Source organism: Ylistrum balloti, unplaced genomic scaffold (assembly GCF_031769215.1).
Source record: "Ylistrum balloti isolate Yb309-2 unplaced genomic scaffold, AGI_CSIRO_Ybal_v1 Utg370542, whole genome shotgun sequence".
Lineage (NCBI taxonomy): Eukaryota > Metazoa > Mollusca > Bivalvia > Pectinida > Pectinidae > Ylistrum > Ylistrum balloti.
Window position 1 is genome coordinate 17,978 of NW_026782344.1, and position 266,870 is coordinate 284,847.

Genomic DNA, 266,870 nt, shown 5'->3' on the forward strand with positions numbered 1-266,870 from the left:
ATATTTTTTTCAGGCAGAGTGAAATACAAAAAAATAGGAGGTGGTCACAAACAGTCGCTACGATTGGTTAGCTTTGACTATAACTTGCCAAAAGCAGGATCAGAAATTGGTTATGAAAAAATTCTCCATATCCGCAAGGATCCCTGTCGTACTGCACACATCGCCATAGCAGCAAGTGGTAATAGGAAACGCTATATATTAGCTTCTGAGAGTGCACAGAATGGTGATGTGATAAAGACCCACACTAACATCCCTGAACTTCCAGGTAAGTAAATTGAAGTGATTGCTGTATGTTGGTCATTATTCCTCACCTTTCCCCTCCGAGACAAGCTTGTACAATTCTGTGTATTAGTTTTCTCCAAGGAGTTTTGTTCTCCCATGGTAGTGGTCCCTTGAAGGTTTTTTTCAGACTAGGAAGAATGTACTGATATTGTAACCTAACAAAGTTCTTTAACAGATATCTAATAACTCTTTCAATGTACAATGTGATAAAAGTGTATTTCTTAAGTCATATATGTCCTTGGTTTGGCGGTGTTTAGACCTGTCGGTATCATAACATTTGAAGAAAAGATGCATAGGAGATGAGACAATTATTGAAAGTCTGTTACCTTACTATACAATATTCATGTACCATTAATCAATTAAATGTATATACATAAAACTAATGTCAATTGTCAGATATGATTTTTTATTGTTATTTGTAAATTCAGATGATATTGAATACTACAAGGGTAGGCACCTAGATCTGTCAGCTTTAGAATCTGATATGATATATTTAATATCAATCGGTGATACAAGTTTGGTTAACCCAAAGGTGCTGACTAAAGTTACAGATTTACAAACTAAATTGATATCATTTGATGTGTCTTGTTACAGTGACCCCTGAGAACGGACATCAGTACCCAGTAGGATCCTTACCAGTAGGAACCATTCTCCACAATATAGAGCGGATACCGTCTCAAGGTGGCCAGGTGGCTCGGGCGGCCGGATCATCTGGTATGATTATTCGAAAACTAGAAGACAATAGTGTTATTATTGGTATGCCATCTAAAAGAGAAATGCGTGTGGACCAGTATGCTATGGCAACAGTTGGCAAGGTTTCCAACCCAACTCACCAAGATGAAAAAATGGGAAAGGCAGGTAGAAATCGCTGGAAAGGAATTAGGCCGAGTAGTGGCTTAAAACAGAAGAAAACTGGATACCACGGGAAAAAGATCAACAAACCCAAAACTGTTATCAGCTTTGTTAAAATACAAGCTCCAACTTCTACAAATTTTAAACAAAATCATGACTAAGATTTGTATGATTTTGTCACAGATTTTTGAGAGAAATTACTCCATAAATGTATGTTTCAGAGCAAGGTTACCAGTGGTTTATGGCTGTGTTGATATAACAGGAAATTGTGAATGAATAATGAATATATTGTAATAAATTATGAAGAATCTGCTTTGCTGTTTTGCTTCCTTTGTATTTGTATATATTATTCACACACCATTAGATTTTAAGTATTATCAAATACATTCACTGGTAAGTTATAGGCTAAGTTCTGGGATTGAAACTTGAATTTAGATATCAGTGTTTACCATACAACACATAAAACAGACAGTTTTAAGATTTTGTCACAGATGTTTGAACTGATATCACTTAAATCAAAGAATTGATGGTTAGCTAATTCTTATCAGACTTAGTTTAGCTGTGTTTAGACCTGCAAGTATCATAACATTTGAAGAAAAGATGAATAGGAGATGAGACAATTACTGAAAGTCTGTTACCTTAGTTGCCAAAATAATCGTTCAGTTAAAAATACAGGTAAGACTATGAAGGAGATTCATATGTAAGTTTCAACTGAAAATGACAACTTTCATCTAAAAATGATTGAAATATTTATTTGTAAAGAAATGTGAAATTTACTTATCAGAGGCATACATTTTGGAATTTTTTATCTGCAAAACGATATATGAATATTTTTCTGAAATGCCGCTATGTAATCTATAGTAAAAAAAAATCGTTCACCTGCAGCGAGAAGTCCGCGCATGCGCGAGCCGATATGTCCCCAATAGCTGCTTATGACAATCATGGTTTTCTCATGCAACACCACCTATTTCAAACTTCTTAAGTTTCACGGGTGGGATTGAGCTCCAACTTTACTGTACCAAAACTAACATCTGCATCGTGGAGAACAGCTTCTTAGTAAGATATCATTTAAAGTAGAAAAATAACCCTTCTCCCTGCTGAAAGTTTTTGTAGTCAGATGACCGTTAAACCCCAGAGAATGTAATCTTAAATATGAGTTATAATTGCCACAAGAAAGTATCACAAGACAATATTTCAACCATATCTTTAGATAAATTTAAGTGGACACGTTTTCCGGCCTGAGATATAAGTATTGTCGATGCGGGAGTTCGATTAAACGGCAAAGCTTTCTTTAATCTTGATTCAAGTCTTATCAATATTGCATTCTATTGTGAACACGTATAGCGTTCCCTATCGGCCCTCGCAAACTATTACACTTTAGAAATGTGTGAAGTTTGATGGATTTCCTAAGATAAAATAGTAACAGTCACCTTGACATTGACCCAACCACACGAGCTTGTTCAAGAAATTATGGTTGTTTGTGTGTAAGGTAAGATCAAGATCCTGTAAGGAATGAAGCCGCTAGAATGCTGACGATTATCTAGAAATAGTAACGATGACTTGACGTTGACCCAACAATAAAGTACTCTCATCCATACATGATAATGAGAGTGGAAGTATACCCATGGTCCTATTGGAAACTTACTCTTAAGTCAAATATAAAACAAGCATATAAATGGACAAGGCGCTTTCATGTAATTTCAATTAAATACCATAAATCAATTTTAGTAAAACATTTTCGGCAAACTAGCAGCTTCATTCCCTTCGGGAGTTTAGCCAACTTGACACAAAAAACACTAAAATGTCGTTAACCATTGCGAGTTTCATGGTTGTTGAACGAGGGTCTAGATGATGGAGAGGAAAAGTTTAGTTCCCCATCCGGTTTCATCAGTAGAGGACTTATAAATGCATTGAATGAAAACCCACTTCCAATGTTTAGTAATATCAGACAGTGTTACAAGGGGTCTATATATTTGAATGAGATACATCGATCACATACGCAGAGTGTACCTGGCACAACCAGTGTACGAATTTCTGATGAAAGTGCATTACAACTAGTTAATCTGGTTTAATGCTTTGTTTTTTTTTAGTATTTGTTTATGGTTTTGAGTTTATCAGATTTTCATTCGAAATTCTAAGTATATTTGGTTTTACGCCAAGTCACGGCTGAGTGTTCATAAATAATGTGATATCGTTTTTATTTTGCTATCCACAATATCCACGAGGCGGAATGACCTTTTTCGGACAAAATCCATATCTTTTACCGTACGAGTTAACCTTACCAGTAAGACATACTTATCACAATGCATGTAAAAGCATTGTATTTGACTCCCTAAATTACATAAATTATGTAATGATATTGCTGAAGGCTGTTCACAATAAAATCTTTCATATTCAAATGGTGTAACCAAATGCATAAAACGATTCAAAATTTTATCCGATGTGAAATAACATTACAACAAGATTAATGATTAATTGCCGCAGTATAACAACAAGCATATTGAGATATGAATGATTTCATAATTACAAGAACAATGGATTTTTTATAACACTTAATTACATCAAAAGCAGTGAATATTTAAGTTTCTCGCAATTGCAACAAGAGCAGTGGTGATGCTAATTGATTTGAATGGACCAGAAAACCAGTGGAGATTTGAATCGTCTTGTAATTACATCCATGTAAAAGAAATGTTACTCATTCAAAAAAGAGGGGGGATACACTACTTATCCACATATAAATGTATGTAGGATGTCTTATCACTGGTATTTCTAGTATCGTGTGGGAAAGACATCAGGGGTGATACAGTATATCTCATGCGTGAAGTAATTAATTACGAATATATCTTCAAGTACAAAGCTTTTTAAATCGATATAATGCATATTTTGGCAGTGTTAACGGTATTCATTAGAAAAATGTTTTATTGTTGATATTTCAAACAAATCAGCTTGTATATGTCATTTTAATAACACTAAGTATTAGGGTTGTTTGTATGCTTTTCGTTTGTGCGCTCTCGAGAGAGCAACTTTAATTACAAAATGTTACAGAATGACGACCAGGTTATTTGTTTGAGCAGATGTATACTAGTATAACAGTCTTTACATACATGTTTGGGCAAACCTGGCGGGATGGTTAAAATTTGGCTGTGTTGTAATCTATAAGATTATTTCCTTTCGAGCTCTAGTTACGGATGGGAGGGAACGAAATCTGGACTACCTATGTCACGACTGTAGACAACGGAACTGGCTCTGTTGACAAACAGGGGCAGCTCGACTTCAATATGTTAAATACTGCCACCCAGTGTCATTATTTTAATATGACCTATCATGGGGTCAACAATTGGGGAAACTTGAGACATATGTATGGAAATAATTGTCAAATCTCTAAACAAATGTCAAATTTGTAAAACATTTTCAACTTTAAAATTTCATAATAATTACTGGGAATTAAATTTTGTACAACGTCGACTTATGGATTTTTAAAGTTTTAAAAATGTTTTTAAGGTTCCCCGTACGTTTGTCCGGAGAAGATCGTTGGGGTCTAGCAACGCTGACTCGCCACTACGTAAACGCGTTTGTGTACCCGATAAGGAACAGTGGTCCATTCCAGACATACAATTGGTTGACCCCATGGATCGCGAATGACCAATTTATCTGGAAGATAAGGACAATAGGAGTACCCGTGCCCTATTTAAGGATCTGTTTCCACACTGTCTCCGTCTTCGCCGCCAGCCCTTCCGACCGTTGAATACTCCAAAATGCTTTCCGCCGCCGCTTTCGTCCTGTGTCTCAGCTTAGCAGCTGCAGTTCCCCACCGATGTAAGTAGCTTGCGTTTGTATTTATCAATAACAAAACTTCCTAATTGCAAGTGGAAAAGATGCATTCTCACCTTATAGAAAATTCTTGAGAAAATGCAGGCACATAGTTTAATATATTGTGACATGCTTAACAAACGTCAACGTGTTTTTGTACATGATGACAGTTGATTTGCTTTCTATTTCAAGTCTTTCCATTTCTAATTTCGCAACAATTCTGGAAAGTTTCGATAGGTTGTATGCCTCTCTGGGAACCGCCATTGTTAAACCACTATTTTATCAATAAACGCAGGAAATTTTTTTTTTGATACCCAAAGTTTCTAGGGAAACTAGGAAGCGACAGCAAAGTAAGTTCAATGATCAATCTTATTTCGTTTTGTAAATAAAAATAGTATTTTGATGATAATTTTAGCGATCACGTTTACAGTATTTAATCTCTTACTTTCTCAGCTCCTATGTTTATGACATGTTTTACGACCGTTGCAACTATTTGTCAAATAACGTTTTCAAAAATAGACTCGTTTTTACTGTACCTATAATTATTACAATCCACGTAGCTGTATTCATATTGGTCAGTTTCTAATATCGTTTAATGATATCTTTCTGTTCAAAAATGATTTAATCTAAGTTATACAGGATATCAAATTGATATTCAAAGGCCTGTTTACCACTGTTTGACATTGTTATAGTGTCACCTTTACAGTCAGTTGTGTAATTACCAGCTCATGAACTGCCATCGACGATGGAATATTGAAAGTCATTTGAACAATATGCCGTCGTCTTCCCTAGTAACGAGATAGAAGTTGAAAGTGATCAATTGAAGCATTGGACGTCTTATAATTGATATTCTTAGGTATTATTATTGCCAGCAGGATAAGGTGAATTTAAGATGAACCCCCTCCCTCCTTATCGTTTTGACATTCACATGTCAGTGAATGCCAAATGAAAGTAGTTTTCAATTTTAAAATGTGCTTTTACGTTGTACCATAATGAATTATTTCGGCCAATTGCTAAGGACACAAATTATTATTGTCTTGTCGGAGTAGAACTAACTATCACGTATAATTGCATTATCTCCTTCCACGAGGACACAAATAATATAACTGAAAGTTGGTTATTCACATATACATGTCGAAGACAATGAGAGCACGACGTAACGTGAAAGGGCATATGACACGTGACTTAACAGTTGATGTCTGGTTTTAAGTGCTGTATGGTGAAAGTCTTGTCCCGATATCGGATCTTGTTTAAGTGATCCTCCCTCGCCTGCCTCATATGACTGTCTCTCGGTATATGCCATAATAACTCGTGTGAATAACAGGAACGTGCGTTATCTGTCAGGCTGTTTCTTAGATAGAAAGTCGAATGACTGCTTAGGTACCACGTCACCCCACACCTGGAGCGTGGAGGGTCTATCGGATTAAATGCCTGGTCGTATCAGATTAATTGTGACTCGTTCTCCAAAAGCCAACAAGTACTGGGCACTGTAATACCGCATGTGTTTAGACACAGTTGTAGGTTCATTTACAATGTATTATCTTCAGTACCAGAGATGTTATCCTCTATTGGATGATTTGGTTCCTCATGTAAACAAAAAGAGATTATAAATAGTGAAGATTGGTACAGGTGAAAAGTAATGGTTTTGTGTTTGCAAATGTTTTGTTCATTAGGGTGATATTGAAATGCGTGGTGTTATTGTTGTAGACTCGGTTCTTACTTAAAGAACATTACTTGGACTGATGTAAAAGTACGCGATGAGTGTCGTCATTGAAGAAGACGACATTTCATGAACACATACCCTGTATTATTATCCTTGTGACTTTCAAGTCTTTGTGTAAATCCCTCCTTTGTTCATTATTTGTTCGATTATGATGTCATGTCTCTCTTTCAGTTTTGGTAATGCACATGACAGCGGAAAGTTGTCAACAAAGAAGAAAAAGGCGTATAGGCATTTATTTGCCGTTGTTTGTACTTAGGCAAGGAACATTTATGTCAACTCGTAATCTTAGAAATTCATATTCAGCGTCAATCGTAAACAGGTTAATAATAAATATAATCCTGTCGCCTTGTCTGATGACTGTGTGCCTGTCTGATGACTATGCGCCTGTCTGATGACTGTGTGCCTGTCTGATGACAGTGTGACTGTCTGTTGACTCTGCGCCTGTCTGATGACTATGTGCCTGTCTGATGACTATGCGCCTCTCTGGTGACTCTGTGCCTGTCTGATGACTATGTGCCTGTCTGATGACTCTGCGCCTGTCTGAAGACTGCGCCTCTCTGGTGACTCTGTGCCTGTCTGATGACTATGTGCCTGTCTGATGACTATGCGCCTGTCTGATGACTGTGTGCCTGTCTGATGACAATGTGACTGTCTGTTGACTCTGCGCCTGTCTGATGACTATGTGCCTGTCTGATGACTGTGTGCCTGTCTGATGACAATGTGACTGTCTGTTGACTCTGCGCCTGTTTGATGACTATGTGCCTGTTTGATGACTATGCGCCTCTCTGGTGACTCTGTGCCTGTTTGATGACTCTGTGCCTGTCTGATGACTATGCGCCTGTCTGTTGACTCTGCGCCTGTCTTATGACTATGTGTCTGCCTTATGATTATGTGCTTGTCTGATGATTATGTGCCTGTCTGATGACTCTGCGCCTGTCTGATGACTCTGCGCCTGTCTGATGATTATGTGCCTGTCTGATGACTCTGCGCCTGTCTGATGCCTATGTGCCTGTCTGATGACTGTGTGCCTCTCTGTTGACTATGTGCCTGTCTGATGACTCTGCGCCTGTCTGATGACTGCACCTCTCTGGTGACTCTGTGCCTGTCTTATGACTATGTGCCTGTCTGATGACTCTGCGCCTCTCTGGTGACTCTGCGCCTGTCTTATGACTATGTGCTTGTCTGATGACTCTGCGCGTCTCTGGTGACTCTGCGCCTGTCTTATGACTATGTGTCTGTCTGATGACTATGTGCCTGTCTGATGACTCTGCACCTGTCTGATGACTCTACGCATGTCTGATGACTCTGCGCCTCTCTGGTGACTCTGCGCCTGTCTGATGACTCTACGCATGTCTGATGACTCTACGCCTCTCTGGTGACTCTGCGCCTGTCTGATGACTATGTGCCTGTCTGATGACTCTGCGCCTGTCTGATGACTGCGCCTCTCTGGTGACTCTGCGCCTGTCTTATGACTATGTGCTTGTCTTATGACTATGTTCCTGTCTGATGACTCTGCGCCTGTCTTATGACTCTGCGCCTGTCTGATGACTATGTGTTTGTCTGATGACTATGTGCCTGTCTGATGACTGTGCGCCTGTCTTTTGACTGCGCCTGTCTGGTGACTGTGTCATTGTCTAAAAAAATCTGCTTTATAACTAGCTGCCTTTGTTAACGTTTGAACAAAAACTGCGTTTGGTTTTGAATTAGTCTTAAGACGTGTGCAGATAAAAAAGATAAGTGGAACCAATTTGTTTTAATTATTTTGTTTAAATAAGTTGTAACTTATTTCAAGCTTAATTTGTCGTAATTATTTCTTTCTTTCCTTTTTCAGTTGCCAGACAGGCAGACTGTCCAGGTAAGTTATTGTATCTACTGTAGATAGCACACAATTATCAGTAGTAAATAAATACGTTACTCGTCTTAGATTCAAGAAATGGTGTGATACACACTTAAGCACGTACAAAAATGATGTAGAAAGGAGAGATAAATACAATCACAAGCGTAATACATTTCGCAATCTAAATGTGAGGGATAATACCATCTTCCATATCCTCTTTGGACTCAATAGTTTGCTGAAACGCATACAGAGATAAAAACGATTCTCTACGTCACTGATCGTACAAGACATTTTGACATATAGTAGTACCTTGTCATTTTTTAAAATTTCTACAGATGCCTTCCAGAATGTTCCCAACCCCTGCAAATCCAACCCAGACCAATCTATCTATTTCCCTCACCCAACCGACAACACCAAGTTTATCCAGTGCGATCTCTTCGGAAGGATGTTCATCGTTCAGTGTCCGGCTGGAGAGACCTACGTGTCATCCAGCACTTCCTGTATTGACCTTTCAAAGCCTGTTGTGACAGCTGCCCCACAAACGTCTGCACCAGTGGTAGTCAATCCCGCCACTTCAGGCCCAGCCACCGTAGGATCTAACCCCTGCAGCCAGACCAATATCCAAGCAGGCAATATTTACTTCTCTGTTGCCGACGATATCACTAAATTCATTGAATGCGATATGCTTGGTCATCCTAACATCCTGGACTGCCCAGCTGGACTTGTGTGGCAAGAGTCTCGTCTTTCGTGTGTTTTCCAGATAGGAACCGTTCTTCCCGGAGCAGGCAGCGCTGGAACAGGAAGTGGTAACACCGGAAGCGGCACCGGAACTGGAAGTGGAAATACTGGAACGGGAAGCGGAGACAACCTGAAGAACCCATGCACAGTGGAGTCCCTTTCTGCAGGACAACTTTTCTTCGAATATGCCGCTGATTCCAACAAGTTCCTGCAGTGTGATCTTTGGGGAGATGTGTACGTAAATACCTGCCCAACCGGCCTCAAATGGAACGACTCAGCCAAGACCTGTGCCTCCGGTTTCATCAACCTTGTGCCAAGTGGCAACTAGACTTAACAATATATCATCTTTCAAATAATATCCAAATGATCAGAATCGTTAGATATTGGAGACAACCATTAGACCGAGCCCAGCTTTCAACAAACTGTGATACCATATTGTAGATAAAGCGTGGACAAAGTCTCGCAAACTCTTTTTATGACGTCATCAATCTCCATTTCATTATCTTTCAAAAGACGATTTTTTTATCTCTAAATGAATCCACATCTGATCGCCATAGTGATATATATATGTATTTTTACATTTGTGCTAGAAAACCGCATGCACATGTAAAACTTATATGCACGTGTATGCCGTATAGAACGTTTGTATTAAAATAATTGAAAAGAATGATCATGTGTTTTTGTGCTTACTTTTCACTACTAATGCTTTCAGGTTGTTCTGTTACGCATGCGCTACTTGTCGTGCGGTTCACAGCTGCTATTGGCTTCATTCTATTATTATTTTTTTTTTTGTTTTGTTTTATTCATGAAAAAATGACACATCGAAAGAAGTCCAACTTTTTTTCGCCTTTACAAATATGAACCAACGAAGACGGGATCCATTAACATAATACAATCTTCATTCTCTTGACATTATTTTGCTAAAGTGAATTTTGAAATGTTTGAAGGTATGGAATAATCGTTTTAGATTGGTCAAGTAAAAACAAAGTCGATGTTGGTAAAAATGGAAAAATTAAAACAATGAAAAAATTAAAATTATTCATATCTAAAAACAATATTATTATGAATTTATAAAATATGGTTGCACACTATCCAAATCAAATGTAACGAACAACTCCCAAGAGAAATAACTTAAACACAATTCTCTTCAAAACAAATGTAGTAGTAATGGTTGAGTGATGCATGACACCATAATTATTATATATAGCTTTAACTACATTTTTGTATTACTATATATCCTTGCGTAAGAAAACACCTTTACTCTCACCCAGCAAACATATGTTGAAATTTCCAATGTGTAAGAATTGTTTTTAAAAATACACCTTATAACGTAATCATTAAAATTATATACTAACTAGGTCTGCCTTCAAAGTGTCTTCTCTTAGATCTCAATGAGACAGTGGTTATGGTCGAGAAAAAAGAAAGACTAGCATTTGAACAGTGCCATTATTTTGTGATGTATTACTTACATAAACAAGGTTATTTTTTACTGAAAATGTTCCGTGACATCAAAAGTTAGGATTTTGGTATCAAGTTTGTAATCTAGATTCGAATTCCATCCTACATCCTACAGTAAACTCTTTTTACAAGTTTATCACTGTTTTAGTAGAGTAAAAGAACCTCTAGGATACGACATTCGACATCCAGCCTCTGCAACTCCTCTGACATGGATCTACAAGTGAGTTAGGAACCTTGACCTTTCACAACTGTATATATTGACTGTGTTCAGTATCTGTAGCACTGCTATCTCACACCAATACATACGTACTCTTGAATATAAATGGAATAAGTCGCCAGACAAATGACATGACATAATTTCATAAAACAATATTATCCATATAACATATTGTGAAATAGTTAAGTCCAACGGTCCTTAAAACAATGACATGCATTTTAACGGTTTTTTTTAAACAACTCCTTTAGTATCGATGAGAGCTACTTCTCGTCCCTGAACAGTGTCCGAGTCAGACTGTACTTCTGGAATGGTGAACATACCTATCAGGATAACATTCTTTATTTGGATGGAAAAATACTATGGAAGTAACACTTTTTATGATAGTGAGAAGGGATAGTATGGAATGTAGTATTAAAATTAGAGCGGAAGTGACGATTTTTCTTGATTTAGGTACAACATGGAAGTATGCCACTTTCAGTTTAAAGTTATGAAATAACGATGCCGTCAACAATCCTTTATTTCATGTTTCCAACTTTTGCCAACTGTGACATTTTTTATCGGAATATCAATACAGCCATCGTCACCATTTTTGTTTCAGGATTAAATACGTTTATACAAATTCGTAGTGTCTGGCTCTCTCTATATAATATATAAATCGTAAATCATGAGCTCACGACTATGAAATTATTCTTCAATTAAGAACTAACAAATTATAGCATAAAACGTGACAGTGACCATATTAAAGTGTTGATCTATGATGTACTGACAAATGACTTAATCTATAGGTAAGACTAGATGGTCGCCATTTCCGATCCTCTATACATACACTAGACTTTTCAAATTGCATCGTTGAAAAACAATCATCACAGGCAGCATGGTCCAGACTTAACAAAGGAAGTACATGTGTATATATTTAAATCAATTATCTATCTAGGTTTAGACACGTCCTTTTAAGCACATAACTTAAGAGTTTTCGGAAATTATTGAGCTTGCGGCGAACCGAAACATATATACATGCACATGAACACGCATACAAGAGGCTCAAAGAAGTTTGAAGCCCTTCACCCTGGCATGCGGTTTTCTAAATATATATCACGCCACTGTGACAGAAGATTTTGTCACAATTAGATCTCGTAATTTTGAAATGGAGTCACGTTTAATTTTAATACACAAGACAACCCTTCCTTCCTTCTTTCTCGGCCAATATCACGACATTGTGTCATTTGGAGTATTTTTTATATATATATTTGATCCACGTGATCATGAAAATTGGGTCAAGATTATTTATTTGAACATACTTGATACTCCTTGAAATCAGTATTTTACGGGAAAAATATAACCATAATGTGTTTAGACGACTATATTACATTTGACCCTTGTGACCCTTGTGACCCTAAATTGGGTCAAAAGATCTAACATAATCTTTTACTCCTCTGGTCGGCGATTTATAATCAATCCTGCATTCAGAATGAATCTCCGACAGAAACTAGGTTTATATCTGATATAATAGCCATATATGTAGAGATATATCGATTAATCATGCTGATATTTCAATAAAAAATATTATTGAAGTAAGGGACCACTACAATGAGACTATCTATGATTTAAACCATGCCATACAAGAGTTTTAAGTCTAGCTCGTGTTTTCCACGCGATCGTCGCCAGGGATTTATTACCTGACCTACCACACCGTTACAAGGTGATTGTTACAAAATGCCAGCCGCCGTAACAAGACCCGTCCCTATCGCTGGAATACTAATCAACGACTAGGTCTGGTCAGGAATAAGGGGGAATTATTTAAACAAAGCAGATTAATCTGTAGCTTAATGTCGATATGACAAAAGGGATAAGTGGAGAACAGAGGTGGGAGGGGGAGGAGGGAAGAATGGTTGACAGAGTTATGATAAGAAGATGCCATAAAAGAGGGACGGATGGAGGGAAGGAAACAATGGCTGGAGAAAAGAGAGATACGGGCCTTAGATGAGGGAGGGACGGATGGAGGGAAAGAAACAATGGCTGGAGAAAAGAGATATACGGGCCTTAGATGAGGGAGGGACGGATGGAGAGAAGAAACAATGGCTGGAAAAAAGAGAGATACGGGCCTTAGATGAGGCAGGGAGGGAGGACTGGTGATTAGAGAATATTTTGACAAGACGGAAGGGGGTTAGAGGTTAAGACAGAGGTGGGCTACATGAGAATAAAACTGATATTAGTTGACGGCCTGAAAAAATAAATCCGTTACCTTTATAAAATCGTTTCATTTACGGCCAGTTTGAAGAAGAGTGGAGAAAGTCACAGGTATAGATGTCCTATAGAAAGATTTTTTGTCATCAAATATTTTACTCTGTCGGTGAAAATTTGACTTAACAACCATAACTATGGAGTGGTAAAGTTTTCAGTAATGGTGAGATTTGTAACGGGAAGTTGCACCCATAGTCATATGCTGATATACATGTATCAGGGAAGGTTATGGGTGGGGCAGGGTGTGTCAACCGAGATGGAGTGCAGATTTGACAAACTTCCCGAGCGCGATCGGCGCACGGATCGAGGTATAGGGACAACCCTACTTTGTATGTAAAATAATGTTAAGTGTTTTCTATTTGATAAGTTACACTTTTTTCACATTTTCCTGTGATGAATGTCGCTGAGCGGTGCTGACTGAATAAGTCTATTACTCATCGTCCTGTTTCGATATGGAATCACATACACACATGATGTGACAAAAATAGTTTATCATTGTTTTACTGGGAGCAGGCTATCGGGTGACACTCAGGAATTTAAACCCGCGCCCGAAATGAGAGACTCCAGCTTCGGTGCCTGTATATTGTTAGTGGACGCGAGGTGAGGCACTTTACTTATAACACTATGGGTTCCCTAGCCACGCTGTTCGTCTACCTGGCGCTTAACCCTTTTACCATTGTTACAGGTAAGTTAGATAGTTTTTTAAACTTCAGAACAATTTGAAAAAATCACTTACTAATAATTCTTGATAGATTTATTAAATATTTCAGCAACTTTTATCTTAAAAGTATTTTTTCTTTGTTCCATCTCTTTAATCTATTGTATTTCACAATGTAGTCAACATCCAATCACTTTTCGCCTCAAATTAGTATTTCTTAAATTGTTGTATCTGTGAATTAGACCTATTTTGTGGTCTGTGTATTAGACCAATGTTGTACCTGTGTATTAGACCTGTGTTGTGTCTGTGTATTAAACCTGTGTTGTGTCTGTGTATTAGACCTCTGTTGAGTCTGTGTATTAGACCTCTGTTGTGTCTGTGTATTAGACCTGTGTTGTGTCTGTGTATTAGACCTATGTCGTGTCTGTGTATTAGTCCTATGTTGGTCTGTGTATTAGACCTGTGTTGTGTCTGAGTATTAGACCTGTGTTGTGTCTGTGTATTAGACCTCTGTTGAGTCTGTGTATTAGACCTCTGTTGTGTCTGTGTATTAGACCTGTGTTGTGTCTGTGTATTAGACCTATGTTGTGTCTGTGTATTAGTCCCATGTTGGTCTGTGTATTAGACCCGTGTTGTGTCTGAGTACTAGACCTATGTTGTCTGTGTATCAGACCCGTGTTGTGTCTGTGTATTAGACCTATGTTGTATGTGTGTATTAGACCTATGTTGTGTCTGTGTATTAGACCTGTGTTGTATGTGTGTATTAGACCTGTGTTGTGTCTGTGTATTAGACCTATGTTGTGTCTGTACATTAGACCTATGTTGTGTCTGTGTATTAGACCTATGTTGTGGTCTTGGTCTCTGTGTTAGACCTATGTTGTGTCTGTGTATTAGACCTATGTTGTGGTCTTGGTCTCTGTGTTAGACCCGTGTTGTGTCTGTGTATTAGACCTATGTTGTGGTCTTGGTCTCTGTGTGTTAGACCTATGTTGTCTGTGTATTAGACCTATGTTGTGGTCTTGGTCTCTGTGTTAGACCTGTGTTGTGTCTGTGTGTTAGACCTATGTTGTGGTCTTGGTCTCTGTGTTAGACCTATGTTGTGGTCTTGGTCTCTGTGTTAGACCTGTGTTGTGTCTGTGTGTTAGACCTGTGTTGTGTCTGTGTGTTAGACCTGTGTTGTGTCTGTGTGTTAGACCTGTGTTGTGTCTGTGTGTTAGACCTGTGTTGTGTCTGTGTGTTAGACCTATGTTTTGTCTAGGTAAGTTTTATAAAGTCCTTTTGTCCGTTCCCAGAATTAATGGCATAACCTAAGGTAATTCAGACAGGCGTTGTCATTCTAGGAACTAAGGTAGTGATTGAAATGTAAACAAACAGTGATGATTGTTTACACCAGTTTAAATGTTACTGCACAAACATTGGCGATATAAACGCACATGACAGCTAAAGTTTAACAATGATTAATTCTGCCCCCGTGTCTCCTCAAAAGTTTATAGATTTTTTTTTCAGAACATATAGATTTATATCATTCGTTTTTACGATATATACTTAAAAGTCTATCTAAATGTATCAATAATAATCATGCGTGCTTAATTCCATGTAGCTGAAGGTCGTTGAGCTCTTGCATTTTGATGCGAGTTATTGTATAATTTGAAGTGTTTGTCAAGCGGATGGGCTGGTCGGCCATTCGTATACGGGAAGTGATTACGGGGGAGTAAGGGTGTTATTTCTGTTCAAGTTTAGATGGAAGTGACGTGTGTTCTTTTAGTGTTGTTTCTATATATGTCACAAAAGGCAAATCGGGAGTAGGACACTTCAAATTATGATATACAAGTATATTGTAGCTACCTACACAGTTATCATATTACTGACCGAGAAAATGTCAGCAAATTTTTACACGAAAAAACAATGCTTTGTTAATTAGTTTTTGAATTGAAGACAACTGAACTTGTGTTATATAAAATTTCTTTCTATTTGGCGGTCAGTCCTTGTGGAAGAATTTCTTATTATATTTAATTTTGGCAGTTTTAAAATCAGCACGATAGATATCGGAGTTGACCGAAATCTTAAATTGTAACAGGTTTAAGCCGGTATATTTTTGTTACGAAAAAAAATATATTGTTGGGGGTGGGGATAGGGTTGTTTGTAGTCCGAGTCAGTTTGAGGCGAGATATTGTTGTTATAGCTAATGGAATCTCATTGAATACCATCCTTTGTTATAGTGGCATCTGGAACGTTTGAAAAAGCACTGGGGATGTCCAGCCTAGGTAAGGTATTATATAACACATGAAAAACAATAATATTTCACAATTTGCGACTCTGAAATGTTAATGCCAGTCAATCACTGAAATATCAAATGCACTGCCGGAGCAGGTTTCCATCGTATCCAGAGAATTAAGGTTACGTGTCCTGCCTAACGATAAAACCACGACAGCTCGGCCGGTCCGTTTCTCAGCTTCTTGAATAACACAAACCGTCAGAGGTAGGGGCGTCGAACCACGTGTATGAATGTCGGATCTTCAGTTTTGGAGCGGTGTTTCATTAAATTACGTGGGCGCTTTTCAATCTCTTAATATTTCTCTCATTGTCAGTATTTTGTGTAAAACGTTTCACTGATAGTCTCCCTTTCTTGCACAGTAGCTACATCGGAATTTTAAAAAAAGAAGATATACAAGCTGTATTCGCACTCATCTTAATTAACCTTGCGTGTTTTTTCTACAGACAATGCTTATTATTGAGGTGCCTTTATGGTTTAAATAAGTTATCCTCTGTCCCCTGTAAGTAAGGTTATTGGCACAAACGTAGGTATATTGTTCAGATGTCATCAAATGGGGGATTCATCTAGCACAAAACTATCTGTTATTTTTCAAACAGTTTGTTAGTATGCGGCGTACGTGCCAACCCTACACGCTATCACAGAAACAATGTAACCAACATCATTCTAGACCAGTGCATTCACAGAATCACGAGTTGCTTTTGCCTGAAATGATTATTGGCCTGTATGACCGTGTTTCCTTCTAAATATCGATTACAGTTTGTGATTTGTGTCGTCCCACCTGATTACATGACTTAGGAGACGACATATGTACCATCAGCATATTTCTGCATTGTCTTACCATCACCGCGTATTACAAGTTTAATCTTAACACTCCTTTAAACATTTAAAATTATGTCACTAGCCGGTAGTGTTCTCAATTCATCAATGATTAACATGCCCAGTCCTGGTGCATTATTATTTAAATTACTTTGCAGCGTGCCAATTGTTTGTACAATTTTAATACACTGTTCCTATCCGTATGTACGGGAGCCGTGTATTGACAGAGTTTATTAAATGGCCCTCGTGCGAATATTTTTCCCGATTGACTAGGGGTATGATTCAGGTGTATGCGTCTTCTACCTTAAGCTACCATAGCATGTACAAGGTAATAATATTCTGCTCGAAGCACGAAGTGTTACAATAAATGCAGGTAATTGGTGGTGGTTTCGTAAGGATCTCCAGATTGGACGACATTGAAAACAACCCGATTATGCAGCGCTCAGAAAGATATTCCTGGGCTAAGCACGAGGTATTGCCATGGCGATTTCATAAATGTCTTCTGAACAGTGAGCAGACGACATTAAAAAACTGCTCCCCTTTCCCTTTTTACCTTTAGCACTTGTAACTTCATTTCATCACAACTAAACAGTATTCCTGGCATTATTCGTGGCATATTTTATCTTAATTCGTAATGAATGCGAATATGCAAACTTAAAAGGATATTTTAACCTTAACGGGAGTATCTGAACTAAGTTTCATATTTGACGTGGAGAGGTCACACAGAACACTAATTCTAAGCCTGTATGGCGATGTTTATCTTGTCAATTTCCTTTCCTTCCTTCAGAAATTTGCCAGAACCACACCGTTTTGAACGACAAATGGCGGGAAATAGGAAGCAAGAGTGGAGACAACTGTGATTCAGACCTTCAGGAAGGCTGGTACAGACTGATGACGACAGATGGACACTCTGCCTCACTTCCTACAACTTGCATAAAAGTAAAGAAATTCATAGTTATCCATATTGTGTGATTTTACCTAATTGATATCCTAACCAAAATTAATGGGTTTCATAATACAGTCTCTTCCTTAAAGTGAAAGCCGTCCGCCCATCCGGATGTTGATTAGGGGTGTATCATAATAACAGTCCAAGTGTCAGTGATTATTTCAAATCAATACTCTCCATTGCATGTTCGGTCTTTATATCCGGCGAGATTTGTTATTTTTTTCTTGAAGTCAGTAACTTTTGATTTGTAACAGAATCACGTGTGTGGACTGGAAGTGGCCATGTGGCTGAATCTACTCGGAGAAGATTTGCCACAGCCTGGTCAGACTGTTCCCGGGTCTGTGTGTGGCTCTTACCCCGTGTTAGGTATGTGGCAGTGCTGCGTCGTCAAGGAAACTGCATTCGTTCACAACTGTGGCAACTACTTCGTGTATTGGCTTCGCTCCACTGACAGATGCAGTGTGGGATACTGTGGTGAAGGTACATCAATTCAAAATACTTCCATTTAATATTGGATGTATCATCCAATTTCTTCCTGTTTTACTGTCATGGTGTCGTTACTTACACTTGAGCTTAAATCAAGGAATGACTAAGCTCATTGTTTTAATATATCTAAATGTACATATAATTGAAATAGATATAATGATTAATACACATAATGAGGTTTGCGCTATTAATAGAAACTAAAACATGCCCATTGTCAAGATCGAAACCAACACATTTCAATTGTCGAGATCGAAGCCAGCAAATTTCTATCGTCGAGATCGAAACCAACACATTTCTATTGTCGAGATCGAAACCAGCAAATTTCTATTGTCGAGATAGAATGAAACACTTTCCTTTACAATTCTATTGTTGAGATAGAAATGAATGATTTTTTCTTTGTCGAGATAGAAAGAAACACTTTCCTTTACAATTCAATTGTCGAGATCGAAACCAACATATTGATACTGTTGAAATAGTATATATTTTATGAAAGTGGTAATATCTTCCATTATATTTGATAGGACCTAGAAGTGACATATCTCCCCACACTGTGAAGACTGGAGAGCCAGTTTCTGAAGCAAGCGAAAGATTCAGGAGACGACCACGAACATATGGGAAATTAGCCAGCAACCGAAACCTTGATATAGACGACAGAGCAATCAGGGATGTCTCCACTCCAGGTAATAACATATCTAACAATCATTGTGTTGCCTCGCAACCACACAATCACATTTATTCCATATGGTAGAGAAATTTTGTGGTGACCTCCACTCCTCGTTTGTTCGTCGTCTGATACATATTCGCTCGCCTTTGTTTTTACTTTTGATACAATGCTGTCTTGCCTCGTTTCCTGTGTTTTGTTTGTATCTGTTTTGATCGTTATGTCAGTTTCATACAATGTTCGCTCGCCTTTGTTTTGTTTTAAGATAAAGTGTTTTCTGCTGTTACGATTTTTAAAGTATTGTTAAATCTATCATTTTTTGTCCTTTTTTTTATTTGCTTCTGTCAAAGCTGTATGATACTTTGCAATCTATTTTTTGTCGCTTCTGAATGTAATTCTAAATTTGTAATGCAAGACACAATTCACTTGTTTGTCTTTTATACAATCTTTGATAGATTCAACATTCATTCTATCATATATGGTACTCGGTATAGAAAATGATTCTTTTGTAATAGACAAGGTACATCATAGGTAAAATAGCACTTAAGGGGTTCTTATTTTCTCAGCTTTATTAAATTTCTCAGACGCATATTAATCTCTAATACTTTGTACATTCAACAACTAAATAGTGTCTTAGACAATGAGAGATATTTCCAATATTTTTATATATCTCTCTTAGGTTTAGAAACTTTTTCAGGTTTAAAATTCCTCGATTCTCTAGGTATATTTCAGCAGCGTTGTCTTTAGTTTTCTGTGCCTCGTTTCCAATCGGTATATTTTGATACATTGTTGCTCGTCGTTTTCCGTGTTTTGTGGGGTTTCAGTCTGTTTTTTATCATCATTATGTTATTTTCATCAAATATTTAGCCCATATCTTTGTGTCTTCGATACGGTTTTCCATTCAATCAAATATTGACATTTAAAAATACCGAGGTTCACACCTATATCATTACACATTTTAGATGACACGCCCTGTCCTGATGGTCAACAGAGATGTTCAGACGGTACATGTGTAGCTTCCACTCACCTCTGCCTTCAAGGTCTGTACTCGACTACATGGTTATCTGTGATTCATCGATATCAGGGCCACTCTACTATTATTTCGTCTTCAATTTGTTATATGTAAATATGAAAAGGTGTAATTTATGACACTTGTTTGGTTTGCATATATTTCAAGCAAGAACGGTGAGGTTGTCCGCAGATGGACATGTAGAATTATAATATGTATGATGAAGCACGACTCAAAGTATTTTCTCAGAAGCAAAACGTTTTACATGTAGATTGGTTATATAGATATGTGTATGGAATCGTCAATATTTATATTCCACAGGGGATTCTTCGTCAGTTTCGCCACCGTCGACTACCTCTGTGAACCGGGCTCCGATCACACTTTACTTCTCGGTGTTGCGTGATAGAACGAGAGCGCCAGTCAGCTTTACATCCGGGCAACTCGTCTCATCTGCGCACACAAATGAGGAAAGAAATGCCATGGGCAGACTTGATAGTGCGTCATTGTCAAAAGAAGAAGAAACAAAACGAATGCATTTAGATATAACACCTTCAACTGCAAGACAAATGCTTGCAACCACCACTAATTTATCTATAGGTGGAAATTTATCGTCTGACAGAGATCACTCCCCTGCAGAGTACCCAAATAGTGTTTATTCATCAACAACCACAACAACATCATATAGTGGACGACAAATGTCAATGGTCGTTTCGGACTTGAACGTTCACCAACAATCATCTCAGGATTCTTTAGCGTCTAAACCAATCGGTGTTTTCACTACCAAAACCATTGGTGGTGCATCTGATCTTGTTACTGAGAGCGGTGATGTTGGATCAGATACACTAATTGAATCACCAACAAAAACGGAAAAGGTTGAAACGTGGAGACACCATGCCAGTCTACATGAGGAGTCTTGTAGCTCATGTCTTCTGCCTTCAGTTGCGTCATCACAACTAATGACGAAAGCCACCATTACAAATACCTTATCCAGTATCACTTCTTTTGATCTTTCAACCGAAAAAAGCATTTTGACCAGGGCAGTAACAAAAGAACATGGTTCGGCCATTGCTCCAAATATTTCTTCTTCTATCCTCAATCCACACACGGTCGCTTCAAGTATCGTAGACCATCCAATATCTTCTACTCTTTCGCGCAGGTTTTCCCCGTCTTCAATACAGGCGTCATTTTCTACCTACGTACACATACATTCTGTTGCTTCAAAACAGGTTCTCTCTTCCATTGATTTACAGAATACGCCATCTCCTGATACTAAGTCATATCACACATCCTATTCGCCTGCTTCATATCATGCACCATATTCAACTGCTTCATATAACATTATTTCCTCAAAACGTCTGACCATATCAAGTGTTTCATCAGATCGTCTCAATACATCACCATCAGTAACTACTATCGTAATTCCGTCCGAGAAGACCACACTGACAACATCGCATTCGCCTGACACGACTGATGTTCAGTGTACTAAATGCATCCAAGTGGTCTTTAACATTCAAGTTGTTATCAACGATAAACAGGTACGTTTGCGCTAAGTAAAATTTAGTCATAGAAACTCAGTCTTCCCACCCATACAGTGAAAGTTGGAGTAAAATTTTCGGAGAGTGTTCACACCAATGATTTCTTTCATACAAAACATTGGTATTTGTCTAACTGACAAACTACAAGTTCTGGTGTTTGTATGAACGCATGGCCAATAAAACTATACTACCTATTTAAAGCACCAGAATTGAATTTCGCAAATTTTGTTAGTAGTCCCGTAATGAAATTCCAGTCATTAAAGAACGCTAAGTAAGGGGAGCAACCCTGAAATAAATCATGGTACAGACAGAGTTAACCAATTCAGAATATCAGGTAAATCTCGTTACATTGTACCTAGTGTTACTTTGCAAACGATTTTGTCCATGTATTGACTTGTACTTTTCAGGCTGAACGAGATTTTAAGGCATCCGTCCAAACAGCATTTTCAAAAATGCTCACAAAATTTTATGATCGACGGCTTAAACGAGGCATAAATATGACACAGCACCATAGAAACAACACACACTTCCAGCCTACCGATATCTTCTTACGTAATACCACGTTACACGAAAACAACGTTGTGATGTTAGTGGAAGCCAAACACCCGTCTGGTAATGTGTTTTCCAAATTACTTAATTTCATTTAATCAGCCAATTTGAGAAAATTTGATCGAGAGAAATCCGTTCATCCTGACAGTATTTCATTGCCAACTAAACTATTGCTGTTTTGCAACATCAGTTTGCTGTTTCCAACTGAAATTCCCTTATTTAAACCAGAGGTTTGTTAAGAATGTTTAGTTCTATCACCTGATTTTCTTCTACATGCTTATTATAGGCGATTATGTACCCAACCAATACCTCGAGTCCCTGCTTCAGAAAAGTGAGGTTCGTCAATTCTTGGAACAAGATGTAAGTTTAACACACGCCCTCATCCTTACATAACTTTCCCTAGTGGGGTTTAGCTACCTTGTTGCTGATTCCAGTCCACTGTATCAAGATATATAACTGCCAATTTGTACAACACTATTTGAAGCATTGTTTTTTTTAAGATATTCTCAATTCTAATTGGTGATTCTTAAGCAACACGTTATTTCCATTTGAGATTTACTCTGGATTTTCCTGCATCGCCTCCTCAGTTTTAAGGATTTAGGCCCTTTATATCACTGTAGGGTCCTAGAAGACCGGAAGAGCTATATGATAGATTATTTGGCTCTGTCTATTATATGTATTAAAATGTGTTATTCACTCGTGTGTCTTTCGTACGATTTCCGCATTGATATATCAACCATGATTTTGCTTTCCCAGTTTGAAGGACAATGAAGTTATATTCGTTTTACTGGTGTACTATCAAATTTAGGGAGCTTACCAAGATTTACAAATTGTGCGGAAAGAGGTTTATACATTGAAGAAATTAGCCTAAAGTACAATGGGTACCTATCTATGTACGTAATATGCAATGCAGTACAACTTCTTTTGGTCATAATACAAAAGACACACCAATGAATATCGCCTTGGTAGGATTCTAGGATTCTGAAAGAAAGTTACCATAAATTTTACCATTTGTATACTTCATATAGCTTGGTGTGTATGGGGCAACTTTAGTGGAGTTCTCTGTACCCTTTAGTCCAACAGAAATACCACACCCTTCGGAGAATGGCAGAACTCCATCAATTTTCGCCCAACATTTCGGCATCTTCCTCGCATTGATTATTCTGTCGAGCTTCGTGGCTTTTGCTGCAGTGATCGCCATAGTTTACCTCCGAAACAAGGCTAGAACGGGAATGTGGTACTGTCCATCTGGGACGCGCTACGCTAAACAGGTACGCCTTTGTATCAATGTCTTTTTCTGATCGGGTCCGCAGTGGTGAGATGAGGCAAATGTTGGATGTTGTTTTATCCATTATTTTGGATCTACTGTGTCTGGCTCTTAAGTTTGTACTGAAAGATATTGTTTTCTTTGTATAAATTTTTGGTGTCCATCAACAAATATGGAAATTCCATCATTTATTCATTTGACCAAGGATACATCTAGTGTTTTCATCATTCTGATAATCTACTTTCAATTAACTGGCAACATTCTAAAATTTAGATCTGCAAAAAAATTTGATTTTCAATAATTCTTTTTGACTTTTTCCCGAAGATGTAATCATCCATGAATATATTATTGGTTGTGTAAAGATGACTGTTACGTTTACATATTGTATATTCTGTACATTTTGAAGTATATGTCTCTCGGTATGTTTCTTTACAGCTGGAGCGAACCTTACTGACAAAAACTACGAGCTGGCGGATTGGCCAGGTGACCAATCCTATTCCGGATGTCGACATACTTCGAGGCGAGGGTCCGATGACCGAGACCACCGTAGAGGAGGCAGGTAGCCGCCGTACTTCATGTACTGGAGAGAGGACAAGCATAATGGACAGTAGCCCAGAGGTGGACACGTGGGTAATCCCTCTCGAAGAGGCGAGGGATGACGGACTCGTGGACGCGGAATATGATACGCGTCTGTAACTGTCATATCTAGGAATACTCCGTTACATACATATCGTCCAACCTAATGCATTAATCACAGATTTAATATAAAGGGGAGTATACTCTCCAAAATATTTATACTAAATTAAGTCATATTATTTTTGATGTTTACTTTAATCAAACACATGTTTACGTGGATGTCAATTCAAAGCATTCCTTTTTCCCGTACTGTTATTTATTTTCTTATATTCCTACGTACACAGAAAGAAAAAAGTGCATCGTTACATTGATCATTCCCGGTGTGAATTATGTTTTTAAAAAATAGGCTGTAACCTATGGAATTAAGTATCAGAATGCAGGAAAAAATATTGAAATAATGCTATTTCACAGATCTAGGTATACTTAACCGGATTTAGACGTGCTTAATTAAAACAAACTTAGATGATTGATGCATGGATGAACACAGCCCTAAAGTAGTTATTTACAGTGTTTCCATCATTATAGTAACTGACCATTTGTCAGGGAGGTAGTTTACGAAAAAGACCAGAATTACACATGGACAGGTATGCATATATACAGGTATGACCACCTGTACAGGTTCTAATAAACCCCATAGAAGTCTCCGTACCGACTTCTATTGACAACAAATTAACTCGCTCGAGACCATTAGTTTAATACACTTGAAGATAACTTTGGTATATTTCCAATAGTTTGTGATTACTTATTTTCGTAAATCTTTGAGCTATCATATCAATGTTTTGAACATCATTTATGTAAACATCGCAATTGCCATATTTCCACTACAGTTACAATATGTACCAAAGAAATTATGTCACAGCATTCCTTTGTTGAAGATACGGACAACACCTACTTTTGATGTCGGGTTTTGCTTGTTAAAGAAAGGGAATTTTATTATCAAGAAATGTCTTCCTATAAATGCTTTACAACTTGATTCTCCGAGAACAAAAATTGTTTAAGTGCCAGGCGTATGACAGAAACAGTAGAAGAATCTTTTCAAATTATAGATCACAACCTTCCATGTGAATTAAACCCTCTAATTATATATTCCTAATATTTATATTGTATATCACATATTTCAACTCAATCAACATATTAATCTATGGGTAAGAATTTTTATATTAAAAATGTATGTTGTAGATGCTGACAAACTAGGTAATATATATTGTATAACCTTGTATTAATTTAAAACAAAATATGTTGTTCATTGTATCTAACTAGTGTCATTGGTTGTGTTATTTAAAGTATTGCCTTTTTCAGAAAGAACATTCTAGTTACACGAATGTTGAGTTGTATGTTCTTGTAGTACTGTCATCGTAAGACAGGTGAACTACATTGTAACACTATTGTGACGTCATACATAAGTCATGTCATTATGGCGTCATATGCTTGTCACGTCAGTGAAAAACTTGCCAAGTAGAAATAGACATGTCTTCTAGGGAATGTTAATCCAGTTTTCGCTCATTTTTTCCAGAAAAGTTATTTGATAAATATAATCTTAAAATCCATGTTTCCGTGTTTTATTGTGGAATTTACTAAACTAGTTCAATGATTTGATGTGTCATTCGCCTATATGCATATCTAACTCGGACTGAACTCGTTTGATAAATCCATTATTACCCTAGTGTAATATTCTCTCTATAAACATATAATCCAGTGGCATCGTGGATCTCCAACACCCATTCCCACATTACCACTGCTGCTAAACCAATTTTTGTGAAGTTAAGAAATCACTACCAGTGGCGTAGCAAAACATTTTTAAGAGTGTATGCTTTCAAGAGAGGATCCAAGGGCGAAGCCCCGGTTAAGGGGGTCTAGGGCCGCAGTAAGGTTAAAAAAGTAGTGCAAATGTATCTCAATGGAATTCGAGTGTATGTTTCAGCATGCAAGCATACATTATTGCTACGCCTCTGACTACAATGTGTGTTATGCTCGTTTCCTATAATGGTTACTGGGTAAATTATGACATTTGTAAAATGTCGATAAGAACCTTCCTGTTTGTACCGTTTGATTTGTGTTTCATCATTCCAAATGTATAAGACAAGAATTGATGATTTAATGTTACTTCCACAAAAAGATGCGTTTTACTGCAAAAATACGAGTTAACATGTATGTGTACTCATTAACCTTTTGTACAGCAATTTTGTTGAAAAATAAAAAGTGAGAAGTTTTTACACACTTTGTCAGTTGTTTGTTAACAAAATTGTAAACATTTAAAAAATCTAATTATCGATTATACAATATAGATAAATATCAGTTTCATGAGAGTGTTAAAGTACCACATGCATTATTTCAACCAATACAGAGACACTTTTCGGTTTGGTTCTCTCCGAAAAACGTAACGATACATACAGGTGTTCACCTAACCTCTTAACAACATGAAGATAGTACTGACATTTCGGCAAAAAATAATTCAAACTCAAGATCTCTTAAACTGGAGTAAAATGTAAACAGTAGAATTATTCAGAAAAAGAACAAAAATATTAAGACCGAATGTATAGTAAGGTTATAACTTGAGTCTTCGGTTTCATCGAGGACACCGGGTACCCATCACACCAAATTTATAACAACACATGCGCAACCACTAGACATACTATCGAACAGCGGGCACATCTTACTTAATATCGCACGAGGTAATAGCACAAGAGGTCCAATGGGCATGAATTGCACACTCGGTAATCAATGTTCAACTGAAGTTATTTTAAACTTCAATTCGACCCCCGTGATCCTGAATAAACTTTGTCAGGAGTTATATACAGGAACATATCACCCAAATGACATGCTTCTGGACCTTTTGGTCAGTCAGAAGATGTTGAGTCAAGGTTCTTACAAATTGGAACCCTGCAAGCTTGAATACAGGTCAAGGTAATTTCCTTTCGAAAAATTTTGTCGGGCTTTATCCTAGAAATATATCGACCATGTTTGTTCGGTTTCTATTCAACCAGAAGTCATTTTAAGGTTTCAAAAGAATTGACCCCTTTGATCATTAATACGAGTCATGTTTCATTTATTCTTGCAAACGTTGAGATTTATACTGTGTACCTATCAGTTATACACCATGCTTCTGGGTCAGAAGTTGTTTAAAGATTTCAACGAATTTGATCATTGTGACTTTGAATATAGGTTTTTGTAAACCTTGTCTTGCGTCATGCCAGATTCTACCAGCAAAATATCATGATTCGTGGCCTTTTGGTTTATTAGAAGATAATGTTTAAATTTGACTCCTTCGACATTGAATATGGTGCTAAGGAACACTGTAATTTCTTTTGCAATTTAGGTTGAGCTTCATCCAGGCAGTCCGCTAGCCAAGTATCATGAAATTTGGCCAAATGGTTATTGAGAAGAAATTGTTTAAATGGAAAAGTTGGTGCTGGAAGCACGAACGAGGATGCAGTTCCATGGCATGTCACATCGCCCTTAGGGCGAGGTGAGCTAATGATACTAGCCTTCTAATTTGATCTCACGTCAAACATTCTGACAATGTCTTGATTTATTTAAAAAAAACTTCCACGTTTAACAGAAGTTAATTTCATTCCTTCCGTTGGAATGGTGATAGGTAGAGTACAGAGTACAAGATACCACATGCTCTGAGAACCGTTTTTTCTCCGGAAGGATGTTCAAGATTGGTTTAAACTTCTTTGAAGTTCTTTAAAATCCGTATAGATACTGCAACTTAAATGGATGGAAGGTTTCTTTGCTTATCCAATGTTTTTCCCCAAGCCGGAACTGTACGAGTGTTTACAGAGAAGGATCAAGTTATTAGATGCCTCATCTGCAGTGTGGTCTCCAACATCAGGATCAAAGAGTACAGACTTGTATTTAGCCTTGGATTTTGACCTTAAACTGTTAATTTAAAAAAGTTTTTTATATCATCATTTGAGAATTTTTTTTCTGTTTACAGAAAATATTGGATTGTTCATTAAGAAATGTGTTTCACAGTAAATTCATGTAAAGATATTACTGACTGCATAATCATGTATGGCTGGGTTGTGTAAGAAGTTGGAAATAAAAAAAAACATGAAAAATGTTTCATGTGACTACCTGTCTGTTCTTTATTAACAAAATAGTAAAACAAAAATAACATTAAAAAATAATAAACTTTAGAAAGTGTAACAAGGAAGACAACATTTGCATTGTATGTCGAGTACCTTCTGTCACCTACCACAGAAACTACCCAAAGTATGTTGAGAGCAGTAAAACAGTGTATTTGGCATCAAGATCTTTAATTGACCTTTAGTCATATGTTCCATGACACTATGGTTTCATTGTCATGACAAATACTGTAAACCATCCTATGACTTATTGCATTTTCAGCACTTAATAAAAGTCTTAAAGAATTCATTTCGTTGTATTTTTACCCAATCATGAAATAAATGCTAGGCAGACTATTTTTTTTGAAGAAGCATTTAAGATCTAAGCAGGAGAGTAGTAATCCATGCTCTGATTCTACAATGAATCTAGTTTTGTACGACAGAAATCAATTCAATATCACATTGAGTATATATGCATTTGTTAGGATATGAAAATTAAGAATGTTCTGATCAACTGAATGTATTCTGCCTCAAACTAAAGTTCCAGTGATAAAATTATGTTGTGATTTAGACCATTGTCTGCTACAAATTTTGATTCAACATTCACCATTTCTAGAAAATACTCCTATTGAATATGTAAATTAATAAACAATAGTGAATATTGCTCTAAAGCCCAATACTCTTTAGCTTGAAGAGGATAAAGTACAGTATAAGCATATTTAGAGTGATTTGATGCCGTGTTGAAAGAAAAAGCAAAAAACTAATAGAATCTGCTCTTAAAAACACACTCGCAAATTTTTTCATAAAAATGTGCAAGTGAAAAATAATTGTCCACCAAGTTTCCAGTCCAAGAATCTATTTTTAATACAAATTCTACTCCTCCCAACCTTCAACATTCAAATACCTATAGAGGTGTGATGGTGAGCAGTTTTGTCCAATCTATCAGAACACTTTCAGTTTAAAGTTGAATTCAATATCAAGTATAGCACCAATATGTCAAGTAAAAAAATATAAAAAAAAGATCAGAAACACTATCTGGCCAATAAGTATATGTAGAATCACAGTGGAAAAAAGTGTGGAGTATTTTACATCAGTTATCCAGTAAGTTTTCAGCCAGGAACAAGGAGAAGAGAGCCCTCACTGCCGGACTGACTTATCAGGCTAGTGTCGGAATGTGGCCTAGGTACCTGGGCATGGCCCTTTGTGATGAGAACCTTACCAATGTTGATGTCTTCCTCTCCACTCGTGTCAAACAGATCAATGTACAAACAGCCACTCCAAGATCTGAAACACAAATCATACATTTGTGTTTGACAGGTATTCACACAAATAACATCACAAAGTTTTGAAACAAATCATGTAAAAAAGGTGTTCATACAAATGATCCATATTTCTGAAACACTAATCATACAAACAAGACATAGTTATGAAACACTAATCACACACTGGTGTCAAACTGGTGTTCATACAAACAACACGTAGTTTGTAAATACAAATCACATAGTGGTGTCAAACAGGTCTTCATACAGACAACCCAAAGTTCGGTCATCATCAACATTTTCATGAAGTAAAATAATCACACTAGCATCAAACAGATATTAAAGAATAAATTTATATAGGTCAAAATAAATCCTTCATTGGGAACACTTACCTAGATTTGACATAAGCTACCAGTGTCTTGCCATCAGTCATTTGTTGGAACATTGTCCTGCCAAATAAAAATCTTTCAAAATTAAATCATCCATTGTATATTTTTCCATTAGATCCCTTATAACTACATAAAAGTAGAAATGTTATTGAATTTCTATTCACCAGAGTTTCATAATTTTGTTTTCATTTATTGTGATTTGACATGGACAAAGCAAGAGAATACTACAAACTACAAATCACTGCAAAGCTACCTTTAATACACAGCATGTTTTGTTTTAGGAATCTTTGGTTTTCACTCACTTGGCTTTCTCTGAGAATTGATCTGCATGGCCACTTGGTTCTATGTCCACCAGAAAACACTCAATGGCTTGAAAGGGTAGATGGAGAAACTGTGGATCCATGGGTTTGATATCACGCTCTGATACCCATTCTTTGTTTCCAAAATCTACATAGAACACCTGAGGACAATACAAATTATTATTGACAGGATTGAAAGGAAAACTGGGAAGAACAAATAAAGTTCTTACCCCTGCAAATTTGATGATCTGATATAAATAGTATTGCCGACCTCTACCTTTACAGCTTGAAACGTGAAAACATCCAAAGCATTTTTTTTCAAATTATAAAATACTTAATTTCTGAACGAGATTTAGCGGGCACTAGTCTTACACAAACTTAAATGTCTATATAGTGTTGAAATTAGTATTAGATTTATTGTGCCATATCTATCCATAAATACATCTATATCTGTTCACATAATGGTATATAAAGACAAAAACAAATTAATAAAACAACAAAACTGAGTCACAAGATAATACAGGGTAGTGCTTTACGCCTTCTATAGACTGGCTGTGGCATAAAAATGTTACCAATATAATTAATGGTGTTGAATTCAGTCTACATACTTGGTAGATTATAATGCATTCTGTAAAAGAAAGTACTAATAGTTAGATATCTAATACAAATTCATAAATATATTTCCATCTTCCAAAACACACCTGAATCTTAGTGTCTTGCTCTCTGTCATCAGAACGAAGAACTTTGGCACGATACCAACATCCATCTTGTACAAACCGAGCTACCACTAGTTCACCTTCTGCATAATGTACTAATGTCCTCTGGGAGAATGACATGTTTCCATAGTGTCTTCTGAAGAAAAGCAAGGATGAAAGGTTTAAATAACACATGTCTCAAAATAAAGAGATGTTATAAAAACATCATGAGACATCAGGACACTTTCAGCAGTCTCATAAAACAAAATGAAAGACAGATATTGCATGGGCAAACCAACACAGTAATGCAGTGACCTCTTAATCAAAGTATGATTTAAAGTTCTGATAAGGCTAAAGGTCATTATAGGTATGACAGTTTGAATACCATTAAGGGATTAGAGTTTATTACACGGCATTTCCCATCTCTTGTTGACAGTGTTACTGTTTGAGAAACCTTTACATAAAATCATGTACAGTATCATCACAGATGTCTCCCAGCACACTAGAGAGATACCAGGGTATTGACTGCAAGTGTAAGGAAAAAATTCTTGCAAAAAATGAGTCTTTCCTACAGATTTTTAATTTTTTTAATTTTTATTTTGAGCATTTTTTTTTTCCTTTTAATTTTGAGCAGTTCATTTCTTTTCTTTTAATTTTGAGCTCATCTGTTTTTATTAAAATACCATGATATGGTTCCATTATTAAAGCTAAGTGGTGTCTATGTACACACTCATTATCAGATGATTACAAGGTATCTGAAAATAAATATGCTGAACATTCCAGTATTGAACCATGTAATAAATAAAATCATCCTTCGTTTACTTGACAATACAATTTGCAAAGTCATATAGAAGTAATAACAGAGCCCATTCTTTATCAGAATCTGTCATCAGTATTTTCCTACCAAGAGATCAACACTTGATTTCAGTATTTCCCTACTGACAGATCAAAACCTGATTTCAGTATTTTCCTACCAAGAGATCAACACCTGATTTCAGTATTTTCCTACCAAGAGATCAACACCTGATTTCAGTATTTCCTTACTGACAGATCAACACCTGATTTCAGTATTTTCCTACCAAGAGATCAACACCTGATTTCAGTATTTCCTTACTGACAGATCAACACCTGATTTCAGTATTTTCCTACCAAGAGATCAACACTTGATTTCAGTATTTCCTTACTAACAGATCAACACCTGATTTCAGTATTTTCCTACCAAGAGATCAACACCTGATTTCAGTATTTTCCTACCAAGAGATCAACACCTGATTTCAGTATTTCCCTACTGACAGATCAACACATTATTTCAGTATTTTCCTACCAAGAGATCAACACCTGATTTCAGTATTTTCCTACCAAGAGATCAACACCTGATTTCAGTATTTTCCTACCAAGAGATCAACACCTGATTTCAGTATTTCCCTACTAACAGATCAACACCTGATTTCAGTATTTTCCTACCAAGAGATCAACACTTGATTTCAGTATTTCCCTACTAACAGATCAACACTTGATTTCAGTATTTTCCTACCAAGAGATCAACACTTGATTTCAGTATTTCCCTACTAACAGATCAACACTTGATTTCAGTATTTTCCTACCAAGAGATCAACACCTGATTTCAGTATTTCCCTACTGACAGATCAACACTTTATTTCAGTATTTTCCCTACTGACAGATCAACACATTATTTCAGTATTTTCCTACCAAGAGATCAACACCTGATTTCAGTATTTTCCTACCAAGAGATCAACACTTGATTTCAGTATTTCCCTACTGACAGATCAACACCTGATTTCAGTATTTACAATATGATTTTCTTCCCAAAAAGTATCCTAAGATAGTAGCAAACGTGAATGACATACAATAAATTGAAAAATAATAAAATCCCTATTATATCAAAATAATCAATCAATTTTTGACACATTTTTTATCCATATTCTTGCTTGGTGAGGCACTGTGTTAGTGACCTGCTTAAGTTATTCTGAACTAGAATCATACTCACTGCAGTGAAATTACAAGCTCATCCAAAGTCTCATCATCATCACCAGGATCTATGAAATATTAAAATAATACACTTGAGAAGTTTATACAATTTAAACACAATACACAATGTGACTCCAAACACTTTATCATTTGGTTATTTTACCTTATAGAAGTTTCCACAAGAATGAAATTATTAAGTTATGTTGACATACAAAAATATCTAAGTGTTTAGATTTCTAACTGATAAAGGCCTGTTTAATTAATTCTCTGTGGGTACGCAAATGAGTACCTGTTGCGTGACAGACTACAGGCAAATACTTAACCTATGAGGGTGGAGTCAGATTACCCATTTTTTAATTTTAATTAAAAACATACTCCAGGTAAATTTTAACAGAATGTTTCCGGTTCACTTTAGTGTATAGAAACCACCTTATGTTTGCACACTTAAAAGTTACAATCCTGAAAATGTATTTTCATTTGAACTTCAGAGCATAAATACAGAAGTCAGTCACAATACACTTGCACATTTTCTGTGGGCAGGTACACTTTAAGTTTCATAATCAAAATATTTATTGTACTAAAATTACAGCCCTAACATTTGAATTTCATTGGAAGTTGAGTTGGAATGAAAGTCATGATGTCATAAGTGCACTCAAATGAAAACCATTTACAATTCTCTATTGGTCTTAATGAGGTTACACCTACTTACCAGTGACCTTAGGGTCAAGCAATGTATCTAAGGTTCTCTTTCCCCAAGGCAAGATGATGTAAAAGTGAGCAGGGTTGATGATTGTGGCTATTTCTACAGCTACACAGGTGTCACAGTCTGGCAGTAGAGCCTCAATGTGGGCTTCATCCAGACCACCATACACTGGCTCCCTGTCCATGGTCACTCCTCCTATAACATACCAGTAATTCTAAGTGTTATACATGGTGCATACACGCCGACAAGACAAAGTCTGTTATACTTGGTGTAAAAACAAACCTGTGACCTGTACATGTTTCTATTATGACCTGTGCATGTCAGTATACCCACACCTTACCTGTGACCTGTACATATCTGAGCGCACACAACTTGACCGTAACCTGTTCATGTTTCAGTGCACACAACTAATCTGTGACCTGTACATGTCTGTGGTGTGACCTGTGCATGTCAGTATACCCACAACTTACCTGTGATCTGTACGTGTCTGTATCATGACCTGTATATGTCCAGGTACACACAACTTACCTGTGACCTGTATGTCTGTATTATCATCACCTGTATATGTCAGAGTACACACAACTTACCTGTGACCTATACGTGTCTGTATCTTGACCTGTATATGTCGGAGTACACACAACTTACCTGTGCCCAGCATATGTCTCTGTTCACACAATTTAACTGTGACCTTTACGTCTGTGTACAGGTAATTTACCTGTGACCTGAACATGTCTGTATGGACATCTGTCTCCTCTCCAACAACTGTTGTTGGCAAAATATTTACATAGCTGCTTCTCATCCTGTGCCTCTGAAAAAACCAGGAAAAACGTGTCTTAGATTGAAATTGCTTCCATTCAAAATTGTTAAATTTAGAATAAAGTTAAAAGTACTATAAAGCTGCATATTAAAATGGTTGTATTTGTTCTTCATATTTTCCTTGATCACACGAGTACCTTGTAATTCAGTAAATATGCCCAGTAATATCTTTGTGTATTATGTATGCACATGTAAAATATAACCATATGCATCATCATGTTTAGATAATGAAACATGTCACTCATCCATAGACTGCATTGTGACATAACAATGGAGACCATAGATATAGAGCTTAAATCACCTTCAGTATAAAAATAGCCATTTTCTTTAATATTTGCCTAAATGATTTGTCACATGATAAAAAGAATCTTGAATTGGTTTCCATTTCAATTTACAGCCATGAATGACTGTTAATTTTAGTTCACCACATATAAAACAAGCTTACAGTTAGTGTTACATGCAACACATGTCCCCTGCCGTAAAAGCTTCTGTATTTATCAGCAAATAAGCCCATGTCTGCTAATAAGCCCACCAATGTTCTGTTGTAAAGCAAATGGGAGCAAATGCTACTTAACTGTTTGCAATAAGCTAACCCTTTACTATGGATCTGAGTTTTTATGTTTGCCCCATGATCTAATTCCAGTATAAATACATTATTTTTTCAAGTAATGTAGAACTTGTTCTGTATCAGAAGTGTATTGTTTTACTATTTATAAGCTTCAAGTATATCAAGTTTCAACCAAATCCATCAATCCATTCTCAAATTATTGTCTGAAAACTAAATTGTGACAAGATTCTATTTTTAGTAACAGTGACCTTTGTAGTTCATCTTTTGACCCAAAAAAATCCCACACTATATTGCCTTATAAACTACCATTGTATGAAGTTTGATCCAAATCCATCAATCTGTGCTCAAGTTATCGTCTGGAAACCAACATCCGGACGGATGGACGGATGTATGGAGACAAACACTATAGTCCCTCCGGTTTCACCAGCAGGGGACTAATAAAACCTTGTATATCAAGAGCCTATGTAATGGGAATATTTATAAAACATGAAGTATGTTCTCATAATTTCACACAACTTTTAAGATTTCTGAGAAAGTAATAGCAAAATTGAACATCAAACTGGTGACCTATTACATTATGTTTAAAGTAGGGACCATCAGAAATTGGACCAATATTGATACTATGAGGCTGGCGTTGAAGAGGTGAAAGGTCAGTCTTACTGTACTGAACAGTAGCCACTCCTGGGTCATCAACATCAATGTTATAGCTGTTTCTTATGGACAGGTAGTCCTCAGCCATGGGATCCCAGTCTCCAATCTCCACATCCCCAGGTGCTGCAACAAATTCACACAGTATTAACATGTTTTCTGTAGTCACTAGTGTTTTCTTTGTAACTTTACATTTTTCCCCCCAAACCAATACTATCAGTAATCAAAATAGCTACCTTTTACTGAAACAAATACTATATAATGTATAATGACTTGATCCTCTGAGGCCAATTTTGTTTAAATTTTGATAAGCTAAAAGATAAGAGATTCAAGAATTACTCATTTGATATCATAAACTAATAACCCCTGCCTGCCATCATTTAAATATTCCTGTGAAGCTTTATGAATTTAGTTAACAAATTTAAGAAAAATAATTTGGACACAACTTATCTAGGTAATCATTGGTCTTCTTCAACTGTTACTATGGCAACTAAATGACAACAAGTGCTTGGGAAAAAAGGTCTGTTGTACTTGCCATTCCTCAAAACCATCAAATACCAATTTTCAGTCTAATGGGTCAACATTTCAATCTGAACTAATCAGAAGCTGCTCCATTTTGTTTAACAATTTATTAAAATGAGTCAAGTTATAAGCTTTAATTGGTTACACCATCTGACCAAGCTTGTAAAAATAATCATAGGATTAATGAGCTATGGGCCTGTATAAAAAAAATCTTGTGTTTAGTGACAATGGCAATCAAATTTTCTTAATCAAATATGTGTGTAGGGTGAAGTGACCAGGTTGCCATGGCAACCAAAAGTTCGAGAAAAAACGATGTCTATACACCTGCAATATGTTCCTAAATATTGCTGAAACATTTCAGTGAAATTGGATCACATGATGAGGAGGATTTGTTCAGACACAATTTTTCTACAAAGATAGACAAGTTTATTTTAGTATGCATCTTACTTCGTTACGAGGGGAATAAAAACTTGAAGAAAGCAGTGTATTTTTTTAAATCAAACATACCATAAAGCGTGAAGCATGAATAACTTCACTTAAGAATAACTAAATATAAAGAAAGCTTCAAAGTGTTTGGTAATCATGTAAAACTATCAACATATTAAGCTGACTAAGCTTTGATGAGTAATAAACAGACATCAATAACATATAGGCTACAATTCATTATCAATAGCTTTACTATGAGCACACTTTGAATAGGTGCATTCAAGCAACATATCTGAGATGATTGTCAGTGTTACCTCCCCTTTCAAATAATATCTACTAAAGTATTTTTTATTAAAACCCCATTTTAATCTTTAAATCTACACAATACACAAAATTATCAGATTATACACATCACAAATATCTGGTACACTGTCTAATTGCTGTTGTAAACTACTAAATATATTTTGAGATACTAGAACCGAGTGTGTTCATATGGTAATTGAAATGTAGTTTTGTTTGCTTGTACAGTCAATATAAGGCTATAAAAGGAAGTTGTTCCCCTACTACATAGTGGAGGTCCGCTGCCATGAGATCCTTGTTTATATACTGAACTCAGAATATGAAAATTGATTGAAATTCCCTCCTCATGGTGTCTCTTGACTTCCTTTTGCTATTTTTTTTCTAATCTTTTAAAGCATAGACAGACAATTCCTGATTTTTACCTGGACCTTGGGGTAAATTCCAATAAAGTTTTCTTAATTGTAAGAATTAAATACCCTGTATGTCCATCAGAAAAAGTAACTTAGATTGCGTTGTTTTAAGCCGCTGATGTTTGTGTGAAAGAGGTAAATAAATGAATTTTACTAAGACTTAATGCTAATATCTAAATTCAAGTTTTCTCCCAATGAAAACTCTGAAATGTGTCACATACAACAATTTGATATATCTTTATTCAATAAATACTGTAATAGCTAGCAATAATCCACATCAAAAAATGTTTTAGAAATATGATATTACCATAACCAGAAAAAGAGAGAATTGTTCATAAGTTTAGGTCATATGTGTTTATCAAAATCTGATAAAAAATGACTTATGCCTGAATTATAACCTTGAAAACCAAGTCTGAGATGGCAGTTAATTGGATCCTGTATTTAATCCCAAAATTACACATATTCTTAATCAATTAAGATACTTAACACACCATTTGTTAGGCCAATATCCTGATTGTAGTTAGAGTCAATGGTGGCAAAACCAAGACGTATTAGGTCCATGTTGATACACACTTCTTCCTCGTTCTCTGATTTGACCAAGAACACCTTTAGGATGCCAGTGTCCATCATACCACAACCTGGATTGCTGTCAAAAGTTACATCATATCACTTCTGTACTACAAACTAATTGACAGACTTTTAATGATAAAGTTGGACAGTAAAGACTTCATAAATAATAGAATAATAGCCATAGTTTTGTCTCCTGAAAGTTGTAATGCAAATGTATATAAGAGGTGTTAGTGTAACATGTCAATATATTCATGACAATCAATTGCAATAGACTTGTATTTTTACATAATAATAAATTTCATGAATTGAATTTCCTTTTATTCTATAAGATAATGTGAATAATGATTATTCAGTTTAAACAGTTAAAACTTTTTTTTCTGGTATGGAGTTTTGAATGTCCAAAATGTGAAAAAAGTCAGTCAGTGAAGTTGAATTGGCAAATCTTTGATTCAATCAGAAAGACAACAGTCTTAATACTCTAAAGTGTGTACCACATAAATTTGGAAAACTGCCAACCAATTTTTTTTCCCCATATTAAATGGAAGACCTGCCATAACCACAACTGTTCATTTTGATCTGGGCATCACAATTTTTTTGTATAGGAAAGTAAAATTTCTCCAGCATTACACTAGAGATAGAACTATATTGTATATTTAAAATTGTACCTTGTATATCCCTACGCATAAAACTTCATTAAGAACTTCTCCAGATCATTTATATACTTAATGTACATCAAACTCTGTCATGTATTATACTAATTACATGACATCTTTATCACCTGATATTCTGAAGTATGAAATCCATACTTTAATTCTATTGGTCACCTCAGGTTAAGGTCAAAAATGCAAGATAAACTTACCTTTCCATATCCAAGCAGACAGTGCCTGACAGGACAATCATCTGTATGGGATTCTCAAACCCAACTTGTGTTACAAATTCCTGAGTTACATTCTCTTGCCACAATCTGTTACTATCTTGTGATGTCACAATAGGTTTGATGTATGCAAGAGAGCAGCTCAGAGCTAGTGGAGGGGTATCCTTGAACTCCTCTGGAAGAGGGAAAAGTTTCCAACGTGGTAGCCATTCTCGGTCTCCAAAGTCCAGGTAAAATACATGTGCTTTTGCAACTGAAGAGGAATCTTCACATGTTGTAACTTCAACCACAACTGCTCTGTAGAAACAACTGTCTTCTGAAAACTTGGCACAACACAAATCATTAATATTTGGCGAGTAATTCCTGTTGAGTTTCTGTAATTGCTTTCTGCCAATCTGTTCAAAATGCTGGTTTAAATTCTTCATCATATTGTCCAGTGTTTTCCCAACTGTCTCAGAAACAATATGTATGTAAAAATGTTCTGGGGAAATGACATGGGATAACATTATATTAAAGCATTTAGAGCGCAAGTCAATGTTTCTGTATGGTGATTTCTCCTCAGTTGTCTCCCCTTCATTTGCTGGTATTGAGTCACACACTGACGATATTCCAGACAGCTGTTCATCTTTCTGTTCAACGTTGGGAATCTTAATGTTGGCTACAGGCAGGGCTGCCAAGAAATCTTCGATGCTTTGAGTCTCCATGGCAGAAGTAGTGCTGGTGCTTGAATTATCAGAGACAAAACTTTGAGAAGTCTGGGTCGTAGCCTCCATGTTTGCACTATCTTCCACTGTTGCTTCAAGGTGACCTTTGCTTGTTTTTCCATCATGTGCATTATCTTGGTTTTCACTGGACTGTGAGAGATCTTTATTGATCTGCTCTTGTCTTGGTAAATTTGCTTGTATGCCTTCTCCCAGACTGAGAGGAGTGGTGACACATCCACTCTTCAAACTGTCTCTTTGATGAAGCACATCTGATGCTGTGTTACGTGTTTCCGGAACTTGGTATGCTTCTGTTCCCCCTTTGTGAGAAGGATCAGACTCAGATGTGTCCTTGTGCTGTGTTTTAGACTCCTCAAAACCATTGCCACCTTGTTTGACAGTGATATTCTGGCCACCAGACTCTGTTGTAATACCAGATGCTGCAGCCACAATGGTTTTCACTGACATCACTTTGTTTTTATGAGCAACTGTTTTAGGTCGTGGCAATTTCATTGGTCGAGGAATTTTACATTTGTCAGGTAATGAAGAAGACTGACTGGATGAAGAAGCAGTATCTGGCCGTTGTGATAATTTATCAGATGCCTGCTTAACTTGCAGAGACTGCATTGATGCCGACACAGGCGGTAGATACATCCTACGTAGTGCTAATACTTGGTCTGTAATCGCAGTATCCCTTGCACGACCTTGGTTGATGAGGACAGTGGCAATGTTGACTGTGGAGACAGTATTGTGGATGTAGAGCTGACCCCCTGTGACAGTTGGGCGGGGAACATATAGTAGGAGCTCCACCAGCTTTGGCAAGCTTTCCTCGGCATCAAATAAAAGGATACAACTGAACTGCTGATTGCACACAAACTGGGCAAAGGCCGAAATATCCTCCTCTGTCCACACATTATATTTGTTCACAGGTGCTACCTACAACAAATCACATGATAAGGCTAGAAATGATTCAAGTGAATAAGCAAAACTACTTCACAAATAACAGCCCTCCTCACACATCCTACATTGCATTTACATTTCAAAAATCTTAAATTTACATACTTCACATGTAATGAAACAGAACAAAATTATGCTTCACAAGTCGACTTGTTTTAATAATTATGGAAAGAATTACTGGGTTGATTTTTGGTTTTGTTTTGCATTTTGCAAACTTCATTCTTTGAGTCCTGATCTTTAGTAACTAATTAAGGAAATTGTGACTTACCTTAGCCAGAGCGCATGGGATAGCCTGTATAGGGAGACTAGTGAATCTGTCTGGCAGTTCTCTTAAATGGGCAGAGGTTCCCTCCTCTTTGTTGCCAAAGTCGACATAAAGGACGTCCACTGGCACCTCTTCGCCTAAAACAGGGATATATATTATTAAATATAGCGCAAATCCAGGATAATACAGGAAGAGTGTCATTTATATTTAAAACATTACCCATCACCAAAACCTTTACAGGACTAAAAAAGATTTACAAAGTTAGAAATTCATTTAACCAGAAAGAATTTTGAAACTTCAACTTAAAAGTCAATTTAATTATACCAATTATGGTTTGAATAAAGTGGTAAGTTTACTAACTAAGTAAGCCATTTAAAGGCATAATTTCAAATCTTCCTTGAATATATTACAAAAACATTTCTGCCTTAAATGTCCCTATTAGTGTACCTTGTGCGGGATGCACCTGCAATACTCTAGCCCTGTAGTATAGTCCATCTTGTGAAAATTTTGCCAGGCATATCATATTTTTTTCTGGTTTCAGTATCAAATTCCTGTCTTCTCCATGTTTCATCATGTAGGAACTAAAACATAAGAATTTCAATGCATATGGTGAGTCGATGAACACAAATTCCACAACAAATACAAACTGCAAATAAATAACAAAATCATTCACACTCCAGATACTTGTACCAATCATATACATGTATTTCCAAGGTTAATTATTAAAACTGTTTCATTTATTCATCACAAAATTTCCTCTGTGAACATGCATAAAAACTACTACAGTATAAAAAAAAACAGTAAAACCGGTGAGACTTACAAGATCTCCTCAGTGAGTTTGTCGAGGGCAAATCCCACCTGTTTGATGTAAAATTTCCAGGGTGAAGTGGGTTCCAGCACCTCCACTGTGACAGGCTGTCCAACACATAACTCTACCGGATTTAATGTTGGTCCTAGACCATATGATACTTTCTCTCCCACTGCATTTTGATAAGGCTTTCGTTCCGGCACCAATGGAGTCTCTATTTGGGTAGCAGTTGGGGATGACAGATATGAGGATTTATCAACATCAGATAATGTTCTCGGAGAAACATTAACATCTGCATTTACATTAGAGTCAGACTCTCTCCTCTCATCCCGTATTTCTACATTGTTGTTTTCCACAGACTTTATACTGCCTAATTTATTTGACTTGTCCAGTTTTTTTAATGTATTTTCCACTCTTAGAGAGTTATCTTCAGTGATGCTAGATGGCACCTTGCTGATATTTTGTGATGACACACTGATATTTTCTGATAAACTGTTGGGTTTTTTTGACGAGGGGTCTATGATTTGAGAAGAAGTATTCGTGCTCTGAGACACTACACAGATTCCTTCCTTGGAATCTGCATTTTTGCTGTTGGCATCATACTGAAGATCCTGTTCCATTTTAAGAGACGCTGGTGAATCCACAGTGACATTCTTTGTTTTCCCAGTTATCATATTTGTATTTCCTTTCGATTTTCCTTTTCCTAAAAAAACAAAAAACCAAAAAACATTAGTGCATCATAAATCTTCAATACATTAAATATTTTTTTGCAACTGAGAATCAAGTAAGCCAAAATAAGGGAAATAGGAAAAAATGTATATCCTACACTTCACATGTAAACTGTTCTAGTCTACACAACATGGTGTATTACATATTTGTATTAAGTTTGAAGAACTTCTAGTGTAAATGTGTACATGTAATACAGCTTAATATCACAATGACTATTCTTTAAGTGACAAAAACTGCTATTAAATAATAGTTTATTACACGTCTGTGTACAACCAGAAAACATCTGTTGAAAGAAACATAATTTTCAAAAACTTAATAATATGTAACACCTATTCAAACTTTATCACATTCTGACAAAACCTGCAAGACTCTCGTTCACTTCAACACATTACACCGTATTCTGTCCGACATTCCCTTCAACACATTACACCATATTCTGCCTTGAGACTCACATTCTCTTCAACACATTACTCTGTATTCTGCCTTTTGACTAACAAACCCTCCAACACATTTCACTGTATTCTGCCTTTTGACTAACAAACCCTTCAACACATTACACTGTATTCTGTCTTGCTTTGCCATGTTAATTTAAGAGTGTTCTTATATATAAATGTCACTATGTTTTCTACTTTTTAAGTTTTGAGTGTCTGAAAGATTCTTTGATCTATGTTCAAACAGCTGTCTACATTAAGTTCTACTCTCCAATGCTAAGGGACTATTGTACCTTTAGAACGTCTTCTGATACGTTGATTACGATGTGTTCTTTCATTATCTTTTTCTGCTTGATTGAGGACATTCCCTAGGAATCTCTTGGCAACCTTCATATCAAGTCTTGGCTGTGCAGTTTTCGGGATAGCAGAACTGTCAGAAACCTGTATCAATTATTAAAATATGATGGGTTAGTTTGATGTGCTGTGTAACACTCACATATCCCTTACAGAAACACAGCTGCTCATGACAATGCAACACAAGGAGATCAAAGGGCAATAACTCTGCATCCAACACATCCGATGGCTATTTCAAAAACCAAGCTGATAAGAATTTATGCAGTATAAACATCTTTTTCATCCAATTATGGATTCCTTGTCTCTTGCACCCATACAAATTATGTAGAATTATAAACCAAATCAGAATGTCCAATGGTGTTTCAATGGAATGCTACAGTACTTAATACAAAAATATGTCTTACATTCCGATACTCAGTACACTTCCTTTCTGAACTTGATTCTGTAAAATAAAGATTACAATATTATGCTTTTTTTTAACATTTTGAATGGAACAGACACAATGTGACATACCTATTAACATATCAAACATCTGTTTTAACTGATATCGTCTACTTTCAAAATGATGAAAGAGAATAACAAGTGCAGTGTTTTTCTAAACACAGGCTTAATATGACACTAATTATCTGCTGTTATCCTGTACAAACACTATCAAAGAAAATTATACTCATTGTGATATGAATGATTATAAATGGTTATAAGACTATTGTTTCTTGGTAATTCAGCAAATCGAAAAATCAGAATGTTGAAAAAGATTTAATCATTTTATTGAGGCATCCTTACTCCCTTTCCCCTTCCCTTCCCATTTGACAGCGGAGGTGGATTTACGTCATTGTTATTTCAGCTGATTTCTGAGCTTTTAATTTAGTTTTGGTTTCAATCATTTAATGTTCAATTTGCATGGATAATTAGGTCAAATAAAGATGATGTACTAAAATGGCACAGAAATTTAAGTGTAAAATCATATCATGATTTTATTTTAGAGTGCAACAAATTATTTCAAATGTGACATGCAAGACAGATGCATTTTAGAACCAAAAGTAAATCATTGTTCAAATTTTGAGTTGCATTATTATCTGTATGCTCTATACAAATAGATTGTATGTCTATCGTCTAGGTAAAATTAAAAGGTTACCTCATCCCATACTTCTTTAATCAGTTTTCATCAATAATACTAATAACTGTAAATGTATTATTTCAAATGCAGCATAAATACCTATCAGTAAAAATTCATTTGATGTTTACCGTTATGTCTTTGATCTTACCACTTTTAAAGCTACCCCTGCTACAGAAAAATGGCAAACTATAAAAGTTTGACTAATGATAAAGGAAATATTTAAACCAGAAGATGTTTAAAACAACATATATGTTAATTTTCATAATTTGTTTTAACTATTAAAGTAAACTGTATGACATCCAACCTAATAATAATTCTAAAATAAAATATACACAACACTAAATCTACATGTGAGTCCACAGGTCTGCATTTTGATGGGACTGGAAGAATTTCTCGACATACTTATATATTTCATTGTGCAGCCCATTGACTTTTTTTAAACAATAGCTGAAAAAGACTCATGTAAACAAATAGTAGATTGATCACTTGAGAGACTTTTCATATATCCAGGAATGTCCTACCTTTTTTGACATCTTCAGGTTTAATGTTCCATACTTGTTTCTGAGTTGCTGGTTTAGAGGCATTCTCATTCAAATTGACATTGTGAACTGTCTCTGGTGAAAGAGCCTTATCCTGCTGGCAGAAGTTAGAGCCCTCTGTCTTTTCAATGTCCTGTTTAGCCACGGAGGTAGCAGGCAGTGTTACAGTGAGCAAGCTCTCCTCTTCACAAGTGTGCTTAGCTAGTTTGTCAGTGTCTGGTGTAAGCATACAAACTGTGGGACTTGATCGCTGTGCTTCCTCTGCAACATAAATGTAAAGTTAATTTAAATTGTGGCAATTATTAACAAAAGTGAAAATTAATTTCTTGAAGCATCATCTTGTCAAGACGTACATTGTATGGGATGCTTTTTCTTTCTTTAGTTGTGTCAATCCAGACTTTATAAACTGCTATCATCATAGACCAACATCTACAGTAAACATTTTTCACAGCCTGATGAATATTTCCTTATTCTTTCATTATAAACCCATGGTAAAGTTTTATAAAAGAATAATGATTTTGTTTCCAATTTTTCAATATCTACACATAATGTCCTAGTAGCATGTGAATTGTTTAAGGAAATTGGGAGAATTCTAATCTACTATATATGTTTATATCATCAGCTGATAAAGAAAAGCCACTGTCAATGTTTAATTTCACAAAGCTGATATTGCACAGTTGTTCCAGTTTGGGACTAAGTATCAGAAGGTTCTGATTATCTAGAGAAATACAATATGAAAAATGTTAAACTTTCAGATAATTTTTTGTGGTGACACAGATTTTGTCTCCTTTTGCTTATTAATGCCCCAGGCTCATGACAAAATCAATTGTTTATATCTTAAAGCTAAATGTAACAATTAAACAAACTACTGGTACAATAGTTGGTCTAATTTTGGATTATTGTGTATATATTTTGATTTTTTTCATGACAAATGAATAGGAAAATATGCATTAGGTAATCAATATCATGAAGCTTCTCCGCATCTTTGTACATGTCTATGATAAGCCAAACAGAAAATTACCTATGAGATTTTCAGCTTCTGTAGTAAGAAGGAAACAGGTATTGTAACATCTGTCCAAGTTCTGTACAATATCCACAAAACTCTGCATAAACATGCCTTTGTCTTTGATAGCAAGCAGATTGTTAGCATCCCTCTCACTCTGCAAAAACATTACAAAGTCCTATAACGTCTTGCAAACCAAGATAAATTTAGAATACATGTCAGCAATATATTTTTCCTGTCAATATGATAAAAAATACAGTCGGTAAGGAAGGAAAGCATTTGAAATTGAAGCATTAATATTAAGTGAATACTGAGCGAACAACAATTTACAAATATTGAATAGCAATTATTAACAAGGGATCCCAGAGGGATCTTGGCGCCAACCATTTGAGGATCTGTTTTCAGTTCTTGAAGATTTGTTTATTTTTTTTTGTTTGTTACAGGTGTTGTAAATGTTCATGAACTGGTCTTCATTGAATGTACTCAATGAAGGCACAAGATATTTTTATTAAGCACCTATTAGCAAATATTTGAAAAAGATCCCAAAGTATTATTAGATAGCAGTCAGTTACAGGTGGATAATGGACAATATGCTTGTGCTGTATTACTGTCGACATCCCAAGATGGCTGCCTGTGGGCCACTTTGATTTCAAATCAGTCCAAAAAAGGTACAATGCACAACTAGGGACCAAGGGAAACCAATATCTATGAAATATCAGAAGGATCCATCTAGTACTTCCTCAGATATAGCAGTAACAAGATTTTACTCTCAAAATCCAAGATGGCTGCCTGTCAGTCATCTTGATTTCAGATCAGTCCAAAAAGTTATAATGCACAACTTGGAACCAAAGGGAACCTGCATATGAAATTTGAGAAAGATCCATCCAGTACTTTCCAAGAAATAGCAGTAACAAACTTTTACTTCCAAAATCCAAGATGGCTGCCTGTCGGCCATCTTGAATTCGATTCGAATCAGTCCAAAAAAGGTACAATGCACAACTAGGGACCAAGGGGAAACTGCATATGAAATTTGAGGAAGATCCATCCAGTACTTTCTCAGAAATAGCGGTAACAAACTTTTACTTCCAAAATCCAAGATGGCCACCTGTCGGCCATCTTGAATTCGAATCAGTTCAAAAAAGGTACAATGCACAACTAGGGACCAAGGGGAACCTGCATATGAAATTTGAGAAAGATCCATCCAGTACTTTTCCAGAAATAGCGGTAACAAGAATTGTTTACGGACGGACGGACCACGGATGCAGGGCAATTTGAATAACCCACCATCTATTAGATGGTGGGCTAAAAAGTACTGAAAGCTAAAAACAAAATTAGAAAATATCTTCTGTTATACTTCTGTCAAACGAAGTGCAGAAGTAATAAGTAATTCTGAGAGCAGTATAAACACTGCCTTTTATATACTCACTTCGGCAATGTACTCGTCAAGAATTGCAACCAACAGACCACGTTGATCCCGGATATTCTCCACTTTCTCTGTCACCTTTTTGCGAAGACTCACAAGGCTACGCTGGGAGGCTGACATTGTAGGTATCTAGAAATAATACATAATCTAATTATCAATATTTCACAGCTTCCATGCATTGTAATATGTTGAGCTAACATTTCTCTGAATAAAAATCCTGTTACATTTCAAAAATTAAAAATAGTTTAAATGAATTTTTCAAAATCATCAATATAAAACATGAACGCATGAAACTTTTTTAAACACATATTAAGAAAGAAAGACAAATAAATGTCTGTTATTTTTATAAACAGGCCTTTATAATAATGTCCCATCATGGGAAAACAAAACCATTTTTGGTGAACCTGACTCGGTTGAAAAAGCTTTTGAAAATAAACACAGGATCTCTGGCATCAAAAATGCAATAGAAAAGGTTAAGGCATCTTTTGTGTTCTTTGTATAGCACAACAAGCAAAACATTGTTGATGTTCACAAATTAAGTTTAAATGCCGATGAATTTTTTAAAACCCGTTTCAGTTTTGGTCCCGAGATACATGTACAAGTCATTTCATCCACCAAATGGTGTTCCAAGATGAATGAAACTACAGTATTGCTGCCAAATATTTCAGGGTACCAATTGCATTAAATGTTTGTGGTGTAATGGTGATCAAGTGAAATTTTCTAGGAATACTAAGTGTTTCTTTATTTTTCTCAAATCAACATGAACCAGTGTAACAAAGACATCCTTGCAGTTGCAAGTCATGCACTATATCAATACAAGATGATATAAGTTATCTCTTTTCAACAAGTTTCCAGTGCACAATTTAGTCATGCCAGTTGTTTTTTAACCATCTTGAAAGCTTTGTGGTGTTTATTTTTATAAAACATTTGTTTGTTGTGCTAAATATGACAGAGTTATGTGACCTGAATCAGTGAAGTACATTTATTTCTTGTAGTAAAATTGTGTAAAAGCCTCGTGTCAATAAATAAGGTCTTACTTCCTATGATCCTCGGGGCCTACGGTTAAGTTATTTTCATCATAATACTATCAGAATTTCCATATGGTTACAGGTGCAGTGCCATGTACGAAAGAATAACGTATTTCGTCAATCAACCATACTACACGTTCGCAGACAACTATTTTTGTCTCCCAGAAAGCAGGTGCTTGATTATGAATAACAGACGTTCAATCCGTCAATCGCAAAGGAATTCCACACTTTTTCAAAGTAGCTTAAATTAACCTTGCTTAAAATAGCATTAAAGATATAACAACTATTACATTTGACAACAGAATATCAAAGGAGGAGTTGTGTTTTCATTTTTGACAGATCAACGTATTCCCCGCCATCTAGGATGTCACACGTGCTTCGTGGTTTGTTCAATGTTATGAATTGCGGTAGCGCCACACAACACCTGGCGGAATTATTTGATTGGTGTTGTCTAAAGTACAGATCATGCGCACGAAAAACGACGGATGTGACAGAGCATACTTTGGGATTCACGAATTCGCTTGATATGTTCCTCGTCGTGTTTAATTCACTTTAACGGAGAATATTACAGACCGGCATGGATCGGTTCAGGTTTAAGAAATATTTTATTTTATTTCTAAAGTTTATTTCACAACGTGTAAAGGCAAGTTGTCATGTAAACTTAACCATATACAGCTATTTCCACGGGATACCTTGGATTACGTCCCCTTAGCGCTTATTGCGTCGGATTCGACTGGGAAAAATACACGTGATACTTATCACTTACATGTACCAAGAGAAAACCCAGATTTTTTTACACCGGTGTGAAGCTGCTCAACGGTACTGAATTATGCTCAATTCTGAACCTTTTCATGAAGACAAGTACTATTAGATTTCTTTTGTAAGAAAATCTGTCGCTGAGTGCATATTTAAAACCCCGAGCTTGCAAATGAACGAAATTTGATTTACTTTAAATCGTATGAAAAAATAAGAATTCAATTAGAGAGAGAGAGAGAGAGAGAGAGAGAGAGAGAGAGAGAGAGAGAGAGAGAGAGAGAGAGAGAGAGAGAGAGAGAGAGAGAGAGAGAGAGAGAGAGAGAGAGAGAGAGAGAGAGAGAGAGAGAGAGAGAGAGAGAGTTTTTTTTTGTGATTGGAGACGATGTAAGAATTATTAGATTGATATTTACACTTCATTTCATATCTCAAACAACCAACGATTTAATTGTTTCATATTTAAATGTTTCCTTTCGAAACAAAATAGAAAAACACCTTCAATAAGAAAAAATAAAAATAAAACCCAACAGGAGCATTCGATCCAAGAACTTTGCAGCTGAGAGCAGCAACATCCTCCCTTTTGTGCATTTATTATATAGGTTCCATATAGTCGTCTGTGCGGGTATACACCCATTTGCATACATGGTACACAGTTTCACTTAAAATTCAATGCAGCTAATAAAACCAACCTGTCGAGAGGTATACATAACATAACATGTCGGACTTCTTTCGAATTTGAATCCATGATAGCATAAATATCCATGCTCAAAATCACAAACAAAAAATAACCACATTCAATGGTTATTATAAAAATCAGAGTGTTACAATTCAGTTCAAAAATATTTGTTTTCTTACCTTATCAACCTATGCCCCAATCACTTCTATGCTGACCAGTCCAGAGCCATTCTATCTGCCAGTGTGAAACGAATTTCTTTCTTTCTATTTTTTTTTTTTTTTTTTTAGCAAAAACATAATATCATAAATCAAAGTAACGTATTATAAAACTGACACGAGCCAATCGGAAAATTGCTTTTTACTGTTATCTATTTACAGATGATTTTCACCAAACTTTGGCTAAAAGAGGTCTTCAATGATATAGAACGGTAATTTTGTTGTCAATAGCTAAAATATCAATGCATTCTGTTTATAAATTTCGAAAGTTAACAGAAATTATTCACAATCAATTTGAAAATTACACTACAGTTTATTTGGGGAAAAAAGAGTTATGTTCTGTTGGAGAAAAATACTTATATTGATAAACAAAGCCAGTCCTGTGAACTCTGATAGATTCGCTATATAGCGTTTCAATATAATACGTTGTGTGGGCTGTGGCCTATAAGACATTTCCTTGGGAGAAGAAAGACCTTAAATTTAATAAGGTGAGGATTTGGTCGTCAAATTAAAGAAGTTTTTCATAAGTTAAACCGCCTTTATAGAAATGAAAATATTGCATCCTGGAAAGTTTTTACGTAGCCTTGAATATATGTTACGTAAATTTATATCCGCACTTCGTTTCTACATTTAGAGAGGTCCTTAACGCTAAAATAGTAGTTACCTCCCTTCGGTAAACAGCCCGCCATCTTCGAAAATCTGATACATGATTAGACAGGTTCACATTTGCTGTGCTGTCCTGAAGAAATCAAGATGACGAATGTTTTGGTTTGTAGAACACATATCATAATTAATTACATAAGATGAAAATGAGTCGTGCTTAAACGTAAACATGCTTATATTATGAGTTTTTAAATGGTGTTCGAATTCCATGCATGCAAAATAATCCTCAAAACAAATGCAGTCAAGCACGCATGTTTACAGTTTCATATTCGACTCTTCGCTTTGTATGTCGATTTTTTAAACAAAACGAGACACTCTAGGTAGAGAACAAATATGGCCAAATGAAATAAGACTTGAGATAATTACCTTAAATGATATTCAGTTGTTTTTTTCTAAATATATATACAACAATAAATAAATTGTACTGGATTTTATAATAACAGAAAACTCTGCGTTCTATGTGTTTTATAGCCAAATAATTCTACAATATTGTTCTTCTTTTGTAGCATTTACTCTGGCAACTGTATTTAAGTATAGACTGCAAGATTATCTACTCTTTGGATACAACAAATTAAATAACTGGTTGGATAGAAACATCTGCAGAACATGCAGGGTTTAATTTTCAATTGGGAGTTTGAATATTAACTTTATTAGACCCTCTGTCGTATCTTTTAGTACAGAAAGCTATAAAATGATGATATATGATAGGAATTGGTTATGCCAAATCCCATCAGTAGCAATGGCAACTGATAATCTGCCTTGATAGAAAATTAAACTTGCATGGTGATTATATAGTTATTATGGTTTTGTCCTTATCTAATTAACAGATTTTTGTTTTGTGTTCTAGGAGGATCCGTCCCTGGAGCGCCACTTTAAGGGCCACAGGGACACTATTACCAGTGTGGACTTCAATCCAAACATGAAGCAGCTTGGTGAGTAGGCATTTAATTTTGTTTATCGTGCTATCATAGACTGACTTGACCCTGATTTATAAATACTTTTCGTAATGTCTGGTTGCTACTTGCATGCTGACATATGACAATGAAAACATTTATATGGCATATTAATTATTATGTATATATTATTTCCCGGAGTTGTCTCTATGTGAAATGTTTGCCCTAATTTTCAGCAACTCCCTATATTTTTCACCCTTAACATCAGGGTATTCAGGGATGCAGTATTAAAGCATATTTGCTTGAATTGCCCTTCCGATGCAATTTGTTTCTGTCATTTTCATATTACTCAAGTATTGCATCTGTTACTGTGGATACCAAATATAATGAAATTAGTGCATTACATAAAAGTCCAAGAGGGAATTATATTAACATACAGAGTGTACTTTCATCCTCTTTTCCTATTTGAAAAGTTGACTCTTGACAGACATTTAATTTATGATCCTCACCTCACCAATTTTTTCACTGATATTGGTATTGAAAACAAGATGAGTTTATGAAACACTATGCCCGAGTTTGCAACAAAATTCTGAAGTAGGACATTAAAACTGTACTGTGTCAGGTGTGTGCTTATTGCATGCACACTTTGTGAAACACTTCAGTCTTCATTGCGGGAATCATTTTTTTTACTTACCAATGTAGGTTAAAGGTTATGGTAAAGGTCACATTTTGATGCCATCAGAAAGGTCTTGTCACAATGAACACTCATGACAAATATGAAGCCATACCTCTTATGATGCAATAGTTATATCCAATGTTAAATATTTTCAAATGAAAGTCAAAGGTCATAGTCAAGGTCCCATGGTGAAAGATTTTAGCACCTCCGGAAAGGTCTTGTCCCAAGGAACATTCAAAATATGAAAGCCCTACCTCTTGCAATGCAATAATTATGGCCATTGTTAAAATTTTTCAAATGTAGGTCAAAGGTCATGATCAATTATGAAAGCCCTACCTGTTATAGTGCAATAGTTATGGACAAGGTTAAAGTTGACAACAGACAAACAAACAGACAGCACAAAAACAATATGCACCAATATTTTGAGAATTGTCACATACTATTCTTGAAAATCTTATGATATTAGTTTATATAGGATACATATATGGATACATTGATGTGACATGGTGTATCTAAAATGTGCCTGCGTCTGGATTTAAAAATGATCAAAAATGATGTTTCAAGTATGTTATGCTTTAGCACTTTCTTATTTTGATGAAGGTACATTAAAGATAACCATATACCTTTGTATTTTAGCCTCAGGATCAATGGATTCTTGTCTGATGGTTTGGAACTTCAAGCCACAAATGAGGGCTTACAGATTTGTTGGACACAAGGTAAAAGCTGCTTCTATAGCAAATTCTGTTCTCTTTAATATTTATAGAATTAGCTGTTAACTTAAATTATTAATATTTGTTGAAATGATTGGATTATAAAAGTTCAAAATTTACAATTGTTTGTCATTTCATTATAATGTAAAATTTTCTACACTATTATTTTTCACTGTAGGATGCAGTAATGGATGTGAAGTTTTCTCCATCTGGACACCTTGTGGCATCTGGCTCAAGAGACAAGACAGTTAGACTCTGGATCCCAAGTGTGTTAGTATTGTTATTTTCACATTGTTAGACTTTAAACCTGAAATAAATGTGAATTAATGCAAATGACTCTTGGATAGTAGTTAATCATGATTTGTACTAATCTCTGCCTCTATATAATGTTTGACATTTATTTCCTGGTATTAAGCAGAATATCTGAGATTGTTTCAATCAAAGTAAAAATCCAACAGGAAGACTTAGTTGTCTTTGATACCAAATAATTCTGTTTAAGATCATGATTTTCAGCTACAATGAATCATAAGAGTTATGTCCCTTGGTCTTTCCTAGTTTTATATCATCATGGTTGATCACAATCTGATGCCTGCTCCATGATATGCTGACTTCAATGTTCTTGTTTTTTTGTGTCACCTCTATACCTCTAGGAATTTATACAATTGAGCTATTTTACTGTGCTATTCAGCCAAACATTTATATTATAAGAAAATGTCAACTAACCTATGTTTTAAGCTAATAGCAGATTACACCATTGATGTATCATAACGAAACAGTATTGATGTGTTACAGGAAAGGAGAGTCTACAGTATTTAAGGCCCACACTGCTACTGTGAGGAGTGTTGACTTCTCCAGTGATGGACAATATCTACTTACAGCTTCAGATGACAAAACTGTTAAGGTAACAATTGATACACACATTATTCTGCAAGCAGTCTTAACTTCCTTTTAATAGAGTAGTTAAGTGTAAGAATATTATTTTGGGTGGTTAGGAATAAATTTTATCTAACCGAAGAAAAATTACCATCAAAGATGATTTTTTTTCATGTAAAGTCTCTCATAAAGTTTGCCAAATAGTGAAAAACTGTATCGTCAGAATTTCTACGTTATTCCTTGTAACATATTTTATTTGTGCCTTTTACAGAAGACTTTAATGAAATCTTGAGACTAAAACTTTCAGTACGTTGTTATTTTCTCTAGGTTTGGACAGTACACAGACAAAAGTTTATGTTCTCATTAAACCAACACATGAACTGGGTTCGTTGTGCCAGGTAAAGTAACACAAGTGTTTGATAAAGTCTGTGTGATATTGTTATGTAAATGATTTTAATCAAATTTAGACACCAGGAAAAATCCTTCAATTTTACATTTGACTTCAAAATACAAAAGATAAAAACTTTTGTTCTAAATAAATTATACTTCTTAAGTGGTGGAGATTTGTAGGATTTTCTTTATTTCCTTGAAAGTAAAGAATTCATTTTGAGATCACAGCATAGCGTTCCTTGTAACATTTATTTATTTTGTATTTGGTATAGTGAGGTAGAGGGACAAATCTGTTTGTAGGTGCCTGTGTCTTTTTTTCCCAGTCTTTTTTTTTTGTCAAAAGTTGCAGTTTTTGTTAACTATTTGCTGTTATATTTCATGTATGTTAAACTATTAAGAAAAAAATTGACATACTTTTTCCTCTGATAGAAAGAAACTAATTAAATTCTCAAAGAAACCAGAAGTATGCCCTGGTAGTTCTTCATTGTTATAGAATACAAAATGTCAATATTTCTAGACAGTAAAGTAGAAATGAATTGACTTATCTCTGATTAAAGGTTGGTGTCATAAGGATTGTATTTCATCTTAATACAGGTTTTCCCCAGATGGCAGACTAATTGTATCAGGCAGCGATGATAAGACAGTGAAACTTTGGGACAAAAATAGTAAAGAATGTGTGCATACCTTCTTTGAACATGGAGGGTAAGTTTTAAAGAAAGTCCTTGACATTTGGCTTTTTGTGTCGCCTGCCTGCCAGGTATTACTGTGTCGGCGACGTTCGTGTCCCCTCAAAGTCTTTTTTTTTGTGTAAAATTTGAGTTCATTTTCGCTGATCAAACTAAAATTTCATACAGTGCTTCCATACCAAAAGTGCTTGGGATTATGTTTCAGGTCTAAAAGTCAAAGTTACTATAAGTAGGAAATTGTGTTTTTTGTGATAACTTCAGTTCCCTTTGGCTGATCAACATCAAAACTTCATAAAGTCCTTACCAAAAGTGCTTCCTTGGGATTGATTTTGAGGTTTGAAGGTCAAAGGTCAAGGGCACTCTTACGATATATAGGAGATCAATTTTCATGCGATCACTTGAGTTTGCTTTGGACAATTACACTCAAACTTCATGCATTGTGCAGATTTTTTTCCTTGGGGTTTGAAGGTCAACGATCAATTTAACGATAAATTGAAAATTTGTTTTCTTACAATAACCTTAACAGAGGTACTTGCTTTGGATTGCTTTTTAGGTCAAAGGTCAAGGCCATTATTGATTTGATCCATTTAAGCATAACTTTTATTATTTCCAAACTCTTTATAGTGTGACACAGAAACTGCAAGATGTACTGCAAATGACATTATTTTACATATTGTGTGTGCAGCTTTGATGTTTATCTGCAGTTTACTCATCTTTACACATAAATTCTGATATATTTATAGCAAACAATGACTCCAATGATAATTTCTAAGGCCAAGCACCAGTACTATTCAACATTAATGCTATTCTATAATTAGGCAGGAAATGATGACTTTTGTGTTTGTTTCTTATGCAGGTTTGTGAACTACGTAGAATTCCATCCCAGTGGTACATGTATAGCATCAGCTGGTACAGATAGCACAGTCAAAGTGTGGGACATCAGGATGAACAAGTTACTACAGCACTACACAGGTAAGCAATCATATGGTTGTTAATAAGGGAAAATGCTAAAAAGAGAGATATAATTAAACGTAAATATTCTCAAAGCTAGCAGTTTGATAGTGTATTGTCTGATGATGTATAAAAAAGTTGACTGCCAAACATACTTTTAATTAATTTGTTTAATTTTTAGCTCACTCATCATCTGTGAACAGTTTGTCATTCCACTCGAGTGGAAACTACCTGATTTCTGGATCAGATGATTCAACTCTGAAGATTTTTGACCTGCTGGAGGGTCGTCTCTTCTACACACTTCATGGACACCAGGTAGGTATAGCTCTGTGACAGTCCTTTGACTACAGGAATGTTTGTAAATCATGTAACCTAAAATACAGGACCATGTGTCACATGACTGTTAGATTTGTACGTAAAGTATAATGTCCTCATAGAAGGGAACAAATTTGATTTTGATGTACAATATGTGTCCACAATATATATGATCCTGAGCCAGGCATATAATCTATCTGATAGCTATTTAAGATAGCTTACATAGGTGTAGATTTTGTCAAGATATAGCAGTATAACAAGACAGGATGATTAACATATGTTGGTTTTGTGTTAAAGGGTCCATCAACTGCTGTATCTTTCTCCCGGTCTGGGGAATACTTTGCTTCCGGCGGCTCAGACGAGCAGGTATGGTTTTAACTAATGGTGTACTTAAACAGCCTGATTTTTGTGCCATTACAGAAACAGAATGGCAAGCTGTTTAGTAGTAAGTTCAAAAAAGTTGTGCGAGAGCAGTATTTCATAACCCTGATTCAAAATGCAGATTATGAACACAAATTACATTTTGCTGTAACAAATATATTTTGAGATAGTGAATGAAATTAAAATCAGATTAAATGAAACCTTTTAATAAACATTGTTGGATTTATCTTAAATGTCATCCTTTGTGAGTAGAAGTTTATATCTTCAGATGTGCTTCAGGAGGCTTTGCTACACTATGATAATGTGTAATTTTTAAAAGAATTTTGAATGTTGTGTACATGTCTGCTGGAATACTGTTATGTATATTTTGCTCAGAGGAATATAGATTTTCCACAGTTGAGTAAATTTTCTTCAGAGTGAATTTTATCACCCTGCTTTATACTAGGTTATTTGTTATGATGACAGGTATTGGTATGGAAAACCAACTTTGATCAGTTAGACTTCAGTGAGGTGCTTCAGTCTCACAAACAGCGTGAGAAATCTGCTGCTCCCCCAACTGTTGGAGATATACCACCCAGGGTACAGAAACCACAACGCCCTCAAACAACCACTCGGGTAAGTTGTGCCCCCCCCACCCCCCAACTGTTGGAGATATACCACCCAGGGTACAGAAACCACAGTGTCCTCAAACAACCACTTGTGTAAGTTGTGCCCCCCACCCCCCAACCATTGGAGATATACCACCCAGGGTACAGAAACCACAATGCCCTCAAACAACCACTTGGGTAAGTTGCGTCCCCAAACTGATAGCGATATACAACCCAGGGTAGAGAAACCGCAAGAACCTCAAACAGCTATCAGATAAGTTGTGACCCTGAGCTATTGGTTATGTACAATCCAGGCTACATAAACTGCAACAAGTACAATTAACTTGTGTCTGATCCTTACATGTGTTATTTATCATAGTACCACCATAGATGTGTACTTGAAGGATGACAGGATATAAAAATACACTGTATGTATATACATAATTAGTGTTGTATATGGAAGTTATAAAATGAAATGTTCTCTGTGAAACAAATTTATTACATATATCAAATCTACATAATGAGGTTTGTTTTTCCATCATAATAGCCCAACTTTATCAAAGATGATTGTAGCTCTTGGAATTTTGAGGATGTCATCAGATAGGCTGTTTTGTATTTTGTACATGTGGTTACTTTTAGACTAAAAAAAATGTTCCATATTTTCATTTTGATTTCATGTTTATGATAGTTTTATTTGATAATCCCTTGTCATATACAGAGGCATCCACAAAATTGGTGCCTCTTGGCCGCTCATCACATATTAGATGAGGATAGATCTTGAATGGGATAACTCATACTTTAAGACAGCTTGAAGTTCTTTGCTGCCTTACATTTGGTGTATCATGATTTGCGGTTTGTCTTTAAAAGTTGGATGCCCGTACAGATCTTAAGAAGATGGATGACGAGGAGCCAGAAGTAACAGAGGTTGGTCCAGCCATGTTCTCCTCAGGACAGGTGATGATCAGTACTTAATCTGTTGGTGATTGTAGGTCAACGACACAAATGTCACTATTGAAATATTATACTCTGTAGTAACATATTACAATTTATCTCAAGCCATTTCTGGTATTTGGAACTACATTCTACAGATCTATTCATTATCTCATACTTACTCATACCTTTGATAGAAAAAAAGTGATAGTGCAGGTTTTTGAAAATATACCTGTATCTACACAGGTCATTTCATTTTTAATGTCAGATCAGTTTGTCCATATTTAATATTATTTCCCCACAGGTTTACATATGAGAATATGATCCAATTTATACAGCTGTTCATAGTCCCCAAGTTACATTGTATATCATATCTTTGGTGATGAACATATCTGTATTATTGCAGCGATCAGCAGTGAATGGTGAACGATTCCAGGAGTATAATATGACCTCTATCGACAGCGCTATGAGAGATCTTCAGATGCCATCCAGTAATTTCAGGAGCGAAGAGCCTCCATCTACTACCCAGCCACTGGAGCCAAAATCTATCCCACCACAGTTAGCCAACACACTGGAGCAGATTGTGGGCCAGTTAGATGTTCTATCTTACACAGGTAGGACTGTTTGTTAATGTCATTATACAGAAATCTTACACAGGTAGGACTGTTTGTTAATGTCATTATACAATCCAGATATCAGATACAGGTAGGTCTCTTTGTGTATGTCTTAATACATATATCTTATTCAAGTAAGGCTGTTTGCGTGTACCTTCCTATAAATATCTAACACAGGTAGGAGTGTTTTTCTTAATACAGATACCTGGCATCTAACATAGATAGGGCCATGCTCACACATTACAATAGTATTATAAAACACACGGTGATCACTTTATTAAGATTAGTGAAGGTTTTAACACAGAAATATGGCTGTTGCTATAGAAAAAGAATATCCATTAACTGGTGTGCTTTAGGATCAATCTTCTAAATTACAAAGATTGTCACTTTTTTGACATAAATAGATATCCCTAAGGCAGAAGAAGGTCAGTTATTGATAAATAAACTAGCACAGTGACCCATCATTTGTCTGATTGTTAATTCATGCAATGATGTGATGTTAATTAATTTTCCTCTCTTTCTCTGTTTTTAACAGACTGTGTCATTGCTGGAACAGAGGCTAACAATGACTGAGAACAAACTTAGAGAGTGCTTGGACAATCAACAGAAAATTACACTACAAATTCGTCCCACTGACTGACCATCGTCTATGGATCGTCCACCCATCTCCATATAAACTTCATCTGTGATACACATTGATACATTGAGAACAAAAGGCTACACCATTAGGGTAGGAGCAGGTTGTCACACAGTATTTTGGGAGGATGTAAGGGAATGTAAACACATTTGTTTAGCTGAATGTTTTTACAACCTGACTACCCCTGTTTTCTTGTTACTGGTTGGAATCTATTTTTTCCATCAATTCATTAATGAGCTTTATTTGTGAATAACATCTCTAGTGGGGGTTGTTATATACAATTTTACTCTGTCTCAGTAAATATAAGCACCATCCAAAGTACCCTGAATTTTTTTTCCATGTTAGAGTTTTCTGTCTATTATAATGTATAAATGACATTCCCAAACAAACTTGAGTTCTCACAAAGGATAGATACTTCATTGAATAGTCAGTAAGTTTTAAGTTATTTTCGAAAGACTATTTTTCTTGTTATATTCGTTAGGTGAAATTTTCCACCGATCAAGTAATATTTTAATTATACTATTATGACTGATAATTTTTGTCTCTTCTTAACAATATGTGTTTATTAGGGAAAGCAACTCTTTATTTTCCAAGGATAATCATATTGTATTCAGAACTCTGTTTAATATTGATTTTTTACGCAAGGCTACAATCTAGATTTTGAAGTTCCGTCCAACTTATGCCTACATCACACTAGGGAGCAATATTATAGAACCTTTCAGCATTTCATGCACATGTATAGCCCTGTTGCTTCTTTGGTTGGGTGTCTGTATTACATTTTGTAAAAAGCCCTGTAAAATGCTAACAATTCATTTGTAAAAATTCCACGTTGATTTCGGAAGTTTTAGTATTTTTGTCATGAAAGTGTGATCTTGTTAGTATGCCCATCAGTTTTGATGTATTAAGAAAAATAAAATTATTTTCGAAAGACAGCATCTTAATCTTTTCAAAATTACTACTATGATAAAGTTTATATAAGATGAGGTTGTAGTAACTGTTACACATGATGCCAGTCTTAAACACTGTAAAAAAAATTTTGAATTATGATATTACATGTCATATTTCATGTACACTGATGATTTCAGCATGTCCAAGGTCAGTAATATTCTAATTTTCTGATCTCTAAGTACATGTAATGTGTGATTCTGCAATGCATTTTTTCTTTTAAGCAGTAAAGTTTTACCCTCACAACAAATCCATGTGTCACAAGTGCTTTCCATTACCTATGCAAATAACTGGGGTATGTTTGAATGGCACTTGACAAACTTGTATTTTGTTTAACTGTGTAGGAAATTTCATTAACATTTTACTCCAAAAGTATAGTGGTCAAATCCTTTTAAACACAGTATTCAATATTCTGTTATATAGCAAGTTTATATGAAGGGCATAATAAGCACTGGGAATAGATTTTACCTAAAAGTTTGGGTGGTATTTTCTGGTATGAAGTATTACATATAGCTACATGGGTTTGGAAATATGAGACACAAACATGCTATTTTATGAATGAAATAGGTATAATCTTACCAAAATTTACATTCAGGTTTTGTGAGTTTTGAAAGATGTCACTTGTAAACATATTCTGAATTAATATCTAGGTATTATTTTGTAGTGCTAGTTTTAGGAAGATGTAAATATGTACAAAACAGGAAAAAATACACAAGATAATGCTACATCCCAGAATTTTTTAATGTCCTGTTTATTACTATTATATTGCTGGAAGGTAGAAAAAAAGGATTTTATCTGTTAGAAATTATATGTTTATTGCTGAATGATGTGATTACAAGCTTACATATGTATACTGTATAGTTTTGTAAAGAATTCTTCAGAATTAAAGGCACATCCTCTTAATTCTTTATTATAACTAGACTTCCATACATCATTCCGTAAATACCCCAAATTTTATATCTTGTTTTATGCTGATATTTTAAATCTTGACCAGAATTTATTTTGTGTAATGGTGAACACTCTCCTGTGAATTTGATTAATCAGAATTAAATGGCTTAAAAGTATTTCCTTACTTTTACCTATATAAGATATACAGATGTATACTCTTCTTATCTGAAGTAAATACAAGCACAGCAATTATTGAATTTCATTGGAATAAAAGATCTGAGACAAGCTGTGGATGATCAATATTACACCTCATAACGTAGTCCATTATGATATTGTTTGTATATTCATCTAAAAAATATGTGAACAGTCTGTATTTTTACCAAATTTATATTTATTTATTGTAAATAAATTGTAAATATTTGTATGATATTGTGTATATACAATATTATGCAAAATAAATATATGTAAACATTGTCAATGTCTTTACTGATGTCTTTTGTTATAAGATATGTTACTCTGATGTTAGCTGACCTGACCTTGTTTACCAGAAGGTCAAGGATCCAGACAGAACACTGGCCAGTTTCTCTGATGTCAGCTGTCCTGACCTGGTTAACCAAAAGGTCAAGGATGCAGACAGGACACTTGCCAGTTTCTCTGTTGTTAGCTGACCTAACCTTGTTTACCAAAAGGTCAAGTATCCAGACAGGACACTGGCCAGTTTCTCTGATGTCAGCTGATCTGACCTGGTTTACCAAAAGGTCAAGGATCCAGACAGGATACTGGCCAGTCTCTCTGATGTCTGTCCTGACCTTGTTTACCAGAAGGTCAAGGATCCAGACAGGATACTGGCCAGTCTCTCTGACGTCAGCTGTCCTGACCTTGTTTACCAGAAGGTCAAGGATCCAGACAGGATACTGGCCAGTCTCTCTGACGTCAGCTGTCCTGACCTTGTTTACCAGAAGGTCAAGGATCCAAACAGGATACTGGCCAGTTTCTCTGATGTCAACTGATTTGACCTGGTTAACCAAAATGTCAAGGATCCAGACAGGATACTGGCCAGTTTCTCTGATTTTAGCCCACCTGACCTTGTTTACCAAAATGTCAAGGATCCAGACAGGACACTGGCCAGTTTCTCTGATGTTAGCCCACCTGACCTTGTTTACCAAAAGGTCAAGGATCCAGATAGGACACTGGCCAGTTTCTCTGATGTCAGCTGACCTGAACTGGTTAACCAAAAGGTCAAGGATCCAGACAGGATACTGGCCAGTTTCTCTGATGTCAGCTGATCTGACCCAGTTAACCAGAAGGTCAAGAATCAGGACAGAATACTGACCAGTTTCTCTGATGTCAGCTGTCCTGACCTGGTTAACCAAAAGGTCAAGGAACCAGACAGGACACTGGCCAGATTCTCTGATGTCAGCTGATCTGACCTTGTTAACCAGAAGGTCAAGGATTAGGACAGAATACTGACCAGTTTCTCTGATGTCAGCTGTCCTGACCTGGTTTACAGGGAGGCCAAGGATTAGGACAGAATACTGACCAGTTTCTCTGATTTTAGCTGTCCTGACCTGGTTTACAGGGAGGTCAAGGATCAGGACAGGATACAGGTCAGTTTCTCTGATGTCAGCTGATCTGACCTTGTTAACCAGAAGGTCAAGGATTAGGACAGGATACTGACCAATTTCTCTTAATATTTGATTTCCGTAATATCATTGAACTTTCATTCGAGCATTTAGTAACTTCTAAATTATCTATATATAAAAGTAACCGACTGCCTTGATACATTTGATAGTGAGCCATCTGGTAGCCAATAGACACACGTCTCGAACCCTACACGACATTCCTTTGTAAAGCGTACTTATTCCTCTTTGTTCATTCGAAGAGTGACAACATTTCGATACATATATATGCTTATGGTATTATCAAGTGAAAATACCGCAGAAACAAACTCTACACAAACGATTAAGTTTTTCTCTTGAACTCGTAATTTTGATGAAAAGATATGGCATGTTGGAACACTGAACACAAAATGTTAAAGAATTATTATGAATGGTTTTCACGAAGTGCACTTCATATGGCATAATAACTGATTAAATTTAATTCCATTAATTGATCTCAGGTCTAATTTTAAAAGCAGAATAAGAAGATGCGCGATAAACAGTCAGTTTCTATTTATCGTGTATAAGAAAACGTGAACCACTAGCTCAGATGAGCTTTTATGACAAAATAGCTCTTTGATGTCGAAGAATGATTTTATGGAAATGTATGGCATGGTATAGTTTTGTTTCATAGCTATGTTACTTTTTGAGCGTTTACGAATTGAAAATATGAACCACAGTTAAGACTTGGATTTATGTAAGTATTAAGAGCAGAGGAGGGAAACCAGTATATGTCATTTGTGAGGTGGAATACTTGTGTAGAAGAACTGGATAGCGCACCAAACTTAATGCCATAGAGTCGATTTTGGTGTTTGAAAATGTGGAAATGCAAGAAAACCGCTATTGTTAACAGAAGAAAGTGTATATTTATGTCGTGATGACACTGTAACAGACTGTCTAATGATGAACGATTTACCAAAATAACAAGAGAGCACTTTGTTTCTCGATTGGTAGGAATCGCCTGAAGCCATGAAACAATTGGAACTCCTTCTCTTAATCCAAAGACATCGATTTTCTACAGATATCGACTGACTTGGTCGCCAGATCATTTATATTGATGTACGTGTAACGGTTCTGACAATCAAGGACACCAATTCGATTTTGTTTTCTCTCATTACATCCTTTGAAAAAAAATGTTGACCTACTGCAAAACTAAAGTTCGTAAGACATTTGTAGAATTGGCGGTTCAAGTGTACTTTTCGGAAGAAAAAAATAAGAACATTCGTTATTTTAATCAACATCTTTCCGAGTCAAAATGCCAAAGGCAAATGGAAATTAAGTGAAATCCTAACAACCCTAATGAAAAGCGTTGATCACGTTGATGATAATTGAAACAGAATTTATAGCCCATCATCATCATTGCTACAAATATCTCTTAGTCTGTCTTCCGTCCATATGTCCGCCTGCCCGTCCGTAATCAATCCGTCTTATTACTCATTGCTATTTCATATATAGGCTCCTGTTAGTCATTAGTTATGTTAGTTTATTTATGGTTTTGGTAATGATCGGAAATAAAAACCATCCCCATTGGATATGAATGGCAATATGTTGTTATGGCTTTCTATGGGGCAGTGTGTAACGGATCATTCTCATATTTCACATGTAGGTTTGCCTTACTCATTAATTGCAAATTGTCTACTTCGGGTCTAATTGGGAAAACAAGATGGCCGACAGAAGGCCATTTTTTTGACGAACGTTTTTTGCTATCGGTTTTTCTAGTGAAGTACTGGATGGATCATTCTCAAACATTATATGTAGGCTTCCCATTAGTGCCTTATGTACATTGCCAATTTCAGGATTGATAGAAAAAAGAAATGCATAACAGGAAGCCATCTTGGATTTTGTCAAAATTTAACACTTTGTTCTGAGAATGACCAGATGGATCTTAAATTTCAGCTGCAATTTCTCTTTCGACTCTTGTTTTCGAAAGCAAAAAATCGTTATTCTAACCAACATCTTTCCGAGTCAAAATTCTTAACAGTTCTGGTGAAATGCGTTGATCACGTTGATGTGTGAAACTGAATGTACAGCCCATCATCATCATCATCATCATCATCATCATCATCATCATCATCATCAGTGTTACAAATACATCTTAGTCTGTCTTCCATCCGTTTGTCGTTTTAATTCTGGAATTGATTGTAAAAACAGAATGACTGACAGGTGGCTATCTTGGATTTTGATTTTTAACATTTGTTATCACTATTTCTTGATAAGTGTAGAATGGATTTTCCTCATATTTCATATGTTGGTTACCCTTGTTCCCAACTTGCTCCCCCTTAATTTGGGGACTTATAAAAAAGTGACCGACAGGTGGCAGTCGTGTTTTTTTCACATTAAAGGAGTCTCAGCCATTTTTTCACATTGTACGTAGGTTACTTTTCCTCCCGAGTTGTACTCTTTCAATTTTAAGCAGATAAGAAAAACTAAATGGCCGACGGCGACCATTTCACAGTTCGAAATTTTTACCGATATATTTGTTAAGATTAAGTTTTCAAAAGCAAAAGCAGAGGGAAGAAAAGAAAAGAATGGAAATGTTCCCACACCTCAACATAACACTGATCAAAATCAGGTTCCTGAACCATCAACATCTTGGTCTTCCCTAAGGTACCTCATAATTCATATAAAACATTGTCAGCAACTCGTGGATATCTAAATTCGTGATATACATTGTAATAGTAACAACAAAACCAAGGAAAATAATAGCCCCTCGATAATTAATTGTTTTTAGTATACATTCAATTAAGACTGGGTTACTTAATAGTTCCTATGATTACGATATAGCAATGGCTTTGAAATTATCTATAGCAACCACATAATTAGCACTGTTACAATCGAGACACACGCAACCACTTCACGACCTGCTGATGCACCAGGGAGGACGGTCCATTTAGACTTCTGCTAAAGCAGTTGGATACGTCTGTCCGTCGGAACTTATTTGTACTTAAGGGAAAGTTTGTACAAGCTTAAAAACTCAAAAATAAATATGATTCAAGATGTGCTTTAAAACTTCATAGGACGTCTCCTCTTTCATTCCACAGAGATTTTACTACATGTTACACACACAAGTTACGTCCCTTGAACGTTACCAAGCGGCAGGATGCACGAGATGGTTCTACCTGGGTTTTTGGTGTTTCTCTTAAATTTCGGACGTTTAGAGTCCAGCACTACTGACCAGTATAAGGACGTATGTAAGTATACACAAGCATGTCTGTTATCTCACTGAATGCACTTCTGTACCTCGCTCTAGAACATAAATTCCGTTTTATTATGCACACACTCTTTGCACTATGTGTGTACGCCAAATCACATGACCCGCGTAAAGAGAGGCTTTAAACAGCGTTGGTGCTGAAGCTAGTGGCCAGCGTTTGTCTTCGAAACCGATACAGATGGAACTTAATCAATATATCCACACACGTACAGGAGCGAAGTATTTTTCTGTTCTGTTTATAAAGATATTTTGTGTACTCCTTTTTTTTTTTTTTTTTAGCTCACTGTGACTTTACATTATATTGTATGCATCTGTGGAATTCCAGGGGACGCTAATGGATTCGCGTCTGGAGCTCCGCATAAGTTTAATTTAGCATCGAACTCTCATTTTATTAGTCACAATGGCTATATGTGATCCATTAGTCACAGCTACAACCGATTTCAAGATTAAACAAATGGAATACAAGTGTTAAACAAGCAATGCAATCTCCGATACAATGTGTGTGTTTACAAAATATGCTCTCCCATAGTGATACACGTTTAATGTTCAGGAATGCGTCGAATCAACTCATTTCAACAGGAATCTACATTGGTAGTTGTTTTTCCTAGGGGAATGATCTATTTTTCGACACGCCATCTGAAATAAACCACATGTTTTAAGTGCTGGGTAACATCAGTGAATACGATCTATGTAGCTACAGAACCATAGTATGGGTTCAGGGATAGATAGGAACTGCGATCAAACCTCTAGTGGCCTTGTCTACAGTCACAGGACTTTCCGTCCTATTCCCGGTATTGTTCATTGTCCGTATAAAGTGTAAAAGCGATCAACTATTATTGTTACCGCAGATATGGCCAGACAATTTGCTCCACGCAGCGCGAGAATTTCCTTCTAGTCAGTGCTCGCGCTCTCTATAATACCACGCGGTCAGGTTTTCAATAAACATCCTGCTGCTCTTAGTGTCCATAGGGACAAGGGACATCGGGGCGAACCCTGATTGTGTTCCAAGGGACAATGGAACATATAGGGAAACGGGACAGGGGACATCAGGAAAAAACCTTCATTGTGTCCGTGGAGACAAAGTGACAAGGAAGTATATATTGAGACAGAGCATAGGGCTTCGGGTCCAACTTTGTGTCCATTATAGGTACAAGGGGGTATGTGGGAAATAGGGACGGGGTACCTTGATTGTATCTACACGGGCAATACTGAGAACACAAGGGAAATATTGATTGCACATGGTTCTACTGGTCGAAAACGTTGTCTTAACAAGAAAATGGTCTATTCATCCTTGTTATAAGGCTGATGATTACGAAATACTGTTTGTTGTAAATTAACTATAGTGCTAAAAGATGATGAATTAGACTGTATTGGTATGGATATTTCCACAGCTAGAGCTCGAGACGTCAATTAACCGTAGTAATCCAATCCATGTAATTAGTTCATTTATCTTTGTTAAGTCTGCGATAAAGTAAATGATCACTAGTCACGTGATTTATATACTGAACTGGCCTGCTTTTTGTTTGTCGGCTCTATGGCATTTTGAAACAACAGCAATTCGTGGTGATAACGTTTTCACGCATTTTATTTTTTTATCTGATTAAGTATCCTTAATTGTATAATTTCTCTGCAAAATCCTAATATAGGCTAGCAGTATCTAATGGATTACAAAAATGTACACAGGATTAACAAGAATTAGTTCCAGGAGAGGTTTACTTTCTTTGAAAATGCATGAGAGCGATTTGAATGTAATACGTCATCTTAGCTGCAGTGATTTCACGTTTTGTGAATGTGTTATAATGAAGCTACAAGCACAAACAGATGAAACAGAGATTTTGCTGGTCATTAGACCCACTGTATACTGACAACTATACCGCCTAAGTGATATATGTCCAATTACCGTATTGGCGTGTATGCGAAACCCTTCGTTAGGCGCGAGGTGATGATGTGTCTTGTCGCCAGACTCAATGGTAGAATGTAGTATAGGCACTATCTATAATTGTAAGATAGAGATTGTTGAAGATTGTACAAAAGACATCCAAGGGAATAACACCCTTTCCTACAGATTTAAACATACAGCTGTTTCGTCCTTCTGGGACTCGTCAGTGATGCTAAGGGCTTAAATTAAACCTAGACAGCTACTTAGAAGATGTAGAGGTGGACTAGCCCCATAATTAAATATTTCGTAAATATTATATATCTGATAAATCTTAGACGAACGTCAGGTGCACGTGTATATTCTGAACCGTGCCATTATTCGAATCAATGAAAACGTGGCATGCACTGCGGTTCTATATTTGATGTATATTAATTCTAGGTAGCAATTCACTCGTCATTTTATTTGATGTTAGAGCTAAGGTCTCTCCGATCGCTGAGGTCGATCTGGTGGCAAAGACCAGATGTCAAGTTTGGTAGTCGTAATTGACTTTTGAAATGTTGTGTACTAGTATTGTTTATTTCGTTGATTTGCGGGTTGCCAATATTGTTTCGTTCGAGGTTCTCGTACGCTAACCCGAGGCAAATGCAATTGAGTTTTGAGGGAAATATCCACGAGAGAGAGTATATATAATGCAAAAGATGACAGAATGCATACAAAGAGAATAGGTAATTCATTTAGTACCCTGTAGACGGGAGACGCGAAACAAAGCGCCGACTGTTGCCTGTTCCGTTTTATTGCAGAAGTGCAGAGTGAACCGCTTATTCCACGAACGCGTACACGCGTACAGGAGACAGAGAGCTATTTGAAAAAAGAGATCTCCTCAAATGAACGGTTCGAATAGATATATTGCAAACTTCAGTCTGCCACTTAAAACACAGCTGTTTTCATTCAAGAAGGTGGAAAATGGATTTCAGTGGATAACACAATTGAACTGCCTTCAGTGCACTGCGCGTGGACCTGATGACGTAATATTTCCTGATATTACAGAAGATACGATGAACTACTAAAGTTTTTCTGATCTTGTTTCGTACCGGTTACCGTTACTGAGGTCCCGTAGTGTTTCCTTTCCTGTGAACTATCATTACTTTAATAGTCTGCTCTGTTCCTCATTAAGACTTAGGTCGCGTCCATAAATAAAAAAACAACATCGTACAGCAGGTCATTAACTCGAAATCAAAACAATCTTCTTAGTGTTAGTATACTACCTTCGCTGTACAGAGGACCATTGTGGGTGGTACTGCTGTGAAGATTGTTATCCCAATTTTGATAATTTTTGTAAAGCCGATTAAGATATCTCACCAAATGACTTTCTGAAAATTACCAAAACTAATGCTACACAACATTTCTCGCAAAGTGTGGATCAATTGGATTGGTTCCCAACTTTACCTTTCTAGCTTCCTTCATCGCAAGCATCTCTTCCACTCTGTCGTCCTTTTCCCCTCTCCCATTCTGACAATACTATTACATATATAACAAGTTGTCTCTACACAGTCTGTACTCTTACATGTAATTGTACTATTGCTATTATGTGTATTACCATATTTGGAGACGATTCTATAATTATATGTTTAAAACTTTACAGTATATTTGTCAATAAACACATTAAACTAAACACATCAAAACAAACCAATCATACATGCATTATACGGTTTTCGGCCTTTCTCTGTCTAGTCTTTCCATCCATTTGAAACGTAAATGACCATATTGTCTTTTTATCGAAATACTAACATTATGTTTACGTGTACAAAGTTGGTAGAAGATTGATTTTTCGCTCCAAAAAATAGACACATCTCGACAGGAAGTCGGATTAAACAGCCAAGGTGTTTTCAGCTACTAGGGTTATTTTTAGCATGTAATCATTACTGGTAAGACATGTTTTAGGGATATATTACGGACAAACTGGTATTTCGTTAGATGCTGTTTTTATACAAAAACCGGACATAAATATCTTCTTAAGTATGTTCTTCTACAAATCCTGCGCCTCAGTGCGACACAAAACCCACCTTACGATATTCTATTTGTAGAATTTCTGCCTAAATCTTCTGCTAGATCGATTTACGAATGGGCAATGATTCTGATTGTGCAACATAATCTTTATGCCTGCGCTATGCACTGCAAACTTGTAGTGTATCAATATATTTTTTCATGTGTACATATATATACATAAATAAAACAAAGAAAACACAACTTTTCTCCCGATTTACTTTCAGTGTCACTGCTGCCGGGATCGGGCATCGTGTTTCTAGCTTCGTTTTCAAACCATCACGTGATAAATGTGCTCTATTAGGTGATCTGATCAATTTTGCCTGTCCAAACTGACCACAGAACACATTTTGTAATGCTAATAATCATTAGGTAAGATTTTTTGCAGCTTGTCCAGAATAGCTCTTTGGTGTTGTGTTGCAGATTACCTTTTAATTTTTTAATTTTTTGTTTTTTCAGTTGCTATGACGAAAAGCTGTTTATCACACGAACAGCGTGGACCTCATTTCCTCACACAGTACCAGAAATACTTGGTCACGTGGGACGGTGAAGACTTTTTTATTTGTATGGTGCAGTTTGAAGCTAAGAACGAGGCAAATGTTGATACGAACTACAGAGTATGCTTTAGAATGTTACAAAACAACAATTTTACAGACTGTGGCGTCAAACTTAAATATTACAGCACATATCAAGACGGTTTCCAACCCGACATTGTAAGTATACCTTTACACATACCAGGGCGACATCAAACCCACCATTGTAAGTATCCTTACACATACCAAGGCGGCATCAAACGGTTATATTCTAAGTATCCTTACACATACCAGGGCGACATCATACCCACCATTGTAAGTATCCTTACACATACCAGGGCGACATCATACCCACCAATGTAAGTATCCTAACACATACCAGGACGACATCATACCCACCATTGTAAGTATCCTTACACATACCAGGGCGACATCAAACCCACCATTGTAAGTATCCTTACACATACCAGGGCGATATCAAACCCACCATTGTAAGTATCCTTACACATACTAGGGCGACATCATACCCACCAATGTAAGTATCCTAACACATACCAGGACGACATCATACCCACCATTGTAAGTATCCTTACAAATACCAGGGCGACATTGAACCCACCATTGTAAGTATCCTTACACATACCAGGGCCACATCATACCCACCATTGTAAGTATCCTTACACATACCAGGGCGACATCATTCCCACCAATGTAAGTATCCTTACAAATACCAGGGCGACATATACCAGGGCGACATCATTCCCACCAATGTAAGTATCCTTACAAATAGCAGGGCGACATCATACCCACCATTGTAATTATCCTAACACATACCAGGCCGACATCAAACCCACCATTGTAAGTATCCTTACACATACCAGGGCGACATCATACCCACCATTGTAAGTATCCTTACACATACCAGGGCGACATCATACCCACCATTGTAAGTATCCTTACACATACCAGGGCGACATCAAATCCGACACTGGACGTATCCTGACGGGTATTAAGACTGATACTCGGTATAGGTAAGCTTCGGACACGTTGTGTGTTTTCTGCCTCATATATAATTATAGCTGGGTAGATGACTTCTTTAAAACTTCACATAATAATAATAATAGTCATAAAGGACGCTTCACATCGGTTGCTAAGAACACAGAGGTGCTATACCGTACAGCTTCAACCCAGATATCTGTAAGCGAGTCACGATACAGACATATATCATTGTTATATTAAATATGCTTTAAATGATGAAAATCGATCTCAATTCACATGATACTTATCCGGAGATAGTCCCAATTTTCTGACGTTCTATCGATTTCATTTTCTCTTAATCTGACGTCGCTTAAGTAACCCGATCACTTATTGTGAAGTTTGAAATTAGATCTTGAAAATAAAACATCTCGAATTGTAACTGTTTACTGTACAAAGCTAGAAATGTTTGCAGACAATACCGATTTGATGGAACAGAGGCGTTATCACAAAGTCAATTATGTGTCTACTGACATTTGAACACGAAATAACTCAATTTACATTGTTCAGAACAGTACTATTAGGTTTCTGCGGCATTCCTGTATGTGTGACGAATTTATTAACAGCAACTTTTGACGCTGATAAAAATAGTGTTCAGTCGGGATCCTTCCTGCTGACTTAGAGATAACGAAGACATCAATGTACTCCCTAATGCGATAACACTCCACTTTAACCTTAGGATACACTGGGTTCATTAAGTACAGTGTTTTAGGTAGTTCTTCTGTAAGTTATTTAGTAGAAAAGCGTATCAAATTATTTACTGTCTTTGATAAAACAAACATTTACCAGGTCATGTCGGAGAGTTTTGAATGAAATATATCCACGATAAACTTAAAGATACACTGAAAACATGCGTAACTCTTTGGAGCGAATGTAAATTTGAATATTTAAATTTTAAGGCTAAATGTTGGAAGATGGTAATTCATATTACTAAAGTTAATGATCCATATAGTGTGAACACTCTTAATTTGACGCAAGCAAGTTCTAACAAGATGTCCTTTTTGATTGATTAGCAAATAATGAATTAGAACATCCACAATTATTACGGTACAGTGCATTAACAAACTGAAGAAACTGCAATTAGCGAAATCATCTTTCAGTATAATAAATATTTTCAATAGTAAAAGCGCTGAGGTAAGACAACTGCTTAAATATTTGCTGATTAGATAGAAAGAGTGAAATATAAAGAGGAAACTATAAGACTCCCTCTCTGTCTGTCTGTTATTATTATTGTTGATGAATTAAACTATTTAAATTATCTTATTATATGGAAATCTATCTAGTTAAATTGTTAAGAGGGGGCGTTAATAATGTTCGTATAACATAACTTTCGCTTTTATTTGCCAGTGATATGTTTAAGCAAGGGCTGTTCAATTGATTCGTGTAATATTTGATAAGTAAGTGTTGTCTAGACGGACAATTAACACGATGATAGGGCACACATTTCGGTAATGCGTGTCGGAATAGATACTGCAACTGATAAAAGCTTTAGAAATAGGCCACAACGGGACTTCCAGCACGTACATGTATATGTTTTGGTTTCCTCGGGTCTACATTATCAGCAGAATTTGACGGAAATCATATAATTTGTGTTCTATGCAGTTCAATGCAGTTGGTTATGATTTACTGTAGCCTGTAATTTTTACGGGTCAAAATTTTCCTGGTTTTCTTTTAAAACGATCCAATGATATTTTCGCGAATTAAAATTTCTCGATTTGGGTGTAAATGGATATATAATAGACACGTGTCTTATTATTTCACGGATTAAATTTTCGCGATTACGTTATGTACAGTGAAATAGTGAAAATATAATTTCCGTAAAATACCCGGCTATACAGTACTGCCAACACCAGCCTGAATCATCGATGAAATTCGCATGGAAATCAATAAGTTTAATATATCGTATTTTAATTTCCATGTACCAAGGATGTTATTAAAAGAAGGGAATATGGAACCATTTACCCATAAACGTTGTGGCGGCTATTTTTTTTTTTTGTACAAGTCATAGTTTATCATTGTCTCAGAAAAAGACTTTTCTTTCTAGATTGATCATTTTACTAACTAAATTAAGTATTGAAATTTTGGGGAAAAGGCAAAGTTAGCGTTACAAAATATGTTGGCGATAGAAATTGTGTCAAAGTTCACACAGTGAATTACATTGTTAACATAAAAAGTCGATATCAAGGAACATAGATCTCCCGAACGTCAAAATAAGCTGTGTTATATAATGTTATATCCAGAGTTAACATAAAAAGTCGATATCAAGGAACATAGATCTCCCGAACGTCAAAATAAGCTGTGTTATATAATGTTATATCCAGAGAGGTTGGTATGTTGCTATTAAGTAAAGGATAGTTAGTAATCCATTGTAAAATTGACAAAATAGTTCGTCAATACGGTCGGTAATATTGCTGTCATTTTGTTTATGTTGCTCATCATGAATTGCCGATATTGATATGTCAATTACATCAAACAACTTCAAACAACGTTTAAGAAAACGAAATCGTGATATGTGAAAAACTGGCAATATATCGAGGACAAATCATTCTCGATAGTCCACGGGTTACGCTCACTTTGGCTCCCTGCACCCCTGGAACATTACATGACAAAATTGAAGGTTCCACATGTGGCACCTTGTTGACAGGACGAAAAGACTAGTTTGATCCTTTGATGTACATCAAACGAACCTCAAGGTTGCATAACGGTATGTTGTACTGACCTTGATGTTGGGTGGCGTTCCTTTGTAATTTTCGAAATTAGCGTATTAGCTTGTTATTGATCATTGTGTTTCCACTGTGCCCTACTCTAGATCAATCAAATTACATCGCTTGTTCCTTCAATCCTGCCATGATATGTTCCACGGGTGCAGAGAGCGAAAGTGATCGTAACCCCTGGAGTAACGAGGATGCATGAAATGTGATTTGAGGTTTTAAATTTTCGTTGCTTATCATATAAAATGTAACATGTCGAGATTCTTTAACTAATTTTAAAATCGTTCACAGGTTTACACTTGTGGACAGGATGTTCCTGATGAATGGTGCAGCACAAGCCACGAGGCCAAAGTGTATCTGTTTACCCAAGGTGTCACGAATACTTCCTTTAGGATTGAGGTCGTCGCTTATGCAGGTGAGAACAATACAGTGTCCCTTATGGAAGGATATATATGAAGGGATGGCACAAAAATATGTTCTTTGTATGATAATGATATAAGAGAGGGGAAGCGGAGGGGTGTGTGTTTGTTCATTCAGGAATATTGTGGGAGATTATACTAAGATGTACAAAAGTCACCATTTAATACAAGTTTAGAAGAGAGTTGAAGAAAATAACACTACATTATAAATCTGTTTCATCCGTGATGCTAAGGACCTAAATTTGAAGCCTTGAAGGCGACTGGTGAAAAGCAAAATTGATGGCAGAAATCTAGGTAGGAAGGTACGCCAGCCCCATAAACCAATAAATTGCGTAATTTCCATACATCTTTCAGAACAAAGTCAAATTCATGTATATATTTTTGCCAATATTCTATTGAATTAAGCGTGGCATACAGGTTACGGTAATCTTCGAGGACTAGAACTTCAGCAATTAATATACACCATCAATAATCTGGAATATTGTTCAAAAGCCACATCAGTAAATAGCACTTCTCAGTACAAGTTTAGATTTGAAAATTACTTTTAAACTGATGTTTATATGTAGGATGTTTAAATTAAATATATATCGGTGTAAGATATAAAGAATCGTCATAACAAATACTGTGTGTGTACAATTAACTCCCCCACATCGGAATTCATGCTATGTTCATTCATATTAGAATTAAGTTATTTAGTGGAAAACATTTTGTGTTCAACTCAGTAGAACTTTGTTAGTAGAATAAACACAAAGGAAGTAATCTTTTCTCCAGACTGGATTCTATGTCCCTGTCTTAATAAAGAATGATATTTATGAAAAACGTTGCCTCTTTTTACAGATAAAAGTCTGTCAAAGTATAATTAGTAAAAGATGTCATTTTCCTTTCAAGATGTAAGATATGATATTTAATATTTTGACGTTCATCAGACAAAAGTTTGTCGATGTATAATAACATGATATCCATTTATTAGTTTGTCAGTGAATGATAATATATTAAGAAAGCGTTGTCTTTCTCTCCAGATGTCAGTCTGTCCAAAGTAGCATGCGTTGGTATAGGAATTGTGTCACTGGCTGCCATCGTCTTCCTCATTATTATCATCACGTGGACTGTGCGCAGGCGCAGCTCGAGTAATGACGACTCAGTACAAACCCTGAACGTTGCTAGCTCTTTACAAAAAGCTGATGAGGAGCAGCCACTGGATCATAAATAGGTAATTATTATCAATTTAACTATCTCGGGCATTATCAAATACACATCATGATTGATCGTTTCCTGCGGATGAAACTTGAATAATTAAAACAAAGTGATCGATCTACTTGCCCATTTCCATTTATTCGTGTTGATTTACGTTACAGATGTAATAAAGAAACGATGAAGCACAATTTTACAGACAGAAAACGAATGTTGTGCAATTCTAGTGGCTAGATGTGGAATCTGAGAAGTAATGATGATTTTCTCTATGTATATCATTTTTTTGTTTAAATTGAGATAATTTTCGATCAAGATTGCGGTAAATTATTGAATAAACACTTCCTTATGGCATTAAAATGAATACAAAAAAGTAGAGTAATAATCAAATGAGTATAGATTACAAAGACCTGTTATTACGAAGAGTTAATATTGGTTATTTTGTGGTCATAACAAAGTCATGTTATTAACGTTTATTCCTTTTAAAATTCTGCTCGCTAAACACAAACGCTCAATTTCAAAGGGAATAACTGAAAGCTACCTGATAATAAAGATACATTCATTTTCTGAAATATTACATTGTTTCAGCGAAATATCCCTTTTCATAGATAATATTAAAATGGTATCATGTGAAGCAGTAATTCAAACTATACAACAATTGTATGTAATGTTATCGCCGATATTTGAATTACATATTACGATACAGAACGTATATAATTTATTTTCCTTCAATAAACACTAAAACAAAATCGGGAAATCTTGCCTTTTTAATGTTTTGTTTTTAAATAGCAGGGGTAAATTAATAGCTCTTACAAATTATAAAATTAAAGAAAACACAAATGAATAAAACCGTTAAATACAACTTTAAAGTTAGGTACAGTAGAGCCAAACAATGAATTAAACTGCACCAAATACTGCTTCGTTCTTCTAGGACTCGTCAGCGATGCTATAGATTTTAGAGCCGACTGAAGAAAACCCTAACTGATCCAAAGAAAAGTCACAATTTAGATGGGGAGGTGCACTTACCATGTTATTCAATACATTTCGTAATTTTCATGTATTTGATTGATGCACGATTTCCAAGTTCCACGTGCGATTTATCTCTCTTGAATTAGATTTTCTAATGTATAGATACGTGTGTCTCATTCGTAGTATGTGAAATATGGATTCCCTTAGTATTGCATATACATTGTGAAAAACTAAAACTTAACTTAGCTGGTTGTATGTATTTGAACGAATAATTGTCACCATCTGTACAAGGTGCATCACTGTTAAAATTGAAAACATTGGCGACAGAGCGTAACTCTGTAAATAACCATGTGTTTGGCACTAAATGATACAATTGTAACCCTTCAGTATGGTAATATGCTGCTCTGGTTAACATCTTTTGTTTTTGTTGATTTTGAAATAATATTTCTTCGTTGCAGATGATCTGTGTCAGAATGTAGACAAGACCCGGTGATTAGGCTAGACTAATATCAGCTCTGGATATCAAGAGACTGAAAGAAACAGTGCGTGCCTTTATGTTGGTGTTCTTCTTATACAGATTGGTAAAGTCCTTCTGGGTAGCTTGATAGCATAAAGTCCTGTTCACAAAAGACTGTCGAAATGTATATTGATTGTATGGATCAGGTTTCGACACGAACACAAACATGCACTTATTTGGTTGTCAGCAACCGTTTGAAGAAGATACATGCAAGGCCAAATACATTGCATGGTGCCTTTCTCGACGAATATCGTTAAAAAGGCTAATAACGAGAATTTTGCAATCACACATACACATTTTACAGATATTTTCAAAGACCAGTAGTAATATTTTGGAAGTACTTTTATTCATGGCAACTGATTCTCAGGAATACACATTCATAAATGCTTCTTCTAAAAGTGTAATGGTACAGCGTAGAATGACTTGTAGTTGAAGTTTGTCGTTACGCCTTTCATTATTTATTTTGTTTGGCGCTAATCATTATAACGAATGATAACTAGGGCGATAATGATATTTCAGATATTCAATATTTCCAATAGGGCAGCATTTGTAATATCCGCTATTTATCGTCACAATAATCAGATCATGGTTGATCTGAAGTGAGTGACGATTTCCAATCATGAATTTTTTACTTTGAGCAGTAATTCCCTGAATGACTCTGTTTTAGCAAGATTTAATGCTTGTTGTAAAGCTTAATTATACTTAAGTCTATACGTCTTATATCTTGTGCTAATTAGTCGAATAGGGCATGTAAACATAAAATAGCCAAGAAGATAGAATTAAGAGGGTAAAATCTCAGCTATGAATGTTTTGATATATTGACAGTAAAACATTAAATCATAAAGTATACTGTTTTGTTATCTTTTAATTATACATATTCTTTGCCATCTTCAGATACGCGCGATAAGCAAATATTTTCCAATTAAAAACAGCAAAATTGTGTTTGGATGCATGTTAATTTCATATATCAGTCGGCTTTTGTTGATTTTGTTACATTGTATATGTCTATAAGATTACTATCTTCATCTGTTCGTCCGTATAACTACCTTTTGTAGCATAAGGAAATGTTGAATGATATTTCATACATGCCTGTTTGTGGTACGGTTATGCAACGCTTTTGATCTAATTTGCGGAATATATTGATCCTTTCTTTATCACATTACCGTTGAAATCTTCTTCATATTAGACAGAAATTTTATTTTATTTTAAATGAACAGTCTTTGTCGAACCTCATATGCGTATATATGCTAGCAACGTATCATCATTCATAAATATCTTTCCACTTTGACATTAAAATCTATTCTCCCAAAATCATGAATTTTTAAGTCGTCTAAATTTGATATATATTTTTTTCTTTATTTTTGATTGTGCAATACTTACCATACCGTCTGTTCCAGACTATGCCTTTCGGTCTCACGACTGCACCCTTGGTTTTCATCACAGGGACCCATGACCCAAAGTAACAAGGGTTGTAACTCCCGCGTACTCGGTTAGGCCCTGGGGTACTGGGGTCTCACATTCCGTGTGCCCTCATTATCCGCATTCCTCGGTGCCAGGATATGCAGTTGGCAATTAAATAGTGTGGCGGTTACTCTTTCCTTTTATAATCGCTTAACAATCAGTTTGCATCATTTGTCCCTCCGATTCCTGATCACAGGGTTCGGCCTAGTACGCTCTGTTCCTGGCAGGTGGGTGATTTTTTTTATTTTTTGTTGCTGAAGTTTCGGGAGCATTAATGCTTCCATCTTCTGATAGCGGCCCTCTAGTCTAGGCAGCCTTGGTTTCTTCAGCAATTTGAAGAAGATCCTCCACCTCGATCGGACGCTATTTCAGGTTTTGCCCAGACAGGTTTTTAGGCAGATGTCTCTGATCGCATCGCCCGATCAATCATGTCTTCCTCTTCCGCCATCTACCAATCACGACTGAAGATTTCGTTTGACTGTTCAGGGACCACAATCTCGTTCCTGGGACTGTAGGTCGCTGCCGTACTGCGATTGCTTGTATGCTATTCATGGCAGATCACCGGTAGGATTTTCGTGAAATTTGTGGTTCTGGCGATGTGCGAGGTGCAAGTTGCAGACTCGTGATCGTTAGTGCAGTTTGGACCCTCCTCAATAAATCGTCATTTTAGGACTATATTTATCGATTTTTATCTCAGTGTTTTAGACTCCTAATGGGTTGTATTCGCATTGACCAGTGGTGTTGATGGCGCAGTATGTGGCTGTGCCTCCACAGTAATCCAGTGAATTTCTATCGGAATGCTATCAGGCATCACGAAAAACCTTTTTCTTTCTGCCTGTATCTCACCAATTTTCTGATTTTGATTGGACATAACCAGCTCTACGGTGTTTGTAATACTTAAAGCAATTCTGAGTTTGTATCATATACATGTATCGGAGATCAGGTGTCTCGTGCAGAAACCGTTTTTAGTTCGTCCATTAAATCAAACTTGTCATTTGCTTAAGAATACTCCCACACCTAAAGGTCACCAAAACTGATTCCAGATAAGGAACTCTGCGTCAGTTGAGGAAATACTCAAGTTCAGTATTTGAAACAGCGGGAAAACGATACAGGAAAGTATACAAATTGACAGAAGAAGAATTTAGGGCAATTGCTTTCAGTTCATTGAAAATATTGTTTGGAATCGGAATCGCTGTTAATGTCGCAGTCTTTGTAAACAACATATGCGATGTTTCATATTGAAAACAAATACAAATTGATTTAAATAGTAACGATTTTATTGATCACATTATAACTAAAACGCATCTGTTGTGAATATATAATTGGATTTAAAAAGGATTTCTTATGATTGTTTATTATTTTGATGAACATACAAATATACATATATTTAATTATCACTTAAAACTTATGAATGAAAAGTTGGGAATTAATTAAACATATTCATCCAATTTATCACAACATCGCCTTAAATACTATCACACTCGACGCAGCAGATTCACAATGAAAGCCTACAAAAATATAACAAGAATCGTATATATAAATATAAAATATGATTACTGTACCAGCCAGTTTTCCACTTCTTGTTACCATGGATGTAGGCCACGTTAGAGACACATGGAAATTATATAGCACTTTTGATTTTAGGTGATATTTGTGGTTTGTCGGCGATCGTAGTTATTTTACAGCACATATCTCACGGCATTGGAATCTTTATTTTCAAGAATTTATTATAGAAAAATAAGGAGAATATGGTAACACAAAATAAAATATCGTACAGTTAAATGTTATGGTAAGGTTTACAAACCTGGTCTAAATGAACATGTTCCAAAACATTAAAGAAGTGAAAATGAAGTAAATAGGGTTCTATTTTCACTTTCTATGACCCAATGCCGAAAGAGAAGATTGTTTACTGTTAACAAATGTGACAGACATGATATATAACTTAAAGTACTTACTTATTGTAAAGAATGTACCATAATTTAGGGAAATTTTGCAGCAAGTCTTTAATTATAGAGGAATTTCCAAATACTATGCCGTAGTCAGAGAGCTCAACATTCTGAAAATGTTAATGAGAAAAAGCAGCTTGCGCGCTAAGTAATGTATTTGATAAGGCAGCAGATATGTTCTTGGTGATGAAATACTTATTTTTCACTTTTTCACGATTTTTTTATCGGAATAGGATCTTGGAATTTCCAAAACCTTTAGCTAGTCCAGTATCCGCTGACAATTCCGATTATATTACTAAGAACAAGCAACCTGAGCGCCATTTACTAACTTTGAACTGACAGTAGACATACTTTTGATTATCTCCACATGTAAGTTTATATGCTTTTTCACGAATTGATATCTTTATGACTCGGTCCGTTAACAATGAACCGACACAAATGAATATTAATTAATTATAAAACAATATGCAAATAGTTTGTCAATAATTTATATATAATTCTCTAGTTATCAATAGACTAGAATCAATTCATGTACTGAGGTATTATTGGGTTTATATTTTCTTCGAATTCTGATCAATGATCGATAAACCACTGATCTTTCTTTTTATAAAAAATACTCTTCTTCAGCTGTATACTGTGAATAAAGTTATTCTATATTTATTACAATAAGGTCCGAATACTTGAACTTGGAAGTTAAGACATCACTTTTCCGAATTATCATATCAAAACGTATTGGTCTTGTAGTCCTTTCCCCACAAAATATAAATATTTCACCAGTTAATCACTTGATTCAAGGAGTACATATTAGCAAGGTTGGCCAAGCTATCACGATGGAATACTAATCGTCAGCAACAACACATTTTAAAAAATAGGTTCTCATCGTGTCTACGTATCACAAACTCGACAAGAACCCAATAACACAATTTAGCAATATCTATTAGATTTTATCGATCATTTTTCATTCTTAACCTTGCTCCATTGGAAATTAACCATTCCTGAATAAGCGGGAGATTTAAGCGATTCACAATCACAACTGTTCGTGGCTTTGAACATTTTTCTAATTGAACGTGACGAAGTATACTTACATCTGTACTTATCACAGATAAACAGCATCCATTGATAAGGACTTTCCGTGAGGGTTTTTCAATGACGGGGCCCGGCGACTTTGTTTAGTCGCTCGGATAATGTCCGACGATATTAATCCTTCCTGAACTTGACCTTCCTCTCCAGGCGATAACTGACTTGCCAAAATATCAGGCACGGAATTAAACTTCTCTCTCGCATGTGACAGCTTTTCCACCCAAAGAGCCTGAAACGATTTTTTTTCATTATCGTTTGTGAGAAGGAATTGTCATGGGGTGTGCTGTATAAATATGCACAAGAGTTCATATAATATATATATATAACGGTGTAAAATGAAGTATAATTCGTACTATATCAATTCATAATATTCCATTAATTTCTAGTAACTGTATATAGTTTATGACTGTATCATTGTACAATTCTCATATAATACTAGCTTTCAATATTTCATTATAACATCAAGACAATACAGTTATTTATTTATCCAAACCAATGCTAGAGAAACCTGTTTTCTATACATTTGTTTATCAATGCTCTCCTTATTCCTTCAAAATTAACTAGTTCTGTTTTTACGATGAAAATAAAGTCTCATTTTTACGAGAATCTGGAGTTAGTCTTGAGCGGTTCAGCGGTAATTGACGTACGTGTGTTGCGGAATGGATGATAACTCTAGCAACTTACCGACCGTTTTAAAATGTGATTGAAGTGGATCACAAAACAAAGTAGTATGTTCCTGTACCATTTGAACATCTGCGACGGCCTGTAGTGTAAATATTTATTTTCCATAGTATGTGATCGTCTGTGGTGCAAAAATACTTTTTGTAAACTAATTTGATGCTAATTCCTTGTGATTGTCTGTTTCCGCATGTAGCGTTAATATTTGCGAGTGTCTATGGTCACCTGTAGTGTAAATAATGCGCTTGTAGTGTATATACCTTGTGTGATTCTGTGACCGCCTGTAGCGTAAATACCCCGATGATTTGCTGGTACCGACTGATCTGGACGAGGACGAAGGCGTGCTTCAGACCATTTGCTGAAAGTTTAAATCGAATAATTTCAGTGTTTCAAGATTCACAAAGAAAGAATAAAATGTTTTATAGTGCCAATTTTCCTTAATATGGAATATGTTCGAGATTTCAGTCACGTCACACCTCAAACTTCGTTACCTGTAGCGTCAGATGGGGTGATATCATGGACACTGAGTCTGTCCAAGGCCACTGGCTGCCTGTATACTGTGTGGACTGTTTTCTCCGATAGACCGGACTGTTGCAACCGAATGTGAACACTGTCTATGGAATGTTTCTGAAATAAAAGGTATAAAGACGAATGGTTTACATTGGATAAGCGAAAACGTCATACCACATTAATTGACTATACAATATCAAACGTTGTTTATGTTCCCAGTGGATGGTGAGTAAACACAAAAAAGTAGAATAATGATAAAGGCCAGAGCCAGCCAAGGCGACATTGGGGTATGTTATTGTGTACCAAGTCTATTGTATTGCGAAGACTTAAACGACAATTTTAAGAGGAAATTCTATGTTTCGGAGTGACAAGAATGCTCCCGCCTATAGAGAAGTTTGGAAACGTTTAATTGATATTGCCAGAAAGTGTACTGATGACTCAAGAAACAAAATCCATTGCTGCTCACAGAAACTATGGTAAAGAATCTGAAATAAAATTGAAATTCTGTCTGCAGGTTTGAAGACCAAAATCCCACCGAAGTTGGAAGAGGCTCTCTAATTTGGTCTCCCATTGAGTTAATTTGATCATAAGAATAAGAACTTAACCTGCATATGATCTCGATACAACTGCATATCAAGTTACAGTTCTATTACTGTTAGGAGTAAATGAGCAAAACCGAAATTATAATGGAATGACGACAAGAGTAACATTATATATGCCCCTTCAACATTGGAAATGTGGAGACACAAATAGGAACTTTTGACTGACGTGTTTTCATGGTACTCATTTAAACTCCTTTTCCACAACCAAACAACATTAGCTGGTAACGTTTAAAATAGTTTCTGTGCCACTATTGTACGCTACACAAACGAACGAATTTGTAAAACGTATTTCTTCGGTTTGAAGTATAGTTCATTATGTTGTCATAACAAACGTATAACAGTAGTGAAAGGAAGCATTTATCCTTCAACTGTGTCTGGCCGTTTGTGATCTATGATGAACAGTTTGTCAGGGTACATATATAAACCATTCTTCGTATATGCATCACACAGAAGTGAATAATGGTACAGAAAGGTTTTCTTGACCACATTTGACCATTATTTATTTGTTTCTTCATACCTTCCTCTGTGGTTTCTTTGTTCTTGTGATAAGTAGAATATCGTCAAACAGGAACACATAAACATCAGATGTCTTGGCTGACTCTACAAACACGTGGGAATATATTACATTAGAAATGAACACTATATGATGATTAGTAAATATATTTAATTAGTGAGATAGTTATTTGATAGACATACAATTCATGATAACCAAACGATTGTATAAAGGACACGAAAGTAAATAATACTTTCCAATACAAAATTAACTTTAGATTCAGTAGAGCTAAATAATAAACTGAATGCATCATACTGTTGTGTAATCCTTCTACGGCACTGTCTGAATTATCCAATCATGACATATAATTAATTGTTGTTAAACTTTTAAAGAGAAACATCAAAATATTCCTCTTATTCTTAAATTTTTAACATTAAAACAAGAATAATCTAAACTTCACACTTTTCAAAAATAAGATGTTTCTAACCAATGACGTTCTCTTGTTTTTTGCTGTATGATAATTTCTGTCTTCCATCTGCTATGACATTAATAGTGCCTTATGTCACAATACTAAAATGTCCTTTCAATGATAGTGTTAACGTGCACCAATCAACGAGATTCACATGAATACGGAATGTTTGAATAAAATCAAAAGTTGGAACTGTTGTAGATATTTAGTCATTTTTGTAAACATTTGAAATATTTATTAAGCAAAAATATTGCCGAAACAGTTTGTTTGCTTTCCTGAATACGGTACAGTTATCTAATTTCGCTCAGTAAATATATTTTTCAGTTGTCCCTGCTTGGCCTGATTTACAGGAAATTAATTTCTCGCTTGTCTTGACGTTGTTATTACTGCTTAAATGCATGAAACATATCATCAGATAATTTAAATGTAACGTCCCTGCTGGAAATTCTGTCTTTAATGACCGTGAACAAAACGAAATAACATCATTGACATATAATTTCGACTATATGGTTAAGAATATCACAAGAATTATGATCAATTAAACAATTTTTTAAAAAGTTTGATGGTCAATTCGTCCATGGTCAAAAACAACAAAAATGTACATGTTCAAATACCTCCCTTCCAAATTTAAGAAAAGGTGTGAAATGCCCTTGAAAACCTCGAAACTGTCGAAAACACATTATTTACAGTTTAAATATTGTTTGTCAATGGTACAATAATGAATTACTGTTACAAGATTGCTGACAAAACTCACTTATTACTCAAAAGCGTCAACCACCATTCCTATATCATACTACAAATACGGTAGCGTCCCTCTTTGCCACTAGGAAGTCTAGCGAGGTGACTAAAGCAACCATCGATTGGCAGTTTTGTTTGTTTGAAATATGGTGTTTTCGAACTGTTTATTTCTATCATAAATCCTGACAAGTTCTCAAAACAAGGATTTGTTCTGATATATTACTTACCAACAAGTGTCAGATATCCTTCATGTATAAGCTGACGTTTTGGACTACATATCATCCGTTCACATGGCTGTTTAGTTAAGGCAGTTTTGAGAAACTGGAAAACAGAACACTCAAATATAACATCAGTGAAAGAAGACGTTGTTTTAAATAACAAAGATAAAAGAATCGCATTTGTCTCCCTTCGGATGCGGAAATAACACGTAGATCGTAAACCTAATATTTTTAGGGTGTAACCTACTTCCCAGCTTCACGATCGAAACAAGGAAAACAGTAACGACTAAACATGTAGTAGAGTATGGTCTGCTTCGCGAAAGCTAATTTTCTCGAACTTGTGATTCAGTAACTGGAATATAAGAAACCACGAAAATATAATGTTTACACTCAATACAGAGCTGTAAATTTACTATCTATGTAGATTATTCTTGCGTAAAAAAGCTATATTTATAAAACTGAATATAATAAACCATATAAAAGACCATACAAAAACTGTCTGGATTGATGTTACTGGAATAAAGGAGCTTTTATTTCTGAACCGTATATCAATTTTTTTTTAAAGTCTTATCAATTTTCAATAACCAGATACTCATTCAATTCATAGAAGATAAAACACCTGCTACTGATGACGTTAAAGCCGTATACACAAATTAAAGACAATGTGTGATTAATGAATTAATCAACAAATAAACAGACAGTACCAGATGGTACAAAAATGACAGTGAAAGAAACCAATCAAAAGAAACAACCAGCAAAGTGCAATGAAATATTTTCCCACTACATCATTAATAGCTTTGGGCAAGCGGCTAGCCATCAGTCACGTGCTAGTGATAAAGGTGTGAATGGTAACTTAATGGTTTGTAACTTACGTCAGGGACAAATGCTCGAGGGTCAATGTCTGCTACTGATGGCCAAACAAGTTGTCCTTGAATCTCTTGAAGACGTTCGTAATTCTTCGCCCACTTCATTTTATCCTCCATTTTCTCTACAATAGTAAAATCACAATGATAAAATGAGTTTATTATCGGTGTTAAGTGTCTGTCGCTGATTGTCTGTGGATTAATGAGATATGACATTTTTCTATTGCAATTTTCTTTCCTACTAAAATGTCTGAAATGGTATTCAAGGCAATAAAAAGGATGTCAATAACCTTTTGAATATTTCGTACAGTTTGTTATTTTCGTGGAATAACACGTTCTTGCCCTTTACTTCAAATGTGGAAATAAATTCGTAGCAGATCAAGAGTTCGTCAGATGTCTAAATTTCGTGGTTATCGCCTTTTGTGTAAAATAATAAAGAAGTATCGATGTCCTTTTAAGAGACGCCAAACTGTGTATAGTGCTGAATTATAATTCCTTGAGAGGGCGAACACTCTATATGCAAGAAGTGCTCACTCCAACTACATGTTCTGTAGATAATTCACTTTCCAATATACAAGCCATCATTATTTTCAAGAAAAGCCTAAAACATTTTCACATTTGATATGCGTTCACACAACAGCTAAGTCCGTAATAACATAATCATTCCATGTATGAATTCGATCCTTTAATTTGAGAACTAGTTCGCTGAGCACTTAATACCGTAAACAGAACTAACATGACCGGACAAAACCTCATTCAGTGAAATCGTTTTTAAGTACTTCGGTATTGTTGTAAATTTCGTTATATCTATGACATCTAAAGAGAAGTGCATTCGTTAAGCCATGAACACTTTTAATTCTGAAACTGACGCAAAGACCATACAGCTTTATCTATAGGGTCTGAACTTTACTTACGTAAATCCACTCAACTTTGTCGATACGTTTTATGAGCAGTGAGTGACGTAGAGACACCCTAAATTGGTCTGCAAGTTCCATATACAGTTACCTACGCGGTGACACTTTACTTTGTCCATGAGTTCTATGTATTGTTGCTGGCGTAAACACAATCACATTCATTATTCTTAAACTAATTCTTTAAACTGTTATTTTGGTAAAGGCACCTCACCCTTGTCTATGAGTTTATGAGCAGCTAGTAACGTCATTACTTACGTGGTAACACTTTCACTTTGCCTACAAGTTTTATTAGAGGTTGCTTACGTCAACACGATTACATTTATATTATAATTCTTAAAATATTTACTTACGTAAAGACACTCCAACTTTGTCTATGAGGTCTGTGAGCAGCTTTCTCTCCGCGCTATTATCGGTGTATTTTTTAATATTGTTGAGCAATAAAGGAAATTTGGTGCAGTGCTGCATTGGCGCCACTAAAAGATCCGTTAACTGGAGACGATTACAGCGTGGATCCTGCGTACACCACTGTTACAATAAATGAAAAAAAGTCTTCAGTCAAAACCTTACTAGATATAACTTACTTCAGAGATGTATGTATTTGCAAATGATATTTTAGCAATTATAACGGATTCAAACAATAATGCATAATATTCACGCTTGAGTGAACAACAGTCACAAAAATTAGGAGTATAGCATGTTTCTTCATTGTATATAACCATACTACCACAAGTAACTGTAGATAAAGCTTGCAATCAATTTCGTTTATAAAGCGTCAGCAATTTAATCGTAAAACAGAAAATCGTCATGACGTAGAAACCTCTATCTCAATTCAGTACATCATTATGTCCTAAACTTGACCCTAAATGTCTTTACAGCAGAGTCTACACATAACCCGCACGCCAATAAATGTGTGGTCTATCATTGCCAGTATGACATTAATACGAGCAAGGTATAATCTGTTATGTCTTACTCTGAAATGGTTTAAGAGTATCATGGGGAAGTTTACATTTATCAGCAAGTCTGAGTAATACAGTAACATTGACGTCTAAGACATACAGCAGTTCATTTTGATAGCCATGTACAATGGGAAGATCTTCCCTGATCAACTATAAAAATCGATCATGAAAACAAGTGGTTTATATGTCGGAAAATTATCGGTAGGGAAAAAACTTCATTTGTGGTGTGAAGTTATTGTGATGTTATTGAAAACCATGACCTTGAAGGAAGCGTATAATTTGTTAGTTAGGCCAGGAGGTAGGTTATGGATAATAATGATAAATGTTTGTCGGGAGAATTCTGTAGTAAAAGAAAGCATCAAAAAGTATTTTGCGTTGAAGTTACGATTCAAAATACTCCCGTTGAAACATAATAACGAATAATCACATAGAAGGTAAATATATCTTGGAAGGCTCATGGAACAGGTGTTCAAGAAAGAAGTGTTCAGCCAATTTAAAATGCATTAAGATTTTAAAACATAACAGCATTCGTTAAAGTCTATTAAATTTGCCAACCTTTTCGAACTCTGTGAAGTCTTCGTGTCGTCTCAGCTGTTCGAGGTAAGTCAAGGCATTCACATAGTTGAGACAGTAGATATGGTACACTCCTCCATCTCTTGAATGAGTTGTGAACTACAAGTGTACATTCAAATCATCATTATAGTTTGTAGACATGAATCATAAATAACGTCGATTTGTCTTTTTTGATAATTTGTACAGTAAGAAAGATGTACGGTTGAGTACTACTGGGAACACTAATTCACTTCTCAGCTCACTTCTGTGACATCCAAGAATTGTTACCAGAGATTACTTCGCGAAATACTTCTCTGGCATCCACAAATTGGTACTATTCACTGCTCAGTTGACTTCTTCTGTCACGAGACAAATTGTTCCCATTCACTGTTACTGCTTCTGTTACGAGACGTTTCGTCCCGATTCACTACTGCTTTCTCTACTTTGTAATTAGTTACCATTTTCTATTTTCATTCACTTCTACTCGTCCGTTTTTTAATCTTGCAGCTTTGCTATTGGTAGTCATTGCAGACCTATTTTATAATGTTGCTAGCCTGCCCATTACTACAAGCCAGTTTCTTGATTCTTTACATTCAGTACTTTACGATCGCTTACTATTGTAACCTGTTCACTGCTGCCGCTTTCATAACAATTCATGACTTTCGTGCCTTCAGTATTACCATTCATTCACTCTACTGCCCTGCTGATTCATTAATGAAAGTTCGTGCTGTTTTTGCACATAGTATCATAAGGTGTTCGACACTAAGGATTCGTTCTCATTTAGTACTGTTTACCCGTTCAAAGTCTCTGATTAATAAGACACGTGTTTCTTAAACGCTCTAAGACTCTGGTTTAAACACTTATGTTTACTCGCTCAAAGTCTGTGATTGATAAGACACGTCTTCTTACCCGCTCTAAGACTCTGGTTTAAACACTTATGTTTACTCGTTCAAAGTCTGTGATTGATAAGACACGTCTTCTTACCCGCTCTAAGACTCTGGTTTAAACACTTATGTTTACCCGTTCAAAGTCTCTGATTTAGACACTTGTTCTTACCCGTTCAAAGACTCTGATTTAGACACTTGTTCTTACCCGTTCAAAGTCTCTGATTTAGACACTTGTTCTTACCCGTTCAAAGGCTCTGATTAAGACACTTGTTCTTACCCGTTCAAAGGCTCTGATTAAGACACTTGTTCTTACCCGTTCAAAGGCTCTGATTTAGACACTTGTTCTTACCCGTTCAAAGGCTCTGATTAAGACACTTGTGCTTCCGAAGTCAGTTGAGCTCATATCCTTGAGCAAGGCAGATATGAAATCTTTACAAAACGTATAACTCACCTGCAAAAGAAATTGAAATGTTTGTGTAATTGCTAATGAGGTACAAGGGAATCATTATTGCGTTAAACATTTTTTTAATTATCTTCTATTAACAATGTCAAAAATTAGAACAGTGATGTATGATTCAATTGAATATATCAATAACATTTTCAGTACATGTGAACTTACGTAACAAAGCTCGTCAAGGTTACCGAATATGTCTTGTGGCTCAGCAAACATCACGTGACCTTCAACTTGAACCTTTTTTAACGGCTCCATAAAACACTGTGAAAATTAAAGGCCTTTGATTATAAGGTTATATAAACGGGTATTTAAAACAATAAAATGCCCTGGAAGATTACATGAAGAGATGCACTGACCTACATATTGCATCATCAAAGCGGTGTCATTATCACAAACCCATCAATATGGAAAAGAAAAGCTAACTTGTATTGTAAACTGATAACGATTTCCCGGTGATTAACGCTATGGATGTGAGAATGGCAACTCTTTATTTGGTAACGTAATATGCTCTATAACGATTGAATGGGTGACCTTCAGAGGGAGAGGGTTTTCAAAGTACATGTTAACATGTTAGATATAAAAAGCGATAATAATGGAACTCTCATTAAAATCTATTTGCGCAGCTCTGATTCCTTTGCAAGACGTGGGCGTAATGGATCGCTTTAAGTGTTATGTGGTTTTTACACTTCACCTTTATAATTGAAATGAACATAAAGCGGAGGAATGAAAGTAATATATAAATTGAGCATCGTCTTAATCTGAGCTATTTTTGCAGATGAACGCCGCTGCGTTATGAAAAAGGCAACAAAACTGCAATTATACTAGATTCGATTTTACCCCTCCCCCTTCCTCTTTAAAAAAAAAGAGAAAGAAGAACATTTTTCACAGAAATAAGGTTGAGACGTTTTACAGACGTCGCACATCCGCACTTAAATGGAAACTTCTCTAAATGAAATATCAGTTGTTTCTTTAATCATGTTATGGGCAGCAATGATTTCACAACGATCGACAGGTGGCGGCGCATGTGCTATTTCCTTTATTTATTGATAGCACGGTTGATTAGTTGGTGCAGAGAACGTACATGTTTTAGAACCATTAGATGGTCAATGAGGAAGACACATTCACTTTTGAAGAGTTCCCATACTGCTTCACGTCGTTTCCTTTCTACTTCTGGTAGTTTAACGGCATCCGTCTGTTTATCAGAGCTAGCAATCAGGTCGGACCAATGCAGGTTCTGTAAACATCACAAAGCAAAACAAAAGAAAATCATGTAACACGGCAAGTGAATATCAACTCGATCACAACTTTCTTAAATTTACAGCAAAATAAAAGGTAGAAACACGTAAGAAATCCCTTACACAAATTAATTGCTACAATTTACTTAAAGCATCCGATGATTACAGTTATGGGCATACATTAAATCGATAGATACAAAAGAAGCAAAACTATGATAAACAAAACATAGAACCAGGTAACTGGACAATCTTCACAACACTTTAAAGGGACACGTTCACTTCAGCTCACAGAAAGGAATTTTAATAAGGTAATGGATACGTCCATACTCTACATTACAGGTAACCTGAATCCTAAACATCATTATAGTTATCTGTAGTTTTAATCTAACGCATGCATTTGGAGGTGGTTATAACTATAATGATTATAAATGACCGTTATTGTTAATTTTAAAAGCAACCTTTACAGTCGTCATAATAATGGCCATGTGTGATATGAAGATGGACGTGTTTGGTATACTTTAGTATGTCTGGTTGTTGTTTATTTTGTCCTGGATTGTTGTGGATGAAGCCGAAGACGCTTACCCTTCCAGAACACCTTTTCTTATTTTCCCAGTATTTTTTAGGAGTCTTCGTGTTCTTTTATCATAGTATGCCCAAGGTTAATGTAATTTGTTTCAATTAAGATTCAGTTGACATGGCGATATTTTCTTCGTTTTTTATGTTTACTACTATCATTTATAGCCCAATTATCACCAAAGATTGAAAGATCAAAAGATGACAGGTGATAATGACTGTACCTTATAAGCAGACAAATGATTGTCACGGAATTCCGACGGCTTCATTTGACTTAAAACATCTTCTAAGCGAGGAATGGATTCTTTGCTTCGTGTTTTCATCTGTAGAATGAATGATTGTAAAATATGTTAATTGAACAAAGTCATCCTAGGCCTTATTCATTTCCAAATCACTCTGTGTAGCAGGTAGACCAGATCTTCTAACAACATATAAACTCATGATGTCAAAACGCAGCCGTGATCCCAACTCAAAATGTATAAAAAAGTGTAACACAATGTGAAACGCTGAAATCAGAGGCAATTAGGATGTTAAGTAAAACATACAATATCTGTTGAAATTGATTCAAAATGCTCGCTGCTCGTAAAAATTTGCACTAAGTGAAAATACCTAATTTTGTTCTTTTTTTTTATGGTAGCCAGACTTATCCGTTAGCTTGCCGTTATTTGTAAAACAGAATAAAACATGTCACAACGATTATATTTGAAATAAGTGATCTAACATTTTTCGTTAATGTGAGCAAACCTGTAACAGAATATACAAAATATTACTGTACATAGTCATCGCAACGATAACGAAAACAGTCAGGATTGTGGGAAGTTGTTGATAAAGTAGATGGCAAACGAATTCTTTTATGTTTCAAAGCCTGCATCTTCCTGGATACATACACAACAATCACTAATATGAAAGAAATACATTTTATGTAAAACCATCTAGCGTTTCTTATTTCTTCAGTGATTATGCTGTTATTTTAACGTCCTATGTTGCAAGAAACCCCACTTACATGTATTATGAAGGATTATACATTACCGTATATCCTCACATGATGAACATATTTTCTGGACTTCAACACATCATATATTAACCTGACAATGCATCTGATATAAATATGTAAATAAGATTTTCTTTTATTTAGTTATAATTTAGTCACTTACTTTGATAAACTCTTCTGAAGTATTAATTACTTCTTTTAACTACTAACAGAAAAGAAATCTTTGATTTGTATTCGAATGAAAAAGACACTTGTCTGAGTAGGCTTATAAGTTTGTTTATGACATTTTATTTTAACACCGTTGATAGTCATAGTTATTCACGACTTTTTTTAACAAAAGAAAGTGTATGAGTAAAAAGTAGTATCCAAGTACTTACTAATTTACGAAGAGAAAACGACTGCCTTCCCTTTTTGTGATCTGAAAGAAGAAAGAAGTGATAATAGTCACCAATTAGCTTTATTGATAGAACGAAATTTGTAATAGTTAAAATCTCCTATTGCGGTTGCTACACAATAGTGTTTATAACATACCACGGCATAGAGGATGGATTTTCATCTTAAATCTTGAGGAAAGTGTGATACATGCATAACTTTAGTACCTGCAGATGGTATCGTTGTTACAAATAATACATTGAATTTCTTTGCATTATTGCGGGCGTCGAAATTCAATTCTACGAGACATAGAACACATAAGTAACTAAACATGTTCATGCCTCCCATGGTATATACATGTACATTCAACTACTGCAGATAATTTGATTTTTGAGAAATGAATATTTTTCAGTATTCACGAAGTCATTCATTTAACGTTCATAGGTAACAGGTGTCATACAAGAATTCGCGGGTTCCATAGCTTTTACATGTAAAAAGAATTGATCATCAACCTCTTACAAAGAGACAAATTGAGAATTTATTGTTCCTGTAACCCCATCTTCTCTATGGACAATTAAAGCCTCTCATTGACAAAATAAACATTTTCTTATCATTTTGTCATTTAGCAAGGAATCATAAATAGTGTGGCCAAACATTTGTCGCGTGTTGTGTTTACATTTCACATACTAAAGCTGAAATGACATGGAACTAGCCTCGCATAAGATACTGGTAAAATTCCGTAATTTGCAAAGGAAAAGACGATTTCAAAATTTTCAAGTACGTCTCTGTCTTCGAGATAAACTAGTGATTTAATTTCATGTTTAAACGTAATTTTTCTTTTTAAATGCATATCTTTTTCGATTAAGGATCCCGATTTATTGCTTAGCAGTATGGTAGTGCATACCCTGATTCACTAACGCAGACTTTTTATTCACCCTATGAATACCTTGAGACACACGATGGTATTTCTAAAACAATATATCACATTAATTAACTGATGTCCAATTTGGCAAATTTATCAGCATTCTTACCATCTGAAATACTTGTCGATGATCCATTTTTCTGTGAATACAGGTCGGCGATAGTGTTTCGCTTCATGAGTTTTCTATGATGATCGTGCACTAGAAGATCCCCAGGATACACATTCATTGTGAGGTCCACTGAACTCTTCCGGCGCCGTAGTCTTTCCGCAATGTTACTAAAATTGGACAGTCAATGTAAAACATAATTGTCTAGAGCCAAATGCACGTAATTCCAAACATGTAACATTACTAAGTATTAGGTAGTCAAAACGGCTCCATTTACAACAGAACAAGCCAGTATTAAAAGAAAGATAAATCCACATCAGACGTAATCCTTTCGTAATAGAATGAACACACCCAATATATTAAACTCAACCCTAATCCGAAAAATGAAAAACACCATAAAGCTTGACATTCAATTTGCATATGTTGGGCCGCAAAAACATATTCTGAAGTTACATGTATTTTAATGTATTCTAGTACGTGTCGGTTGATAGAGCGATTTGTATTGTAGCATACCTCACACACCCATGGAGTCGATATAAATATACATATACATTTTGAATGAATTAAGACTAAAATCTCCTACAAATTACCAACATTTCACTTTTTTATCTAATAACAGCAAGTCTACAAACGATGAAGCTTCCTCATAATCATACACATCAATTTCTGTGTATTAATAATTTCTTGTTTCTTTTGTTTGAAACGGGAAAACCCCTAGCCTTTTTCCGAAATGCAAACAATATGTGATCGGTTTATATACCTTGCAAGTAGGTCTTGATGTTTGCATATACAATGCGATCTACCACATAAAAGCCGATCTCTAACAAAGCATTCCGTGGAATATTGTAGGTTCATTGCACATGAGTGGTAAACATCCGCTCTGACAGAAATAGGCCGGTCGCGTATTTTTAGAAATTTGTAAATACAGAAAGCTAAGAAGCATAATAGATACAAATTGTTTTAATAAATGAAACAAATTACTTAGTTTTGAATCAAAGGTTCCCTTTCGCATTTACGTTTTTAAATACCATGAGTATCATTAATGACACAAACATACCAATAACACATTGATAACGCACAGTTTAACACAATCTCAAATATCGGATTTCCCGAATATCAAACGTGACTAACCATTTAATCCATTAAATGCAATGGAGATCGCAACATTTAATAAGTTAATCCTACATATAAAAGAAAACACGTGACCCAATGGTAATTTGATTATCGCCAATCGCAAACGAGCACACATAGAAGAATTCTGTGATTCGACAACGAAAATTAATAACATTTGACATCACATTCGTACCTAAAAGCAAACACGTAAAAACACAATTCTCCGTCCATTTTCGCACAGCAGGAAGTGTATCCCTTTCTTTGTCATTCTAATCAGGATATGATTATAAATTCCACACTGAGCCATCATATCAATGTTGAACTGCAATGACAACACTAGCAACAAGTAACATTTGCAGACCACATTATTTACTCTGCACTCTAATAATATCAGACCCGTGGCGGGACATGCCAATCCGGACGGCATATCAAGTGTTATATTGTCATAATCGCCTAAAGACACGCTCAAGTTAATAAAACTCTCCTGTCAGGCTTATTCTTCTGGCATAGTATGGTCAACTTGATGATGATATTTCAATAAACATCCGTAATAAATATATATACGCAAAGTTTAATTTTATACAACAGGAAGCAATCCGACAAATCTTAAAAAAAAAAAAAAAAATGTTGAAAAAATTAAACAGGAAATAAGATTTTAACACGTCCAAACTGAAATAAAGTATATATTGGCTGATCAGTTGATAAATTTGATTATCTGCCTTGTTGTTTTCCTTATCTATCTGGGTATTACGTCATCACATTCTATACAGGCCGGCGATAATGTATGTCATCGTAGGCATGAAAACTGTCATGATCCCGTTCAAATTATCGATCTATAATTTTCAGAAAGCAAACTACAAACAATATAGTCAAGTGCAGCAAATTCGCTGCAGGCCGTATAATTTAAAGGGCAGAATGGCAATGTTTCAAACATTTTATACACTACGTAATTCAGTTAAGGTGAATCACTCAGCGTTTTGGAGTATTCATCTATTTAAGACTTAATCCCGAGGTAAATTTTTTTTATTAATTCGGCAGTGTGAAATAATGAATTTAACAACATCATACAGTTGTTTTGTACTTTTGGACATTGTCAGTGATGCTAAGATCCTAAATCTTGAAATCCTTCCAGAACATAACCAATCAACAGATAAATTAGACACTTTATGTCAAAATATTGACTTAGCACTATAGGAAACTAATGGTAAAGAATCCAAGTATGTTTGACACTTTTAACAAGTAGAAAACCACACAATTTAATGCCGATTGATCAAAGTGACCTACTTATTTACACTGCATGTTCTGAAAGGCTGTTACTAAATCGTTTATAAACTACAACTAACGTGAAAATAAATTTAAAGAGCTATAATCATTTTTAATTCATTTTCCGAAAAAATCAATTATCATTTACAATCCTATTTGAAGCCTGTGATACAATTTCACTCGAAGTTAGCCTGGCATGGACCATTATGTGACGCGACACATAATTTGTCAAAGGGACGGACAGAAGTTATTGATGAAACAAATAGAGACGCCTGCATGTTAGGCAAGGCCTTTGTGAAATTAGTTTCAGCATTGGATGCAAATTGTATGCTCTGCTAAGTGATATGATTTTTCCCATTATCAAATGTGCATTCATGATTGTTCGTGCCAGAGATAGACGTTACCCGCATAAGTTAAAACACAGGAAATACATTCTTGTCCTCAGCCTCGTCGAGAGTAAACAACCCACATACTGTCAATCTTCGATTTTAACACTTTTTGAAAATGGCAGTTCTCAAGTTTAAGTCAATAAAGACTATTACATAAGTAGAAAATTGAAACGCGTTTCACATGAAAGCATATAAAGTCGATGTTATCTTTGTCATCATATGTGTATCCTCTTGACAATCATATTGTAACAATTATACCACTGGCGCAGAAATAGAAAACAAATCGATTTATTGAACATAGTTCTATAACACGTGTATCGATATCTCGTGTAATTGATGGTATCTTCGCTGGGTGACCATGTCTATGTGCAAAACGCACAAGGCCATATGCTAACATGTAACATAGTATCATGTCCACAGGAAACAGAGGTGAACCGCAGTTCAGGACCGTGGTTACGTTCACAATTTGGTCTCGATATTGATTAAATATGATAGCCATGCCATTAACGACAAAGAAATAATGTCGGATCATTTTCTGATTAAGAGCCATCTAGTATTTACTATCCCTAGGTCTATTCTTTGCTAAAGAAAACCAATTAAATACTTAATAAATCATTTGTATTCCTTGGTTAAACGATTCCTGTAGCTCTTATCGGTTAACAGACAAAAGTCATTTTGAAAAAAATAATAATGTATATATGACTTTATCATAGGTCTTTGTAAACGTTTGTAAAGAAAAACATATGGTCGAGAGAAGGGTCGGGGTGAAGGTCAAAGGTTGTAGTTCTGATGTAATGATAAGAAACATGCTAAATGTTCCAAGCCTCTCCGGTCCACGTGACCACTAAATAAACAAACGAATTGTTTCATGTTTATTGATATAATGGGTGTTTCCTGGACTGTAACATACAATGTAAGGATGGACAAACGATTTGTCTTAGTTTGTTTTTCTCTGATTGAACTTTTGTGGATTAAAAGATATTGGAATGTAAAAGGCAGTCCATAAATGTTACATGTTCCATGTTTAGTTTAACATCAGCGTATTCAATTACTCCAATTAATAAATTTGACATTGGTTTTTGCTGTTCACCTCAAAATACCGAGATATTCCATCGCCAAACAAGAAGTCAGTCTCTCACTATAGGCGGTGATGCACCAACGTGAACTAAAGATACTTGCAATTTAGATATCAGTTGCTTTAGACCCTCTCCCCCGGGAGATTTAATCAAAATCCAGATCTCCAAGGTGTTTTATTTGGCGAAGGAATATTTCCTGATCATGAAATCACGTCTGTCTGTTTGTGATAATGCATAACACTCCACCCACATAACTGTTCATGTCATGGTGGCAATCAAACAGGCTGATACTTCCAGTATATTATCGTCTAAAAGAAACTGGGCAATAACACATACACTGTGTAAGGAATCAATATCTACAATTCTGATAATATTAAATAACTTTGTTACTGTTTGGAGATATTTTTTCTTTATTTCAGTTTAATTATCATGTCATGTGCATTTTTCAGCAAGAATTTAGTAATTTTGAAACAATTTTAATGGATTCCCAAATGACACATGAAACTTCACATCAGTTCATCTTAACAACTCGTCGTTGTCGTAGGAACAAAAATGTTTGAAATTTCAGAAGTTGGGTTAAGACAATCCATATTGGTCTCAGAAGTTATGATAAGACAATCTTAATTAATCGAAGAGGGAGATATAAAAAATTCGGATTGGCCTTCGAAATCTGGGTGGGGGTAGAAAATTAATGCGATTGATTCTCCGAAACAGATCAAAACAAATCCGCATTGCTCTCAGAAAAGTTTTAGTTAAAAGAAATTACAATCAAAATATGAATTTTCTTATCAGTCAATTTGACATAATTTTGGCCCAACCCATCAGTCCCTTGGGTCAGTCAATGTTAATATATGTATATCGTCAAACAGTCTGCTTATACTAATAAAAAAATTCTAACAAAGTTTGAACGATTTCTGAAAGAGGATTAAAAAATGTAAATCTGCCCTGCCCAACAGCCCCTGGGGTCAGCCGAGGCAAATATTTGCATCTTATCAAACTGTCATCTTGAACTTATAAATAATTCTAACAAGGTTTGAAAAAAATCCAATACCAAATGAACAAATAACGTTCAAAAATGTGATTTTCCTATAAAAACTATAGTAAAATTTTATCCCTTCCCGGGGGGAATGTGAGATCCTGGGGTCATGAAATTTACAATTTTCATAGAGCATCTGCAGTCCTTTTATGAAGAGTATTGATTCTGCAATACCTGGGATTTAAGATGAAGATTTTAAAAGTTTCAATGAATTTGTCCCTTTTTGGCCCGCCCCGCAGGCCCCTTGGGCTTGGGGACCATATAGTTTATAATTTCGGTGCGCGTTTAACAATGAATGGTTTTTGTAAAACTTCAGCAAAATCGGTTTAATAGGTTTCAAGAAGTCGGAAAAGTTTACGGAGCACGACGCCGGACAAAGGGGATCGCAATAGGTCACCCTAAGAGTTTGTCTCAGTTGACCTAATAAAACAAAATAAATCTGGATTGTTCTCAAAGGGGGGAGGGGGATAAAAAAAATTTGGATTGGTCTCAAAGAGAAGGTTACAAGTATATTAGATATGTCGTAGAAAGGTTGATAAAAGTTCCAGATGATTCTAACAAACATATACTTTTTAAGAAGATGAAGAGCTTTTACCAAATATATCTGAACGATTCAGTTAAAGTTTGAAATATTTGATGATTATAATGTAACATGAAATATGTGTGTTAATTCTGTACTGGTGCCATTGATCATAAAAATCCAGACATGGCATGCCGGGGTATAGAAGATCATGCACAGGGACTAAAAACCACCAGCAGAGAGCTAATTATTGAGCAATCTCAAAGATTTTCATTAAATAATCTGGGCGAAAATGGAGATGAATACGTTTATTCTGGAGGTTGGTAAACACGATTCTACGTTAAGTGGTGCCCATTTCAACAAAACTCTCCAAAACTAAACCGATAAACAAACATATGATAAGATAAACGTTTTCATTTATAAATTCAATATAATTGAGTATTACCTTGCATTATCACCTTCGTCACATGAGTTGCTGGGGGATACTTCTGGTGAAAGCGTGGTAGGAGAGACATCACCAAAGTTCTGAAATAAAGGAATGTTGAATTAAATACACTGTTCTAACAAAAATGACTTTCATATGAAAAATGAATCGAATGTCACAAATTCCTGTTTTCCCGAAGATTATGTTGCATGACATAAGCAAGGCTACGTCCAATAATTAGTATCCTGCTGAAGAATTACAACAATCAGAAATGTTTTATATACAGAACGGCATGTCGATGTAATTAGCACACAGAAAAATACAAAAGATTATTGTCCATGTTTATCAAAGCAAAATAAAGACGCCTTACCTTGGTGTCCACAATGGCGGCACGTCTCCCACGTCTAGCCACAGGAGGGGACGGTTCAACATCACTCTCATCTGATACACTCGTCAGACTAAGCGAGGAGCGACGGCGAGAGCTCTATAAACGTCAAATGCAACACTGAATGACTATAATGCAATTACTATTCTAACAAAATTACGATTTGGAGTCTATCCAGTAAATGATTAAATAGTTACGACAGAAGAATCATCTGACGGCACTCTTACAAATATATCTGATGGTTAATACATAAACTGTTATAGGTATATCTATTTACAAAACTCAATATTTCCCCCAATTTTCATCAAGTAGGATGTTATTAAATTTGTAAAGTGAAATTGACATGTAATTATTTATACTGATTACTGCTAGGGAATTTTTATAGTTTCTATAACGAGAAAAACACTTCGTATCTAAGAAAATGATACTATATTCTATGGTTGCATGTATGTATGTATGGTATTACGAACAACCCTACCGAACCCTCGCCAAGGACGGGAAGTTGAGCCAAATGACACGTAACATCAACGGTGTAAGCCCGCCAAAGGGCTCTACGCCTTCTACATCTCGATTTCGATCTTGGTACACCTGACATTGCGTCTGCGTGAGTACGGGACATTCCCTACCTCAAATGGTAATTCCGAGTCATTGTACTTTTTTTTCTTAGAACTACCAGAAAATGTCTCAGCTGGTATATTATTAGGAATGTCGTTTGCTCTAATTCCACAGCACAAAGAAAAGTTTTATACGGATTAAATCCTATTTATTTATCCACACATTGCTGTTCATAATCCTTTATAAGAAGGCATATTAGTAATCACTTGGAAGTAGTCAGACTTCTCCTCAACAAAATCGCAAAATCCACGAAACACCTCCGCAGACACTCCATTATCACTTTCGGAATGAGACTATCAATTTCTGAATAATGGATACCTGTATACGTTGTAAAGCCGACCAATTGTCAAATCAATGGCCGACGTGCTGGATTATTTCTCGTGTTCAGAAAATGAGACGGCAGCGGAAAAAGGCAAATCACATGCAACGATAATAAGTCATAACAAAACAGCAATAAGCGATGGAAATGGACACCAGTGTTGTATTTTGCCAGTGAAAATTCTACCTATCGCAATAGCTGGAGACAGTCGCTCGGCAGAACGGTACTGTGTGATATAGTATCGCTTCTCAGACAGCATCTGTAAAATTAGCCCCCGGTATTCCACTGAACAGGTGAAATAGTAGCGCCACTAAATGTTGTACCGCTCCCCTTAACTGTAGCTGAAAATCAATTGACGCCACTCTGTCATGACACCTGCAGTTGATCATTAATGTTTAAACCCCTCTGGCCATCAGTGGTCAGGTTTCCAAAGCACCGGCTAATATTAATGTGCACTTAATCAATTATCTACATTATAATGTTGAATAAACCGTAACACAGCATAGATTTGAGAGGTGGCTTAATCGCCACAAAATACATCAATAGCAAGTGATCAGGACGAATCATGCTATTATACACTTGTATCCTGAAAACATAGGGTCTTTATTTCTTAAAACATAAAACTGACATTATGACAAAATAAATAGCTTAAATACACACTCTCATGTCGTAAATACATTTGTTCTCGAAACACATAGATCAGTCTTGCACAAGTTCAACGTCCTAAACACGTGGTCTCGTGAGCAATTCATTCACTGCGTAAACAAGTAACATTCATCTCCTGAGCAACACAACCATTTCGTGAATAAACAATCATATCGTGAACAACACAAAATCATCTCATGGTCAACGCACATTCATCTTGAGAGCAACACACACTTCGTGATCAATGCACATTCATCTCGAGAACAACACACACCTACCTCGTGAACATCACACATTCATCTCAAGAACAACACACACCTACCTCGTGAACATCACACATTCGTCTCGAGAACAACACACAACTTCCTCGTGAACATCACACATTCATCTCGTGAACAACACACACCTACCTCGTGAACATCACACATTCATCTCGAGAACTACACACACCTACCTCGTGAACATCACACATTCATCTCGATAACTACACACACCTACCTCGTGAACATCACACATTCATCTCAAGAACAACACACACCTACCTCGTGAACATCACACATTCATCTCGAGAACTACACACACCTACCTCGTGAACATCACACATTCATCTCGATAACTACACACACCTACCTCGTGAACATCACATATTCATCTCAAGAACAACACACACCTACCTCGTGAACATCACATTCATCTCGTGAACAACACAAACCTACCTCGTGAACATCACATTCATCTCGTGAACAACAAACATTCACCTTGTGAGAAACACACATTTACCTCGTTAATGACTCACACTCACCTCGTCAAAACACACAATAATCTCATGATCAACACAAATTCATCTTTTGAATAAAACACTCAACATGAAAGTTGCACACCCATCTGGTGATCAACATACACCCATCGCGTGCAGAAAACATTCGCCTCATGAACAATTCATACTCATTTCGTGAACAACAAACACTCATCTTGTGAACAACACGGTAACCTAATGAACAACAAACACTCACATCGTAATCAGCACCCACTCAGCTCGTGCAGAACGCAAGCTGATCTCCTAATCAACGCACACACTCATCCTGATTAACACATGCTGTCACTTCGTGAACATCACAAACTCGTTACGTTAAGAAAGTACAGTCAAGTATACGTTCACCCTCTCTAGTTAATGTAAGAAACTTCATTAGTGATGTACATTTAATTCTTTCCCAGCATTGTTATTTTATAGCAATACATATTTATCTATTGTAAAGGATATCACACTTATATGTGATCACGTGAAATGCACGTGATGATATCTGTCGGTATATCTGTATATATAATTCATATATAAATCTGCATAAATGAGGCTGCCATATCACCTGGCGCTGTAATTGAAATTCATTATACATCATCGAAGTCAAGCGCCCATTTAACGTTGAATGTGCTGATCTTTGAACGAGCAAAAGACGTTTGATTTACTGCCGTTTACTAATTACATTGACTTGCTATCGAGAACGATCCCTGGAGAGTTCAATTGAAAGGTGGATGTAGGATTCTACTTAATGTGATTAACGAAAGAAATTAAATGGAATCGGTTACGAAAATAGCGTTAAGTACTTAACAGTTTGAGATAATGAAATTAAGGTAAAGCTGTTTGAGATATATATATCAAGAGAATGCATGTTGGCATGTAGGTCAACGACTACGAACATGCACCGATTTTCTGGATAAAGATTAACAAGGACAACGATTAGCAATATTGCGAGAAATGCTGTTACATATAGTAGCCTAATATATCGACACCAATTAGACGAAAAGGACAAAGTACAATTAATTTCAACAAAGTCATGATTCACTTCAACCTAAATAACGCCATTACACATTGTTGTGTGGTGGTGATGTTGGTGGTGGTGTGTGTGTGGGAGGGGAGTGAGGTGAATGGATGTGATTTATTCATACGATAATATGCCGAAATTTGTGAAGTATGGTTTGAAAGATGCTTTTCGATTTGACAAAAGGTCTATTTCCACGACAAATTTTTAGTCTAGTTCTTAAGCTGTTAACATTAACGATTTCATTAAAAGTATGATTTAAGAAAAAATGACCGATTTACTGGAGAAAATTATACTGCATTTTATAGAAATGATTTATGTTAATATAATTTTGAATATGAAATGATAGAATCTTCTAACCTGGTATATATACGTAACAAGGAACTAACGACAGTCCAGGCAATGCATTTCGGTCGGTAACATGAGTAGATTATCTGATTTACCTCACAGGAAAACAGTCTGTTAGAAGGGATAATTTTATAGAAGGTATAAGATACATATGCGATAAATAAATTAAACATTTATAGCATTTTCGTTATGAAATGCTCCTCTTATTATCTTGTATTAAGCGTTGCATAACTCCAACAAAGTAAGCCGAATATTTCAGAAACTAGGAAATTCATTCAATTATATGTATATGTATGTTGCTAGTGCACCTTTCCATTTACATGTTGACATTTCTTTTGATGAATTTCTGTTTTCCTCAGTCGCCTCTACGGTTTCAAATATAGGTCCTTATTATAACTGACGGGTCCTAAAAGGATGAAACATTCGAATGGCGTAGTTAATTCATTACCTGGCTCTACTGTATCTAACTCTCAGTTTGTACTGAAATATGTTATTCATACAAGTCTCATTTTTACAATGTTCTAACAGTTACCATCATAATGAGTGATAAACAGTTACCAGGACTACAGGTAATGAACAGATACCAAGACTACAAGTGATATACAAATACCATAAATATAGGTGATATACAGTTAGGTGATAAACAGATACCATAACTACAGGTGATATAAAGTTACCATGGCTACAGGTGATAAACATATACCATAACTACAGGTGATAAACAGTTACATCGACAACTACCATACTATCATATGGCAACAAGTTACCATACAAACAAAAACATTTACTATAGCAACATATCATAAACATGTTCCTAACAAAACAATATAAGCAGTAACCGTAACAACACGTGATAAAACAGCTATAAATACTTGGCTCAGAGACATATCTGTTGTCAATTATAGCCTATTTGGCCAACTAAAAGAGTTCTCAATAAAATAACAAACATCGATATCTGATGACATCTCACCATCCCATGACACTACTCCCGTTTGAAACTACTGCTGTAGGGTTGTAAGCAGCAATTATTCAAAAGGAATCGTATTTCCACTCCAGAAAAGTTTGCCTTTCATTTAGATGAAGGGTCAAACGAACTATAGCGTATTCCCTCAAGCGAACACTACACTACTAATTAGAGTCCTCATTTTTTCTCAAGATGTTCTTCTATGAATACATTGTGAATCGGAGAGTTTATATTTGGAATCTATTGAAAATCGAAATAACACCCAAATAATGCTACGGTGGAAATAGTTCAAGTTCCAATCATGAAAATGGAGATATAAAAATACATACTTTATATCGCTTGTTTTAGCGTGTTTTTTTATGTTTTGGACGTAAGAAACATTGTTTAACTTATCATAGCACTGATTACATTTTTAAAGATATAATGTGGTGCGTCAAATTAAAAATGAGCTGATCTACCGATGCGCTTTGAAATAATTGCCCAAAACTGTTCTTAATTACTCTATCATTTCAAATAAATGAAGTCATTGTTTTAATGAATTTTGAGAAAAAAATAACAAAAATAATCGAAGAATCTTAATTCAAACAAAATTGCTATGAAACTAAGGCAAAATAAGAGCAAAAGAAAGATTTACACGAAGTCTTTTGAAAACGCACAAGGAAAATGCGTCCTCTTCTTTTTCTACCACATTCGCAACTTACATCTTGGTCAATCTAATTAAATGTAATTTTCCAAAAAGAGAAAAAGAAATCAGTAACGGAACTAACAAGCGTACTAACAAGACAGCTTCATATCGCACAAAGGAATAGAATGTTACTCAATGAGATCATTCAAATGTTGAGAATATATTGTTAATAAATGCTAAATGATAAAAAATTGAAATGTCAGGGATATGTACTGTATAATAGGGAAAAATATTACCTACCTTTCTTGGAATTGTTAGATACTTCCGTGTCCGTGAATCTGTGGAATAAAGCAATGACAGTAAATATTCTCTTCAAAGAAAACAAGAAAATGCCACAACTACCAAAGGGCAAAGTATGCAAAACCGCCACCTGTTATAGGAACTCCTGTGAATCTGTTTTCTCTGTTGATTGAAATATACCTGTAAGATCGATAGTAAATTTCGTTTTATATCGATAGGTAATTGATTCTATGACAATTCACTTCTCTATTTGACAAATTTATAGAGGATTACATAACATCAAACATGATTTGAGCTACAAAACTTTATCAACATTTTATTTCTTGTTGATAAAGATGAGGATAAATTGTTATTTTCCAACTTCTAACATTATAAGATTTATGAAAATGATAAATTTGATAAAAGGGCAGCAAGGCATCTATGCTTTGACTTTCCATCATTTCTAATATTTTCTCAGTTGTCTCCTGGGTTGAAGAATAATGGCCTTAGCATCACAGTATGATGCAGTTTACTTCATTATTTGGCTTTACTGTATTTTTTCTCTACTTGTATTAAATTGTGAGATTCACTTCTATGTCTTTTGTACAATACCCAACAGTAATTCTTATATCTGTGCTATTCTGCAACTATTAACCAGGTCCGAATGTTAAATCAATACAAACTAAATTAATATCAACGGCAATGACCAAAAATTGACATGTTTCGAAAGACATTTTTCAATATCAAATTACTCTAGCCATCGAAAGAAACGACGAAGTTCATGATAACATAACAAAGCGACAAAAGTTTCCAGGCTTAGCTTCACGACTGTTTTAAATATGACACCGGTGGGAAAAAACAGCTGATTTTCCCCGTGTGAAATCGACACACTCTGACAGTTTGCAGGGGAGAATAATTCGATGTTGTTATATCATATTTAGACTATACATTATATTGGCCATCAGTTCCCCAATTTAATACGTAGAAGTGTTCAACTGATATTGATGCAACTCCCATGAGATACTACGCGTAGAAGCGAAAACATCAATCATGTCACGTGATCCAACCGGATGCTTTTGAGAGAGTTTTGTAATAACATGAAAAGATAATGATCGTTTATAACCAAGCATTCGTGAGGTAAGACAGACATTTACCTCCTTATCACGAGTGGCTATTTGGATATAAGAGAATAAACAGTAGAGAAAAACATCAACATATACATGTTGTCAAATCGCTATTGCACCGTCTGTGATCAAACAATGATTTGAATATCTACTCTTTGCAGACCATGGTGAATATGGAGTCGGATTACCAATACAAAAATGCTAGCCGTTAACATTGATTGCAGTTGCCAGTATTGGATTATTACGAAATTCCCAGGGGTATACAAGCGTGCCAACCGCCACTTGCATTGTATTCTACGGTATGTTGTAATAATCGTTGCAGTCGGGCTGATTTTGCATAATTCATATTTACGTTCTGTTCTTGTAATCGTTACCAACACTACTTAATCATCATACGTCAGCAATGCCATTGATCATGATAGGAAATATGTAGGATATGTGGGATGTTGTTGTCATAGCTACATTCGAATAAAATGGAAAGGTAAGATTTTATGCGAATGTGACTTCTGAAAATAAGGTTTTATAACTAGACCGAGGACGTGTCATGAACTAATTTTGGTCATTTCTGGCAACCAAGTTATACAAATGTCAATGTTTTTGGCTTAAAGAATTGTGATATCGATTAGAATCGTTCTACTGGCTAGGTAAATGATCGTAAATATTAATGATATATGAGATAAAGTTCAAAACCTAATTATGACTTCAAAAAAGAACCTCTGTGAAGCATAATACACGTAAATGTAACCATCTGAGAGTGATCAGAAATAGGATGTATTTGTTCACTCAAGTTTGATATTTTCCTTCCATTGTTTTTCTTTTTCATTCTTTCCTTTCTCATTGTTTAATTTATTTTTGTGTAGACATATGAATATATCATTAACAATATTCTAAATCAACGAATAAGACAACATATCAATAGAGTCTTAAAGGTAAAGCATGAACAAAAGAGACATTTATCGAGGAGAATAAACCAGGTGTTCCACATGGTTAAGTGTTTTCTGCTTCATCAACAACAACCGTCATGTAAATCTTGGTCAATCAAATTGAGTAGTGTTACGCTCCAAAATGAGATAAGGTCAGTTTTACAGTCTGCATAATGATCTCATTTCGAAATTTTTTTTCTGTGCGATATGAAGCTGGACGTGTGTGATGCTTTGGATACTTTGATATCATTTAAGAAAGTGATATGATAAACTTAGATTGGTCAAGATCTACATGGAAACACTATCGCCAAACAAACAACAAAAATGCATCATACAGCTGTTAAGTTCTTTTCTGATTCGTCAGTGATACGAAAGACCTAACCATCCAATCCCAGGAGGCGACTGATAAGTTACATGTATCTCAATTATCAAAACTAGGTTTCCTTATGCGGGCCTTTTATACGACAAATATCTTAACCATCTTGACGTTCGAAGTTTGGATCCAAATTGAATAAAGAAAACAATAAAAATGCCAACCTGTCAAATATTGTGATTCGATCGACAATAATCTTTTCAAGACGCCATGTAGACATACGTATATAAAAAAACTTAAAACAAAGTTCTCAAATTTTTTTTGAACTACTATCAAGGCCTTCAAAACAACTGACTATTCTCAGCCCGATTATCCTTAAATATTACCTCCGAATGTCCAGCTCCAAATCTCATCTTAGCATAATCATTGTATATGAATGTATTTTTTCTCTTTACAAATATTCTATTACGTGATAGGAGAAAAAATCCCTGTAGTCTGTCAGGATAGGTGAATGTAAATAAGTTGAAAAAACAGCTTATCATGGTAATGCGATAAAATGCGTGTACCTATTATTATTTCTTTCAATAGCAAAGGCTGATCAACCTGATGCGATTTACCTGGTCCGGAACAGTCGTCCGATTCCGACCCGGAATTTCTCTGATTACTCCCATCAAATATTGTGGGGGAAACTCGAGGCGACGGAAGAACGTTGATATCTCGGTACTGCTCCGCAGATTTCAAAGAGATACGGCGAAGTTCAGAAGACAAATCAGCCATATGATTTTCTTCTAAACTGAAATCTCGACTGAAAAGAAAATATATTGTATATACATGTGTAAATCAATATAGAATATTGGTCTTAAATCCCATTGCAAATGTATTCCTTGTATTTTGTCAAAAAGGTCGGACAATTTAATTAAATTAAAACTAAATGAATATGTACAAATGTTCCCAATCAAACATGCAGAAAAGTTACACGTAGTATCATCATAAATGCAAAGTTGTTAGATATATACCAAAAACAATACCCTAATAATAAAATGAAGACTGTTATGATACTTATTTGATATCGAATATACTTTGAAACTAATCTGTTATGAAAGAAGAAAATTACATTACCCTTCGATATCGGGATTTTCAGATATTGAACCAAGATCCGAAACAGACCCATGGTCGTCCGAGACCGCTAAGGACGCGCGTTTCCTTAACGCTCGTGGTGAAACTTGAAGAAAAGAGTCGGATTTTCTAGCTTTACGAGCCTGTTCCTGTCTTAGGCGCTCTATCTCTCCCTCATGGACTGTTCCTTCCAGACATCCAATAGAATGGGGTCGAACGATTCCCTGACCTCCCCTGTTTCCACAGTCCAGATAGGACAGAGACAAAGTGTTAGGTGGGGTCAGACTTGAGCTTGACGATGACGAAGTATCAACACTTCTCGATTTTACATAATTCCCTCGTTCTATTTGAATGTTACACTGCGTTGACGCATCGCGTTGCCATGGGAACTTAATCCCCGACTGGTCGCCTATAATATCAAACATTTGGTAAGACGTCGTTTCAATATGAGGACAACTATTGCTATGCACAGGATGCTCCTTTCGACTGAAGTTAGACGATGAGTCGTCTGCACTGGAATGAAGGCGAATATATGCCTGGGATTGAGAATCATGTGTATGTGAGTTTTTAACGTCGTCCGTATGCCCATTTCCATCTTCATTACATTCTGACATACTGGATAAACACGTCGGCACACTAGAAACAGCAGATAGCTGAATTGCTGAGGCTGAGTTGTGTCGTCTTTTCAAAAAACTGTCTCTTTTGCGTTTTGCCGGTGATCTCCCATTTTGTGTGTTGTATTCACCAATGATTTGAGCTGGAAGCGATGCTCGATGGCGTTTGTCCCTGTCAAGGGTCGGTCTTCTAATTAATGTTGGACCCAACCCGGATGTTGTTTTTCTCCTTGTGGGCAAAGGGGGCACGTGGTCGACATAATCCAAGGACCCCGCAATGTCATGACAATGGTCACTCTCTGAAAAAAAAATCAAAGATATGTTAAATATAATGGCGTGGTGGCGAATCACACCAGGTGCCCAAGCTATACACAACGCATTCTCGCAAAGCACAAATATTATCTAGATTTTCCCTCTCATTAATTTCCATAAAGCCGCAATGCTGGCAAGACTCTCTACTGCTGTGGTCGAGGAACCAACGTGGCAAATACAGTCATTACAGATCCATTGTTGTCATTAGCAGATATGTCTGAGGCCAGGCCGTTTTAGGATAAAATTGTTAAGAGCTGAGGATGTTATCATAGATAGGAAGGTTTGCTGGCTTCCTTTCCAGGTTCTTATTACTATGGGCTTTGTTTTCACTTCCTGAGAACTGATGAAAAATTGAACTGCTTCCATTTTCTATCGTCATAGATTTACTGAAAAAAACTATAGCTGAGGACTGTAAAACACGACTGGGGCACATATAAACATCACCGGCACGAAGCTGGCGTTGAACATGACATTAATGTATGTACTGTATATATAAAAGCATAGAAAACTGGTGTTATCTGTCTGAATCTAATTTTCTATCCAGGAGGTGAAAATCAACTGGGGACAATTACAACTACCAAAGTATCCATTAACACGATACTCTGTCAGCTGATATATCGTATCCAGTGTTTGATTATTATAACAGTTTTAAATAGTTTTATGACAAACTCGTGTGTAGGATCCGGTTTTTGAAATATATTGCTTTAATATGTTGCTAAATATATACAAACATATGATATTTGGTAATACTTTTAAAGTGTTTAAATATATATTCAATTTATTTTATATGTAATAAATTCAACATATCCATACTTTTTAAATATAACAATTCCCCAGTTATCTCTCACTCAGAAATTAACAGCTACACGTGTTTCATTTGTCGTTTAGCTTTAACTATCTCTAACAATGTTATTGTTCCAGAAATAGAAAACCTTGAAAATTATTACTAAGTCTAATAACGGTGATAATCTCATAGGCCACAAACACATTACAAGTTTACGTTACTTGAGAGAGAGTTTCTCTTCATTAGTAACAACGTGTCGTCGAAATGATGAGTTGATAAAGGATGTTTTCAACTTGACTGGTCTAAGGTTGTTAAAGTAGGTAAGTACTCTCACTTTCCTCTATTTGTACTCTGCTATTGAATGACTGATATGTGATTTAATATACATTCACACATATTATGTCATATGATGTCTCAATGGCCATTTGATACATAATGAAAAAGAAATATCAGTATTTGGCTAGGATATCGAAACGAAACGGTATTGACTTTGGTATGAGGAAAATAAAAAAAAAAAGATATATCCTAGACCCTTGTTTTGTTCCCACGGTAAGAGAAAAGAAATGAGAATATTTAGACAGGCACAAATTGGTTACCACTTCAGATAAAGCGGTTTGTAGGCATATTATATCACGTGCAAACGATCATCACATGTTCTGCAATAACTTTTATTGCAATAGCAAAACATACTGCATAAGGATTATTCACAAGCGTTTTCGAAATTACAATTTTGTAGAAGCTGGAATAAATTTTTGGCTTCATTGTAACCCATTGCGGTTTAAGTCATTAAAAACAACATTTTTTTTTGTATTCATTCAGACTGTTTTTCAAAACTCATTTTTGGGTCGCCTGAAAAAACAATGTAGCCTCATATTGCCTTACTACTATTTTAATATTGCAGTTTTAGAGCAAAAAATCACCTACAACTGTTACCTAACTGTAACAACATGCCGGCTATATGGAAGTGAACCATTCACTAAGAAACATACATTCTTGTTACACCAATAATGTTGTGTTACCATTCCGTTGAAAGTTGAAACGATAGCAAACTATAATGAAATAACGGGTTAAAATGCTATTGTGATAATTAAATTATTGTATAACCATAACCATGGGACAATGTAGGTAAACTTGCAATTGTTATAACAATTAAAATGTCAGCAAAGCATACATACATACATACATACATACATACATACATACATACATACATACATACATACATACATACATACATACATACATACATACAAACACATACATACATACATACATACATACATACATACATACATACATACATACATACATACAAAACTGTTCAATATGATAAAATTTCAAACTGAACAAAATGTCTTGTGAGAAGCATTTGAACACCAATTGATTCAAAATTTTTTCATGCAGTTGCAATACAGACTTTTGTTCAAAATCTTCAGATTTTAGATAAGAAGGGAGTCTCGCATTTACTATCGTGCTGTTTTGATAAAAACAAATGTGTCAAGGGACTGTTTTCAAGGACGAGAACAAGTTAGAACAATCGGATGATCATAAATATCAGCTGTTAATTGCTTCAGTGATTTGGGAACTGACATGTTGATTTAACCGGATAAAAATACGCCAATGATTAAATTACTGAGTCTCCGGATACATGGTAAGGATACGCATGTAAACATGCGCAAAACTTTTCTCACGAATATTTCCTGTTTGATAATTCCAATCTTAATGTAAAATGAAAGCATCAGACAATTATCTTGTACATATATACACAACATAGCATAGCTTGTATACGTTGTGTTTTATGATGATACAAATGCATATCTACTAATTGGGAACATAGAAATCCTGTTGTCAGTAAATACCACGGAAAGACGATATAATGATAAGTCATGTCATTACTGCGTTCTCACATTTAATGAAGAATGTGTTAATTGAGTAAACATTCCCAATACAGGTGTTGTTGGCTATATATTCAACTGAGAGTTGCTATATAATTAGTCACAACAAGTATTTCAAACGGTGGCAGTTCTTTCTTCAGATTCTTTCTATACAACTGCTCATCACTTCACCACAAAGTCATCCCAAAAAAAGAAGTTTCGATTTTGTAGTGATGGACACCATACTGATAACTGACCTGAAGAGGATATTGCTCTGTCTTCTTTTCAGTCTGATATTATCTGTATACGTAAGCTATATATATTTCAAGGAGGAATTATACACATTTAAACTTCAAATGTAAATAGTTACAAAACAGAAAATGATATCTTAATTTACTGCAATTTACAAAATATGCCAAATTATGACATGCCTGCTAACGCTAAAACAGTTTAAAAGGTTTTCTAAATCAATAATACTAATAAGCAACACAAGTTATATGACTTGAATATTGAGCGAACCTGACAACACACGAACGATATAGGAAAAATAATTGAATCGTGTAAAATAAAGTACGAACGTATTAGGCCTCTGCTCTGTTTTCATTCTAGAAAAAGAAACATTGAATGACATGTAAAACGATAGAAATTCAAATAATTGGTTTAATGTTGATGCTGAGATGAAATTTCCAATGGAACCCAAGACCAGCAACACACTAAAACAAAATCAGAGACTTTTCGAGCAATGCTGTGAGATCTCATTCTTATGTAACACTTGAAAAGAAATGTGTATATAGTTATTAACTCACGTATATGTTGGTCTCACAAATACACATGCATTCATCTCAGTACGTAACGGTTATTTTGACACTGTGACAGAACAAATAACCATGTTACGACGATGCTTGACAAAAAACATCCTTTGTAGTGTGATGCCTTGATTGTGTCAAACACAGAGCAGAATGGGATTTCGAACAGAGTTCTATGTTTTTGTCCCCGATTATATGTCACAGAAACATAATAATCTATATATCTATTGCAGAGTGGGGCTTCAGTGTATAACAAAGACGATATCGATGAAATATTGTAATAAATATCTCAGTCACTCAGAAATAGAAACATGAAATACCAAACTGATTGCTAAATTGTGGGTTCGGTAGCGAGCTTCATAATCTATGGCTTCTTAAATATTTTTTTCCCATTAACCTTGGTGCTGCGCATGGTGAAGGGTTTGGGGGTAATTCATCAACGAAACATTTCGTCTTAACAACCGTGATTGTTTTGGGGCGCAATGCGGAACTTTCATACTTTGATATGAATGTTGTATCATTCACCGCTCTATGTCCTTTAGAAGAAATATTTTGCCTGGTTCTACTTTATTATTGTTCTTCTGCCAAAGAATTGTTCTAACGCAAACCAGAGTTGTCTTCTATTCATGCGAAAACACAATATATAAGTTTAAATAATCAATAAATCAATATTTCAGAAGCATAGACAATCTTTAGGAGAGTGTAACTCTCTGCCTACTTATCACAAGTGTAAATTTGATTGTTTCCTCCTAATAGGCATTCATAAAATATAAGAAAAACCATTGATTTGATATTTTACTACACACTTATACTTGCGTCGTTTAAAAAATAACCAACTCCGAATGAAAGCATAAGTTTAAAGAGACGGTTGATGTGTAATGTATCATTCAGTTCTTCATTTCAAATTTCTTCAAAACAATAATTGCCTTGCTATAGCAGTAATATACCAGCGCCCTCTAAAAATGATCGATTAACCAAATCTTCAAAGCCGTATTTGGGACTTTCTACAAGGAACAGCATCTGAATGAACAAATGATTCACCTTCTACAATCATAGTTAAGTAGTTTTTGGAATTTCATTTCAGAGTCTGCATTCACATCATTAATGATCAATAATGTATTCTTTACCTTTTGTGTTTTAATTTCCATTTCTTTAAACGGCACGCGAATGGGTTAATTCTTTTATATATTCTGGAATAATCGACGGTTTTCCATTACTTTGTTCTTTCGTTGTTTATGGTAAGTGTAATTTCTGGTTTGTTATCAATGTCCATTAACACTTGAAATTGCTATTGTAAATGATAAATCTTTCTTGTATCATCTTCAATGCACTGCGCCTATGGCGAAGTTGATGCCTTTGGTTTGTTCGATTAATTTCGTACATTAAAAGGAATTCCATGTTCTCCATAGGAGGAACCGAGGGAGTGGTAACCTGAACCAAACGTCACCCGTATGAAGCTACTGAAACAAGATGATCACAGGGGGGTTCGAGGATTTAAATTAGTTTGTTGTGGAGACTTCAAAATAAAAATCAATTGTGTTTCAAGGGACAACTTGGACAGATTTTAAAACTTATGGGAAAATAGGTCAGTCGACCCTTAAGTAATCTAACGCTCTCAGATTAAATTAAAGCAATCCTTGTAGTCAGAAATGTCACTCACTCTCTACATGATAACTTGTCTTGTGATTTAATTAATCGCTTAACCGTCCTTAATTACCCATACTACCAACCATTCAACTAGTACCAACCATCATCAAATTCATGTTGAGCGCTGATATGTGAACCTTTTTAACTCGTAATATTGAAACATTGTTTTAGTACAGAATTTCAGAAGTAGTTACTCTGAACGAAAACATTTACAAACACACACATTGAAGGCGATCACAGAGAGCAACTTAAGCAGAACCCACATAAAGAAATAAAAATAATGAAAAGAAAAGGAATATCAAGGGAAAAGCATGGTAGGTGATCTAATGTAAGTTTCAAACATCACGTGACGTGACATGTGGTTTTATTGCTATCTCCGCCTACGACCATTGCACATTGAACTCCTTCTATACTTGTCTGATATTCCAATCATCTCTATTTTTCCATTGCCAGTGTCTTGCTGTAGATGATTAAACTCGTTTTCTGTCCGTTTCTAATCGATTTTCATTTCCATTAGGATCCCATTACTGGCCTCTGTGTACAAGGAAGCATCAGTCAACAACACAAATCTTTGTTATCTGTCATCAGTCGTCCGTGTTGGAAAAAACAAATACCAAATTGGGTCATTCTAAATGGGCTTCCTTTACATGTCATCATTGAAACGATAAAGTTCAAGCACGGAAGTTAATTTTTTTCAAATAAAAACAATATTATTAATTAGGATTTAAACAGAAAAATGTGAAATTATTTATTTTCTTCACTCTCCTACGTAACGGTCACAAAATCTAGCTACTAGTGTATGGAGACCAGGTGTGTGGTGAATATCTTTATCTCATTGTGAATATCATGGGATCTATTCATTGTGACTATTAAAAAGGTATGAAAACGAGCATGAAAAACAAATGGCACCCATATATAGCCTATTAACCCGACTCAGCTTATCTAGCGAATGTGGTTAAGGCCGTTTTTCTGAAATCTTTTAAAATAAATGCATTTGTTTTAAAGAAGAAGAGGTAAGGCCGAAATAACGGTAGACAACATTGCTAGAGTCGCCGCGATGCATAAAGAACCAGAAACTCTAAACGAAAGCCAGCAGCCACTGTCACCTCGGTACTGAAACTAGAAAAAGATACGACCATGTACTAAATATCTGTATCAAGTTTCGCTGTAATCTAGGTTGTAAAGGGTTAATAGCACCAAATGGTCATATAGTAGTTTAAGATTATTATAGGAACACAATAACACATACCAGATATTACAATATCATCAACAAAGTGACAAATCAATGCCAATTAAAGCACAGTTTAACTCCTATTTAGTGTTATTTCTTTAAATATATCATTTTAATACTATGTAAGTTGACTTGACCTCGAGCTGCAGGCAAATAATATGAACATATATCAGAATACTGTTGCGAAGCACTGCTAGCTTGATGACACCTGAAATAGAAATCCCCCTGTCTCATCAAGTGCAACTGTTTCAACACGTAAACCTAATTAGGTACCTGTTGGTTTATCATGGTCAATACCTAATGTCACGATTGTATCCTCCATTACCACTAATCGATAAAAATGGCGAAGTCCCTTATGTGTAATCCGGCCGATAATTCAAAAACATTGTGTTATGACGGGGAGGTCAAATCGTGTTGTCGATCTTGTGGGCGTTGCGCTTTGGGGAAAACAATGGACGTGCTTGTCACTTCATAATCAATTCTCTAATAAATTGTGTCCGGTGATTAAAACAGTCGAACATACAAACCAACCTTAGCGATAATAGTAAACATAAAAACAAAAATGACATTTTGAATACTAATGAAAATCTATGGTAGAAATGTTGTTATTTCCTGTCATAATTAGGGAGACAAGAAACTCGTGTACCATCATAACTCACTCGGTGATAATGACTTTTGTCATTGAAAGAAAAGCGTAATGACGACCACTGGGGTAGTTGTGCACCTGTGGCATGTAGACTGCAAAAGTCTTTGAATGTTGCTCCTGTTTTTAGGCAGAAACGTATTGTTTACTGTTTTCTACTGTATTAATTTACGGACAGCACATGACATGAAATATTGATTATCAAACTAATAAACAAAATATAACATTTCGGTTAATATATTGATGTGTTACGCTGTTCAACATATATATAGGATATTTAATAGTGTTTTCAGTAATAACAGATATATTTCACTCGTGTGGTTAATAACAAGCTTCGCACTCGTGAAAGATACCAAAATATTAACCACACAAGTGAAATATATTTGTTATTACTGAAAACACTATTAAATATTCTGTTTATTACATTTTCATCGCAAAAATAAACCAAAACAATGGCAAACTTACGATAACTATAAAATGGGTAAGTTGACCATGCTTTTTCCAGACACTACTCACTCATTATACAACGATGTTGTGCGCGGCAAAAAATAGTCCATTTTATGAAAAATCAGTTAAAATATATAGACTCATAAATAAATCATAATGAATGTTAATTTATGTTAGGACATGGATTTTATAACTTATTGATGTCACTTATACACAATAAAATGGTTTAAACGTTAACTGAAAAGATAAAAACAATATTTGATAAATTTTTCCGCGCATGAAAAAGTATTGCGCCATCCTAGTCGCTGTCACTATCAATTACACGGATTCTTTTTAAATGCCTTGGTCCACACTCAAGACTCTCAGAATGGGGATGGGTTTTACCACTGATAACATAGTTAGAGTTACTGGCTTGTATCGTCTGCTGACTGGAAAAAAGTAGTCCTGCCTGGAATTAGAGTAGATTTGTATCGGGCTCTCTGATTGGTCAATCCTCAAAGGGAAATTTTTCACTGGTGAAAAATATTTAAAAAGTGATATTTTTCACTTGTGTATACAGGGATCGTTTAAAATGGTCATCCGGTGATATATATGGAAAAAATGGAAACAAATTTATTTGGTTGTTTTAAAGTTGAATGATCATACAGTCAAGCACTGTCCATCATATTAACCCTCTTCGATTGCCGGAATGTCCGGAATCGATTCCGTAGGTTTCTCTCTGTCTATTAGGGAGTATTCTCGCGAAAATTAAAAGGCAAGAAGAGAGTGTCGATAAACTTGGTTCGAAGTTGGTTAGCCTACCTGACTGTTTGAAACTCTTCAGGATTCCCTACAGTGTAATATCTCCACGACGACTACCCTACACTTTCTTAATACGACAAAATAAACGCATGATATTAACTACCCCAATGCTATTCATAAGTAGGATTTAAAATGCACTTTTATGCGAGAAATGACACTTTCTACGGGCTGTTCCAAAAATCAATATTCACGAGCTCGAAGTTTTCCCAATTTGGAATTATCTTCGCGTAGTATTTTTCACACAGATATGCATTCGGTTTCGCGTAAGACATAAAAATGCAAATAAAGCAATAAGTATCCAGATGTGGATGAAAATGGCACAGATAGATAATAAACACCAACAGTATAAAGGGAAATACTACGTAAGTCAAAAATGCATAATTAGAGGGACGTAATCGACTTAATATCCGTAGTCCATATCACCATATCATATATATAGGTATGCACAAGATATGGCATCAGTTATTTCTAATGCCATCATCTGCAATTTACGAGTCTAAAAATCAGGTGATTAGGCAAGCATAGGGTGATCTGCTAAAAGCAAATATTTTTTGAATATTTAAAAGACTTGAATGATATCAATATGAACTGTATTTTGTTCTTTTATAGTAATTCATTTATAACCAATAAAATACGCCTTTCGTTGCCTGGTTTTATCTCAGTTGTTTAATAATAGTGAGGAGGTTCACGTTGTTTCTAAAACAATTCTTATCTCAACACACTGTATGAACCGTATTCATTTTATGAAAATATCAAAGAAGGTATGAATTGAGGACAAAATCGTACAAATGATCGAATGTCTGGTTGACAAAACCTTCGACAAAATTCAAGCTATTCCGAAAGACTTTTGGCAAACCCATGAGAACATATTGAGCCAATTCTCAGCCGACTTGGTTTGTCTTTGTTTTCATACGAGGACGAAAATAGCTAACAGGTCACGGAGACCTTGCGCAATATTCGAATTTCATTTTCAAATAAATTCTTGGTGTTTTAGATAAAACTGTATTGACCATGTAAATCGTAAATATCCACCAAACTTGGAAATCCAGAAAACGACAGACTCTTCTACAACAGCCTCTTACCTCGATCTTTTTTCTACAACAAAACCAATGAGGACAACCTTCTACCAAGCTGTATAGTATGCGTGATAACTGAAATGGTTGATTTTCCATTTCTGAATAGCTACAATCTGGCATTCTCAACCTATAGTGTTTACATTTCATAACAATTTTGATTCGATATTCAATTAGTTATTTAGAAAATCACGATTGTCATACAAGATGGCAGCATTGTCATAACGATTCCTTTCGAAATATTTCCTAGTGCTAAATGAAGTTGTAATTGCTTTATGCTCGATATTAAATCTAGTGGCTCCAATGTTTTTCACCCTATTCTCATTTGGAAACGTCGCATCACTTACTTAGATTGACCACGTTTTACATTTACCACTGTTGTGGATGAATCAGAAGACGTTTATCCTTGGGTTATTCTCTTCTTGAATCCCTATAATTTTTCATGTGTATCTGTGTAAATCTTTCCTCTGTTCATATTTGCAGCATTGTGTTGACATGTCGGTATTTTTGTCGTTGTACCGTATTCGCTAAATTACACGTGGATTATGTGTCATTCGATTTACATAAATGACAATATGAAATGGTATAACCAGTATAACCAGACCGTCCTGTCAAATAAACATTTTTCCATTACTAAATAGACATATCTTGGAGTGCAAAACAAATCAGCAAGGTTCTAGAAACAGGAGATCCCAGAGGGATCTTGCCGCCCACCATTGTTAGATCTTTATATGCTCTTTGAAAGTGGATCTTTTCTCTTCTTTTCTCTTCTCTGTTTTTGCTCTTAATGATAAGACATTTGAACATTCATTTACAAACATAGCGATGATAAGCTTTACCTGCTGAATCCCAAACGGCCGCCTGGAAGCCATTTTGGTTCTTCTGATTAGTCCCAAAATCAAACGAGCACAAGGCGAGACCAAAGGGAACATACGTATGGAATTTGAGACATATCCATCGCTTACTTTTTAAGAAATAGCAATAACAATCTTTAAAAGGCAAAATCCAAAATGGCTGCCTGTTGGACACTTTGTTTTTCTGATATCAGTCCCAAACTCAATCAGGCACATATCCATCCAGTACTTCTCGATAACAATCTTTCAAAGTCAAAATCCAAGATGGCCTCCTTTCGACCATTTTGTTTTTCTGATCAGTCACAAAATCTAATCGGCACAATAAGGGACCAAGGGAAACCTATATATGCAATTTGATAAAGATCCGTTCTGTCCTTCTCAAGATATAGCGATAACTATTTACGGGCGGACGGACGGACCACGGACGCAGAGTGATTTGAATAGCCCACCATCTGATGACGTTGGCCTAATAAAATATACCTGCTGATGAAAAACTTAAGTTCGAACATAAAAAGTCACAAGGGAAGAATCATTATATTTTTACGAAAAAAAGATAACGAGTTATTCTATTAACAAATCCTAAACAGAATCGGTGGCTAGGCTCGTCAATACATTGATAAAGTTCGTGAATAGGACGACAATTCTCTCTAGTGCCTTGGCGATACACTTTGACGTTATAAATCGGCATGGAAGAGACAAAAGATGCATCAAAAAGAATTTGTCTTGTAACCTTTGCTATAACTTCGATGATGTTTGGGCTGTTCAATTCGGTGACAATCCTTCGTCATAAATGCTTTTTCATTCTATGCGTGCGCTCCATGTTTTGATATGTGGTTTTGAATTTTAAGCGAAAAACGAATACAAATACTTATAAAACATTATATTAAGCCATTAATCAATAGAGCGTCATGTAACCAATGAATACATACATTTGAATAGGTACCTCTTAAATGAAATATTTGAAAAGAAGAATATCTGAAAGCTTTAACAATCAGTGATCCAGTTAAGTGATAAATCACAGTTCTCTACTATGAATACGTACTTGCAATAACATTTTACCAATTGAAAATCGTTGTTTAACTGTATAACATGCAGAACACACATGCAGAAGCTTTCTAATGTTCAATGAAATCTTATCATAGCGATATACATACCTAAGTGTTTTCTGGCATTATTTCACCTTATTATTAATCCATCGAAATGAAAAGTCCGGTGTATGCACAAACACACAACTAACATCTGTGAAATGAGTCTGGGCTGTTTAACAGCTAACAGGTGTTTGATTTCACGCACTATATCTAACTGCACTTTTAAATCAGAACTATACAAACAGCAAACAATGAAGAAAATATCGTCATGGGATCTGGTAGTGTGCAGCAATCAACAACGGTGGTGTACCGCGACAGACATGTCTGTAATACTAACTATTCAAAACAAGTTAACACATGATACCATCATTTATAACCAAGCTATCATTAAACGTAATAAATATATATGTATGTAAGATATGGTTGATATGGTTGAGAATCGCGTTAAAAGGGTCATTACGGGTTCGAAACCGTGCACATAAAGTTCCGTGGATTTATTAATAAATACCCTATGAGTGCCAGTTCTATTGATCCAGATGAATATCGCCGTACAATAACATCCTCCGATCATATATTTACTGTATATTTGCTCTTCATATTGGATTGGCTGGTTGTTTACATAACATGACATTGTCAATAGCATCTGGCACGAGTACAATGCAGTGGTGGGCACCAGGACAACACTTATTGGGGTATGTTTGAGAAGAAAACGTTACAGTTTGATTTCCAAACCCCCGTGATATTTGAAGTAAATATGTATAAGAATGGCGAGTTTGCATGCCATTGATACGAAACGCAACATCGTTGATCTTTAGCACACTACCATACACCCAAGGGAAAGGTGAGGTAGCTATCGAGTGGAACAAATATCTGTTTTGTAAAATATCTGATCCCATACATTTGGAGTACCGTTTATACAATGTACACAATGCAATCTCGTTTGAATACTCTAGATAACCTTATAAGTTTTCTTAGGCGCTGAACAATCTTGAAAATGTCTGTCTGACATGGATATGTGTACTCTTAGGCATAATGTGACCTTTGAGCATTTGAACTTTGACTGAAAATCATCTTTTCGGATATAATTTGATATAATGATGTTATTGAGTAAATCTGAACCAAATCTGTTTACAGTTCTTAAGGTATGACATTGATATTGAAAGGGACTCTACATGACCGGGCGCAACACGATGTGACGGAGAGACATACAGAGAGAAACGAGTCATTCATTAAAGTATACAAAAATAGACTAATGAAATTCATATATGCGTGGAAATCTTACAAATATCAACACACCATATAAACATCTCCACAAAGTTTATATACATTTTAAAACCAAAAACCACAAAATAAACAAAATAAAATAACCGCTTTCACCTTCTATATATTGCCTCTTCAGGTGCTAAGCACGTGTTCAATGGGGTGAAACAGCTGTGTTGCAATTCAATTTAGTCTATAAATCATTATAAATCGGTATGGAAAGATGTTATTCACTTGTTTGTCTTTATACATTTCTTATAAATATTTCTGTATTGTTTTCTCATAGAAGTCCACCCAGCTGCCCTCAGAGGACTAAGTCAAACTATTTATACAATGTTCCTTTCACTTAGGAAGTTTTCAAACCCAAACGGGACGGAAAAAAAATAAAAAGAATAATCTGTATATCCCCTTTTTGGTCCCGTCCTTCATGCCTGATGGAGGCCTATGATGTTTCTTACCGCAAGGATGCTCCTGTCTAAATTGTATCAAAATACCTTCATCTATACAGATTAAGATGATTTAACCTGATTTCCCTATTTCATACAACACCTTGTCGTTTCTTTGCTACGTATCTCCTTTTGCGCTGCGTCCCATTGGCGCTATGGACCAAATATCCACGATATACACAAAATAGAGATCTCCTTTCCCCAAACATCAATACCTTTATTGAAAGACACTATGTCTATACACAATTGCTTCTCCTTGCACCAATTATGCTTCTAACCAAATGAAAATAACATTCTGTCCCTTAACAAATTTACTGTATATCCACCGTCTGGACCCATACGGCCAAGACACCCGATTTATAAATAATTGATCCTTCATGTAAAAGCATGTATTTTTCCCATATTTGGATAAATCATTCTTAATAAAGAATAATTTACTGTTTTCTCCATCTATACACAATTTGTTCTCTCCCCGGATGCTTCCGACAAATGTGGTTTAATTGTTCTACATGTTTTAAATGACTCTACAAAAGAAGTATTTTAAAACCTATTCCTGTCTGCCCCATATTTGGCTCAGGTCCCATGGGGTCCAGACCCTCCATGTTACAAACATTTGTTGCCCTTTCCCCGAGGATACTTCTGAAAACATTTGGTAAATTTCCGCTCAGTAGTTCATGAGAAGTAACGATTTTAAGACGAAATTTATAGAACTGCGTGAAACGTATTTTCGATGGGCCCAGCCAAATGAAGTCGTAGATGTAAAATAATACAGCACAGAGGATTCATCTGAAATGATCACGCATACGTCACTGATAATATTACGTAATGGTCGGTGTTAACCTCATGTAAAGAAATAAAAGGTCCGATAACCTTGAGACAGAAGCACTCGTGATATCACCACGCAACTTAGCCATTTATTGTAGATTAGGTCGAGTTGATTTCTTTTAAATGTCTGCAGCAATGCTATATTTATTTCTTGGAAAGACATGAAGAGAATAAATTTACAAGTAATCAACTTAAAGATTTAATACAGGGCATATCTGACGAGAAGCAAGTACGTTTGACGATGTTTTACTTAATAATGGACGATAATGTGTTGTTGTCACTTATAAAAGCATGCAAAACTTTGTTTTTAAACTTACAGAGACATTAACGTTTAATTCTGAACATCTGAAAGCATATCCATTTGAGGCACAGAAAAATAATGTGTAAACACTTTAACAGGGCAAAATGTACAAGGCATTTCTAAAATTAAAGTTTTTTATTTTAGAGATCTAATACAATTTTTTATCATTTGTTTAGACTGTGTCTTATTTTAGATTATCTTTCTGATCTCTGTGCAATATGAGTCCTTAAATGTGCATGTCATGCCTGTTTATGTGAAAATATAAATTCTTTTCATTAATAACAGTATTATCCGTCAACAGGTTAATGATTTAACTCAATAATTCAGGCTAAATATGTTCCGGGTGATTAATTTTCGCGACTATTCTGATACTCGAATATCGCAAAAATGAATCGCTCGCGAATAGTTGTGTTTTTGCAGTACTTTATTGACAAGTAAATTAAGTAAACATACTCTGTCAATTTCTTCGGGAGATATTCTGTAAGAAGCGATGAAGCTCAATAGATGTCACTTCTTAAGCCAGTCACTGCCAATAAAATTTAAGAGTTACTCACATCTATTTAACACCCCACCCCCGCCGCCTCCCCCAGATTACCTCTTCATATTTATCGTTATATCAAAATAACGGCAGTTGGAATTTGCACGAGGCAAAATTAAGATAATCGTTTACAAAATATATCAACGAAGAGTTGAAAGAAAGTAATGATAAATGAGACTTTGCAGCATGTGGTACCTCATATTGGTTTTGATGGTACCCACTGGGACAATGCATAGTGTGATGTAATACAACTACCAGCATCCAAAAACCGATGCTGAAAGTAAGTATGCTGTATTTCAATACTTTTTAGGTATTTGAAAATCGATATTTTAAGCGATGAAAGTATTTAGTCTACGGCAATGTAAAAGTCAGAATGAACACGGAGTTTGGCAGCGAGAGGATACGATAAGCGCCGATGAATGCACTACTTGGCTGCAGTAAAATATTGTCATAGGTGACATTAGGATTCACCTCCACAATACGACACCACAAAGATATACTTACACACTAACTCCCTGTCGTCTTGTAGACCGCTGACTAGTTAGCAAACAATAACCCATCTCATAGACATATCGTCATGTTGTTGTTAAGTCGTATTAAACACTTCTATGTGTGTCTAAAAAATCCACCATCGTGGAGCTGAACATAAAATATTTATCCATGTAACATTTTCAGAAATGGCATGTTGTTGAATTTAGAAATATATAATTGGTTCTTGTTTACTGCGTTATCTTCAAGGAATCTTCAATCGAATGTAAGCATGCGGCACCAGTGCAAACAGCGAAAATGACGAACTCACAAAATAACAATCGCATGTAGATGTTTTGAGTAAGCATACACATACACATCCGAATCCGCCTGTGTGACTGTCAGGAATCCCAGAATTCACAAGTACACGATATAGATTCAATAATCCAGTATAAAAAAACTGCGTTGTGGTACGTTCAGCCGTGCACAGACCAACCATTAAAAGAAGCATTTGCGAAGAACAATACCTAGTGAATTTTGCGAGCTCCTGGAAATTATTGACACTGTAATGTATTAAGTGGATCAATGGCACGCTGTCCTGTAGTTAAAGTCTCCAAAAGCAGATCAGTATATAGAGTGTCATAGGCTTCGTGATTGATAGTATTTTCCCGGAATATAACATTACCATATTACAGTCCCCTTCCTCGACGGATACTGGAATAGGTATTAAGCTTCAGCAATCGTAACGTATACCATGTGGAAGACTTAGATTCGTACGAGAGCAGACGGTAAAAAACACAATGGTGACGCGAAACACATGACAATTGGCACATCATCACTGTCGCCTCGCACCTGCCCTAGCCTTTAACGACACCGCCAACAATGTTGCATTCTACTACTTCAATAGATATCGAGCCTTCAAGCGAGGGAATGACATTGGATCACTTTTTATAGACAACAATAAAGATATATCAGAGAATGCATCCTCGTGAAATCTATTTGACAGAAAAGCTAACTAGAGTAGACACCGTTGTCGGTGTCGTGTTAATTTCCTCGCGTGCGAAATTCCCCCATGTATTGACGAAGTAGGGTGTTTCTAGGAGTCGAGTGTTTGGGCGATCACGACACTTTTCTCTGAAGAGCGAGTCTAATTCCTAATGCCCAGTGAAACGACCGGCAATTGTAGCATCGATTAAAGTAAATTGGCAGATATTCCCATTCGGCGAAATTGACATCACTAAAAGATATCAATTAAAGACAACACAATGAAAGCTGATCTAATGTAGTGTTTGTGGGTGTTGTTGGAACGGAGCGTATTTCGTCATTAAGGTGTACTGGCTTTTTCTATGGCGATGAAACAGTAATTCTACGGAACATTTAACAGAATCCTTGCGGATAAATTTAGATTGCACATCGGCCAATATCGTGAGTGAGTGTACTGTACAAAAGAAACCTAGGTGAATATTAACATTCAATACAATTCAGAGTTTTATATATATAGATATTTACAAATAGCTTGATAATGTATTCAACCGTGTCCTACAGTCCTTCGCCATCGTAAATGATGCTAGGGGCCTAAAGTTTTGAAACCAAGGATGTAACTGAGGAAAATGCAAATTAACAAGAAGCAATGTCAAGAAGTCATCTGCGAGACTCAAAATCTTCATACTTCAAGACAAGTCATATTTTTATTCCATATTTCAATAGAATTAATCTAAGTGATAGTCATTGGTAGATTCTGAGGGTTTGAATAGCTACACTTACACATGTACAACAAGTGAACACACAATAAAGTGTGGAAACACTGTAATAGACTTCGAGTACAGTCGGCAGCAGAAAGTTTATGCTTTGAACACAAACCAGTATATACTTCAGAGTTCCAGGGGAATATTCAGTACTTCTAATGTAATGCTTTGAATTTAGACAATAATTGTCTCGTTTGATTTGTTTGAATCTAATACTGTGTAGCTGTATCGAGAAAATCCTTTTGTTTTAGCGAATCTGATGAGACGTGTAACTACACTGTACCTAAGTAGCACAAATATTTACAAACCGTTTTGAGAGTTTTAACATATGCTACATACTTTTTATGAATGCGACTAAATAACCAAGACAAATAGTGAAACAGCAATAAAAACGATCAACTTACAACCATTTAATTGCTGGAATTGCCATCTAGATTAATAATGGTGATGTTATGTAGCTTACCTTGACGTTCTAGCTTGTCGCTATGAAATAACAGCCGATATTGAAGGTGTATATGTTAACGTTAAGGCAGGGGTAGGACATCATCTACTGTTTTAAAGATGGCCAACCAGAATGTGTACATTCAATCAATATAATATTTTGAGGAGTTTGATTTTGACGAATATGTTACTAGTTTTTAAGGGTAAATGGCTTGGAAGTTTATCTATCTGATATACCTTCACATATAGCAAAATAATTACATAACTGATTAAGCATAATAACAATTATACATCTGTTCAAAATTGTGTACTCTTTGTTAAGTATGATATCTTAAGTTTGCATAACCGTTTTATTAACAACGTTAAAAAATTAAAATTAAATTGTAGCGACCCAACATTAAGTCACAACGTTATCGTTTGGAGAGTGTAAACAATGTCTTTGCGCATGCCATTTTAGATTCAGATTAATTCAAATTAATGTACTTCGCACTGTCACGCGTATAGCGTGAAACAAGAGGTCATTTTACAAAGTAAGAATTAAAACATGGCCGGCGAGTTAAAACGAGGCTCCGAAATATCACATGATGAACTCGGCAAAATCCGATCAAAACAGTGATGGGTGGTAGAAACAACAGCGAGTGTTGACTTGCGTTAGTTTGAAGCTGATAATCTATATCAATTTCTCGCAGCGAGTGTTATAATTTTGTGAAGAGTCTAATTTTAAGGAATTAAAATGCTTGCCCGAAATCAAGCGAACGGGGAATAATAACAAAATCTAATAACCCAGATTGCTGTAATCCGAACAACTGTTCCGGAGTATTCTATTTGACTCAGGTATTAAAACATCTAAGCTGTAAAATTAGTCCTGCGTATTTAAGGATTTGAATGGTATCAAAATGTATGAAAGAATACGGATGAAAAGAAACAGGAACTATATCCGGATCCAAAGCATAGGAAATGAGAGTCAAAGAGCTAAAATAATTCTGGATTACAAGATATCGGATTATCAGAGTTCATTTGATTTCCTTTTTTGTTTGCCTGTGATACCTTGAAAGGAAGAATCAATTATGTCGCCATCGATTTGCGCAATGCCGCTCAAGAATAGATGGTAGATATAAGAGATACAGCAAAAGCAATGAAACGTTCACCCTTCCCAAACCTTCCATATCTTTTTGACGTTTGACAGGTTTCATCTTTCCTTTCTTAATTTTGTAATCTTTTAATATCGACTCATAACTCCAGCTTTGTTTGCTGACACGATCGCATGTGTTGCCGCATCTGTCACACCTTCATCACGCATTTGACATATATCTAAAATTCCATCAAACATCTATGTCAAATTAGATACAATCTGTAAATCAAAACTGATTCGTGCACTCTTTTTTTCGCGACGTACATTCTGTAGTTATTTCAGGGAAATTTATATTATCGGTGTATCAAGTACATGATTTTCCCCCAGATTGATATTGAAATTGGAGAAGCGAATAAAATCATGGGCAACATCTTCTATTCTACGTACATGTGAACACGTGATATGATTGCTTTGGTATCAGGCTGACGAAGATTATGGGACAGTTTAACGGTCTTCATACTGATCTAAATCAGGATATATTCTCTTGTACCATATAGAGCCAAGGGAAGGTAATATTATTATTAGAACTGACCAAGATTTACATGTTGGTTGTCGTCAATGAAGCAGAAAACGCTAAGTGTTCTGGAACATCTGATCTTATTTTCCTTGTATTTTTCATGATTCTCTATGCAAATCTTTCTTTTGCTCATCGAATTTGTGTTTGAATTAAGGTTCTGCTGATATACCAGTATTATCTCATTGTCAAGCAATTGTCAAGTAGCTTTCATATCTATTTCACAAAACTAACATATCACGCTAAAGAATAATATTTATTGAATATATCTACGAGGTTTAAAACGCATTCCTGACCCGAGAGTGATACGTTTGTCTCAGGTGACTTGATAACTAGGAAATTACCTCATAAACCCACAACCTGATATACTTAATGGTAGAGCAATGGAGCAGTTAAGTCAATACATCACATCGTGTTGAATAGCAACCATCAAACTAGAAAGAGCCGAGTGTCAGACATTCGTGGAATTCAAAATACCATGTATAATAAAAAGTAAATATATTTAAACCAAAGAGCAACGCTTAAGGATAAAATTCTGTACTAAATGTCGACACTAAGGACAACAAAAGAAACAGGTGGAATTCAAAATACCGATTTGGATGTATAATAAAAAGTAAATATATTTAAACCAAAGAGCAACGCTTAAGGATAAAATTCTGTACTAAACGTTTATATGTAAGTCCCTACGTAACGACCACATACATCTGATCGAGAGAAAACTGCTTACTGCAATATACGAGAGAAATCCTGTTTATCTATGATCCAAATTGTATTCATGTAGATTGTATACTGCTATCTATTAGAATTCAATGCGAATTAAAACGCTTTCTGTGGAGTGATTTATGACTACTTGTATAAATACTCGCTGAAAGACGTAAATATGTACCAGTAAGGCAGTTCGACCTGTGTAGTATGCCAGCAGAACAAAGGTTACCGCCCCTACCGCAGCAAACTCAATTAACAGGATGATTCTGTGACACACATTTATACTTAATATAATGATATGATAAAGACTTTTGAACAAATTGGATCCAATTCTGATCAGATGATTTGTCATCATTGTTCAAATTCAATTAATTGAAGGGATATCTAGGCGAAAGTCCAATCAATATATCATATGAGTGAAATAAATGTATTACGATATTGACGAAATTGTAGCCAGCTAGAGAGAGAAAATGCCTTAAACATCTTTGGCAGAGATTTAATCCATTAGATAATAGAAATTCATGATGAATTGATCAAAGAGTTAATAGCAGTGACACTTAACCTTTCACAAAGTATCCATATGAAATTGTACTTAACCACGTGCTATCAATTTAGAGAAGTACAGAATGATATGTTTGTCTTAGACAGAAAAGTCAGTACCTTTCCCGGATCTCATCAAAGTGTGCTACCCTAGGGATTCACTCCCTATAATAATGCATGCCGTCACGTCAACGATTCTAAAACGGTCGTTATGTCAACAATACCACGCGATGAGATAATAATTACGCATGTACGAAGGTCAGCTGGTCAAAAGACATAGCTATGTGTCTCCTTATAGGATAGCTACAAGGACGCTGTAACCCTCGGAGAAAGAAAATGTAAAAATATTGGAAATCCTCGCTCTTGAAAGCTCAAGGATCTGTCCTTGCTGATTGAGGTTATCCTATATCGTGCCTGAGAGATTAAAAGAGTTCATTCGATCTCCTCTAAAATTCATTAATTTAAAAAGAAATAAAAATAAACTCAACATATACTGTCCTATTATTATGAAAGCAGTTTGATGAAAGCAATGTTAGAAGACCCTATATTTTCTGTAAAACTATTTAATTTTGCGTGCGTTCATTATTGTGAATTTTACATGAATGTTTTATACGCGGATAAGTGAAAATTAACATTACGATTAATATCAATTACTGTACAGTTGTTCCATTTCGCGGAATATTGATTTCGCGGTCGTACGGTTTGGGCTACTTCAACGGTATTTAATTGTGAGTTTTTCTACAAAGTGTTATCAATGCATACATGCATGACATATATTTTCTGACATTTGAATTATTTTGACTTATCTTTCATGACCGCAAATATTACCAACTGTACAGTATATATGGAGTGATATACCAGGTATATATTCGGAAGTTAACAATGCATGATAAACAGCTAACTGAAATGTGAAAAGGAATTTAAATGCATAACTTACGGTATTTTCCCATTACAACACGTTTCCAAGGATGAAACGTGACAGTTAGACAAATTTAAGTAGATAGATGCTATTACCTAAGATAAAGGAATATCGACTTTATTGCAATAGATTGTACGTTGTAAATGATTAGTGATATAACAACTGGGTATGTACCTTCGCCGGAAGACAGGATGTACACGTGTAAGTTACCGTAGTCACGTTTCCCATCATCGTGTGTGTTCTGTATTATGTCATTTTCTGTGGGCGGACTAATGCTATTATGACCAGATTTCTAAGAAACGATCATTCACACAGTTTCAGTGAACTTAATGACGGTTATGTAACTGAGGTTGTGTTCCAATATTAGCTATAAAGAAATGCGATCTAGTGTAGTCACGTTACTACACAGACCACAGCTATTGCCTCAGAAACAATACATCTACATACACTACGAATGAAGTCTTGAATCCAAAACCAAATACCAGACAACATTACCATCACAATAAAACAATTATGTTATTTACATACAATGGCTAAGTAAAAATCAAACAAGCAACTAGAGATAATTGTATAACTGACTCTTGTATTTTTCGTTTTAAAGGAGATTTCTTGTCTTCTTCAAAGAAAATTTGAAACATTTACTTTGAATCTGTTCCAGGAACCGCCCACTCCATTAACGCTATGAAATAAAGTTATATCTAAATGGTTCATTCCGAGTCAACTTCAAGGTCAAATATGGAAACTGTGTGTTGTTTTTTGTATAATTATCAATGTATAATGTTAGTTTTCATGAACCACGGATTAATTGAACACTCCAGATTTGAAATATATATAGTGTTATACGTTTTGCCGATATAATATTGCGTTTCAGTGAATATGAACAGATTCACGGATGGATGCACATGCACAACTTTTTGTTCAGGTAGATTTTTCTCATAAAAGCCTTTACATAACGTCACAATAGTTTGACAAAATTTCTACTTAATTAAATATTCCGATAAATACACGAACAAGTAAAATATGAATCTATTCAGACAGAAAGTTAGATATACTTCTTAATATACATAAATACATGTCTAAACAGACAACATTCGACAGTATAACAGAGTTAACATTGATAAATCTGAACCCGATATAACATTGATGAAACGAGGACGATATAACACTACATACCCAGGTTATTGTCCTTCCCAACAGGTTTACTAAACAAGTACGTTTCCCTCAAATTAAGGTTATCGCCCTCAACTTTAATATACCACTCCATTAGTAAGTAGATTTACCCTTAAGTTAAGTATGGTACCTTCACGTTAAGTATGTCACCCTAAAATTAAGTTTACATTTCCCTCAACTTAAGTATACTGCCCTCAAGTTGTATATATTTCCCTCAATTAAGTATATTCTCCTTAAGCTAAGTAGATCTATACTCAAATTAAATATATCACCCTAAAGTCAGCCTAGGTTACTAAAGTCTCTTTTTAAAAACTGATTTCGTAATTTATTATGTATTATTGAATGGACCATATTTTCAGCTTGATTTTTATCAAAAAGAAATAAAATTCTAAAGTGAAAATTACATTAAATTGGTCATGCACGAAATATAATCACTTCTTAGGAACTATTAAATTATCGATAATAAAACTTGTAGAGAGTATCCATTAAATTGTAAACAGTTTTAATCTTGGTGATAATTTTATTCAATCCCAAAAATATTACATTCCGAACTCATGAAGGACTTTTGTGAGGGACGTCGCACAACTGTAGTGTGATAAAAAAAAAGAAATCTACATTTTACAATTAAATAATTTTAATTTCGCACATTCCCATGTAAATGTGTGCCTTTCTAAGGTCACGTGTTTGGCATTGTATAAATTATTCTGATAGATGCGTTCTTCACTGATATCATATTGACCTATTACAAGGAACGGTGTTGATAGCTAGTTCACGATCAAGATTGTTCTGTGTCGGAATTCACGACATCAATGCCTGACATACCCAAATCGAAGTCATTTATTTCGTTACAGTGAATATACCAATTCGCTAACAACATAGATGACACAAGCACAATGAGGTCTGTCAGAACAGTGACCAATACAAAGTACCGGTCAGTTAGATTTGATGAATATCTCTAAGGGCCGATTATTAAGATTGCCTTTCCTGAAAATTAGACTTGCCTTCCTAGTTTAACTGAATCCAATCATGCTCGTAAGCATTACGTGACACTTGTACAGCTTTCTAAATCACCATGTCCTTAAACGCTGGTCATCAGTCATATAGTATGGCCAAATTGACCAAGAACTCATCCATATATTCGATATGTGAGGGATACAAAAAATCATTAATTTGGAGCTTCATTTTCGTTTGTTCTCATCGAGTAGGTCATATTCGGCCATCTTTTTACTTTTGTTGAGCTTGATATAAGCTTCGTATGATAATTAAGGGCCTTACGTATTTGAACAATCCATTAGTTAGATGACTAAGTAATAATAGGGAAGATGCACTTTTGACGGCATATAAGCATTCTTTATACCAAATCCCTTAATTCCTCTATCATTTTATCAATAAGTGGTAACCATGGTACTGCAACACAAGGAGCAATAGAAGACATACCTTTTTGTCAAACAGTCAACTCAATTTCAAACGGTTTTCGTTCTTTCTTTCTCGGTTGCACTAGTTCTGTGATGTTTATGTATAAAGGGGCTGATATACTATAAACAAATTTGGAATTGAGATAGGAATATACAATAGAACGTTTGACACCTATCCATGCTTGGGAAGGTCATCATAGTACTACTACCCTCTAAGATGGTCTGAATGTACCTTTCACTTGTCGGTTGTCAATGTTGTATATCAGATAGTACTGTATTCTATTATTGCCACCGTATTAACTTTCAGTTGCAGTATGTGGTGTGAACAGATCCCTGTGTTGGTCACCACATATTCCAACAACCATTAAGTACCCAAGTAATTGTGTGTATTTCTCCGGTCAATAACAAACTCCAGCCATAAACACTGTGTAATCAGACTAAACCGTGTAAAATCTTGCACCTGGTGTGTATCTACCTGGCTTTGATCGCATAGAGACCGATTCATGCGGCCTTGTTTTTAATCACCTAACAAACAATGTCAGTGTTACGTTTCCCAGTGGGGAGAAGGCCTGATATATTCCAACATCTCACCGATGTAACCAAGATGTCGAGTTAGTATTAGAACAACAGATCCGTTTAACTATATTAAGCTCACCTTTTCAGGTCAAACGTTGATGAACTATGCAAACTCCTAGTGAGACAACTATTAGATAAAATATCCATTAATATGAAATCGGCTGTTTTTCTAAATCAAAAACGCTATATTTGAATCATTGCTTAACCGCTAATACATTTGCACGAACGGCAAAAATGAAAGTTAGGTTAGATATGTCAAAACAGCGACTAACTGGACATCGTCTGTGTCTGGAACACTACCATCTGCAATAAGTCTTAAACATATCACAGGTATACAGAGGCACATTACAGGAAAAATATACCTGATATCAAGACTATTATATACATTCATATACTCACAGTTGGTGCTCATTGGCACGAGATAAGTGGCATCACAGATATATCGACGTCGGCTTTATTAGATCCTTCAGTTCAAGTCCCAAACCGTTAAAGCAATGAGTATCTTAAGTTAACATTCTACTTATAGGGAATAATTAATTATTTGATTTGAATTACTGATAACGACAGTACATTTCCCTTATCTTAATTTTTCTTTCAAAAATATTTTTTAATAAATTGAATTTTAAAATCTATGAACTGTTAGTCATTTAAACGTATCTAATGTTTCACGTAAAAGGTTAACACTTTCGGTATGGATTTCATTTCTGTTATGGTTTGATCAAGTTGATAAAAGAATTTTTCATGGTTGTTGATAGAGATATAATTACAGAGTAGCGGTGAAGCGATCCAGTCGTACCATGGGGTATGTATGTCAAAGGCTAACAGGCATGGAGACCTCTTGCCTGTGAAATCAAATGTTATTTAGGACAAACAATATGGTTAAATCAAACGGAAAACAGCCCAACAATGCTCCATACTTACAACACTGAGAGACACTTAGAAATGTTCACATACGTTTCAGGTATTTTCTTAAAACTGTCATAAATAATAGTACACGTCAATGACAAGTGCTGTGAATGTGTGGAGTTCTTTTAACTTGCCACTTAAGAAAACTGTTTTGATATCACTTATCATAATCGTGAGAGGTATAGTTTATTTATGTACTACTTACGTGTTCCTTGTAAGAAAAAAGATTTTCTCCTGATAAGTATATCTGATAAATAAGCAAAAATGTTCTAATAACATAAATCCTTACATTAACTTTGGTTATTGATATTTTTAAACAACTTGACGTTTTTAGTATGTAAGTTTGATTTTAGATAAACATGTATTCGAAATTATTCTATTACAAAAGCAGTGCATAAACTTACTGAATTGTTAATATTTGTCTAAATCAAAGTACGAGATAAGTTGACACAGGTGTAGATTATTTTGTTTGTTCCTAATTGTACTGTTGTTTGTTTTCTCTTAAAGTATGTTACTGCAAAACATCATTACCTGATAAAAATTGTCTTCGTTTTGCATCAATGAATATTTCGGTAAATTGAGATTTCGAACAGTTGATCTCATTCGTTTATCTGCACTTCACCAAACACATATTGATGTAAATAAAACTTGAAATATTACTCGTTTTAATATGTTATTTCTTTTTCGAATTTCAATGTTTCCCAGATAATGGATCGCTCTGTGCTACTATGGTTGTGTCCGTGGGAATCCCTTTATCGCGACTGATCTGGATAGCAGGTGATGGACCTCTCGCATGTTTTTCAGTGATATGCTATCCAGCTACTACAAGGATACTCCTCCCCATGCTGATCCAAGCAGGGAGCTAAACCCAGCAAAACAATAAACAAGTAGATATAATCGTGTACTATCAAAAGTATTTTGAATCATAAACAAGCGCCATACATCCGCATTTTGTTACAAGGAAATAATACAGAAGTCGTAATGCTAAATATCTACTTACCAGCATTAAATTAAAGTTTATTTCCCGAGGTGAATGCGGTTTTGATTGAGGTTGAGTTAACATTGTACATTTATTTAGATAAGGGTACCTCCAAACATTCACAGTAAACACACCCCTTCGCCAAAGTGTGATGACTATCAGATTGATTGGTCGTGGATCCATTAATACCTTGTTCCATCTACATTACAGAACCATTCAGACTAGGCGGAATAGGAAGGCATATTACGTAAAGTCGACAGATCAATCATCGATTGATAAATATCAATATCTCTCTCTGCGTTTACGTGTGCATTAGATTGACTGAATTCTTTATTTAAAAAAAAGACCTACTCCAGGATATTACAGCATTTAGCAGTCTTATCGATACAACTCTTTGTAGCACTTAAAAAATTGTGGATAACAATACGAAGACAATTTTGAAAACAATCAGGAACATATATATATATACAACCCTCGTGGTGAGCGTTTGATGAACCGCGTGGAACTTTATAACGTTTTGTACCTAAGTTAAATATCAGAATGATTTCAATTTCAAGTCCATTGGAAGTACTGTAGAAAAGCACTACCATAAATCATTCTAACGAATGGAACTGGATTGACATGAGCATTTCATTAGTTCTTATCAGGATGAAAATTAATGGCGAGCTCGATCTGATCTATAAATAAAAAAGCATCCTCATGTGAGATAAAATAACACCATATCCGAATGCTCTGTATATTTTGGCATTGACAGTGTGCGACTTTGGAACGAAAAACCATAAAACCTTCAACACAGGACAACTAGGCAAGTTACCAGTTTACATTATATGTTCCTTATACTTTGTGATATTCTCTTCCTCTGGAATGTTCTGATAGTTAAATTATCGCTGCATCTGACAGTTGGCAGACAAATACATTTATTATCGACTTATTGCTCGTTCCGTTGTTTTGATGCTGTGTCGTTGGTATGCATATGTCATTTCATTCCTTAGATCCCAGACAAAAAGGTAGTTATAACGAAACGTGGTACAGGAGCGTTCTCATGTACTTGACATTTCTCCAGCTTGCTGCATTTGCTAACGCCACTATTTCACATTGAATAATATCTTTTATATTGAACGTAATGTAAAAGTTTTTAGAAATGCTTCATTTTATTTTTAGAAGAGGCAATTCATCTTCTCATTCACAATAAATCAGAAACGTGTTTAGTTCTCAATATACACGTGATGTATTACCGATCTATTTTTATCTTTTTACCGTTTAAGGTTTCTACAGAAACATACGCACGTGTCTTTACGCATGCATGATTGGGTACATTAATTAATATTCATGAAATACCATGTCCTATACGTTCGCCTTTCAATGACCTTCAGTTTATTAAATGATTGGATTATGATATAATATACAGATATACAGATTATTCCTATAATCGAGATAACTTATTTTGTTCTTACATTAAAGTATATCAAACGTACACCAATATAGCTAAATAACAACATATACGTTATACATTGTAACTATCATCATAAGACAATAAATATTTATTTGTATATCGATGTTATTGGTAAAATATTGATTTATCATCATTATTATAGGCTAATGCAGTTTTCAATTACTTCGTAAACAGTTTGACATTTAAAAGGACTCCGGTATCAAATATATATAATTATGTACTACTGTCAAAAATTTTCTTATTGTGAATGAAAAATTTGCTATAGGAATACCAGCTGTATATTAAAGTATCAAAAATGCTACTAAATAGAAGGTAAAGTATGTTATTGAAACATGTACATTGAAAATGTATTGAAAACAGATGTCAATTAGTAGTCTGAAAGACAAATAGATATATTTACGGTGAATATTGCTTGTACATGAACCATGTGTTCAATACCTAGAACACGCGACAGCTTGAAGGGTATTAACATCTTCCGATTAATTACCAAACCCATCTAACTGTTGCGCTGCCATGGTCGTATCAACAGGGCATGGTAATATGACTTCGCTTCTCTCTATATAACGTTTCCACATTTTATGATCCCCATGAAGCTGTCAACACTATAATACTTAATTTGTTTATCAGCATAAGTCCGAAACCAACATTTCTTAGTTATATTTCCCGATATAGATTTTTGTTACACAGCAGCCCGCTGTAGTTGAATAAAATGCTGTTCTTAATTATCGAATGTGTGAAGTAATTATTATGCGTTCGTCAGTCAGTCTACAATTTCAAGGATTACAATGGACATTATTTAACAAAGGAATATAAATTCTATGAAACAAATTGAATGATCTTAAAGTAAAGATTTATTGCTCTAACGAGGTACATTTATTTATTTTCCCGTTTATTTGGACATGATGTGGACATTACACATGTATGTTATGACGCAGCTATGCAGGCAAAACGTCACACATATATTTATTACTTCAAGGTTATGCAGTATATCTAAGTCTGTTATCAAATTGTGTCAGAAAGGTACAAAGATGCTAAAAGATATACTTAAGATGCTTAAATTAGACATCAATTATCCATATCTATATTGTTTTTTCTAGTTTAACACAAACGGACATAAACTATTTATTTAAAAAGAAATTTATTCAGTCTAGAAAGGCACAGAAATAGATATATTTCCAAGGTCATTCTCTGTTTCACAGGTTATTGAGGGTATGGTGTATACAAACATGCCTGGGAAATAGCCGAATGCTTTCTAAGTCGGACTACTCAATACAATTTATCATATCTGATGTTATCTTGTGTAATTGGATCTTTTCTTATCGCTTCTGATGTTATCTGGTCTCACTGAATCTTACCTAATGTAATCGGCGGTAACTTAGTGTCTTACATTATAATACAGAGCCATGATATACGCAGATAACTTATAAAGTGTATTTATTATATCTGAGTAGACGTGCTCGCAATACAAATCCTCTTATCAAAAATGATACTCACCTTCGAATACGTCGTCTTCCTCATTCGACAATTCGGGTCCAATTTTGCCCATCCTAAGTATGTGTTTTACGTATACTGACATAAATCCATCAACACACCAATCTTTTCTTTAACATTATGACTTCTGCCTGTCAGTCAGACAGCTAAGGCAATAGACAAACATACAGTCAGCTACCCCGATGTTTAACTAAATAATGCGTTTATCTTAATCACCAACCCTGCTGTGCCGTCTTAGCTGGAAGCACTCAGGTGTGTCGTGGACAGAGCCCGGTATTGACACGTGACGACTCAATGTCAACACAAGGTTGGACAGACAGTATGTCCGTTTCATCCACTTTCTCTTACAGTATTCCAAATGTCTCGTCTTGTCAAACTATCGAACTATGCACAGAGAACATAACAATTTACCCTGCACACAGCAAAGAAAGTGGGCGTTTCTTTATGTCACTCAAAGCAATTGTCATAATAGGTACGTATTCCAAATACTACGTACATTGTTAAATGTTTGCGTTCACATTTAATGGGTTTTTTTACACAAAGTGGACAAGACGTTGATAACAAGCTTAAAAAAGATTTCCCTATTGTACTGAATATACAACTCTCGTTTTGTGACTAAAGACTGGGATCTCCTCTTCTATGCGGGGTAACCATAATTTTTTTACAAATAGAATAACTGCACACTTTACGAAAGGAAATAATGTTTCCAAACCTATACAGGAAAGTTTACTTATCAATCCACGCAGACAAGGTTTTCAGCGAACACAAAGTGGTGCGGCTTCAAGTCTTCGGTATACAAACCTGTTGCTCCACTTTGATAGTCCATCGATCACATGGTTAGTTCGATTTTGTGATATATAATACCACCAATCGGTTTGCTATCAGCCATAGCTTCCGTGTAGCTACCCCTTTTTGATATGTATAATACACTCCAAACAAACGCACACTGGTCTCTAGATGTATTCGTCCTGCAGTCGATTCCATGTTGAACGGTGCTGAGGTTTACTTAAGATAACTTTTATGGGCTCCCAAGGTTCATTATTGTAACGTTTGCTCACATTCAACATTATCGATTTTTCTTCTTTGTAGACATTTTCGTGATTTATTGAATATTTCCAAAGTACAGAAGAAATGTAATGGAAAATAAGCAAATTAGATTTTGATTTTTAGACTCGTTTTTCCGGTGCTGAGGTAAAATTCAAACTCGTCAACTATAAGAAGCACATCACTCGATCGCCTTTGATAGACTATTACCACGTCTCTGCTACAGTCGAATCTTACACAATAATTAACTAACAGAGAAAATATCATTATTTGCGAGAATTATAACACGATGTCAACATTTATCATATATCAAAATGTAAGTATGTGAGACAAATTGCAATTGTTCTTATTACACAGTTGTTGTTTTTTCATATTCTGAAAACAATTTTCTGACACTTGAAGGGCCATCTCATCTCTGATATTTTATAACGATGTGATGATAAGCTACACATACATATGTGCTTTATTATGCTGGCGTATAGGCGAACAGCTACTCGTAAGCATGGACACAATATCCTTTCATTCATGATGACAGTACTTGAAACAAAGAGCTATACTCTGCAGTTTAATGTATTATTTGTTACTACTCTAATTCACTATTTGGCACTACTCTATCTAATTCTGAATTTGTATTAAAATGTGCTACTCACTTGTGTGTCTCTTGTACAATGTCCTACACTGACGAGACAAACACTATGGAAGGAGTTGTAATAGATGTGTAAGCCTTTATCCCTTATTGACCTATATATTTCTACCATATCCCGGGAATACAGCTTCGGACCAGCCTGCCTAATTAACTCGCCGGCTTTGTTTAGAGAAATACACATTCATCAGGTTTGTAATGGTCGTTATGTACAATCCGACAGAGCATTTTCATCCTGAAGCCAATTTTAATTCCAAAACCAAGACTAAATTACTTGCCCAGGCAAAGAATTGTAAGGACTTGTCTGACTAGATCAGCAGAGTGCCCTTTGTAGCAGCTCTAAAGTCGTTCCTCATAACGCTTTTTCTAATAGAATGAACGCTCCAACTATTGCGTAGCATACTGTCAGTAAACCTAGGTTTTAAAACCTATTGCATAATAGTTTTCATATGTGTATTAACAAATTCTATAGGTCAGTTTTCATAAAACGGCTTTGGCTTGATGGAACGTAATAGAAATTTTGAAATTCCATGAGATGTAAAAAGTAGAATGTATCTACAAGTAAATGTATTATTTCTTGACCTATTCCCAAAATAGGTGACCCTGAAACACGACGCAGTTTAGACATTTGCATACCCGCGATAAAGTTACAGCATTGTGTCAAATTTGATCAAGAAATAAGGTACCTAGCGTGATGCCAATTATTAATATATAATTGATAATTTTCCAAATATGGTATCAGCAACCTTGGAACCGTGAAAATTTCGGTTGACTTTTTATAAATTTTAATTCAAATCATTTCAGAAATGAAGCTGCTAGAGTGACTTTGATTAAGGCCACAGGGAAACGCGAAAACACTACTTCATTACAGCTAAATTACCTGTAATCATTTGAATATACATATTTTCCAACTGATCTTATTAAACCGATTTCAAACTAGTTTCAGAACAGACGTTGGTAACTCGGCAACGTGTAAGCATTCAGTATTTCAGCAATACTGTAATTTGTGATTAACACAATATGAAACACGTAGGGCCCAATTCGTTTAGATTTTGATATCGGTACAAGAGTAATAGCTTCATAGCCAGTCACTTACGTACTGTCTCTCAGAGTATTGTAAATATTTACATTTTAGATAAATCTTCTTGTCTTGTGTAGTGATGGATAAGATATTGATATTACATATAAGCCGAGCTAGTACTTGATCGACATTTCCTTATGCACATATTAATTCTACAGCGTTCTGAATCCACGGCCGACTTAATATGTTTGTACTTTTATGGTGTCTGAGCCTATATTAACAGTATCCTCATTATTGGTTTTAAATCATCTTCATCCCGTACATATTTTACATGATATTCAGTGTTTGTCGGAGCAGATATTGTGACGTCATTACAATGACGTTACAAATATACAAAAACAAATCCTTTGGTACAACATTTGTACTTGTGTTTTGACTCTTATTAAACATATATACGATACATGTAACAAGAGAACTCGTTCACATTACAAATTATTTTTACAACAATCAAATATTTAATAATAACTAGGCCAAGATCCTCCAACACACGAACGATTACGAATCTAATAATAAAAACCAATCGATATACATATCAGTGATTAGTTACGTAATTAATCAATCCTTAGTCTACGTAGTCGACAAAGGATTTAATAGAAATCTATCACGATTACAACACATTGTAGAATGGACATGTGAGGCTGTCTATACGTACTGCTGTTGGACTATAGAAGCCATCGATCAATTTAATCAAGATTTTAGGAGACACTGCTGCAGTAAATGGACAGACATTTCAGGCAATCAATCCATTCCAATTGAAGTCTAAGAGATAGTTATTTTCTCAGAGAACAAAGTAACAGCAGGAAGTCTTTAAAATTTGAACAGTCTGTCAATAGATTTCTTTTCTATCCTAATCAACATTTACTTTACAGATCATATATATGCTACCTTGGCCTAGACTTAGTAGAAAGAAACGAAATGCTTGAAAATATTGCTATCTAATTTAGATTTTTTGTTCATCTTCAAAATATTTAACATACTGTAACTTCTAACTTTAAAAAATGAAGACATTGTTTTGTAATTTACTGCCAGACAGATATGTTACTGAATACAGAGAGCTCCTGTACAATGCCATTATCCTTATCGTTCATCATAGAGCACTTAAGGTAACTATTAATCAGGATATATGGGAGTTACGGCCCCTTATCATATGAGACTTGGGATATATTGATCGACCCTGTAATGAAACGCGGCAGTAAATCTACTTGAGCATTGCTATACAATATCGGTTCCGTGGTCAAGTACACACAAGCTGTAATAAACATCACCTGCAGAATTTGGAGTCGATAGGAGAATGATATAACAGATGTCGCAATCACATCCGGGTCAGTTACATTGAGGTCATCGAGGTCGGCTTATGATACCTTCTTAAATACCATATTGACTCACATTCTGTGTGTCGTAGCAAGCACACACGAGAACAGATTGGTAAAGCCGATATTAATTGTCAGATATTTTGTATAGAAATATCCCTATTCAACAAATGTGAACTATAAAACTTATTTAGCTTTTGTCGTTAACAGGACAATGAGTTGACAAAAAAGATGGGGTCAAATGTCTTGCCCCTTGTACTGTTAGTACAGTTTCCAACAGATAATAACATGACGACAATGGCCGTATTAGCACAGTGATGGGGTAAACCACTTATGATATAGAGTGACAGGTTAGCTCTCACAGGTAAAGTCAGCGACAGGTGGCCAGGGTGTACCGCCGTGATGGGAACTTGTAACTAGCAAACAACCTATCGAGTACTAACAGAGCGTAATATCGCTTTAAATTTGATTCATAATTTGCAATGACTAATATCGTACATGGGTTTTTTTTAAGTTTAGAAAAAAACACAATATTTATATCGGGTTTATTAATGTTTTTCGTTTGACTTCACAGTAACAGTATGTGGCGTGGACTATAGAAATTTGCTGAAGCGATACCCAGAGACCATCCTCAATATTCCAGGGGTTACAATCACTTTCGCTCTCTGCATCACTGCAACATGACATGGCAAAATTGTAAGTTCCCTGTGCGACACCTTGTTGAAAAGACGAAAAGACTAGTTTGATCCTATAATACACATGAAACGAATCTCGGGATCGCATAACGGTGTATTGTAATATCTTTGAAGTTGGGTGTCGCTTCTCTGTCATCTTCTCCTGGAACCAATCAAATTACTTTGCTTGTGCCTTCAATTTTGCAATGTGCCAGGGGTGCAGAAAGCGAAAATGATTATAACCCTAAAATAACGAAGGTGTCCAGAGACCAGTGATGTGTACATGTTGGTCATACAGCAAACGACAAATCACATCCGGGTCAATTTCTTTGGGGTCATCGAGGTCAGACTTACAATGCCTCCTTAAGTTTTTAGATTTTAGCTTTTGTCGTTAAAAGGATAATGAGTTGACAAAAAAAGACGAGGTCAATGTTTCCCCTTTGTAATGTTAGTAACGTTTCTTACAGATAATAACAAGACGTCAATGGCTGTATTAGCAATGTGATGGGGTAAACCACTTAAGATTCACAGAGTGAATTGTCTAGAGTGGTGTTGACCAACTTTCTGCTTTGTCATCTTTAATTACATGTAGTTCGCCACATTCCCATTTTCTGCTCGGTTGATTTCTGCTTCGTTAGACTAGATACAATGAAGCAGTACATAGTATTACCTTTCTTTGAGTTTGAAACAATTATTCATTAATTTTCAAAATAGTCTTGCGTCAGATAATCCTTGAAGAGCTTCAGCCTCCATTAAGCTCATAGTTAATTAAACCAAAATTAACAATGTTACAGGCATACTTGTACCAACATATGGATCATATTAAGAATTCTAAGTTAACGTTAAAATAAAAAAAAGTATGATATACAAAACACCAAAATGTTTTATGCATGTTCCTTCTCCGAAACCGAAATGGGGAGAAAGATTGAACATTCATTCAGTTTAAGATTGTTAAGGATATCTAAATTAAACTTCAAGCAGTTCATATCAGCGCTTTCTAAATCTGTTAGAGCCACTTTACATTCTTTAGAACTGATTTAATTAGTGAGAGTCGCTTTTAACATACAATAGACGAAGAGGGAAACATTATCCTATGTATGTGTACAGGCTCGTCACACACTGACATCCATGATACAGGCATACATGATTACCCACATAGGATAAGATTTAAATTTTCACCGCATGTGGTGGATGAAAACTACATTTTGTGGTATTAATGAATATTTCAACTCTATAATTTATTACTTTTTTCTTGTTTCACACTCTGTTTCTAATTTTCGCTGAATTTTTGACATTTTCCGTATTAAAGAAGACTAGTTATCAATTTCATATGGTATTTATTTAACATGCCCACATTTTCCATTTTTACAATGCCTTTGATGAGGAAAAATAGGGGACAAAATCGTGCGGATTTTAATCGAAAAGGGAAACGAATGTAAGATTTTGTTTATCACATTGCTTCGATATAAAAAAAAAGTGATATTGATTAAAAAGATATAAAACGATGGCGATATTCTCACTCATTGTGATATCACAGATGACGTCATGACTTAATGACGTAACAAATAAAACAACGCGACCGTTCAGATAATCACATAATTACATGTTATGACCTGTTTGACCATAACAAAATTTATAACGTGAGTGATAGCTCATTGATAACATGATAGGTATGTGATAAATCAAAGTAATGTATTAAGGTGGGGAGATACTAGTACAATACACTGAGACAACAAACAACATCGAAATCCTAAGAGCACACAAGCAAACACTATCATTTTCCTTAATCTCAGGCAGGAAGTGTATCTATATAGTATCAGTCAGGCAGATCACAACTTATTGGAGCTCGTCACCTTTATCGTTGTAGTTACTGAAACTAGTTACAATGCTTGTTAAGATATTACTATCTCATATACCTCAACGTTTCTCTGAAGTGGTAGTTAATGAACAGGTCGTTTTAAAAGCCGCAGTACCGAATCAGCAGAGAAGAGATCAAGAAAAATTGGCACACAACTATAATGATAAATAATAACGAAAATATTTCCATTGATCATGACAAATGTGATCCTTTGTTTACAAGAATCCCACAACTACCAACCCCTCAGCTATGAAATGTATCGGATAGAAATGTTAAAGTCTTAGCACTCCATTCAAATCAAAATCACATACATGGTACGTAAAGCAATAATCATAGACCTATCAAATATCAAGTCATTGACCTCTGACCTCGTCCGGTGGAGATGAAATCATGGGAGGTTCACAACTCAAGATCGGAAATTGGATCACCTGACTCAGCTTTTTTCACAAACTTGTGTTCTACTATTTCATTTTTATGTTTGTTAATAATACAGTTTCCTTTATACACTGCTATACGTCTGTACATTTCTTATTTAAAGAATCCGAAATACTTCATCAGCTGTTTTGGATGGAAATCTTCCCTAGAGGAAGCAAAATACGTACTTGACAACACTGTCTTCAATCCAAACTCAGTATCGATGAAACGAGGGCAACGTAAAAACAAAAGAATGATTTTTGTACATTGTTTAATGTCCTCGCAACAGCCATGGTCATATAAGGACAGGACAAAAGAATATAATCATTTTCACCCTTTTCATTTTGAATTATGACATTGATTTCGTTTTAACATAGGCAAATTAAGACGCAGATTATATTACTGCCGTTAATAAATGTGATATAATTCCAGTGTGAACAAGACAGTTTCAAATATTACAAGTGCAAATAATTTACTCGAACGATAAAAAGATATATTAAAAAAATAATGTAAGAAATCGAACAAGAAAATGATTATTATTGATGCCATACGAGTGTTTACCAAAGGCGGTATTGTATAATCTTGTATTACTATATCATAACGGTCTTCATTCATTCTTCCTTCAAGATATTGCTAATTAAATGTCTAGGGTTTATTTGCACTTCATTGAAACGCTTTTAATTAAGCGTTTGGATCGTTGTGCTCTGCACATGCATTCAGAACGGGATATTGTATGGATCATTTGCGTAATAAATGGCATCCAGCCATTTTAACAATGAACAGCCGCAATAGCCTTTCTTTTACCTTGAGCAGTGTTAATAAAACACGTTACCTAGCAAAACAAAACTAGCAGTAAACATGATAATCTTCAATACATTCACTGTGATAAGGGTATCATTTGTGGTCATCTAAAATACCCACTTAATTAGACATGGACGTTTTACAACCGAGCACTTTAGCGTCGTACCATGGTGATAATGATGGAAAATGCACAGGCAGACACAGCGGCTGCTGATGTCGTTTTTGTCCACCATACATCATCCAGCCTTAGCAACACCAAAAATTACAACATCGATTGATCTCTATATCGACTGATTGATTTTAGCTGGTTGTGACCACCAATATATCTAACATTGATAAGAAATGTATAAACTCAACACGAAAAATACATAAAGAAAAAAGAACAACCTTTATGTCTTCATTGAAGAAGAAAGACTCAGAAAGAGATCAAATGGTACATTAAGTTCACTACTTCCTGGTGAAATGACAAGAAGATAAGTAATGATTTTTGTCACGCGTGTCATCAATTCGACAGCCTTCGGCTACTAATCTCCATCACGTAACAGATGATACTATACGACCTACTGCAGCCTTATATCATGACACATACTTACAGAAAAGGGAAAAAATAATTACAAAGTTTCGAACAACCGCGACGTCTTCGTTTCATAACCATTTACCTTCCTTTCCTTGATAGTAATAATTTTCTGAATTATTAGTTTATATTTTAAGACATGTCTTCTAGAGACTTTTCGTTGTATTTTAGTTTTCTGTTTTAGATGTCTTTCTGAAATGAAGAATATTAACCACTAAGATAACATGTTATATCAGAAAGACGTAAATCTACGCTGAATAAATCTCTTAGTCCACAGGAGAACTGTTTTCAGTCTTTAACATTACGGAGCCATGCCGAGATAAAATATCTTACTGTTATCGTTTGAAATGTATTCCTTTGTAACATGTTGAACTTAAGTTAGTTTTGGATTATGAAAAACTTCACACATTTTCCGTGGTATTTTAACAACCACGTCTTTTAAGTAGTATCAGTTATGTCGTTTGTATTCTTCTTTTCTGCTTACTGATGCACTTTTCTCGAAAAATTGTCACATATATATATATAATGATAAGTAAGGTTTATTTTTTACACTGTATACATGATGATTTATTAATGGAATGCTTTGAAGTCCGAACAATGGGTGCCTCGATACAGTATCTATCTATAATATATCAAATTGTTACTATTACACTACAGACTCATGTAGCGCGTAACTACATATGTCACAGACCGTTTAAGTCCATATATTATCGTTTTTCTTCCTAAAGCTGGGTTGTTAGTTGACACCTTATGTCAAAGTCAATTGGAAAAACTTCTTTTGTTAATTTGTTTTAATACAAAATGTGAAAATACGATATAATACTATGGTGTCATTTGAATCTGGATGATTAGATATAACAATTTAGATGTAATGGTAAAATGAACTATGTAAACAAATGAAATCATTTTCAATCAAAACATAGGTACTTTGAATGCTAATATAAATTCAGAAATGGTTTTATCACTTAAATGTATGGCACTACAGCTTGGTTGTACAAAAGATGTACTAGTCAGCGAGGGAGTATTTTATGACGTGTCGGATAACAGTGTCAAATTTGACTTTTTGGTGATGAGATAGACATTCTAAATTACTCCTCATGAGAGACTGCAGCAAATGAAGACATTGTTTGTTAAATGACTTTTACAAAATACATTTGAGCCTTTTATCAGAGAATCATGTGAAAATTCAGTACGGTTTTGAAAGGAGATTTCGAAGCTAGTCTTCATTTCATTAAAAGTTATTCCGTAAACTATGGAAACCGCATATGTTAACGCCAACTTGCAACGCAATTAAACTTTCAAATATAGCTTATACCCCATCAAAAAATGGACAAACGTTTACTAGCAGTGAATCTATGTCACCACTTATCAAAGCATTATCTATACATCATTCCATTTGATGAAACAACGTTTTATTTTCAGAGTATATCTTAAAGCAATCAATTATATATCATCAGGACATGTAATGATGGCAATAAATCCTTCATGTAGCTCTGACAAACTAAAGTTATGTTCTTATAATGTTTCAGGAAACATATAAATAAAATGATGTTTCTAGCAGGATAACGTTTAAATTCCTTTTATCGTGTACTTCGGTCGTTTAATGCAAATAAAATTAAATGTAAAAATCCTTACCATCAATATTATCTCGTAGATTTAAATAGTTACAATCTGTGTTCCGCCTGTAGGCACTGATGAATATGTATCAGGCTAAGTATGTATATTTACGATAACACTATCATGTTTATCGCTGTTAAGAATTTGCGGTTGTCTTTTCGACTCAAAATCGGCTTTGAATATTTTGCTAACCACTGATATCTAAAATGGAGCCATAATTAGGTTGCCGACCTGTCAAGAATATCAGACACTTTACCCTGTAACCAGACATTAGTACACAGAGGTGATTACCGGGTCAAGGATCCTTAGCACTTGCCAATACCTTCATTGGTGCCAATAACAAGTCAGTTTGGATACACCGTCCAATGGAACAAACAAGTTTTGTTTTCGTTTCTAATTAATTATCGGCTGAGATAGGAATCACCATTTCGATAGGTTCGTAGTACATCGAACTATGTAATGAGCTGTTGTCTCATATTTAATATTAAAAAAAGGAAGCGTCAATTTATACTTAATTGCATGACAAGTACCTATGTCTTTCTAAGTTCCAGACTGTGTTCTTAGTTTTACTATGATGACGTCATATTTGAATTGATTTTATGCATTTCTTTTTTTACAAAATTCAATGGTCGTTTTGGAAAATTTTTCACGTTTGTAATATTTGTCATAAATGTCGAAACGTTTACTGTTTGTATGTAGTTTAATGTAGAAGATACAAACGATCTATTAGGAATATGAACATACAGAAATTCGTTTATACTATTTTAAATTATTTTTCAATAATCAGGGAAAGAATTATAGGTGATATACATACAGCGTTAAAGAACTGATTTGAGGAAATCGATAGTGAAAATCATGAAAAAGATAACGTTTATTTCATATAACTTGTGAACTGATGATAATTTATACAAGTGTTTGGAACATATTCTCTCTCCATCCCCTCTAAACAAACATCATAGATTCTGTTTCCGCTCTTCGAAAAGAATGGTCAATTCCTGAGTGTAATATTGATTTTTAGAGCTAATTAAGTATAAAAACTATTAATTGCTTTACACAAGAACGATATTTCGGTTTATTCCTATTAATCTTAAATGTTTGCAGATGCAAGAGAGTAAAAAAGATGAATTTTCGTCGCACGATTTTCGTACAAGTTAGTGAGGAATTCCTGCGTCTATTTCGCAGTAACATCCACACTAAACTCTACGATCAATGCTACATGACGTACAAACACTTTTAAAACTTAAATACTAGAAAAAATTGACAGCTACGTTTTAACAATAAATGGCTTTTTGTATTGATTGCGCTTTAGAATGTCATTTGTTGTTATCATTCTTAAGAGTTAAACAGTTTTGCGTAAGTAGATAACAATACATTCCGCAATGTTCAAATCAAATTAAACAAGCGTTGTACTTAAAGAAAGTGTTTGGTAAATAAAATCGACAAAATGCTATGAAAAGCTTACTGATACTATTAACAGCAACTCGGAACCACGGCCACCGAAACTTCTTATGAATGACCAAGGTCATCACAAAGAACCATGGTCAAAACGTTTTATCGTCTAGGTTATCTATCATAACCAGTACATTTGTGTGATGAAATGTAAAAGATTATATTCCAACAATCTCCATGTTTCATAACTTTAGAATAGTCTTTGTAAATTCCAAACACTTTCGAGTGAGGTACATGTATAGATGTATAAAACAATATACCAATTTACAAAACAAGAACAAAAATCCATTCAAGATAATGTATAACATCTAAATAAAATAATTCAAAACGTCTACCTGTTTAATTCTAATCCTACATGACATCGCTATATCGATTGCTAATCATATACACCCCCGCACGTCAGTTTCATACAATTGATAAGATTTATATTCGAGCTTTAGTATATATATATATTATATATAGTGTCGTAATTGTCTTATCCATACATACTGCGTATTCCATAGCTCTAATCATGTTCTAGCTATGTTTTATTTTCATTTTCTTATTCTTTGACTTTAACGTCCAATTATATGTGATCTATGATACCTTGCAGGAATATGTTTCTTGTATCCCAACACTAGGTAAGTGTCAGTGTACAGGTATTAGTGATTTAAGTGTCTTATCGAGGCATGCTGTGAAGCTTTATGTTCTTAAATATGTTATTTTATACTTCCTTTCTTTATCTTTGTAGAGATAACTCAACAAACCCGATATTTTATATTTACACATATACGACTCAAATTGACGTTTCATTTTCCTTTTATCTAGTTTAGAACTACAGTTATCTGTTTAACCTTATCTAATCATTTAAAATGTTTTCTTATTTACGTATGAATATATTTCTCTCTGAACTTTAAGAAATAACAGTTTTTAAACTTAATTTTAGAACAGTTACTTAATTTGGTTAACGAAGGTGTCCTACTCACCCCAGTAAATGCCGTCCGGTAGCGCTTTAGTGGTCTGTTGTCCCATGTCGAGAAAGCCCTTACATATATCCTTTTATTGAACATTCATGTTAGGATACGACTTATGGACTGTTTCCTAATCCAACTATTATCACAAACACCTTCCGCAGTGTCCAAAAATGAAAATATCATGTTTGTAACATAATATTTGCTCCCGTACAAAGACCGGATTAGTGATTTCTGTGGCTAGTGTTGAATTCCAACTTTATAATGCCCATTTGTATATTTCTTACATTTACTAGCTACGATATGATAATAAATTCATAAAGATCGGCTCTGGAAATATTTAATCAAAGATACAAGTGGTTTGGCTGGAGCAATTGATTGTAGCGGAGAGTTAGGGATCAATTGGTAGAGTGACCATTCTTACCATATAAATACCAACAGGAATTACTGCTAAATAGGACTAGTAACATTGAGTTTATGGTTATGATGATTTCTACTTGACCAGTGGTCGATTTATGTGAAGAGGTGAATGGGTACATGTTACATATATTTGCCGGTACAGACAGTCTGAAAAGTTTCAATCACGCACGTGAAATTGCTTCAATTGTCGTATGTAATTGCAGCTTCAGAAAGAGAAACTGGTCGCGTTACTACCAGAATCACTACACTTGCAAAATCGATAGAATTATAATGCGTTGACCTCCTATAGAATGCATTAAGACAGTGCGTAATACCTTGTCAAAGCATTGAATTCTGTTAATCTTATTGAAATTGTCAGAACACACAACCTGTTCAATTAAAAAGAAACCTGACCCACACTAAAGCTGTATCATTATGATTAAAGACACGACACCTGGACTTACTACTTTGACGTCATATAATGCATCACCAGAATGAAGACATTGGTCAACAGGAATTGACCAGAAGGCCTGATATTTAATACAAACAGTAAATACACGGGTGATCCATCCAATTGTTTAGACATCAAGCATTTATACATGTAGCCGCTGTGAGTCAGGTAATTATCATCGGAGACGACAGCAAACTTATTGCTCATGCCGTGCATAACCTATATTTCACCTTTTTAACGTGAAATGATAAAAAATGGTTCCAACACACCATGTCAGTTATCATAATTTGTTTTTTTTACGTTGTCTTGTGATTTTAGTTTTTAGAAGCAATAGTCCCCGATCAACAAACCGCCTATCTATAACTGAGGCCATATACCAATGTTACCTGTAACCATCAGTCTTAATGACTTAGTCTAAGCTTACCACACGCTTTATTCCGTGTTGTATACTACAAAACATCCGCAAAATAAATGTGTGATTGAATGGATTTTTTGTTGTTTTTTGTTTTTGCCTTAACTGAGGATCGTTAACATTTAGATAGTTCTTCAAAATAACAATTGTTTGGGTTTTTTTTAAAATAAATTAATGAAATAAATTTGTGATTCTGTCTCCATTCATGCAATTGATTCATAACATAAAAACGGCGTGTATACTAAACAAACCACAGGATATGTCAAGGGTACCCTCTGTTTCTTTGTCACGAATCAATAGCTTGAGAAACTACAAACTCAAGACATTTCACTTAGTAACAATGTTCAGCAGAGCACATCCTAAGAAAGTCATATAATCACACAAACCTCACAGATTTGAGCAAAAAGAACAAAGGTTGAATTTGAGCATGTGAACGTTTTCTTTAAAACGGGACCAGAGAGTTTCTTCATCAGAGTACGAAAGTACCTAAGTAACAAGGAAATGAGTTCATTTTCCACAGAAAAAATAAACAGATATAATTTATCCTCCTTTTCATTTAAAAACGAGTACCGTATTGTTTTCTTTTTAATGCAAGTTTTTCTTTGATAATGTCTTACACCACCGCATTGATCAATCAAATGTGACGATAAAATGAGTTTTAACATGAAATAACTGGCGAATGAGAATGCCTGTATCATTGATCATTAAATCAGAATACTAATATATCACACTCATATTAATACCAGTAATGATGAGAGTGTTTATAGTTTATTCTGTAAGCATAAAAGAGAATTCAATAATTTCCATTCATTAATATAAGATCATTAATAATACTTCTTTTTATCATTGAAACCTGACAGGACAACAGCGAATTATTATTTGAACTTCCCAAGCAACCAGGGTAGACGTGTTTTTCTAGAGATGACGTAATCTAGGTATTTGTATAACGTGGTTATGTCAACACTTGGCTGTACATCCTAACACTTCAAACACGTGCTGACATAAAATCGTTTCTGTTCGAGAGATTGTATTTGCTTGTACCTGCAGTTAACATCTGTTTCAATTAAGAACGGCCTTGACCTTCATACAGACAAATGAACACGGTCAGCAACATCCTAGACAGTCGGACATAATTCGGGTTATTGGTCTGAGCGTTTCACACGAATTTAATTTGTATGCATCTCAATACATCACACGGACAGTTCACTTAATTACTTATGCAGAATTTTCTATTTTTGTAAATGACCTACATTGTGCATGTTATTGATTGTAATCTGGAGGAGGTGTGGATCACGGAAAATGATTGTATGTGGTGCTGTTTAAAGATGATGCTCCACTAATATCAAGTATATTCTAAATATTGACAAAAATGGTGTGCGTGTATGAATACATGCTTTTTTCGAAAACGAGAAAAATTCACCTAAATATTGTTTGTTAAACAAATGCTCGCCTTTCCACGCAGTCGATTCAATAAAATCTTACAACGTACAAAATAATCTACACATGTACAAACATGAGAGATCTCACTTGGTAACCGTGCTCAGCGGAACATATTTTCAGCAAGTTTGATGAACACGAATTTTCAGTTCGTTCTCAACGGAGCACAGTTTAGTTCACGGTTCCATGAATACGGGGTCAGATGATATTGTTTGTTATATCATAACTAAAACATAGTAAAAGACAAAAGTGTGGTTCGTCCTAATGTGTAGTGTTCACAGGCACTATACAATTTTTAAAAATATTGACTTGTACTCACTGTTTTTGCAGCCTATTCTTCAGCGCTTTAACCAAATTTATCCTAGATATACCTGTACAGATGTTTGCGCTTTTTCAATCTGCGTTTGGCCTACTTTTATTGTACATGTGTACCTTATCATAAACCGTGTTAGGAAGATAGCTATTACTGTTTTCAGGGTATTTCCCAAGATAAAGATAACCACAAGCGTAGATGTGTGATCACAATTACAAATGCAATTTCCACCTGTCATTCCGCGTCACGATGCAATCACTTTATAAACAACGAGATGAAAGCGTTACAACAGTACCGTAGATACAAACAAATTATCTCTCAGACGCCTAAATTACCTGACCTCGCTACTCTCTTTTCTTCCGTGTACTTTTCCGATTTTTACATCCAGTGCGCATACACTCGTGCGACAGGATGTCTACGGGGAATGCAATACCGATTAGGCGTTAATAAGCAAATGACGAAGATCTGTTTGAGGACGATATATCAATGCGTGTTGAAAATCCGGGGATAATCGCTTCCTAGACCGGAACTTTCCCGGATATCGATCGCACGTAAGAGTAAGAATCACGACACAACTCACTCTCAGCTCGAACATTATAATACCGAACATACACGGCAATCGGATGTGAAACTTTATCAATATAAACTATTTAGATAACGATCTATAAATAACATCAGCGATCTAAAACAAAATCTTAGAATCAATTCAGCACAGAATGTTCCATTTTGTGTATTTTCTGTTAAAATTTCTTTGTGAAACATCTAAATTAATTTTCAAACTTTTTATAAAAAACGACTTAGCGTGGTAAAACATTAACCACCGTTATAGTTCAGAAAACGGAATTTTTTTCTAATGGTTAATTCTGATGCTAGCCATATTCAAATTAAAAATAAATGACATAATAAGCTATGATTAATGAACGTTAACTTAACATTCAGATATTTAAATCGTATTTACGGAGTGACTGAATTTTTATGGTTGATAACTGATGTTTTGTGTCGTATTTTTTTTTGATAATGAGTGTCCATTACGGTAAAGGACAATGACGTCAGAGTTCATAATATATCGAGTAGTCTGCAACATGAACAATTTCTAAGCGTGATTATGATATGAATCAACATCTGTTTTCTTTTCTATTAGCAGTAATACATTTTACATAAATTCAGATGTTATAAATCATCAACATAACACATGTCTCGTTTTTCCTAAATGCACGTTCTCATACGATTAAGTGAAAAGTGATATGTCTACAATGTGTTATCAAAAAAGATATATCTAAGTGGTATTTTAGTTATTTACTGTGACGCTGATGTTATTTCCTTCTGTCTGTGCTGATCACACTGTAAACCTAAGATTAACACCTAAATGATAGCAGCAAAATACCTGTTTGACGTCACTGATTGACATACCACTTCTTTACACTCGTCTGTAGGTAGATTCGTTCCGAGGTACGGTGTACCATCGTTACAGAATGCTGACTGTTGGTGGTCACTAATGGTTGTAAACACAAGAAACCAGAAACTAGGTACGGTACAGTACAATTGACATTGTTGTGAAAATAAACACGTTTTGAAACAGACCAGTGTCTATACAATGATTGACATGTCATTTTAATAAGATAGGGTATATAATGATAAGTCAGGTAGGTCATACAGCCTGACAGCTTACTGACACTATAGAATAGACTTGATTTCCAGCATTTGTCTTTCATTTCACGAATCGGCATTGAAAACGACATGAAATAAACAACAAGGTATCAGTGACAGAAACAGAACATTGAAATGTACATTTCTAAGGAAAATAAGTTTAGTAAAGTTGGGGCAAGCTTAAGTCTTGTTTTAGTGACAAGCATGAAAGGCCAAATTGAAGATAGATCGTGATATACCAGGAGAGACTTGTGAATAGGCAGTGTTCGCACGAGTAGTCTTTGCTTACAAAATCAACAATAACAGCTAGCGAATCTGTCACGGTGAATTTGAATAACTTAATGCCACTGTTTGAAGCACTTACAAGGTATGTCAACATCTTGGACATATAGACATTCTTGTTACAATGATTGTCAAGCTTTCATTCTATATAACCCAGATTACTTTTACTTAACATCATCATGTATTTCTTTGACTCATTTAAGATTTTGAACGGACGTTATTTTAAATGTTTAATCTGTTTTTGCAGTCTGCTTTATATCATAAGCTTATGAGGTGTAGTATATAGGACCTGACAATACACCACGAACACAGGCTGATGTACAACAATAACATTAGCACCACTGATTTGTACTCTTACTTCAGATTATATAAGATTATCTTACTTATATGACCATTTTTCTAAAACAATTACATTTTTGTCAAATATTTCTCAATAACTGGTAAATATTGCACTATGTTCGTATGTTACACAAGACAAATACAAATATTTGCTTTGATACGATATATTTGATAAATCAATATGTGCACTTAAGATCCATTCGGTCCATCATTCTTAAAATAATTAACAACTTGAAATCTGAATTGAAAACAAAACACAGGTCATGGTTCCTCGATCCTGATGTTCAATCCACACTTCAAAATTTACTTGTGATACCGTTTACTTAAGAAATAAAATCAACAGTATGTGTATTTTAAAAAACTTCAAAAAGTTTTGACCAATCTTCAACACTCTCCTCTAAAACATTTTTTTTGTAAGAACCTTTCATTTTCCTCCCTGGACACAACCATACCCCATTCTAAAAGATAATGCGTTCTCCTGTAATGACAGGTTTTTTTCAAGACAGGTTAACAGCGCAAATATGGTTGGGAAGTATACTGAAGCGTTTTTCTGTTGGTTGACTTATTTTTTTTTTCATACGAATCTGACTTTGTTAAAGAGTTTATCAAACCAGGAACAGTCGTTCAATTTCAATTTCAGATATATTGATGACGTCTTGTCTTTAAATAGCAATAAATCCATAGATCATGTCTATCGTTTAAACCAGAACTGGAAATGAAGGACGCGACAGACTCTTGTATATCAGCTGCTTATCTCGATATTTTCCGACAATGAAACCATCATGGATAGCTTTCCACCAAGTTGTAAGAATTGCGTGATGGTGTCGATTTCCGTATTGTGAAAATTTCCATTGTAACAACCCTGCATTCCCAACCTTTGGTGTTTACATGTCGCAGTTGATCTGATATTCAAGGGCCTGTTCCGGTAATCACGGTTTTCGTGCAGGAAGTCGTCAACTGATGGACACACTCATAACACAGGGTTTCAAGCGATGCAGATTGATGAAAACCATTGGGTTGTGTAACGGTCATTAGTGTCATCTCATTGAGAAATAGTTTCTGTCTTTGTGCTATATGAAGGTGGACATGTTTGATTCTCATTAGTTGACCTGCTGATTATGTTATTATATACCTTATTTTCATTTAAGAACGTGATATTACCTAACTGCACTAATTGCACAAAATTAACTTGACGGGTGTTGTAGATGAAGCAAAAGACGCTAAACCTTACGGCCCACCTGATCTAATTCTCCTTATGCTTTTCCCGGAAGTTTTCCTGTAAATCTTGCTTTTGTTCATATCTTCCCCAAGTTTATTGAATTTGAGTTTGGATTATGATTATGTCGAGATATTGGTAATTTCTCGTTGATTTTCCCTATGGTTTTCAGTCATACCATCCATGACATTTTGAAGCCTTAGTTTTTATCTGTTAGGAAAAAGCAGATAGATTTATGCTGTTCTCATATTCTAACTAACAAATACATAGTGCTGCAGAGGCACATAAATATATATTAATTTAATAAAAACATATCTTTAACCTTACCAAGAATATTCCTGATGCATATTATCCTTGCAGAAAGTATCCGATGTTTGAACAAAATAGCCTTTCAGTAGGAAATCTCTGTTTGAAAATTGTGATACATCTTTAATACAAACACACAGGGAACTATATTTTCTCTTTGTGTGTTCTTAAGAGATTTTGGATAGCAGCTTATATTTAATATTACATAATGGCAACAGAAAAATGTACTTTACTTCATAATGAAAACAAATGCCTTCTACTTTTATCGTTCTCTCTTTTCCAGGCTTTGCATAGGGAAAAAAAGACAAGCGAGTTATGCTACAGAAGACCCCCACATAGACTCTTCTAAAAAAATCGATAGCACTTCAAGACAATACAGGGTATTTCTAGCCCTTCGCGAACGAATCTACTCTACAAATTCACAACACGCTTCTATTACATCATTCATTTCAGGACAAGATAAAACGATTATAAAAAAATCCAATGCTTTTAACAAAAGCAAATACACATATCTTTTTATTGGAAACAAGTGTAATCAACATTGATGCATCAAAAATGAAATTAATATCATCATGTCTTGGTTTGTTTGGTCATTTATCTATCACTTACTGATAGAGTCAGAAATTGTGACGATACAAGTCAGGAACAGAGAATCGGTTAAAATGTGTGGGCGTCGTTTTGTTCTTAAAACAAGTGTTATCTAAGTGCTTATCCAAGTGGTTTATCTGCTGGCTTGTGCTGTGTAGCTGTGGTCGATCTCGGTTGTCGTACGGCAAAGAATGTCTATTAGCTTAGTAAAGAGAAATACGCAACCTTGACTGTAATGCTGCCATCCATACAACAACGCAGAATGATAAGTAGAATACAAAATAAGTGACTGGACTCATATGTGCCAAAATAGATGAAAATTAGAAAACTGGCCATGTTAGACGTCGTGTGAACTGCTGGTAGATGGAGCTTACACATCTTCGTAAAGTGTGAGGGCAACAGAGAGAGCTACGGTGATACACTATGTGGGCGTGCAGAGACCCACTGTGACGTGGAATGTAAACCCGACTGGAGGAGCTACGGTAATACACCACGTGGTAGAGAAGAGACCCACTGTGACGTGAAATGTAAACACGATTGAGAGAGCTATGGTAGTACACCACTTGGGCGAGCAGACCTACTTTGACGTGAAATGTAAACCCGATTGAGAGAGCTATGGTAGTACACCACGTGGGGGAGAAGAGACCCACTGTGACGTAAAATGTAAACCCGATAGAGAGAGCTATGGTAGTACACCACGTGGGCGAGCAGAGACCCACTATGATGTAAAATGTAAACCCGATAGAGAGAGCTATGGTAGTACACCACGTGGGCGAGCAGAGACCCACTATGACGTGAAATGTAAACACGATTGAGAGAGCTATGGTAGTACACCACGTGGGGGAGAAGAGACCCACTGTGACGTGATATGTAAACCCGATTGAGAGAGCTATGGTAGTACATCAATTGGGCGAGCAGAGACCCACTGTGACGTAAAATGTAAACCCGATTGAAAGAGCTACAGTAATACACCACGTGGGCGAGCAGAGACCCACTGTGATGTAAAATGTAAACCCGATTGAGAGAGCTACAGTAATACACCACTTGGGCGAGCAGAGACCCTCTTTGACGTGAAATGTAAACCCGATTGAGAGAGGTATGGTAGTACACCACGTGGGGGAGAAGAGACCCACTGTGACGTAAAATGTAAACCCGATAGAGAGAGCTATGGTAGTACACCACTTGGGCGAGCAGAGGCCCACTGTGTCGTAAAATGTAAACCCGATTGAAAGAGCTACTGTAAAACACCACGTGGGCGAGCAGAGACCCAATGTGACGTTAAATGTAAACCCGATTGAAAGAGCTACTGTAATACACCACGTGGACGTGGGCGAGCAGAGACCCAATGTGTCGTAAAATGTAAACCCGATTGAAAGAGCTACTGTAAAACACCACGTGGGCGAGCAGAGACCCACTGTGACGTAAAATGTAAACCCGATTGAAAGAGCTACGGTAATACACCACGTGGGCGAGCAGAGACCCACTGTGTCGTAAAATGTAAACCCGATTGAAAGAGCTACTGTAAAACACCACGTGGGCGAGCAGAGACCCAATGTGTCGTAAAATGTAAACCCGATTGAAAGAGCTACTGTAATACACCACGTGGGCGAGCAGAGACCCACTGTGTCGTAAAATGTAAACCCGATTGAAAGAGCTACTGTAAAACACCACGTGGACGAGCAGAGACCCACTGTGACGTAAAATGTAACCCGATTGAAAGAGCTACGGTAATACACCACGTGGGCGAGCAGAGACCCAATGTGTCGTAAAATGTAAACCCGATTGAAAGAGCTACTGTAAAACACCACGTGGGCGAGCAGAGACCCACTGTGACGTAAAATGTAACCCGATTGAAAGAGCTACGGTAATACACCACGTGGGCGAGCAGAGACCCACTGTGTCGTAAAATGTAAACCCGATTGAAAGAGCTACTGTAAAACACCACGTGGGCGAGCAGAGACCCACTGTGACGTAAAATGTAAACCCGATTGAAAGAGCTACGGTAATACACCACGTGGGAGAGCAGAGACCCACTGTGACGTAAAATGTAAACCCGATTGAAAGAGCTACGGTAATACACCACGTGGGCGAGCAGAGACCCAATGTGTCGTAAAATGTAAACCCGATTGAAAGAGCTACTGTAAAACACCACGTGGGCGAGCAGAGACCGACTGTCACGCGAAATGTGAACCTGAAAAAGAAATCAGCGGAAACATAGAATGAATGATCTTGGTATAATGAACTGAGATTTACAACCAATACAGTGTGTTAAGGACGAACACTTGGCGTGAACGACCTGAGTTTGATGTGATATGAAAAGTAAACCACGGACAGGAAGTTGTGGATGGTCGTTGTCATGCGCGGGCGGCTTATCTAAGCGAGAAATCAGCCAATTCTTTTACATCAGCAATACTACAACATATAAGTAGCCAAGAACTTCTGTTTCACGTTGAATGAAAATTATCACAAAGTAATTGTTAACTATATATTACCCCAGGGACTTATAACATTGTTCAGATAATTCCTGAATTTGCGTTAACTAGCATCGCTGTGTTTAAAAAAAAACTATATAACAAAAATGTTCAAAATGAGTATGAGAGAATGTAGAAAACTGAATAATTTTGAAATTAGACATAATATAACTTCTGTGACAATTCATTTCTGAAATTTTGTCCTATAACGTTCAGCCCGAAACAATTAAAGAATCTTTCTGCTAATCGTAAGTAATTAAAAAGTTTCATATAAGTGGTTTCTCTTTGAAACATATGTAATCGTGAATGATCAATAGGTTTAATCTAGTAATTAGTTTGATATTTGTTTCTAATCACTGTCACTGGACAATAAAAAGGCTCCGGTCAGTTCGGGCAGTGCTCCAGCGACTCTAATAACTACATCTAAGACGTTAATGATACAAAGGTAGATAAGATATATAAAAAAGCTGATAAGATAGGGGTTCTGATGGCTTTAGAACAATCACAAAAGGCAACATCCGAGTAAACTTCACTGGGCGTTGTTTCCTGTCACTTGTCCATGATTACTTTTACCATGCAATTTTTCATTATACATTTTCGTCATTTAAGATTGAAATGATCGCGTTTTCCACGTCGTTTTAATTTTATTCTCCGAAATGTTTGGGATATTCCTACAGGAAAACCCAAACCCAAACCACCAATTTTCAACTTTTTTCACCTCAATCAATATTCCGCCAAAAACCTCCTATTGATACCACTTGTTGCATTAAAATTCCTGACATTTGATTAATGTATCTTTTAAGCAAACGCAGAAATGAAAGTGTCCCTAAACCCCAGAGCTAATCAGTGCACTCTAAACGTAATGGTGTGATCCGGAAACGTTCTGAATTTTGTTTTCATGTTTTAATTCGTTAATTTATACGGTGGATCCGATGGCATGGTCTGGGGCTACATGTACTGTTATAGCTGTCGGAGAACACAGTGTACAGTATTAAATACAGTCTAAAGTTACATTGCAATTATTTTTGAGTGAAAAACTGAAGCATATGATATGTTTAAACGTAAAATCAATAGCCAATACTACGTTTGGAGGTTTCAGTGGCATTTTTCAAAACTAAAATAAAATATTCCTGTGATATTAGTTAAAAATTTCACACCCAATTCATGGCTATCTGATTTTTTTTGTTTGTTTTTTAGTTTTTTGTTTTTGTTTTTTGTTTTTTGTTTTTTTGTTTTTTTTGTTTCGCAATGAATTAAGTTATCTGCAGCAAAGGGAAATTGATTTGATCCTCGGGTAACAAAGAAATAGAAAAGAAAAAAAAACGAGAAAATTATGCTTAATTATTCTTAAAACAATAGATTATTTAAGGACAAACTTCAATCAAGTTATTGATCCATAATACCGAAGGACGCAGTGTACTCTAAATTAACTGCAATATTTTTTTTACATTTACTGTCCATGACATTTTTCTTAAATAATTTCTTACGCCTCCACATTAGCTAATCACATATGTGACGTTACGAAATGACGTCATTTTTTAACTGGCCAGTGAATATGTTTAATTTATATACGATTAATTTAATTGCAATAGGAAGCAAAACAGAAAAGGACAATTTTGATAATTTTAGAAAATACCTAATATACCTAGTCGAACATATAAAACTTTAAATCATTCTGTCCTATAATTGAATTGTTTGGTTTGTGATGGTTAAAAGTGACAAGTCGATGTATGAAATTGTCAGCGACAGGCGACGACAAACGAGCCAAGATCTTAAAGTGTCTGTAAAGTCTCCACTCAGGTGACCTAAAGGCGCATATGACGCTTACCAGCACAGGTTGAAAACTATTCAAAACACCTCGTAAAATTGCATCACATGATCGTGATCCAGCCAGTCTATATCATTAACACCATGGAATCATAAAAAAAAAACATACTTCAAAGAATAAACGTGTCTCGTCCTCACGTGTAAACTTCGCCAGCACATCGTCATCTGGCCGGAACAACATCAGACTTAAAAAAATCGATGACGGGATGGAACGGTCACGGAATATAATGCTGCCCTTATTACTATGGTTCTATAGTCCATAACTTACATAACATGTTTTTAATCTGATAGCAATCTAATGTTCTCGGATTATATATATATATATATAACGCATTTTGTTACTGTTATCTGAGATCTATCGTCTCACACAACAAGGAGAAACCCATAGGACCTGTCTATTTATTTAACATAGATTTGTTTGGCTCAACATGCTCCGTCGACGATTATCATTTGATTATAAGATTCTTCATTCTAAGATGCTTCAGGTAAAGTAGGGACAGAATCCTGACATCCCTACTGACGATGGATGTAAACGAACTTGCTCTGTTTCCCCTAGAGGGCCCCACCCTCTCTCCCTTGGGGGACAAGATTTTTTTTATAAAAAAATTAACCCCCCTTCCCCAAGTCCATCCACTATTCGGACTTCCTAACTTTAATGTCATAACTACCATGTATGGAATATTGAGCATTCTTAGTTGAAATCAAGAAATGATTACAATTTAAAGATATATGATAATATTGTAGCTGTAGATGTAAGTGAATCAGGACAGTTAGTAAATATAACTTATACTAACGTTACTTAACTATAGACCAACAACAAATAAACAAACAAATAGATAAATGTATACAACCTGTACTTATGTAACATTATTTCACTTATCCACTGTACGATCACGGTGAAGTAAACTACATACAATATGTACGTACATTATATGAGATTTATGCAAACTTTCAGCAGCCTAACCGATTTCGAGACATAATTGAACAACGCATCGCGAGGGTCCAGTGTTTATTAGCTGTAATCAATCCTTGTCCATAGGGTCATTCGTCTACATCATGTCCGACTCTACCTCGTTACAAGCTAAGTATGATCACCTTGTAATTCCTAACTCTAAAAATATTAACTAGAAAGTTTCATGGACAATTTGACTTGTTTTGTTTTTTCAAAGATTACTAGCTACAATCGGACACGTATAGTTACTATTATAGAAAGAATTCGAATGACTAATAATGTAACATATCAAATTCAGGTTAGAAAATGGAAACTGCCTTTTTGACGTTTTAAAGTTTTGACTAGCTTTCTTCTTTTAAGCTCTCATTCAATTTTCAGCTTAATAGTCCCAAATGGACTGTAGAAATTTAGAATGTGTTTTCAAGATGGCCGCCATGGCTGTCATTTGGGATTTCGGACACGCTCATAAAATAACAACACTGTGAAAGAAAATGTGAGTCGTGGTCATTGAAAGTAAGGCAATTAAAGATTTTAAACAAGTGACTACTTTGACATTGACATAGCGTCAAGTTTGTTCATAGTACAAAACCTGGTAACCAATGCCCAGGGTATTTTTTATATCAAATAGCAAGACTCTAGACGTTGTAGAACTTGAGAAGAAGTTTTGGAAAGTTTTTCACCCCGAAAGAAAACCGGAATTCTCTTATTACTATCAATAGTGATTGATTGCAGTATAGTACTGACCCAATAGATGTATCAAATCCCTGTTCCTCTTGGTTATTGAGACGACGCAAATTACAGTTTTCAACACAATAAACCTTGAACGTGGGTCAATAACATTCATATTAACAAACTGGACAACTACCTCAAAATAAGTCGCCTGCCGAAAACAATTTACGTTTATTAACCGTATTTGGTTCATTATCAATCAGCTTGAGATTACCTGATATCAATATATGTTTAAATTGTTTTTCATAAAAGTTCAAAATAAGTTGAAATATCCCAGCCGTCTTTTTATTGTGAATCTGTCCTAACAGAACAGTACAGTAGGTGTCCTTATAGGATTATATAATTTTTTGTCAAACTTAATCGTATCGAGTGTGAAAATCAGACCATTTCTTTAGGATTGAATACCACGGAGAACTATTAAACAACAAATTGCAGATTTCATGTTAATTTACAAGCTAAAGCTCTATTGGATTTAGAAAACCACAGTAGACCGGATAGTTTATGAACCATCGTTGTATACCTAAGAGTGTTTACTGCCGATTTACCTAGAATACGCTGCCATGTTCTATACCAAATGGTGGGCGTTGGCGAAATAAGTCAGTGTTACATTATCACAACAATTCATCGTGCTTTGTGTAACTAGAATAATAATGAAAAACAGAGACATAATATTGATCTGCTTCCTAGAAGCCTGCAGTAAACAATTGTGTTTCGAGATAAAACTCTGAAGGCCATGTCTATCTCTATTTGTTTGTGTACAATGTAAACATTCGTTACTAAAGATCGGGAATATTTCATTTAAATTCAGTTCCGTACACTTCGCGCAGAAATTTAAAGTTGCACTTTTGCCAAACGTGAACGCAAAATTAACGTTACGTATTATGAGAAACAGTATTACATACTACACTTAGCATGTCTCTCTATCACACAATATTGGATAGACCGAGACTATGTAGACGAAATGAAACAAACTAGAGCAGTCATCGGCCGTGGACCTCTTCGACGTCACATCCTGTCCATTCAATAACATACTTGAAACTGCCTATTTTGAAACTTAAAAAAAAAAAAAAGCATTCCAGCAAGTCGTTATATGATGTTATATTGAAACAGATTGTTGTAGCCATTCAATAACATACATGAAACTGCCTATTTTGAAACTTTTTGGAATCGTTCTTACAGGTCCCAAGTTAATCAAAACTTTAAAAGTAACGTAATTTGAGTACGGCTGAAGTTTTTTATCGTCCCGGTTGTGCTATTCAAGGAGGCAACTTTCCTATAATGACACAAATGTATTCTGAGTTTAGTGTTAATTATCTTGTAAATTAGTTTATGCCACTACCATGTAGTATCTCAGTAGTTGCCTCTCAAACTCGTTACAGTATCATAATAGTTCCAAAGTAGAGTCAATGTAACAGTTATCGGAGCCAATGCTTGGCAACAGCCGAATTGGGAATGGCGTCATACTACAATGTATTCAGTCTTGTAGAATTCTTCTGGGTAAATACTAGCGATTTTTTTGTACACAACATACAACTGTTACGTATATATAGGTAGCCAGCATACTCTACGAGTCTAGGTTTTAGGGGGTTTTTTCCCATAAAACCTTATAACGAGACGCTAAAACGACAAGCAGAATATTTTAAGCATCAAAAGCATAAATAAAATATACTACACAAGTTAATAAAGAAATCATTTCCGAACAAAAGCTAAGTTAATAAAGAAATCATTTGAAAAGAATTTGATAAAATTGTTAACTCTTAATCAACATAAAGCAGACACTACACTTTCCTCCTGTATTTCGTTTAAGTAATAACAATTAGAGCATGATAAGCTGATGATTTTAATTTTCCGGTTATAGATAGCGACCTTCCTGCATCCCAAACATATGGTAATTACATGTGGCATGATATCAAAGGGCCTGTTCCCATTATCACGATTTCACTTTCCCTGTTAGTTTCGTTGTTGTATACCTTGTTCTCTTTTGAGAACCTGACATCACTTGTTGGATTGCCCAAGATTTGCATGGCGGGTGTCGTCAATGAAGCAGAAGATGCTTATTACTCATTCGTAGCACATGGTCTTAATCCCATTGTATGTTTTTCCAGGAGTCTCCGTGTAAATCTTTCTTTCTTTAATATTTTGTTTTAGTTTTTCCTGAATTTGAGTTTGGGTTATGATTATGTCGACATCAGAGTTTTTGTTTTTGTATCTTTTTTTTTTTTTTTTGATACCCGCTATCGGGTATCGCAGTTTTTAAATTTCAAATCTATCATCTTTACAAATGTACTACTTTTACTTGTTAAAAATCTATGTCCACCTTAATCTGAACCTGAAACTCCTCATTCAGTTCCAATGAGCTTCGATTCATAATATCTAGAAAAAAATTATCTGTCAAGAAACTGAAAGTTGAAAATTACATCTGATCATAAGCGATCAAGATGTTTCGTTTAGATCTTTCTGGTTAATTATTTCATGAAGTATTTTCTAGAAAAAAATATTAACATATGAACCGAAACCAAGTGACCTTGACATGTGTTTAACTTTTCAATTATCAACTTTCATTCGTAATGAAAACACATTTGTATATACCATTAAGAAGATTCAAAATGTGATATTGACTTTGAATCCTTTGTCTTTGACCTTTGATAAGGTTATAATGCCATATAAGGATATTTACCTTAGATTTGATTTTAGATATTTGACCTCGACCTTTGACCTGGTGATTTTCATCGTTTGATTTGATCAAGTGTCATAATATCGTAACAAATCATTCGCCGGTAAAGTATCCCAGATTTGGCCGTGAACTCTGTCACCTTCATAATGTCATAACAAAATGTTTACCGGTAACATATTTGAAAATATAAGCTTGACCTTTGACCGATTAACATGTAGCTGAGCGATTGATCTTCGTCAAGTTAAGCTTTAAAATGTCATGAGAAAATTTCACATCTTACGTATTCCTAGCAGTTTATTCTCATTTCTATTTCTCTCAATAATGATATTTATTTGACCAAAACGTATTTTAAACAACAATTGCACATTTTCATATCATAGTGCAAGAACGTGTGAACTTTAAGGAAGTGTGGTCTTTTGCAGGTGCCTTGTATGATGTATTTCGCGGTTCTATTTTCAGTAACAGCGACTTTGACCATGGAAAACTTTTACATCCCTTTTACACATCTACACCTCGTAGTTTAGCATCGTGTGAAACAGAAAGTTTGGTATCATACATTCTGAGACGACCTCCACAAACAAAAATGTCGACGGGCGGTGTGGCATTTTTATTTTCTGATGTGATGTTGTGAGTATAGCGCATGCGCGAGCACCAAGTAATGACAGAGCTTAATACCTGGACTGAATATGATTGATTTTGATAGATCAAAATAATCCGAGAAATTTTAACGATATGAATAGTGAGATTTTGATACTGAGCAATTAACTAATTAATAAAGATGGCAAAAAGAACGATAAAACGGGAACAGTATAATTTCAGGCATCGAACCTGGAAATGGTTCATCTGAATAAATCTCCCTGGCGTGAAACCTACCACTACTGAATTAATTATAACATAAACCTGTACATACAACGAGAAAATCTTTCCCGTGGAGGAGTAATTTCACGAGAAAATTTATACAATATATATAGTATAATATCGATTGTAAGGAAATGATCTCTATAACAAATAGATCCCTTCCGTTGTAGAGTGTGACCTCTGTAACAAATATATCCCTCCCGTTGTAGAGTGTGACATCTATAACGAATACATTCCTCCCTTTGCAGAGTGTGATCACAATAACAAATAGATTCCTCTCGTTCTAGATTGTGACCTCTAAAGCAAACAGATCCCTCCCGTTGTAGAGTGTGATCACCATAAAAATAGATTTGTTATAAAGGTCACACTCTACAACGGTTCAGAGGAAGGATAACATTGAAAATCTATTAATGGGATAACTTACCTTAGAAACACACACATATATATATATATATATTTTTAAATAAAGAAACATGTATGGCAATTCAATTTACCATTTCTTTTATAAATGCATGTCTAATTACTACGGACATCATGTACGAGTCTAAGATTTCTTTCATTAATCTTTGGCTTATCATTATATTCATTCGAATATTTATGACAATCTGTATATCTATAAATACTAATATATCTATTGAGAGTAATATATAAATTCTGTTGTGTTTAGAATCGGTGAAATGCTGATATATTAGCATATCAAGTCTATTTATTACATAGTGCCGTCGGATGACATCTGAAAAACTGTCACAAATGAAAACGCCACCCGGCCCTATTAAAGTAAAAGGTTCGATTCCTACCTCGGGCAATTTGTAATCTCATGAAGCTGAGACCACGGACTATCCCTGTGCTGGTCGTGTCCTCGGGCAAGACACTTCACCACTAACTCCGCTCGATAACATACGACGCGCCTCTCGCATGACGTTCAGTGGTCGGCTACTACGAAGAAGCATCGTCTTTAAATTATCATGGTTTATTCATGGGGTGATGCATCAACGGCGAAAAAGAAGAAGCGAATATTGATTATGTTTTGTGTAAACGATTAAAATATCGTTTACTGTATCAATTGATAAAGAAAAGAAAAGAAAGTTTGATTAATAGATAGTCAAGTTGTGCTGCTACAAGCCTCACAAACAGCCAGCTCATTAATCTCAGCCTCAGGAACATTATCCATAACAATGCTGCAATCTTTGGTTTTTGCAGCACTGAAAATACCATTACTGACTCAACTGTGTTGAACACATCAACGTTCTACAGCCCCTAAGTCTTTCACCTTCCAGGTTTGTAATTAGTTTCTGTGATGTTTCTGTTTATTATGTGGTAAATATTTACCTGTAAGTGCGGTGTCTGACAAATTACTTTCCAACATTATAACATATTTAATGTTAATTAATGCTATGATATGGTTAAAACACGTGTCAAATCGGACACATTCCGCCCTTCTTCACTGCTGACCGAGATAACAGTAACCATAATTGCACGTGTCAGAAACGCGATCTTTCGACAAAGTAAGCTTATGCAAGCGTGGCAAGTTCCGCTTGTAAGCTCTACACGTGAGTTGCAATAAAAGAGAGAGAAAAAAACTTCCCCTGACAATTCATTCGGCTGGTTTCACCATCAACGTAATTGATTATTGTATAGAAGTTAAATTCTCGATTATCATCCACTTAGGTTCCTCTCAAGGAAGGGACCATTTTTATCATGGTGGAAAACCTTAAATCTGACGCGTTTCACCAAATATAAAATCTCAATTTTCAGTGAGGAACAATTTTAATAAATAGATTCGATATTTATTTTCAACAATAACTTCGTGTAAAGCAGTCATATATATCTTATATAAACAAAGATGCTTACCTGTATCTACACTTTCAGGTACATTACTAGAGATGTTATGTATATAACTATATTTTTATATCATTAACTATATATATAATCAATGAAGTAATAACAACATTACGGACAAGCGCATTGTCAATATACTTATATATATACTCAAAATATATGAAGATAGTTGAATATCAAATAAAGATATATTAATCTTATCGATCAGTGTTAGGAAATATCCATACATGATAAAAACTATGAAGACTGTGCTGGTTTCCATGTATATATCACACACTAATATGCCCTATATACATGTATTTGCTAAATCTACTTCCTCTCGACTCGTTCCCAATATACATACCAGGGAAAATTTCTTGACCTGATTGAGAGCAAGTGCTTGTAAGCATATCAAGTTCAATTTTCTCTCCTCCCGGACGTTTCTATATACACAATAATCACATTACAGTCAGTGTACTTGTAACATAGGGCGAAGGGGATAAAATAGACATTTCGATAAATAAGTTCGTCTTCACATCATTTGGAAAGACTTCAATCAAAACTGTTAAACTTCATAAACACGATATTCCACTATAATTGTCTCAGACACGATTTTGTAACAGTGACTGAATTTAATCAGACATGTTTAGAGACAAAAATAGTGTGTGTGTGATTTTTTATATTATTTTTAAACTTCATTACAGTTGTCTATTTTAAACCTGGCACTGTTTACGTCATATAACTATGTACTTGTCCTTGTTACTGAAATTCCTGAGAACAAATTTAATGATCATATCTTACTGTCGATTCTGTTATGAAAACAAAATGCATTATTCTCATTAGAAAATTTTCTGTCTCGAATATGAACAGCTGTTCTCACTACATGTATATGTGTATGAACATGAAATCTCTCTGAAATACTGTTTGATTCGAAACGAAAAAAAAAAAAATAAATAAAAAGATCACTAGGCCCGAAGCTGTCAGCGACCTGTTGTAGCCGAATATCAATGACTATGAATGAAACGGGTCATCCACTGACCTTAAAAGTCCCTTTATTACTAGTAATAAATTATCAATGCTTCATAGAAAGCTGACAATGCAGGTTTTGAAAGGATCGCCTGGCTATGACAATAAACCTATCTAACAGACACGACATGCACTAAAATGACTGCTCTTTCTTTGACACGATGTCTGAAGTAAAACTTAAACTTTGTTCAATATTGCGTTTGATCTCAATTTGACAGTTTTCATGATTTTTGACGATCGAATTGTCTCCCTTATATAAATTAAATAAAAACTTGTCTGGTCTATAAAATTACCTCTCTGTACAGACCATCTCTCTACAACGACCACGTGTACATGTACAATACTTAGGTCAAAGGGCAGACTGTGTGAACGGTGTGTGTGAGTATTTGGGGGTCGGGGGAGGTGGGTGTTGGGTCGTTTTTTCATGTCGCAAAATAATGGTATCTCTGTGTGCCGAATTTATCATTATTCGGAGAAATATGACTTGAATTAAATATGCACAAATTGTGAAAAATAGGCAATCAGGATCACAGTGTCAAAGAGTTTGCAAACAAGTTCTTAGAATATACCTACAGGAGAAAGTACAAGTCTTTTCTATGTTTTTGTACTGCAACATAGGTTAGCAGAGATGTTGTGAGTACATTTCTTCTCAGTAGTTACAAAAAATTATCATTATATTAAAATTAAACAGTTATGTAACGACTAGAGAAATTCCAATATAAACACTGACGTTCAGATATAAAATTAGTACTTTACCGAAAACTTCATCTTCACTGGAAGGGCTTTGGAGGCGGGCCCGTCGCTGATGACGGTAGTATTCCCAGATGTCCTGAACGAGAGTACCTAGTTCGGGGTAATATGGGGAACCGGTTCTGACAGTTTTCTCCTCCTCTACGCGTGCAAACGTTTGTTTGGCACGTGTGGCGTTGTTTGAATCACTCTCAAGGCTGTCCATTTGGTTTTGACAGGTTTTAAGCCCATCCGTCGGGTCAGAAGTATCTCCAGTCATGATTCCGGTGTCATATGTAATATCGTGCTCCCTTGGTTTTATCAGAAACGTATGAGCGTGATTGTATATAATATTACGTCTTTCATGTTAACAAGTTTTTTAAAGTCTTGGAACATACATTACAATTTCTGATAACAGACACACTAGGCTATCAGAAGCGATGTAAAACCTACGTCTGAGCTTGCCCTGCGTCGAAAAAAAAATAGAATCTAACCTCACACCATTGACTGAAGAGATACAGATTGCAATCGAAACAGTATAACAGTTATGCACAGATGTGAGGTTTCATCCTAATCCGTTGCCAAATTTCTCTCTCCACGCTCACTTCCTGATCAAGTGAAACATCAACTTGTACTGGTAACCCGTTTTAAAGTTTTTATTCCCGTCATATTCTATCAACCTGAACAATGATGACGAGACACATAATCCGTATGTTTACAAAACAAATCGTGTGTGTATAGTTTATAATTAAAAGATATATGTCTGTTTATTGTTCGTTGCGTGTGAATACCTTGCAGCACCAGGTGTGTGTATTTACCACGCGACTTGCCCGCGTGACCTGTCAACCGCCCTGTAGCACAGGGACTTGATAATATACTATTATAGATATAGGTTAAGAGCACAGTGCACGAAGAGATTTCCAAACCGACCATTTCCCTCGTCAACATTAAGTGAAAACTGTAAAAATTATCGGCGTCAGAATGGCTTGGTTTTAAGCGTTTTAATTATTTATCCTGTTCCAGAATGAAACAGAGATGTTCATTCCATGTACTGTTTAACACACAGCAAAAATGTGATCATTTTGCAAGAGTTATGTTTTTATTGCTACAATGTACACGTAAGGGTTCTGATGGTAAATATTGACTTTTCTAAATTTCATATATATAATCCTTCCGATGATTGTCCGCATTTAATCACTTGAAGTCAGATCCCTGTGGATATGACCTAGTACGTACAGGGATTTATAAACAACCAAAGCTGGTGTGGAGGTAGGATTACGCCTTGCATACAGGGAACAGTGTATATTTAATCAGTGAATTATGGCGAGACTGATTTGATTGTCACGTTGGTGATCTTCAATGGTTAAAGTAAACAAGGGAACAGGGCTGGTGATCTCTGTATAACTCTTTATTTATTGTTTTAGAATGAACTCAAATGAAAAGAGACAAAATCAAACGTTCAAGTGAAAACCTGAAATACACGACTTCAAAAGCATTGGTTAGTTTTCGAATATCAAACTCCGCGGGTTAGTTTCCGAACATTTTACAACAAGCCTGGATAGTCAGTTCCGCAACGAAATAAGCCAGGACCGGTTTCTGTACATTCTAAGTCCGGATCTGTCTCCGAACATTTTAAGCCATGATCAGTTTGCGTACATAATAAGTCCGGATCTGTTTCCGATCAATTTAAGCCAGGATCAGTTTCCGTACATTATAAGTCCGGATCTGTTTCCGAACATTGTAAGTAATGGCCAGTTTCCGTACATTATAAGTCCGGATCTGTTTCCGAACATTGTAAGTAAAGATCACTTTCCGAACATTGTAAGTAAATATCACTTTCCGAACACTGTAAGTAAATATCACTTTCCGAACATTGTAAGTAAAGATAGGTTTTTTACATTGAAAGTATGGATCAGTTTCCGTACATTATAAGTCCGGATCTGTTTCCGAAAATTTTAAGCCAGGATCAGTTTCCGTACATTGTATGAAAGGACTAGTTTCCGAAGATTATACGTCCGGATCAGTTTCCGAACATCATAAACCCGGATCTGTTTCTGAACATTAAAAGTAAAGATCATTTTCCGAACATTATAAGTCCGGATCAGTTTCCGTTCTTTCTGATTTTTTAAACCGACTTAAAGCCCCACTGCAGGTCTCCTGTTAGTAATTAACAGTCATTACACTGAACAATATGTGGAAGGACCGTCATATCCTATAAAATAAGCAAATTAATGAAGGTAAAAAGTTTTGTTTGATGGATTTGTAACTAGCATGTTAAAGAGGCTGAGCTTCAATTATTTATACAAAATTGCAATATGTTTCCTCACATTTTCCAAACATATACAAGATTGACAGTAAACACAATGTATTGACTGCCAGTTTGTTTAAACTTATTGATGTAAACAACAGTTAAGTCCTTGTAAAGATATGAAAAAGTAAATACTACAAAGATACAAACTCAAATACCGCCAACATTGCCATCTGGATCCCATAACCTTTGCCTATCTGTGATACTGGACCGCTGCTTATGTGCGAGATACTAAGTAAGGGGAGACAATCCCTGGAGTAGGATAATTTTCCGAGTAAATTGAATGACCATAAACATTATTCTCCCATAGCTCATTTATCTACTCTTCTCGCTGCAACAGTAAAACGACATATAGACTTTCAATAACATCGCTCACGTAAACCATTATGCCTAGAGGTCGTCTTACATTTAGCCACCATATCTAAGAGGAAAGTGTCTGATTCACATCCAAATCGATTTATAATAATAAATAATCAATAACACGACGAAGATTACTCAGAACCATACAAAACAAACATTATTGTGATTGATAGAGTTAACGACCTTAAATACCGGATTGTTTCCCCTGACCAAGTCAAAGGGGGAGTTAATGGATATTACCGGACTGTCGTTTGACGTCATACATGTACGTAACAACTCACTGGGCAATTTCTATCAGAGGTTTCGCATTTACAGTCACATAGATTACCACAATGCATCATGGGAGAGATTGGCAACTCTAACTCCTAGTCTAAGCTACCCTGTCTCTGCGTATAAACATGTCTTTTGCCACAACAGTTACGAGGCAGGTATCACTGTGAACCTTATTCATTTTTTTTTTTCATGTTTTGACAAAGTCACCAGAAGATTAATAGAAAAGTCATTGCTGCAAGCCCGTGTCGATAATATTTGATATGTAAGCACATCGTTATATCATGGGATATCACATCATTGAGTCCCAAGTAGCCGGTGATTTTTTGCGATACACGTCTTATTCAGCTCAGTACCTCCTGTAAAACATATGCTATGAATTGTGGTGACTGATGATTTCAAGAGTAGGGAAGGAGGGGGTGTATTTTTGGGTAGAATAGACTTGTGTTTTGAAATTCGCGAGCGGCATTTGTTTTGTACCAACAACAATAACGACCCCATCGAGAAATGCATAACACGTTGTCTGGGAACACTTTAGCATACATTTTACAGAAAAGACCCGTGAAATTCGTTTCCAAATCCATACGACAAGACTAAACTGTTATATAATTCGATAATCAAACTGTTACCAGAGACTAAAAAGTATTTCAAACACTTGGAGGTCATAAACTATATTTGAGAGACATTTTTCTACAAAGTATTCCCTTACACAGTATAAAAGCCCGCAGCCAAAATGTCTTGAGGTCAAAGCTTTGATTTCCAGCGTCAACCGAACGGGGTATATCTCGTCATTTGCAACGAGACCTTGAGGTTTTAGAATTCTCGCATAGCCCGGCAGGCAATTACACCAAGAGCTTGACTCCAATTTTCCTGTCTGATCTGGGTCTGTGAATTCGTAAGGATTGTAGATCTGTATGTACAGTCAAGGGGAATCAGCATTCCAGATCAACATTGGTGGCTTTATAATTGATGCTTTGATAAAATGCCTGTCGGACAACACAAATGGTAAAGGGCAAAGATATGTTGACTGGATTTTCACTTTTTCGCATGCAATTTTTTTCAGTTTCGCTGAGACAAAAAATGGCATTTATGAACCACCATAGCAAGGCGATGTTTCGGGGGTTTAAGGTTGCTGCTCGCTCTGAAAACATCTTTTCGCTTACAAATGCTTTTCCTTATCAGAAAATGTAATTGAAAACCAAACCTTAAATTCCAGATAAGCAAGTTATATTCAAATATACCAAACCTATTTTTCACCACGGTTTCTTTACTTGCTTCGAGATTATTTCTCCATGGAATACACTACTTCCGGTTTTGGGATCACCAAAAAATAAAAGCAACACATATGGGAAGGGAGGTAATTATGTCAAGTCTCTAGAGTTCCGATCACATATCTAGTTGATTATAAACAAATTTACAATAAGCGGGCAAATACTTCGCGTTACTTTTTCTTCCTATGACACTAATATTATGTAAGGTACATTGGGAACGATTTCCTTAGAAATGCAGTGCCGACTTTACACAACCATACATGGTGACAAACGACTTTTATTACACGACTGATTAACACTGTTCAACGATCTCATTGGTCTTCACATATCTCCGATTTTAGCAGGGAAATTCTCTCTAAATAGAGATTTAAGCCGATGATTCCTTGTGAATGAAGAATAAACTGACGCATATTCGAACATTTGTTTCTCATAGTTCAGTTTAAAATACGTCAATTAAATCTTACCGTCTGCCTGAATTCAGTTATTTTTTTCATCATGAGATTATTGGTAGAAATTGAAAAAATCTATTTTGTTTACCTTGGCACTGCTACACTAATTCACTCTCGATATATTGACGTTAAGTCGTTTTAACGCCGGCACATGGGAATCAAAACCGGGAACTACCTCGTTCGTAATCGCGCCTCCAGTTAATAAACATTATTAGCTATAGACTAGATATGTGTTCTCCACTTTCTTACCAGGCATAACAAAGCAAACGTTTTAAATTCAATCTCTTTCGAAAGTTCATATTTAAGTTAAAATGGCGTCCTCGTAGTGTACCATCTGCTTATGTTGCTGCTTGATACAAAAGGTTTGATGAAACTGAAGCTGATTTAAATTTTAAGGATCTTGTCATTTGTTTGAGTTTATGTACTTCACGTAAAATGATCGTGGCTATACTCCATTATATTGTATCCAGATACACCCACTTGATTGATTGAAAATATCAAATTTTGGTTTGTGTAGTAAACATGAAGATATCTTGCCGCATTTTGCCCCCTGGGTCTTACCTTTAGTCTTTGATCTCATACATCTAAAGCATCATGACAGTACATTCTATCCGTGCGTGTTGCCGAATGTAAGCGGTATAAATAGCGCCAAGATGCCAAAGGGATTCAGAAAGTCATCATCCAGAAGATCAAATGGAATTGTTCTATTGTTTTGTTCCTACTAAATCATGTCTGCTGTAAATTTCAGTTGACAATTGAAAACACGTATCCATTTGTTTACAAGAAAACATGTTCACAAATGCAGGGAGCCTGAAGTTGGTTCCAAGTTTCTACTTCTGTTTAAGAAAAAAGGAACTGGATACTAGATCCCAGTTTAGTTTCACTGGGAACCAGATTCTAGTTCCGTTCAAAGAAAGCGAATATGTCCAACACGCATATTATGATTTTAATTCGGTACGGGAATCGAACCCACAGCCTTTAGGATAGAAATTAAGACTACCATTGTTTTGGAAAGGCATTGGTCTCGTAAGGAACGTACATTCAAACTCCAGTGCCGTTTAAGGTTTGTTTTACTGCATTGCACAATCAACCACATACAAAATCACATGAAATAAAAAAAAAAATATGTAAGAAAGATAACTCTTATCTGCACACATGCCATGGTATCATTTATCACCACCAATCACATCATAATGCTATTTGTTTTAAGAAAAACACTTACCATGGTGTTGAAATGAGTCCAAACTGCATCCCGACCGTAGGGGAATATCTACAGGCACCGAGCGATAGTTTCTATCCACTTTGTGAATTCCACAAATGTTGCGTATAAATCCCTTGATCGGCAGTGCTGACACCTTAAGTAGCTCTAATGTATCCCTGGACACATCGCCCTCCCTAATTCTTTCCTGACGCCTGAGCCGAGGTGCTGGATGCGAATTCATTATTTCAGTTCTGGTGATATCGGGAGCGATTCTGATCGCCTCAATCGTTCGCCATCTCGTTGGATTTGAGATTGTGACAGGGAGAGATTGTAAAGACGGGGGATTATCTCAGATTCAATATCCCGGTGATTGAGATATATTGAAACTTTCAGTAACATGCGTTATTCCTGACAACCTGGGAACAGCAATGTGGTGGAAACGACGAATGGATTCCCTAGAGGAAACGGTGCCTACAACCTCCAGTCACCCCTGTACACCGACAGCTGTTTACGGAGTAACAAAATTAAAGGAACTCTTCACTCGCGAATGCAGGTGAATGATGTTGTCGCTTGAGGTGTGTACTGGCGGTGTCATAACGGAAGGTATTGGCAGCATGTATGCCAGCCATTGGTTGTAGTGTGTGTTAAAGTCACACCAAGCATTTAACAGTCAAATCATGAATACAAGGGTCACAACTTGTACACAATAGTCACACCTTGCATATAAGGTTCACAACCTATACATAGTAGTCACACCTTGTATATAAGGGTCACAACTTGTGCGTAGCAATTACACGCTGCATATAAGGGTCACAACTTGTGCGTAGCAATTACACCCTGCATATAAGGGTCACATCCTGTGTATAATAGTAACACCCTGCATATAAAGGTCACAAACTGTACACAGTAGTGACACCCTGCATATAAGGGTCACATCTTGTAGATTAGTGTCAAAACCTCTGTATAAGAGCCACCATCTTTGCATAACGATCATATACTGTGCCGCGTCACATCCTGTATATAAAGGTCTCAATTTAAAAATCACAACAGGAATGGTCACATTCTTATAATATTCACACCCTTTATAGATATATTTTAATCAGATCTCGTAGATAACAGCCAAACCTGATTATACAGTTAATCACACCCTGGGTATATCAGTCACATTCTATATGTAGGTCACAGACTACCAAAGTCACATCCGTTATACCAAAGTCACGCCTTGTATGTTACAGTCTCACTTTGTTTATAACGGTCACAGCCTATGACGATTTTAACAATTACAGGCTACCATAGTCACATCCGGACTACCAAAGTCACGCATTGTATGTAACAGTCACACTTTGTATACAACGGTCACAACCTATGACGATTTTATCAATCACTGACTACCATAGTCACATCCGGACTACCACAGTCACGCCTTGTATGTAACAGTCACACTTTGTATACAACGGTCACAACCTATGACGATTTTATCAATCCCAGACAACCATAGTCACATCCGGACTACCAAAGTCACGCCTTGTATGTAACAGTCACACTTTGTATATAATGATTACATACTACTATCCTTGTAGCCATCACATTTTGCACACTAGTGAAACGGTCACGCACCATAGTCGGAAATAAAACCTGTATTTTCTTCTTGTCATTTTTCATCAATCAGAATTACATAACATAATAAATTACACCTCACCTGCTAAGGCTTCATGGATGTTTTATCCTTAGCGATAAATCGTAAATTATGATTTTTGACAGAAACCGATTTTTTTTTTTTTTTGTTTAACTTTTCCCCTTGTTTTTATAGTAATTCCTGGGTCTGCCACCAACACGATGTGGATCTAGAATCGTACTGACATCTGTCGAAACAATTGGCCTATAGCAGAAAGTTAATGGTCAGATCATGTGTCTGTCAAGGCCAATAATATATACAACGGCACTAGGAAGCGGATTTACATTAGCGAAGGCCTGTCACAGAATACATACACGTTCGGAACTTAAATAAGGTTAAAATCCCAACCCAACTGTTCCGGAATGCTTAAGTAATGAGTTATTTAGAATTCGCTTGTCTGCGCGTGAGATCTGAGGCAGAAGACGTGTTACTGGTCATGTCATGCAAACTACGATTGATGGCCATTGCATTCGCTGCCAATTTCGTAAAAACAGTCTTACACATCGATCTGCGATACAATTGTTTGTTTTGTGTTTAGAATGACCAATAAACATGTGAATCTTAAGCCTTAAATTCACATTATAATTTGATGTAATCGTGAAATGATTTTTTTCATGTAATGTTGATCGTATTTTCAGACTCAAACACCATTAGACCAATAAAAGAATCGTTTAGTTAACACTTTAATCACTGTCTTACATTTTAACAATCACTGACCACAAACAATTTTATATATATGAATTAGATCCGCCCAACAACACAGTAAATGTCGAAAACTTTATAAATCATAACCCGATATCGACGGTCTAGCCTTGACTTTAATTAATCACTATAACCTTCATTTTAACTAATTTCAAGATTTTTTTTATTACGGTCTCAAAATAAATTGTTGTCAACCTAAAATTAATCTTTGTTAATTACTTTCAGTCCGTAATGAGATTAATAAAGGTTAATGCTCTGATTAGTCCGAGAAAATTAGAAATTTTTATTGGGATGAAATTACGTTTTGAGAAATACCACTATTAACGTAAAATTGCTTTAATTGGTTTGATTTCCATAAATGGTAGGCGTTAATATATGTAACCAAAATTGATCTTTTTTATTTATGAGAATATTAAATCATGTAATTATCATTAAAATGTCGAATCATTCTATTTCATACCGGATTTTTAACAAGATTATACCAGTTTATGTAAATAAAACATACAATGCGCAACACAATTACTTATGTTAAAGAAATTTTATGCAATCCTTGCTATAGTCAAAACTACTTGACTTGAAATGATCGTAGACCGTGTGTTATAGGAGCGGTGCTGGTACATGTAGTAGACCGTGTGTTATAGGAGCGGTGCTGGTACATGTAGTAGACCGTGTGTTATAGGAGCGGTGCTGGTACATGTAGTAGACCGTGTGTTATAGGAGCGGTGCTGGTACATGTAGTAGACCGTGTGTTATAGGATTATAGGAGCGGTGCTGGTACATGTAGTAGACCGTGTGTTATAGGAGCGGTGCTGGTACATGTAGTAGACCGTGTGTTATAGGAGCGGTGCTGGTACATGTAGTAGACTGTGTGTTATAGGAGCGGTGCTGGTACATGTAGTAGACTGTGTGTTATAGGAGCGGTGCTGGTACATGTAGTAGACCGTGTGTTATAGGAGCGGTGCTGGTACATGTAGTAGACTGTGTGTTATAGGAGCGGTGCTGGTACATGTAGTAGACCGTGTGTTATAGGAGCGGTGTGTGTACCGTGTGTTAGGAGCGGTGCTGGTACATGTAGTAGACCGTGTGTTATAGGAGCGGTGCTGGTACATGTAGTAGGCCGTGTGTTATAGGAGCGGTGCTGGTACGTGTGTTATAGGAGCGGTGCTGGTACATGTAGTAGACCGTGTGTTATAGGAGCGGTGCTGGTACATGTAGTAGACCGTGTGTTATAGGAGCGGTGCTGGTACATGTAGTAGACCGTGTGTTATAGGAGCGGTGCTGGTACATGTAGTAGACCGTGTGTTATAGGAGCGGTGCTGGTACATGTAGTAGACCGTGTGTTATAGGAGCGGTGCTGGTACATGTAGTAGACCGTGTGTTATAGGAGCGGTGCTGGTACATGTAGTAGACCGTGTGTTATAGGAGCGGTGCTGGTACATGTAGTAGACCGTGTGTTATAGGAGCGGTGCTGGTACATGTAGTAGACCGTGTGTTATAGGAGCGGTGCTGGACTGTGTGCATCATGTAGTAGACTGTGTGTTATAGGAGCGGTGCTGGTACATGTACCGTGTGTAGACGGTGTGTGTTATAGGAGCGGTGCTGGTACATGTAGTAGACCGTGTGTTATAGGAGCGGTGCTGGTACATGGTGCTGTGTGTACATGTAGTAGACCGTGTGTTATAGGAGCCGTGTGTTATAGACTGTGTGTGCTGGTACATGTAGTAGACCGTGTGTTATAGGAGCGGTGCTGGTACATGTAGTAGACTGTGTGTTATAGGAGCGGTGCTGGTACATGTAGTAGACCGTGTGTTATAGGAGCGGTGCTGGTACATGTAGTAGACCGTGTGTTATAGGAGCGGTGCTGGTACATGTAGTAGACCTGTGTGTTATAGGAGCGGTGCTGGTACATGTAGTAGACTGTGTGTTATAGGAGCGGTGCTGGTACATGTAGTAGACTGTGTGTTATAGGAGCGGTGCTGGTACATGTAGTAGACTGTGTGTTATAGGAGCGGTGTGTGCTGGTACATGTACCTGTGTGTAGACTGAGATAGACCGTGTGTTAGGGTTGGCGGTGCTGGTACTGTACATGTAGTAGGCCGTGTGTTATAGGAGCGGTGCTGGTAAAGCGGTGCTGGTACATGTAGTAGGCCGTGTGTTTCTGTATGTAATAAAATTATAAAATTATAGCGTATCTTTTAAAAATGTGTCTATTACTCAAGAAAGCGCATGTAAGTAAATGTACTTTAGTCATTGTATGTAGGTTGAAATCTTATGAATCTTGAATTCCATCTTCACTTTTTTATGAGGCAGACACTTTATTCACAATCGTAAGTGATCGATGATATTTTAGTACAGTAACAGTCACTGCGAGAATTTCCCACTCCATTTGTGTCGCGTTTGTAGCCGACACGAGCGAGGCAAGCAGTGTTGACATCAACTTTATCTTAGTATCTGTTTACGATTTGAAAACTTAGCGTTCAACAATTCAGTAGTATACTAAGCATGTCAGAAAATTTCAAGCCTTACCTCCCCCATCACTTCTCCACAGAAACACTGCGAGCTCACTGTGATTCGATATGGTTAGCTATTGCGACAACGATGCGGCGACAGAGCCACAGAGCGAGAGCGAGACAGAACTTGGAGGATCTCGCTCTGTAGCTGTCGCGTTTTCGCGATCTCGATCTGTAGCTGTCGCGTTTTCGCGATCTCGATCTGTCGACCTTGCTGATTTACTCTTTCGCAGTATGATATTCGGATTTATTCTCATATTTTGCTATAAAACCACAGCATTTCAAAAGGAAACTATTTGATGCCTTAATCTTGGGTTTTCTAGTACATTCATCATTATTATGATTAGGCTGGTATGTAATTACCTAATTCTGTGAGTCATGTAATTCGTAGGTGAAGGTTTTTTTGGTAAATTGTTTCAGCCGGGATATCTTAATGTCCGAAAGAGTCTCTGTATCGCGAATGATAAATTCAAAGTTATAGCGTTCAGGAGTAGACAACATGATATGTTGTGATGGATAGAATGTGTTTCTTTCCGCTTGTATACTCTAATCCGATAGATTACACGAACTCTTTATATATATATATATATAATTACTTTTTCCGGTGTCGTGGTTTCTTATTATTGGAGACCTCGAGTGTCCTGCTGTAGACTAAATTCCATACCTACAGACCACAGTGTTTATGAACAAGCAATAAATAGTATGTCGCCGTTTATGGCGCTTAGTTTAGAAATTTCGACGTAATAGTGTATTGAGTATGGAATAATGTACCCCCAAAAAGGGTAGATGCGAACTGCATGCAGGTTCACTGCATCTTGTTATTTAAGTGGAAGCAATGTGACCAATGAGAACGTTCGTTGTTGAGACAACACCAAGAAATAGGACGCGTCAAGGAGACGCCTGTAACCAACCAACCAAACAACCAACCAACCAACCAAACAAACAAACAACCAACCAACCAACCAAACAACCAACCAACCAACCAAACAAACAAACAAACAACAACCAACAAACAACAACCAAACAACCAACCAAAACAAACAAACAAACAAACAAACAACCAAACAACCAACCAACCAAACAACCAACCAAACAAACAACCAACCAACCAAACAACCAACCAAACAACCAACCAACCAACCAACCAAACAACCAACCAAACAACCAAACAAACAACCAAACAACCAACCAACCAACCAACCAACCAACCAACCAACCAACCAACCAACCAAACAACCAACCAACCAACCAACCAACCAAACAAACAAACAAACAAACAACCAAACAACCAACCAACCAAACAACCAACCAAACAAACAACCAACCAACCAAACAACCAACCAACCAAACAACCAAACAAACAACCAACCAACCAACCAAACAACCAAACAACCAACCAACCAAACAAACAAACAAACAAACAAACAACCAAACAACCAACCAACCAAACAACCAACCAAACAAACAAACAAACAACCAAACAACCAACCAACCAAACAACCAACCAAACAACCAAACAAACAACCAAACAACCAACCAACCAAACAACCAAACAAACAACCAATGAGGACCACATGTAATAGGGACCAGATCATGGTGGCCTTAAAGAAAAATGGAACAGGGAACCAGATCATAGTTCCGTTTAATGTTAAAATTTAAGATATAAGACACATTCCTTTATAGTAATCTTAATTTCTTTATGAAATCGTGTGGGTTCGATTCCTGTACCGGGTCCAGATAAGAGCATGCGCATTTGGCTTTTCGTTTCGTTTCTTTTAGTTTCCAGTTCAACTAGGATCTGGTTCTCAGTTCAAACGGAACGTAAAGCTAGGAACCAACTGCAGAATACCCATTCGGTAGCCATGAATTATGATCGGTACCTATATTCGCATAAGACATCTGCAGACCATTCTGTCATTAGGGTTAAGTCAATTTCAGAGAATGGAACGGTAACATTTTACTGAAAGCCATATCGCTGTTCCTGAAATTTCAAATAGATGTGTTTTCACATTTCTAAGAAAAATATATTTTATTGTTTGTTTGTTTGTTTAACCACGTAGAATGGAGAAAATTGAAATGTCCTTAAACTGAAAATGTATGTGAACAAACAAAGTATTAAATTCTGATGTATTTTATATGTGTTGAAATATTTCATTTTAAGAATATCATTATTTTTCGATAGATTTTTTAGCAGCATTCGTGTCATACCAATATCTTAAAAGTTTGTTTTGTTTATTTGAATTATGTAGTAGTTTTGCAAGTTTCTTTTCCATATTTGAAAAGATTAGATTTTGTAAGTCAGTCTATGTTTAAATTATGTCTGATATCCCCACTCCGTACTTCGTTATACGTTCCAGCGAATGTGTTGTCTGAAATTTATCCCACTATTATTTAATTGATTGCTATTTTCAACAACTGTATATTGCAATAAGAAGCACTGACTGGGATCTCTTTCATTTTCGTGGTCGATATTTTCTTTTTAAAAAGTAATATATTTTTATCGACTAACTACTTACAGAAATATTATCTAAGACGGTGACAGCTGTTTGTTAGATATATGTGTATCTTACTGTAGCCTATCATTCAGTAAGTATAGGGTGCTTTCAATCGACGATCAGTACACACAATGGCAGCACACAGATCGTATCGGAAACACGAGTGTATTCATCAGTGAGACGTGCAAGGGCACGTCAGTAATACAATAACAGTAATAGTGGTACTGGAAACCGGGCAATAATATCCGGAATTCAGGACTGAAACCGCCGTTCGTAACAGAGGAAATTATTTATTTCATAGCTCCGGTAGGATTCGAATCCGGGACCTTTGTTAACAGGAAAAATGACAGGATTATTTTAAAACATCAACTGTTATATATACTTCTCTGAGAATAAAGATTTCAGTACTAAAGTTTTGTTATGGTGATAATTTTTTAAAGATAAGATTTTAGAAAGTATTTCAAAAGTAAGAAAATCAACATTTTGCTTTTCACTTTTTTCCCAATACAGCCTTCAGATATTTTTCTTATTTCTTTTATTCCTAAATATCAGACATTCTTTGTAATTTTCACGACAACCTTTTTAGAATAATTTTGCTTCTTTCAATATAGCGGCAGTAATATGGTACATTTATATAGGTTATTGAAAAACAAAAACATTGTGAAAATACCAAATTTTGATTTAACGAGTTTCAATTTGCAAAACAGCTAAAAAATGAAAATCATGAAAAGTGATTTCAATCCTATATAATTGGCCATATTTTAGCATTTACCTTTATAAAAGTTTATTCTTGGACAGACAAATTTTCAAGGACATTCTCCACGTTTTAAAAAGAAGATGCCAATGTGATTTAATTTTTTGCTTTTTTTTTTTTTTTTTACCCAAATAGCCATTTTAACAAGATCAAAAAAAGCTGAAATATAGGTTTTCGGATCCGAAAATCAGGGAAAGTGGTTCACTAAGTCGGAGTTCGCAAATTTGAAATCAACGATTTCTGATGAAAACCAAACAAACTTTAGTTGAAATATACCCAGAACAGAACGTGTTAAGTTATACACAAGAAATATCTTAGAAAAAGACGGTGAAATGCTCATAACTGTGGTAACGCCTTCAAAAAATGTAGCCCAGAAGTCATTTGAAAAAAAAAGACATATAAAGCTCTTTTTTCCATGTTATAGATACAACTATATGTAGCAACGAATACAAAAACCAAAAGTCCAAGATATTAATACTTTGGAATTTATTTTACATTGAATTATGTCTCATTTCCGTAATGTAGCTGTATTCTCGGGTGACGCCTATGAAGTGGGTGTCGACCTTAGAAACACATTCTGGCAGAAAATGTCTGTCGAAGTTAATACTCCAGAGATACATTAAATAATGATTAATTTGTAGGTTTAAAATCTATATTACACTCAAGATTTACTCATTTTGCTTAGCGTTTAAGTTTATCTTGTTTCAACATCGCAATGATAACGTCTGTTGTTATAGAACCATAAAAATAGAATTATGAAATAAACAGTGAGTGCTGTAAATCTGATCATTTATCCGGATACAGTAAACGGCATTACTATTGTGGAAAAATGATAGGATACCTAACACATTGATGTTTCATGAACTTTAGGATAAAAAAAAAAATTAAAAATTAAAAAATGAATATATTTATTTTACAGTAATCGCCAAACAAGCTACTAGATTACATCAATCAATATTGTTGGCCCGGTTAGAAGCTTGAACATGATGAATCTGGAAAATCCGCGTATTCGAGCAGGAGATCACCTACTCCACTCACGTAAGCGAAAACGTTACCTCTGCGCCAATCAAACATCCGGTAATGTTAAGGGTGTATGCTGCCTTAAAGAGAACACACACATATATCATGTCTAATACAAAGTATGTCTGAATGGAATCAGTTCACTCGTGTTAAGGTCGCGCTACTTTACACGTTGCGTTTCTTCTACTTAATATATATAAGTGATGTGAGTTAAGAGTGTATGCTACATTGTAGCTTAGACAGCTACCTTCAATCATTCCAGTTTAGGGAACACCATTCATCCACCACCATGTAAGATGGCAGTATCATCAGATACGACAGATACATTATAATTTGTAGACGTACATGTCTTAACGTCTCTCTCAAACTTGATATACACTAGGAGTGTCCCGCAACGTTTAACATACGTTTACATATTCACAGCACATATAAAATGTTTTTGGTATTACAATTCGGTTCGAAGCGCCGAACCTTCTGGCCCTCATCATCAATTAGTTGAAAACTAATTCCTCATTTTAATATACACCTGACCGCCGCACCAATACATCCAAATTGTCATTTTTTATCATATATTTTTCTATACTATGAAATCAGGAATTTACGTGGGCAATATATTTTCGTTTATTTCAGTGGTTTATGATCCATAATGTTATGTTAGATAAGGCATTGATTTTTCAGTCCATCTTGTATCACAATACTATGCAAGAGTGTTTTGAATCTACTGTCTTAATTGTAGGTATTAGCTTAAATTAATAGGAGTCAGTCTTTCTTTCGTTTCTGTTACGGGTATATATCTTATATGTTAAACCTCTTTAAATCTGTTCATGATATGCTCCCTTGCATGGCGTTATAATACGGATTGTCTAAAAGAATATACATGCATTTCTGTACTCAAGAAGGTATACGTGATTTTCAGTAAGTCTTCCGAGAGGAAACGTTCTTGCATCTTCACAATAAATTCACAAATCAGTCATTTCACTGCTATTATTATTAACAAAATAAAATGATCATTGATAAAATGAAGTGATTAATTTTATCTGAAGGTTTCGTGTACATCTCGACCAAGCAATATTTAATTTTTGCATGCATACTTGTATTTACAAATAACGTGTTCCCGTTAAATCGTCTTCAACCTAACAATTCCGCTTGTGTGTTAAAGACTATGAGTGAATAAACTGGCCGATTTCTGCCGTCATGTAACGATCGTGACTAATTTTGTGTCCAGTAATTGAAAACGTCAACCATCACTTAGGCGTTCGTGCAAGGGAGTTATTTGTCATGACGTCACCAAAGAAACAACACATTTGATCTATATATCTAGCTGGCAATTTAGAAAAGCGTGTTATTGACAATCTCCTGATTCAGCACATTGTCATTTGTTGATTTGAGAGAGCTTTTTGCGTGTATGCGTATCTACGACAGACAGACTTCCGGTTAAATAAACCTGGTGTCAACATTTACATTTATTGGTCCGAAAAGAGATCTGCCTGTGTTATGTTTATAAGACTGGGCAATAATCAGTGCAGTGATTGAACTATCGCACTTGTCACTTTACACCAAAAGCACACTAAGAGACTATACAAATCAAGTGTAAACATATATATATATATAAAAATATGGTAACAATACATTAGAAATGTTTCAAAGTGACATTCAGTTCATAAACATAAAACCATTCTGCTGCCTTCAATTTTAAAGCTTTGCTCGCTGTGTGTTGAGGACATTGTTTACCGTGAAAGCCAGGCTAAGGAACAAGTAAACGACAGTGTTTGCCATCTTCACGCTTTTCTCAGCGACATAAAAAGGTCTATATAGTTCCCTTAGTGAAGCTTAAATCCTACAATTGTCTTCTCAGCATATTGTGACGAGGTATTCCACTGTCGGGGAAACAACGAACTGGAGAGCAGGTCAGGCGGTACAGAACTACAAATCAATTTTGTGTGGATCAGAGGAGAGCCGTACTCTTAATTTTTGATACATATATGTAATTCGTGTACCTATATGTATTGTTGTACACACATTGAAAAGAGGCCTTCTCAGCACTACTAATGTCTTCTCGAGTAAAACATGCCCTCAGCAAAATTTCTAACTCGGATCGCACACAATCACATTTGAAGTCTAGACTTGAGTCAATTTTTCTGGTTTTCTGCCTTCTCAAATGTAAGATTCCCGATAAAAATATAAACATATATATACCACATTACAAGAGAGTGTTCCAAATTTTGAAACGTATTTAAAAACATGTAATTTAGAAATATTTAGATTATAGATAAAATATTTAAAATTAAATAATAAAATTAACAATAAAAATCACGCTGTTTTGATTTTATATCACATTTGTTATTGAATATAAACACACGTTTTACAATAAAATATCATTCAAAATTCACATGTAAAGTATCAAATTCCACTAATGCAATTACACAAAATTGAACTCGAGTTCATTAGTTTTTCAAAATGTTATATCAGATATACGCATGCATGTGACAGGAAGGAGTAATGAAAATCACTCGGCCATTACTGAGGTTCGAACTAACGACCTTTTGGTCTCTAGCCGGACGCTTTTTTTATTGTCTCATCTAGCCAGACACTCTACCAATCGTCTACAGGGATATTTCTGCTAGCTGAGGCTAGTAAGGCGATCTGTACACATGTCCAGTAAATGTCGGGTATCACTAAATGGTTTTAACATTTTAGAAAGATTTTTCAATCTCTCCATTATTTGGATGTCCATCTAACCACAATTTCGTGTAAATCAATATGTATGGCAAATACCATATGTTTTATTTTTGTGTTGTTTTGTTTCGGGTGAAGAGTTATTAATATATTTTTGTGGATTTTCTCTGTTCAACACTGTCCGTCAAAGAAGAAGGACGTAACATGTATAGTCTATTGCATGTCTTGATGTGTTCAGTTCATTGTTTACCGAAACACGCATGCTGTGTACCAAGCATTATAGCCAGCCTCTCTAAGTTAAAGGTGTTAAAACACAGCGTATCACCATATCACGACTTCACTGACTCGGCATATCACTGATATAGCCAATAATTATAATTAATATCCTGAGTTGTGGAACGATTGCTATGATGTTTGAATTTCGTGTGTGTAATCTCCATTTGGCCTTGCCAACAAAATTGATGTTAAAGCTCCGGTTAACGACAAGACTAGCGCGTAAACAACCAGACCTCTGTACACTTGCAGTAACAGCTATTATGATTCCGCCATTGCCTTTGTTCTAATAACTGCATTTTATGAATCTATTAGTACTATGATTTGAGTGAATCTATTTCGCATAAAATAAAATACTAAAAAAGAATACGTGGATTGAACTGTAAATATTCAAAATATCTCCCAAAAAAAAAAAAAAAAAAATTACAATTGATGACGTTCTTGTGGAACTCTTCTTCGTTTACTTCCTCTAATTGATAACCTTTCCCGCCAAATGACGATTCGGATCTTTTTGATATAGCGTAAATGCATTTAACATATTAATGTGTCATATCATAGTCAGCAATTTATGGAAAATATACCATTCTCTGAACATAATAAATATTTTTTTTATTTGGGTTACATGGACTAGCTTTCATAAATAACCTTTACGCTGTGCGTTTTATTGAATTACTTCAGAGTTATCCCCCTTCGAACATTCCAAAGCCAGTAGCAGCCTTGAAACACTTTCCTGTTTGGTAATCATGCCAACACGTTCACAAATACCGACGTAAACATGGCATGACTTGCAATCGTCTTTAATGTAGAACACTATTTCACACTATTTAATGATCCAATAAAATTGTGGATTCTCATCCTTATCTAGGTATACTGTTTAACACTATTAGATAATTTGTTAAAATAAAGAATGAACAGGTGAACAGGCAAAGGAAGCATTGTTTGCGTTTTCGGTCACTTTGTATTTTTCGTAGTCGCTTCCTAGGGTTAATACTTAGGTCCTTAGCATTACTGACGAGTCCTAGAATGACGAAATTGTTGTATGACGCTGTTAAATTCTTTGTTTGGATTAATCATGAATTTGTATTAATGGCACTATTCACGTGTGTGTCTTTTGTACAACCGTTGAAATGTAATATGTGTTGATATACCACATGATAATGGTGTCGGTCTACTATGTTATGATGTTACAGAGTACGAATACCACTATTTACAATTTAAATGTAAGTATTTATAGACACAAATACATCCCACATCTATAATATGCAACAAGTAGCTCGCTCGAACTAAAGATCGGTTACAAATCTCAAACACACCTCCCATTTTAGCTAATCTTGAAGTTTTAAAGAGTTGAAAATCTATTTCTCTCATTTCTACCTGTGTAATACAGGTCTGTCTGGGACAATACATCCGGGTTTGCTGTTATTGTATATTACACACCTATCCATGGCACGCGCGTGTAGAAATGTGAGGTTGTCTATGCCATTTCGTGTCATCTCCTGATACATTGTTCACACAGAGAGTTATTTACAGTGACTGTTAATGTTTTGCTTTAATTTTCTAGTGCAATCTTTGTTTGCCAAATCTAGGTCCCAAGAATTCATTTTCTATGTCATTTTAATTGCAAACTAAAGAAAAATAAAATTGTCGTGTAACATGGCGTTCTTGGTAGTACATTGTCGACGTCTGAATCTGATATTTTTTTCAATATTTCAGAATGAAAAATGAGACAAACATACTGCAAAATTCAATACACAATGTACTTTTAGTTGGGTTAAAATAACTAATTCAAAATTCCCCAATAATCTCTCTGTCTGTCTGTCTGTCTCTCTGTGTCTCTCTCTTGCGCGCGCTCCCTCTCTTCACAATGTTTCTTTATATATGTGTTTGCTTTATTGAACGGCAATGTCATTTAAGATGTACAACTTTTGCCCAACCCCGATACAAATGAATGACATGCAGTAAAATAATAAAATATTTATTTAAATCAAAATGCTTCGACATCGATCTTTATTGTAATCAATAAAGCGTTTAAACTAGCACAATTGTCGTTATCTCACGAGGTATAATACTTGAACATCTGGTATACTGAAATATCAATCAACGGTAGTGATATATACTAGTCTCTTGCTTGAATGCATTGACATCACTGTCTCTCACGATGTTACAGAGAAAATCCAAGTTAGCTATACTAACTCTGACTGTCTTAATTTCAGTTATTTGGCTAATAGGATTCAATGGCAAGTACGAGATTGGAGCTTTACACAGGTCAGTTTCAATAATTCTCAATGTTCAAGTTTTGTTTTAAAGAATTGTCGTTAAACTAATAAGTTGATTGTTTCTTACAAGAAATATATAGTGATCGAAATCACTGAAACATTACAATATTGTAAGTACTAGGACGGTAAAACGGTAAACTATCATATTATAATGTTAAATATGTTTGTGTTGTGTTCCATAATGTGTGGGGGTGGTTTGTGTTGTGTTCTATCATGTCTGGTGATGACTTGTGTTGTGTTCTGTAATGTCTGGTGATGGTTTGTGTTGTGTTCTGTAATGTCTGGTGATGACTTGAGTTGTGTTCTATAATGTCTGGTGATGGTTTGTGTTGTGTTCTATAATGTCTGGTGATAGTTTGTGTTGTGTTCTATTGTGTCTGGTGATGACTTGTGTTGTGGTCTATAATGTGTGGTGATGGTTTGTGTTGTGTTCTATTATGTCTGGTGATGACTTGTGTTGTGGTCTATAATGTGTGGTGATAGTTTGTATTGTGTTCTATTATGTCTGGTGATGACTTGTGTTGTGTTCTGTAATGTCTGGTGATGACTTGTGTTGTGTTCTATAATGTGTGGTGATGACTTGTGTTGTGGTCTATAATGTGTGGTGATAGTTTGTGTTGTGTTCTATAATGTCTGGTGATGGTTTGTGTTCTGTTCTATAATGTCTGGTGATTGTTTGTGTTGTGTTCTATAATGTCTGCTGATGGCGTGTGTTGTGTTCTGTAATGTCTGGTGATGACTTGTGTTGTGGTCTATAATGTGTGGTGATAGTTTGTGTTGTGTTCTATAATGTCTGGTGATGGTTTGTGTTGTGTTCTATAATGTCTGCTGATGGCGTGTGTTGTGTTCTGTAATGTCTGGTGATGACTTGTGTTGTGGTCTATAATGTGTGGTGATAGTTTGTGTTGTGTTCTATAATGTCTGGTGATGACTTGAGTTGTGTTCTATAATGTCTGCTGATGGTTTGTGTTGTGTTCTATAATGTCTGGTCATTATTAGTGTTGTGTTCTATAATGTCTGGTGATGACTTGTGTTGTGTTCTATAATGTCTGGTGATGATTTGTGTTGTGTTCTATAATGTCTGGTGATGACTTGAGTTGTGTTCTATAATGTCTGCTGATGGTTTGTGTTGTGTTCTATAATGTCTGGTCATTATTAGTGTTGTGTTCTATAATGTCTGGTGATGACTTGTGTTGTGTTCTATAATGTCTGGTGATGATTTGTGTTGTGTTCTATAATGTCTGGTGATGACTTGAGTTGTGTTCTATAATGTCTGCTGATGGTTTGTGTTGTGTTCTATAATGTCTGGTCATTATTAGTGTTGTGTTCTATAATGTCTGGTGATGGTTTGTGTTGTGTTCTATAATGTCTGCTGATGGCGTGTGTTGTGTTCTGTAATGTCTGGTGATGATTTGTGTTGTGTTCTATAATGTCTGGTGATGACTTGAGTTTTGTTCTATAATGTCTGCTGATGGTTTGTGTTGTGTTCTATAATGTCTGGTCATTATTAGTGTTGTGTTCTATAATGTCTGGTGATGGTTTGTGTTGTGTTCTATAATGTCTGCTGATGGCGTGTGTTGTGTTCTGTAATGTCTGGTGATGATTTGTGTTGTGTTCTATAATGTCTGGTGATGACTTGAGTTGTGTTCTATAATGTCTGCTGATGGTTTGTGTTGTGTTCTATAATGTCTGCTGATGGCGTGTGTTGTGTTCTGTAATGTCTGGTGATGACTTGTGTTGTGTTCTATAATGTCTGCTGATGGTTTGTGTTGTGTTCTATAATGTCTGGTCATTATTAGTGTTGTGTTCTATAATGTCTGGTGATGGTTTGTGTTGTGTTCTATAATGTCTGATGATGGTTTGTGTTGTGTTCTGTAATGTCTGGTGATTGGTTGTGTTGTGTTCTGTAATGTCTGGTGATGACTTGTGTTGTGTTCTATTATGTCTGGTGATGACTTGTGTTGTGTTCTATAATGTCTGCTGATGGTTTGTGTTGTGTTCTATAATGTCTGGTCATTATTAGTGTTGTGTTCTATAATGTGTGGTGATAGTTTGTGTTGTGTTCTATAATGTCTGATGATGGTTTGTGTTGTGTTCTGTAATGTCTGGTGATGACTTGAGTTGTGTTCTATAATGTCTGCTGATGGTTTGTGTTGTGTTCTATAATGTCTGGTCATTATTAGTGTTGTGTTCTATAATGTCTGGTGATGGTTTGTGTTGTGTTCTATAATGTCTGCTGATGGCGTGTGTTGTGTTCTGTAATGTCTGGTGATGATTTGTGTTGTGTTCTATAATGTCTGGTGATGACTTGTGTTGTGTTCTATAATGTCTGGTGATGGTTTGTGTTGTGTTCTATAATGTCTGGTGATAGTTTGTGTTGTGTTCTATAATGTCTGGTGATGACTTGTGTTGTGTTCTATAATGTCTGGTGATGACTTGTGTTGTGTTCTATAATGTCTGGTGATGACTTGTGTTGTGGTCTATAATGTGTGGTAATAGTTTGTGTTGTGTTCTATTATGTCTGGTGATGACTTGTGTTGTGGTCTATAATGTCTGGTGATGGTTTGTGTTGTGTTCTATAATGTGTGGTGATAGTTTGTGTTGTGTTCTATTATGTCTGGTGATGACTTGTGTTGTGGTCTATAATGTCTGGTGATGACTTGTGTTGTGTTCTATAATGTCTGGTGATGGTTTGTGTTGTGTTCTATTATGTCTGGTGATGACTTGTGTTGTGGTCTATAATGTGTGGTGATAGTTTGTGTTGTGTTCTATTATGTCTGGTGATGACTTGTGTTGTGGTCTATAATGTGTGGTGATGACTTTTGTTGTGGTCTATAATGTGTGGTGATAGTTTGTGTTGTGTTCTATAATGTCTGGTGATGGTTTGTGTTGTGTTCTATAATGTCTGGTGATTGTTTGTGTTGTGTTCTATAATGTCTGGTGATGGTTTGTGTTGTGTTCTATAATGTCTGGTGATGGTTTGTGTTGTGTTCTATAATGTCTGGTGATGACTTGTGTTGTGTTCTATAATGTCTGGTGATGACTTGTGTTGTGTTCTATAATGTCTGGTGATGACTTGTGTTGTGTTCTATAATGTGTGGTGATGTTTTGTGTTCTATAATGTCTGGTGATGACTTGTGTTGTGGTCTATAATGTCTGGTGATGACTTGTGTTGTGTTCTATAATGTCTGGTGATGGTTTGTGTTGTGTTCTATTATGTCTGGTGATGACTTGTGTTGTGGTCTATAATGTGTGGTGATAGTTTGTGTTGTGTTCTATTATGTCTGGTGATGACTTGTGTTGTGGTCTATAATGTGTGGTGATGACTTTTGTTGTGGTCTATAATGTGTGGTGATAGTTTGTGTTGTGTTCTATAATGTCTGGTGATGGTTTGTGTTGTGTTCTATAATGTCTGGTGATTGTTTGTGTTGTGTTCTATAATGTCTGGTGATGGTTTGTGTTGTGTTCTATAATGTCTGGTGATGGTTTGTGTTGTGTTCTATAATGTCTGGTGATGACTTGTGTTGTGTTCTATAATGTCTGGTGATGACTTGTGTTGTGTTCTATAATGTCTGGTGATGACTTGTGTTGTGTTCTATAATGTGTGGTGATGTTTTGTGTTCTATAATGTCTGGTGATGACTTGTGTTGTGTTCTATAATGTCTGGTGATGACTTGTGTTGTGTTCTATAATGTCTGGTGATGATTTGTGTTGTGTTCTATAATGTCTGATCATTATTAGTGTTGTATTATATAATGGCTGTTGATGGTTTGTGTTGTGTTCTATAATGTCTGTTGATGATTTATGTTGTGTTCTGTAATGTCTAATGATTATTGGTGTTGTGTTCTATAATGTGTGGTGATGGTTTGTGTTGTGTTCTTTAATGTCTGGTGATGGGTTCGATGTAATAAGTGTGTTGGTGTCAAAGAATTGTTTAACATTATTTGTGCTTTAAATAATTATTTTGCAGTGTAAAACGGATATGTTTTGTGGTAATTAAGATAAATGTTGTCATATAACTTGTTTTCGAACGTCCCATTTACTCCCTAATATGCGATGTACCAATGTATACATAAGGCTTCGTCTGGTCTTCTTGTCCCGATTCGTAGGTCATGTGTAATCCTAGTTTGAATTAAGATTCAGTCGACATGTCGACATTCTCTTTGTTGTTGTTTTGTTGTTTGTTTCTATATTGATCTTGTGAAACAAAATTCTAAGCCATCGTCGACCATTTCGGAGATGGGAAAATCATTGTATGTCATTCGAAACTGAAAGTACCAGTATAAAAAGAAATAGAAATAAATGATTTAAAGCCAGTAACTGGACTACTAAATTACTTAAGTAAGATATGGCTGTATTTATTAAACACAATAAATACGCTCAATGTCTGATGAACTTTGAACTTTTTATTAGAGTACTTTGGTATTTCCATAGTCTTTAAAAAATGCAAAAATGACCGAAATTTTGTCAGATGTATCCATGAATATAAAGCACCATTTGCCTTGCAGATCCGGAAGTCCAACTTTCCTTGTCCTTAAACCGATAGAAGGTAATTCTGACATTCTTCTGATTGGGTACTTACGTGGTGGAACTACGTTCACTGGGGAAATCCTGGGGCTCCGAGAGGGGAATTTTTATATGTATGAACCTCTTCATAAATGGAGTACATGGGACTACTATAAACCAGGCTACAGCTGCAGCCTTGAGAATGAACATTGCACGTACGTATATAGTTTTATTTATATATCTAAACAAGAAGTTTGTATCAAACTTTCAACATAGTCATAATCAAAACTCAAATTGAATAAAACTAGGGCAAAATAAAAAAAAAATTACACGAAAATTCATCAAAAAAAATTATGGAGAAGAAGACCAGATTTTCCGGAAGAGTAAGCGTCTTCTGCGACGACATCCGCAATGTAAATCTTGGTCAATCCAAAATAATAATGTTACGTTCCCAAATACGAACAAGGTTTACAGCTACAGAACTAACAGGCAAACTAACGAGAATCAAACACGTCCAGCTTCATATCGCACAAAAATAAAATCTTTCTCAATAAGATCACTATGACTATGGTAAAACTTCGCCATAATTTTCATCAACCTGCATCTTCGTACGAGGGTTTTTGTCCTGAATCAGAACACCATGTAGGAATGCAAAGTGTGTCGATAATTGATGCTTTGGTGATCAGACCTGTAGATTGTTTCTCTAACCAAGAATAAATGACAGGTTGTCATTTCCATATGAAATACTAATTAGTTATATATTTTTAGATATAAATTACTAATTAGTTATATATTTTTAGATATAAATTACTAATTAGTTATATATTTTTAGATATAAATTACTAATAAGTTATATGTTTTTTTAGATATAATATATAACAAGATTTTCATTTTAACAGGAACTATTTCACTTATAAAAACGCCGTGTGTAAAGTAAAAAGCTTGTACTGTATATCAGAAAATATATTCAATGATAATTCAACCGGATATACAGGATCGTTCATGCATCTAACACAATTATACACATTCGATAGTGTAAAGGAATTTACAGAACCAGAACTGGAATTGTATCATTTCCAAAAGGCGTTCTCAAAGTCTAGTAAAACGTTTGATTTTAATTGTCGCTCATCTACCAATACTTCATCAAATCACCAGAACATGCTATGTCTGCCTCTATTGGGTATGAATGTCAATGTCGGGTATAGCCACCACACCTGAGATACCAATCTTCTGCCTGTTGTATCATACTAGACGCCGAAGCTTCTTCTGAGGAAACCTTTGCCACTCAATGCAGCCTGTAATTATTCATTAATTTGTTTCGCATTTTGGATTCCGTGCCTTACTTTTTGAGTTCATGTTTGGTGACACTGCCGGCCACGGGAGTCTCTTTATGATTTTTCTGTACAGTAGGCAGCCTCTGTGTGGTTTGCTATGAGGATAGGTTGATCTGCCAATGGATGAGCATCGAAATATGGAGCAACAAAACGTTCTCGAAAAATCAGATCACTGTAGGTATAAAATTACATCAAGGGACAAAAACCAAACAAACAAACAAACAAGCAATGGTAATAATAAATATAACTCTATAAAGAGTACCATGGGCACCATCTAATGCATTTGTGCCCAGAATTTGATTCTAATGGTTTTCCGTATTTCTTGGTCACCAAACACGGATCATGTCGTGTGCTGTACTAAGTAAAAAGTGGCTTACATCAGACCAATGGATTCTTCACCAAGATCAAATACTCCATGTGCTTTGATCTTGTGCCCATTGTAGTCTTGTTTGTTTGTGCCACTCAGTCAAAAGGGGCCATTGTACTGGTCGGTGAGAGCGAAGTGCCATAGACATCGTATCTAAATACCGTTCGAGCAAACCGTATGATTTACCAGTAATATACTTGCATACTCTTCTTAAAATGGCAAAGCAAAGTTCCAGTACAGGGTACCCCAGGTTAATTATCGTTAGGTTGGCTGTATTGTTTGGTAGAATACGGCACCAAACAAGAAAGAAACACTGCAAGAAGTGTGACAAGGTTCGATATTTTATTGTTAATTAAAATACAAAGAAACAAAAGCTACAGATCTGCAAAATGTTTTATTTCTGGAAAGTTGGTAATATTTCGTTTTAACAACTGAGATGATAAAACAGGAAACATGAATATTTTATAGATTATTGTGTAAATAAAAACTAGACAGCTTGAACATCACTCAGCCGGACCTGCTTTTGTGGTCTAAATGACAATCTAGCAAGATAAATCCATATTGTACTTGAAATCAATATCTTTAAGTCAGAGAAAAGTGAATTCTGTAGAATTACGAAAAATTAAATTTGATTTCTATTACAAATTAATGTATCAGCTGTGGCCTGTGTTGCTTGCACGTGGAGGTCACACAAGCTTTTAATGTTGGAACATCGAAAATCTAAAGCGACTACACTCAGTTTAGATAATGGAGGAAATCGATGTCAACATTGAATATTGTATACACTTTAACACTGACACTGTTATATGCCCATAAGAATGCCCAATTTAAGCCTATATATTGTATGCTTATCGGAAATGAAGGTGGGTTTACTGTCTTGTATCAGACAAGTTTGAACTTTTTTTTTTTGCATTTTTCACGGTTTGTTTGTTTTGTTTTTATTATACAAATGTTATTGGATACAAAATATATTTTAAGCAACTTCATATATATAAACTGTATATGAATAAGGTAACACAAATTTTATTTCATTATCATCCGTATTCATTAATTTCTCGCCTTAGCTTGTATTTAAGGTATGAAAGTGAATACAAATAACATTAAGTAGAGTCAAATTTCAATTGAGCTGTTTCATTCTTCTGTGACTCGTCAGCGTTATTTTTGACATAGATTTTGAAACCTATTAGGCCAAAGAGGAAAATAAAAATTGACCAAATCTGATTCAGTGATTCAGATATACAACACGCCACTCTATTGCGGCCCTAAAACTACCATTTGATTCCTTAACGCAACCTTGATGATTTTTTAATGTTTTCTCAATGTTAAAAACGTAATCATGACTCATACTTTATGTAACATATTTTCATTATTGCCTTTTCCCCTGTTTTTTTTTTTTTTTTTTTTTTTTGTGGCAACATGATAATGCAATATAACAATTTACTCATATTGTTAGATATGTTAACAAGTGAGATCGTCAAAGCACGTATTACAAAAACTACCGTTTCATTCATGCTCGTGAATTTTGTATCTATTGGTTTCAAAGTTCCCCAAAAAATGTTACTGATGTGGAGATGAATATTTTACATATATTTTTAATTGTACATATCGCTTCATTTCTTCGCAGTATGAGTACCAGAACGGATTCCTTCGTCATGGACATCTTACGAGGATTGTATAAATGTGATAGTAATCATTTGCTGAAATCTCTACAGATGTGGCAGCTATTAAAGGGGAGGGGATTTAGAGACAGTATACAAAATCCGACATGGGCAAACTATTTTCCTGAATGTCACGGTAAGGTGGAAGGCTGCATAGAAAAAGTTATAAGCCGTTGTGCTAACGCAACAGCACGAGTCAGCAAAGTACCTCGTGTCAGTGTCAGTTTGGCAGCACAACTGTTAAATTCGGTACCGAATCTGAAAATAATTCACCTTGTAAGAGATCCGAGGGCTATCATGGCTTCAAGACATGCTCTTAAATGGACACCTGCACCTGGTGGATCAATTTCTTTATGTAATAAAATGAAGGAAGACTACCTTGAATCATACATGATGCGGACAACACATCCGGGAAGATTATTGACTGTTTTTTATGAAGATCTTGTGACAAACCCAGCAAAAACAGTTCAAATGATGTTTGATTTTGCAGGATATAATTTTGACGAAAAGGAACAGAACCGATTGAAAAATATGACTGGGATGACAACGAAGAATATCCTCAATTCTGAAACCAGGGGAACATCCTTACGAATCGCTTTAGCTTGGAGAAAGAGGGTAAATGAAACATTTCTGAATGTGATGAATCCGGGATGTAACGATCTATACAAATTTCTAGGATATCCTCCGCTGAAAACAAATATTGACCTGTACAACAGTAGCATACCTCTCCGAATTTCAAACTGATAAAAATCGCCGTGTTCAAATAAAAACGTACATTTTCATGCCAGTTTCTGGTCTATCTAGATGAGTGCAAAATCCAAACTTTTGATGGTGCGCAGGCGCACTGATAGTGCACTCTTCTTTTGCATTGGCGTCCGAGGTCTGGTACCGTCTTTTACGTGGAAAATTTATGGAGTTGTTTACGAAACCACATAGGATTGCCTTTAACACTAAGGTTTATTTCTACAGCAAGAATGTTGGGTTTATGTCTGAAGGAAGTACCTAATTAACACAAATTGTTATAACTTTTGATAATTTAAACAAAGTCGTTCTCAAATACAAAACTATCCACATGTAGAGGATGTATTTAAGCTATTACGCATGACTTTCTTGCTGAGCTTACTGAAAGCTTGCAATGATCACTGTCCATCCTGGTCACTCCTGCGGTTGACATGTAGTTGATATAGTAACTTTCCAAGATACAGAAACATACTAGATTTTAGTTATCGAAGCAATTCAACACAATGAATAACCGTGCTGAAGAATATTTAATTTTCGCGGGGGATTTATTTTCTTTCATTTCCTAAGAACTATTAATCTTCGAATTCATATTCTATGGAATGTTATATTAAGTAAAAGTGCATTTGTTGAATTTTTTATCCGCGATATCAAATATCCAGGAAAGAGTAATTTTTATAAAATAAAGAAAACAGAGCACCATGAAAATACATCTCATTTTTTTTTATGAGAATGGACGTTGTCATGAAACATGGATAACCACTACAGAACAATGATACATTACCACTCCTGGTTAGCAAACGAAATACATATAACAAAATGGACAAATTTTCAAACATGAAACTGACTTTTATGTTACTGCTAAAACTATTTAGACTAACAATTGGCTGGATGAAGCTTACCAATCACACTATGTGTATTTATCAATATTAACACATTGTGATTGAGCAAGAGTACACGATGTTGTCACTACTGCCGGTCGTAAATGATAATTTCTTACACCCCTAAATTTTATATAAATCTGGTTTGTGACGAAACAATGTATACAATTTGTGTTACTTGATGATGTTTTTGTTATCATAATTGGTATGTTTGTCCGATGTAGTTACAGAAAACAAACATAATAACAATTATAAGCAATCCTTAATTATTACAAATTAATTTGAAGATCTAAATCACATTGCTACTATGTTTAGGATAGTAATGTTTTATTTTTAACAGTTAGGAGGAGAGATACATCGTGTTTATCTACATCCATTTGTTCATTCAACAAGATTTCTAAGACTTCTTCCAGTGATGTTTTCATTCATTGCGTAAGTACATAATGACATATACAAAACCTTTGATGTTTCATAATCGCATTCAACCTGTGGTTGCAGTATTGTTCATGACACATGTAATATCCCAGTTGAATCAGTGATAACTTCTAGTTATAAACTAGTTATGTAACATACAAACATGCATCGCAGATATAGAAAATTATGTCAAACTGATGCTGTAAAGTCTTTGCTAAGATTTCGGAAAGCGATTGTACAAATTTATAAAGGGACAATTCACAGACACACAAAATAAATCTTCAGCGTTGATTTTGATCGATAAATCAAATTTCTGGTTTAGAGGGGAATACCACGTGTTATCAATTTCTATTAAAAGAAAGTGGAATATATGTTCTAATATCACAACCACAATTCCTCGATTAAATCACTTCTTTTTTAAGTTAATATTTCTTAAGAAAAAGTTACAAACCTAACATTTCCAAGCAACAGATGGAACAAGATAGCAAGTGGATCAACGGTCACTGTCACATCGATGTCTAGGTTCAAGCAAAGTGTCGCCGAATCGATTTTCATAGAATGATGCTTTATTATTGCCTTTTGTAAATATGGCACATCTGTTTTCAGTATACTGACATTGTAAACTTAAGGATAAATACGTTTATACACCAACGCGTATTTATATGAAAGTATACAATGAAGGAGTTGGAGGAAAGAAGTGCTCCAAACATATGAAAACAGATGTTCCATATGGATATTTTTGTATCTCTACTTGCCGACATTTTTAATCCTCTCTATAGTTTGTTTATATAATGATTGTAGTCTTTTCCCTTAAAGTAGTATCAGTTCCAACAAGTAAACCTGCCTGTAAACCTTCACCTGTTGGCTGGTTTTACTTTTACTTTTTTATGTTCAAGATACTTCTTTTTAAATGTTTAAGGATATGTTTAAACAATTTGAATTAAGTCTATTCTCCGTAACATTATTTAGTACGAAGAAACCTATTTCTATTGAATGTATCAATATCTATTCTATTTTGAATGTAATATTTTGTGATGTCACATATACATTGTATTGTTTATGTATATATGTATTGATGGGCTCTTTGGTCCAAAGGTATTAAAATTCAAATAAAACTTAAATGATTTAACAATTTTCACTGATGAATTAGTGTTAAAATATTGAATTAATTACATTATATAAATAGCTTGGATGATTTATCAAAATGTATCAGATTTGATACCAATTTCCAGAAATGTGATATTTTCTAAATAAATAATGGCATTTGTTTTTATAAACTGCAAGCTCATCATTCAATCTTTGAAAGACCTTTCAGTGGAGTAGCAGGTGTTATTGTTTTTTTGTTGCTGCGATGAGTGTTCATCATCAATAGGAAGAGGGGTGTGGCAGCTAAATGAGGTGAGTATCCATGTACATGTTAGGTGTTATAAAACAGCGTTATGTCACACCATTCATAATTCAGATATTTCTGTCTTTACCGAGTGCACTTTACCCATAATTTTTCTTCTTGATCATGGCTAACGCTGAGATTAAACTTAAGTTTGTTTAAAACAGTCTGGGTGGTAAGAACAAATATTATTGAAAATGTGTATATGATTATAAGATATGTAATATAATATACAGTTTACTTATAACCACTGATGTGTTACAAATTGATTTTCTTAAAATGTTTTTTTCCAAAGGAATAGTTATAGGGGGAGCTATTTATCCGTTTATTTTGGAAATATATTTTCACGAACATCTAACAAGATATTAATTCTATAATTTCGGAAGTTACTGGACTTGGACCGTCTCTGCCTACCATGCAACAGTGAACACCTGAAACAAGACACTCGTCGGATTTGAACGTCATCTCCACTACCCTGCCAACCATGTCAGCATATTTGCCATGGAGAGGTCAGATCGATACCGTCAATTTTCCACGAGGAGGTAACCAAGCTGCGGGATGATGACTGGAATGACGAGACAAGGTCCGTTGTCGAGTAGAATCCTACATTCAACACTGTAAGATCAGCACCCTACAGAGTCAGACAAGACTACTACTGACATCAACCTTGATGGACGATAAACTTGTCCAATCCGTGATGCCCGAATCCTTGCCTTTACCACTTCCCGGAACATGACAGACCTTACTGCTGCTGACAAGATCTACGGTAATAGGACCTACATCCTATTATAAAACTACTGGAGGTGGTCATAGATGAATGCAACCTCCCGATGTCTACAACAGAATACCGGACTCCCGACAGCCTACAGAGAGAACGAAGATATTCGGAGGTTGATCCGTCAAGTCATTCAGCCCCCTGATCCAACAGCAATAGGTAGAGGATCTGCTTTGTTCAACGCACTAGACGACTTGGAGCATGCTGACATACTAAACAACACAGGGTCTTTCACTGACTACGTAGTCAACCAGGGGACTGAGAGCGACCATGTGGAACCATTACAATACAGATGGACCCCCGTACCACCAACCAACTGGAGTCTTGGCACGTGAAACTGAAGAGGTAGATTAAACATGCACATGCTTTCAAGGAAATTGAGGCAGCCAACGAGATCGGCAACATTCAACATAAACCAGATGGAAGCCAGCGACCTTGTTCCAGGAAGTATCGAAGAATTGACTCGCGAACAGCAGTCCTTTAGCAGAGATTGAAAACCGGTGCCATTGACGTCATGGAGTATGCTGATGTCCAACCTTTTGTACCCGGGAAAAGATTCCTGTATCTTCCCCAAAGCCTGGAGTAAGATACTATATTTCATTATTTCGAGTGTTTTCTCTTTATTTCAAATACTCTTTCAGTTAAATTTCTTTTTATTTCAAATATTAAAGTTTAATTTCAGTTATATTTCTTTTTATTTCAGATACTTTTCTTTTTAAGTCTTGTTTTGGGTACTTTATTGTTTAACACTAAAATTATTATTATTTATGTAAAGTATGGTAATTAAGTTCAATATTTTATATCATACGGAATCTTATAGGCGCCATCACATTTTATATCTTATTATTTCGACTTTATTTTATTATTGATAAAAAGCTACATCGCCTTATCATAACTTATTTTATTTACAATTAGATATTTAGGTACCTATCGTAACATAAATATCCAAACTTGTAAGTTTTAACTTTTAATTATACTCTTAACTCTTTTTAGAGAGAATGGAACCATAAACGATACCAGTTATCATTACAAGGCTTGTTTAGATAATACACTTACATTCTAAAATACTTGTAATTGATTGAGCAAAATTTGCACCAAAATCAGACCTTTCATAAAGTATATTTCGAGGCAAAGCTTGGTTCGTAATTTCCATGCTACTAGTATTAAAACTGCTTTAGGACATCGATTCTGTTATGCTTTTAATTATTACATAGTTATTATGTTCTTTAACTGCAGATGTGTCTGCTGCTTATGATGTCGGTACATTTCACTTGTAGAGAATGTATCAAAGTAGTTAAGTGAACCTTGTTCGATATTAATTTAATTTAGGATATACGTACTATAAAATTATTGGCCTTCTCCAACTTTCTTATAAAAGCATTCTCAGCTTAGACTTAGTTTATGTAGGAGTAGAAGATGAGGTTAGTGCTATAGATGTTGTCAGGGAAACAAGAAAATTTAGAGTCGAAGGAGGCATTGATTACCGATACAAAGCAAGTCATAGAATATTGAACTTGTGAGGATTCCCGGTGGCTCAAAGAACAACCATGCAAGCCATAAGACTAATCGATCTAATCGGTGCAAGAGATCTAAGGCATTGTCGGCTACTTAGAAAAGAGCACAGCAATCGGTGACCAAATTATATAATTCATATAGATAGCCATGACAAACTTAAACCCTTCGGAATTGCTATTCATGGCGCTATTGATGGTTTTTCTAGAAGGGTGATATGGCTAAAAGCTGGGTTTACAAATAACGACCCAAGATATATTGCAAGACTCTACATGGAGGAAGATGTTTAGTGCAATATATGACTACTACGATGTATTTGTGATGATTAAGGCACATAGGACACGTTACTTGCAAGCATTCATACGGTAATGAAATCTTTTAACACCGATGAAGATTTAGAGTTTCCAGCATTTATGTTAGGACCGTTCACGGCAAATCAACGTATAGAATGTTAGTTTCTAACCAATGCAGTCATTAATTTCTGGGGAAAATTGTTAAAGGATATGAGAGATTCTGGGATGTGTGATCCAGTGCATATTAAATGTGTAAGATTTTGTTTTATGAGTATTATTCAGAGGCAGTTGGATGACTTTACTAAATACTGGAGCATACACAAACCACAAGAAACAGAGAAACACCAAACTCCAAATGTCATGCATTTTCTTCCAGAGGCCTACAAGACGCACGATTTCTCATTTCCAGCATCTGTCACCAGAGATGGTATAGAACAGATCATGAACATAGTTACTTTTCCATACCCAGCATTTAGATGTTGTGACGAAATTGCAGAATCAGTTACAATATTATCATGTATTAGACGAACTGAATTGATGCAGCCACAATATATCGAGGTCTGTGAATGTTTAAAGCTATATTAACGAAATTACTAAAAACAAATACAATTTTTTACATGTTTATATGTAAAGTTAAAGACGTTTGTAAATGGAAAAAAGAAAATCATTAAAGTTTATGAGATGACATAACATTGATTTTGGCATTTCATTTGCCATCCAAACGGTAAGTATATGAAAATTTCAGCCTTGTTGATATTTGAGATAAGTATTACAATAAAATAAGGGAAGTCCATGTTCGTTACCTTGTATCGTTAATTCCTTACACAAGACATCATACTTGCTAGGCATGTGATGATTGTCTAGTCAAGTTCAATATCGACGAGTCCATACCAATACATTAAAGTCGATAACACGTTAGAATAATTCGGCAAATTACATCGATTCTCGGGGTTAAAGAATTCACCAGGAGAGTCTACTACCATGTATATTGGAAGATGAACGCAATACATGCACATGTTTGTTATTACTTTTGAAGAAAAAATTGGAAAGGGAGACATAGTTTACACCTTTTGACATTCAAACAGAATTTATATACCATCTGTGGAGCCATCATCGCTATCTTAACATTTGTTCATGACATAAGTGAACATCTATAGATACTACTACAAACGACACAATCAAAAGTACTGGTTTGGTGAAAGGGTGCCCCATTGGACAGGTGAATCTATTTCACTTAATCGTTCTCAATATTTTACATTTTTAATTTAACAGGAAGTTACATCCCGGCCTAAAGTAGACGATAAAAGATTTTTTTTAAAAATTTCAAATGTAAAGTATGAGGGAAAGGTCATCGGTGAAAGAAGACAGAGGGAGAAAAGTTATGTATTATTGATTGAGTCGACTGTTCTGGTGAGTTAGATAGAGGGAGAAGAGATGTGTATCAGAGATGAATTCGACTGTTCTGGTGTTATTGATAGAGGGAGAACGGGTTCTTAACTCTGACCACTCTGACCACCTAAACCTCCACATCGTGCTAGACAGGAGATTTATAAAAAAAAAATAGTTTGGTATATTATAAACTTCTTCTCACCAAATTACTCTTTTATTTGCAAAATAACTCTTGGTGTTGGAAAGTATGAAGTTTATGAATATTGGTTTATTCTCTGTAACAAGGATGCAAGACGAAACAGATGTACCAAGAGCATTAACGGTGAATGTAAATATAAATGAAAATATATACCTATATACCTACTTTCCATCGATTTCCGATACGATATTAGAAACCACAGCGACCACCTTCGCTGTGTGCATTAGCTATATGTTTCATTGAAACAAAAAGTGTTGGATGGGGAACAGAGGGGGACACTTCAGACCTCCAAGAAACTCACTATTACATGTATAAATTCAATATGGAAAGTATAAGCTCGAAACAGTTTTGGGTCAATTCGATTGTCCATTTTTTCAGTAACAACGTACGTGTATACCAATTGTTAAGGATAGGATTTTCATTCTATATGATTATACAGGATACTGTTCTGATGACTGAAAGTTGGTACATGTGTGAGCTGTGTGCCAAAACATCATTTTAATTCTGAGAAACCCCGAGGATCTAGTGCATTTTGTTCAAGTGTCAATATTTAAAAATGTATGATTTATATCCAATATAGTTTTCTTACATATCCGACATAGAAGTTTATTCGCTTCTAAAAGCACACAGCATAGTATTTCGCCAAGTCACACTACACCGAAAACGGACGAACCAGTTGTTATTTCACTGAAAGGTAAACAGAGAATAACACACATTTTTAAGGACTTTCGTGTAATTGGTCATGATAAAAGACTTCCTCTCTTCGGCGTTGGTATTATCAAGCCAGGAATTGCTCTCTAGAAACACATGTTGAACAAACAGTTTTATAACAATACCTGAAAGGGGAATATGTTAATTTAGTAAGATAGTAACTTGATGAGGCAAAAGAAGGTAATCATTCTTCTGTGTAGCTTCCTCTGATTTTAGAGAGGAAATCATCGTTTTTAATTAAAGGAAAAACCCTAATTATGAGAAAGAAAATTGTCAAATAAATGAATTATAATAATTCATCGATAATTATGTATAGTAATAATGTAAGATTGTTTCATGCCCCGACGTGTTGAATAGAATATATCCGACACGGGATGCTGATCGCGAGGGTTTTGACAAACATGCAGAGGACAGAACTCTCCCAAACCCTGGTTTAAAAGAGTAATGTTTCTCAAACTATAAATGCAAATTTCAGTGAATTTGACCCATTTTCCCCCGCCAATCAGCCCCTCAGGTCAGCCGAGGCCAATATGTGCATCTCATTGCACTGTCATCTTATACTAATACTTCTAACCAAGTTTATACTATTTCTAAATAAAGATATACAGATCACGCTCAAAAATTCAAGTTTCCCATATAAATTACAGGAAATACAGTAAATTTCAGTCCTTTCCCAAGGGGAAATGTGAGACCCTAGTGTCATGAAAATTACAGCACCGTACATTTCCATCCATGAAGAGTATTTGGTGCTAATTTGTCTGGGTATTAAAGAGAGGATTTTGTTATTAAGTAGTACATCTATGTCCATAGACTTTGAAATATATCATTTTCTTATTCAGATATTTATGTCGTGTTAGATAGTTGTGCGTATTAAAGCGTAAATGGGTTTTACCTTTTTATTCCTTATTGTTAAGCGTTTTAACGACTGCAATTGTTTTATTCAATACCTCTTAATCTATTTTACGATGTAAAACTTAATCAGCTTTATTGTTCAATACTTTTCACTGAAAAGTAAAGATAAATGAGTTGAATTAAACGTTTTGATATTTATGTTACGATAGGTACTTGTAAGTATCTAACTGTAAATAGAATGAGTGAAGATATTGGGATGTTAATTTTTATCAAGAAAAATAAAGTTAAACCGTACGTTATGGATAAAAATGATTTTGAAAAACCTCAGATGTTTTTGAGAATTAGTCTTCTCGTATATTGAGAAAATATATATCGATCCTAACTCTTTATCATTTCTGAACATGGTCTTCTCTAAAAGATGAAAGCATAAGACGTTCTACTATACCATGCATACATATTGGATTCAGTATAAACTCTTATACATTCTTCTAATAGCTTATGAATCAATGGGCAGTATGGTAGTCCATCAAGTTAAATTTTTAACATATTTTTATCCCACATATACAAATGTCAACTCAACATTTGTGTATGTATTGTGTCAAACATTAAAACCGAATGAAATTTATGTGTTTACGAAATAAAAACATGTCCATATATGACAACTTGAAACACAAATCTGTCAGTAATACTTCGTCCCACATTAAAAGTATAACAGTAAACATAGCAGGTGTTTACAATCAAATTCCCATAGTAAAACTAAATTCTTCAAAAGGGAAGTTAACATTCTCAAATAAAACTTACGGAAATACAAAGAATTGTTCAATATATTTCACACAGAACATGATAGTACAATCACACGGAAATATCTGTTGGGGATTCCCCCGAAAAATAGGGCATGTATTAGATGTAGAATACAAGAACAAAAGTGCGTGTTGGATCTCTCAAGTTAACAATGCTCTCTCTTATGCTGATTAGTTCAAGCTACGGACCAGTTACCACATACCACATTCCACAGCTGGTATCAGCTTTCTCTACACGAATTAGATTTGTTATGTCCTCGTTACATATTTTACTGTGTTGTGATAAGATTATAAAGGCATTACCTGGCATCATACCTATTGGCCTTACCGTTTGACAATCAGCATCTTGTAAAAAAATTAGGTCACTTCTAGAAGCCAAACTTACGAAAAACAAGTTTTTTGTCTATTCTTATTTGTTGTATCATAAGATAAGGATTGTAATGGCTGTGTGATATTGAATTGTCCCAAAGTGATATCGATGAGCGTATAGCAATGGCAGATAAGAATGTGGAAATTCTGTTATTTCACTTTCTGATATATCAACAATAATGTATTGGTTTGTATTGACTTAAGATAATCTTACATCTTTACTCACAACAGAACCATCACATAAACTCTTTAATATAACAAAATGTAGATTGAGTGACAGAATTTCATTTTCTGTTTTGTATACTTTTTGTTTCGTAAAAAATTCATCTTGTTTCCCCGACTGAAATCTGGACATATTGCTGTGGACTCGATTACACTAATGTCTTTACTGGATGATGGATGTCAAGGAACACATCGTTTTCAGAGAACATGTGCCAGTTAGGATTTTAACTAAGCTATTTTAATGTCCTTGATATGATTTTCATATCATAATTTCTTTATTTCGTTTTTTTGTTTACTCCCTTCTCACACGAATGACAATATATTATTATATGTAACATCGATATACATAGAATGTGTTTTCCATGAAGAACAATGCTTAAGCCTATCTCGAAGACCTGAAGTACTCGTCTTGGCTTTCTAAAATCGTTCCTTCGTTTACATCTGCAATAGTTAAATTCATTTTGAGTGCTTTTGGTGATTTTGCTACATCATTATGTGCAGCTGTATTGCATCATTCTGGAAAAGCGATATCTAGCTCAGACATGATGTCGTACAATTTATGACAGGTTAATACAATACACGAACATTGCTATAGTAACACTGATGCGCTATCTGAAACCAAGGACGGAAAGACATAGATTAACATTGTCTATCTAGTGTTGTTTTTAGATAATTATATTCTGAGTGTCTTTCCATGTGTATCGTTTCATGTATCAAAGATATAAGATATACATGTCTTTAGCAAATATACAGCACAATACGTGCCCCTTCCCGTCGACTAGTTTTTACATGAATTCATTTACTCGCGTTTCGCTGTATCAAGCATTTTATATTCATTACGTTGCAAATATACTTTGTGCGTGACACGTATTAATTTACAACCACAAAGAAAATAATTTAATGTCGATTCCTTGAGACAAATTTAGGAAACTTTAGATGGTACATTAATGCTTAAGTATAACGTGAGAGAATAGATTTGGTTTAGATATTGTCAGCGCAATCATAGTGGAGAATGACATTTTTACAACGTGTTGAAGATGATTGTTTTGTCTACTTATCGTAATAACTAAGTTCAAAAACATTTTTTATTATTATTTATTGTTAATCTATTTCCACATCTTTAGATTTTTTGATGTGTAAATATACAGAAAGTGAAGAAACACAGCAATATTACTTGCTCTAATGTAAACACAGTCTAAAGCTAACCACGCCTCACACGGTAAGACAAGGGTGAGCAATAACTGTACAACAGATCAGTGGTTCAGATTCAGAATTCTGAATACTATTAAGGAAAGACAATTATGCGATTCTGCTTGCTGCGTATATTAGTAAAATAGCTTTCATCTATCTGGGCTAACTGTAATCGTATCTTAAACAGAGTTATAACTATCAGTAATAGATATATAACTCCTTAATATATATTAGTTCTCTAAGTCCTCCCGCTGATGAAGACAATCGGGTGTGTTGTTCAACTTAACATTTCGTGTGATAGAGATTGATTATATTTGGTAAACAGCACGTAGCTATCTGAAAAATCTATGTTCCAAGTCTATATTTCGTCATCAGCTCATAAACATCAACGGTTCGTATTGAACTCCTAAGATATTTTACTAAACCTGCACGGCTATAACATTGCCTGTGAAATCAAGATCCTTACATCGACATTTGTTGACGTCAAAATCTTTATGTGATCTACCACTGACGAAGATATACCTAATATCAAATATTTCCTTAGTTAAGGCGAAGTCAGCAAAAACAATGAGATGACTATTCGTGTTCAATTCTTTTCACACACAGAAACATCTAAATCCTCCATATCGTTTACCACATTGCTTTGATGATTTTCTATTTTTAGAAGAAGGTACGTTATTTTTCGAGATCAAACTTTGAGCATATTTACCATCATTATTTAAAGACATTTTCCCCTCGATCAAGCTGTTCTCGCTTAAAGCACTGCAATTAATGTAACAACTAAGTATCTATCTTACGTTTATATACCTATAAAATGTACTTGTGTCTTTGACATGACGTTTGTTGATTTACCCATACAAATACACTTTAATATCACATTCCGACATGTTCATCACCAATGTATTATCAACAACTTCATGTATAACGTAAACAATTAGTTGTACCTTACACGTACATCGATCAATTTAATGTAGATGTTTTTCGTTTATTCATTTTTTGTTGAAGATTGAAGCCATCTTGCAGGTAAAGATATTTACAGAACATCTACACAATACATTTCCCAAAGAAGGATGATTTTGACCCACTTTTATCGTATCAATAAAAAAAAAAAAAAAAAAAAACATTGCCCGCGGGCAGGTAATTTTTAAAATATGACCAATATATCTATATACTTCAAATATGCATTCAAAATTGAAATCCGTTTTAAATGCAACCGTAAAACAAGAAGTATACAAAGACAGCTTACCTTGTTCTGCAGACTTTGGTAATTCCAGTTCCAGAATTGGTGAAATGTTTTGAATATTTCTTCTACCTGACGTGAAGACAAATGGAGTTCTTGGTCCCCAATCCATTTCAACCTTTTCTTCTTCTGATTTACACAATTTATCTCCTGTTTCTTCTGATGAATAACACCCTATTCCTATATCGTTTTTTGGTATGGGATATTCTGCCCCACAATTATCTCCACTAGTACTGATGCTAGTCTCATCCCTGACACCTGGATATTCCGTTTCCTGTATAGTAGACAGGTGTACTGATTTGTGCTTTTTCGGTAAGGCGGACAGGTGAGAGATATTATGATCGATAGTTGAAGCCGTCATCATGAGGTCAGATACCGGTCTGTCCACACTTACCGGCCTGCTAGACGGTGTTCCCGTGACAACAAATAACGAATCTCCCATTGTCATCATTGTCCCCGTATCAAATTGGCAATGCCGGTCCCCAAGTATGTCTCGCTGGATAATTCCCGACTGTTTCTGCTGTTCATCACAATAACTGGTCCTCGGGGATGATAACAATTTTTCATTCTCATTACGATATGGGGTTTGGTCTATGTCAGCTGAAATTGCCCAATTTTCGATGACACGTTGTTGTCGACTGTCTTCATGTTTTTCGCCCGACTGACTTGGATAATTCAGGTACCACATATACTCCACCCAATGCTTGGCGGAGGATTTGACTTTGCCTTCTAACCATTCCTTGGAACCTGGTAATGTATTAGAGTAATGGCAAGGTTCCGTTTCTTTGGCAACAGAATGGTCATCTCCTGGGTGTTGGTCAGCTACATTATGTAAACCCTGTCTGGAGCCTAGAGGGTGAACGTTCTGATTATTAAGTATTTCTTCTTGCAGAAATTCCAATTTAGAATTTTTATCTTCCGTATTGATTGGAGTTTCATTTTCATGAACAGTAAGTGTATGGCGATTCCATTGTCTTGGAATATCATCGTTCAATACACCACCGGATGTCAACTTTTCTGGTATATCAGAAAGCGATCCCGAATCACAATGGGTAGTCGGAATGCCTCTATTTTGAAACAACTCCAATGGGGACAAAGCGTTCTCACAGCTACTCAGAACTTCTCCGTCGTGAAGTTCATACGATGAAGATAAAACGCCCTTTTCGACTATATTTACTGGCATCAAATCCTCTCGGCTTTTCAATGTGTCTCCTGTCGCATTTACACATGACGATGAAACATTACGGTAATTCTGATGGTCTTTTACTACGTACTCATCAGAGAGCTTCGCCGAAGAAGGGATAACAAAAAGGTCGTTATTACCGTCAGTCTCAGACGAAAAATTGTCATCTACTTGACTACTGGAGGCACAATAGTAACCCCGATCTGATGTGTGATTATAGAGGATATCGTCCATAGTTACCGTATTGGGTACACTGCAACGGACCGTATCCATGTTACACCTGAGCGTTTCTCCGCTGTTTCGGAGTGTTGTACTCCACTCAGATTTATTAAGGACAATTTCAATGTCACCTTCAGAAGCCGACGTGGGACAGTATGTAGCATCCCGACAGCCACAATACGCCCCCGTCATAAGACGGGCGGAGGAACAAAGACAACGGAAAAGTCCTACGCTCGCGGAGTTGCGGTTTTCATCGTTAAATTTAGCTGTCAATTTATGGTCGTTAACGACAGATATAGAGTTTTCTTTGTTCATCTTTTTTTATAGTCCGTTTAATGGTGGTTATGGCTCCTTATTTACCTCCTTGGTGTTACTTAACTGTCTTATAGTCATTATATTGGTAGACACATCCTTCACTTTAAATCATATGAATCACCAGCACCATTAAATATTAAATAACATCCGTTCATTAATGATTATCCATGATTTTCAGTAATTGTTCTCGGGTGGAGCCGCACATCCATGGAAAAGCATCCATCCGTGAACGTCTCCATCCAATACATCATATGTAAGGACATAATGCTCTCTCCTTGAATCACATCTTATTACCAAGTCAGCCAATAAAAAGCAGGACAAAACCCACAATTACACATACGTTTAGCTACGTTGTGATGACATAGTGATATAGACGCCCCGATGTGGGAGCGCGTCTAATTGGGAGCGATATAAGCTTCGTTGTGTCGGCATATTGAGGCCTAATTGGCTTTTTTATCAACTTGTGGAATGTTTAGCAGGTATGCAGTCAGGTTAAGGCCGTGTCTTCCAACGGTTTGGTTCGGTGTTTTTAAGAACTATCCTTGCACCGATGAAATATTGTAAACATTACCTGCCATTTTGTATCGCCATTATTAAAAAAATTACGATAATAGTGTAAAGAAAACTTCTAAACAATACATACACATAACTTATCACGTCTTAATAAGACAAAATACAAACTTAAGAATAGTACATGTAGATAATGAGAAAATCATAATCAAAATTTTACAATAATTAAGATTGGAATCAGAAATCTGCATTTTTCGCACCCACAAGGCCAATGTGAACGATACGTTTTTGTGTATATTGAATGAATGTAAACTGTTTCCATGGTTACTGGTTGCAGATTACACCCCTGTCTCAAATTACAACATAGTGACTACATCCTGATCGACCGACGGTCAATAGCTCTAGCTCTCAAGCCCGCTGGCTGAAAATGATACTGTTCCCTTCCCAAATAATTCCGTTCCCTCCCCAAATAACACAGTTCCCTTCCCAAAATAACACAGTTTCCTTCCCAAATAACACAGTTTCCTTCCTATATAATACAGTTCCCTTCCCAAATAATACAGTTCCCTCCCCAAATAACACAGTTCCCTTCCCAAAATAACACAGTTTCCTTCCCAAATAACACAGTTTCCTTCCCAAATAACACAGTTCCCTTCCCAAATAACACAGTTTCCTTCCCAAATAATACAGTTCCCTGCCCAAATAATACAGTTCCCTTCCCAAATAACACAGTTTCCTGCCCAAATAACACAGTTTCCTTCCCAAATAACACAGTTTCCTTCCCAAATAACACAGTTTCCTTCCCAAATAACACAGTTTCCTTCCCAAATAACACAGTTTCCTTCCCAAATAACACAGTTTCCTTCCCAAATAACACAGTTTCCTTCCCAAATAACACAGTTTCCTGCCCAAATAACACTGTTTCCTCCCCAAATAACACAGTTTCCTTCCCAAATAACACAGTTTCCTGCCCAAATAACACAGTTTCCTTCCCAAATAACACAGTTTCCTTCCCAAATAACACTGTTTCCTTCCCAAATAACACAGTTTCCTTCCCAAATAACACAGTTTCCTTCCCAAATAACACAGTTCCCTTCCTAAAATAACACAGTTTCCTTCCCAAATAACACAGTTTCCTTCCCAAATAACACAGTTTCCTTCCCAAATAACACAGTTTCCTTCCCAAATAACACAGTTTCCTTCCCAAATAACACAGTTTCCTTCCCAAATAACACAGTTTCCTTCCCAAATAACACAGTTTCCTTCCCAAATAACACAGTTCCCTCCCCAAATAACACAGTTCCCTCCCCAAATAACACTGTTTCCTGCCTAAATAATACAGTTTCCTTCCCAAATAACACTGTTTCCTGCCTAAATAATACAGTTCCCTCCCCAAATAACACAGTTCCCTCCCCAAATAATACAGTTCCCTCCCCAAATAACACATTACCCTCCCCAAATAATACAGTTCCCTCCCCAAATAATACAGTTCCCTCCCCAAATAATACAGTACAGTTCCCTCCCAAATAACACAGATCCCCAAATAATACAGTTCCCTCCCAAATAACACACAGTTCCCTCCCCAAATAACACAGTTCCCATCCCAAATAATACAGTTCCCTTTACCAAATAATACAGTTCCCTCCCCAAATAACACAGTTCCCTTACCACCTAATACAGTTCCCTCCCCAAATAATACAGTTCCCTCCCCAAATAATACAGTTCCCTTCCCAAATAATACAGTTCCCTTCCCAAATAATACAGTTCCCTCCCCAAATAATACAGTTCCCTTCCCAAATAATACAGTTCCCTCCCCAAATAATACAGTTCCCTTACCACCTAATACAGTTCCCTCCCCAAATAACACAGTTCCCTTACCACCTAATACAGTTCCCTCCCCAAATAACACAGTTCCCTTACCACCTAATACAGTTCCCTCCCCAAATAACACAGTGACACAGCATATGTTCCCTAAATAATACAGTTCCCATCCCCCATAAATCCCACCTAATACAGTTAACACAAATAATAGTTGTTCCTAAATAATACAGTTCCCTCCCCAAATAACACAGTTCCCATAATGTTCCCCCCAAATAATACAGTTCCCTCCCAAATAACACAGCATATGTTCCCTAATACAGTTCCCTCCCCAAATAACACAGTTCCCTCCCCAAATAATACAGTTCCCTCCCCAAATAATACAGTTCCCTCCCCAAATAATAAATAATAATCCCCAAATAATACAGTTCCCATCCCAAATAATACAGTTCCCATCCCAAATAATACAGTTCCCTTCCCAAATAATACAGTTCCCTTCCCAAATAATACAGTTCCCTTCCCAAATAATACAGTTCCCTCCCCAAATAATACAGTTCCCATCCCAAATAATACAGTTCCCTTCCCAAATAATACAGTTCCCTTCCCAAATAATACAGTTCCCTTCCCAAATAATACAGTTCCTCCCATAATACAGTTCCCTCCCAAATAATACAGTTCCCACCAGTTTCCCAAATAATACATTTGAGTTCCCTGGACATAGCGTTCCCAAATAATACAGTTCCCATCCCAAATAATACAGTTCCCTTCCCAAATAATACAGTTCCCTTCCCAAATAATACAGTTCCCCCAAATAATACAGTTCCCATCCCAAATAATACAGTTCCCTTCCCTTATAATACAGTTCCCTGGACAGTAATACAGTTCCCATTAGGTAACACAACGTGTACTTCCATACATTAGAGAGTTTCCAAATAATACAACAGTTGATCCCTGGACAGTAAGTTCCCAAAATACAGTTCACCCAAATAATGTTCCCTTCCCCAAATAATACAGTTCCCTCCCCAAATTGATCCTCCCAAATAATACAGTTCCCTTCCCTCATTAGGTCCCAAATAATACAGTTCCCTGACCCAAATACAACAGTTGATCCAAATACAGTTCCTCATTAAATAATACAGTTCCCTCCCAAATTATACAACATTTCAGGTAACATCCAACATAGAGAGTTTCCTCAGTTAACAACAACATTTTCCCAGAAAAGGTATCACCCTGAGTTCCTTATACAACATTTGATCCTGGACAGTAGAGTTCCTCATTAGGTCTCACCCTGACTTATACAACAGTTGATCCTGGACAGTAGCGTTCCTCATTAGGTATCACCCTGACTTATACAACATTTGATCCTGGAAAGTAGAGTTCCTCATTAGGTCACACCTTGGGAAATACAACATTTGATCCTGGTTAGTAGAGTTCCTCATTAGGTCTCACCCTGACTTATACAACATTTGATCCTGGTTAGTAGAGTTCCTCATTAGGTCTCACCCAGACTTATACAACATTTGATCCTGGACAGTAGAGTTCCTCATTAGGTCTCACCCTGACTTATACAACATTTGATCCTGGACAGTGACTTATACAACATTTGATTGATCCTCTCACCCTGACTTATACAACATTTGATCCTGGACAGTAGAGTTCCTCATTAGGTATCACCCTGACTTATACAACATTTGATCCTGGACACTAGAGTTCCTCATTAGGTCTCACCCTGACTTATACAACATTTGATCCTGGACAGTAGAGTTCCTCATTAGGTCTCACCCTGACTTATACAACATTTGATCCTGGACAGTAGCGTTCCTCATTAGGTCACACCTTGGGAAATACAACATTTGATCCTGGACAGTAGAGTTCCTCATTAGGTATCACCCTGACTTATACAACATTTGATCCTGGACAGTAGCGTTCCTCATTAGGTATCACCCTGACTTATACAACATTTGATCCTGGACAGTAGAGTTCCTCATTAGGTCTCACCCTGACTTATACAACATTTGATCCTGGACAGTAGAGTTCCTCATTAGGTCACACCTTGGGAAATACAACATTTGATCCTGGACAGTAGCGTTCCTCATTAGGTCTCACCCTGACTTATACAACAGTTGATCCTGGACAGTAGCGTTCCTCATTAGGTCACACCTTGGGAAATACAACAGTTGATCCTGGACAGTAGCGTTCCTCATTAGGTCTCACCCAGACTTATACAACAGTTGATCCTGGACAGTAGAGTTCCTCATTAGGTCTCACCCAGACTTATACAACAGTTGATCCTGGACAGTAGAGTTCCTCATTAGGTCTCACCCTGACTTATACAACAGTTGATCCTGGACAGTAGAGTTCCTCATTAGGTCTCACCCAGACTTATACAACAGTTGATCCTGGACAGTAGCGTTCCTCATTAGGTCTCACCCTGACTTATACAACATTTGATCCTGGACAGTAGCGTTCCTCATTAGGTCTCACCCAGACTTATACAACATTTGATCCTGGACAGTAGCGTTCCTCATTAGGTCTCACCCAGACTTATACAACATTTGATCCTGGACAGTAGCGTTCCTCATTAGGTCTCACCCAGACTTATACAACATTTGATCCTGGACAGTAGCGTTCCTCATTAGGTCTCACCCAGACTTATACAACATTTGATCCTGGACAGTAGCGTTCCTCATTAGGTCTCACCCTGACTTATACAACAGTTGATCCTGGACAGTAGCGTTCCTCATTAGGTCTCACCCTGACTTATACAACAGTTGATCCTGGACAGTAGCGTTCCTCATTAGGTATCACCCTGACTTATACAACATTTGATCCTGGACAGTAGCGTTCCTCATTAGGTCTCACCCTGACTTATACAACATTTGATCCTGGACAGTAGCGTTCCTCATTAGGTCTCACCCTGACTTATACAACATTTGATCCTGGACAGTAGAGTTCCTCATTAGGTCTCACCCTGACTTATACAACATTTGATCCTGGACAGTAGCGTTCCTCATTAGGTCTCACCCTGACTTATACAACAGTTGATCCTGGACAGTAGAGTTCCTCATTAGGTCTCACCCAGACTTATACAACATTTGATCCTGGACAGTAGCGTTCCTCATTAGGTCACACCTTGGGAAATACAACAGTTGATCCTGGACAGTAGCGTTCCTCATTAGGTCACACCTTGGGAAATACAACATTTGATCCTGGACAGTAGCGTTCCTCATTAGGTCTCACCTTGGGAAATACAACATTTGATCCTGGTTAGTAGAGTTCCTCATTAGGTATCACCCAGACTTATACAACATTTGATCCTGGACAGTAGCGTTCCTCATTAGGTATCACCCTGACTTATACAACATTTGATCCTGGACAGTAGCGTTCCTCATTAGGTATCACCCTGACTTATACAACATTTGATCCTGGATAGTAGAGTTCCTCATTAGGTCACACCCTGGTAGCACAACAATTGATTCTAAATAGGATATGGTTTTTAGTATCTAACCATCGTATAACCTTATTCTTTTTCATGTTTATCAATAACTTCATTCGGAATAGCGTAAAAATTTGATTGGAAATTTGCAAATAAAATCTTATGCGATTTGCTGCTGAAATATTGGCAATTGATTATTGCTTCTAAAATTCGTTGGAGGAAAACTACGAATTTACTGACAGCTTGACTAAAGAGGAAATAACGGTACAACATGAAACCTTTTAGAAATAGGAGTTAAGAATTTTCATCTGTGTCCTTCAAGACAAGATGATATTATTTAAACGCATTAATATTCGTTTTTCCTCGAATGACGGGGAAATGTGTGAATAAAATCACATTAATAGACATGAATTTTACATATGAAAACATGATAAAACATCGCAGTTTTATAATTACACAAAGAAAGCCGAAAATGATCACTTCTTGAGAAAAGCAAAAAACTGGTCAAAGTGAACATACCTGTTAAATACGAGAAAAATCCATAGCATACTTTTATCTATTAGAATCAAAGATGACCTGCTGTCGGTTTTATTTGACTAATTATTAATTATTACCAAGGACCAATGAGAACCTACATACGAGAATTAAGAAATATGCCTGACGTACTCCCCCCCCCCCCCCAAAAAAAAAAAAAAAAAAAATTTGCCATGTAGTTCACTAGTTTGCTGGATTTTTCTTGTTCATTATTACTCTAAGTCCTTTGTTTAGTTATTTATTTAATAGGTTTTAAGCGGACGAGAAAAGACAGGAAAATGAGAAGGGGGAAAGTATGAAGTGATTGGGATTCAGAGACGAGGAAGTTAAGGGCCGTCTGCACTACCTGACCTGTCTTAAGATATAATTCTGAAGACGACCCCTTGGTCTAATTATAGCCCTAGACTGACACTAAGCAGGTCACAGGAAGAGGTCTGCTTAATGACAGAAAGGAAGAGGAAGGGGATCCTAAAATAAATAAATAAATTTCGATATGTTGATTTTTGGGAGTATAAAGTACTTAATAAGTAATGCCTATTGCTAATCTAACACTAACCTCTGGGCCGGCGTTATCACGCCTGATATTATTCATAAAACCACAGAGGAATCATCATTGTGCGAGTTGGACATTCTCACAGGGGTCACCAATCTAAGCTCCATCCGACGGACTATGGGTTAGTGGTTAGTTGTTACTAAGGTGATGATCTGTTTTTGGTGTCCATATATGTAAAAGTCATCATTCCATTTCCGTCTGCCATTCTGTTCGCTTTAGCAATGGCCATACTTTCTGCAATTCTACACTGTTCCTTGCTTCTCGTAGCTGTTCACTTTGCGACATTTAAATGTTTTGTTTGCGATGGTGAGGTTAGTGTTTAGAGAGTTGGAAGTATTAGTAGGAGTTTACTAAGTAGTGACCGAAATAGACTTGTTACGAGGTTACTTATTAACCGAATGAGTGTTGTGGGATAAATTGGATTGCGTGTGTTAAGGAGTAGGGTGATAGGAAAGGAAGACTACAGGGAGAAGTAGAAGAGACATCTCAGGAAAAATTTATTTATTAAATTCCCTCGAATATTTGACTGGATATTAACGCATATTATCAGCAGAACCACGATAGATCATATAGCTTTTAAGCCACATTAGTCGGTTGTTCTGGCACACATTCAACACCATTGTTTATACCTATTCCTTGTTGACGCCGTCTGGTAATAAAATAGTCATTATTCATGTAAACATGTGATTGTAGTCCAAATATAGAGAACCCAAGAGACAGTTTACTAATGAATTACGCAGTAATTATCTCCTATTTGCTAGCTTCTAGATTGGGTATGAGACCATGTCGACCTTTTATGAAAATCAGTTACGTTTATTCCAGAGAGAGGAGCCCCGTTGTCGGTTTTTCCTCTTGATTAATCCCTAAGGTATGGCACACGACCCTTAAACCATTCCCAATTATACATATGTATATATTCAACGTAACATTTATTCAGGGGGCAATGTCTCTTCTGTTAGGTAGTATATATCCTTTGATGAAACACACAAGATCGACATTGCTTTTTGAATAAATGTTAGTTGCTTTATCATTAATCAGATAAAGTTTTACCATATTCTTTAATAACCAAGACGAAAATCTTAGTTTTTTTATTATTATTATCGTGAATGCAACAATCAATGTAGACACACACTGTAGTATGAAATTAATAGAATATTTCGTGGAAATACCATGGATAGCATTTTACCGACTACTGTGGAAAAGACTGCACGTGGAAATGCCGTGAATAGCTGTAACATTATGGCACATTTTACCGACTACTGTCTTACTGACTTACATATTTTTAATTTTGGAAGAGAAATGCTTTTAAGCTAACACCAAAATGTCATGCTTTCTAAGAACGTTTCACACATACATTTATATATATATATATCAATATTACAGCTGTTGCCTGTAAACCCTAAGCTACACTGTAGACCATCTACGGATCATTCTCATATAAGTTTCGGCTAAATCCCCGTGGAATACTCATGGTAGAACTTATTTCTATATCGATGGTCTTTGGTGACGATGTTGGACTTCATGCACATCCGAACTGTAACGCTTTGTTAACCGTATATCCATTTTAGTCTTGGTGAGTGTGTGCCTAGCCTTCTTAGGTAGAGCTTCACAGCTTTAAACTTCACAGGACAGTAAAAACTATAACTCTTTGATTTGTTTACTCTTTTTTCCTATAATTTTGTGTAAATTGTATACTCAGATGAAGATGATAAGATCCTTGGATCTTAGGCCTGTCCAAAGAGTAGCAATTCTTCGACAGCACCATCCCACACTATTCATGGAAAGTGTTTAATTTCAATGGGGAAACTTGTTGCTTAGAAAGTTTGAATTATATTACGTTTGTTTCGAAATGGCTGTCATGTTAAAATTACAGTTACGACAAAACTAAAACTTTCTTGGACTGAGAACCAAGGGTGTTCAATACTTCCGTATGAAGTGATCGTAACCAATGGAAATTCGAGAATGACGCAAAGCCTCCTCGTCAAGCATATCTGGCTGTGTTAAAGGATCATTATGAGCAAACCGATAAGTATATTATAGATCTGGAGTCCACGCATGGCATAAACACGGTAAACGAAATCCAAACCAGTTTTATAATCAATCGTTCATGTCGTCATAATAACAAACGTCATCTTGTTAACGAAGTAAGGTAACTTTATGTAGTTTTAAACAATTTCAACCCGGTTGATCCTATTTGGTCCACTAACCGTTGGCCATCTTGATCAATATGTACATACCATCAAACTACCATTTCCAACCTAACTTCCAAACCATGTTTGTATTGTTTCAAATGGAAACTTCTTTTATCATTGTAAAATTGTATTTTACCTAATACACTATAAATGGATTTCGTGAGTGTTTTTTTTTTAATTTGTTAATTTGACTCCATCCATCAGGAAAATAGGAATCCGCAAAGGTCAATAGCAGTATACTACAGTATCAAACTCCCACGATCTACTGATAGTTTTAATCTAATTCTGATTACTTCCCTTGGGCATTAAACCCATTAAACAAATAAATAATACATTGTATCTCCATATAAAGTAATGTCTACCTCCTCACCAGGGGGTAGTGTGTGATGTTGGTATCATAACGTTCACCAAATAAAGTAAAGCATTTATACACACTTTCATCCATCAAGAGAATTTTATTCCATTACATCTGAAACATAATAGATTTTAAAAAAATTAAATTGAACAGTATCTTATTCTACCACGTCTGACATTTGGGAGATTTTTGAATGTTTTGTGACTTTGACCCCTTTAGGCCTTAACATTCATCAGCTGCTTAGTTAGCAGTGTATAATGCACAATTCTGGTTTGCTTTTGGAAATTGAAGGATTCTGTAAAATTTCATCAAAACTGCTTCAGTTTTTTTGATAAGTTGATAATGTCTACTGTTTATGGATGCACAACAGAAGACAAGACGGAGGAAAGGCAATCGCAATGGGTCACTTGGAATTTTGTCTTAGGGAAATCACAAAACAAAAACAATATCAATAATAGTAATTTATTGATGAACAAAATGAGCATTTCTGACAGGATTGAATTATCCAGGCATATCTACCCAATTAACATTAATTAACACTTTACAGAAGATTGTTGACTTTCATTTCAGTGTATTTATGTTTATACAATATCCTTAAACATGAACATGTACTCAAAACAAATCTATTTTTTTCAAATGACGAAAAATAATCAGGACGATACCAATATTTACTTATAAAAATCAACACCATATTTTGTTATATCAAATTACATTTTACAACACCATTTTGTGATATTCTCCCTTCCTTAACATCAGGAAACTAATGTAAACACATGGTGCAAATATACACATAGAGTGTGGTGACTATTTATATAAACGTTAGGCAAAACTGTTGACCTTGTAACTCTCAGTCCTGGTTCCGACAACATCTATACAATGGCAATGCTATAGATATACTCTTATTTATATAAAACAATAGTGTCCCTCATAGTTATAAATGGTTCAAAATCAAATGCTGCAACATATGCTGATTTTTTAAAGTTTATTTATGGAAATGATTAACGCAGCTATAAATTATGATACAGATAGGAAAATTATTTCAAAATGCTGGAGAAATAAGGAGTCCTAAAAGTAGACAACTATTACGTTATGTAGGCAGTATTAGCTATTATTGGTGTGACATATGAATACAATCAATCTACAATAAGATCAGGGAGCGACGCATTGCATTTAACTTACAGTACTTTGCAAGTAATTAAATATCTAGCATCTAAATGATATACCCATTAAATTTTGTTAGAATGAGTTCTGATCAAACATGATCTTTAATTTACTTCAGACATCTGGTCATCTGTAATGAAGTAGTTATCAAGTGACATCTCTTAATTACACAATAATATCTAAGTTGTAAATGAGTTGGTTGTATCATATTTACTTAACTGTAGAAGTTTATTCAAAAGGTATGAACAGAAACTGGAAGCAAAAAGGCAACTCCAGTCTCCTATTGCTAAGCAAATTTTACGGTAGTAAACAATGTCAAAGGCAAAAAAGATACATTTTGGCAAATAATTTTAGCATACAATTTTGTGTGCATGTTCTAAATAAAATTGAAGCCAGAAATTCAGTAGAATGTCAAATTATTCCTTTGTACACAACTGAAGTTGAAACTGAAATCCACTGAGCGACAAAGAGATTTCTCACTGTGTTTCCTTGACTTATTATCCAGGTATTATGTATCCTAAATTGAACAGATTATGGATTATGAAACAGTAATACATCTCCATCCTCAACATGAGGTATGGCACACAAATATTATAGCTTTCAAAAACTAGATGACTTTCAGAGACAGAATAAAAAATAAAATGTTTCATGATAATTTAATCGTAAATTTTGTGTTTGTATATTACATCTTTAATTAAAATGATATTCATAATTTTATATAATCATTTTACTTTTTAAGTAAAACAATGGAATGCAGCAATTCCTAACGGTGAATGAATCTTAACTTTGTAACGACAAAGTTGAAGGCAAAAACGGTACAAGTTTAAAATAAACAAATCTACCATTACATTCATCAATTACAAAATACATCATTTTCTATGATAGTGTAGACAAACATTTTAATGTACTCTCAACTACATTTTGCATTCAAAAATTCGAAAAGCGTCTGAACACTACTTTCCAGGCATATTCTTGTTCCTCAAGCCCAAAATCTAATGTTTCGTTTTTCTCACTGATATTAGTAAATGTGACTTTTCATCAAAGTAGTGGCCTTGAAAACACATATCTAACCTTAGTTTTTAGCTCAGTTTTAGGTGATTAATCACTGAAAACACATATCTAACCTTGGTGTTTAGTTCAGTTTTAGGTGTTTAATCACTGAAAACATGGTTCTTATTGCTGGTATATGTTTATGAATGAATTTGCAGAAGACAGGTATATTTTTCACAAGTAGACTTTTTCTTTCAGGAATAATGCATATCATTATATTACAATTCTGACAGATGTAAAATTAGATTGCACAACTGCTGTTGTAGTTTTCAACGTGGTCCCTATAGCGACAAAAATGCTTATCTAATAAATGCATGGCTCACAGAATAAGTTTACATTAACAATATATTGCTTTGGCCCTAACATAAATGCTTCCTCTGGTCCTGCCTGTAGTAAAAGTTAAGAGCTACATATCCATATATAGTGTATACTTTATACTGAATTAAATGATATCTTATTTGGACACCGATATATATCTAATTGATATTATTCTTCATAAAGTGTAATTTGAGTGCTTTAAAAATTTCATCAAAATTCTGATACTGAAAACAGGGAAAATTTCTGAGACAATTTTTTTTACAACATAAATGATTCAGGATTCTGGATTACTACAAATTGATTCGAAATTTGAAGCACTAATGTATTTTTTCAATAAGTTCTTGCCTTGTGAATGTAGAAACTTGTTTCTAAAATCAACGTGATAAAGGTCACTGTTACAAACAAAACATAAATGGTATTGAACCGTTTGTTAAAACCATACTGTCTTCACCATTGACAGAAAATTACAAGTCTATCCTATTACAATTTTCTACCTGAAAAAAGTAATGCTTCACAGAAAATGGCCTTCATTTACACTACGCAAAAAATGTAATTGTTCTTTGAAATATAAATGAGAAACACATGTGAAAAGTAATCCTAAATTAGACAAAGTAAAAATAAATATTACAGATACTACATTTGTATGTTAAAAGGAGAAGTTTACAGTGAGATTCATTTGATAAAGATCTAACAATATGGCATCAATGATCCTACAGACAATTAAGAATGTTAAACAGGAGTGTTTTTCATAGCAGTTTGTCACTCCTTTTTACTAATTCATGGTCAATCCATTTCATGAATTTTTCCAAAATTTCAATTTTTCATTTCTCATAGCATGGTAGGAATGATAGTGTAAAAGGTTTTATTGATAAGTGAATGAAATGGTGAATTCTTCAGATCAATTTACTTTAGATATATAGTGCCTGCCGCTAGTTATCTTGTTCAATGTAAGACTAGAAGAATATAGATTAGCATAAACACGACATATCTTACTGATGTGACGTAAAAAAAAAAAACATCCATTGGGTATGTATTAGTCAAATGAAAACTAAAAATGAGTTAATTTCAATTAAATGAATTTGATAGCTCTCCATCTTCATATACCAAATTACTTTGAATTGTTTAAGTGTATCATCCTCATTAATTAAACATACATGTACTTAATAACCCGGAAAAAAGTTATGTCACATTGCAGTTGGTAACATTACTTCAGCAACACAAGATTGCAGTGGATGACACTAAAAACCATTCTTGGTAAGAAAAGAGAAATAGAGAAAAAAAACCAAAACAAATGATAAAAATGAAATCTATGGTATACAAACAAATCAAACCAATGTAAGGCAAGTATGAAAATCAATTAAACAAGGCATTCAACTGTAAATAAATTATAGGTATTCTAAAGCACTTCAATAGTACTATGACAAGATGAATCAACACCTACCATAATATGGTATGAAAGAATATAATTTCAATGTTTATCTATAACTGATTTAGCACTTTTCTTTCATCAACATACTGAAATTACTTGGCCAATATTGGGAGTAATTGGCCTTCAATGATAATGGTATCTCCACTACTTCTAGTATAGCAGACATAGTTTAATGCTGAACACTAAAATATGTCATGGTAATATCATTTAGATCTGTCCTTAAGGATTTCTTGTAATATATGCACTTATGTAAAGTAAGTAAAAGTAAGACCTGCAGAGAATGTCTGTAAAAATAGATTCAAAATATTGGATATCTGAGAATGTATTGCCACTTAATCCTACATAAAACCTTAATAGCACCCGGTATACTTTCCACTCATGAATCTACTGCCATGGCAAAAAGCCAAATTTCTGTGCAACATCAACTCTTTACAATTTTGCCTAGAAGAGAATGAAACAACTGAACTCCCTTGTAGCTTCAATTATTTTCCTTGTTGCTTATCTGGAAATCCTCCCAAAAAGTTTGGAATGTCGTCATCTTTCTAACTTCCATTGTTTGGGATTGCTGCTCCTAGTACAACCTTTTTTCAAAGCTGTAAAATATGAAAAAAAAAACACATATCAAACACTGCATCAGTAAAGCTCTCATATTTACACACAATAATTCTGTTAACTGATAATATTTATATTAATAAGAACTAGTAAATGAAAGTGACACTTCAAGGACAAATGGTCTATTAGGCCTGTATATCATGCATTTTGAAAATATTATTTCATATTTTATGATTATTATTTTTGTTTGTTTTGTGTTTGTTTTTGTTTTGTTTTTGTTTTTTTAATTTTCATGTTTTTTTTCATCCAAGGTTTCTGCTTTTTAAATAAAAGGTTGTCAAAGAATTTTCACAAGATATCAATGCCTGGCAAGGCAATTAATGGAAAACAATCTATGATATTTGTCAATTATTGTCCCTGCAGAAACATACATCCATCATGGATACTCCGGGTCTTAAGAGGTTTAATCTGTTTATCAAAACTTACATTGAAAAGTCTCTAAAGCCCTCTCTCTCTAAATTGTTTAACTCCTCTGCCATCCATTTTTAAATGAATTCACTCTTTAATTTCAAATTTCTACTCTATAGGCCAAAGCAGGAAGTGGCAAGCACTGATAATGAATTGTCATGAATCAAGGATAATTGTAGAAAACTTTGTACAAAGCCTTTATTCAATATGGAAAAGAAATCTTTTTAAGATATGGCAGACAGACTGACAACAAATGCTGTATCAGGCTGACTGATTCATTTTATAAAAAAAATAGTTTTCAATTAATTTCTTAACATCTTAAACATAATTATTTATCTACAATACAAAGAGTCCTGACACAGTAAACATGGTAGCAGAAAGCAATATTTGGCTGCAGTCTTCTTTAAAAGCAAATTTCAGTTTAAATAATTTTTCTTTCAGTCTACAACTAGTTTGTATAAGTGGAAATAAAGAAACAAATGGTAGAGAGAAATACATATCTCAAAAGCACAGTTAAATCTTAAATCAAGGCAACCGACCTCTTTCACATGACATCCTCACCAGTTACCAAAGAAGAGTTTTTTGTTTTATACATCCTATTCTCATGATTAAATGTTACAAAACTGCCAAGAAAAATAAATCTATTTTTTCCCCTCCAAGGTGTGTAGTTTTTCTATATGATGTGAGATTATCAACTACATAATATGTATACTACAAAACATATTTCTTTAAAAGATATGATAAAAATTTCTTAAATTTCTAAAAAAATTATACCCTACTAACAAACTGCATAAAGCAAAGTGTTTCACGATGGGGTCCTGCAGGCTAGCTATGGCAGTGAACAGCAAATAACTAAATTTAAAAGCTTTACTAATATATGTATACAACACAGCCTTAATCATATAGTCCAATTATGTATTAGTACTTACTACATGTATGTCTCAAAAATGGTAGAGGGGAGATTATCATGTTTTCAATCAACAAATTTAATATCATGCAGTCTTGTGCAGGTACATGTGGTTTTGGGTACAACTTAACATACAAACATTACAACGTAGGGTGTACCATTCTAAATAGTTATCAAAGGGAGGTAACTATACATTCACAACAAATTGCTGCCTAGAGTAAACGTTTAGAGTATGTATTTCGGTTTTAGAACACATTTATAACAATTCGACATTTAAAACTTCAAAATACCTGTTAGCTTACACCAATTTTTCCCTTTTCAAAATTGGAAAAGAACAAGTTAAATTGAAAAGTGTATACTAAATTGTTTAATGTAAGATAAAATAAGGCTGGTCTATTCTTGAGACAAACAAGTTTAGGTCATTATTGTAAAAAAATTAATTGTGTAGATTTTCCAAGAAATTTTTTTAGATATTGGATACACTTTGTGACATAACCATGTCCAACAGTCAATAATTAAATGTGAGTCCTAGAAAGACAATTTTACAATTTTTACCAGGCCTTAAGGTATATACCTGGCAGATCAAAGCCATTCCACCTCATTACGAAAATTAGGTACATACTCACTGAGACTCCTCGTTTTTAAACATTTTCGTTGGCAATGTTACTGGTAGTTAAATTGAAGTGAAAGTTTAAGAGAAGGAACTTTCCGATCATGATTAGTAATGGATGTTAAGGTATACCATTGAACAAAAGACCATGAAACAGTTAACAATTTTGAAAAAGTTATCACTAAACAAATACAATTTTTGAAACAACAATGATATGATATCAAAACTACTTCAATTAAAAAAAAAAAAAAAAAAAGCGCAAAAGTGTACAATTACAAACTGAAAGTAATTTAGATACATTTGTGCATAAATTGAAAAAAAAAATTGTAGATAAATATCCATACAAAAATGATTTGGATGAAATCAGTTTCTGAGAAGAGATATGAATGTGACTGTTACACATGGAGGAGGCATTTGTTATTTACCAGGCTGGCTTGTAATGCTGTCAAACATTGATAGAGATGATAAAATGTGGTGTTAAAATGTCAAAACATGTCACACAAAAAATGCCTGGCAGGTTTGGTCCAAATGGAGCACGCTACCTTACCTTAATACAGACGAACATCATAACTACAATCAACAATAGCCATTAGTTACTTCAGCTCTAACTATTCCAATGTATAACCCAAAGAACCTTCTGTCTAAAAAATGAAACAACACAGCCTTACTGAGTACCACCCAACTGTAAAATACAAATAAGGTGTTGTAGCCTTATATACACCACCCAGAACCTTGTCCTTACTGAGTACCACCCAACTGTAAAATACAAATAAGGTGTTGTAGCCTTATATACACCACCCAGAACCTTGTCCTTACTGAGTACCACCCAACTGTAAAATACAAATAAGGTGTTGTAGCCTTATATACACCACCCAGAACCTTGTCCTTACTGAGTACCACCCAAATGTAAAATACAAATAAGGTGTTGTAGCCTTATATACACCACCCAGAACCTTGTCCTTACTGAGTACCACCCAACTGTAAAATACTAATAAGGTGTTGTAGCCTTATATACACCACCCAGAACCTTGTCCTTACTGAGTACCACCCAACTGTAAAATACAAATAAGGTGTTGTAGCCTAATTAATATACACCACACAAAACCTTGTTCTTACTGAGTACCACCCAACTGTAAAATACAAATAAGGTGTTGAAGCCTTATATACACCACCCAGAACCTTGTCCTTACTGAGTACCACCCAACTGTAAAATACAAATAAGGTGTTGTAGCCTTATATACACCACCCAGAACCTTGTTCTTAATGAGTACCACCCAACTGTAAAATACAAATAAGGTGTTGTAGCCTTATATACACCATCCAGAACCTTGTCCTTACTGAGTACCACCCAACTGTAAAATACAAATAAGGTGTTGTAGCCTTATATACACCACCCAGAACCTTGTCCTTACTGAGTACCACCTAACTGTAAAATACAAATAAGGTGTTGTAGCCTTATATACACCACCCAGAACCTTGTCCTTACTGAGTACCACCCAACTGTAAAATACAAATAAGGTGTTGTAGCCTTATATACACCATCCAGAACCTTGTCCTTACTGAGTACCACCCAACTGTAAAATACAAATAAGGTGTTGTAGCCTTATATACACCACCCAGAACCTTGTCCTTACTGAGTACCACCTAACTGTAAAATACAAATAAGGTGTTGTAGCCTTATATACACCATCCAGAACCTTGTCCTTACTGAGTACCACCCAACTGTAAAATACAAATAAGGTGTTGTAGCCTTATATACACCACCCAGAACCTTGTCCTTACTGAGTGCCAACCAACTGTAAAATACAAATAAGGTGTTGTAGCCTTATATACACCACCCAGAACCTTGTCCTTACTGAGTACCACCCAACTGTAAAATACAAATAAGGTGTTGTAGCCTTATATACACCATCCAGAACCTTGTCCTTACTGAGTACCACCCAACTGTAAAATACAAATAAGGTGTTGTAGCCTTATATACACCACCCAGAACCTTGTCCTTACTGAGTACCACCCAACTGTAAAATACTAATAAGGTGTTGTAGCCTTATATACACCACCCAGAACCTTGTCCTTACTGAGTGCCAACCAACTGTAAAATACAAATAAGGTGTTGTAGCCTAATTAATATACACCACACAAAACCTTGTCCTTACTGAGTACCACCCAAATGTAAAATACAAATAAGGTGTTGTAGCCTTATATACACCACCCAGAACCTTGTCCTTACTGAGTACCACCCAACTGTAAAATACTAATAAAGTGTTGTAGCCTTATATACACCACCCAGAACCTTGTCCTTACTGAGTACCACCCAACTGTAAAATACAAATAAGGTGTTGTAGCCTAATTAATATACACCACACAAAACCTTGTTCTTAGTACCACCCAACTGTAAAATACAAATAAGGTGTTGAAGCCTTATATACACCATCCAGAACCTTGTCCTTACTGAGTACCACCCAACTGTAAAATACAAATAAGGTGTTGTAGCCTTATATACACCACCCAGAACCTTGTCCTTACTGAGTACCACCCAACTGTAAAATACTAATAAGGTGTTGTAGCCTTATATACACCACCCAGAACCTTGTCCTTACTGAGTGCCAACCAACTGTAAAATACAAATAAGGTGTTGTAGCCTTATATACACCACCCAGAACCTTGTCCTTACTGAGTACCACCCAACTGTAAAATACAAATAAGGTGTTGTAGCCTTATATACACCATCCAGAACCTTGTCCTTACTGAGTACCACCCAACTGTAAAATACAAATAAGGTGTTGTAGCCTTATATACACCACCCAGAACCTTGTCCTTTCTGAGTACCACCCAACTGTAAAATACTAATAAGGTGTTGTAGCCTTATATACACCACCCAGAACCTTGTCCTTACTGAGTGCCAACCAACTGTAAAATACAAATAAGGTGTTGTAGCCTTATATACACCACCCAGAACCTTGTTCTTAATGAGTACCACCCGGTGTATAAAATATAATTAAAGTGCTATACCCTAATGAATATACACTACTCAGAACTTTGTCCTTACTTACAAGATTATACACAACCCAGAAACCATATCTGTCACTTGATTACAATCCAGAACAGAACGGACACTAAATCTAAATACAACCAAAAACTGACATGATTATTAATTCACATCCAGAGACCATACAGACCTGTCATTTGCATACATCCAAAAAGCTAGTTATTTTTACAACTCAGAAAACACCTATCTTTCTCATATAGATTCACTGTATGTACCTTACTATATCTTGACATTTGATGCTAGAAGAATTTCCAATATTTTTTCAAAATATTTGCAATCCTGAAGGTTTTTATCTGTTACATCAAGAAAATACCAATCAAGTGCAAACTTTGTTTATTTTTACAATCGTTGCAACAAAATCTATCAGCATAAGAGTTATCACCCTTGTTGGCCAAGATGGAAGCAAACAAGGAATTTCATTTTAGGTGGAAAACAAATCATCTTGAGAAAACCTGTTTAGATGACCCTGTAAATTTCCACCTCTGTCCATCCTAATTAAAGATAATACTTATTGATTACCGTTGTTAGATACAATATACTAATCTACAACAGTTCTAAAATAAAACATTCACTAATGTGTTACATGAGCTTGATTCAGATACCATATGATAAGGAGGGTATCAAGAACCTTTCATTTCAGATGAAAAAAAACAAAATTGTCATGACTTTGATTTTGCCAATACAATTTAACACCTTGCAGTAGAGGCATTTACACCTAAAACTTCAAGGAAAAATCAACATACTTTTAAAAAGTATTTTCCACCATCATTATTACAAAATAACTTTGATACATTGTAATGTTTAATTGATGTTAAAGTTCATATTCATTTTCAAGTTATTCATTTGACATTTCAAATTCTTCTTGTTTTCAAAAGAAACATTTTTTTCATAAGCTATAGAAACATTTTATAATGCTTTTCTATTTGTTCTTCAATTACACAACTTTACAATCTTAAAAGTGTATCTCATTTTCATCATTTTCCAACCAATGAATAATTTTTTACAACATTGATGGATTTCAGAATGAGTAAACAAATCAATTCTTTTTTTATGTTTAAGAAATCAACAAATAATTTACGTACAAATCTTTCAGACATTTTTGTCATTTAAGTAAAACTAACTAAAGGAATTTTAGGAAATGTTTAGAAAACAAACAGTACCTGTGTAGGTTATGTACACCTCCTTCAATCTGTGCTGAAGTGGTTCTCCTCTCAAACTTTAGCTCGCCCGAGTACATCATTGACCTGCAAAAAGTAACAACAATTATCAGATTAACAACACTAAATCCTAGAACAACCAACATTAAACAATTAAACACTGAAAATGGACAATTTTACAAAATCTCCCTAGAAACTCATTTCCTACATATTTTTCCTTCATATTTTTTCCTATGAATAGTATTTTTTTCACAACCAAAGTGAGATATTTGTCTAGCCCATATTTTCCAAATTTTCACATTTCAAACCAGCTGACAAATCAGAGCCATTAACGTTGCAGTTCGTGACTAATGAAAAAAAAAATGAAAAGAAAAAACATGTACAGAGTAAAATATTATTGGGTGAGTGAAAAAACATGCTTCCAACTACATGTAAAATGTGTAAGTGTTACAAGAATGTAGTAATGACTTACTAGTGTTTTCCAAAGGAATGTTAACTTCTTACAAACAACACACATTGCATGCTTATTGCCGTTGTGTCTCTATTAGCACTGTTTCACTTTCACATACTGGTTTCTGTTCTGCAACTTTTTGGTATTGGTCGACTTCCTCACATACAGAGACTATGAGATTACCTTTGTATACAGCTAGAGCACTACGTCTGGCACTTTACATTAATGTCCTAAGACTTCAGAACATTTCAAATTGGCTAGGATGTAACATTTAATGTAGATGACAAATATAAAGGCGAGTCTAAGTGACTAATTGCCTTTCTTTTTTGGGAACATTGTCTTTGGGTTGATAATGTCAATTGAACAGAAGTTCTTATAACGCAACCAGCAGAAAATTTGAAAGTGATGTTTCCATGACTACTTGGTCACCTGACAGTTGACTATAACCCTATTGATTTCATAACATTGTACTTTTTTGCTTTTATCTGTTTACCATCTCGTCACACTATCTTCCACCTTAGTGAACATAAGGTTATAGTACAAATGAAAACATTGGTTGATTCCTTACCATCTTGTACACTATGTATGTCAGTGTTAGCACACTTTACAATGATGCCTCACACTGGTTTAATGGTTTGACAAGATGACCATTCTTTCGGAAACTTTATCTAATCACAAAAATATGTTGTCACTTAATAATATAAAGAAAATAAAATCCTTGTATGCAGTATTGAAAGACAAATCATTTCTCCATGAATATTGTGTTGAAATATGGGAAAACATATGCTAAGCTAGATGTCATACTAAAACAAGAGGCCCAGCGGCCTTGACAGTCACCTAAGATAAGCAATATTGAAATAAAGGTTAAAGGGTAAGTAGCTTTCAAGTGTCATGAAAGAGAAATTGTGACACTGATGGTAGTAAGCCTGTGTCAATACCTGCATACCATCAAAACTATCATGCTATACTAATGATTCTCATAAAGTTATTCGCATTCGGTAATAAACAACTTTATGCTCAAAAACTCAAGTTTTCTTTAATAATATGCTAAGGCTTCTTACCAAGTATGAGTTAAAAGAAGTTACATGCAAAAAATCTAATTTTCCTATATAAAATCTTCCATCCGTGAACAGCAGAACATCTTTGACAAGTAAAGTTAACCTCCTCCCCAGGAAGAAATGTGAGAACCATTTTGATAAGTAAATCACCTTAAGACACTTCCATCCGTAAAGAGTATTTGATTCTACCGTATCTGGGTGTTGAGGAGAAGAGTTTGAAATCCAAGTCAATTTGACCCCTTTTGGTCTTACCCATCAGCTCCTGTGGGTCACCCACGATCAATATGGGCATACCATATAGTTGTCATCATAAGCTCATAATTCTAATCAATTTTGAAATATTTCCGAAAGATATCGAACAAATTTTGCTCAAAACTCTGTTTTTTAGTAAAATTTACCCCCATCCTATGAGGAAAAAGTGGGACCTTGGGGCCATGAAATTCACAATTTTGGTTAAGCACCTCAAGATACTTCCATCCATGAAGAGCATTTGATTCTACCACATCTGGGAGTTGAGGAAAAGAGTTTTGAAATCTGAATCAATTTCACCCCTTTTGGCTTTGCCCCTCAGGCCCCTGTGCAGTGGGGGACTGTTTAATTCACTATTTCTGTCCATCTTAGGCCAGGTTTCTGCAAAATTTCTTTGAAATTGGTCCAGGGATTTTTAAGAAGAAGTTGAAAAATGTTAAAATGTTTACAGATGTACAATGCCGCAGGTGATTGCAATAGGTCACCATGAGACTTTGTCTCAGGCGATCTACCTGTAAAAATCAATGACATTTGATTATTGCAATTGGTAAAGAGGCCATTACATGCCATTACTTTGAACATATTGTTTGGTGAAAAAGCATACTACATGCATCATATCAAGAACCTTGGCCTTTTGGTTGTGAGAAGAAGAAGCTTATGCAAAATTGAAATCATATTTTTTATACATGTACTACACAAATACCATTACTTTGGAGATATTGCTTGTTCAAAAAATATACTACAATGTCAAGACCCTTGGCCTTTAGGTTATTGAGAAGAAGTTGCTTACACATTTACAACATATTTGACCCATGTGACCCTGAAAGTAGGTCAAGGTCATTCATATGAACAAACTTGGTAGCCCTTCATCCCATCATGTTAAAGGCCAAATATCAGCATCCTGAGCCTTTTGGTTATTGAGAAGTCATTTGAATGGAAAGTTTATGCATGGCTGATGGCGCACACCAACAGACAAAAGAATATCAATAGGTGATTCCGACCAGTACACATTATAGATTATACTGTAGGTCACTGAAAATGGGCGATGAACAAGATAAGGCACATTTTTTCTGATTAAGCAATGGTTCTTTTTATAGAAGAACCAGGTATAGGAACTTTGGTGAACTTGTTTTGTTGGAAAGGGAAGGAAGAAACAACCATTTCTAAATATGCCAATCATGTATAATGCAATCTTATCAATGTATTCTCACAGTTGGAATAATTAAAGGTCAAGGCCAGGTTTATGAGAGTCTTCATGAGAGTAACATACAATTACAGCCAGTGTGATGAATATCTAGGCCTGGAGTACTACACAATTACAGCAAGTGTGATGAATATCTAGGCCTAGAGTACCACACAATTACAGCCAGTGTGATGAATATCTAGGTCTGGAGTACCACACAATTACAGACAGTATGGTGAATACCCAGGCCTGAGATAACACATAATTACAGCCAGTGTGATGAATATCTAGGCATTAGGTAATACACAATTACAGTCAGTATGGTGAATATCTAGGCCTGGAGTAACTGATAGCTACAGTTAGTGTGATGGATATCTAAGCCTGTGGTAACTGATAGTTACAGTCAGTGTGATGAATATCTATGCCTGAGGTAACTGATAGTTACAGTCAGTGTGATGAATATCTAAGCCTGAGGTAACTGATAGTTACAGTCAGTGTGATGAATATCTAAGCCTGAGGTAACTGATAGTTACAGTCAGTGTGATGAATATCTAAGCCTGAGGTAACTGATAGTTACAGTCAGTGTGATGAATATCTTAGCCTGAGGTAACACATAATTATAGCCAGTGTGATGAAAAATCTATACAATTATATCATAATCGTGTTGTGTTCAGGCACACTACACACAGATAAATTTTTAACCAATTTTAATACACAATATTTACACAATGTTAAATTCAACGTTTTGTTAGTAAACATTTAAATAAAATCAGCAACAAAGCTATCTGTTTCCCAACAAAACCAAACCACTGTAAAGCTCAGTAGATAACATGTTGATAGCATACTGAAACTTGAAGCATTTCAATCAAATGTCAATTGTCGCACTAAAGCTACCGACATTTTATGCCAGTCATTGCTAATTTTTATCAATACTGTTGTTAAGATGTCTACAATTAATACTGCATGAAGGTTTTCTACATACAGTCAATAAATAGTTCTGAATTGCTGTGAGAACACTTAAGTGAAAGTATTTTACAGAGCAGGTGTTTGTATACAATGTTACGCTATAGGATTTACCTCCATAACATCTGTCATCCGAGCAGAGTTGGTCCCTGTTTGGGGGATGTATGTTACGCTGCCAGGGGGCGTGTAGGGTTTCAGTACATGTATGGCCATTTCCCTAAACGATATAGGTTTAGCTGACACAACTGTTTCTACACACTTTAACAACTTACTACCACAGAAATTTTCCTCAAAAAGCTAGGCAAACATCATGGGGTGTCACATACAGTACAAATGTAAATACTATGTCACACAGTAATATTAAAGCTACATGCATTGTTGAACTTTTTTTATATTGTTAAAAAATTCAGCAATCAATATCAGCTATTGAGAGCTGTTACTACAATACTGCTCTGGGAAAACGTTATTTGGGATCCTAGATGAAAACCCACGGGGATAGACCAGAATGTCATTGGTGTGGAAACAATTTATTCAACAGACATCATCCCCCACCAGCAGTGCATACTGGACCCATGTTCTAGGGGAGAGTGATACCAGTTTAAACCTCAAGTTTGAAATTAATCATCAGGACATACAGTCAGTGAATTTAATGTTCACAGCTATCGAGGTACCAAAAACAGGGTAAGGTTTTCAATACAACTTGTTCTAAATTTTGCACTAATGGGATCTATGAAATATCATCTGTATACAAAAAGCAAGCAATACAAAATCTGCTTTAGTCTTTGAAGTAAGAGTACTTAACTCCAAAATTTACATTGCTTATTTTCATCCTCTTACACTAGTAACAATTTGAATCACGATATTTCATGATAATGAAAGGTGACTTTATGATGAAGAATAAATTTGTGACATGTCGTCAAAATCAGTGAAGACATTGAAATTCAGTTCTGTTCATAACAAACCAGGAACTGGCACAAGAAAGAACAGGGTGGACAATTTTCTCAGGACCCTAGTTTATTTTGTGTGGCGTTATTTGGTTAGGAGAAGTCAGGCTATAATGGAAAGTTTGAGAATATCTTTTTTATTAAAAATGGGACTAGTTGTGACATGGATTGACAGACTATCTACCAGTGCTATATAAACTTTGAGACACAAGCTCTCCCTTAACTTCATAAATCAGTATAAATTAAAATGACCAAACACTTCAGTTAGTAGCAATAAATTCCAACACATGTGATTTAGTGGGTATCACAGGTGACCTAATATATTTTTAAGGGGAAAAATTATACAACAAAAAAGCTTCATGCTTATAAGATTTCTGGATATTTTTTTTACATCAAATCACATCATTTATGGAATCATGAGTGCAACTGACTACCATTAGCCTCCCCCCACTCCCAAACCGCCTTGAAGTTTGTAGTAACATTTAAAAGCCATTATGTAATTACAGGTCGATGAATTGACATATTCTTTCATAAATGTTTTTTTAATTTCTCTTAGATGTAAGTTTTTGTATAAAATAAAAAGCCAAGTCACTGGGGTTTACTGTAGAACATGTTTGAGGTCAAATCCAGAATAACTGATCAATGCCATGACATATTTTAACGATTGAAGTGTAAGAACTAAAAAAAGTACTAAAATTAATATAACTCTCAATTATAATATGCCAATTCAATATGGCCATGCAAGCTTAAGGTGAAAAAAGTAACACTTTGACACTAGCTGAAAAACCCCTGTTATACAGTTTGGTATGCATAAATATAAACTTCTGTTACAGTAAAGAGAGTCTACAGTCATCAATTTATGATTTCCTGTCTAAAGCTAGAGCTGACATGACAGAATAAGAGAGAATCCCTGAACCAGACACAAATATAGGTAGCATCATGCCAACTGGAACCTGACATGTGACATAGCTTACCTTAGATTGGACAGACTCCGTGCTCCAATATCTTGACAGGCATGCTGGATCCCTGCGATAAGATAGGGTACAAATTTGTGGATGGATCCCTTGTCGACTATAGAACCAGAAACGCCCTGGGCTACCTTCAACTTGTCACTTTCACTGTAAGGAAGTTAAGCATATATAAAAAATCAAGCCATCTGTTGCTGGTCACAGGTTTTCAACACACATACATTTGTTAGAATAAAGATTATTTCATCTATTAGCAATCATGTAACCCTAATTACTGATGATGAAATTTTCTGACACAACTTTCAATTTTCCCCCCCAAAACATGAAAGTAATTAAAACATTAAAACTGAATATCATCTTTTCAATCACTTTAATGAGGTTGCTAATTTACCACAATCACATGCAACAGAAAGAGATAATTGTCCATGCAGTAACTGTACATCTAGGTAGTATTCCTCCACAGAAATAAAGGGAAAAAAGAAGAAACTGTATCTTACATGTAAACAAAAAAATTTTAGAATACATTTAGCAAGATCACAAACACCATAGAGTTAAAAAAAAGTTTTAAAAAAAAGAAAAAGAAAGCAAATGTATTTGAACCAACAAAGGACACCGTATCTTGGGATTGATTGATGTTTTTACTTGAAATTTATCCAACCTGATTTTCAAATCAGAAAAGAAACAACAGATATCTCATGCATTTCATTAAATGGCTGAAGAGAGTGTTCCACAAAGACAACAATGAAGGAATGAAAAAATAAAACGCACAGGAATAAACTGTTCCAGGAATCCATTATCCAGCATCCAAAAAAAAAAATACAAAAATTTGAATTTTGTCATGAGTTGGTAGAACATGATTTTGAAAAGTTGAAATTTAAGTCAAAGTTTAATCTACATAGCTTATTTCAGTTAAATGAAAGTTTTCTCAATTTTCAGTAACTTTTTTAAAAACCAACTTTCTATTAACTTTTCTTCTCAAGTAAAAACATCAGAATATCTCATGTTCAACAATCCAAGATTTAAAAAAACTCAGTATTCAAATTTGTTCCTTCTTCAATTAAGCAACAACAAGTACGATACAACTATTCTTTATATTTTGACAGGTGTATACAAACTATCTTAATGCAAATAATTGTAATTCTCTTTATTTTCTGCACAGAATCTTATCATTGAAGATTTGACTTACAATTCTGGTCAAGATTCATAAACTGAAGCTGATTTAATTAATCGATTGTATTTTATGAAATTTTGTACAACACCATTCATGTTGAAATTCAATTAAAGACAATATTATTTTTATAATTAACAGATTAATTCACCCAAAATTTGATCAGACAAGGAAATCATTTCAACAATTGGAAATATATAATTTCATCAGGATTATCTACCTTTAGTAGCATAACTGGTTGAAACTGTTCAGAATATAGCACAGAAAATAAATGAATCAACTTTGACAAGAAACAGGTTGACGTAATTAATAGTCTGAGCTCAAAATGATCTTTCTGTTAAATATATGAAGAAATGATTTGTGTACCTGAAGTATCGACTCTGACTACTTTTGTGTTTCTCCATGGCATCAAGAGAACCCATACCCCTGTATTTCTTCAGTCTGACACCATCAGCAAAGAAGTATTCACCTGGTGCTTCACTGGTGCCAGCCAGCATGGAGCCCATCATTACTAAAAAAGACAAATGAAATAATCATATTGTGTATTGTATAAGTCTCTACCATGTTCAGTGTGAGACTAAATTTCAGTATGGTATATCTTGTCATCCCATATATTAATTACCTAAATGCACACAAATTTCTGCAATTGCAGGTGATATATTATACTTGATATATGCTCTAAACAATGTTACACTTAGTCAGCTAATTAAGGGTCATTTAACCTAAAACAAATAGCATGGTCTGTGATTTGATATCTGTATGTGAAATGTTTCCACTGAAAGAATGTTTTGTAGATGTTGGCTTGTTGTACCTGGAATTTGACTGGCTGTTAAACTGATGTCAGTACATGTTAATCTATAGCATTGAGCTGTTTTACACCTTCTTGTTGTACCTGGAATTTGACTGGCTGTTAAACTGATGTCAGTACATGTTAATCTATAGCATTGAGCTGTTTTACACCTATTTGGTTTACCTGTGGAAGCTCCAAGAGACAGTGCCTTGATGATGTGACCCACAGCTGATATTCCACCATCAGCTATAACAGGAACACCAAATCTGCGAGCATACTCTGCCACCTTATATACAGCGGTACCCTGGGGGCGCCCTACTGCCATGACTGTGGGAAGAAAATGTTTTCAGGTCTTTGTAAACTTTCTATTCATCTTTTACAGAAAATGACAAGTTCAATCCACAAAATGTTTACCTTCCATACTTGCATCATCATTGCAGTAACATACTGGGTTTATGACAAAATCAAGAAAACAATTTCTTCTTTATTGTATATTAATTCATTTCTGATTTCTCTCTTACATTTAAAACGACTTAAAACCAGTCTAAATCTTACAAGCACATAATATAATGAAATGTATAATATTGCAAAAGAAATTAAATTCAACTAGTTAACTCACAAAAAAAAAAGTAAACAGTAAATAAACAAAGCATATCTCTCTACTGGTATTCTCATCAGTGTGAAATCACATACAATCATCAAAACAACCTTGATAACCTGATATGTATGCGTGAAATACAGCTGACATCTTTAGTCTCACTACGATTTATAAAGTAATTTGACAACCTGTCAGTTTGATTGTAATCTATATGCATTACATCTACAAGTACATGTTTCACTGGTAACTTGTCTGATAAAGTGACAGATTATATATATCAACATAAACACCACACACATGTTTCTAAATGGTGTCACATACAAAATCTTCACAAACATCACCCTGAAGAAATGTTTTATAATGTCATACCTTCTTGTGTGATGCAGATAGACCCACTTCCCATGCCCACCCTCAGACCATCAACACCAGCATCAATTAGATTCTTTGCCTGGGCTGCTGTCACCACTGTAACAAAACAAACAATTTATTTTTAATATTTCACAGTATATATACACATATCTGTACCACAGGTTTGAATACACACAAATAATATACGTAGTAACTCCTGGATATTTAATTCTTCTATCTCAATTATATATACCAGAATTGTTCTTTATACCGAGACATAGGAAACTCCATTCAGATCAAATTCAGATGATTTTATTATTACTACTGGTTGCTAATTGCAAGCTAATATATTCACTGCTATTACAAAACTCTTTACAAAAACTTATTATCAAAACCATTTAGCTATATATCTTCACCAACACTTTATATCAAATTCTATCAAAATTATGTAAAATTCAATTCAACAAGCTTACAGTTAGCGTTGCAAGCAACACACATTCCCTGCCATGCTATTATTAACATTTTTGAAGCAGGTTATCATGTGGAAACCAAAAATCTATTTTATATCAACAGTGACCTTTGTAGTTGACTTTTTGACCACAAATACAATCTTACACTAGGTCTCTTAATCAACTTATACTTTATCAAGTTTCAATCTGATTAATCATCCCTAACAGTTGGTCTCTTGACCCCAAACACTCTCCTTCTCTAGGTCTCATACTAAGCTATCATTGTATCAAGTTTCAACCTAATCAATTATCCCAAACTTTAATTATCTTCTGGAAACCAAAAACAAACTATTTTTAGCAACAGTGACCTTTGTGGTTGACATTTTGACACCAAACACAATCCCAAACAAGGTCTCCTACTAAAATAACATTGTATAAAGTTTCAACCTAATCGGTCATCCCTTACTGAAGTTATCATTTCGAAACCATCTGATCCAGACAGAGAGAGGGATGACAACAAACACTAAAGGACCCCTCTGGTCTCAACGGAAGGAGAATAATAAGCACATTAGTATCATACAACGTAAACAGTGTTTCATTTAGCGTGAACTTATGTCAAATTCACTAGAGGATGTATCCTATTTTCATGTGGTTTAAGATACACGAAACCTGAATGTTAACAAAAATGAGACAATAAACATGAGCACTTGCTTGTCAACAACATGGCCGAACTTACCATTGCCTCCAATAACTTGGAGATTTGGATATTTTTTCTTGATGTGTTTTATCATGTTGATCTGGTAAATGGAGTTGCCTTGGGAAGAATCCTGGAACATAAAGAGCAAGTTTTATAGATCCTGATGTTGCCTTCGCTTTCCAACCTTAACAATGAGTAATAATGACAGATATATCCAGCATTCACATGCATGTTTCCACATTTACTCTACCAATTATCTCTGCTTTGAGGCCCTAATAAAAGGTATGAAGCCCTGCAGGAATTCTTAGCTATTTCATGTACACACATGCATTACATAAAATTCAATTATCTCCCTTCCTTGCATTCTAAATTTGATTAACTTACCAACACTACAAAGTCTACACCGGCAGAGACTAACATCTCCAGCCTGTCCTTGTCTGAATCATGGGTACTGATGGCTGCACCAACAAGCAGCTGTTTACTGAAAAATGACAAATAATTTGAAAAAAGTACTTAACAGTTTCTATTTGCCTTTAGTATTGTTAAAAAATATATTAAGACAATGGTAATGATGTGATTTGTTTCCATATTAATTTGAAGGAAAATTATAATTTCAGTGAAATTAGATAACATATTATATACATAAATCAGCACATGAATATCGTTCCTTATAAGGAGATTTCCTCATGAATTCCCTCTTGAGTTTTAGTAAAAAACTGTTGGTTTTTTTTATAACTTCAGTGTGGTTTTGGACAATTACATTTCCCTTTAACATTGTTTCACTTGAGCCTTGTCTATAGTATATCAGGTAAACCTCATTTAAAAGAACATTTTCTCTGAAAAAAAATCAGCCATAACAAGAAAGAATATATCATTTTCTCCAGAGAAAGAAATATGAATTGGCTATTAAAGAGATGGAAAAAACCAGTAGATATGCATGATTATCAGGTTTAACTGGATAATTATCTCTGCTATCTTAAAGCAACATACTGTTCATCTTTAGATGCCAAAGGAAAGTCTCGATTCTTTTTTGTATCTGTTCTTGCAATTAAAGCTACCAATTCTCCACTGTCATTTATGATGGGAAGTTTTCCTGCAATAAAAGAACCAAAAACACTTCAAAACTATTAGTTACATAATTATTGTACATCTCTGACTGACATTTTGCAACGTGAAACATCACAGTATGTTGTATATAACAGTATAAAGAACCACTTATCATATAAAGTTTTCGCTATTGTTGGCCAAGAATTATATCACAGGCAGAATCAATAATGGCCAGGTATAGAAGATCAACTGACTCTACTGGTAAAATCCATTCCAATCAACTAACCTTTTTTACTTTTTTGCAGTATCTGGTTTGCCTCCTTCAGTGTAACTCCACTATGTGCCACAACTAGAGACTCAAATTTTGTCATCACCTAAAACACAACACAATATAATTATATTACTAAACAAGTGGCTATATTTACACTCTGATACATCCGTAAATAATGTGTTTGTTATGTGCAAAGAAAAGGATGACTCCTGACCATTCAGATTTGATGCAAAGGAGAAAAAGATGAAATACCAGCTGTATAAGCCATGTTCATGATATCAATTATAATCGGTGCATTTTGCAGACCACTAAAAGGGGGAAAAAGTAATGACACTCTCAACTGTGCCAAACATTTCTGAAACAAAACAAACAAATCTCTGCATTATATTCCATTACAATTCATTGATGATTAAGGCCTAAAATTGCACAATCACTGCAAATTCCATTGATCGTCACATGTTTGTTATAAAGCAGTCAGTCATTTGTAACAAATGTCACAGCTTCTGTAAATAAATAAGTTAATGTGTTAAGTGTTGAAATCAAGCTCAGAACAGGGTCTGAAGGCATGTGCATGCATGTCAGACAAGTCATAAAGCGATACAGCTTAACATAAAATTACACATAAAATCGACCAATCTGTTAATAATTATATCAATGAAATTTAAGAAATATAAGTTTCATTAAGTAATGGTGATATAAAAACAAATATGAACCAAATCTGTTGAGATATTCTCAGGATATGTAAATGATTAGAAACGGGTCACAACAACACATGGGTAAAACAAATTGCCCATAGCAGTAACAAAACTAAAAAAAAAAAATTTCAGAGGGATCTTATGGCAAATTCTTAGGTCATATCTCTAAAAGTTGGATATTTTCTTTTTAGTTTGCTTTGCTCTGATTATATGAAATTTGAGAATTCCTTTTAAGAACCAGCAATACTGATGTTTTAAAATGAGCGCCTGTCAGCACGGATTTTGTGACCAGTCCCTAAATCACATGGACACAACTAGGGAATCTACATATGAAATCTGAGGAAGATTCATCCAGTACTTCTTAAGAAGAACTGATGAAATATTTTCATCATCGTGATGAACACCTATCAGTCAATGTGTTTTTCAGTCACAAAATAGGAATAACACAACTAAAAACCATTAATCCATTAATTCTGAAAAATAGTGATGATAAACATTAATTCCAAAATTTAAAAGGCACAATAAGGAATCAAGATGAACCTACATATGAAATCTGAGAAACATTCATCCACTACTTCTCAAGAACTAGTAGTAACATGCTTTAAATGTAAAAATTTAAGACAGACATCTGTCGGTCATCTTGTTTTTTGTCTAGAAGAGCACAACTAGTGACATGGGGAACGTTCATAGGGAATCTGTGAAAAATCCATCCTATATATGTTCTACTCAAATTTAGCAATAACAAGAACTAACAACGGACGGGTGGCAAACACAAGACAACAGGCATTGGAACAGTCTACCATCTGATAATTGTTGGCTAAAATCAGAAAATGGTTGGAATTTCAAATTGTTTATAAGAGTGTTTGTCAAATATCAACAATAATATATGAATTAATATATATAGAATCAATACCTCTCCCAGGGGTGTGTTAAACTCCTCTGTGGTTAAGAAATCAATGTCCCGCTGGGTGACAAGGCCGACAAGTTTCTCTCCCATGTGCCCATTTTCTGTAATAGGGATACCTGAAAAGCCGTAATTCTTCTTGGCTTCATTAACATCCTTCACAGTTTGTCTGGGTGACATGACCACTGGATCCAGGATAAAGCCCTGCTCATATTTCTGTGCAAATCAACAACACTTAAATCACAAACAAGATAGGAAATAATCATGCATTATTTATATGTGAACAAAACCTGATAGGTTTTACCAAATAGAATTATATATATATATATATATATATAACTTATATACTATACATATAAGATACCATACATTACAGAAATGCAGAGAGCCAGTACTCAATTTTTATTGTAACAAAGGTTTCTGTCTTAGATGCAGATGAAGAAACTCCCTAGTCAGCTAGGTTTCCCGAAAATACCTAGTAGAATGTAAGCCCTTCTAAAACGGAGGGAAGAGAAACAACTCCTAAAGCCAGGTTTACATCTGAAAAGTATACAACTGGTTGCCAACATGTTTTGGCCTACAGTAGGATACCATGAATGCTCAGCTAACATGATAAGGTGTACATACATAGTTAGGAGTAATATCAAAGGTCAAGTACTTACAATAGAAGATTATGATGTCGATCAATACATACTCACCAACTTTTAAAAATTTTCATCGGGGAGATTTGACAGATATTAAAAGCATATATAAAATGTCTGTATCTACCCTCCAGCTTACACTTGTAAATGACATCTTTTGGGTTGTTAATTCAAATGAAATCATTAGGTCTTAGTGTATAGGAAAAGATCAGCAAATTCACTTGTTGAAAATGGCATTATTGAGAGTCTAAAATTAGGAGTCTCCCTCTTAAATAGGGATGGTTGGCAAGTATGTAGATAGTCCACACAGTATACAATGTATTTATGGTATGGACAAGCCTGATACATTTTGGATAATTTGCAATTGGTTGACTGCAGCCTTTACAGTAGCATAAAGCAATATGCTAATTAATTAACAGGCAAATAGCTTGCAGTCCTGTCCATGAAATAATCAATATCTCAAACTGTTCTCTACATTGTATGTATCTGTATTCCATGCTGATTCAATATATATATACATGATTAGTTAAGTCAGCTCACCAAATGTGGCAGGTGATAATGAGTTGATAATTATTATCACGGAAGGTGGAAAAAGGGCAATGACTGAGAAGCAACTAGAGTAGGTCTATATGGAAAGGTGGATGATAATCACATTACCTGAAAAATCTTAATTTCCTATCATATTTATTCTCATACTACAGAGATCTTCCTTAATCTGAAATGTTCATTACTGTATTGTTACAGAGAGTCTGTACAGATTTCTACAAAACTGATATGAACACCAAAACAAATACATTTTTTTTAACAGCTGCTGAAAATTCCTTTTATAAATCAAAAAGCATATATGACTTGTACACATAAAGAGACTGATTGAAGACCTGCACCATGAAAGGACATCTGTTAAGGTACAAGTGTTATGTAGTATGTGTATAAAGCATTATTAGCCTCATATTGAGATATGATACTGGCTTCACTTTTGACAGCCTTTATACCCACATCTGTTTACTATGATATATCTAGACCACAGCAGTCAACTAAATGTCACAGATTACGTCTGGTGAAGCTCAGCCATATGTACAGATATATACATCACAATGACGAGCAATGTTACACTATGGGAGCTATAGGTTGAAGAAATCAATCAGACATTATCATGTTATCATTCCACCATATTGAAGGTTGTATAATAAATCAATATTAGAACTATGACATAAAATGTTAACATTATACAGACAGATGAACAAAATGGTGTACTGGTGTACTTAGCATTAAGAATAGAACACATAATACAACAATGTTCATTATTTCATAAAAAGGAAGGTTTAATAGCACAATAACGAAAGAATAGAATCATTGAAACTGATGAATGCTTCATGAAAACTTAATTGGATATTAAACTATAATTTTAAGGGTAATAATTCTGAAATTAAGGGGTTACAAGCACTGAATTTAATGCAATGCACATTCTATTACTATGACTAATATATACACCAAGTTTCATTATCCTAGCTTTAATGAAAGTAAAGTTAGGCCTTGGACAAAAACGAATTAACAAAAGGCAAAGGATGAATGGAAAGATGGACAGATGGACAAAGCGGCCACTATATATTCCCCCAAATAAAGGACACAGTAAAAAAATTTTAAAAACAAGTTGGACATACAAAATACATAGAGTAACAGAATTACTGATCAGACACCTTAAAATTTATTGTCTCCTGCAGGGTTCTGTATATAGCGCAAGATGACTAACAAGATACGGTGCCTACTAAGAAGAAGCCTTGTGTCCATTAAGTCATGTAAAACTGCAATCCTTAGAATACCCAAACGCTGCAGTATTTGACATCTTTTGAAAACCTTGATCAATCACTAACAACGAGTATTGACTATGTTTGCCTCCTAAGACAATTTAATGACATACGCTGAAGTTGTAATTGCCTGAATGGATCATAAACATGTCAACCGCACTTTGTGAAAGCATGATAACTTATCTCAATACATAATTGAACGTCAGGTAATTGAAATCCTTGCCATCCAGCAAGCTCACATCACAAGAATTTACATTAACACCCTCAGTGTACTAATTAACCCAAAGTCAAACCTACTGATCATGACCAGTGTAAGTAACGGCTCAACCACTACTGCATGATACACTGTCGGTATGAATTAGCCTCGATCATTAAATGCTGATTAAAAGCGGAAAGATGGATTTCTCCATAATCAAATGCCCTGAATGGCATGAATCAAAAACATCAAGCTTATCATAGACTTTATTCTAGACTTTCGGTCTAGAAAACAAGTTCTTTAACATCTCTTGGAAAAAATTCTGTACATCTGCAATACAAAATGTGATGCACCTGCATGTGTAATGTATAAATTTATCTGCATCAATGTTGAAAACTTTGGTCTGTTTGTCATTCCAAATGTTGAATGTATTATTTAATTGATTTGTGATCAAATTGAACTTTAAGGGAAAAGTACACAATGTAAATATTATGCACATGAGATCGATTGCTACATGTAACAATTGTAAACAGCAGCATGCAGTACTTGTGGCCTTTGTATTAGTGGGCCATATAACTATCTATAAAGAGCAGTTTATCAATTTCAAATCAGCATAGCCAAATATTGCATGGCTTGCAAAGTGTGCTTATATCACATTTCAGCAATCATTATGACACACAACCAAAATTGTGTTACTGGAAGTATCATCAATATTTCATTTGATTTTCAAGATAATGAATTTATCTGATTTTTTGTGACGCTTAAATATTCCTGATATTGATCTGTTATCTTATATGTATCTATCATTATTATTATAAATAATACATTTAACATATTCTCAAGTGTGTTGTAAAATCATTCATAATTCATTACTTCATTACTCTTCCATACATAACTTTCGTTTATCAAATTCTCCTGGCTTTTACCATGTCTAAAATACTGGAGGTATTTACGACACTGTAGATATATCACATATCTGTATCTACTTACTTTAATCTTATGAGGACAAAAGCAAAATCTGTGTAGACTGATCACCTTCACGATAGTATAATCAAGGACTGATCGTACATATATGGTAATTACAAAGTTAAGCCATGATTAGCTAGAAAAGTAAATCAACCAAACATGCAGCTGTACTGTAGACTGACTTTCATCTTAAATTACACAAAACTCAATGATAATCTCCTAAGCAAAGGTGACGCAAAGTATGTGCCATGTCATTGCTGAGATTTTCATGTGCGATATTAAACAGATATAGTGATAGTCCTCAGATTACAATGACAAGAAAGAGGAAACCATGGATTTTGAAAATGATATCTTGTAAGAACTTAACCTTTTTTCACAATTTTAACAGCACTTGGTATAATATCATTCATTCATTTTTCCGTTCCATGCTCATTTGTTCCTTTAATGCGAATATTACTATAAATCTAAAATTATAAATGTGTCTGAGAATGTGAAAGAAACAAAAAGTCTGCAGGAACAATTTTTGAATAACTGAAGTTGCATCTATTGTTAAACGTTACATGAAATCCCCACACATTTCCACTTTAATTCACCTGAAAATGTGTAAAATTTCTGGGTAACATGTGTCCTTCATAAACTTCATTAGAAAATTTGAATTTTCCATGATGTGTGTTGTTCAGTATGACAGTTCTCAAATGAAATCTAAAATCTGAAATATTGAATATTAGTCTCACCTAAAAATGTGTAAATGTAAATCTAGATGTTTTTAAAATTGCTGGTGTTAGACCTCTAGAGTCACCAGTTTTTCCAGGGTTACTCACCTTAACTTTTCTAACTTCATTGGCTTGGAATTCTGCAGCACAATTGTGATGGATAACACCTACACCACCACATAGCTGTAAAAGTATTAAGACTTTATCACTCTTAATATAACATTGGCAAACAACAACTTAAATAGCCAATGGAGTAATTATTTATCCATCAATAACTTCAAAATATGCACTTAAGTAAGTTTATACAAAAATTTGAAGAAATGCATTCAGAATTTCTCAAAATCTCATCCTCCAAATTTATAGATCTATCTGTATCAATGATTCTATTTAAGCCAATTAAAACAGTTGTTAAATTTTAGATACAATAGCAAATGAGATAAGTATAACAAAAAAAAATGCAAAAAATACATATGAATTTTAAGACCAATTTAATATCTTGATATCAGAAACCACAAAATTCATAATGTGTAAAGTATCGCTAATATCAGTTGTCGTGGCTGTAGAAGTTATCTAGAAATATGGTTAAAGCCATTTTTTCCAAAAAGGAGCTTTATTCCACGACAAATGTCAAAATAAAAACAATTTCTAAGAGCAATTACTTAAAAGGATACTTGTAATGGTATAGAACTATAAACTTTCAATAGAATTGATCTTAAAATCTAGGATTTGTCTGTAGAAAAAAAACTAACAATTAATTCAGCTGATTTCAATGACGGGGCAAAATTCTGTAAAAAAAAAAAAAAAAGTGTGTGGGGGGGGGGGGGGGGGGGGGGGGGGGGTGTCCGAATGAAAAAAATGATTCATTAGGGTAGGTAACCTGGATAATTTGTATTAAGTTTCAAAGAAATTTGGCCGAGGGTGTAGGAGGAGTTATCCAGGCAAAGCTTTTCATGCTATTTCTATCAAGAATGGGGCATCAATCTGCCAGAACGGGTCTGAACCATACAAATACAATGCTCACAGAAAAATGATCTTGCCAATGGGTCAATACTTCTACTTTTCTGAAAAAGTACAATATCAAATACGAATTATGTTACTAGTGGTAAGACTTCTTCATTTCAATACAATTGCAAAAGAAATACTTCAACAACTAAACTTTATAATTAGATTTTGGCAGACTGCTTGTTAAAACTTACCGCCATTCCGATGGCCATGCTGGATTCTGTGACAGTGTCCATAGGAGAAGAAACCAGAGGTGCTTTAAGGGTAATTTTGCGAGTGAGAGCTGATGTGAGGTCCTGTAAAAAAAAATAAACCCATTAAATGGAATTGGGTATATGAATAGCAATATCAACACTTTATAATTATATAATTAACACCTGTAAGGAGATGTGAACCTGATTTTACAGAAAACTCAAAGTCACTCAATTGATTTCACAAAGTCCTTTAAAATATGTTATCAGTTACCCTGATTTCAACACTGAAGGAAAACTAATGGAGATGTCTCATTGTAGCATTGATGGCTACAGGCTAATTCACTGAACATCATGTGGAAGGCCCGCTACATGATATAATTTTCTAGAATAACTAGTGAAAAGTGTCTTGCCAAAGAACACAACCATACGAGCACAAGATGGTCCATGATTTTATTATCCTGGTAATCACAGACCACCTGTCAGGCATTATATGAACCACAAATAACTTAGATTAAATTCACCTGATTATGTAGTTGCATAACAAAGTCATGAGTTTTGTCAATACAAAAAACACTTCTTGAAAATCTCAAACATGGTCTGTTGATCATGCTCTATCTATAACAGACTGACCAATCATCAATCAACGTGACACACCAAACAAGACCATTATATTTTTCTTGCTGGGCTTCATTTGCAGTAATTACTGGTAGTATATGTAGCAATATTTATAACTTGTCAACTACATTGTATACAGAATACAATACAGATCTCAGTTATCAATATCTCAAAATAATAATCTCTACACCTAATTTCATAGCAATACACTTTTATAATATAAAACATCACTGTAAGAACATGACTGAATTAAAGAATTACTGCATGCAGATGTTAACTTGCTGACATAAATATTTGTAGCATTATATTGCAGTGGGCTGAGCACAAGCATTGCATGAATAAGGGTAAAATGTATCATATATGTATACATACCACATTTTCTGATAGAAAATCAATAAAACCTGGCAAGATAAGGAAATCACTGTAAAATAGAAAAAACAAGCATCCATCAGATCCCACTCAATCAGTGTCTGGTAGTAAATTATATTTAATTACTGCAGAGTCAGCTTTCATAATGCTTTCCTTTCACCAGGACACATGTGCATGTGTCAGACGGTACATAAATAACACATTCTACAATCACACTGTAATAATTTAACTAAAGTAAGTAGATTCCATGAAACCTACATTGCCTGTCCTCCTTGCATGACCAGGCCCTTTCACAGAGACAGATAAAGCTTTAGGAGAGAAACATAATCATTTTTAAGTCCTGCAAAAAATGCTTCATATAACTAATTATATATAGTATATTCATGATCATGAACACTAATTATTTAACTTGTCATGATCATCCCTTCCTACTTCTATGGGAGTCTCCTGCATTATTTTTTCACAAATTGTTGAAATTAAGATTAAATTTGCATATTTTACAATTAATAACTAATAATTCTGGGATTAATTTTTTGGCAAAACACTGCTAAAACATTCAATATTGCTCTACTGTTTCTATATATAAAGCATGATAATTTGACATACATTTTGAAGAAATCCAATATCAATATTGATTTTCTTACACCAAGTATTTAACGTAGAATTCTGAACTGCATGTGTTTGTTTGTTTCCATCAATGATTTGAATTTCCTCTATATTTGCACCAAAAGTTTTTCAACAACTTACTTTCATGAAACTATGCACATTTGTGAACCTCAGTGTGAATGATATTTGGCAATGATCTGTCGTATCATGAGGTATTTCAAAAATTGGATATAAAGAAAGGAGAATGAAAATTTGGTATAAAAAGAAAAATGTCAATGTAACATGAAGGAAATTCCTGTCTTTACTTTAACACTTTGAATACAAACATGTGAGGTGACACTTAGGCTGACCCCAAATCCCAAGCAGAAACTCTTTATAATTTCATTGTATTTTTACCAACCCTGTGCTGATCAAATTATCACATCTGTGTGAACTCAATAGCTATCACACAAACCAGCTCACTATATGCCAAACACTATCATTATCGCAACAGGTGTTTGCAAGCTTATAGGCAACCTGCAGGATCCAAATAAAGCTACAAAGACCATGACAAAATTTCACTAATATGAAATGTCCATGATGAATCCCAATAACTACTGATCTCTTCAACAATTCCTTATCTAGTGGTGTAGTGTATCTTATAAGTCTTAGTAAAGTTATGGAGCATATTACCTCCAGTAGCATCATCATACATGCTGACCATCATGATCCTCTCAGCATATAACTGTCTTAAATTCTGATACAGATGAACAGGATGTCAAGAAGAGCTTAAACATATTGAAATTTGGAAGCAGACCTCGTTATGTGTCTTTTTATTCCAATAAATGTGAAATCATCTGATCCACATAGCCAAAAAACCACAAACTCACATCTTTGGTTACAGCCTTCATGGACATACCCTCAAATCAGCAGAATCAGTGAAATATTTAGGGCTGACAATAACTGAAATTTTTTACATGTTACTTGTATAGCAATATATAACTTTAGAAACAAAAACTAATGAATCACTCTGATTTATCACAGAAAATATTAAGATATTTGATAAAAAGAGGAAAGAGCATGTCTACAAAGCTCATTCATCCTTTCTCAAAATAATTAGAATCTGGAACAGTCTGTAAACTCAATTACCAATTCCTTGTTACAATGATGGCCTCCCCCCACACACAAACTGTAATACCTCAAATAATAATTTAGAAATAAAAAGCTACACCAAGCTTTTATCTACAGTCCCCAATCACCCTGGAGCCTCTGTATAAATGCTCCTCATATTAAATATACCAAAGTGCTTATCTAAATTCATCAGTGAGACTAACTCCAGATTCTTTCGAGGAAGCCTAAAATTAACAGAATTAATATATGGAGAACCTATTTTTGACACAGCTACACACACACAATCACACATATAAATAGAGAAATACAACAACGACACAAACACTGGTTGTGTTAATAGCATAACGTCGCTAATTCAGAATGCTTAACCGATTTTATTGAACTGTCTAACCGGATACAGTGATTTTTTGTTACTTCTACCCTGTAGTCCCAGTCTATTTTTAGAATTTTGTTATGCTCTCGGTGAGGAGTGTAACGTACGCACTCACCCGTGCTTAGTCAGACTATAGAAACGTTGTTTACGAAAGACGCGCTGGTTCACTTTGCACAGAAATATCATTGAACGTCAAGTTATCTATATCAGTAATTAAATATTCGCGGTCCTAAGTAATTCCAGCCTAACTTCGCTAGCACCGGGTTGATAGAAAGATCTCGAGACAAGTTTATTTTTAGAATCTCCGTAACTTGGTAAACAGTAGGTCTAAATTACATTTACTCTGCCAAAATCGAAAATTCAAAATATCAATTGATAGTTTACTTACTTATACGTCATTCCATCCCCATTTGCAAAGAGTCCAGCCCCGGTTAAACCATCGTCAGGGACGTATCCAGCACCGCCAGTTATTAGGTAGTCTGCCATGCTGTCGAGAAGAAAAAGACTGGCGTTACTAATGAAATGACGTGTAATACGGACATATTTCCGGAATAAGTGGTTTACGAGTGGCTATATCCGTGCTTGCAATTTAAATGATTTTCAAAAATTCACAGAAGAAAATAATAATGAGAAAAGAAAAAAAAAAAAAAAAAATACACACACACACACACACAAATTTTCGTAAAAGATCAATATGTCATTTATTACAATATATTGTACTTCTCGAGTGAAAAAAACGAAACAATCTTGTTCACCATTGAATTTATATATAGGTTGATATCAGGGTAAAAATCTGATATTGGGCAGGTAACACTTTTGAAAGGCCACACACAACAATAAATTTAGTGGATAATGAATAAAAGGTAACCCCAAACCATTGTTAAAGAAAGATTGTTTGTTGCATAATTATTCACTTTTTCACTTTATTTGTCACGAAATAATTTCTTCAGCGACCACATGGGCAACAAAAGATCACGGAATTAAAATCCTAAATACTACTCCAGACTGTGAATCCATGAAAAAAAATAGTATATTTGATATGGCACGATCATGGAAGAGTCAGGTTGTATATCCTTTGAAGATATTCAGTACTGTTTTTATATACGATTATGTAATACCTCGATTATCAACACGTTGACGGTTAATAAACATCTATTGACAAACTAACGTGTGCTATACCGTGAGAGCACTTAATAGCACAATATCACTACACTGTATTACTAAAAAAGACCTAAGAAAAGATAATTAAAAATAAATGCATTTTTAATTAAATATTTATTCAAGGCAATTTCGTGGTTGAAATGTTAATGACACACTTTTAACCATGGGTTGCTAGCATGGTACATGTATGTAAACATGTGTTAAATAAGTGCATGTCTTTATGATACTCGTGACAATCTTTTTTACATGATTAGAGGCACGACAGTGAAATTATTTTGTAAGGATTATGGAACATTGTGTTCTAAAATAAAATACAAAAAGGTCACACAAAGAGTGATTGTGGTATGTGATATCTATTTTCAATCTTGTCAGCTGTTTTTCAAACGGTACAAACAACGAGTGTGTTTGTTTTGTATTTTTGTTTTTTTTCTGTTTTTCATTTTTATTATTATTATTATTGTTTTTTTTTTCAAAAATAACTAACGAATATGAAAGAAATATCATATATGACAACCACAGGTTTGTGCGTCCTGCTTCTGGAAATAAATTAATGGAAGCCTTCATTCTGTGCCTACGATAGGAGGAAGATGAACATTGATGAACGAAACAAGGTCGTGTCCATTATCGCATGGCTTATCTCAGTAGTGTAATATACCTTGGGGCGTGTTTCATTGGCTGTGCCAGCCAGAAATTGATTGTGATGCCAAACATTGTGATATGGACGTTATGTTATGAATTAAAAATGGAACAACAAACTGTCTAATTCCACTTTATTTTGTCCTCCATATTTTAAAATTTTCACTTGTAAAAATGTGTCTCATCTGAATTATATGGTACGATAAAAAGTATCTAATTTGAGATTTTATGAACATCATCTCGAAGGTTTAATAAAACTTTCTTTCAAGACTCGTTACATAAAATCTCATGTGATATGAAAACTCATTAAAGACCCTGTAGGTGTGTGTATGTATAAAGATATATAAGATAATATTTCATCATCCCAGAGATGTATATGATCATCCTAATCACAGGTATGTATTACGACGAAAGACTTCAGTACACAATTTTTCAATCCTTTACGATAACAAATGTCAACACACCATAAATAGAACTTACTAAGATACCGTTTTATTACCACCCTAATGTTACCATTCTATCTATATGGTTATATAACTGCCTGCGGTACGTATGTACTTAACATCACTACTTTATGTTTTAGGATGTCGTCATGTTGAACGGTAATTGTTTTAGAAACGGCACGAGTCAAAATTGTCATTTAAGTTTCCGTGTGAAAATATTAGATATTGAAATATCATATATAGTAGACACTAATGTCTGTTGGTATAAATGATTAAGATTTTGGAATATGACATATGTTTGCTCGTTATATCATGATATTGTGAGATCGATTGTCTTTTCGTAATCCTATCAAACTGGCCTCTGTAAGCTAACGTGCCACCACAGACTTATATATATAGTTTTGCCATTCTGCATTGACTGTATAGTAACATCAAATGATATTTTACATTAATGATGTAAATACACTGGAGTTAATACTATTAACCTTTTCTAATATCCATTACGAATCTTACATATACCTGGATATCCTATTACCGTTAATTACATAAAAAAAAAGGAACTGATGATGAAGAAATCTCATATAAATCACGTTTCCAGAACATGGAGACACGTTTCGGTCAATAAGTGGAAACCGGCGATGCAACTTGGCTATCGATTGAGGCTCACACGAGGATCCACAGGTTTCCCGAGTAACAAAGATGGCCGCAATAGTGTATCAGTAATTCCCCAAGATTATACCAACTGATCTCTAAAATAATAATAAACAGTTTACAAACCTGCTGTCATAGCCGAGTTGACTCATTTGGTCATGACATCGCTTTCCTACGGAGACATGCCTGGCTTGTTGAGAGGAACCTTCATCCATCAACACTGTGGACATCTGTCGTCTGCTCAACTCTTCTCTCACAGACAGACAAGCGTATCAGCTGTCTTGCAGAGAAATTCTTCTGCAAAGAATGAAGTTAGTGTTTAAAATATTTTGCCCGAATCTAATTTCCGACGTCTGTAAGCATAAAATATCATGAGAAGTAGGCTTCCCTATGCTGCATACATTGTTGTCGGTCCAAGTAGCTGCGATTAAAAATTGTCACCTTCCGTTCAGGTCTAATCAGAGATTCACTGAAAAATGCTAACAAGTCTCATCCACTACTATACATTGGAACGCATAGCCGCTATCTCATCCAATCGATTTTCTAACTGTATCACCAGACGCTAGCAAATCCCGACGATAATCTGACCGTACCAATCAGGAGCAGTCTTTCCTTCACACCACTTCATCTGCTTCAGTTCTACGGAAGGTCGCTGTGTTACTGGTACCATATTTAGGCCATCAATATAGAGACATGATATATATATATATATATATCAATGATCATTCTTTTTATACAAATGTAGATAGCTGAGTTCCTGCTGGAAGTGAAGTATCAAATGATGCTACGTTTACACCTAGTGCACTTGTAGTGCACAAGATTAAGACTAGGTTTAGACGAGGTTCCTTCGTTATTCTATTGACAGAAAAAGTTCTATTTGTTGATATATGTAATATAGTTCAAGCAAATTTTGTGTCACCAGATAAAATGCTTTGTCGCTAATAATTCAAAACTTGATATTTGTGCTATTATAGATTAAACGTTTTACGTTTTTTATGTAATGCTGCAAGATACAGTGTATATTATCATTTTTCATAAATCTAAAACGAAACACATGTGCATGCATTTCATTATTTGGAATTTGTTCTAATTACAGGTAACGATCCAACATTCTATTGTTTGTTTAGAAATCTTGGTGTTTTGTTGTAATTCATCTTGTTGAAATCCCTCACAATTTGCTTATAGTTTTTAGGGTTGGTTCAGTTGTAAGCGATATACACTAAACAGTGTGTGCTTACGAGTGTAACAATGCTGAGGAGGGGATTAACAATCGAGCGATCGTGTGACGCTGATTACAGTAGTTAAATCCTCTGTGGATTGGTCAAGGTGACCGGATGTTCAGATTTTAACAGTTATTACTAGTAATACAGGACTCCATTTAGGGTTTTGTTTTCAAGAAGTTGGGGAGGGAAGGGAAGATGGGGACCACGACAACTCCTGACTCTGGACACTACACCTAAATAACGCGATAATATTTGAATTTTACTTTGTTGGTGATGTTTTATAAGGCAGTAGTTTTTCATGTGTCATTTTTCTATTGATATTCCACCTTTTATGAGTTCAGAATATGTGATGTACAGACACAGGCGCATATATGGGTTTGTCACTGTATCTAAAGACCACATACTTAATATAAATATCGACATTAAATCAACAGCCCGTGCTAAACATATGTGCTCTTGTCAGGCTATAAGTAATTAAGAGTACGGAATGAAGAATATATGAGAAATGTAATAATACACAGTTTAAACAGCAATTTATTTTAGTATTGATCTAAAATATATCTATTGAATAAATAGTATACAATTTAACATTCAAACATACTTAACAGGGACGAGGAGATCACAGACCCTCGCACATTTATAACCAGGTGTTCAACAAAGCGAGTTGACTATAGTGCATTGTTACCATCGGGTGTATTTTTGGTCTATAATCCGTTTACCATCTCGTAACACTATTTTCGACCTTAGTGTACATAGGATCACAGTACAGCTGAAAAAGTTAATAGATTCCTGACCATCTCGTACACTATGTACGTCATTGCTAGTACGCTCCACACTGGTTATTTGTCTGATGAAGGTGACTATGTAATTATAGAATCGTCACACTCTAATTTTCTACTGGTTGTGTTTTAAGAATTTTTATCCTATTGACATTACCAACATGAAGATAATATTCCAAAATATCCAAATATATATTTTACCATTGTTAAGTAAAGAACTGGAAAGATCCATACGTAATCATTGGACAGCACGTCGCAAGCATATTTAGCTATCAAGTCTCAAATACGGAGGACGAAATCATAGAAATGATCGAGTTTCTGGTTAACATCTTCATCGAGTTTGGTGGTATTTTCTTCCAACAGACTGTTGTCATATACTTATGGAAAACAAATGTTCACTTCTATTGGCTGACTTGTTTTTGTTTTCATACGAGGCTGAATTTCTTAAAGAGCTTATCAAAACAAGCCATTAACACCTTGCAATTTCACTTTCGGACATATTGATGACGTATTGTATTTACATAACAAGGAACTTATTTACCACGTCTTTCATATATACCCACCCAGAATTGGAAATCAAGAACACAACAAACTCTTCTACATCAGCCGCTTATCTCGGTTTTTCCTACATTTGAATACTTTCCACCAAGCTGTATGATAAACGTGATGATTTCAATTTCCCTGTTTTGAATGTTCTATTTTTGGATAGCAATATCCCTGCATCCCAAACCTATGACGTTTACATGTCGCAGCTGATTCGATATTCAAGGGCCTGTTCCCATTATCACGATTGCCGTGCAAGAAGTTGTTAGCTGACGGACAAGCTCCTAACACTTGGTTTCATATGATGCTGGTTGATGAAAATTATAGGGAGGGTTTACGGCCATCATCAGCGTGATCTCTTTAAGAATCATCTTATTTCTTTGTGCGATATGGACTTTGCCTGGTGGTTTCTTTGTTGTATACCTTGTTCTCGCTCGAGAACGTGACCTTACGTACTAGGTTTGACCAAGATTTACATTGCGGAAGTCGTCGATGAAGCAGATGACGCTTACTCTTCCGGAACACCTGCCCTTATTCTCCTTGTACCTTTTCAAGAGTCTCCGTGTAAATCTTTCTCTTGCTTCATAATTTGGCCAAATTTTTATTGACTATGAGTTTGGATAATGTTTATGTTGACATGTTGATATTCTATTGTCGTGTTTTGTATAAGCGAAGATAATATCTTTATTTCATAAGTAAAGGAATAAAAATATACTCTCAGCTATAAACATCAATTGCTCCACCTTTTGTTTAAGATATTTGAAATTTAAAAGTTTTATGTTAGTTTTTTTAAAATAATTATTCAATATATTTGATTATTAGGAAGCGAGCAGGTAGTACTGTAATATAAGGGATTTTTCAGGTATAAAAATAAAAACCACAGGTAGCCTTGGGCTCTGGTATTTTTCATGTTACCTGTATGGGCCCTAGCGAACTTCTAGTTTATCTGAAGTCTGTTTCCAATGAACTAGTAGTATTTTGCTCGAGCATTAAGAATGAATTAGGGTTTAAAGATTTGTCTACACTCTACTATACATAACATTTACCTTCCAAGAGCAATAGTGTTTATCTATAGTACATTGTAGCGTTGTTTGCTTTATACAATTTGATACGATTCAACAACTCGTATTTTTCCTCAACACAGTTTGTTAACCTTTCATCACAAATACGAGAACGACGAGTGTTCTATTACTTGTGTGATTATGGACAGTTGTGAGAAATGGATGTTAAGTCAAGTGGAAAACTTTAAAGTGTCATGCAGTAAGAGGTTTATTATCAAATTATCACCAATGACCCTTTTTCAGAACACAGCATGTTTACTTATTGCTGACGAACACTGAACCTGATGAACCCGATAAACACTAGGGTAAATGTTACTAAAAGAAGAAGGTACTGTATGACGGAACGTACAGGATATTAATAAACCATTGGTTATATATGAAACATTAAAAGACTTTATATAATACCCCCCACCCCCACCCCACCTACCCAACCTGTACATATGATTACGGATGTTATTATTTGATTAGATGGAGAACGAAAAACAAATCTGGTTTTCAACTAATTCAGGTTGCTTCAGTGTACCTTTTATTACACAATGTACCCTGGCACGTGATTTGATTACTAGCGACAAACCAAAAAAAAAACTGATAAATGGATGATGAGGATGTAGGCGTAGGACCAAGTTCTTGCATATTTACACCCTTTATAAATGTGGCACGTAGGTTATGTAAAACCTCGAGGACTAAAAGTCCTCTAGTAGTATGTGCCACCTGCGATCTGGATGATTGTACTACAGGCACACAAGAAAATAACAAATATTGTTACAAAGTGAGAAAACATTGTTAATCGTCATACGCCTTTAAACAATTACCATTTAAATATGATTGTATTCATACTTGCAGCACAATATGCAAGTTACAAAACCAAAATACTATTGAACCTCGAACATGTGGTTATATTGCCACTTCGGCATGCTACATACACCATAATAAAGCTATGACTATAATTTCATCCATAGATATTTTCATACATACCACACCTTTGAAATGGCCACTCTCTAATATGAGATACCTAAACATGGACTGTTCTGACGCCTGACGTTATACCGCTGTTATATTTTATTCAGTAAATACGGGCAATTGTGATAGCATTTTCAAAGGTTTGTCAACCCTTAATATGAATCACAAATTGGGTTGACCACATGTAGATAAATATATGGTTTCAATGAGATTGAGAAAATAAATAGGACAAAATTAATCATCGCCACGCAAGTATGCTTATACCAGGAAAACTACCAATTTGTCTCTCTGTTGCGTGAACAACATGATCCCATATATAGACAGTATATAAATTCTACAGTGTTAAGCATTTGAAGGATGTTTGTATAGAAGTGTTGAAAAACGCAGACATCCTACTCAACATGGCTCCAGAAGGAATGTGATAACAGTTGAGTCAAATAATAGGTTAAGAGAGGTCTTTGTTCAAAAGCGCATATGCAGTGATTGTCACACGTACTGCACTACCACGTTATTTCAGGCTTATGTGCCAGATAAAAAGGATAAAATGAAATAAATAGATAAAGCACTATCGTGAATTTCAACTCTTTAGGGCTGGCGTAATAGACAATCATCTCAAAATGTCAAATATGTATGAGCCATTGCAAAGTTTATTTTACATTGTAAGCAAGTACAGTCCGTTTGATATCTTGACATTCAAACGTGACAAGAAGACACATTCAAATGTGGCGTAAATAAAAAAGTGCTTGATTCTACGTAGCCAAATTTAATTGATTACTAATTCTTCAAAATACTCGCTGAATCCATTCAAATAGTTGTACTTTTTATATTTATGTCAACGGTGATTCCAATTACTTTGTTATGTAAGTAAAAAAAGCATAAAGAAATACTATCATGGCAATACATGTATAATCTTAATTCCAACTCAGATTCTGGATAACTAAGGCAAAATATGTACAAAAGAAAGAAGGATTTACACGGAGACTTCTGAAAAATGTGCAAAGAGGACAAGACCAGGTGTTTCGGAAGAGTAATGGTTCATCGAGGACACCCGTAATGTAAATCTTGGTCAATCCAAGTAAGTAGTGTCACGTTCACAACGTATCTGTCAATGAGGTCAATAGGGCAACTATAAAACTTCCCTGTAATTTTCATCACCCTGCATCTTTTGAACCTCTGTGTTACGAGTTTGTTCGTCAGTTGGTGACTTCTTACACGATGATCGTGATAATAGGAACAGGCCCTTGAATATCGAATCAACTGTGACATGTAAATACCATAGGTTGGAGATTCAAGGCTATTACTAGCCAGAAATGGAAAATTCACAATAGGAAAATTGAAATCATCACGTTTATCATACAGTTTGATAAAAAGCTGCCCATGATGGTTTCGTTGTAAAAAAAACATCGAGATAAGCAGCTGATGTAGAAGAGTCTGTCGTGTCTTTGTTTTCCAATTCTGGTCGGTATATACGATGGACGAAGTCAATAAAATTATTGTTATTTAAAGGCAAGACGTTTTGATAAGCTCTTCAATAAGTTCAGCCTCGTATAAAAACCAATAAAACTCAGCCAACAGAGGGACGCATTGGATTCCATAAGTATACCAATACTTTGTTGGGAAGATCTTGCCACCAAACCCATATAAGATGTCAACCGGAAACTCGATTATCTTTATGATTTCGTCCTCCGTTTATTTCTTCTTTGATTTGGATGTAGACTTTAGTATGAGTAAATTCTTTTCTCCCCTCCAAGGTATAATGATTCAAGGGGAAGTTTATCTGTATGCAAAAATCAATTTATTAAAGACTTAAATATATCAGAACATAGCGTATCTAAAAATAAGTAAATATTTATGACAAATATTTTAGTTTACATCAGCGTATCAACCTTTTTGTATATACTACAGAACTGACAGTAACATAAGCAGCTTTTCAATCGCATTTTTAAGAACTCGTCATACTGTTTTCTGAGTCATAACGCAATCAATCTGATTTAAATCAGAATACGCTTACTCTTCCTGAACATTTGGTCTTATTCTCCTTGTGCTTTTTCACGAGTCTCCGTGTAAGTCTTTCTTTTGTTCATATTTCCCCTAGCTTTATTGACTTTGAGTTTGGATTTTTCTTGTTGTTATCATATACTTGAACTACATGATCGACAGGAGCTAAGCTCGCTGGACGTCAGAGTTCCTAATAACGGGTACTGGGAATTACGGAACAGATCAACGTTAGTTTGCATTTAAGGTTGTGATATAATATGATGATACGGTTTATGAAATGTTGTGATATAACATGATAATACGGTTTACGAAGTATTGTGTGGTAGAAATGACAAGGTATATGACGTTGACCTTATAATAATTACAACAGGATTGTTCTGTTGTTTAATACATCAGGAAATACACGAAGATTCATCGTAATTGTCTTCAATCGTTGTGCGCATGATGTAATTCATAATGAAATACAAAATGCCGTTGATTTAGTAACTCGGCATCGCTAACGAGTCATAGAAAGACGCGACATCTATATGAAATAGTTCAATTTTTGAGATTGGAAGTGGTAAACAATGCTTGGGAACGTTTAAGTCCCGAGGTTCGCTGTAACCTGCATGCCATGTTTGAATTATTGCGAACAGTGGTACGATTCATAATAAACATATGCACTTGACTACGGGCTACTTCACCGCCTCATGTAGCCTTCATACTTTTTTCGATCAATTTTGTTTTTCCTTCGTCGCCTCCTGGGTTTCCAACTTTAGGCCCTTAGCACCAGGATCGAATCCTGAAAGGACGAAACAGCTGTATGATTCAGTTTGCTTTAATACTTGGCTCTACTGTGTCTTATTCAAAATTTGTATTGATGGGTGCAATCTTTGGTATCATTCACACATTCATTCATCGGTTACATGTAAATAATGATATTCTATGCATTTGTTTGTTTTATCGCCCCGTGGGCTAGTCATTATGAGGCGAGTCTCCTTGCAGAAGGACTGGTTACCTCATTTATCAACATACGGGAGGCTCGTCGCAGACCTTTAGGAGCATTTAGAGAAAAGTATGTTTCTGCAGAGACTGATCTTATTCACACTTCTGGAATTTCCACGTATAGACAA

The 266,870-nt window shown here is 35.3% G+C and overlaps 9 protein-coding genes and 1 pseudogene across 10 annotated transcripts in view; 7 read left to right on the forward strand and 3 right to left on the reverse strand.

Annotated features, from left to right (window-relative positions):
- The window catches only part of LOC132556043 (DNA excision repair protein ERCC-1-like), a 7,110-nt gene extending 5,663 nt beyond the window's left edge, over positions 1-1,447 (forward strand). The window contains exons 3-4 of the mRNA XM_060220436.1: positions 14-265; positions 877-1,447. Coding sequence (XP_060076419.1) covers positions 14-265; positions 877-1,295 — 671 coding nt within the window. The 3' untranslated portion in view covers positions 1,296-1,447. The remainder of the gene's footprint in view (positions 1-13; positions 266-876) is intronic.
- Positions 1,448-4,889: 3,442 nt separating this feature from the next.
- Positions 4,890-9,570, forward strand: LOC132556055 (uncharacterized). Its single transcript, XM_060220447.1, has 3 exons — positions 4,890-4,950; positions 8,499-8,522; positions 8,840-9,570. The coding sequence occupies exons 1-3, from the start codon at positions 4,890-4,892 to the stop codon at positions 9,568-9,570; spliced, it is 816 nt and encodes a 271-aa protein (XP_060076430.1).
- Positions 9,571-13,782: 4,212 nt separating this feature from the next.
- Positions 13,783-26,209, forward strand: LOC132556056 (uncharacterized). Its single transcript, XM_060220448.1, has 11 exons — positions 13,783-13,843; positions 16,036-16,080; positions 17,695-17,846; positions 18,108-18,333; positions 18,861-19,019; positions 19,963-20,040; positions 20,331-21,544; positions 21,952-22,156; positions 22,380-22,453; positions 23,122-23,364; positions 23,796-26,209. The coding sequence occupies exons 1-11, from the start codon at positions 13,783-13,785 to the stop codon at positions 24,054-24,056; spliced, it is 2,718 nt and encodes a 905-aa protein (XP_060076431.1). The 3' UTR covers positions 24,057-26,209.
- Positions 26,210-28,084: 1,875 nt separating this feature from the next.
- On the reverse strand, positions 28,085-48,206 carry LOC132556057 (uncharacterized). The gene is made up of 19 exons (XM_060220449.1): positions 48,180-48,206; positions 46,865-46,990; positions 45,457-45,595; positions 44,418-44,696; positions 43,184-43,221; positions 42,719-42,866; positions 41,278-41,968; positions 40,905-41,038; positions 40,461-40,594; positions 38,520-40,171; positions 37,582-37,736; positions 35,445-35,558; positions 34,116-34,208; positions 33,407-33,595; positions 32,717-32,765; positions 30,715-30,865; positions 30,017-30,174; positions 29,718-29,774; positions 28,085-29,350 (listed from the first exon to the last, which is right to left on the reverse strand). The coding sequence occupies exons 2-19, from the start codon at positions 46,979-46,981 to the stop codon at positions 29,176-29,178; spliced, it is 4,473 nt and encodes a 1,490-aa protein (XP_060076432.1). The 5' UTR covers positions 46,982-46,990; positions 48,180-48,206; the 3' UTR covers positions 28,085-29,175.
- A 2,018-nt stretch (positions 48,207-50,224) lies between these two features.
- Positions 50,225-61,091, forward strand: LOC132556041 (POC1 centriolar protein homolog A-like). The gene is made up of 14 exons (XM_060220431.1): positions 50,225-50,301; positions 51,044-51,128; positions 52,402-52,481; positions 52,654-52,745; positions 53,268-53,376; positions 53,676-53,746; positions 54,333-54,440; positions 55,281-55,396; positions 55,557-55,690; positions 55,988-56,056; positions 56,537-56,686; positions 57,526-57,612; positions 57,995-58,194; positions 58,734-61,091. The coding sequence occupies exons 1-14, from the start codon at positions 50,287-50,289 to the stop codon at positions 58,840-58,842; spliced, it is 1,425 nt and encodes a 474-aa protein (XP_060076414.1). The 5' UTR covers positions 50,225-50,286; the 3' UTR covers positions 58,843-61,091.
- A 4,339-nt stretch (positions 61,092-65,430) lies between these two features.
- On the forward strand, positions 65,431-77,679 carry LOC132556059 (uncharacterized). Its single transcript, XM_060220451.1, has 5 exons — positions 65,431-65,521; positions 69,923-70,176; positions 74,034-74,157; positions 75,181-75,371; positions 76,777-77,679. Exons 1-4 carry the CDS (start codon positions 65,431-65,433, stop codon positions 75,369-75,371), a joined length of 660 nt encoding a protein of 219 aa, XP_060076434.1. The 3' UTR covers positions 76,777-77,679.
- Positions 77,680-81,338: 3,659 nt separating this feature from the next.
- LOC132556051 (uncharacterized) lies at positions 81,339-139,232 on the reverse strand. The gene is made up of 20 exons (XM_060220443.1): positions 139,151-139,232; positions 109,153-110,062; positions 108,651-108,838; positions 105,695-105,732; positions 100,047-100,160; positions 99,698-99,777; positions 93,859-94,025; positions 92,833-92,873; positions 91,689-91,787; positions 90,738-90,890; positions 89,822-89,917; positions 89,552-89,653; positions 88,319-88,435; positions 87,158-87,332; positions 85,903-86,018; positions 85,040-85,133; positions 83,630-83,712; positions 82,492-82,627; positions 82,261-82,358; positions 81,339-81,551 (listed from the first exon to the last, which is right to left on the reverse strand). Exons 1-20 carry the CDS (start codon positions 139,230-139,232, stop codon positions 81,339-81,341), a joined length of 3,102 nt encoding a protein of 1,033 aa, XP_060076426.1.
- Positions 139,233-182,848: 43,616 nt separating this feature from the next.
- On the forward strand, positions 182,849-200,885 carry LOC132556060 (carbohydrate sulfotransferase 1-like). Its single transcript, XM_060220452.1, has 4 exons — positions 182,849-183,014; positions 192,214-192,265; positions 196,785-196,997; positions 200,108-200,885. Exons 1-4 carry the CDS (start codon positions 182,849-182,851, stop codon positions 200,883-200,885), a joined length of 1,209 nt encoding a protein of 402 aa, XP_060076435.1.
- Positions 200,886-205,883: 4,998 nt separating this feature from the next.
- Positions 205,884-207,433, forward strand: LOC132556061 (uncharacterized; annotated as a pseudogene).
- A 17,242-nt stretch (positions 207,434-224,675) lies between these two features.
- On the reverse strand, positions 224,676-259,388 carry LOC132556042 (inosine-5'-monophosphate dehydrogenase 1b-like). 2 transcript variants are annotated; one of them, XM_060220434.1, is made up of 17 exons: positions 259,321-259,388; positions 256,692-256,790; positions 254,218-254,266; positions 253,231-253,332; positions 252,143-252,217; positions 247,723-247,929; positions 246,130-246,217; positions 245,787-245,889; positions 245,181-245,277; positions 244,836-244,926; positions 243,672-243,767; positions 242,888-243,031; positions 242,281-242,425; positions 240,753-240,896; positions 234,934-235,017; positions 231,272-231,294; positions 224,676-228,780 (listed from the first exon to the last, which is right to left on the reverse strand). In XM_060220434.1, the coding sequence occupies exons 1-16, from the start codon at positions 259,344-259,346 to the stop codon at positions 231,273-231,275; spliced, it is 1,572 nt and encodes a 523-aa protein (XP_060076417.1). In that variant the 5' UTR covers positions 259,347-259,388; the 3' UTR covers positions 224,676-228,780; position 231,272. The 2 variants fall into 2 exon arrangements, with proteins under 2 accessions (XP_060076417.1, XP_060076416.1); XM_060220433.1 differs by lacking the exon at positions 231,272-231,294.
- Positions 259,389-266,870: the final 7,482 nt, after the last annotated feature.

What these genes read in the sequence shown, in the direction of transcription:
- LOC132556060 (XM_060220452.1), top strand. Translation starts at nt 182,849, where the DNA reads ATGGTTAGCTATTGCGACAACGATGCGGCGACAGAGCCACAGAGCGAG. An exon ending in TGCTGATTTACTCTTTCGCA is followed by an intron (nt 183,015 to 192,213) that starts GTATGATATTCG and finishes TCTTAATTTCAG; the next exon opens with TTATTTGGCTAATAGGATTC. An exon ending in CTTGAGAATGAACATTGCAC is followed by an intron (nt 196,998 to 200,107) that starts GTACGTATATAG and finishes ATTTCTTCGCAG; the next exon opens with TATGAGTACCAGAACGGATT.
- LOC132556055 (XM_060220447.1), top strand. Translation starts at nt 4,890, where the DNA reads ATGCTTTCCGCCGCCGCTTTCGTCCTGTGTCTCAGCTTAGCAGCTGCA. An exon ending in AGCTGCAGTTCCCCACCGAT is followed by an intron (nt 4,951 to 8,498) that starts GTAAGTAGCTTG and finishes TTCCTTTTTCAG; the next exon opens with TTGCCAGACAGGCAGACTGT. An exon ending in CAGACAGGCAGACTGTCCAG is followed by an intron (nt 8,523 to 8,839) that starts GTAAGTTATTGT and finishes AAATTTCTACAG; the next exon opens with ATGCCTTCCAGAATGTTCCC.
- LOC132556059 (XM_060220451.1), top strand. Translation starts at nt 65,431, where the DNA reads ATGCACGAGATGGTTCTACCTGGGTTTTTGGTGTTTCTCTTAAATTTC. An exon ending in ACGGTTTCCAACCCGACATT is followed by an intron (nt 70,177 to 74,033) that starts GTAAGTATACCT and finishes AATCGTTCACAG; the next exon opens with GTTTACACTTGTGGACAGGA. An exon ending in TGAGGTCGTCGCTTATGCAG is followed by an intron (nt 74,158 to 75,180) that starts GTGAGAACAATA and finishes CTTTCTCTCCAG; the next exon opens with ATGTCAGTCTGTCCAAAGTA.
- LOC132556042 (XM_060220433.1), bottom strand. Translation starts at nt 259,346, where the DNA reads ATGAGTCAACTCGGCTATGACAGCAG. An exon ending in GGGGATGGAATGACGTATAA is followed by an intron (nt 254,267 to 256,691) that starts GTAAGTAAACTA and finishes TCTATTTTACAG; the next exon opens with TGATTTCCTTATCTTGCCAG. An exon ending in CCAAGTTATTGGAGGCAATG is followed by an intron (nt 243,768 to 244,835) that starts GTAAGTTCGGCC and finishes GTTTTGTTACAG; the next exon opens with TGGTGACAGCAGCCCAGGCA.
- LOC132556056 (XM_060220448.1), top strand. Translation starts at nt 13,783, where the DNA reads ATGGGTTCCCTAGCCACGCTGTTCGTCTACCTGGCGCTTAACCCTTTT. An exon ending in ACTGGGGATGTCCAGCCTAG is followed by an intron (nt 16,081 to 17,694) that starts GTAAGGTATTAT and finishes TCCTTCCTTCAG; the next exon opens with AAATTTGCCAGAACCACACC. An exon ending in TGTGGGATACTGTGGTGAAG is followed by an intron (nt 18,334 to 18,860) that starts GTACATCAATTC and finishes TATATTTGATAG; the next exon opens with GACCTAGAAGTGACATATCT.
- LOC132556057 (XM_060220449.1), bottom strand. Translation starts at nt 46,981, where the DNA reads ATGTCAGCCTCCCAGCGTAGCCTTGTGAGTCTTCGCAAAAAGGTGACA. An exon ending in TTGACGAGTACATTGCCGAA is followed by an intron (nt 45,596 to 46,864) that starts GTGAGTATATAA and finishes ATGTTTTTGCAG; the next exon opens with AGTGAGAGGGATGCTAACAA. An exon ending in GTAGCTTATGTCAAATCTAG is followed by an intron (nt 29,351 to 29,717) that starts GTAAGTGTTCCC and finishes TTTGTGTTTCAG; the next exon opens with ATCTTGGAGTGGCTGTTTGT.
- LOC132556051 (XM_060220443.1), bottom strand. Translation starts at nt 139,232, where the DNA reads ATGTCAGTATACGTAAAACACATACTTAGGATGGGCAAAATTGGACCC. An exon ending in ATCTAATGGTTCTAAAACAT is followed by an intron (nt 89,918 to 90,737) that starts GTACGTTCTCTG and finishes TAATTTTCACAG; the next exon opens with TGTTTTATGGAGCCGTTAAA. An exon ending in TAATCAGAGCCTTTGAACGG is followed by an intron (nt 88,436 to 89,551) that starts GTAAGAACAAGT and finishes GTACACTTGTAG; the next exon opens with TTCACAACTCATTCAAGAGA.
- LOC132556041 (XM_060220431.1), top strand. An exon ending in ACCTTCTTTGAACATGGAGG is followed by an intron (nt 54,441 to 55,280) that starts GTAAGTTTTAAA and finishes TTTCTTATGCAG; the next exon opens with GTTTGTGAACTACGTAGAAT. An exon ending in GGCCAGTTAGATGTTCTATC is followed by an intron (nt 58,195 to 58,733) that starts TTACACAGGTAG and finishes TCTCTGTTTTTA; the next exon opens with ACAGACTGTGTCATTGCTGG.